Raw genomic sequence first — 267,365 nt, forward strand, 5'->3', positions numbered from 1 at the left:
TTCCCACACCCAGCGTCATTATTCTCAGGTTTTCTGGCTTAAATAGAGAAGCAATGTCAATACCAATGTGGAAACAGCTGTTGCCATGGCTCTGTAGAGTGAATATTAGATACTTTAAAATGCTATTCAGGGTTCAAGATAATGAGCTGTCTGCTGACATGCAGTCTTCCTGCTGTGCCAGAATTAAGATGTTGTATTACTTTTATTATGCATATAGTGACATTATTGTCCTTAAGGGAATTTTATCTCCTATGAAATCATAGGAATATATTGTACCTTAAGTCATTTGTGTTTTATGATTTAAAAGGCAATGTTAATACCCTTATTTGTCTCCAGGGTGTTGTAGGGAGTGGAAAATAGTGATATTACAGCCATGGCAAGTTAATATTTGCGAATATAACAGCTTTATAGTTAAACTCTTTCGTGCTGATGTCTTGGTCCTTCTTTGTTTGCCTCTAATTACAGAAATAACAATATGGGGAATTATCCCAGTGTTTGTCTAAACCCTCAAAATTAATTATTCATGCCCTGGCATCACCTAAGATTAGTCCTCCGAGCAAATGTTTTTTAAAGTGTTATCCGGAGTTTTCCTGCAGCTTCTTTAGAGGCTACTAAGAGATGCTTAGCAAATTCAGAAGGACAGGATCTAATGTGCAACAAGGAGTGTTTTATGGTTAGCAATATAGCTAACTGGTCTTGGCACCGTAGAAGAAACAACCCTTTTAAGAAGTCCAAGGCACGCTGAAGAAGTGTAGAAGGTAAAATGTTTTCATTACAACATGGCGGCAGATGTAATATAATATAAAAAAAACAACCCCAATGCATTAGTGGTCCCCTGTGCCTTCACTGCAGTGCAAGATGCCAGAGCTAGCAGCTACATAGATCTGTCTGCATCATAGTTTCCCTTTCATAGTGCTGTAAATCCTCTATTTTAACTCTCCACACAGGACTCCTTTCAGATTGCTCAAAATCCCCAATGCTTTATATTTTGCTACTAGAGGTTAAACCAGGAGAAAATATAATAATATTTAAGAGTTTATACCTGGCTCCCAAAACTGTGACAACGTATGTTGTCGTCTAAAATGGAAAACTACTATTTATATCTGTTTGTCATGAAATGTGGTCTTTGGCAATGACTGCCAGATTTAGAAAAAAAACAAAAAACAACCAGAGTAAAAAATAAATTTAAAATAAAGACCTTTTTGAACATTAAAGCATGTAGAAATGTCACAGTACATGCATAAAATACTAGCATGGACTTGAATAAAGCCCTTTTAAAGAGTACCATGTAGATACATCTTCAGAAATAGATGAGGAATGGCTGTAGGGAGTTGGGTGTATTAAAAAAAGAGTAATTTACAACTCTTGTGTTCACATGGATTGACTAAGTCCCTCTTGTTGGATGTGAAGTTTATATTGGTGCTCTGTAGATCCTCCTCAGCCTTCTGATGAGGGGCTGATTTACACCTTTGATGCCAGGTGAGGGTAATTAGCAGCAGTTACCTAGCTGTGAGGAAAGAAAAGCAGCAGTGCTGAGTCCCGAGGAGCCACAGAAGCCACTGAGAATGATTGAGTGAACATACCGAGTGTTTGTACATGATTCCAATAGCTTTACGTTGCTATATTCCTCTCACAGACATCTGCACTGTCATTCTAACATCTGTCGCTGCAGCTAGGGCAGATAGCCGAAAGAGAATTACCAAGAGCTGTGCAGCAGGTACATGATAAAGATGTGCTGCCTTCAGACAACCTTTACAGTCTCATTTCTCCAAAGTTAACAGTGTCTTTACAGTACAAGCTTCCTTTTTAGTGCTTTGGTTCAAGTTGCTGTGGGCTGGTATTGCTTGTTATTTAATTCCCCAAATGATCACTTGGAGTTAATGTATATGTGTTCATAGTTTTTCTATCTGTGACCTATAATAGCCCCCAAACAGTTTGTAAGAAAATATGAGGACTACATTGAAATAGGCTCTGGTGAATATTCATTGCAGGGCTATATAACTCACAAAGGATTGCTTTTGAAATAAATGGTTGGGATGTATTTTGAACAGTGGGACAATTTGAATAATGGTCCCTTAGGTCTTCATTTGCATTATTGTGTGTTCTAGGTCTAAATTAGTTAGTAGATCAGACATTTTTACATGTCATAAAAACAAGCATGGCTGCATACCATTTAGATTTCAATGCCCTGGCATGCTGGCTCACCGTCTTGGCTTTATTTAAATGGAACAGAGCCATTGTTAGCATTATTTGTAACACTCATGCTCGTCCCGCTGTGACAACTCAACATGCTCTGAATAAGGTTATTAAACAAAAGAGTTAAGTTCCAATTATATTTACAGGTATTACACAGCATGCGTGTATGTGGTTTTGCCTTTAAACAAGTACTGTAGTTTACTGGGTTTTACTGGAAGCAGTGCTTGTTTGGTTGTGTAAAGGAATAGTTTGATATTTAAGAAAATATGTGTCCTGTACTCGTTCTTCCAAAGATGCAATTGGTAGTGACAGATGTTAGCTTTGGAAACATTTGTATAAACTTAGCAAGCATGACAGATGCTTGTAGGTGGATTGTAGTATCTTTTTAGAGTGTTTTTTGTCGTTGTGCTAATTAGCCGCTAGCTCCATCTCTATATTGCATATTGATCTAACAGACAAGAGAGAGGAAGGGAGTGTTTTCCCAAAAAGTAATTGTTCTCTAGCTTTAAAGGGGACATATTCTGCTCATTTCAGGTTCATCTTTGTATTTCTTGCCTCTACTGTGACATGTCTTCATGCTTTAATCTTCAAAAAGCTCTTTATTTTTCTCATACTGCCTGTGCTGCTGCACCTCTTTTCACCCTCTGTCTGAAACCAGAGCCCAGTGTACTCTGATTGGTTAGCTGGCCAGCTCTGTTGTTAACCGCTAAGAGATGTCCCTCATCCTATCACGTACAATGTGTTGTTGTGTTAGCCAACAGAAGTGTTGAAATAGTGATGTCACTATTTTTCTGAAGTTAACAAAGCAGTCCAATAGAGGTGTTTCATTCGGTGGGGGAGTATATGGGAGAGAAACAGAGCCTTTGCAGACCATTTACTATTCGGATCACTAAAACCACCTGTATTTTTTGGGCAAATAATGTATGTCAAATTTAATTTAATTGTTTTTAAAGCATGGATACACTTTCCATGTATACCCTCAACAGAGGATATTTCCGGTGAGTGAGCCAAGTATTTTTGTTTGAGAGCAGTTGGGGCTTTTTTTCAGCAACTGAAGAGAGAAGCAATTTGTTCGGTGGCAAAATGTCAAGAGAAATGAGTGAGCTCTATCAAATCCTGAGAACCATTCCAGTTGGAATCAGAATACGCAGTGATGTGGAGTTTTTGGAGAGTTTTGCCCCCTGTGATTCAATTTGGTATAAGTCCCTGAACAGTGGAAAAATACTGAAAAGATGGTTGTTGTTTTTTTCACCTGTGTCATCAAAATCCAGACCCTGTAGGCTGATATTTAAGGAGGATGAACTTTACATGCTCCAGGATTCTGATATTTATGTGACTTGGACACTAAGTATATAAAAATGTCTTTGACCGGGGACAAAGAGTGAGCATCATTCACCGGGATGTGTTTTCTGAGGGAGTAAATGACCACGTGATGGCCGTGTCAAAACTAATTACGTCAAGCTGTTTTAAATTACTCTAAATATTTGGCTCCAATATCTAGTCCCTCAACGGCAAATGTTTAAAATGCAAGTTGATTCTGAGGGCCCCTCAGGTCATTGGACGCAGGTGCTCATGAATAAAGAGGATGTTAAATATGCGTGAAGATATTAATTACAAGTCAGGTTTCTTTTTATTACAAGGAGCCTCTGCATTAGTGCTGTCGATACACGTCTTCACTGATTGTCTTCGCTCGCTGCCATCCTCCATATGAGTTATTCATATTTTATTATATTATTTATATTTTACCCAGCACTGGTCAGCAAATAGCATTTGTTGTTGCGCCCAGAGCCAAAATAGTACAAATGCAAATGCATCGTTGCGCATAAATGAATCTTGTTGACCTTTATCAGCAACCAATAGCAAAGTCATGCTAGTCAAGCAATTACAATTAGCAGTTAACACAATATTTGTGAACAAAATGGGAAAGGTCTTCAAATTTAAAGAGGCCCTATTGGGGGTTTTCCCTTTCCTGTGGTGAGTTATATAGGTTTTTGTGCAGATGGGAACTGTTATTTTTTCTGTAGAACTGTAACTGTAGAAAAACATAGTTTCATAAATATAGCACCCATTCCACCCGATGGGGTTTAAGAACTTGCGCAATCTTGTACTTGAAGGCACTTATTGTGAGTAACTTTGGTTGTACTGTCATGATATGTCTGAATGCAGGATAATAATACTGTGTTGTTATTTGTGCTTTCTTTTGTTTTTTTGTCTTGAGAGCAAAAGTGACTTTGCATGTTGTCTGGTGGCTCTGCTGTAAATCATTTAGCATCAGAAGAGGACACTGGGGTTTGTGGAACTAGAAAACTAGAAAAGACAGAAGCTAGTGGCTCAATTCCTGCAAGCAGTCGGTGGAAATGTAAAGCTATGGTACAGTAGGAAATGATTTAGATTATGGATCAGGCATTGGTGAAGACAATATTTTGTTTCTGATGGCATGTTTTAAACCAAGGAATCATGTTTAATGAATATTTTGAAACCAAGGAATAAGGTTAAATGCATGTTGTATATCAAGGAATCGGTTTTTATGCATGTTTTGAATCAATAAATATGGCCTAGTGTGCTTACAGATAAAGAAATTATATTCTAATTTAAGGAAATGAGCTGGAGCCTGGCCAGGGCATAACTGAATAACTAAATTAATTCAGAATTTATTAAAAACACTTGACTGTGAATTTGGTTGGTTTCCCGATTTACTTTCATTCAGAGGAAACCATCGAAATGTTTTTTAAAATCGTGCCACAATGGATGCTGCCTTAGTAGCCTTTCAAATAAAGTCAAATTAAGTGTTTTAAACAAGAAAAGCTTTGTCACAAAGTGCTTTTCAGACAAACAGTGGGCATGAATAATAACGAAATTAGAGAACAAATAAAAAAATGCCTGGAAATGACTACCATCTCATATGGCCATTGCTCTAATAGCAGAAGGTAGACAGGTGAGTGCCCTCTCTGTGCTCCCAGTGTTTGAGTGTCACGGTGACCGAAAGGCAACAGCGATGGGCAGCGTAATGGTTGATGGTGGGGTCTTAAAATGTCAGGCGAGCCGCTGACCAGCCCCAAGGGGCCACATTCCCAGGGTCATGTGTCATTATCACGGTCTGATTTGGTGGCAGAATCCGAAACAGCCCGAGCAGCGAGGACAGAGATGTTGTTTTCATGGCTGAGTGGAGAGCGCTCGCGGCCAGCGCCTGTCCTCACTTTGCCTCTTTCCCAGGGAATAAGCTCCACGCAGGCAGAGAAAAGAGTCCTCCCACTCACTCGGCTGCACAGGCAGATGCTTTTGAAGACAAACTCGCCTTATTTTGACATAGTTTGTGTTGTGAGTGAGCCAAAAAGGCTAAAATATGATTGTTTGCTTTATTATGAGCACAGAAATCACTGGTTGCATTCCATTAGAGATCATTTCACACATTCTATGAACCAAAGGCTTTCCAGTCAAGTGCAAAATGACATCCAGGGTTGGGAAGGTGATTTTAAAGATGTATTTCCTTGTTTCCTGATTACGCAATCCAGTTACTCCTTAAGCCTGGTGATACCAGACCAATAGGTTAGCAACTTCAAACTGTATGTGTGCACAAAACAAACTGGACCCCACCAACAACACAGTTGAGATTGCTGTCCATCTCGCTCAGCCACAGTGACGATCCCATTTAAATTTAGATCATGAGTCACACTGATAGGCGTGAAAGATGTGGACTGAAAGATAAATTACTGCCACAGAACCTGAGCAAAGAAGTGCTGATGGTGCTAAAGTAGAAACACAAAAGTAGAGAGCTGTCGTGCTCTGAAATTACAGAGCGAGCCCGGTTGAAAAGATGATTACGGGCAATTATGAATCCTCAAATGTCCTCTAAAGGGAGACCTTCCACATTTCAGAGGTTAGCTGGAATGGACACACAGACAGGCATCTACTGTTTGTTTAGCTGTCGTAACTTACGTTTAAATAGAATTACCCTACATCTGTATGATGAAAACAATAGATATTAAAGCATTAGGAGCTAAATCACTCCAGCATGATTGAATAATGTTGTACTAATGTATTAAATCTAGCTACTCATGCACTTTGAGGTATACTTAAACTATTATTCTATACTGCAATTTACACTTTACAGTGTAAATATAGGTCAAGTTACATTTAGAATCACCAGCTAGACTATTATTGTTGTTTTATTCATCCTAAATTTGGAAAATGTTTTTAGCAGCAGAAAGCTAACAGGGTTAAACTTTAGTTAGTTAAAAAAATATAATAAAATACAAACATAATAAAATAAAACACAAATATGAGGAGTTAATGTATACATATAAACAGTGGAAAAGAAATATAACACACAATTTAAAAATCAATTAGAAAACATTTTAATAGACAAAAAAATAAGTGTATCTATAGTTGTGATAATTAACCAATCGAATTTACAATAATATTAAAAATAATCACATAATGAGTATTACATTGTATAGATGATACTCATAATAAGTCGTAATAAAACTACATTGCAAGTGTTTTGGTGTGTCCGTACAGCAAAAATAAAGTTAAACATAAAACCTAAAAATGACGATAATATATCCTCTCTTTTAAGCATGGATGGTATAGAGAAGATTTATTTTGTTGGTCAGCATCCCCGTTTTTTTACTTATTTCAACTCCCCTTTAACTTTTACTTCCGAGAGGCCACACAAACTGAACGTTTATCACACAAAAAGGCATCAGCATCTAGTTTGTTTCCGCCTCCAACTCCACTTTTCATGTTATCAGACGGAGTGTGTGTGTCTCAGCCCTCCTACACACCAGTCTTCCTTCCCAGACAGGAAGTCATTACAGGGGCTCTCACCCTATCACAGATGGCCATTTAACACATCGCTGGCAACTGCAAATGAACCAGGAGCAGCAGACGCTCGACTAGACCCAGCCGACTCTGCACAAATGTTTATCTCTCACTCACCTGCTGTGCTGGGATGGGGGGGAGGGGGGGGGGGGTGCACTTCAACCTTGGGTCATTTATTTATTTATTTGTTCGTTTCAGGTAGAAGACACTTTAAATTGTTTTGCGAGGTGGTGCAGTTTTATTTCCTTGCTGAACCACTTAGCACGGTAGCAAATAAACCACTGTAGCTCGGATGAGAACTTCCCCATTGTTTATTTTCTCAGTTTTTATTCTATTTTGAGTAAATACTTTGAAGAGCTGATGCACAGCAGGCATTTTCCTCTCAAATCTCCTTTTGCTGCTCCATGGAAATTTGTAATAGCCATATTTTCTCTGTCAAGCTGCCTTAGCCTTTGGTGAGTTTGGAGTTCCATTGGTGATAAAACAGATAAAGCTGCCTTGACAAGTTAAAAATGAGAAAGCAATTGTGGCTGACACCCCGGAGACAGCCCCCCCCCCCCCCCCCCCATGCTGTATTTGCTCTTGTTCTCTGGAAATGCCTCGCTTGGTATTTACTATCTCCACTGAGTAAAATATTAACGAAGACACCTCTTGAGGATGTTTGCAAGTGCTGAGTGATACCACTGAAGCCTGGCTATTAAGGAGGAGAGCCTAAGCAATGGGGAATGTAAACACAAGGCCTATTCATTAGTCCACTTTGGATTTAGCACAGTATTTCCACTTCCTCTCTCTGGTACAGGTTGGAACTGACATGCATTGTGAACATAAGGGAAGGAGCTACTGTGTGTTGCATGCATGTGTTTAACTTTCTGAGCATGCCGGAATGGCAGCATGTAAGGTCCAAGCACCTTGCGTGTGAGAAAATGCACACGAGAGAGGGGGAGACGAGGGGGTTGATAGTGCAGTTCTGGCACGCCCGGGTGTCTAAATCACGGCTTGGAATGGACTCTTGACGCGGCGATAGGCTGTCACAGTACACAGATGGAGGACGGCGCCCACAGGAAAAGGATAAACTGTCTGATAAGCGCACGGTGAGGTACAGGGCTCCTGCTGGCAGACAGGCTCTTGAGAGAGGGAGAGGGGGGAGGGGGGGGCAAGAAAATGGGAATAGAAGAGGAAAATGAGTCAAGAGGGAACAGGCAACAGATGAATCTCCATCTGTGTTCAGAGACAGGCAGCGATAGCAAAGAGAAAACAAGTCAAACAAACACCGAGGTGCAGCTTTGGTCCCATACCTCTCGAGGGGGTTACCTCTCCGAAGGAACACTTAGGGACATTTTAATATTCCACAAAGGAAGGGGCAATATGCACTGCTGTCATGATGAGCTGGGATGAGTGGCATCAATCAGCTGTGGCAGAAAAAGAGAGCAATGCCGGCGCTAGTAGTGACAGCATTGTGTTTATTTAATACATACGGATGAAAATAAGTGACTGAAATATCCTGTAGAACTTTTCAAATGCTTTGATTGAAATCCTGAAATGCCCTCTCCTTGTGTGGCCGTGCAATGATCATCATAGATTTGTAAAAGCATGTGTTTGCACTTAAGAGCCTTAGGGTGTTGCATTTTCATTGCATAGCATCTTTACATCATGTCCACCTGCAGTGCATGCTACAGTGTGAAAGAGAGTTGGTGCAATGTGTCCTTAAAGAAGCATAATATTATTTAAAGTAATATGAATGGATCTATGAATGAATCCAAATACAAATACCTTCCAGATTGACTGAGTCCTGTTTGTTATTCCCACAACCTGTTTTGGGTTTAGTGGCTTTTTTTTGCTAAATCCAAGCTGTATGGAGTTGGCTCGTGAAAGATGCTGCCGGTGTGTGTGGGTGTCTGTTTGTAATATAATGTGAATTATAGTGCTATTCTAGCTGCATCCGATAAAGTGACCTTATGGTGCTTTTGCCTCCCTGATGAGCAAGAAAGAGACAAAATAATAAAAGGAGTCGAGGAAGCTGTTACCTGCGCGGAAATTACAAGTCAATATTACTGTCCTAACTTTTTTTTGTTCGGTATTTACCAAGCATTTATTTGGGTCACTTTGAATAGATTGAAACAAAGGTATAAGAAAAGCCATGCTTTGCACAGTGTACAATTCAAAACAACATTTTGTTATGGTGTGTGTTCTGTTATGAGTATTATCACTATTTTGGACGATAATGTTGGGTTTTGTAAAGTATGGTCTCATACTACGGTTTGTGAATGCTCGACTCGCGTGTGTGCTAAATTGTCCATGTTCTTGTTTGTTGCAGTTTCACCTTTTCTTTGTAAACGTCAATAAACCTGTGGAAGGAATAAGTAACCCTCAAAGTCTTGATGTTGGGAAAAGGTTTAGCTGGCAGTCAGGATATTACGGTAGACATATCGAAACGGAACAGCGTGTAATACTTAAAATAACACACATAGCAAGAATGGAATAGTAGAGAGGCATAACTTAATGTACTTCCACTTATATTTATATCTTGATGCTTTATTTATGCTCTTTCTAGCATTCATCTTGCTGTGTTTCAGACAATCAAACAGGTGGGAAAACACAAAGACAGAAAGTTAAAAAAGAAATCACAAAAATACATTCAAAACAAAACCAGAAACAGATTTTTTTTTTTTTAATGGAGCTTCACTGACCAAAGAAGATGTCTGCTTAATATTCGGAGTGAGTAACTTTCTCCATACTGGTGGCCTATGACTAAAAATATATACTTAGTTGAGAAGTATCATTAAACACAAGATCAAGAGGGCAGGGGACATTTCCTGTAAGAGTGGGGCATCACTGACAGGAACTAATATCCTCAGCCAACATCTGAGACCTTATTATATTAAGATGAAGTCCATCCAATTTTAGTCAAGATTGCCCAACCTGGAATAAACACTCAGTTATTAAGAATTTCAAATATCATCAACACAGCAGCGAGCTAGAGTTATGGAGTTAAGTGCCTCTCCACCACCTTTCCTCTCCTCTGTGTCAAGTGAGAAGAGGCCAGAGAGGAGTAATGAGGAGTTAAGCTCAAGTGCCAACAGTCATTTACATTCATGCGAACAATGGAGGCATCTGGCTTGGCTTATTTGACTATGATTGTGAGGAATCCCAATTACAGCGGGCATTTGAACAAGCGAAGATTGAATGCTGTATTCACAAGTGGCTGAAATAAGATGAAAACATCCATCCTTTGGTATGTTATGCTCCTGAAATAGCCAAATTAGCTCTAAATGTCTGATGTGACTACAATTACAATGGGGGTAACCATCTTGGAATAATTCAAAAATAATGGGGGGTTTTCCGTTTCTTCCCATTATGCTGACATGCAGGATATACCACACGGCTCCAGTCAGTGCGGTGACAGTGAAATCAGAGGAGGGGAGAAGAGTGAAAGGAGGAGATCTTGCTTCTGTTAAGTGGTTAGAGTAGTGACCCATTAGTAAAGATGTTAAATTTAGATTTCCATTAGCTTAAAAAGTCCTGCGAAGTCCAGACAGAAAACTGACTTTTATTTAATAAAAACCTGAGCTGACACACACTGAAAGCACTGATCCACTACTCACTATGTTGTTTGCTGAGTCACATGTGTACAATAATAAATGCTCTTTTAATCATTGCAATCCAAAGAGTATTATGGTTTAAGGCTGAATTAGCCCATGGGCTCACACTACATGTTTAAGCATGAATTCACACTGTTGCGCCTCCATTGTTCTGTCTCAATAGCAGCTAAATGAAGCTTAGCCAGAGTCCAATCAGGAAGATTGCCTCACTCACAATAAGGTGCCCTCTACTATATCATTCAGCACTCCTTCCTAATCAGCCCAAGCTACATTTTCTTCCCACGAAACCCATGCGGCACAGCTAGAGATTGTACACGGAATTTGATTCTAGGATCAGACGTCTGTCCTTGTGATTGTGCTTTATTTAAGAGGTTTAATTTTAGTATCAGTGGGAGATTCGTTTTAACATGCACGCAGTTACTGTTTGTAGGGGAAACACAACCAAGACTGAAAACTAACTCACACAGCGAAGAACAAGGACACCCATCCAACCATTTTTCTACCGCCTATTCGGGATCGAGTGGAAGCAGTTTCAGGAGAGTGCCCCAAACTTCCCACTCTGCTCAAGCTCTTATTTCAAGTGAGTAGCGTTGAATACAATATATTTTCTGAAATTGTTGTCAAACACCAACATGAGTCCATGCTTTGATCGTGGAGAACAACTTTGAAACAAAAAGAATAGCCAGCAGTCATTTCCAAATCCCAATCCATACCTGACTCTTAAGAGCATAAATAATACAAAAAAGAAAATAAAGAACCAATGTGGTTTCTTACGGCATCCATTCCTGGCTTTTTTTGTCATGGGATAAAGGGTTTTTCTCCTGCTTCTTTAGGCTGGGTGTAGATATTGATAGCAGACAGTTAGGAGCTGTTCACATTGCCACAGTCTGGCACTTATTCCAGCTTCCCTTGGCTGCATTGTATGTCAGAAGATAGAATGTGCAATATTCCCCGACCAAGAATTGAATCCACTGAGATTTCTTTGTGGCTTGTCCAGATAATCCTTTTTTGGTCAATGAAAAAGAAAAACCCTTTGCTTTCGCTTGAGGCGTCGGGGCTTCTTGGGGGAAGCAGTTTTCATTTCAATTGCGGTCTACAGAAATTGACATCCTTTCACCATGCTCTGATAAGAGATGCAGTGTGAATGGACAAGCAGCTCAAGTAGAAATCAATTTGTGTATATAAACAAAAAATATTTTGAGTTTTTGGAATAATAACGTCAAGACAAAAGAAGTGAAATAAGTATTTTAAGCATCCCCACTGCAATTTACTGTCCAGGGATGAATAAACATATTTGTTTTCTTATTTAAGTTCCCTCTGGCTGTCGGCATCGAAACCACTAAGGTTTAAAAAAGTATTGTCCGATGTGACCTGAATGTTGAACACACTGAAACCATTTCCCTATATGAGATACTTTCTTGGTGTGTGTGTGTGTGTGTGTGTGTGTGTGTGTGTGTGTGTGTGTGTGTGTGTGTGTGTGTGTGTGTGTGTGTGTGTGTGTGTGTGTGTGTGTGTGCTTATGGGCATGCATACAGGCGTGTTTGTGTGACAAGGCACTGAGTTGAGAAGCGGCCCCAGGCACTTGGGAGCATCTGCAGCCCTCTCTTTTCCATATGCCCCGTGCCTTTCAGTCTCTCTCAATCATTAATTCAGGGTGATTATGAATTAACAATCCACCATCACTCTTTTCCCTGTCAGATCAGCCCTGATTTTGCATGCATTTTTTTTTTTTTTTATGATTTTCGTCATTAAAACAGTGCTTCTAATTATGCAGGCAAAGTCGTCTCAGATGGACGCTTTGGCATGATGAAGCTCTGGATACAGTTGCTATAGCAAGTATTTTTAAATTAGAGAAATGTGTTACTGACATGATCCCTTTGGGAACATCCCAGTCTGAGTGAGGTAAATTCTCATGTAACGATGACAAAAAATGTCATTAATTCAGGCTGAATAAGACTCCAAATTTCAGGTATGAGAACATTTGGTTGTAATATGGTACAACCCCCCTGAGTAATTGTGTCAAAAAAGCAGAATATGTTTATTTTGTGCACCAGAAATGCTGCAGGACCAAACATGGTCGTTAAAATCTCCAAATTCAGGCTGATTAGGCCACCAAATGTCAGATATGCCCATTTTCCCTTATACTAAATGCGCAAAACAAGCAGATTATGGTTGATTTAGTATGAGCTGTGCATTAAAAACAAATGAAATGTAGCTGAAAGTTTCTTTTGTGTAGCAAAAATGCTGCAGAACCCCAATGAATCTTCGTATTAAAGCTGATTATGCCACCAAATGTCAGGTATGAGAACATTTTGCTGCAATCAACCCCATTTGTCTTCACTAAATGGGCCAAAAAATTATGGCTTAATTGTATGAGCTGTGCATGAAAAATAATAAATAATAAATGTTGCCAAAAGTTTATTTTGTATACCAAAAATGCTGCAGAACAACACATAATCTTCAGGGAATGTGATCATCATCCCCTAGTTGGTGAAGAGAACAGACCTCCCCTGAGTTGTCGCACAACAACCGGACAGATGCTTGCCAACATGGGGGCCCGAACGCAGCATCCTCCAGTTGAGGGGCGGTCTCTTTAATCACCATGACACCCTGCTGCTCTGTTGTTTTAGCTAAACAATGTCGAAGCAAACTGACTCGGATTAGATATGTTCTTTTGGGAGTGAGATTTACAAGCTGCAAGCTGCTTTTTTTGCAGTGTCTTGCTCTGACACTCAGCCACAGCAGAATACATGAAAGAGTTTCTGAACAATAGGGTTTCAAAGTTTTTCAATTATTCACAAATTAATCTTAGCAGCCAAGTGAAAGTATAATGCATAGATGCTCTTAAAACCTTTGGGAGGAAGAGGGAGTTGTGAAATGTGTAAGAATGTGCACCAATTACAAATGTAAATCCCTCTTTTCCATGCAGTTCATAAACTATTGTCTTTATTTGGTTGTCATTATTCTGCTTTTCCGCTTAATGCTTAGGGGACCATTTATTGTGTGACAGAATTGTTACACAATAGTGTTCCAGCTTGCTATATTTTGGTCGCTTTTTTGTCCTACGAGGCTACCGTAGTATGACTCAAACCGCAATGTGTCGCCTAAAACACAAATGTTAGACCCAGTAAATATTGTAAACGCATTTCTGCGTATAAAATAGTATTCAAATGCATCAAAATAAGAACTTGTGAATTTGTCAGATTTTGGATATTTAATAATAAAGTTTGTTTACTCTGGATCAGGCATTATGGCTCGTGAGGCAGCTAATTAGTGTTGACAGCAGGTGACTGTAGGAAGTGTGATGCCACAAACACGGACGTTTAGCGGATTGTTTCCCCAACATAAAACAAATATTTGTCAAAAATATAATATTGCACTTGTGTGTGGTGCGAATTTCTAAAGAACTAGCTCAACCGAAAGTCAGCTGCATGTTGTCTGCAAAAGGCGAGGCTTGCCATGTTTTACTGTAAGGGCTTGCTAGCGGTTGTTGTGCTAATCTTGCTTAAACTAGCTTACTTGACATAACTTGCAAACCTCAGTCCACGCAAAGAGAAATACTGAGCTGAAATGAATGTAAATAACGTGCGAGTACAGTCTATGGCCACAACATAACATTTTCCGTTTGCGTTGCTAAAGTTGCTCTTTTGTTTGTATGCTTGTTGATGTTTTCCTGCTTTTGCACTCTAACACATGGCTTTGTTGTTTCCATTTACCTTCCGGTTTTATTTGCAAGTGTTTGAAGTGGTTTAATATCCCCAAAGCCAAGAAATAGAGGAAATGAATAGTTAAGGAGAAGTATGAGAAGAGGTGTAATCAGATGGTTAATTGGAGACACCTGTGCATGTTTGTCATGGCTGTGGATAGGCTTTAATAACTGCATTGTTTGGGTGTAAATGTTGTAAACATGCATGCAGAATGATCTTACATTTGAGCAAATGTAAAACCTTGTGCACACAACATGACTGCTCGTGTTTATTTATTTTATTTTTTTAACCAAACCTTTGTCACACTGTCTGCTATAATGTCTAAAACCTTGAAGGCGTGTTTACCTTGCTAATGTTGCTCCTGCCTTTCAATTTGTCTGACAGCACCTGATAGCCGGGTCCTGCCTTCATGTTACCAGCTAAACGTCTTCTAATGATCAGGTAAACTTCCTTTTTTTTTTGTCTCCCATGCTACCTGGAGGCTGCAATCATTGTCCCTCATCAATTTGAATACAGCTACCTTGTTTGTTTAAAAGTCCAAGCTAAAGGGGGAAATACAGCTCTCAATACACATGGTCATTAGTGGGGAAAAGATGTGTTGTTTTGGCATTTAAATATTAGATAAAGCAGAATAAAAACAACAGTCTGAGCTTGTTTAATCCCTTAAAAGCTTCTTGTCTATAGAGATAGACATTTGAACACTGTTAAAAGCAATAATAGTTGTGTGCATTTGGATGGGTTGGAATTAGACCTCATGCCAGGAATAGATTTATTTAAGTTCACACATTTTGAAGCAGCAAGCCATGCCTAAAACACCTCCCCACCTGCACCAAGTGCTCTCTGCATCGCAGCTGGGAACATCTGCAGATTTTATTTAGCACATATCTAGCCCACTATATCAAATCTGCACTGTTAAAGAATTCTTTGTGGGGAATTTTTCCTTATCCGATGCAGAGTATGTGTTATTCTTCACAGATTGTAAAACACCGTGAGGCAATTTGTGATTTAAATCTAACAAACTTGATTCAACGTATGCAGCAGCTCCTTTAGCCATGCACTATTTACATTTCACAACCTTTCAAAACTCTATAGCAATTCCAATAAATGCTTTTCGACTTGCAGTTGGTGGCTTTTGTAGTCAAACAGTACACTGCCTGGCAGATTACAAGCTGCACATACACACCCACAGCCTGGGAGAACAGGGGAAATAAATAAATAAGTATGTGCACCTAACATCTGCTGTCGGCCTGGTTGGACAGAGCCAGCCCGCCCTGTGCAGACCTCTATTACCAGGTTTTGATGTTGCCATAAGGCTCTGTGAGATGAGATTATGTACATCTGTATGATGATGGTTATACTTTTGTGTTATTATTCTCCCCCCAGAACTCAAGGACGCCTACAGCAAGTGACACTTCAGCTGAGGGACTTGCAAACGTGTCCACATGGAAAGTACTTTTTTTATTAAGCTGTTGGAAGAAAAAATGTTTATCCTAGGATGTGATAAGATATTCTCCTCTTGTCCATCACAGGCCCTGAAAATGATGATGTTTAACCCCTTTCACGCTCTACTGTTTCAGCACTCGACCAGAGGGAGCTGCATGATTTCATGAGTCCCAAAACTGCTTGCTGCTCCCATGGGGCTGTATCAGAGCAAGACTGCATATCTAGAGAGAATGTAATTAAACAGTACGTGTGATATGGAGTAGGAGTGATGTACCTCCCGAAGGGCTCTGAATATAAACCCTAAGCAAAGGATTATTTAACGCTTTGTACTGTTGCAGGTATGATGACTCAAGTGTGTTTTTAGGTGACCAGTCTGACTCCCTGGACAAACTACAGCGGTCCTGTGGGCTGTAATGAGCAGCAGGGGTTTGACTTGCTGAGCTAGCAATAGTTGTCTGATTCAAATGACACACGGATCAGGCATCGCCTCTGAATCCATCGACTCTTCCTACTCATCAGGTTAAAATTCTTCCTACATATCTCCAGCCTGATGAAGTCTATATTTCTCAGTGCTGTACAGTCACCTGAGACACACTGCCCTGTCTCAAATTCCTCCCAAAAACTTAATAAGCCGGTGCAAATGCAGTGTGGGGCACAAAACCAATCTCCGTGATTGGAAAAATGCAAATTTAACATGTAAATAAAAGGACCACATCTCTTGCACAATAGAAAAAGTACTGAGAAGGACAGAGCCAGAGGGAGAGACGGTAGCACCCAGGAAGGACGCACAAGGTTATTTTCATTCTTCCACATCATCCAATTTATAACGTGCCCACATATCTTCTCTCATTTTCACAGCTCTAGTTCTGCATGAAAGTGAGTGAACTGTATGCCAAAGAGTGTATAACCTGACCTTAAATGGACAGGGTGTAGGATTTAGCAGCATCGATAGCATTGTATCCTTAAGTACTTTAGGAGATCAAATATGAATTATTTCAGTCAGTCTTGTTGACGTGACAGAGTTGTTTAATGATGCTGTTATATTCAAGATGTTTCCCACACGCTGTCTTTGAGATTGAGTGAGTGAGAGCTGCTAACCTTGTGCTGATGGATTGTTGTTCATTTCAGAGAGCTTATGATACTCAGTGCCCCTGCCCCTGGTTTGTGAATGGGTTCATGTAGCCGTGTAACCTCCCACAATTCAGTTCTGGCGGTTTAATTCGCTCTTTTTGGGTGCACGTCCGCAGATAGCTTGACTCAGACGAGGGGAACCATTAGGAGGACTGTAATGCAGTTTTTGGCAAAAGAAAGACCCGGGCATTCATTAGACTGGTCTCTATTTATTTAGGAGAAACTACTACAGCTAGATCTTGTCATTCAAGGACAAAAAAAACATTTTTTTCTTTAATTTTTTTTACAAGAGTTGTTGCCAGATAAATAGAGCGTTCTACCTTCTTCATCACCGCTGTAGCATGATGACGAATTAAGGAATAACCCACGGATTCTTCGACTTGTGTCCCCTTTTGTAAAATGAATTGGGCAGCCTGTTCAACCCTGAATTATGCATTACATTTTTCGCTCAATAGAATCGCACTCATAAAACACTGCGCTGAAGTGAAGATTTTTAACATGCCAAATGTAGCTCGGCTGACGGAAATTGATTGCCAAAAACCCAATGAGAGGAGGGAAAAATTCATGTGTTATCACCACTTATCTGTGACAATATCAGACGCTCCATAATTTAAAATTTAGGGCCATGACATGCCGTTTTATTATTATTTATGAGAGAGACCAGAGAAGAGTGGCTTTTAGCTGGGGGTCTAAAGTATGTGACAGCGCTAATACAAAGTATTCTTCAGTTGACATGAAAATAAACTCTTTGCTGCAAATGAACATCTGTATTCCTCTCTGCACACACTCCACTCGTTCTGAGTGCCTTCTCCTGAAATTGCTGCTTGCTCATAGCATAGTGACGTGATCTGGTAATCCATCTTCAAAGCCCACCACCCCCCTCCCCAGCTTTCGCTCTCCTGGGTTAACGTAGGTGGATGTGCTGCAGCCTGAATATCATATGCATGAAAAATGTGCCATCCCTGCACTTTTTTAGCTTCATATGTAGCAGCGCCGCAGTTGATGGATAGAAGATGTCACTCGGTGCAGCGCTCAGGGCAAGAAGCATGTTGTTTTTTTTTGAGGTTGAGGTTTGTCCCTGACAGTCTGGAGACTGGAGACTGAAAAGTAAAGGCCAAAGACACGGACACTTTGTTCACGTTAACTACCGTGACCTGACAGGGACACGGAATTCACAAGGGACAACCATGTCTCTCGGATAAAGCCTCAGACAAAAACATATATTATTCAGACCTGGCTGCTCCATCTGAGTGATGAATACTGAACATTTGCAGCAGCTAAACAACACCTTTACTAGATGCTCTTGACTAAAATCAGTAAAGGTATGTATTAAAGTTGTAAAAGTTGTATCACTTTATCTTTCACCATGGTGGCTTTTGACAATTTTAAAATGCTGACAACACTGATTGTGATGCAGTTTATTTGGCTTGTCTGGGCTCTGGTTTAAGAGCATAATAGGGCCCCTTTAAGACATTAAACTGCAGCATCCTCACAGTTTTGCAAGATATTGAGGACTACAGCTCACAGAATTCAAAGTGTAGCCATGACTAGTTTTGAGCAGGCAATGGGCAAGGTGGCCTTCAGCTCTTCCCGGACCTGATGATGTTATTTCAACAGGCTCTTAGTGGTGTGGAGAGTCATTGCAGTGGTTTTGAGGTAATGGGCCAGATGTAAGAGCCACCTGTCCAGCGGCAGTCCTCCGTATGCTGCCATTGAAGAGCCAGTCGTGCAGAGCCGAGGCTGTGCTGTCTCTCAGACTCGAGGCTTATTGCAGCTCATTCAGAGGAGCAGCCGTGCTCATCATGTGCATTAGCCAACTTTTTGTGCACCCACAAGTGTGGCATTTAAGAATATTATAACTTAAAGCCATCATGACATTAACACAGCTTGCTCGGTGAAAATACAGATTGCGGTGCAGGAACCAAATTTCATCACTTCGAAATCAGCCGCAGGCAACATGTGAACGCACTCCAAATTTCTGTCTATACATACCCGAGACGAAGCCATCCTGCCATATCTGGTATGTGGAATGAGCAGTGCTTTTGGCCGCCTGCCCGTTTAATTCATTTAACACTGAAGAAAACAGAGCACCTCTGGCAAACAGGCCGGCGGAAAATAGAGCCGTGAATCTTGATTGTGGAGGTAAATGAACAGATAGGTCTGGAGGTGTGTCATCTGTCAGTGAGCAGAGATGCATTAGCGTGGATACACCCCGTCACTTCTGTGTCCCCAGTAACCTCACGGAGAAAGCAAGATCAAGTGCACGAGGCAGGTACTTCTTTTAGATATGTTATCATCTATGTAAAGAAGATGTAAAATATGTTTCTTCACGCAAAGGCATAATTCAAGCGTGACTTCAGGGAAACAATAATATTCTAGACATTGCGAGTCAGCATGGTTTGAGTCAGTGCAGAGGTCGACAATACCCCCGAGCAAATGTACCGAGCTGTGCATAGGAAATGATAGCCTCCCACCAGCGATGACCTCCTAAACTGCTCTGCGATTCCAAACACGCTGACCTGTAAGTCAAAGCTTTTAGCAGAAACACAATCCTTTGTATGACTTTTGTACATCACGATCAAATGTAATAGTTTGGGTTGTTGGAGTATAACAAGCGTTTAAGGACATTGACGAGGTGGATAAACAATTTAGTTATTGGATAAAACATTTTTTAAAAACGCATGATTTTTTCACTAAATTGACCCGCATGTCAAATAGGTTTTTGTGCATTTAAATCTGGTTCTGGAATATATGATTTTGCACCAAATTGTGTCCTAAACATTTTCATAATTACAAGGAACAAAATGTGCTGCTTTTTATGCACATTCCTCATGTGGCATATGTAAAGGTTCTTTGATTTATTCTCACAGAGCTGAATTTTAGATCAAACCTGAGTGGGTGGAGAGTACGTTCTGTTTATCAACCTCAGCAGGCGTAGTAGGTTCCCGCATTAAATAATCATAATATGGAGTGATTAAATAAGAATAATATTAACATTTATTGGACTTCTCTGCAAAAAAAGAGGAATATAATTATTAATGGGCTGTATCTCTAGAAGAAAAAGTGTTTAAAGAGGCCCTTTTCCATTTCGTTTAGTGTGTTACATAGGTGTTTGTGCATGTCAATGGTCTTCAAAGGTTAAAATCCACACACCCCCTTATTTCCCCGAGCCCTTAGAAGTGCCTCAGTCAAGTAGACAAACTGCTCTTTGTGGATATACACAGCAGGACGTAAACACAAAGGTTCACAGGCCCCGTGTTGCATCCGCGGCACTCCATCACCCGTCACTGTCCGGACCTTCCGCTCAGTCTTTAAATCTGGAGCGACAGGGTGTCACTGCGGAAAAATCCCGCTGCGAGACGATGGCTCCATGCCCTTCTCCATCACACCTTTGTTCCATCCTCCTCTCCAAGCCGTGACAAGGTAGAGAACGAGTTATCACACCCGTCAGCTTTACGAGTCCCCGTCTGGTTGTGCCGCGGTAATAAAGTCATTGCGCCGCTCCTTCAAAAGGGGGTGAGTCAGAGCAAGTGATGGGAAATTGGTCAGCGGAGTACCATTGAGGGGCAAAAAAGTACATTCTGCGCCACTGGCTTCTTTGTATGCATTGTTGGCCTGATTAATAATATGAGGAGCCACCCCTCCTGCAGAGTATTATAGAACATAAAAGCTCAAAATAGCCTATAGAGGAGTGTGTGTGCCTATGTCTTATTCAAAGGATGCTGCAAAATCCTGGCTTAGTATTTACTTTCTGATTTGTTATATATAATCACCAATTACTTTTCGGTCGTCACTGTAAATAATACTGTATTATTAGCCTGGCTAAATATACACCGCTGTCAGTCACTAAAATCTCCTTCTCTTCAGGGTTTAAAGTTCAAACGCTTTATTTTTCCATATGACATCTTGAAATAAGAGGATTCCTTCTCTCAGCAGTGCTCTTGAGATTTTTTCTGAGGGACGCGTTGGACAGAAAGTGATCCCGGCGGCCCGCTGTGCGCTGTGAGGAGCAGTAATTGTGTGAGCAGTAATTGCACTCTCCGCATCTGCTAGGGAGAATAAGGGGGCCATCATCGGGTCAGATGCCTGCCGCCTCCGGGAACATTTATTCTGTCGCAGCACATGTGAATGATGAGTTCATTGGGTCTATACAGCGTGTTCGGAAGAATATCATTATATCAATTGTAGTTAAATCCTTTAAGAAAAAAAAAAGGCCTAAAGTCTTAGAAATTGTACTATTAAGAGAAGGTTGTCTTAATTGTAAAGCTTGCAAGGGGTGGTGTGCACCTGGATATGAGGCCATTTGTATTACCTGTCATGTGACTTTTGAAGGAATATAGAACATTGAAAGGGCTGGAAATTGCTCCATTGGAATAATGTGTGTGTGTGTGTGTGTGTGTGTGTAAATATATATACAAAGCAACCTATAGGAAAAAGAAAACCCCCAAAAGCACTTGCAGAATAACCATATTGGAATAGTAAGATAGCTAATAATTTTACAGAAAATTGACAGAATATTTTATATATAAGTAATTATTTATTAATTATTTTTTATTTATTATTCTCATCCACAAACACAGATCTACCTTTTGGTTTTTGGGAGCTGACACGTTTTTTTTTCTGCTCAAGTTTTCATTATTTTCTTTTCATACATAATGAAATGGTTTTCGCCAATAATCCGTTTTTACAATAAAATATTTAAAAGATAAATGAAAGACAGAACAGAAACCCCCCCAAAACGAATGGCTCAAAGAGAGTCAACATCCTTAACAAAAACAGTCAAAAACCTTTCAAGACCACCTTTTAAAAATCGTAAGCAAATCTATAGTTTTCTCAGACACACTTTTAATGTTGTACACCTTTTTAAATACAAAAGGCGGTGATCCCATACCTGTCTAGATTTCCCAGAGCTGACATTTTTTATAATTTAGCCTTCATTTTGCCATCATTCGTTGCAGCCCTGAACCACTAGATAAACTACATTTTCTTTCTGCTATCAAAGCTTTAATAAGAATATGCCCTCAAACACCATATTTATCCATATGCAAGACGGTTCAGTCAGTGTGTCTGACAGTCGAATCTATCCACCCAAAAATAGAAGGCTCAAGTCTGTCATACTGTCAAAATATCAATCCTGGAGGAGTGCTGCTGACAGATTAGGACGCCGCATTAACATAACTGTCACCTTCTGGACCAAAGAAATGCAATCGGTTTCTTCCTCCATGTGTGAGTCTTTAATTCATTATCCTCTACACATCTCTGTTGATCATTGATAGGAAGCTATGACAATATATTGTTTATTTGGCGTTGTTACTCTATGTTATTTCATTTTATTGCGCGCGGTGAATGGTTTGCAAATGCCAGAAGCAATACATGCTCTACAAAGGGGAACTAGATTGGAGGCAATTGGAACAGCATCTAACACAGTTGAGTGAACCCAGCTGACCAAATCAGTGTGTTCATATCACTCGTGATGAAGTGAAACTGAAAAGCCACTGAGGGTCATTTATGTTAGTCTGCTTTTGTAATGGCTTTGGTATTTGGAAGTTGTACATTTAGATCAGTGGTGTTTCCCTTGCAGAAGCATTGACCTGTACCTTTTCTCCAATTCTAAAGTCACCCTTTAGCCAGAGAATTGCTTTACTTACAACAACAGAGCAGACATTTCAATCTGATTTCTTTCAAAATTTGGGTGAAAGCTAAATTTGTATTTGAGTCCCATTTCGTCACTCTTTTGAACTCCTTGCTTCCTTTCAATCTGTCAACGTTTTTAACACGAAACAAAGACTGCAGCGTGAGGGGCCGGCCCCCTGCAGGGGTCGTGAACCAGAAGATTGATGCAGAATTCACCTGTTCAGTTTTTCCCCTTTTTAAGATATTGTACATTAGAGATAACAGCCAACCTGGTCCTCTATCCTTTCAATAGCAGCACTCCGGGGTAGCACTGACAAGAGGAGGTGACTCAGGGCAACAGAAATCGCACACAGTGCTGGAAATGGTCCATAAAAGCTCTTTCTGACATGACAGAGCAGCCTTGGATTTTTGCCAACAGACACTTTTTCACAGTAGATTCCTCACAGCACAATCCTGCAGAGGCTGTCAGGGCCGAGGTCAATCCCGTTTGATTTACTCTTAATACAACTTCCAAACTGCCTTTTCTGAAATTAGTTAGTAAAACATCTCCTCTGGCAGCGGAGGAATGTGAAAATGATGTGTAGTCTCTCTGATTTGGACACATTAACACAGTTTGTGTTGACTAAACTAATCTGGAAACTGCATATCTGTTGAGACATAATAGCTTCCTGTCTTAAGTAGTGACAACGCGTGTGCTTTGCATGTTTGGCATTGTGTTTGAAACGAGGCTACAGATCGCTGGCGTGTCTCCATGCCCCTTCCTTGCACTCCTCCAAGGAGGAGTACAGCACATATGGCCCCCTGGGCAGTATGGATGGGTTGCTGCAATCAAAGTGGGAGGACATGAGCACAAGAAATATCCCATCTGTCATGATGTCCTCTCTTTCTAAAATGGATTAATAACGGTCGGCAAGAGAACTGAGTGGAATAAAAGCATCATAATTACGCGCCACAGAATGAGCGGATTCACAGGGACAGTTATAGATATCTATTTCCAATCAAGCACCTTTTTGAACATTAAATCATGTACACTTGTCACAGTAGAGGCTCACAATACTAATATTAACCTGAAAAGAGCATCATATGTCCTCTGTGAAGCTGCAACGGGTGGCTAACATACATTGGCTGATGCATCAAAACTGTTAGAAAATCCAGATATTTAGCAAGTTAACATCAGGGATTTTTTAAAACATTTACAATTTAGCCAACCAACCTTTCAAGTTTTGATTCGTCTCTGTGAGAGTGGAGGATTGTCCAATGTGTGCAAACAGAGCCTCAGTAAATGGAGCTGATGGAATGGACTATCCAGCCTAGTGAGTCCTGAATCTCCCAGGAACAATGATGTTTCAGTAAAACAAATATAATCTCCGCTCCCTTTTGGGTTCTGTGCTTACTTTAAATGGCCAGGCTGTGCCAGAGAACCATTTCACCCTCCACCTCTGATCAAACCCGTATCACTTACATTTTATCGCGTAGCCGTCCAGTCAAGGGAATTTGCAGATGATATCTTTATAAAGCTCGTAACCCTTTTTTCACAGCACCAATCCATTCTGCCCGATCACAGAAGGTTTAATATGCTGCTTCTCCTGGTAGAAAAGGTAAACATTTTACTCTTCACAGCGGTGCAGTATAGACGCTAGTGTCACATCTACACCCTAATCATGAGGTGAGTATTTGTAGCAGCCAAGATGGAGTCACAATAGAAGGATCATAGCAGAGAGGAATTTCATATTAATTGATGCCACGGTTATTGACTGTAAGCTACACTGAAGGGCTGCTCGCTTACAGAAATAGCACAGTGTGTGAACAATGAAATTAAAACAGACGGAGGAGGGACATGTTTAATTCTGGAAAGATGTAAACAATTTGAAGAAGCACAACCCTTTCCCCTTTTTTACTGCGGCGAATACGGATGCCTTGTAAATGTTGTTTTTTTTCCGTCATTTTCATAACAAATGATCCGTTGAGTAAGGCATGTGCTGCCCACACACCTTTTTCTGAGTGTTTCACATCAATTGTACAGAATGTGCTAAAGGCAAAGACAGACATATCAAATGTATTATCATTTTCAATTTTGACAAAGCCCAATTTCATATCTTCTGTGTGTAGGAAGCCACCCACGCAGAGCACACATTGAGATGTGAGGCCTTTAATTCAACCTCGCAGAGATCGCAGTAAGTTTAGGTGACTGAGAGGAGAAAGCACTTCTCTCCTCATCATTACTTTGGCATTCAAACCAGCTTGACTACACATTAGAAACCAAACATTTCGATTTAAACTCAAATAAAAAGCTCTAAAACCATGAGCATCTCACATTAAAAGGTTCAATTTCAAATCAGTCCCGCTGCCACTAGACACTTGATCAAGTTGCTTTGAAGATCATTTTGGCCTGAGGCGTAACTTTATGTCAATGTATGATCCAGAAGGTCTTTTATTTCAGACAAATGTTGGCAGACTCACTTCCAGGATAATTTAGCCTGGTTATGAGAGGACAAAGTGAGGATAAGCTGGAAATAGTGATGATGGGGAAGATGGATGCATTGTCTCCAACAGTATTGCCCATTTGTTTGTGAAAGTTGCGTTTCATTTTAGCCCTCTTCCCTTCCTGAAGCTCTTTCCTCATGGTGTTTCCATCCAACACAAGCTGGTCACATTGATTAGAAGCCCGGTATTTAACAAGCTACGAAAGTAAATCATTGGTGAGGGTAACAGTTTGATGACTGCAAACTGGTGTTGATATATCACCAGGCATAATTCCAAAAGCACAAAGCCAAAGGGAGTGATGAATGAGAAGAGTGGATGCTAGATTTATTGATTAATCACAGCTCGACTCTGCAAATATCACAAAGATTCGTGGAATTGACTGCTGTGGATTTAACTTTACATGATTCTTGCAAAAGGAGCTTGTAGAGCTGCATTAATACCAGATTCTGTTCAGCATCTTTAATTTTCTTTCAGTGCTAATGCATCTCTTGGGAGACTATAATGCAGGAAACATTTCTCTGAATTTCCTCTTAATTATGACACGGACGCCCACTCCTAACTTCTGGTTTTGAATACCTCCTCATCTCTGCACTCTTCAAGGTTAGCAGGTATGGAGCAGGAATAATGACAGCTGTTGTTGGAAAGCAATTTTCAAGTTGTTGTACTGCATGTTTGCACGTCCTTGATTACGCCTCTCCAAAGTGATGTGCACATCTTGTAATTACTGCACACCCACAGACGGATGCTCTGAGTGATCGCCGGATCTTTGGTCTAAATCTAAACAAAATATGCTTTACTTCTCCTCTTGTATAATCCCTTTTAAACAACTTAGAAATGGTGGCTGACAGGTGAAAACACGCTAAAATGACCCAAAACATTTCCATTCAGAGCAACACCTTGTAGCTGTAGCAACGAAATATGTGTTTTGAGCTTCCCTGAGCATGTTTTATCAAGTTGGTAATGGCCCAGTGAGTTTCCAATCCTCTGTTGGGAGAGGGACATGAAAACAGTCTAAGGCGAAGACAAGGGGTACGAATTAGGATCCATGAACATGAGTACAAGAAACAAACAAGACTTAACGCAGAGTACGAATAAGGAGACAGACAGAAGGGAGAGATGACGGTTATGGAGATTAGAGGACAGCAGCTGTTGACAGTCAGGGGTCTTGTCTCTGAACACTGGTGTAAAGCGATGACACCTGGCCGGCATGCAGAGCTCAGCATGAGCAGTCAGCACTGAGACCTTTTCCTCGTGTAAAGCATCTCATTAAGAGCGGAATGAATGCTGAGGAAGTTAAATAGAGACTGAAATATTTCAAATGGAAGATAAGTCGATATATATTCCTAACCAAAATACTCTCTTGCAATTGCTTTGATTAAAGTTAAGCAAACAAAGAGTTGAAATGAATGTGACTCATGCACATTGAGTTCACCTTTATGTCACAACTAATGTTCCATCCCTCTGCTTAATCCACCTCAGACTCTGCAATCAGCCCAGAGCAGCCCATTGCTGATGCGTTGTCATCACGGATGCTGCTTACATTTGCAGTGGGTTGTCTACAAGTGCGCTGAAGTACAAACTAATTACCAGCACAAGTGGCGCACCACCTTCCCGTGTTGTGCGCACTCCACATGGACTCACACGGGTAATTAATGTCTGCGAGTCGGAGATAAGAGAGAAATAGGCACAAGACTCTCAAATAAACCTAAACTAAATGTAGGCAGGACAAATTGCGTTAAACAATATATGTTCTAGTTCAACTCATCTGTTTTAATCTGTCGCACCTTTCACTGCCCTGCTGAACACGCTAAGATGTGTGTGCAAGGTATTTCTGGTCTGGAAAAACTGTATTAAGTTCTAACTTTTAAAAACGTAATAGTGAACTACATACTAGTCAGCCAGTGTGATGGAGAGAAAGTCACTCTGTAGGGAACTTCTAGCCTTTGCAGACCATTTACATGTGCTAAAAACTCCCCAAAACATAAGAGGGCGTCTTTTATAGTTTCAATTCGCTGTTAAATCCTCTGGTCACAGATCAGATTATCTCTGTGACCACATCTGTATTTAGGAAAGAGGAGAGGCCTCAAGGAAGCCACACTTTGTGACACAGGATGATAACAGTTCCGTTCTAAATCTTCTTCAGAACAGCTTTGAAGTTTCATGGTTAAAACAAGAAGTAAGGTGAAGGAATCCAGCCTCACCTTTTTTATTCCTCTGAGCCTGTTGTGGCTTTATAGACTGTGTTATCATCTTGCAAGAGAGGATACCAGTCTGGGTTTTACACACACACTCCCAGCATACTGCCACAATATCCAGTATTTCTCGGCTATGCGGTGTATTTTTGTTTTCAAGGCTACATCCGCAGATGTCACATTACTCTGTATGAAAGTTTCTATACCGATTTGTCTCTTTAAGAATGGGTGGGGCTTTAGTTTCTTATCATTAGTCACAATTTGCATGGCTTTCAAGGCTCCTCCCCTACACAGTTACTCACTCTCTCCCTCTCTCACACACACACACACACACACACACACACACACACACACACACACACACACACACACACACACACACACACACACACACACACACACACACACACACACACACACACACAGACTGACTCTCTTCACACTTGTGTGCGCACAGGTCTCATGGCAGATACATTATAGATCACAGCTTTAGTCGGCCATCGTGTGTGAAGAGTTCAAAGTGGATGCTATATTGTGCCTATAACCCCAATCACACACACATCTACGCAGAGATGGTATACATCGCCCATAGCTACAGACCTCTATATGTGACTAAAAAAAATCAGGTTGAGAGGAGGAGAACAGAGACATGTTTTCAGTGCAGTGAATGAACAGGGTGGCAGAGTGTGGGAGGACAAGATAAAGAGAGCTGACGGAAAAAACAAAACTGCGCCGAGAACTGATTGTGCCATCTCCTGTGACACATTGTAGCCTTTATTTGCTTTTTTTACTGACATAATACCTTTGGCAAAAAGGAAACTGACGATGTGACGCATATGACAGCCATCTCGAAGACAAAGTGTGCACTCTGCGATACAACCTGTTGACTTAATAACTGAATAAGTCGTACTTGTGGCGTTTGAATGCAATGTCAGGATTAATCGTCCATTGTCTAATTAATTTGTTTTTGTTAAGTGGGAACAGCTCTTAAAGAGGACATATTATGCTCATTTTCAGGTTTCATAATTGTATTTTGTGCCTCTACTGTGACATATTAGCTTAACAAAACTCCTTTGTCGCAAAAAAAGGATTTCAATCTCATAGGAGTGAGGGTATATACAAGTGCCCTAACCACTCTAATCTTACTCTATAAAGAGTAACAGGGTAATCTTGAATGAGGTTCACCTTGGAAGACATACATGTATTAAGTTCTGCGTTGTTGTGTTATACAAAACTTCAATTAAAAGTACCGGAAATGTTTGTGAGATAATGTCGGTGTAGCTCTCACGAAGACCTACAGTAGAAGTATGTTGTTGTTTACTTTATTGGAGATTACAGAGGTTTGTGAGTGACAATGGCTTTAAAGAGCTTGTACGTCAGAATCAACAGTGAGCAGATCATTAGCGGCTAATGCTCAAACCTCCAGGATGGGCTTCCTAGCTGCAGTTTAATTGCTGCTGTTTCAAAAGTAGAAGGAAAGAAAGTTCCACATGAACTTTATTAGAGTAGGCCCTCCAACTAGGAGTGTGTTTGAGCTCGGTACTTAAAATAATGTTCAAGGGAAAGGATTTTAGCAGCAAGACACAGATGGGCTGTGCTGAATCAGATGAAACAGCAGCCGAGTTGGACGGTGACCTTATCGATAATTAGCTTTGGCTTCTGTAAACATGCACTCCAACCTTTCATGTTGGGAAGCTGAGGGTGATTGAAACCATTCCCGCTCTAATTTTCTGCAGGTGTGTCGACGCATCAGAAACATTCACTTTCCTCCACCTGCATTTCCTTTAATTATCTTTGCATCACATGTCAGGCGGTTCAGGAGCGAAATGATGAAACATCCTTTGAGTTGCAGCGTTTTCAAAGGCACGGCTCCCAGGTGTTTTTTTTTTCTTTCCTACAGATAAAGAATCTGCAATATTGAGCTTGGAGGAGACCATGAAACATGGCTAGAGGGTGTGTTCAGGGTGTTTACTGAGTGGATCATCACTCGCTTGGTTTTGAGGTCTGTGACATTTAATGGCTGTATTTGATGTGTGGTGAATGTGAGGTTCAGCAGCGTACTTGGCTGAACGCTTCACAGATAAGGCATTTTTTTGAAGATGTATTTATTTAGGACTTATCAACACAGTATTGTTATATTATTTTCAAATGTATCTTCATAAGACCCAGGAAAACGCATCAAAAAATAGAGAAAAAGCCTTGCTGGGGCTGAGTTTTTTCCTGCAGTTGGAGCCCATCTGAAAGCTGCAGGCAGGAGCAGTTTTAAAATGCAGGCTCCAGGGTGGACAGTTGCCATCTTGCCTCTGGCTTTATCAATGCTGGCATCTGACACTGGCAGCAGTGCCGGAGCTCAACCCTCCATCGAAGAAGAGGAGAGGGTCACGTACTTCCACTCTGCCCTTGAATACTTCTAACAAAGACATCGTCTGAATGATATCTAAAATGAGGGAATGAAAAGTAAATCTGCCCTTCATGGAGGTTGTTGAGTAAACCATCCTCAGAGTGTCAACTTTAGTAGCCTGTCACCAAAGACTGAGGAAGAAATTAATCAGTAAAGAGAGTAAAGAGGTCAAGCTATTCCATACATTTCATTCAGACTGATTGAATGTACTTGGGGACTTTTATGGCGTCTCTAAACCAAAAAATGCTCATAAATGATGGTTCCCATTTGTGTTTGTTCTTCAACATTCCTCCATTTAGGAATAGTGAAAGAAATAGGGACTCTGGGGCTTTCATATACTGTATACATTCAGAAAAAAATCTAAATAGTCACAGTGGTGAATTAGAAATGTACTTGCCGACCTAACCTACAAAACCAATTCCTTGTTTACATGATGTTCCTCCTGACTACCAGGTAAAAAAATATTGTCCCAATTTTATTTATTTTGATTTTTAAGATATCATGTGTCCACTACAGTGGACATCGGAACGCCATACATGTGAAACTGAACGTTGATGTATCCAGTTAGTCCGTTAGAAATTACCAAAAAGTCAACATAAGAATGAGTTTAGCATCCACTTAACTGTCCATCATCACATCAAAAAACAATTCCCCTTCTTGGAAACACAAAGGAAGACCTTGCACTTTGTGCACATCACATATGTTTTGCTCTTGCAGCCGGATCTGCGACACCTTGCATGTGTTTTTTCCACCATCTCTGGAAGATGGATGGCGCCATAGTGTCTCAGAGCTGCATTTGGCTGCGGTTTCCACTTTTGACGTCGGGGTAGTGTAGTCATCTTCGCTGTCACTTGTGATTCCTGCTTGGGCCCGAGTGATCAACTCTTGACCAAGGAGCAGTTTGAAGTCAAGGAACTTCAGTGGTTTCTTCCCCAAAAAAAATGGCAGTCACTCTTATACTGAAGCCATGAGTTGGTGATTGCCAGGTCAAAAAAGTGGAAAACTGCATGCACTGTCCGTTTCCGAGTGCGAGAGGCCATCCTGTAGAAACTCAACATTCGCTCAACCAAATCGACGCCACCCATGTTGGTGTTGTACTCAGCAACTGCCAGTGGCCTTGACACCTGGACAAACCTTTTGTCTTTCTTGGACCATCTTCTGTGTGTGTCCTGAGTTTCAATGCCATAGGCAGAGGATGCCATGGCAACTGGCTTGTTGTCCAACCACTTTATGACAGCAAGTTCAGGAGGGCTTCGTCTGACTACCATCTCGTGTGCCCTTCTTCCTCTCTTTTTGAAGGGCTTATCATCTATGATCTTGCGCTCCTTTGGAACCCTGTTTTTCATGAGGGTTCCAGTCCCTATCAGCCCTTTTGTCATCAGGGTGTCGAGGAGATGGATTGTTGTAAAGAACCCGTCAAAGAACCGGTGGCTTCCTTGGAGAACAGACTCTGCCAAATGAAGAACAGCTTGTTCTCCAATGCCATTTCCTTCTGTAGTTCTGAAGGTAGTCTTGCCTTGGTAGACCACAAAGTCTAAGACCAGACCATCTGGTGCGGCCAAGACAAAAACCTTCAATCCAGTTGGGTATGGTTTGCCCGGTACATACTGGCGCACTGGGCATCGACCAGTGAATGGAACCATTTGCTCGTCAATGCACCATTTTCCTGTTCTAGGCAGACTCAGACATCCTTGCCTTACTTTGGTCAAGAGGGGCCTGATTCGCCACAAGAGATCTCTTCCGTTTTCATCGTCTGAAACATCAAGGTCGTTGACGATCTTAATGGAATTTCTCAGCTTGTAAAACCAATTTCTGGTCATGGATTCTGCCACAATTTGAACTCTGGTATTTGAGGCCCAATACATATGAATGTTTGGATATCCTAGACAGCCCATGTAAATAGAATTCCCAAAGAATGTCTTCAGTTCTTCAGGAGTGGTATTTAGTGTTGCTCCAGACACAAGGACTTCACGCTGATTTGTGCACAGGGCCATTCCTTCAAACACGGACTCATCGATGTACTGCTTAAAATAATCCTTTGGGGTCCAGTTTTGGCGTGTCATGGCATCATTGCTCTGAATGATGGGAGGATCATTGAGTTGTAATTTGAATCTAAAGAAAAGCAATACAGGGAGAAAAACAAAATTAAAATGAGTCTCAATTGTTAGAGAAAATCAGTTTTTTTTGTAGACTACAAACTCAAGGTGTACTTTGTATTCTTGCCCCACAGTGGACGCCGACTGGACTCAGATGTGGACTGTTCTGCTTGATCTGACTCCTCTGCATCTGCTTGCCCTGCCTGCATTTCATCCTCAGAGCTCTCTGAATCATCTACCTCTGCTTCTGCCTCAAACACTGCATCTTGACCTTCTTCATCAGAGAACTCAATATCTGAGTTTCCTACAATTCGCAGTAAAATCCTCTCTGCCTCTGAGAATGACTCCCTTTCTTTTCATTTGAAAAACAACAAAATGGAGAAAATAACTACAAATGTCCACTACAGAGGACAATTTTTAAACACTTAAATACTATGCTAAAATACAGTTAAAATAAATCAGACAACTGTTTTAAAGTGTTGTTAAGAGACTTATATAAAACATGCCAACAACATTTCAAGCCAAAATTTGCTCAATAAAAAGTATTATGCACTTACTTTTCTACTTCCCATAAAATGTGCTTGGACTGATGGCCGCCATTTTCCTGAAGGAGGAAGAGAAAGGTACCAAAGCCCCACCCCTTCAGATTTGGTATCATTGAAAAGCCCTAAATGTCCTCTGTAGATAGCAAATGGAGTTAATTCAGTAGTATGCAGTGGGTGAGAGATATTCAGGTTTACAAAGGTCCTCCACAGAGGAAAAATGTGAACTACTGTTAGTCAGGAGGATTATATAGACAACATCCTGGTTACTTTCGCGCATTAAATGTGCAAAAAGCTTGTGAAAATGAAGCAGCTTAGCAGAGTTTAAGTGGATGACTGAGACAGTGTTTTGATGCAATTTGTGAAACAATGGTAGAACCACGAGTAACTGCTGCTTTTATTAGTTTGATTTCAACAGGTTGGCAAGGAAACAAGGTACCTCAATGATAAGGGTGGATGGTGTAAGGAGCAGGCTAGCTTTTTGGACAATAAAGGGGGTACATAGCATGGACGTTTCAAGTTCAAATAACACTCTCTATTCGTGCAAAGAACATATTGTTCTTAAACTACAGGAAGATGGACGTTTTTTGTAGTGTACCCTCTCTAATATGTCTCAATAAGAATGTAGTGCCACCTGTCAGATAACTGGAGTTGCTTTTGATAAAATCATGCCTTAGACATATATCATCCCGGGTGATGTGCGTCTCCTTGGTGGTTTCTCCTCTTTCAGCCACAATGATTTATGTGATTTTTTTCCCCCTCTCACCCACTCAGTTTCCCACCTTTTCAGCTTAACCTCTCATGTAGAATTCCCCCTTTTTCAGGCTTTGTCAAGGTCTGCTTCAATCTAGAATGAATTATTGATCGGACATCTTCCTCGGTCTGACCACATGTGCTTCACACAAGGAACAGATAGTGGTTTTTAGCGGGTGAAATTGGACCGTGCTGAAATTAAAGTTTTTGATAAGCACGGACATCTGCATTGATTTGTGATTATTCTGCTGATTAGAATATAAGGCAGTGCAAATTAAGCAGCATTTTAAAGAGGTGTGTAATAAAATCCATTAAGAATATGGCTTTACACAGCTCACAAGGTTAATATTTGCACATGAGTCCACATTACAGCAGTCATTTGCGAGATATTTTGCATAGCTAGAGCCAAGCCTCTTCCCATTTTGGAATAATGTAGCTTGTTACCTTTAGTTCACAGCAGGCGCCCTCCTGATATTCTCACACACACTCTCGCCTTGCGTTATCTGACAGAGGTTTTCCATGTAACCTTTCATCTTCTTTCACGGGGGACATGCTGCAAGATGTACATCATGCGAAAAACGTGTTCGGGTCGGTTGTAAATATGGTATCTAGCAAGTATGTGAGGCAGAGGAAATCCTCACGCTTTCACATTTTGAAGTTCAAAGCATTCTACCTGCTGCCGTATACCCCCCACAATCCGGGTGTGGATCTGTGAAGTCTTGCAATATTCAATAATTGCTTCAGCAGTTTGTGTTTTGGATGACATAACATATGTTCTAAAGTACATTGTTGGTGTGTGTGAGAAGATCACGCTAATACACAATAAGCAAGAAGATCTAAAATATTGCAACTCTTCAAAATGAAGTAATACTCACTATAAGATTATTGCTTGTCGTCCTGTGCGTATTAGATTGTGTTTTACTGTATGTGTTATGCTTGACATGAATATTGCCCTGCAGGGATAAATTAACTTTATTGCTCTGGGTTGAAAACATAATTGAGTTACCTCAAAATAACCTGGAAAAAAGTTTCCGATACTAAATCATTAGAGCCGCACCCCCCTGTGAACTCCTGCGGCTGGTATTGCTTTGTAAGGCATCTATGCTTTCCACAAATCTGGGGCCGTATCTGTGTACCTGTGCTGAGTGGGGAATTGTGTCAGCAAAATGACAATAAAGATAACAAAAGCTTCAGAGCGCTGTTTCCCAGACGCTGCTAAAGGAAGGAATCCATGGGCCCGGCTTGGCCTCGTACCAAAACTGCTAATGGCTCCGAGCTAATGTGGAACCATTTGATCACTTTTGATTGAAGTTAATAACGTTTAAGATGTTATTTTGGGAAAGAGAGCTCATTACAAGCCGTATTAATAGCTTGAAAGTGTCTTGCTTGCAGAAACTCTGAGGCTATTTTTCACTCGTCACATTACTGAACTGTCGACACTTGATACTTATTCAGTTGGTTTCAGTCTCTGGCCCACTGCCCATGTTACATTCAGGTATGTATACTGTGCCAAAGAGCTCTTTTCTACTGATTTCAACTTTCCTGTGCATATTATATCATATTTGTGTGCAATTTGTATGCCACACAAGTAGGGCTGTCACTTTTTGAAAAAAATCACAATCGATTTTTTTAGGCTTACATTTTCATTGAATCGACTGTAGAATCGATTATCCACGTCTACGTTTCAATTTTCAAAATAAAGGCCAACACACTGCCATTAGGACTAACGTAAAGAGGGCGCAAGAGACGTACAGGTCAGCATTTCTGATTATTTATTGCATGAAGTTCGTGTATAACAAACAGGAGCATTCTTGAAATAAGCAGTATGGACTGCCATAACATCAATGACGAAAAACATTACTGCAGGCTTCTGGCTGTGTTTACCATTATAAATATGAAACAAATTTCACATACAGGCGATTGTTAAATAGTTTGAAAATAAAACTTAAAATTCACTTGACGACTAGCTAACATAAAAATAGGTTGAAAATATTTCACTTAGCCAACACGCAGGAACGCTACATTCCCCACAACAGACAGTGGACCAGAACATACTGAGTCTGCATATGCCCCCTCATAGTTGCAGTGCTGCTGTGATATGGGAACTCACGATCGCACAGTTTGCATACCACTTTGTCCTTCTCCATAGTTTTGCCTTCTGGCCAAAATCCGAAGTGCTTCCATATCGAACTCCTCATATGATTATGGGGTATCACTCGTCTCTCATGTCGCGCAGATTGATCGCCTTTGCCCTCCATTTTTTGGCAAAACACTAAGCCGTGGCAGCCGATTGACACTATCAGGCTGTTTCCGGTGCGTACAATTGGTGGGAATTTACTTTTTAGCCCTCGCAATGCCTACTGCACTTTCGGAATTATTTTCTTTTCTGCTTGTTTGTGAGTTATGTTTATTATAATAATCATAATGAAATAAAATATGTTTTATTTGTTAAAAAAACAAGTGATTTGGTAAAAATCGATTCCCTCTTTTCGTTTTCGAAACGTGTGTTGGTCAGTCCAATCGATTGTACAATCGATTCTCGAACGTAAAGTGACAGCCCTATACACAAGTAGTTGCAGAACTCTGGTATAATGTAAAATATGGTAATGAGTTAAGGAGCAATGATATATGTTTTAAAGAGGACATATGCTCATTTTCAGGTTCATATTTGTATTTAGTGTATCTACTGTGATATGTCGCCATGCTTTAATGTTCAAAAAGCTCTTTATTATTCTCATACTGCGCTCTTTTCACCCTCTGTCTGAAACCAGAGCCCAGTCTGCTCTGATTGGTTAGCTGGCCAGCTCTGTTGCGATTGGTCCATCGCTTAGAGATGTCCATCCCCGTCGTCTATTATGTACAATGTGTTGTAGTGCTAGCCAAAAGAAGCACAAATGTTATATAGTGATGTAACCATGTTTCTGAAGTAAAAAGTTCAATGGAGGTGTTTCAGTGTGCAGGAGATAACTCCCATTGGAGGGAACACAGGGATTTTAGCATTTGAAGACCATTTACATGCACACGAACCGATATGACACACTACAGGAGAGGGAAAACCTCAAAAAGCAGACAACTCGACAGAATGAGGTCATGCCTGAATGCTACAAACGTGTTGTTAGCATGCAGTCACCACCATGTTTGCTAGCAATAACCAAGATATTTCTCAGCTGTGGCTGAGTTCATGTACAGTATATTGAAGATGGCTCCAATCACTGTATGACAAGCACTCCGTTTCTGCTCATGGAGTATTGATTTTGCCAGTCTCCCTGGAAACGAAGTGCTAACCCTGTCCTCGTGTGATTTAAGCCGAGCGAGATATTCCTGACAACTGTCTGTTGCATGCCATTCAACCAGCACACACTCAGGATTCATTAAGGCATTAAACTGTAAAGAGCATGGCAATTACATGTATTTAATATTTAGGAGTAGTGAAAACCACTAATAAAGGACTGCAGTCAATCTAAAAGCTTTTTCAAAGCTTATTAAGACCTGCTAGAGGAACATTGACCTTAAATCCATTTGTCTGAATCTGATAAAAGTTGCCATTAGCACATAAAGTGCTGCAGCTTTTATGATTTTGTTTCAGAAGTATATCATTCACTCTTGCTTAGGCTAGTTCTTTAGAAATGACACAACGCTATACAATTAGAAGCTGTGGCATTTTATAACAAACACTTAGCCATTACCTTTAAGTGAACTGTAGTGGGCTAATGATAGAGGAGCACCAGTTATAAAGGGTGGGTTTGATAGAGATTCTGACATGTCTCCATGCTTCAGTGTTCAAAAAGGTCTTAGTTTTTCTTATACTGCCTGTAGTAGTGATGTCACTAATTTCCGGACGTAAACTACGGAGAATAAACTGAAGTTATACTAAAGCAAAGTAAAGGTAAGAGAGAATATAATGCTATTTTTTCAACCATATTTCCAAAATATGCTCCTCAGGATTGTGGGCATGTCTTCAAAACTCAACAGTATTTATTATTGATGGCTTGTTTCCAACACTTGTCTGTAATTACTAACCCAAAATCCTTAAAAAAAGATGATTACACTAGAGAAATTGGGACTCGTGTCAGGGATTTCAGTTTTGATAAGCGTCAGATTTTAGTGCTATCTCCTAGAAGATCAGGGATAAGAGGAACATGCTTTATCTGTTCTTGATCATGACACATTTTCTGTGGAATGATGCTTTATTGCGAGAGCCTCATCCGACTGTGGCACAAACTAAGATGAAATATTTAACTGGATGTCTCTGCAGAGATTCATTCCTGGCTTAACAAGCTTACATCCTAGCACAGCAGTTTTTCTTATGCACAGTTTGTACTGACCGGTTAAAAGCAACAATATTCTAGGTTTTGCAGAATGTCCTGACTAGCTATTCTGCAGGATAATATTTTATCTTGTTTTTTTTTCCTGGTAACTGTTAGTGAATATTTTGTGTAAGCTTGTAACCTTTCGCACAGGCCTGCGACGTCTTCATACACGTGACCATTGGTCTCCTCACAGCTGCTTGTGTACTGCTTGTTTTCAAATTAGCCAGTTGTCTCCTTCCTCCTTCTGGCCCACTTTGCTCGGGTAAACACCTTATCTGTGACCTAGATGACAGTTTAAGTTAAACGTATTGTCTGATCTTGTTTAGTCTGGCGCTTGAAGAATGTTGATTACCCATTTGGAACTAGTTAAAACCTCTTCCTATTGTCGAGATCTTCCGAATTGGTTTTGCCATCAAGTTCCTGCTCTCCAGCGTCTCTCTGTTTCGTCTCCATTGCTTCAGAAGTTTCCACCACCACTGATATTTTTACAGTTGGAAGGTGTGTGCAGCTGCATTAGAGCCTCAGGCCTAGTGCACTCTCTGATACCACCTATCCTTTGAACCACTGGTGGATAAGTTGTACTAGAGTTATTGCAGTGAAGGTCATTTGATTCATGTCAACACAACAATCACTTCGACCTTTATGCTATCGATCAGAATCAAAATTACTGGGTAACCAACAGGTACCAAACATAAAAACAAGAGCTTAAAAAAACATGATATTAATCACAAAGGGTAGTGTGCTACAGACAAACATAAAGGTATTTGTCGTACAAATCAGAAAGACAATGGATGAGTGTAAAAAACCTGTAACGTACGTCGGTTGTAGGTCAAACTCCACTGCTTTCAAAATGTTTAATTGGTGCCTTTTCATTTGCTGTGAGGAAGCCGTGTGTGTGTGTGTGTGTGTGTGTCGGTGTTTTTTTAAATGTGCACTTGCTACTGCACACACAGGATATTAAGAAGCAGAGCTGAAAGAGCACAATAGCCAGGATTCGAGCCAAAATTCAATCCCACACACAAGCCTACAGTGTGCGGTTGATTTTCCATGAAAGAACATTAATTAGCTGCACTCCTGAGACACACCACTGGCTTCCTGAGGTCTGACAGAGTCGTTCAAACCTGCTTTTTTTTCTTCTCTATTGGTAATTACAACACAGCGAGGGGTAGTTTTTGCAGTTGGTGTTGCAGGATTAGGTTATTTTGGAACAAATCACCTGCAGCTAGCTTACTGTACATGTCTAATGATTTCAGATTACACGGTCACCCAGGAAACCAACAAAAGAATCGAGCAGGAATGGCGAAGAGGGCGCAATTTCTCTGACTGACAGGGCGATGTAATGCTGTGCAGCATGCATAATTAAAAATGTGGCTGGTTGAATCTGCTGTTGAGCTGAAGCGGTTTTTAATGTTTTTCTTCAGCTTTCACTCCGGTGCACCATCTCTGGCTGTGTGGTAAGGACAGAGGACAGGAAGAAGGGATGCAAGGAAAAGGAGGTAAAGATCCTTTTAAGCTGCTGCTTTTACATATGATCAACATAAGCTTCAGAGCCAACAGGCTGGCTGCAAAACAGTTTTTGTATTCAGCATTTCTTGAAGTTTTTGTCTCAAACACACCAAGAAAGCAGAGTAGGACTGCAGTCTGGAAGATGTGAGGACAGGGAATCAGACACCATGTTACTGAGCCCATGGTTCACCTGGGGTTTAACCTGGGTTTTGTTTTAATACATCTGGAGTAGTAGTCTTTTGCTGCAGGAAGTTTAGCCGCCATGCACGCTTCTAGCCAAAAAAGCAGGAACATGATGACCTAAATCTCTTCTCCAAATGTTTAATTTTGTGCACTATCTTGAAAAACAGATAAGCCTGTACTAGTCATTATTTTTTAATCCCAATTATTTTCTCCAAAAGACTTTGAAAGTGAGGACTTGCCCTCGCTTATGCAATCCGTTGCATCATTTGTTTGTTTTATATCATCCAGCACTATATCTCCCTTTCATTTAGCTTAGCTCTGCTGCAAGGGGGCAAACACTCGGGGAGTCGAGAGTTGACACCAGGAAAGGGGTGTTGTCTGCGGGGAGACGCAGCGATGTGACTCCGTGCCAAATGTTTACAGGCAAGCTGACATAGTTAGAAGATGGAAAGGGCTGAAACGAGGCTGTCTCTCCCTGCACTCTTAGAGGAACGAGAGATAGGAAATCTAGGTCATCGCCACTGATGCATTGCAAAGCGAACTTCAAACAAACCTGGCCTTTAGCGTGATGGCTCTCCAAAGCTGTGCTACATGCCATCAGAGACTGATCGCCATTTTCTGCCCAGAGCTGCGATAGAGTGATGAATAGAGTCATTCTCAATGCGGACAATAGGGACTGGCAATGCCAAATCTGCCAATCGTTCTGTTTATTTATGTGTACATATGGTGCTTTAACATATGTATACAAAGAAGGCAGGCTTTTCTATCTGGCTTTGTAACCAATTACTTGGCCCATAGTTGGACCACATGCTAAGTTTCTCTTCATCATCTGCCCTTCATTTGGATTGCCTGAGGGAAGTCTTATCCGTAATCATAGCCCGGGGATTTGTGGTGAAATGCTTTGTTCTGCTATTGAAAGCTCGATCTGTCTATTTCAAGGGCAGCGGGTTAAAACCATACTGTTGTGTAGTAAAAAAACATGTGATATTTTTCTTTAATTGTTTTTTTTCTTTACTAAAAAAAAGAAATTAAAGAAAGCTTCCTGGAGGCAGGGTTAAAGGGGTCCTGTTGTGCTTTTGGGGGGTTTTCCCTTTCCTGTAGTTGGTTATGTAGGTTTGTGTGCATGTAAATGATCTGCAAAGGCTGAAATGTGATGGTTGCGCTTTTATTGGCTGGCGCACAACACATCCGTGATAGGCTAAGGGGGGAGACATCTCTAAGTAGTTGATCAATCACAACAGAGCCGGCCAACTAACCAATTACAGCAGACTGGGTTCTGGTTTTAGACAGAGAGTAAAAAGAGGTGCTGCAGCAGAGGCCGTATGAGGGGGAAAAAAATATCTTTCTCAACATTTAAGTATGTAAACATGTCCCAGTAGATGCACAAAATACAAATATGAACCTGAAAATGTGTCGAATTGGGCCCTTTTAACCTTCCTAACTACACTGCCTGGCCCAAAAAAAGGCCACACACTCTAATATTTTGTTGGACCACCTTTAGCTTTGATTACATTCGCTGTGGCATCGTTTCCACAAGCTTCTGCAATGTCACAACATTTATTTCTGTCCAGAGTTTCACTAATGTTTTCGCCAAGATCTTGTATTAATGACGGGAGATTCGGACCACTGCGCAAAGTCTTCTCCAGCACATCCTAAAGATTCTCAATCGGGTTCATGTCTGGACTCTGTGGTGGCCAATCCATGTGTTAAAATTTGAATTTAATTTGAGCCCAATGGATCCTGTTATTGTCATCTTGGAACATGCCCTGTGCCATCGGAGAAGAAAAAAATCCATTGATGGAATAACCTGGTCATTCCGTATATTCAGGTAGTCAGCCTGACCTCATTCTTTGGGCACATAACGTTGCCTGAACCTAGACCAGACCAACTGCAGCAACCCCAGATCATAGCACTGCCCCCACAGGCTTGTACAGTAGGCACTAGGCATGATGGGTGCATCACTTCAGCCGCCTCTCTTCTTACCCTGATGCGCCCATCACTCTGGAACAGGGTAAATCTGGACTCATCAGACCACATGACCTTCTTTCATTGCTCCAGAGTCCAATCTTTGTGCTCCCTAGCAAATTGAAGCCGTTTTTTTCCGATTAGCCTCACTGAAAAGTGGTTTTCTTACGGCTACACAGCTGTTTAGTCCCAATCCCTAGAATTCCCTTAATATTGTGCATGTGTAAATGCTCTTACTTTCACTATTAAACATAGCCATGAGTTCTACTGTTGTTTTTCTACGATTTGATTTCACCAAATGTTTAAGTGATCGCCGATCACGATCATTCAAGATTTTTTTCCGACCACATTCCTTCCTCGAAGATGATGTTTCCCCCCTGTTCTTCCAGTTTTTAATAATGCGTTGGACAGTTCTCAACCTGATTTTAGTAGTTTCAGCAATCTCCTTAGATGTTTTCTCTGGTTGATGCATGCCAATAATTTGACCCTTCTGAAACAGATGAACATCTTTTCCACGACCACAGGATATGTCTTTCGACAAGACTGTTTAACAAATGAGAAGCTACTCACTGCATCAGTAAGGTTAAATAACAGCAATTGTTGCCAGCTGAAACATAATCACCCATTCAGTAATTACCCAATGGGAGGCTCTTACCTATTTGCTTAGTTAAATCAGGTGGTGACCTTTTTTTTGGCCGGGCAGTGTATATTCATAAACAGTATTATCAGGATTTGGGCTCTGAAAACATACAGTGGGACATAAATCTCTTACAATACGGTCACCATTTCAAAGCAGACAAATTTTACAGCAAGGCATTCCCAAAATAGACTGAGTAATGTACCAGCCTCCTGGTTTTCATACCAACACAAACCAATGGCTCTTACTCATCTTTGACAGTCTCACCGGGTGATGTATGCCCTGCGTAATATCTTAAATTAGATAATCCTATACCTCACTCACTTGGAAGAGAGCATGGCACTCCCACTGAGCGACAAGCTATGTGGGAGGCATCATGCGTTTTACAAGTCCGCAGCTTCAATGGTCATTTATTAGTTACATGAGAGTCCCACACTATTCTTATCGTGTAACAATATAGCGTTTACTGAGTTTTGCTGGGATTAATTCAGATTTATAGTGCCCCAATATGCATTACAATCCATATTAAGCACTCCAGCTCATTGCTGTGTTGTTGGAATTAATGAATATTTATCGTTTCATCCTGAGGTACGCACTTCAAATATGATCTAAGGTTTGACATCAAGCACATGTGGACCACCTGGGTCTATTTCCATTCATTAAGTGAAGAGCGATGTCCATATGAAGGCACTGAGCCTTTTTGTTTCAGCGTGCTGATTGGACCTCTTGATGCATCATTTATAAATCAAAGTGCAGGGCCTTGATAGCCTGGTTACCACTACAAAGCCTTACTGAGCTCACCAGGAATGACTTATTATTCGCATCACTCTATTACCCCCCTAGACAACATTTCAGGGAGACGCACAGGACATTGGGGTTGGATCAGACCTGCCGCATTCACATTTCTTTAAACAAACAAACACCAGGATAGGCTTGCTTTGAAGTTGTGACCCATATAGATGAAGCGAGTGGTGCAGTTATGACGTATTTTTGTAGGCCGGCCCGGAAGTTAGCATCGCGTCAGAAAGCAATGGGATTTTTACATTGGATTTTGGTATAATGATGACATCCATTTTGTTCAGCAGGATGTGTAGGGCCTAATTTTCTTCTTGGGCTGCATCATCAAAACATTATGAGGGCTGCCAATGTCTAGGAATGCTGTTTGTATTATTTTCTTTGCATTAACTGGATTTTCTGTGTTTGTCAAAATATGACACATTTGTTTAGAATATATTTATACTGGATACTTTTTATCGTCCACATGCCACACATTTTTACATTACAAAATTGTAATTCTGGGTCAGGTCCGGTCTATTCAGGCATTTTAAAGTGAAGTTTTTTCTAAGTTGAGCAGGTTGGTCATGATTTAAAGAGAACAGAGATCCACATATTTGTATGCAGTGCAAGTCGAGGGTATTTGACCCCAAATTCCCTCCTTTTTGAGTTTGTATCGGCAAGTGATGCAAGACCACTTAGACAAGCTCAAGAGTCAATAGTGCCTTCCTGACAAGAATTAGCATTTTGAGCAGTCAGATGTAGGCCATGAGGGCTATAAAAATATCTGCAACCAGACGTGCCTCTGCTGGGGCATGCAACTGTTTATTTTAGGAAAGTAGGTAGTCGGTTCAGTGACTTCTTCTTGCTTACATAATGCAAGAAAGAAAGCTGTTAGAAAGAACCAGGTGGGATTTTGTTGCACACCACTGAGTGTGTGTCTTTTTGTCGATTTAGAGACGTTTGCTAAAATGGCCAAACATTAGAGGCAGTAAGGAAGCTCAACAAAAAACAAAAACAAACGTAAAATGAATGCCCATCTCCCCTGTTGAATGAACCATTCAGTATGAAATAAACATAATCCCACAGCTAACATGACACAGAGATTTCTACTGTCGGAAAAATCAATGTCCATCATGCTTTGTTTGACATCGCAGGGATTCACCGCCATGTGCTGGATTCCCTCCCCTGCTGTAGGAAACATATAGAAACACAATCTGCTCGCCACTTTGTGTGTCCACAATATTGTTTTTGCAGGTTAAAGCGGCCATCTGTTGCTCATTTTTTGCTCCCTTTTGGATTTTAGCCTTCCCAGACCATTTACGTGCACACAAACTTATATAACACACAAGGGAAAAGCCTTAAAAGCATAATAGGGCCCCTTTAACTACACTGCTCATCTAAGAAGTCTCTGTTAATCAATAATCTACTCATATTTGTTTTAAAAAAATAGGATTTTGGATGCACGTGGGGCAGTATTATATAAACACAAAGCTATTGGATATAGCTGTTACTATTTCTTTAAACACTTTAGTGATAAAAACAAATGGTGCTGTCTCCCCACGGTTGTCCGAAACAAGTGCATCATCAGCAGCATCAGCAGCGCCGAGGACTCTGGTATCACTTTCCAACTTATGTCAAGTCGTATCTCATTAAATCTGCTCTGATCGGATCTGAACTGAATTGAAGATGAGCGGTGAGTAATGCATCAGCTGCGTGATGACATCACCCCAAAAACACATACACATGCATCCCTGCAAGAGATATTGTATCAGTTTATTGTCACAAATTATCTACTTGAAGACATGTTTCCTACAGATGAAATTCCCTGTAATTAGAGGTATTTGACAAAGTATGTGAATGCAGTCGGACTCTGAGGCTAAAAAAGTTTTTATTTGCTTCTAGTGTCTTCGCTACTGTTATTTAACCATAGGAACAAATTAAAACATGGGTATTGGTTTAATAGGAAGGGTCACGCTTTGTTAGTCTGTGTGGTATGACATGTTGAGATGTTTTCTGCTCAGTCCTTTTGGTACTCTGTGTTTCAGTAGGCAGTAATTGGAGAAAGGCTTCGAGGCTTCCTCCAGTGGCCTCATTACCCCAATTAAATTTGTAGCCTTCCCAGAAAACAACCCTTCTCACAAAGTAATGTCTGATTATTACTCCCAGTCCAAACGAGGTTCAGAAAAAGCAGCTGAGGGAGCGGGGCAGGGACATATGGCTGAGCGTGTTTAGTGTTTCTTGCAGTACGTCTTTATTATCCTTAGTTAATTTAACCAAAAAGAAAGATATCACATTTTTTTTTTAACTTGAAAATGCTGTAGTTATGCACAACATAACTTCCATAACTACTGTATAAATGTTGGGTTTAGATGCTTATATCATAAAATGGTTACCTAAAGGGGCCATAAGCACATTTTAAGTATTTTGTGTCTCTACTGTGAAATGTTTCCATGCTTTTATGTTCAAAAAGCTCACCCTCTGTCTGAAACCAGAGTCCAGTCTGCTCTGATTGGTTAGCTGGGCTCTGTTGTGATTGGACAAGAAATTTTGTAGCATTGTTTATTGACAATATGGTGGATGAAACATTGCCTTAGTCCTGCCGATATTTTTGCTTTGAGTTGTTAGATAAGATGCTTCAAGAACATTTTCCTCTCATCTCGTCGCTCAAAGACTACACTTCACACGAAATAACTTTTAAATTACTAATTTATACTTTCAAGATATTCTGCTGCAGATACTGACACTTCATTTAACTTAAATGTAAAGTCCTGTGAAGGCTGTTGTTACTTTATTTATTCAATTTTAAAATCTTGCAAGACTAACCTAAGTTCAAATTAGTTCAACTTCAACTTTTAGAGTTTCACATTAGTTACACCTCCATGTAGTTACTCATTTAAAAAAGAACCTCTGACATGTTTTCCATACAGTACATCAGCAGATGTGTCTTTAATTTGAACAGCCTAATGCATTGTTGTCAGGTTGAAAACTATATATTTTTTCTAAATTGTCAGCTTTTGAGAAGGTGAGATAACAACCTTGTTTTGAACGCAGTGATGATGTGTTTTTACTTTTTTAATTGGGTTTTACCGTTAACCCATGGAGGAGCAGAACTGAGCAAATCCACTGAAAAGAAGAATCACTATTCCAATCACAAAAAGCCTGAAATATGCAGCAAACAATCATCCCTCACTGGACATTTGTCCTCAAAGTTGCACACTAACCACAGTTGATTGAGTTGAGGCCATTTGCAGACGGCAACCTCCGATGGAACGACGAATCAATGCCGTGTTTGTCCAGAAATCCCTATTCACATCAGGGTCTGCGTATGACAAAGAAAGCTCACAAGTGCACATTTCAGTCAGAGGAGGGTGGTTTTTCCTCCTTCTCAAAGCCCTCCCCTCATCGAAATTCGACTCACAGAAGCGCTGTGCCAGAGGCCAAAGTCTTGACAGGGGTAGCCCAGTGAGGGGGAAATCAAACGAGTCCATTTTCTACAGCCGGGCTCTCCGACACCTAGCAGCCTTTAATCTGTAACACACCTTTGCAATCGAGGAATAAAAGCGAGACTGGCATTTGTCTCATGCCCTGTGTGATGTGAGTCCTTCGTTACTCATAAATATTATCGTGCAACCTGAAATCCTTCTCAGCCTTTTCAGTGGCCGTATCACATTCATCTAGTGATACATGTTAACACAATGGCTTCTATATGTGTCTGTTAAATTGGAGAATTGTGTTTGATTAAGAAGTGATGATTGCCTTTATAAACCCAGCAGAAGCAGAAAAGGAGAACATTTTTTGTGCTTATGGACAAAAGCATTTGAACCATTTTCTGTTTTAAAGTGAAGGTCTGGTTTTTGTAAGGTCAACTGTTTATACTGTTCATAATTGAATGTGATTTGAATTGGCGTTGTTACCTTTATATTATTCCACAATAGTTACTTTTAAATTTTCAATAAACTGTACCACTGGACCATTTGTTTTCACTTTATGTCACGCTAAATTTTGCAAGAAATATAAGTTCAACTTGACTAGAATTGAGGGATCAATTGACTTACAAATATCAATAATGTCGAATAATTGTGCTTAAGACGCTATTATGTAATTATTTACTGTATGTTCTTTGATTATAAATTGATTGGGGAATTTGAATATATACAATTCAAAGTGCAATAGAAAACCATTATAAAATGTACATTTAGATACAACTGTTTTAAAGAAAAATCTGTATATTGCCTCATATTTCACTTCCTTTATGCAATCATAACATTTACATCGACTTGGTAAGTTTAAGACTATTTTTTGCATTTCAGCCCTTTCTGTTATCTCCATCGGGCGGTAGTGCGTTTGGCCTCAAACTTATGCTGCACTCCATTAAAGCTGCCTGCCCCATCCAGCCCTCTATATCCTCTGTGTAACCAAGTCAAAGTGATTCCTTCATGCTAATTTATTTTCTCGAAAACAGGCGCTTAATGAGGATTGATTTTCCTCATGTGCGTTCATTGGGAAGGTTTCACTCATTGCGCAATGTAGAGGATGGAGACTCCAGAGGAACGCAGCTCACACTGGAGCGTTCGCATTGGTACCAGGTCAAGCCAGATAAAATAACCAAACAACCACTCTGATGTTTCCTTCAAAAATAAAAGCTATGCATGATAATGAGCACAGGACTCAGGAAAGGTAATACAATAAGCTGTGTAAACGGGAAATGTGACATATGAACAGGCTGGACTAGAAATGAAGCGGCATTTGTTGCCTTGTAGCGTCTGTAAATAGCAAACTAAATCATTATAGTTGACTACAGATTGCGCGCTTTTATTTTGAAGCCCTTGTTTCCTGTGCTGTCTTTTGTTCCACTCATGCTGACTTCTCGCTGCACTTTGAGAGAGCGGAGGAGAGCGAGAAAGAGAGAGACGGCATCCGATGTGTCTTTTTCTGCACATCACTTTGGAAATTTGCGCTCGTGTCGTCCTGCTGAAAGCGGTGCTCACCTGCCGGGCTGTGAGCGGCTAACTGATTTAAGAGGATCATCAGACTAATTGCCTCCTCTGATATTACCCTCCATTGATTCTTTCGACCATTCCCCTAATCACTGTCATGATTTTCTTCATTTTCTCCTCTCCTGCTGTTTCAAAGTGACCGGTTGCAGGTGTTTTTGTGCTCCGATTTGCACCAGTCAAGCCTGGCAATATGTAATTTTGGGATAGACGCTGCGTTTTTTTTGTTGGAGAAGTGGACTATTTCACCGCACGGGATTCCTTGTGATTTTTTTTTTTTCTTTTCAAACGTTACTGCTTTACTCTGTAGACCAGAACATATTCTGATACACCGTGATGGTGTGGGGCTATCGGAACTGACAGCAGAGTGTACGCTATCTTTTGGAAACTGCTTGTGGGTAAGTTCAATGTATGTTTTGGTTTATACGTTTCCAAAGTTGGTTTGATGGCCGTGCTGATTTCTGTAGATATGCTTTAACCAGTTTTTCACTAACGATCCGTTTGGATTATGCTGATATTACAAACGGATTCAGGTTCTTCCAAATATGCGGCACTTAAATGCACATTTGGAATGTTTACCCCTCATAAATCCCAGTGGCTCCTTTTGCTTTAGTTGCAGATGCAGCCTCCTCAGCTCAGTGGATGTTATAGGGAAGCTCTCACGGCTGCAGTAGGCTACGACACTGGAGTGGACTGCTGAAGTCGTCTGTATTCTCTAGTAAATTATCCAAGCACAGCGATTACAGTGTTGTCAGTGGATACGGGCTGTTAATTTAACGGCGATTTCCCCCCCCCCCCCCTCGACGTTAAATGTGCAGTAATACTGGCATTTGCGTGTCGCTCCGGTGCGTCAGCAATGTTGTGTATTTGTGTGTATGAGCGCCTGTGGAAAGTGCGCGATTTTAGGAGTGTGTGTCCGTGGGTGTTTGTGAATGTGTGCACGTGCACATGCACGCGTGTCAGAGAAGGGGTGTCGAGCAGAGCCCAGGCTTAGTTATTTCAAATTATTTCTGCTGAGTGATTGCTTGACGAGTCAGCTCTCTGCCTCGGTGTTTGCTAGTATTTCCTCTCCCGTCCCCTGCTTCCCTCTCATGCTTGGGTGGATGATGGCCTAAGATTGCCCAGATGGATGTTGGAGCTCCACTCTGGCTTGGATCAGACTGGAGTTTGCCATAAACATATTTGGGAATTTGGAAATGATACTGCTGTAAAGTTAGAGCAGATGCTGATTTAACAAAATGGGGGAGTTCTTTTCTTTTTGTCCTTCACCCACTACATTTGATTTACACAAGGTACTGTAGCCTTGTGACTTGCAACTCACCCATTTATCCAGCAACGACTGTCAGAGAGCTGCTCGTTTTTCCACGTTTTTCTGTTAATCTGTTACAAACAATCACCTCCTAAGGTTTGTCACATTTCTGCTCCATTACCACTGCTCTGAAGTATTCTTGGTCTGCAATTCATATTCTTCTTGACTACTTCTGCTGTAGGTGATATATTCTTTGGTTTTATGATGCTATTTTAATATCATTTTTATTTATCGCGAATACCAGGGGTTAAGCTTTGCCACAGGAGCAACCAGCAGCACATGAATTTATAGGTAAGTGGCAGTGGCCACTTAACGTGAGCCCTGCAGCTACATATTGAGCTGAGTCGAGTGCTCTCACACAGAAATTGATTTAGACAGAGATTATGTCATCCAGCATTGGCACACTTTTTTTATGCCGGTTTACCCAGCGGCATTCAATTCCTCTTCTGCTGCCTGATAAATTAAGTGTAGATTTAAAGGGCATCTTAATGCACCATTAAAGTCGCTGTCTTATTGGCGGGGTAATTTTAAGTCACATTTTTTCTACTTAATCAGTGTTTAAACTCATTTTTTACTCTGACAGCATATGGGAATGCTCTTAATAAAATTTAATTATTAATTAACATCCCTCTCAGTACCATTAGTTACTCAAATTGCACTCTAATACATCTATTTGCTAATATCCATTGTTTCCATTTGGCTTACAATGCACTCTGGCAGACAGACGTATCTGAAGTCATCACAAGCTTTCTCCCCTTCCTGTCTTGATTGATACTTTTAATTTTCAAGGAGCTGTCACCAATACCTATTGACCTTGGCTTTGCAATCAAGGGGCCAGGCAGTCAGAGGCTTTCAAATGAAAGAGTTCATTAATATAGCGGGGAAATAAGGGTTGTCTCGCCGTGCAATATTGGCTCTGTGTGAGGAGTGATTGGAGCAATTGATGAAGATTTGTGAGGAAGAATGTTGAAAGGGGCCACCTCAATCATGGATATTAAATTACATTAATAAGACTACAAGGGGAAATCGAAATACCCAGAGGTGATCCAGATTGTGTGTTTGTGCATGTGTGTGTTGGCGGGCCATGTGCATGTGTGCAAAATCAGCAGGACCACCCTCCATTCTGACTTCTGTGCAGACTTATTGACTGTTGTGGACCACATGCATAACACACATGCTCTCAGTTAAATCTTTTGAAAATCCAATTCCTGTGAAGATGAGATTCCTCTTTCCCCATGCCTTGTTCCATTTTCATTACAATCATAGAGTATCGATCTGATTCCAAGCTATTTGTTTTTGTTGCAGACATCATGTCATGAATTGACACGTATGGTAGATCAGGTAGATTACAATATGTCTAGCCGAGTTGCTCTGCACATAAAAAAGAATCATGAGGGCGAACACCAACATTTAAATCTATTTGTCCTTTCTGGATTCCAATTTTCCACTCAGTGTTTTAACTAAGCTGTCCGATATTATAGTAAGCCACCTTGTTTTTAAAGCAGTGGCTTTAGGCCTTTCTCCATTCATGACCCCATCCCAATCACACACCTCACATTTAGTTACACAAGTTAAACTAGGTTGTGTCATTCACTATCAAAAATAAAGGGGCCCAATACAGCTTTTTGGGGTTTTCCCTTTTCCTGTAATGTGTTTTATATAGTTTTTTGTGCATGTAAATGGTCTGGAAAGGCTAAAATCCGAAAGTTCCCAGCAGAGGGAGTTTCCTTTTGTAGCTTTAAAACTTAAGTTCTTTCTACCAGTATACTTTTCTTAAAAGTCCTTGTGTAACACAGGTTTAAGGCACTTTTTTTTCTTACTTGTGTATTTCTTTTTATCTGAAATAAACTAGCCCTGCTGCCTTAGAGCTGTTTTTTCTACTGTCAATTTTGATAGTGTGCATTCATTATGGAAAGAGTTGGCCAAATTATTCTTAAATATACCATTAATTTATATAAAATCTGATTATTTTTCTATATATATTTGGATAAACCATTTATGAATCCTTTACTGGTGGACCTCAGGTAGCTTTACCCCTCTCAGGTACATCAGCCTTTGAGAGATGTTATTATTTGCATTTATACTGTATAACCCCTCTAGGTAATGTCAGCCCCTTCAAAAGCTATCTTTGTCCTTTCAGAAAATATATAGTAATCATGATTACTCACTGGGGTGAGACTAGCCCCCCCCCCCCTTATATAATTGGTGGCCCTACAGCTCTCTCTATGTGCCCTCCCCTGCTGTTATTCATCAGAGGGTGTATCAATAAGAATGGTCTTCCTCTGCAAATCATTTTCATGGTCCACTTACTTTTGAGACCTTGATCTGAATGCCTTCATGTATGGATGTGAACTGAGCATCTGCTGCTCAAATACTTTCTTTATTCCCTTCCTGCATGTAATGGCATTCCCATCCAAACAGAGTAATGCTTAATACTACAATAAAACCATGGTAATGGTCTCTTTGCATTGCTCTTGAAAAAAAAGTGTGTGTGTGTGTGTGTGTGTGTGTGTGTGTGTGTGTGTGTGTGTGTGTGTGTGTGTGTGTGTGTGTGTGTGTGTGTGTGTGTGTGTGTGTGTGTGTGTGTGTGTGTGTGTGTGTGTGTGTGTGTGTGTGTGTGTGTGTGTGTGGAACATAAAGGACTCAGGGTCAGCCACACGCCCTGGAGAATAAAATGTTGTGCTGGTCAATGGTAACACAGCTAAATGAAAAAAAAAAGAGGTCTTGTGTTGCTCTCCCTCTGATGAAAAGGCCATCTAAGAAATTATCAATTACCTCAATATTCAGTATTTCTCTTCGCTAGGGGGCGAGTGAAATGAAAAGTGAATGAATTTTATTTTTCTTTTCTTTTAAGGCAGTGGTATAAGAAGCCCATTCTCATCCTTTTCATTCAGGCCCAGTGTCATCTTGGCATGTCTGGAGGTGATCCTCAGAGGCCCATCCAGCGTAGAAAGATGAAGTTGATGTGTTCTTAGATGTCTTTCTTAGAGAGATGTGGATAGAGAATGGAAATGGCATGCCAGGGGAAGCAAAATGAGCCATTTTTCCTCCCATTTCCCCTCCTCTCTTCATCGGATCTGTGCCTACTCATTCATGAAGGCTTTGTTGTGACATTCCATACGTTGTCGCAGAGATAAAAAAAAGTCACACAAATGACGTTTAGCGGGGGGGGGGGGCTCTGCAAGCTAATGCATTTGCAGGCTGACTTGCACCACTGAAGAAGATTTTTTTTAATGTTATGAACCAGCAATCTTTATCCACATTTTGACCTGTGGTTTAAGTGACTGGTGGTTAGATTTTCAGGGTATTTTACAAGTATTGTAAATATCTCCGAACACAGGCTGTTTGCACAAGTGAGTATACATGTGTAGCCTCTGTAGGTAACATCCCTTCTGAGCCTGAAAATAGAACAGTGACGCCAAGGGATTAATAGTGAGTGAAATCAAGAAGCGCTTCATTAGCAGTTCTTCATTTGTCATTAGCCACTACATACAGTATGAAACCCATGGCAACATTTATATTAAAGCTAATCTGTACATATATAACACAAGATGGAACCATTCAGACAGAAGCTCGATCCGAAAATAAAACCATAGACCAATGTCATGTGACTCAAATGATGATTAATCAGCATGCAAAAATCTTACTCATCTGTTTTGTATATTAAGCGTTTAATCCATCGCTTTGCCTGCCATGGGTTTCCTTGTACCTGCAATGCACACATTTGATTGGCCGATGCCGTGCTTTGCTCGTTGATGATCCTCTGCATTGCTGTCCAAGTTTTTGGGGAGAAACGTCTTTGTATTTGTGAGGAAATGTCATTGAGTGAATAAGGAGGCAATGTGCCAATCTTTAGTGAACTGACTCTTTGATAGTCTGCTGTTTATAGCCCTACTTACTGTATTAAGTGAAAACTAAAACCAACATTAATAAATATATCCAGTTTGACCCAGTTCAGTTAAATGCATGGCTGAACACCCTCTCTATCTATATATATATATATATATATATATATATATTCAAACATGGCAATTCCAGTAATAATCCAATCCCCACTTTGGTTAATGATGGTAATAACCTTATATGGCTAAGACATACTTTGCATTACAACTGAGGGGGGGTTTGCTTGTGTGCCTCCTTTCCTAGTCCCCCCCCCCCCCCCCCCCCCCCCCGCTGGACCAGACCCACGGAGACCAGCTCTCAACAGGGTTCTTGATTTATGGGCCACTTTACAAGAAGGGCCTGGGGACGCAGCACTCCTTGTCCTGCGATATTGAATCTGGGCTGCCTAGCACGCTGGTATTATAGCAGAGCTTATTTGCATTGCGCCGTTAAGCTCTCAGTGGTGACTACAGCGCATCTGCTCACCTTAGCACTTATTTTTGCTTGCAGGGCTGTTTAGTTAAGACATATAAGGGACACTTTTTTGAGGGAAGACAAACAGCTTTTAGTTCCTTAACAGTTATGTTGTAAGATGATGTGTGCTCTGCTGTTTGATTTCAATTTCACCATGACCAACAAAAGGCCTGCCAGTGTATTGTACATTTCAATCAAATCATCTGAAATGTGGCACATCTATCATTATCCTTGAAGCTGTGCATTCATCAATGATGAAAGCTGAAGTACGTTCAAGCCGCACACAACCTCGACAGAGAGTCAGATAAATTGACTGCACAATTTCATGCACATTGTGCGTCAGAAGAAAGACTTTGATTATTTCTTCAAAGGATTTGTTTGTTTTGTTGCTGTGCATGTGCTCTATTTTTGGCTCAATTTGAATCTTCCAAGTGATAGATTAGATTTTTCGTCTTTTTTTTTTTAATCAGCAAGATAAATGTTTAGCAGATTTAGTGATTATAGTTGCTGTAGGGTAGGCATTTAATAACTGTGTTAATAATCCGACAATCCTCTTTTATTCCTCTTTAAATCAGCCCTTGGTTCTGCTGCTTAGATATCTGAAGTCATTTGGATAGAGGGCTTTATTTTTATATTTTAGGCCTCTACTTATGTAATTATTTTTACTGTTCCATCATGATTCCATGTAATCTATAAAAAGATGCTCTGTACAAGAGGATCTCGACTGTCCTCCTTCCTTTATAGGACAAAAAAAAATGATATCCTGAGGAATTGTTTTACTGTAAAATATGCAGCGTTCTTTTGCTTTCTTAAAGTCTGTTCCTCTTGAAGAATTCCGACTTTGATGCTCTTCAATGAATAGCATTAGCATACTGTAGAGTTAGCGAGAGAGTCGTCGGTTCAGCAGCAGATCAGTCTGTGTCACAGATTTAAATTTAGTAGCCGAGTCAAAAAAAAACGTGTGTTTGAGGTTATGTGTGTGAGAGAGATAAAGGGAGATACGCTTCAGCTTGTGAATATCTCATCGCTGTTTTTTGGAAGTCTCAACCCCGGTTTGATGAAATTTCATTTCATTTGGCATCACGGCTGTTCCTCTGAGATGCACCTACTGCTGCCAGATACAGCTAATGTTAGATCCAGATAACCCCGCTGCATTAATGTCCTTCAGGCTACTGTAGCATGCTTCATCTCGAGTTTGATTGACACTGTACGTAGTTCAGACTTAATGGATTAAAAGTCAAGTTTATCCCACTCAATCTACACAAACCAAGAATAAAGCGCACTTTGTTAGATAAACACATTCAATCCATCAATCAAATGTTATTTATAAAGCCCAATATCACAAATTAAGAGGTTTGCATGATGCATGACACACTGTATCTGCCTTATATTATTAACATAGATCTGTTTATGTCACTTTTGATATTCAACAAAATGCCAATAGCTCAGTTGGCTGTTAATTGGGTTTTTTTTTTTATAGTATAGAGAGCCGTTTTTAGAAAAATGTGACAACTGTCCCATATTTGTAGAAATTGATTGCCTGTAAAATGTTTACAAGGAAAGCCCAATGGCATCCTTTCAAAGGCAGCTAAATGATCTGTGATGAGGCAATAGAGCAGAATTATCAGTGTCAATTTAGCAGCGCGTTTATCATCCCTGTGCTATGAATCCATAAACGTCAGTCAATTTAAAAACTTTCAGACATTTTGAATAGCGGCTTCAGTGCCCACAGCAGCTGCGAGTAAACAAAACAACCCTTTTTGACAACCCAAATAATTGTCTGCGTTAAGAAAAAAATCAACATCTATTTACACTGGAGAATTTGCTATGCAGACGAAGCAAACTGGTTAAATCGTTTTAAATCACACAAACAGATTTTTATTATGGACAGTTAAATGAGATGTTAATCACTGAGAGCATTGACAATTCCCAACATAATCCCCAGTTATTTCTGCGTGGCACCATTTCATGATACAGCCTCTCATAGTTCTCCCCATCCACTATTCTCCTCCCTTTTTTCCAGCGTTCATTCATCCTCTCTTCCCCTTTCACCTCTCCCTCTCAGTGATTCAGGCAGGCTCTCTCTTGGTCCACTAAGCCCTGGCCTGGAATATCCAAAGAGAGAGCTCCGTTCACTTAATGTCATCCTTATTTCCCTGACAGCCAGGCGGGATAAAGAATCTATTTAGCAGGCGGATCAGGTAATGGGACTAAGAATTAGACGTGACTGAAAAGACACTTTGAATGTGTGTCCACTGGCCTGTGTGTGAGCACATATCTGTGTGTGTCCTTAGAATTAATTTAAAGGGGATTTTTTTTCAAGCTGACCATAGACCAATAGCTTAAAATAAAACCTATAAATGTTACATGTTATGCTGTATCTGCCATATTTCACCCGTAGCGATTTGTGAAAGTGAAAGACAATAGCTCAGTTGGCTCTTATTTTTGCCATTTGTGGAGTTTAACTGCAACCTAGGGGGCTTATTAACTGGTACTTAATGCTGTGATGTACCCTACCCAGCAGGCTTATAGCTAGTTGCTGTATGTGTTACATAATGATGTCGCCATGTTCCAGAACTCTGAGATTTTAACCTTTGCAGACCATTTACATGCAAACTCCCAAAAGAAAATCCCAACAGGTCCTCTCATTTATGAAACACCTGGGTTTTGGATACAATGTAATTCTGATTATGGCTCCTGACTCCTCATGATTTTTCCTCACCAGGAAAATGAAGATAATGTATGATTATACGGTGGTTTAAATAGGTGACTATCTCAATTATCTAAAATTGTATCCTCCCCACACAGAGCGAAATTAACAAAACAACAAGATTGCATAACCCACACACTGTTATCTCTCATTGTTTCTTATTCATCGTTTTTTTTTGCACACTTGATGCTGTTTTTATTCCCTCTGTTGCCAGGGAGGAAGTTGACAGAGTGCTTAATTATAACCTTACGCTAAAAAAAAGATTTATTTGAAGACATTTACGCTGCTAAACATATCCAGAGATCTCGATCGCATTCGAGAAGCAACCTCTTCCCTCTCTCTCGCTCATGTGTGCATATCTAGAACATGGAGGCTTGTGGTTGCAAGGTTATTAGATAGTCCAAAATGGAATAATTCAGTGAGCACAGACTTACGTGGGTGTGTGTGTGTGTGCGTGCGTCAGCCAAGGGTGTAAGGGCTTGAAAAGGGTTCTTCACAAATAGAAATGTTAATAACTCACCAAGCAGAGTATATATCAGTTTCCCGAGTAGAGGTAGAAGGGTAAGGGGAGAGGGGTGACCGGGGGAGAGGTACTTGGGGTAATGACGGATACAAAGAGGGTGTGAGTTCATACAACTGAATCATCGCAGTTCTCTTTTTCTCAGTTTTATTCAGCATTGTGTGACCCATAATGCTATTTAAATGTAATAGTTCTGATCAGATTTAGTCAAAAACAGAAGCCAGGACATATGTTGTGATTGGTCAAGTGCTTAGAGATGTCCATAGTGATGTCAAATGGAGGTATTTCAGGCAGGCCAACAAGCAGAGGCCCGTAGTTGAGTTGTGGGAGTCATAACAACGGGATAACGGACTCAACTTTGGGAGCAAAGGAGGAGAAACATGTCAAACGTTTTACATCTCATTTCCAATTGAAATTCCAGAGGACTGAAGTGCTTTCCAAACAAGCAGGAGATATGTCGGCACAGATACGGGTGTCTGTTATTACCTCTTGCTGTCAGTTCCTGTTGGCTTCTGAAATGGGAAATGTCCTACAAAGATACGAACAGTCATCCGGAAGCATCAGATACGAGCAGTGGTTTCTGAATGGAGCGTGAGGGCCTTCAGTGTGAACAGCCCTGAGAAAAATTTGAGACTTGAAATGAGAGATCCGTATAAATCATCATCTCAATATCCCCCTGACGAGCCGCGGCGTAGCAGTTAAGGCCTCGGCCGTCGATTGCTTGAAATAGTTTGTGTGCGAATGTGAGAGGGAGATGCATTCCTCGGGGCCAACTGTGGGGCCCCGAGAGTGTTGACAGAGTGCCCCATTTCTCTTTCTGAAACCCTCCTTGAAAATAAATGAATTTTTGGATGAATCCACTGAGGAGGAAACACTGTCATGGAGGGGAGGAAGTGGATGCTTGAGGCAAAAAACAATCAAAAGAATGAGAGGCAAGTGACAGCACCTTTAGGATAAGCTCTGCTTTAAAGAATGGTGCTCTATGAGATGCTTGACAGGATAAGTTTTCATTGTAGGATTCTGAACGGGCAACTATTTTTCTAGTATCCGTTCATTTGTTAAAGGGGGGCTGCCTTCTGGTCTACTGTGTTCATGATCATGTGTCTGACAGTCAGACAACTTCTCATTGCCTAATAAACATGTGCCAAGACGTAAGACAGATAATGAATAAACACCCTTTTCATAATTACTGAGAAAATTGAGTGTTTGACCTTGATAAACCCTTGGGCAGATCACTTCTTCAAACAGGTGACCATCTCCTCAAATCTATCGGAAGATGTTACTGAAAGATAATGCACAAAGTTTACATTTCATCCTGTGTCTTTCCCCAGATTTCAGTGGGGATAGCCTTTGTTCGACTGCAATGCTAGCAGTCTTTAGTGTGATTAGCATGTCCCTGGTGTAAACAAGGCAACCATAGGGTTCATACAACAACAGCGTGGATGCTAACCAGCAAGTTGCTAATAGAAAAATAAGTAAGGTCAAGTAAGAAGTCAAAAGTTGAAAGTAGCAGTAGCTGCAACAGGCTGCTTGCTCGGTTGGCGCATGCTAAGCTAATAGCGGCGTGACAGACAGATGGGACTGTGTGAGGTGTAGGGACGCACTCGTAATAACCTTAACAACAAAGAGGAATATGCATCAACATATTCCCCATAAATCATGCTGTGATGACAATAAAGTCATCGGGGTGAGGGAGAGTCATGAAAGTGTATAATAGCACAGGCGCCTAAGTGAAAGCAGCCATCATGGTTATAAAGCGAACGCATTAAGTGGAGCACTGAAAGGCACCTCAATGCAAATAACCAGCGTATAGACATGTGGCGGGCAATCATGTTTTACAAATGCAAGAGTGCCTGCATCAATACGTGAGCGGCTGCCAGATGAGCTCAACACCTTTTTTTTTTAATGCTGGCTTTGATCTCCTCAACAGAGCCGGCCATTAAAGCCTCTTCCTCAGAGGACCCTGGCACTTATGTATACAGCGGACATGAGAAGGGTCCTACTGAGAGTGCATTTGAAGCCATCAGTGTGCCGAGAAGGTGATCCAACAGACGTATGTAACACTATAAGGAGCACCTGCTAAAAGATGCCAAACCTTTTACGTAACATGTCATGCCTCGACTATTGTGGCATTCTCCCTTATTCTTGTGCAGTATGTCAAACATCCCCAGCTGGACTGCACTTATCTCCACTCTCACACCTTAAAAATAACTGCACCCATTGTCTGAATGTCAATTGACAAACTCTGCAGTCTGAGAACTACCTTAATTGGGTTGTAGTCTTCCTCGCCAGAAGACCTCTGCCCACAAAATACTATCAAATACAAGTACTGTAAGCTCCAGATTCCCCTCAAACCTCCACATAGGGTTTGTACATTTATACGTTTCTGGAATGCATCATCATTTTTGTGTCCTTCGCTTATCCTGGCTGGATGAGGTGCATCTTTTAGGATATCATCAAGCAAAAGAAAACTGTGAGATCAAAAAACGGCTTCTGGAGCCATTTTCCTCTCTATGGCTGCTCAAAAGCTTAAGGCACAACAACATGTCATGTCTTCATGTGTGATTCTTTAATATATTTAATCCCATAATCCACAAAATTTGCTCTCTGAACACTGTGTATGATCTGTGTACCCAACATAATATGTCTTACCATATTTGCTCATCAGTAGAGTCCATATTAACATGTAATAAATAAATTACCCTACATTGCTTGTTGGTTAAAATAAAGGCTTGCTTTGGTACGGAATATCACTGGTACCAGCAGATCTGGCGATTCAGTGGATTCCTCGAGAAAGACACCATCTTTTGTGCTAATGTTTCCGACTTGCACCCAACAGGGAAAACTAATTATAAAGATAAGATTTTTGAGCGTTGGCGGTTAGCTTTTTTCTGAGGTGGTTGACGACAATGGGCCTTTGACGAGGAGAACAGGGCGATGTCGGCATCTTTGGCTATGGGCCAGTTTCGCATGCCTCAAGGGTTATTGTGGCTTTTCAGGGTTTCCCCTCAAAGGGCTTTCTGGTGCAGCTTTGTGGAATCTATGTGAAGCATCTTTGTCGTGACTGAAATGCCAATGGTAGCGCCACTGTGGCCGCCAGAAATGCCTCTCTTTGACTATAGCAAGTAGATGTATAGTTTTTTATGGCATTCCCTTCTTCATCTCTAGTACTTACCTTTGCCATATTTAGTTTTATCTTCACCTTCACACAGCTGTATGTCAACAGAGAGGATCTAAGTGAGGACCTCGTGTCACGTTGATCGGAAGAGCAGTTGTATCAGTGTTGTAGGTAGTTGACAAAGCTGCAAAGCTCAGGTCTGTCTTGACAAAGATGAATCTTGACATTTGTATCATCAACAGCCTCCTCCTGATTATACAGCAAGTCCCTGAAGAACTGCTGGTATAAATAAAGGCAGACAAACTTCGGAAACAAAATTTGCACATAGGGCTGTTGAATCGCTTCCAGCTGAACTTAGGTCTTGTAAAAAGTTCTCCAATTATTGGCTCAGAACTTGCATTTTTATTTTATTTTAGCTTTGATCGAGCATCTCTTGACAAAATCATTATCGCTCTTTTTTTTTTTTTGATGTTTCACATGGATTGGGAGTATTCACAGACTGGTTTGTCAGTGCTGAATAATAAGTTGAGCTTTTGTTTCCTTGTAGGACTGGTAAAAAATGAAAGCTCCCGTTCCTCTTCTGATCCTGCTTCATGCCGTTGTGGTCCATTGCCTGAAAGTGGTGTCGAAGAGAGGCTCAGGTAAGTCGTTTTGTTTTGTAATTGGGAAATTGTATCTATTTTACTACAGTGTACCATTTATAAGGAGCTATATTAATTGGTTGTAATTAATTACAGTTGTGAATCTCTTTAACCTGGCAAGATTTCAAGGCACAAATCATGTTCCAGTCGACAGCAGGGGATCACATACAACCAGTCGCAATGGAAATCAGGGCTTTGATTTCTAACCCCACAAACACTTGAATTTGATTTTCTGTGTGATGATGGACTTGTTTGTTGTTGATCTTTGCCGACATTTGCATGGCTTGTTTTGTTATTTGTTGTAGAAGATAATAAGAACACATGTTTATTCTTCAAGGCTTTATCTTGAATTGCATAATGAGAGATCACAAAGCTTTTGCACCTATAAGGGACACACGCTGGATCTATGAAGCACTTTGCATCTTGGGGTGCTTCCGCGGCCTTTATTTGAATATCCAAGTATTGACATGGCTGTAGAATTAATACAAATTGACTCTCTATTCCCAAAAAATAATTACTATCTACAAGAGGATGGATACAAGCTAGAGGAGAAATCCACACTGGCTAAGATGAAACATAGAGGAAGTCTTTTGCATTCTTTTTTCTATCCAGAGGCTGCTTGCGTCTGGGTTTTTACCCATGCATATTAGACACAGGTGCGGGAATGGCCCAAGGCTCATCAAAGGGTTTTCTGCTTTTCCAGCAGAAGTCCCCACGGGCTATCTCATCGGATGCTTCACGAGCCATTGCCTGTGGCAAGGATTTGAAACGTGTCCGCTGATAAATGAACACCCTGTCCGAGCCAGACCTCCGTCCTTTGTTCCTTCTTCTTTTAGATTGTACGGCTTTATTAGAAGCCATGCTGGGAGCAAGTTAAAGCACCATTGTGAAAACAGATTCTGGGCAATGAAAGCCAGTTTTAAATTGCATTGCTTTCATTTTATGGAATGGAAAGAAACAGCGGGGACGGGAAAGTGCAGATCCCGGTGTCATAGCAGGTACAAACATTTTTTTAGGGTTCCTTTATTTATGAGATGATACCAGTTTCAGTTTCTTTCGGTCATATTTTTATTGGACATTGAAAACATTTTGCATATAGCTTTGGCTCTTTTTTTTTTACTCCACTTTGAAGGGCCTCTTTACGCACGTCCAACAGTATGTTGCAATAGCATTGGCAATAATTAAATCAAAACCTTTTATCTACATTATCTTAAGGAAAATATGGCGATCCAATAGGAATTTAACGAAAAACCTACTGTTTTAATCTATATTAAGACATCTCAGTAAACACGTCCTGTTTTTCTTACTTTTTTGGATAGAAACTCACTGAAGACAATTAAACCTGTTAGTGTCCGCCCATTAAAGGAAATTAAATAGCTTGATTAACTCCCTCAGGAACAATAGATCCACTATCTTAGTAGCTTTCCCTTTCACTGGGCACACACACACACACACACACACACTCACACACACACATACACACAAACTCCAGAAACTCCTGCACAGTGCTGCATGTGCACCGCTATTATCTGTAGATGATTAAATTCAAAACACCCGTCTCTGAGTAATGCTTTGTCTGCATTTGTACGCGAGGTGGAACAGTGCAAAAACATACAATGCATATCTGCCATACTAATCCTCGGCATGCATAAGCAGGAGAACATATCCATTTGTCCTCTGCTGTGGTTCCTCTCTGTAACAATGCTGAGATGGCCTGAAAAGGTTGAGCGGACAGAATGGTAATTACGTATAGTTTTTGCTTAATACAGCACATCAAGCTGGATGTTGAAGTCAAACCCGGGTCTTGGATGCTCTTGGATTGTCAGTGATGTTAAAACGCTGCTCAATTCATTCCAGGAGACGATTTGTGTTTGAACTGTATCGCGTATCATGTGGCTGCACTGCATTCTAGTTTTTTTCCATGTATAAATATATTTTTGTGATCACTTTCATGAGGCCTTCGATAGATTTGATTTGATATGCCCTTTTAAGAGATTTTCTCTTATTCTACAGTTTAAGGGCGCTGAAATTGTTCCTAAATGCTCTGTCTGTGCAGAATATGTCTCACAATAAGCCCATCAATAATCAGATCCTTACATTTTCCAGTGTTTGTAAAATAACTGAAATGGGCATGTCATAATCCCAGTAGAATCTGTTAAGAAGTGACACAACTACAGTTGAAACGGCCTTTTGACAGACGCTAAACAAGGCCTTGCTTCTTTCTGTAGCTCAATGTTGGAGCCTTTTTTGGACGTTTATGGCCTTATATAAATAAAGACATTTCACATTTTATATAGATTAAATTACTTTATTAATCCCAATCTGGGGCATTCTTGTGTTGCAGCAGCATAATACAATACAAGACATAGAAAATAATTGGAAATAAAAATAAATGAACAATGCTAAAGTATAGACATCTCAAGGAAGAAATAGAAAAGAAATAAAAATAAACTGACATAGTTTATAGAGATTAGATACAGTGGGGCAAAAAAGTATTTAGTCAGCCACCAATTGTGCAAGTTCTCCCATTTAAAAAGATGAGAGAGGCCTGTAATTTTCATCATAGGTATACCTCAACTGTGAGAGACAGAATGAGAAAAAAAAATCCAGGAAATCACATTGTAGGATTTTTAAAGAATTTATTTTCAAATGATTGTGGAAAATAAGTATTTGGTCAATAACAAAAGTTCATCTCAATACTTTGTTGTATACCCTTTGTTGGCAATGACAGAGGTCAAACGTTTTCTGTAAGTCTTCACAAGGTTTCCACACACTGTTGCTGGTATTTTGGCCCATTCCTCCATGCAGATCTCCTCTAAAGCAGTGATGTTTTGGGGCTGTCGCTGGGCAACACGGACTTTCAACTCCCTCCAAAGATTTTCTATGGGGTTGAGATCTGGAGACTGGCTAGGCCACTCCAGGACCTTGAAATGCTTCTTACGAAGCCACTCCTTCATTGCCCTGGCGGTGTGTTTGGGATCACTGTCATGCTGAAAGACCCAGCCACGCTTCATCTTCAGTGCCCTTGCTGATGGAAGGAGGTTTTAACTCAAAATCTCACGATACATGGCCCCATTCATTCTTTCCTTTACACGGATCAGTCGTCCTGGTCCCTTTGCAGAAAAGCAGCCCCAAAGCATGATGTTTCCACCCCCATGCTTCACAGTAGGTATGGTGTTCTTTGGATGCAACTCTGCATTCTTTCTCCTCCAAACACGACGAGTTGAGTTTTTACCAAAAAGTTCTATTTTGGTTTCATCTGACCATATGACATTCTCCCAATCCTCTTCTGGATCATCCAAATGCCCTCTAGCAAACTTCAGACGGGCCTGGACATGTACTGGCTTAAGCAGGGGGACACGTCTGGAACTGCAGGATTTAAGTCCCTGGCGGCGTAGTGTGTTACTGATGGTAGCCTCTGTTACTTTGGTCCCAGCTCTCTGCAGGTCATTCACTAGGTCCCCCCGTGTGGTTCTGGGATTTTTGCTCACCGTTCTTGTGATCATTTTGACCCCACGGGGTGAGATCTTGCGTGGAGCCCCAGATGGAGGGAGATTAGCAGTGGTCTTGTATGTCTTCCATTTTCTAATAATTGCTCCCACAGTTGATTTCTTCACACCAAGCTGCTTACCTATTGCAGATTCAGTTTTCCCAGCCTGGTGCAGGTCTACAATTTTGTCTCTGGTCTCCTTTGACAGCTCTTTGGTCTTGGCCATAGTGGAGTTTGGAGTATGACTGTTTGAGGTTGTGGACAGGTGTCTTTTATACTGATAACGAGTTCAAAAAGGTGCCATTAATACAGGTAACGAGTGGAGGACAGAGGAGCCTCTTAAAGAAGAAGTTACAGGTCTGTGAGAGCCAGAAATCTTGCTTGTTTGTAGGTGACCAAATACTTATTTTACCGAGGAATTTACCAATAAATTCTTTAAAAATCCTACAATGTGATTTCCTGGATTTTTTTTTCTCATTTTGTCTCTCATAGTTGAAGTATACCTATGATAGAAATTACAGGCCTCTCTCATCTTTTTAAATTGGAGAACTTGCACAATTGGTGGCTGACTAAATACTTTTTTGCCCCACTGTATATATAAAGTTGACTATGAAGATACAAAATCCATAAACTGTAAAGGCAATTGAAATTACCTAAATATAAAGCAGGACAATATATACATAATATGCAATGCAATGAATGGAATATTAAATAAAATATAAATGTACAATGTAAAGTGTGCCTTTTATATATCCAAAAAATGAGCGCTGACCATTAAAGTTGTAGGGTCACCACCTGCTGATGTCTTTCGTTTACCCTGAACTCAGCAATTATAACGTTAGAGCCAAGCTGTTGACGTAAAAGCATAAACACATTATATGTTGGAGGTTTTGACGATGAGGTCACTTTTGAATAATCAAAAAGGGACTTGTATCTATTTTTTGCATTTGAGTGTTTCATGGAAAAAGAGTATTTCTGTTGCACTCGCTATTCCTGCTTCTGTCGCTGTTATTGTCTTAAACACACAATCGGCTCCCTTGTCGACCACTTGTGCCACACCATACAATAGATGCTTGGAGGAGCTCACTAAGGAATCCCTCAAACTGCCCGTTTGGATTCTTGGCAGGGAGCTGAGGAGAGCAGAATCCTCTTTCTGTGCACCACACAGCTGCATTTAATTTAATATAAAATAGAAGCTGGAGAGTTCATGCAAGGTCTCGCTTTTGACTCCCTTTTGAAGTAATAACTATGCATTTATTCTTCTTCTCACCTCTGAACATGGATTAAAATCACACTGAGTGGGAGCTTTGGATACTAAAGAGGACTTTTGGCAGACCTGGATACATAACAGCATCCTCCCTAATACTGTAGTCGTTTTCAAATGTATTTCATATGCATAGTGTTCATCTGCAGTACGTCCGGAACGCTGCAATGCTTCTTATCTTTAGTATTCAGTTTTGCTCCATGCTGCTTCACGTACGTATTCATCAGGATTCAGTGTGATCCTCAGGGATATCCTGCAACACCTCTTGCTTAGGAGCAGTTTTACTGCATTTCTGTTGAAAATATATTGGCTGTTTCCAGGATTTTATTTTGGGCCAAAACATGAATAATACTCGATGAATTCCCTCCGAGTCCATGCTTGGTTTAGTTTACCATTTGTCAGATTTTGAAGCAATTGTTTTTGATGTCCCAAATCAACACAGCAGTTAAGAAACCACTCTAAAATGGGCTCACAAGAGTTTTTTGTTCATTGTAGAAGAAGAGACAGACCCCCATTTATCCCCATGGGCACTGCAGGGACAATGGCCCCGTCTATTTCTAACAATCGCCTGTCCGCTTCAACGTTTTGCCTCAGCATTTAAAGTTTATTTCTATTCCACATTCACTAAAAGTCTCCCATTAAAAAAAAAACATGTCCCGTCAGTGAGCATTGGAGACAGTTGTAGATTCACAATCATACTCCTTGACACTGATGGATACAAATTTAGCCTCTCTCTCCTCCCCTCCATTGTACAGTCATTAGTCCCAATTTCTTCAGCAGACATTGATGAGTCCCCAGACAAATGTTGCTTACCTTTGCACAGTCTCCCAGTAATTCCAGCAATATACATATATAACCCATAACACTCAATCACTGCGATTGCATCATTTTGTTATTCATGCATACGCAAAAAGCCCTTCTCCAACATGTGTTCCCATTTGGCGATGCAGATCCCTGCTCTGCTTCTAGTTTCTATTAAGGATGGTCTTATAGGTCCCGGCGTGTCACTCTGATGAAGAGTAGCTGTAAATAAAACACGCCGCCGCAACAAGACCTTGGTTCCCATTAGCGAGCCGCCGCTCATCATCCGTCTCCCCCTGTATATTTATCTACTGCCGCTACAGTAGGTCCACAACTCCTCTCTTCCTAGGCTTCTTTTTTGCTCTTGCAGGAGAAAGAATCAAGGACGTTGTTACATTTACAGTCTTCACACCCATTGCTTTGCACCACTCTGGGAGAATGTCAACATTAATATGTCATTTAAGGATAGAACCCCCCCCTTAATGGGGCTATTCGCAATTTGGCCAATAATAAGGCTCCTCTTAATTGGACAAGACAGTGATTCCTAACAGGGGACATCAGCGCATAGCACAAATTAAATTATGGCGATTTGACTTTGTAATTGATATTTAAGGACGTTAAATATGGCAGGAACTTTTGGAGAGAAGGGGCCGAGCAGTACCATCCTTTAAAATGAAAATGAGTGTCAGATCAGGGGTCCTACGGTGCTTAACTGGGTTTTCCCTTGCCTGTAGTGTGTTATGTTTGTTTGTTTTTTTCATGTAAATGTTCTCAGAAGGCTTGAATCCCAAAGACATACAGCTTTTTACATACTGTAGTAGAGTCCAAATTTACTTGGAAAAAGGTGTGTAATAGAGGACCTGTTTTAAGATGATTTTGAAGCACTCTCTCTCTTTCTCTCAGTGTAAAACACACGCACACACATGCATACCCACGGTTCATCTTCCCTCGGTCAATACCACATACCTGCCACAAATGTTGAATGATTGCCTCCACTGCACCGCCCGTTCATTGCAGGGGAGATTGATCACCCGCATGATATTGGAAATGAAAAGGCTTGCCACATGGAGTTGTTTTCCCTCACGCTGCTCTTAGAGAGAGCGAGGGGAGAAACTCAACAAGTGCGCCACATAAAGGCCTCTTTGCAACTTGGGTTACTGTGGATACGTGCTCCAGGTTGGGGGGGACACACGCCACACTCCTCAATGTGTGATGAATGGCGATCAATTGGCTGATTTACGAGCGGAATAGTCTCTCCGCGGTCTGTTTCCTGACCTGTAATAATGTTACAACACCACAGCAATTGAGAAAAATGCCAAGGAAGGTTGTAGATGGCTGCAGCTCAGTGAAAATATGCTGTGTAGCCGAAGGTGGAGGTGTTTTAAAGCTTGGGTGTGCTGTCAGTGCTCCCGTGTGTGGATCAAAGGCGTATCCGATTACACCTATTTTTTTTTTTATTCCTTTGAGGCATTTGGGTTTAAGGCATTGCTTGTAGAAAAATGTCACACATAGGCGTTATAAAACCTACAGGATGATTGGATTTTGGTCTACTCAAATCCAGATTTGGGTATTGGGGTGGAAGAGTGGGTTGAGCTTAGAGGGTCAGGCACCTGTCAATCACGCAGATATTTCCAAAACAAACTGGCTAAAAATAATTGGTTTGCAATTTCTATATCTTTAAAAGCATTAAAGGGGCCAAACATGAAGACACACAGAAAAGTGAATTTTGTGAGTTAAACACATTTCCTTTGACCTTAATGCATTTTCCTCTATCTGGTCTTTGCCTTGGAACCTCAATGGAATGGAATCGAACCGCAGGCATTCAACAATAAATGCAATATATCACATTATCTCCAGTTTAATATTTTTCCCCCCTAAAAGATAATACGTTCATTTCAGGCTCCCTTAGCAAATTATGCTGCCCATTTTAACAGCAGGGGTGTTTGGTACCAATTTGAGTAATTATATGTGTGGATGATAATGAGCTTTAGTCCAAAGAGGATTTAAACTTAGAGAAGGCTGGCCACTGTTTAATTTAAGATAATCTGGCTCTCAGGTTTAAGGAAAAAAACTCCCCAAAGAAAAATGAAAAGTAACATAAGGTAAGGGCAATTTGAACGTAATGGTTGCGGAAATTCTTTTAATTCTCTCACAAACTGAACAACGGGGGAAACGAATCAGTAGAAGTCTCTCCGTACCGTGCAAATCGCCTGGAGGCGGCGATGGGACTGTACCCAAAAATATCACACATTTAACCTGCGGCTGCTCTGCATGATTAATCCTTGTAGGTACTCCCCCTCACTCTGCGCCACTCCTCGCCAGTTTACCCTGCAATAGCACGACTCTTTATGCGTGCATTTGCTCTTAAATTAAATAAAGGTCCTTCGATCGGTCGCCGTTTCTCTCGGTAACCTTGCCTGTCTTTTTTTACCCAGCGTCCCTCCTCCACCTCCCCTTAACAGAAAGTAATAGTTATGGCTGCCATTGATTGGCAACTTTCTCCTCGGGGCCAGACAGAATCTCTGGGGAGTCGGATGGATGTGTCACCAAATAATTAAAGCAATGCACGCCTCATTCAATATTCATTATATTTTAACCATTTTTAACCGTTTTTACCTCTCTGCAGCTGCATTTGGGATAGCAAATCTATTTTAAAACCCTCAGATGTATGCTGGAGATCAAATTATATGCTTATAGATGACTCACCTGCATTTTGTGTTTGAGATAATGATAGCTCACATCCCTCCATGATAAAAGGTTTAGCTCGAGTAGTTGAAGTAAAGTCATTTGTGGAATAAGACAAACTGGTGATTCAGCCTTTGCAATCTATGAGACATTGAATTATTTGTAGCATTCTGAGGTTGCCACTCTCTTAGTGCATTGGCTTTCTATTGATTGAGGCACTCACTTTGTTTTGGGCTGATGCAACTCACTTAAGTTGAATTTTCTGAGAGAGAGGAACTACCAATGGAGGGAACTTGGGATTTAGGCCTTTGCCGACCATTTAGATGCACAAAAAAACAACCACAGGAAAAAGAAAACCCCCAAAAATCACAATAAAGTAAAAAAACTATTCTCACCACCGTCAATGATGCACTCAAGTTATTTTTTACCATGTATGGCAAGGTTTCTGTCCATGTGCGATGTCCAAAAAGGTCTAAGCAGGAAAATTGTAGGATGAGATGAATAGGGTTTCCCCCTGTTCGACCTTGTAAACCAATTATTTGCTTGTTAGGAGAGGAACAAAAATTCAGATGACTGATAATGTCACAGGATGTGAAGTTTCTGGCCTTTTCCTGCCTTCAGTTTCACCGCTGTGAAAGGAACTGCATGAATTGCGATTTTTAATTAGCCTAACCCGCACAATGAGGCTGTGGCCGCTTGAGAGGTGAAGTTTTGTGAAAGCCTCCCAACAAGGTTGCATTTGATGAGGCTGTCAAGCTCTCTCGCGTCAGCCAGGCACTCAGCGTGTGGCCTTTTTCAATGCTCCTTTATCGGGAAGTTTGAACACATCCTCTCTCACTATGTTCATTCCCTGTCGCTCAATGACAGCTAAGAACAAACAACACTACTCTCTTGTTCTCTTTGTATGTTTTCTCTTTCTCTCGCTTCCCCCTTTTTATGCCGTTCTTTATTTAGTCCAACTGGGATTGGTCAAAGCACAATCAAGCTATTTCTGCAACAAGCAGTGGCCCAATGAATCCTTACAGGTCTCAATGGAGTCCTGCCAAGTTAGGGGCTTTTCAGTGTGCCTTTTTTTTTTTTTTTTTGCAAGGGAGAAAGGATGTAAGCTTGCTTTGCCGAGGAGTACGCCTTTGTTGGTTGCAGGAGACTGACGCACTGCAGGAGTTCTGGAAACAAACCAGGTTGACTCTATTCTTTGGGCCCTGGATGCTTTTTCTCAACACTGATCAGAAAATACAAGCCATTGAAACTCTGCTGCTTAGCATTTTTCATTATAATTAGCCAGTACTCCCCCCAATAGAAAAGTATCTGAAGCCAAAGTGTCTATTGTTTGGGGAGATAAATACTCAATTAAGATGCAACAAATTTGATTCCAAAAATCCCCTCTTCTTCAGCTCAAGACTCCCCTCTAAGCATGCCTTGTAATTTCACTTGGCACAATTTACACTGAAGTTCCTTCACATATTTTCCTGTCATGTTTATTGCTCTTGTTTGATGTGGCGCACGATTGAAATATTTAAGATCTCCTATTTACGATCCTCTGGAGCCCCCCCAAAAAAGGGAAGAAGATGGCAGCTGATTTCCCTGCAGTGCAATGATCGATAAATTCTACATATTAATTAAGTTCCTCTGTCATCTCCAAGGCTTCTCGCAGGGAAAAGCCTCTCACTGGTGTCTTATCAGCCTATCACGGAGCTGCTACCTCTGCACAGCCTCCCCCACATCTTATCTGCGTTCATAAAACACACATATGTAGTAGTGCAGCATTAGGGAATTGTGTGTTCACTGATAGACATGAGGCAGGAATCATCATGTGTCATTTACAATAGGTGTCATTTTTATATGACATAAAGTGGCACTTCTGTGAAAAGTTCTCAGCTATGGATCAAACAACCAGCTACTATCTTTACATGAAAAGACTCGGAACAACAAATATTTGGGGTTAAAGTACTGTACGTTTCTTTCTCAGCCTCAGAGAGTCTTTATTAGCGTCTGCTGCTAACTGAGAGGCACTCCAGATGTTAGTAGGCGTTGCATCTCTGTATCCTGCCAGTAGCCAAGCAACACGGCACGCTGCGACCTCACAATCCAAAGTGTTTCTGCGCTCTCAGCACATCCCCTCGCACAATCTCGCCCTCAGAAATGAGGATTAGAAAAACCCCCCTCTCTCTCGCTTTACGCAAACTTTGCCTGTGTTGTGCGTGTGATCTTGCCAGAGGGTAATTAAACTGTTTCTGCTCCTCTCGCGGAAGTTTCCCCGCGTATATCATCTGACATCAAAAACACTTAAAATAAATTGCTGTGTGAAAAAAATGTGATGTTCAGGCAGCCAATTAAGTTTGATTCCTGAATTGTGAGTATGTGTAATGAGACCCATGGCTTAACTGTGAAGTCTGCTCGCTGCTGTTTGACAAAATCATTTTTTTCTCCTATTCACGTAGAGCCTAATGAGTGGTGGAGATGCTATTCTTACCCATCAACAAGTCAGCTGATGGGCGAGGAACAGATCGCTTGATGAGTGATTAACACCCCATTTTTACAAGAGGGTTGACCTACAATTCTTTCTGCAATGGCAATTAATTAAAAGTGGTGATGTTGATTATTAAGCTTTTAATTAAGAAATGACTTGCAACCTAGGGTGTTTGTCCAGGTTTAATGAATTCACAAAACAGAACAGCTGTTCTTGCAAAACAGCTGGGATAAAGATGTCACAAATTATTGTAATGTTGTTTTGAATCACTGTTGACAGGACCTCTGTCCCAGTTCCTACCTCGATTTCAATCCCAAAATAAAAGTGTCCAAATCCTATTCTTACACCTTTCATTCACTCGGCATTGATATTCAAATATGGCCTGATTATAGTGTTTAATGTGCATGCCACCCTCAGCGATTTGGAAATTGTGTGGCGTAGGCATTAAAAGGGCCTCCTTTTGCTGTTCGCGACACTCTCTTAGGCTCTCTGTCATCTTTTTGTGCACCAAGTGCCTGGTCTTGAGAAAACACAAGGACAGCTAAGGATTATGGTTTTGTATGTGTCTTTCATTGCCTTTAATATGCAAATAGGAGATTAGTTTTGGAAAGGAAAGTGTTTGGCATGGGAGTTATTTCTACCAGGAGGGTGACGCTAAACATTCCCACTTCTTTTTTCATTCTCAGGATCAGTCTTAACCATTTCAGCAAGAAACCGCAACCAGGGAGCTAACCCCCCCCCACACACACACACACACACACACACACACACACACACACACACACACACACGTTACTTGTCAGTAACATGACTAGTGTTATTAATTTAATTCAAATGCACGTGTCAGTGTTTTTTTTTTAGTTGGGCCTCATGACAAAATTAAAATGTCTCTCTCTCTGTGTGGCTTTGGCACATCAAACAAAAATAAGCAAAACTACATGTTCGCAATTCGCAGCAAAAGCCAAATGCAGTCGGGTAAATGACTTTGGTATTACACTGTCAGAAAAACCATTTCAAATTTGCCATGGGAAGCAATTCCAGCCTTTCTTTTGATCTTCAGTGCGGAGGGGAGGAGGAAGGATTAGGAAAACATTCCATATCATGGAATTGTGATCCCGGCGTTACAGCAACACAATGCACATGCAATGTCAGCATCAATAATTGACTGATTTAAATGACCTAATTTGTGGACCACCTCTGCGTCAGAGCGTTTAACCCTTTCCAAATGTGCCTCAGGGCGATGGTGGATCCGAGCACTCATCTAGAACACCATATAGAGGCTCGTGCTTCATGATTGTCAAGTGACCCTAAATGCTGTTCACCCATGGGAGCAGGAGATCAAGCGCTGTAGAACAAATACAACAAAGTACATCAAGTCAACAATTTGTTTATCCCGACACTCAGTAAATTAAATGAAGATTGAAGGCTCCCCACACTTACAGTATTAAGTCAGCGCACAGGCTACACACACCTCCGTTGTTTGGAATATTGATTCTGTGTGCACACACTCGTACACGTGAGACAGTTAGGCGCAGATTATCCGATTAAACATCCACACCGACCGTGTATAATTGATCAGAGTACATTTGCTCGGGGCTGACAACCCAGTGGGCATTCATGACTGGCTCAGAGGGGGGGAGGGGTTAAGGATTATTGACTGTGGGAAAAGGAAATGGAGAAATCTGCAGAAGAGTCACCGAATAATCGGATTTAACAAACAAATTAGCGTAAGAATAATGAACCCGAGACACTTCCTTGGTGGCTCGTACCTCTGAAGGGATAGCTGTTTGAATTAAAAAACTTGGATGAAATACTTGTTTGGAAAATTTGAAAGTCTATTATCTCTTTTGCTTTTCACACGTCATTTCCACCTTATTGGTCCGTGTGTGTCTTTCATTCATCGTTAGTCGAAGAAATGGTTTTCTATGTTCTTGACATCTTTCCGGCCTGCAGAATGGAGTGTGTGCAGCTTAAACTCGCTGACAGGACTGCCTTGAAATTCAGATATTTGACAGAGAGCCGTGCCTCTGCTGTTCTCTGACTGTCGAAAGGTAGGAGCACTTGAGAGAGTTTTTAAACAAGTGATCATTGCGCTGTTGACTTTGGCTTTTTGAGTATTTGCATTTTTATTGTCGAGTTGTAAACACTCGCAAACAAAACCAACAGTGGATGAAATGTGGCTCGGAGTTAATGAATAGATTTTAATGGACACTCCAGGAATGTTTGTTAATTTTCTGTCAGTGCGCGCCGCCCTAATGAAGCTGAATGAAGTGTGCGTCGGGTTGCTGTTGCATGCGGCTTGATTATGTCGAATATGTTCTCTCTGTTGTGTGGTGCCAACAGTTTATACAAGGCCGTGGAGGTGGAGGGACGTGGGAAGGGAGGAAGGGAGGCAAAGGCAAAGTGGAGAGCACGCAAGGCCGGTCTTCATGAATTCATTTCCCCTCTCTCCTGTGTCAGAGGGACCTCGTCTGAACCCATTATGGTGGTAACAAGGTGACAGCGAGCGCTCTTGCTATGGGTTCTGGCCTCCGGAGCTGTCTGGCTGCCCGTCTATGTTAATTAAGGGAGAGAATGAAAGTGTGAGGTATGGGGACACTGTTAGACAAAAACGCTTAACGAGATGGTCCGGATAAGGGCAGAGTTTCACTATTTCTCTGAGTTTGCAGCTTCGAGGTGGGTCTAAATAGACAGCCATTTAAGCTGAAACCCTATTCACGTTGGTAAGTGAGACATACAAATTTCCCCACTCAGCAGACCATGAACTATTGACACCCTGTTAGGCTTGTCATGTTGAATTCTTTGATTTGGCCAGTTTCATTCCCTGAATCCAATTGCATTACATATCATTTAAAGGGGCCCTATTGTGACTATTGGGTTTTCCCTTTCCTGTAGTGTCTTATATAGGTTGTTGTGCATGTAAATGGTCTGCAAAGGCTAAAATACCTCCAGAGGGAGTTACTTAGCATACTATGTCATTGTTGCTCCTCAACCATGCTGCTGGTGTAAGATGGACGGAATAGAAATATTTGTCATGTTTGTCGAATGGAAAGCCTCCTGTCCTTTCTTCTGTTAGAAAAAAAGTCTTGTCTTTCTGCAGGAGAAAAAGGCACTGGCGAAGTTCACTGGGAGAGTGTTTTTAGAGCAAAGTAAGTGGGCGATCAGGAGATGTCATCAATTCCAATGCATGCCAGTTGCCACGGAAACAGAAGTGGAGAGGCTTTTCTGAAGGATCCTGTTAAACATTTAGAGTGTGCAGGGCTCAAATGGAGAAAGAAAAATAAATAGAGAAAGGGAGCGCCTGAGATGTGTCGTAGACTATTGTCCATCTTTTCATCTTTATTTTATTCCCCTTCGATTAGAAGTGGGAATTAGGGGGGTACATTTCCATGATTGTTTTTTTAGTTAAAGCTCTTTTCCTATTAACACAGCTACACAGTTGAAAGACAGTACATTATACAGCTCACAAACCTTTCACCATGATTTCTACGGAATACTTGAAATGGCTAAAGCCGTGGCTACACTGGACGCGCAACTGAAGCGCTGCGCATGTTGATCGCACGTTCTGCGGAATGTATCATTTTACTGGCTACACTCGCAGCGCACATACAGCGCACGTACGGCGTAACGTACAGGCAAAACAAGACTTTCGTTGTCTTCAGTTTTTGGATCCAGCACAACAACAGTGAAACTGCAACACCGAGTTTGTGTTTCATCCATCGGTCGTCTGTCGTTATCTTATCTGTAGGCTGAATAATTTGGCTAATGGATTTTGACGACAACAGATATCTCCATTGCAACTTGTCTATCAGAGTCTCCGGTGAAAGGAAACATGTATTCATTTCCTGTATACTGGTAGTTGAATAGTAGGTAGTAATAGGTAGGTAATAATAGGTATTTCAGTTGCGCGTCCAGTGTAGCCACGGCGTAACTCTTCTTACATCTCCTTAATATCTGAAGTAGAGGTGGGTTGCATTTAAAACAGACTATGAAATGAAATAAGGCATTTTCTATTCTTAATAACACTTTTTATACTTATTTCTTTCATATTGGCTAGTCTATTAAACGGCTTAGTTGCATAGTTAATTCCGATTGGTCAATTTAGACCTTCCATAGGTTAATTCTCGCTAAAGACCGTTGCTAAGGAGAAAACATACTGTTGCTAAGGAGGATCAGGAGACTATGTGCAGTCATATCAATCCACAGAAAGAAGTCCAGTAAATTAAACGTCACCCTAGCTCCCAACTTCGCCTTTATCTCCCAAAGTGTCCAAAGCTGCGACCATAGCTCCTGTCAATAGCACTACAGTTGCGTGGCGCCTCTTGGTACGAGTAGCTAGCCCCCTCTCCAGCGATAATCTCCCCGCAGACAGGCCCTAATTGGGGAACCGGCTCAGCGCGGTCAGGACGTGGGCTGAGCAGATAGGAGCTCTGTGTAATTCCTGTTAATTACTGTTCAGGAGGCGATAAGACCTGTTTGGAGAGGCTAAGAGAGGAGATAAGGAGGATCAGGGATTCACCTGAAGGATGTTCCACCTCTTGGGCAAAAACAGTCCACTTGAAAAATGGTCTAGCCATGAAGTAGTTTTTTTTTTTTCTTCTACAATTACTGAACTAATGGAACTTTTTGGACGCTCGTTTAAGGGCTGAGGCTTTATCTATAACAGAATCTGAAAACATTTTCTAAGTAGAGCGATTTACTGACTTGAAATTGCATAATGTTTTCATCCAGTTTGAACTTGAGTTGCATTGTTTGGTCAGCTGCTGTTTTTACGTCTCCAAAGAGGACATTTCTGATCAATTGAATTCACTATAGTAGAATAAATCTTGGCATTTCCCATTTCCAAAATCACATCAAAACAGACGTATGGAAACACTTGTGTAAGAACATTGATGCCACAGCAATATTCACTGCATGACTTGAGGGATTTTCTTTTTTCAGGAACAGTTCAAAGCAATTCACCCAAAAAACACGAGCCCTGTGAGATCCAATTCATTTCTTTCGGGCATATTCCATGCCCCTATTATCATGCGCCGGGGGGTTGTATCCCACAAGTTGTCAGTCACCTCTGTTCTGCTGTGGAATCATACCAAATCCCAGTCGCTGTTTTTCTGCCTTTCACTGTACAGATAACCCTTTGACCTGCTGGCAAATGGGCCTTTCACTTGTGCGTCGAAAAAGACTAATTTGTGATACTTTATGGCTGATTCTCTAGGGCTCTGGGACAAAACGTGGTGTCGAATTCATTACTTTACCTATACCTGGGAGTGGGTGTGGTCTTCTGTATGTTCACATTAACCTTGTTTTTTTAAAGTTGCCCTATTATGCTCATTGTCAGGTTTCATATTTGTATTTTTGCCTCTATTGTGACATGTGACGTGTTAATGTTCAGGAAAATGTTTTCAAAACCTATATAACACACTACAGGACAGGGAAAACCCGCAAAAACATATAGGGCCCCTTTAATTTCTCAAATTACTCTTGTGGTCTTCCTCTCATGTCCTACTTTTTGGTTTAAATCTCTCCTCTTGTTCCTGCTTATTACCAGCTCAGCGAAGGCTTCCTCACTCGGCAGCTCATCATTAGCAGCAGAAACATATTTCGCCCTTGTAATACACAGAACACCAAGATACTAATTACCTTTCAGTCACCAATAAGGCTTGGTTTTACCCCCCGCTTCTCATTGAGCAGCCGCTGCTGGAAGGAGAATCTGTTTCAGTCAGGCGTTTGTGTAGCTGCTATACAAATCAGGCTTAATATGACAACCATTCATCAGTTTGATAAATGATTATCAAAGAGAGCTGCTGAGAAATATGCAAATGTCATCCCAGTGTACCTCACTCTTAGTGATTAGACAACACACAAGTTTCCCACAAGTAAGAATAAGTAGTGTTTGATTACACAGATGGATTTTTTAACGAATGCACTGCACCAGACAAATCTGATTCCTCGGCTTAAATGCTCCTAATTTCCATCTCCTCTATCTTAAATGGTTACTCACTCCATCATATACTGCTATTAAATTAGTCAAGTCTGTGCACGGTGCCTAATGGACCCTCTATTGTTCCAGATATTAGACAACACAGAAAATTAGGCATAATCCACTTGTCTTTCCTAATGTTCAATGAGTAGTGTGAGGATTTCAAGGACGCTTTGATGAGTCATTGCTCGTGTTTTTACCTCTTTCAGATGTTGTGTAATGCTGCAGGATAAAAGCGCACATTATTTCCATGTACTTCTGGACATCATAGCTCCAGTTTAGCAAAGCCTTGCTGCAGTATGCAATGATATTTACGATACAAGTCCGTGGCAGCAATTTGTACCAGTTGTCAAAAAGGTTAAATTGACAATTTTCTCGCCCCCTCTCAGAATACGGATGGTGCGTTAAGGGACTGAGGGAGAAGATAAGATGGAAAGGGGTGGTAGTGGGTGGGTCAGTTGGTGCAGAGGTTGCTGTGATGTATATTCTGAGAAAAAATGGACAGAGAGGAAGGCCGGTTCAGTAACTTTCTCGTCAGATAAAGCCATTTTGGTTCAGCATGACCCAGTTTCCGCAGAGCAATGATAAAACAAACCTGATATGTTCACTCTGAAGTATTAAGTGTGCAGATTGCAGGTTGTAACAATCCTAAATGGAACAATGTATGTGGGCATCAATGCTGTTTATGCAAGAAACACAAATAGCTCCATGGTTACAGACGCTGATACCTAAGAACATTTGATTTCACCCCTTCAGAAAATGCCACAATTATGTTTAGCATGCTGTGTGGAAATGTACATTCAATGCTCAGTGCACAGCTCCTTTTAATCCCTTTCAAGGCCACCAAGCTGTCTTAATCAATAAAATAAATGGCATTGCTCAAATCTATACATTTGCCCATTGTATGTTAAAATAATTCACAATGTTTTTTCTGTTGTGGAGCTGAACCAGATATAATAGACGAAAGATAATATGTATTTGACAGTAAGTACTTACACAGGGTTTCAGTGCGTGTAGATGTTCTCTAATATGCCCGTTTTTTTTGGGGACAAATCATAAGGCTTTTAGCTTTGATTCCTTTTTTAGGTGTTCAAATATCCTTCCAACACAAACCTTTATGAAGTTTGTGTTTCTTAACCGGAAAATGATTCCTAAATAGTCCTTCAGTACATTTACATGTCCAGGAACTGCTGTATCTCGTTCCCAGTAGAACTAAAGGTCACTTCATTAAAATGATCATAATGTGACAGATTTTCCCTAAAAAGTGTGAGGGTGATGAGGAGAAAATAGCTGCCTTTTGAAAGTCTCCCTTTCCACCTCAAGTCCATTACAATATCCATTGAAGCATCAGAGTTGATCAGAACAAAGTAGGAACATTTACTTCCTGATCATACCTGTATTTGACGCGTAAAGTCATGTGACCGTGCCATAGTTAGTTTATAGCCTAATGTTAGCTAATTACTTCTGGCGTTTGCGAAGCCCTTGCAATGCTAGGATCGAAATACAAAATATGTCATCACTGCACCGCTCCACTGTAAAACACACACCTTGAAAACTTCCTGACCCTACGTCTGTGTCAACACTTTCTTGTTAAAGTTCCCGCATAGCTCAGAGCTTTGACAACCTGCACCCTAATTCTCCTCCAGCGATGCAAATGAGCCCATCTTGTTTGTGTGTTGCGCTAAAATAATGCAGGGGAAAAGACTGGGGAGGAGAAGTACTGTACACTCTGTGGCTCCGTTGCCCTAGAGTGCTCGGTGAATTATTTATGAAAGTGCTGACAGAAGAGGAGCAGGTTCAACAAGGCGCGTTTCTCTGGGGGGCCCGAACAGCTGACAGTCAGGTGGGGCTCGGTTTGTCTCGCGGCCTCTGGATTTTAATGATGGTCCAGTGGTCTCGTTATGCGAATCTACAGTGGAGAGTTTCTCCTGCGTCAGCTGAAAAGAGTGGTTGCGTGCGGATCTGTAATCTCTGTTGTGGCTCTGCAACCCCCTATTTTGTTTCTTATGTACTTTCACTTCCTCCTTCCCTTTTTCTCTCTCCTCCTTTACCTTTCACACTTTGTCGTTTCTCATCTAGTTTTCATGCATGCCCGTCTGCAGTGTGTCTATTTCTGAATTGCTCTCGTCCCCTCTGTCCGCCTACTCCTCACTTGCATCTCATACATCTCTGTCGGTTCCCTTTCCACACTACTAACACCATCATTGATGATTGACAGGGCACTAAACATAATTTAAATCTTTCCTCTTAACCTGCATTAGCTTAATTGGACGTTTTTCTACTTCTGTTCTTGCAGTATGGCCGAGATAAAAGGAAAGCTAAGCCATGAAGATGATGAAATGTATGTTTTCATCAAGAATATTTAAATGTAATGTGCTTGTCTTTTGAATTACAGACAAGTTGGAGTGCTGAGTGTCAGGTGTGTTGGAGCACTGGATTTTTTTTTCAAACAGATATGGCTGCTGCTGATAAGGAAAAAAACCTTCAATAAACTTTCAAAAGTACAATTATAACTTTTGAACATTAAAGCATGTAAAAAAGTAGAGGCACAAAATACAAATATGAACCTAAAAAAAGGAGCATTGTAGGGCCCCTTTAAAAATCTCAAATGAAATAATACAATGTGGAGTCATACACAGCTGCTTAAAATCCCCAAATAGAATTGGTTTCATGCTCCTCTCTTGAGATTAGGGAAAACATCTTATGCTGTTGATTGACAATCATCGTAATATGAACCATCACTATCAAGAAAGATTACAATTCACATTTCGCAGCCCTGTGACACCACAACAGATTTGGGAGTGTTCTTGATAACTGCGACGCTCCTCTTAATTACATTTTGTATCGACCTTACTAAACTGTTGCTACCGCGCTGACAGTCCCGTTAAAATTATTACTCGATGTGCTTACGGCTACAGATTGAGGTATTGTAAAAGTTTAGTGTTGTGATGACTCACTCTGTCTTTCTATCTAAGCGGCTTACTTTCTCCAGGGTCTTCTGTTGTCATTGGCTCTCTTTGTTGCACACACGATCATATATGTACGGAAAATGACTTGCTTCGTCTCAGCTCAGCATCAATGGCCTTCTTTCTACAGTCATCATTGAAAATTTACACAGACACTCTCCTGACGAACCCCCCTAATGCATTGCGCCTCAGGGCTGCTGCATAATCTGACAGCACCTCCGCTTATAGGTCCTTCTCACTGTCAGGCTCCCCTCTCCAGAGGATGGACACATCACAGGTCTCTGCTACCTCCGTCTCCCCCAGGCCTCACTTGTCAACAGGAGCAGTACCTCCTCTGTTTGACCCCAAGGGAGGAGGGGAGTCAAAACTGTAGATAGATATAGGATGTGTTGTTTAAGGACACAACTTGTTGCAAAGATGGGTGTCTTTCTCAAAAACATATCATGAGGCGAGCCACGTCGATAGTCCTGCCTCTGGTATGTCAGGCTAACTAGCTAAGCTTTGATGGTGCTTTGTTGTAATGTAATGTGTTGTTTTCATGTTTCATCTGCACTTTGAAGTCGTTTCCAACCTTCTTGATCCTTTTAAACTGTCTTTAGAGCTTATTGAGTACATATAGCGTTGACTTTTCAGACAATTTACTGTAGGCACTTTGTTACATCTCAATAAACCCTGAAGATACAAATTCAGAAGAACACCAAATGTGCAGATATGTTTGCCAAACCATCGTATGTGCTGGTGCATTACATTTAGATGTGCTAAAGCGCTTCACGGACAATTGGAAAACTTAGGGAGGTTGAAAACTGCTTCTTTCTGAATTAGCTGCAGAGGTCGGATGGCGATAAAATGTGGTAAAAACATCTTATGACATCTGACCCCCACTCCTGTTTGTTTAACATACTTGTGTCAGAGTCATGTGGCTGTGTTGTGTGGATTTACTGAAGTTTCTTTGGAGAGCTAATGTGCCAGAGAGTCTTTTCCTTGGTTGGAGCTTAATGGGCTCTTTCTGTTTGGTAACACACTTTAGTAACCAGCTTGATCTGAGCTCGCTGTGCTGCCTTATCTCCTGAATTTTTGTAGAAGCTCTCATACAAGCATGTTTACATGAAATCAATGTCCTTTCCTTTCATATTCCACGCTATAACCGGCCTCAAATTATAATCACAACTTGGGTAAGAACCGCTTCATTCAGAGAGCCCATATTTCCAACTGATTAGAAAGAATTGTTCTTCCGTATCACATTTCTGCCATTGTGGCCAAATCTCGCTCCCTGCATTGCGTTTTCATCATTTTCCGACATCTATTAGTCCTTCCACCACGATCTGATATAGCACATCCTTCCAGAAAATCCCCAACTTTAACCTTGTGAAAAAGCTTGCAGATTGAACTATCTCAGCAGTTCCCAGCAACTCTAAGCTGACAGAATGTCTTCATAGCAGTTCAGGGCTCCTCGGTGCACATGGATCTGTGCGTCATCCCTGGGTTTGACAGGCGTGCCAACACGTACGCGCGCGCATGCACACACACACACACACACACACACACACACACACACACACACACACACACACAGACACACAGGCACTCTCTGGTGGGAAGCAGGGGGCCAATTATGGGCTACTGTGACAGGGAACGGCTGTAGGGAAGTCAGTGTCCCCGCAGGCAGGCCACAGTGCGCCCAGCATACTGCCAGCATGTCCACTGACAGTGATAGGAATCCTATGATACCGCAGTGTGGGAAACAAAGGCACAATGGAAACCTTAAAGCTGTTGTGAAGGAAATGTTGGCGGTGTTTTCTCTGCAGACACTATAATCAGATCATATTGAACCGTGTTGCACTGTGCTCACTCGCCCACTCACTGTCTTTATTGAGATAGGAATTAGACCGTGTTTTCTCATGAGGATCTCAACTCTCTGACTAAAATCTGAGCACTTCTGTGTAAAACATATTCAGCTTATAAGTAAAAACAACAGCAGCCAAAACGTCAAAGACACTTTTTATTAGGAAGCTAACTTTGGGTTAAGTCCAATAAAAAAAATATACAGATAATTAGATAGATCGATAGATAGAATTACTTTATTGATCCCAATTTGGGATTTTTTCCCGTTGCAGCAGCATAAAATATAATAAAATATATATATTTGCAATACATGATATTAGTACACATTAGTGTTGGTAGATCCGGTAATGGCAGAAGTACCAATACTAAATTGTTCATTTACATACCTACAGTATCTGACTAACTACAGAAAAGGGAGAACCCCAAGGACCATAATGGGGGCCCTTTAATATACTTCTGCTAGATATATTTTAACCTGTAATAATACACCAATTATTTATTAGTTAATTTATATGTTGTATTAGCTATTAATTTGAATTTAAAGTCACTAGGAAAAGTTGTCAAATCAAATGTAATGAGTGAACAAAACAATATCAGCTTCCTAAATTAAGTTGATTATTAATATTAAATAACATAAATTGACAATACTCAGACAAAATACCTAAAACATTTACTCATTTAAGTAGATGTGCTCCCTTATATGCCATCACTGAATAAATCAACCTTGCCCTTATAAGGCTTTACAGTATCTATGTTCATGTGGTTTCAGGCTAAACTTGAGTGATCGATTTGTGTGCCTTGATCCTATTATGACAAACTTGTTGACTGTCCTGCTTTAGTGGCCAGTGTGGTCTCTGGAAAAGAAAAGGGTTTCATTTTCTCGTTGTGCTGTAAGAGCAGCTCTCCACAGCTTGAATGATTAAAGTGGATTTAAATTAAGGCTTAACATGGACACAAAGTAGGATTCATGTACTTTAGTGCATTGGAGAACAATAATGAGATGGAATACGTTACAATGTACATTGTCTTCCATAATTTAACTTCCTTACCTCCACACGGATTGCTTTTGAATACAGGGCAAGTCAACAGACGGAATACTTGAGCACCCTAAATTATGTAAGGATATCTTCGCACATGGACGTGACTCATTGCACGCACAGCTCCGATAATGCCGACAGTGAGAAAGATAATATTTGATATTTTCCAAAGGATGAACGCCATGGAGTGTGAAAACAAAGTGGGCAATATCGCCTGACAAATCAGACAGCTGCCATTAAAATAAGAAAAACACCAAATTGAAAGGGACATGGTTTCTCTATGGCTCTTTTCAAGCTCTAGCAGAGTTTGTCCTGTGAGTTTTGTAAAAGTTGTACTGTGGAAACTGGAAGCTTGTGTACAGCCTTGTTTCGTAGGAACAAATAGGCCTTTCCCCCATGGCACAAAGAGCTGTATATGTGGGCAAAGGGGTGTCCGACAGCTCCTTCATCTGGCCAGGAGTCTCCCAGGGACAGGGCACATGTTTGTTCTGTATGAATATCTTTGTCCATGTGGGTTTCCTGTCTCTGCATCTTGCCTCGTGTTTGCGCCTCGCTGACCCCTTCCTACACTCCTGTTCATATGACTGCATCCCTTCCCTGTTCCTGCATCTTGAACATAAGAGATCGCTGAGGTTGTGTGCACACAGGCCCTGCAGGGCTCTACTGTAGATCTCTCCTCGCTGCACTGTGCAGACCTCTATTGACTCAGTATATGTTCCTGCTTCAAGTGTGGCCCGCTGCTGTCGCTGGTTAATGAAAATGTTTCCTGAGTGGTCTTCCATGTCCGTCGTGGATGGAGGCTTAAGCTTCAGTGTGAATGCGTACACAATGCGTCAGCAAATGTGGGTGTTGAAGAACTGCAACACATGCAGGATTGTTTTGTCTCCTCAAAATAAGCCAACATTGAACTTCATGTCAATGCTGGGTTTTTTTGTCCTACATTTTTTCTATATTTTGGAAATGTACTTTTATTCTGTTGCTCATTTGGGTTTCGTGGTTTCCTATTGTTATGTTGTGCCTCTACTCTAACATGTTTCTGTGCTTTAATGTTCCAAAAGCTTTTTATTGTTCTCATACTGCCTGTGCTGCAGCACCTCTTTTCACCCTCTGTCTGAAACCAGAGCCCAGTCTGCTCTGATTGGTTAGCTTGCCAGCACTGTTGTGATTGCTCAACCACTTAGAGATGTCCCAACCCTTAGGTTATCACTTACAATGTGTTGTTGTGCTAGCCAATAGAAGCGTGAGTGTTACATAGGGATACCACTATGTTCTGGAAATAAACAAAGGAATCCAATGGAGATGTTTCAGGCAGGAGGGGAGTGTGAACTTAGGACTTTTAGACTTTGCAGAACTCTTACATGCACAAAAACCCATATAACCCGCTTCAGGAAAGGGAAAACCCTACAAGCAGAATAGTGCACCTAATAACTGACGGAAGAGCTTGGTGCAACAGATCTAGATTATTGACTTTCTCTCGTTGGAGTGATGGAGCATCAGTGTAAATGGCATTGCGTTAAGTGTGTGACTACTGCAGCAAAGTAAACGTGTGACTGTCCCTGTGGACAGCTGAGACCCGCCGCGTCCTGATGTCTGCACATCCGCCCACTCGAATATCTCTGCAGCTCCATCAGAAAATGCCTCACAGTGCCTGTTTAGTATCTTAAACCCTCAGAAACCAACACTGTTATAAATGTACACAAATCTTTATTTTTTTGGTAGGACAAATAAAGCAGCACAGATATAATCACAGCCATTGAAACCTTTTCTCACCTAACGTGTCATTTTGAACCATTTGCGGCTACTTTAGGATAGGTTATAATCTTCCTCAAGCGAACTGTCTGTGTTTTCACTCTTCTACCTGATCCGACATCCACAGTATATACTTATTTTATCCGAGACTGAAGCCTCACGCTGCCTTTTAAAGGGAGAGAGCTGTCAGAGCATTCATGAGCCATTTGAGAAGCAATCACAGCGACCATAAATGGACCATTGACCCCTTTAACTTAATCAAAAGAGGTTAATGCAATATAGGAGCTACACTACCCTCAACACCTCGAGACTTTGTTATCTAGTTAGCTACATTTTAAACAAAGAATCATCAACCATTCAATACAGAGGATATTATTTTAGCGGCAGCAACAATAGCTACTGGGTGAAAAAGCCTGCTTTTGTTTTTGTTGTTGCAAATATGCGCTTCTTTCTGCAAATCACACTCACAATAATTTAATATCATTAGCAGGGTTGTCAGCTGCCCTCATGAACAAAATGAAAAGGAATGATTTATTGGACTTGGGCAGACAAGTGAATGTTCTGCAACTACAGGCTAAATGGACAGAGGCGGTGGCTCTTTCCTTTGCTCTATTGACTCAAACTATTCTGTGGTTTTTTGTGATGAACCACAATTGATCTGCAGCTTCTATTTCTCACCTCCATCAGGAAGACTGAAGCAAAAATCACCTTCTTAGCAATAATGCCACAAAGCTTTAAAAACACTGTCGATTTCTACGATCCCAGAAATGTCCATTTATTTACCTGCATTTCATTTCAACCTTCACGTCTGCTAGCGAGGTCTAACTCAAACATTTCCTCCTCCAGAGCAGCGCTGCATCTGAGAACTGTTTAGATAACTTCAATCTGTCAAATGTTTGTTTTGAAATGCATCCATCAAGCCTCAGTCCCTTCCTCCGCGCTTCACTCTCTTTCCATTCACAGGTTCATGCTCGCAGCCGCAGACACACTGACAATCTGCTGATTTAAAGGAGCTCGCTCTAACTTCTCTCCAAGAGATTTTTGCAGTATATCTCAGCTGGGGAATAGGTGCATTGATACGGCCAATAATACATTTCGCTGACTTAGCGACACCAGTATTAACATACACACACAAACACACACACAAGACACTTCAATCTTTAGACCTATGTAGGAGTTTGGGGAGTAACAGATCACATGTAACGGGATTATGTTATCATGATATACAATAAAAGTGTATTCCCTTACAGTTACCTAAACAAATTAGACTACTATTACATTTCAAATAAAAAAAAGGGTATTACTAGCAGGATAACAAAGTTACAATACACTTTAAAATACTTTGAAAAGTATTGATATTTATTTTCTCGTGTTTAATTGCATTGCATTTGTTTTTGAGGTAATCCTAAAGTAACAGAAAGTAATCAGGTCACAGTGCTTTTAGATTGTGACTTTATTAACCCATGCAATTTTTTTTTTGCATTAAAAGTTGTTGTTTACTATAAGAAAAAATCTAGGGGTCGAGAGGATGGCTTTGTTTCTTGTAGATGGGATTATAGCTTATGATTCACACACAAAAAAGTACAAAAGAAGATCAACAAAATAAATGTAACAACTTTAACTAAATACAATAAATGACATTAATTTTTTACTTTTTAAATTCTTACTCTGACAACAATTAACCCAGGTTTTATTCCATTATCAGAAGATAACCCTTTAGAAATTGGGGCCAACCCTCTCCTTGTACACAGAGGGTAATATCAGGTTTAGGAAAGCCGTACTCTGGGGCACTGTGAACCTTTATATAAAGATGACTGATATAAACACTACATATGTAGTGCATATTATTGTTTCAGAATTGTGTGCTTTGATTTTTAAAATGACATGATTTTGTATATATAATTTCTGCAGATGTCTTTGATGGATATTTTCGTCCATGTGGATACATCATGCATTACCTGCTCATAAGAACATGCAATGCAACAGCAAAATACTAAAAACGAGGCACAAAAACAGGCGCTTTGAGCTGCTTGTGAGACAGAGATAGTCTGGTTCTAGCTTTGGGGAAAGCTTCCTGCCGTGCAGATTGGTTCCAGTCTGCTAGAAAAGCAATATGAAGTTTTTGGGCAGTGATAGCCTAATGGAAAGGAAAGTATTTCTGGTTAAAAGAGTAGGTTTCTCAAATCCCCAAAGCAGGAGGGACATTTTGCATGCAAGGACTTAAAGAAACTCATATTGCACATTCCCTGCGTAACAAACACATATATCTCCGGACTGCCTTTAATTAAGGCATTTAACCCCACCAGCACCAGTGGTGGATATGTATTGAACGTAGCAGTGGTGTGGACCTCTGCAGAAACACTGCCAGAATGTCACTGTGAATACAAGTGTGTTGTTAGTCAATCTGCTTAAATACGGTTAGACAGCGGAGTGTCACTCCAAGTTTCTCAAAGGCAAGTTATTTATTATCTGTGTTAAATAGGCTTTTTGGGGTTTTCATTCTCCTGTGGTCTGAAATGCCTCCATTGGATTCCTTTGTGTGTTCCTGGAACATAGTGACATCACTCCACAAATACGAAACTCATAATGAACAGGATACGTCCTTTTAAATCATTAATAGAAAGACAAATGCCAACAAAATGAAGATATGGTGAATAGTGTCTACTTTCCTCTGTATGTAGCAAAAACATGAGTAGGAAACATTATCTTTCCCTGCCTCCTACCAAGAATCAACCTCCACCTTATATAACCATGACCATTTCCTTTTTTCTAACCTCAATCAAGTAGGTTTAATTGCCCTCACTTAAACATACCTTAACCCTAGATGTGACTGATGAGAAAAACTCTCATCTTCATTAAGGTCAAACAGTGAGAAATATAAGGTGATTGGCAATATTAATTCAGGTTAGCAACACGGACAGATTTAAACCCTTAGACTATATCAATATGAAGCATCTTTATAACACATAGGAACAGGAGAGAAGACCACACAGGCTGTGGAGGGTGGAGTTCAGTCAGCAGATGAAAGACGGACCCCCCTCTGATTAATCTTGAAGTATATCCTGATGGAACAGTGGTTTTGAAATGCAGGATGACAGGAACTGTGACTGCACAGGAAAGCATGAGTGACAGAGCACAATATAATATCCCAATTGGAAGACACCGACTTATTTAATTATATTTGGTGCATACTTGATGTTCTTAATTATGTATCGAGACTCGTAAGCGGCTCATGAGAGTCTGCTGATAATCCAAGTATCGGAAAACCTACTATCATGCTTTGATATCCATAAGAAACAGCTTGGAAGGGTCATCACTCGGCTGAACTGTTTGCTACGACTCATTGTATTGCTTCTGAGTCACAATTATGACATTTGTATGAGTGTGTCATGTTAGCACAAACATTGAAACTGTGACGCTGCCTGTGGGATTTCTGCTACCAACAAGGGTTTGCTCCACAACACTGTTCCTTTGGGTATCACCACCCTAGTGACCCCATCACTTGTCTCAGTCACCACCTCCACCCTTCTGGCTGTCCGTCAGTCCAGTAAAGAGAGTGAGACACGCTGTGACTCTAGCATATGCCCCGCGTTTCAGTTCATTCAGCCCCGAGATTCTGAGGCTAACACACATTAGCCACCAAAGAAAAAAGGCATAAGCTGCAGAAGGTCAGGGCAGTAATGAAAGTGTCACTCTTGGGGAAATGTTATCCTTGTGTTGGTGGTGCGAGGTCAAAAATATTTGGCTGGGCAAATTCGTTCCGATAACCCCTAACTCGGAGAGATAATGTGTGAGGAAGATAGCGAGAAGGATGGGGGGAGTATAAATGCAGAGAATCATAAATCTTTCCTTTGATCACAGATAAAGATGTGGGTGGATTTGTTGTCTCCACCAGCATGCCTTTGGAAGCGTGTCATGTCATTTGCCGCATCCCTCCCTCCTCCTGACAATCACAACTCGGGCGGTCTCATCTCTCGGCATTGTTATCTTCTCCTCTATAAATAAAACAGATTACTTTAAAAAAGAGTCATGTCAAAAACAACGCTCTTTTCATGTTACTTTTTTAGTAGCCTTGACCTTTTTTGATGTGCTCGCGATCATTTTGTCGAGATCTGAGCTTGGCCTTCGGCGTGCGCTTGCCCTTCCATCCTTTTTTATCCAAACTCTTTCCACACTAACAAAGGGCGAAGTCAAAGGCTACCCTTGTGATGAATTCTTCACAACTGCAGCTGGAAGTGAAGCAAGTGGACACCAGCCCCCATGACAAATCCTGCTGCGAGGGGAAACTTGAGGGCCTCACAGTCAGACATGCTTTAATGAGCAGAGAAGGCCGAGCATTTTTCTTGGTGCTGGAGCAATTTGGGCAATTTTTTGAAAGAAAAAAAGACTTCACTGCTGACTTATGGTTCCCACTGCTGGTAAATGTCTTTACCAATTTTTTCTTAAATCTTTGTCTCTACATGTATGAAAGCCATTTCAGTGTCTGTTGAATTCCAACTCAGAGAAAAAGTGTCAGTAGTTATAGAATGCAATTAAAATAATAATAATTTAACTCAAAGACATACCTATAAATAATAAAGAAAGAGAAAATGATAATGCTGAAGTGATCTCTTAATTTCTTCTGCGGCTGTATATGACAGTTGGACCCTTCGCAGTACATTTCTAGTATTCGCAGATCTGTTACATAAACCATTATTCTTCTGAGAGCTTGGGATGATGTAAAACTCCTAATAATGCATCTGTCTTGTTAGTGTACCCCAGCCATTATTTTTTCTGTACAAGTTAAGGACAAACGCTGGCGGTGCCATATGCTCCGGGATCACGCGGAGAAGCACAGAGTGAAGACGGTAACCATTACGATCATATTAGATTCCATTATAGTTTGTCTGATGGGGCACTCAAGGCCACAAGCTGCAATTAAACTCTAAATAAAATATTATTTTCCAGTGTGCACTGGGAGGAATCCAAATTCTTTTAGTAATGCCTCATTTAGGATCCACAGTTTTCCCATTTGGGCACTTGGACTCATTTAGGACTGCGGCACCCATCCCTTAGCTGCAGTAAAGCTCAGTGTGTCGGGTTGCAGGCCTCATTTGAGGTTATATGACGCTGGTGTGTGTGTTTATGTGCATGCAGCATTACAGAATGACTTTGTTTGCCTCCATCAGCAACACTGTGCAGACAAATAGGTGCATTAAGCAAAAACACCAGCTTGATTAGATGCTACCTGCCCAGAAGAGTTGATCACTCTGGCTGACCTTTTCCGTCGCACGACAAGACACACCCCTTGACTGTTCATTCTCATCAGAGCCTCATTTTGTTACCTCCATCCGCAGCTAATGGCTGAATAGATTCATGAGTAAGAACATCGCTCAAACGAAGAACTACATAACGCCTCGTACAAACTGGTGACAGAAACATGATTTAATCAAACGCCTTTAATGATGAGCGGCTTTGATTGTCTTCTCTGCTACTAACTTCATAATCACATGAATCATTACGAGTGACATTTTGTGAAGTTATGCAGATTTTAATATTTCTCATTATCCCTCTGACTTTTTATCTGATATTTGTCAACCAGCTTCCTTCTTCTCTGATAACATTTGGAGGACTGAATGTTCTCCTCGCGTGTTGGTCTTGCATCTGCATGTGGCCCCGATGCTATTATTTGCAATCAGTGCCTCAGTTAAATAGAAATGTCAAGAGCACCTCTTAAACCTGTCACAGTGGGCGACGGAACAAAGCGGCCGCGGTGCACCAATCTGCAGCTTTCTTAGCAATTTTCCTGTCAGTGGCCACAATCACAGTCGGAGGGCGAGATGTAAATGTGTGGCTGGTGTTAAGGAACAATTTCTCTCTGAGGTTTTTTTTCTCCCACTGCAGATTAGAGACTTGTTGACATCTGTGGGTGGGCAGTTTGCATCAAGTAACATTTCCTTAGTGGCAGAAGAATTCAGCTCAGTGAAGTAATGACTGGAGGGTCGCTTCATTTGGAGATTAGAAATGGCTTTAATTAGTGAGTATTTGAGGATGCAGGTTTGACTGACAACTTATATTTACCATTAAAAGGGTAAGTGGCACTTGTTCTTGGTAAAAGCTGTTAGCCCTCTCAACTATGTCAACTGTTAGCAAAGTTAGCTAGTAACCATAGGCTCAGCTGTCTCAAAGTTGAAAGTAGATCACATGGTTTTCTGTCTTATATCTTGTATCAAGTAAAAATGAGTATCTGGGCCTGCATGAGTTGTCCTCTAGATAGATGATTATACTGTATAACCTAGATAAATTAGGAGACGTACTGTCTAAAGAACAGAATCTGAGTCAATAAGGGAAGGATAAGAGCATCCGTGACTTTATAAAGACATTGTATTTGATGGCTCTTGTTTTTCTTTCAAGTAAAACACTCATAATGGCACCCTCCTGCCTCTCAGAGGTGTTCAACCACTGCAGATAAGAGGCTTGTTGACACCTGTGGGTGGGCGGTTTTCATTTTGCATTAATGAACATTTCTCTGGTTATGCAAAATCTGTGACAATATAAAGAGATTCAGGGTTTGATGATTGGTTTTACTTCGAAATCACACGCTCCTGCCTCTGTCTTTTTGCTCTGAATTATGTGAAGAGAACGTTTTCAGGTAAAGTAGTTGTTTTTAAGGTTCTGGCTGTCTTGGGTTACTTTAGCTAAGTCCCTGATGTTGTATAACAATTATCTACACAACTACAGCTAATGCTCATTTCCTTGCCGTGTTAGCTGCTCTCTGGTTTGGGTCTGTGTTTGGCCTGGGCTCATGTTTTCATCTTCCCTTTGTTCCGCCGCATCGTGGAGGTGAATCCTCTGCTGCCAGGAAACAGTATGAAACAATGGAGGCAGTGAGACATAGCCGGGCTAATGGATTCACCGCCGCCCCTTCCCCACCTTTTGCTTTTCATTTGCAAAAGTATGCATCGAACGTTGAAAGCGTCGATCATGCATGACACTGATTCGTTTAAAGGAGAATATTTCACACACCTGCGGAGCTGGCAGATTTAGTAGGGGTGTCTTGAATCAGCATTTTTATGTAAAGATGAGACAAATGTTTGTGTACTGGTTAAATGCCTCATGTTGATTTTCACCAGTGGTGGTTATACTCAGTGCTATATCCTTTACCATCACAAAAAGACTGGATGGCTGGTGTATTCGAAGCGGTTTTGTCGACTCCACAAAACAGACTTTTAACGACCATGCAAAAAAAGTGTTCAGCATTTTTTAAAATAAGGGTGAAACGATCCTCTTAGTCCATGTGTACCAATAACAAAGGTTTATACAGATTTCTTAATTTGTGCTCCGAATCAGCTCTTAGTTAAATTATGGATCAAGGCCAACACAGAGTGCTTTTGTGAACTGCATCTTCTTAGAATATCAGGCGGAAAAGTTTCAAGATGGCTGACTGGACATGCTTGACTCTGTTGCTGTTTTATTTTTGAAAGAAACTCTCAATTAGTGTTCGAAATGGGCAGTTTTTTGTTGTTTTTCAAGCCTTTTTATGCCTAAGTAGCTGGAGTTTTCTTAGCTATTGCAACACTGACGTCTGGGATGCTTTCAGAAAGGGTCTAAAGCATCCTTGTCAGTATAAAAAAAAACATCCACTGTATTCGTAGAGAGACTTTGGGTTGTTTTATGCCGTGTGCATAAATTGCTTCTGCTTCCCTTCAGTTGAATATAAACGGACGCATTATTCAATTTGCCTTGCTGTATAATATTCAGTGACTTAAAATACTTTGAGGCTGCCAGGGTAATTCGATAGCTTGCCACCTATATCAAAAACGGATGTGTTGCATATTCTATTTTGTGTAGTTAAGCAGCAAAATATGCCTCAATGGGCTATTTTCAACTCTGGAAGCATTGTGGGAAAATTGGTTGGATACAGACGCTGTGTGGCCTCTCCGGTCCGTTGCTTTGCTTTGATGACACCTAAGATTAAACGCTTTCTGTTGGCTGGAACTCAAAGCTCTGCAGTTTGGGACAATAAGTGCAGTCTATATATAGCACACTTTGCTGCTTTAAGCTAGTTTCTATGATTCGTCATAAGGCTCACAATGTACTGTCCATGCAGGAGGTTTTAAAGGTGCCCTATTATGCGCAATTACAGGTACCATACGGTGACATGTTTACATGCTTTAATGTTCTAAAGGTCTTTATTTTCTCATACTGCCTGTGATGTAGGCTAATATCGGCTTTATTCAGGTTTATGTTATTTCTCAACAACCTTTTCTACCCTAAAATTGGAGAACAAAAAGGACTAGAATTCCTACCCCCTCAAATTATGGAGCCAATACAAAATATGTCACTTCCCTACTGCTATCTGTATATAATCGGAATAATGAGTGGTATCCTGGTCCACTCTCCCAAAAAAAAGAAAAGGTTGCTGTTATATTATTGCAATTAATTTCAAATGGATTTATATTTAAATGAACACACACACACCTGGAGCCTGTCGATTATATAGATTCCGTTTGGACCGACAAAACCAACAGCCTTTTCGGCTAATTATTGCACAGTTTATGTGATTAAAACTCAAATCATGTTTGTCATCATTAAGACCGGTTGATTAGGTTCCATTTTTCTGCCTATTAAATGATCAATTCTTTAAGATTTAATTGGTAAATACAAGGCAAACAAACTTTATTTACCACAAGTCATTAAGCCAAATGCCAGAACAGGAGCTGTGAAATGTGTGAAATAATAATGTATGGGCAGTTGGCATTGTAAATAAATTCCCATCATCCACATCTGCCGGTGTGCAGCTTTGATTTGTTGTGAGACGCCAAGAATTGCAGCGTTGTTTCGGATTATCATTCCCTTGTGCAACAACCCTGTTTCTCCGGTGCATTAAAAGTCACAGGAGTGGAACAAACGGCACAGTTTCCACAATCATTCCGAATTAATGAGTCACTCCTGCTAAGAAATGCAAATTTCCAAACGCTAGATTGCTTCCTAAAACAGGGCTGAGTAAAAAAAGAATTCCTTCAGCCATTTTAGAAACAAGCTTAGCATGCTTTTCTCGGGTATTAGACATTCTCACTGAATGCTTCCCTTTCATAATGGAAGCCTTATTGGCTTTGGGGTGTCAGAGCACGGGGGTAAGTATGTGGAAAATCTACACAATTTGGCATTCGTGCCACGCTAAAGTGCAATGAAGTTATGTAGCTTCCTTTTGGAAAAGTGCTGCATTGTTATCCGGGACAAGAAAGAGCCTTTTTCTCTGCATGACACCAATTTATGGACTGTTTGAGAGAGTTAACTTCGTTGATTCAATTTCCTTTATACCGGAGTGCTTCACAGGTACACACCACTATACAGGTTTGGATATTAAACCTCTGTCATCTATTTGCTGGGACACTTCTCCTACGCTGCAGCATGTTGTCAACATCAATAAAGCGTCCTGCTCGGAAAGAAACACAAACACCAGGGAAGAAAAGAAAGAGGGAGTACCTGTAAAAATCCGTGTGACTTTGATACTGAACTTTTAGAGGCCGGCCAGCGCCTCATGCTTTCATTTCTTATTTATTACCAAGAATACTGCTGTGCATGCGTCTGTGAGAGATGACTCCCGTGTGCGATCGGAGCCATCGCTTCTGTCGACTCGATGTTGGGAATCCAGATCTCAACAAGGACTTGGCTCGTACCCCAGAGATGCATGATGGGTGAGACGGAGATATTTGATTTAAACTGTCACATGGCTCCAGCGGGGTCTAACAGTCAGGAAGAAACATCCTTTAATACACTGTTTCCTCATGCACTGATTAACCTTGAGCTGCCGTGCTCCGTGGCAACACAGCAGGTTTCCCTTCAACTCTGAATAATGATAAAACCGTCTAAGTAGGGAAGCCCCCTTGCGATGCCATTTGTGTAGTTAAGAGTTGCACCAGGAGGTCGTCGAGCTAACTGTTATGCTGTGACCTTTTTGTTGGCTCATGAAACCAGCAAGACGCATGGAAAGGATCCAAGCAGGAGTGTGTCCTTGGCATGTGTCCATTAGTCACAAAAAGGCACAGGATGGATCACCAATGCTGGATTTGTGGCCCTCCATGCTGCGGTGTAATCCTGCACAGGCCACTGTTTTCCTAACCTGATGAGGAGCAGGAGGCAGTCCTATTGTCCCATAACTGCCTCTGTGCTGTATCCTATATGCTGAGGGTAGGAAACAACAGCTGGGGTTGTTTACACAGCGCACGTGTTTCTGCAATAATGTACTCTCCTGCTGGATGTGTTGGTCGTGAACAATGCACAGATTCCACAGTGTTTGGTCTGCTCTTGTGCAAGCGGATTATACCAGCTTTACATGGCTGTATATGAAGCAAGCCCTTCACATAGGGACCTTTTTTAATCTTAATTAATTTCCGATAATTCCTTATTAACATTGCGTACATAAGGACTCTAACCATGCTAGACCACACCAAGCAACCCAAGAGACTGAAAAAAAAGTCAAATATGAGGGAGATGATGTGATTGGCTGACCCGAGGAAAGCTACTAAGGGGACAGGGACAGACATATATATATGTAGTCCTCCACTCCCAAGCTGGTAGTTGAAGTCATGACGAGTCCATCTGCATGACATTATGGAATAACAAAGGAAGGAAGGAAGAAGAAGGAAGAAGGAAGAAAGGAAGAAAGGAAGAAAGGAAGTAAGGAAGTAAGGAAGTAAGGAAGTAAGGAAGAGGAAGGAAGAGGAAGGAAGGAAGGAAGGAAGGAAAGAGAGGAAAGTGACATTAATAATTCATATTCTGCAGATGATCTGTGGATCTCAGTGGTAAACAGGCTTTTAAATCCGCTATATCACATGCCTGCACAGAAAGGGAGAACGACCAATGACCCGGTTGTTGCGAAACTTGTTGTGCCTCGCTGAAAAAATGAGTAGCCTCATGAATGGGAAGCTGGGATTTGTTATGAAACGCCTTTCATATCCGAGGGGGGATATTGTAAGCGGTGCAACATTAGGCACCACAATCCTTTGCTGCTTCCACAATAACTCCCCTTTGATGATTGATAATGTGGGAACGGCCGCGTCGTGACAGGCGTCAATTTGATGGTAATTGTATTGTTTTTTCATGAGGAAAACCTCCATCAGAGGAGTAATATCGGGCTGTGCAACAACAACACACATTATGTAGATTTGGCAGTGGATATGTAAAGGGTTGTGCAGCAGGACTGTATTTCAGAGGAAGCTTGTGAGCTTGCTAGCTTGTTTTTGATCATGAAATGAGGATTCAAGATGCCAAACCGGCCCTGCAGGACACTTTTTACTTGTATTTTTATTTATTTTAATTTGTGGTTGCAGCCCCCGCCAACCATATCTCTCCTTCCTCTTCCTTCTTCTTCTCCTTCTTCTTCTCCTCTTGTAATAAGAACATGCAATATGTGTGAATTTTTTATAATGTTATATAAGAAAGCCTTGGCACCCCAAGAGACCCGTGTCCTGGTTCTGGTGTGTTCAAAAACAAGCACACGAAAGGAAGGAGAAAAGGGTTGGGGGAGAGGGAGGGGGATGAGAGAGGTTTCAGAGAGATGGAGGAGAAGAGGGAAAGACGGAGAGAGGATTACAAAAGGGGAGAGCGGAAGGAAGAGGGAAAGGCAGTTTGAAGGAGTCGAGGAGGGAAATTTTAAGAGGAGCAGGAGCAGGGAGAGGATTAAATGAAAGCAGGAGAGAAAGCATGCAGTGGGGGAGCCTGTGGGGGGAGATCTTCCCATTAAGAGGCACAGTGCTCAGCTCTCTGATCTCCGAGTTGTGTTGTGATGCCAGACAAGAATACTCTAGGGCGACAACCACTGCCACTGGAGAAACAGCTCCTCTGCGACTGATATACAAATACTGTACTGTGTACAGCGAGGAGAGGAGAGGAGAGGAGAGAGGGACGCACAGGGAGTTAAAAGGGGGGAGAAGGATTGAAGAAAAGGGAGAGAGGAAGAGCAGCAGGGAGGGGGATGACACAGGAGATGATAAGCCACAGTGCCATTGTGTGAACACATCTCAAAGTGTGACAGCGATCCTGCTAGCGGTGTGCAAACTTCTCCAAAGATCATTGCAGGTTGAACAAGGTAATATTGAAAATACAACAACAACAAAAAATGTTGGATATATTATGCATTGGTTTAGAAGTGAGACTTAAAGAATATTTGGCTTAGGATGTTGCATATGGAGGAGGCTGGAGCTCCTGAATGACAGATTTTCTCTTGCATACAGTAAACTTCAGTTTGGTCCACTGGAAATCCTTTTTAGGGATACTACTGTGCTGTTGTTCCCTGTGCATCCAAAGCCTGGTATAGCTTGTTCCTGTGTGCCATAGAGCTCCATTGTTGTCTCAAAATGATTAAAAAGCGGCTCCACTGGGTCACATTTAACGTCATTACGATGACCATGAGCACTGTAGTTTATTTTGAGAAAAACCCTGATAATAGGCACTACACCAACACATGGGTACTAATCCAAGGATGGAAACAACAGAAGCAGTGTTTACTATAAACGTAGAGAGGACTATCCATTGTTGTTTGGTTGGAAATTAATCGACAATTAGAAAAATAGAGAATTCAAAACGAAAAAAACAGCTTAAATGGAAATTTGCAATATTATTTTATCTTATTTATCTTGGTTTTTAAATCCTGCCCTGCTATGTACTGTATCTGGCAATCTAACCCACCTTATTATTTTAATATGATATTTCAGATACTGTTCCGACTGCCTGAGCGGAGATTTGGAAGCTATTCAGGAAATAGATATGAAAATATGTGCTCCTTTCTTCGAATATATATCTGCCTTCATGACAGAAAGATTAACCATCTTTGACAGCTGAGGTCCATTACCCGGTATTGGGTTTTGGTCAAGCACCGAGGGTAGATAAGTCATCGGCGGAGGTGTGACACAGAGGCATTTTTACTTTGTTTCAGGTGAAAATCCATCCCCAAGAGTCCTGGTTTTGTTGTTCATCAGGAATATTTAATGTGGAAATATTTTGAGGTATTTCTAAGACATGGAGAAGCCACTGGAAATAATGCCGTGAAAACAATCATTTTACGATTATGTCAAAATGTAGGAAATAATGAAGACAGGATTTGATACAGTGGTGATAGCCTAGCCTAAGGGACCTGTTTATCTTATTATTGTTAGCCAGCTGACATTATCATGATCATTATGTCCGTGCCGCCCGCGTGATCCTCACATGAGATTGCCTTATTCCAGCTAATGAAGCCGGCCCTGCGAGCCTTGATACCCGTCCTCCTGCCTCCACTTGATTGCCTCGGGTGTTGTGAATTTATTTGTTTATTTTCATTAACAGAAAAACAGTAGGTCTCTTTTCTTACCAGATCCGGCAAATACGTTAATGAACATGCCAGTTAAGATGAAAATGAAAGCAGCAGTTAATTACCTCCTTGCAATTTTTATAAATAAAATAAATAAAAAGTCATTATAACGCCAGCTCGTCTTGTCAATGTGTTGATCTGTTTACAAGGTTCATAGGATAATAAATGGAATTAAAATGTACTGCAAGACCTCATTACACCTATCATACCCTAGTGGGATTCTTTGGTGAGGAAATAAAGGTATATTACTACATTAACATTCAGTAAAAGTGACTGTAAGTGTGACATAGATAACAATAATGCTGCTACTGACAAAGAAAGGACTTTAAAATATGAATGTAAGCCTTTTTCCTGCATAAGAAATGTGGGTTTTTTTGCCCCTTTGACACAGTGTTATTTATCTGTCTATTGCTCTTGGTGGTTTTCTCAATAGTGGATGGCAGACCGTGTGGGAGGAGTAAAGACCTTTGGAGATGGTACTGACAGTTTCTAATCTGCATGTTTACTGCTTTCATTAGGATATCATCAAAGTGCGGTATTGATTGTGTAGTAGCTGCTCAGCAGGGAGCTGTACACTCAGATTCTGCCGGAAAAAACACCAACCAAAAGTAGTCGTGCCCTAAGGATGCTCGTTCAGGTTCATATTTGTACCTGTGTATTCATTCCTGGTCCCTCTGAAAGCTCACGTCTGTCGCCAGCAGATCTTTCCCATAATGCTTTATGGCAGACGTGTATATTATCCTAACCTGCGCTCTCAGATGAGCGAACGCTAATGGGACACGTTGCTACAGTTTGTTTAATGGAAGTGATTAAAGCGGGGGTGTTGAGGGTGGCCCCAAGGCCCTTCTGCGATTGGTGGCTGGGGTAATCCATTGACACCAACCCCCCACCACCACCAGCAGCACCGTTTAACCTCTGCTTTCCTTCCTTTTTCCTCCCGCACTTATGTGAAAAAAGGACAGGAGGGAGGTGAAGAAGAAACTTTGTGTTGTTACATCATCACAACTCACCCCCGATCAGAATGCATGTATTCCGCACGCCTCCCAATCGCTGAGGGAAAAAAAAAGTTGTTGGCTTATCAGCGATCACCCGTCAGATTGAGCCTGCACTGGGAGAGACTCGGGGTGAGAGAGGAGGACTGATGGCAGGGTTGGATGGAGGGGTTGATTGGAGGGAGCCCTCGGTTAATCGTCTCCCGGCCTGTTTAGTCATGGTCCTGGTAATCTCTGGTGACCTTGGCTGCTGCTTTTCTGGCTGGATTTCCGCAGTGCCGCATTAATATGCACCGGTTATGAAGCTATCAGCCTGTCGTCCGTCTCTGTGTCCCTCTCTTTGTCTCTTTCTTCCCCTTTGTTTATCCCCCCCTTTCATACATAACCGTCATCAATCTCTTTCAAGCGTTTACCTCACCTCTTCCCATACTGTCCATAAAATAATCACAGACTTCAGAATTTATGACAGCGTCTCTATTGGGCTGTTGTCAGAATTTGGCAGGCTGAGGGGTTTTTAAGGTTATTTTTATGGCATTTCTGCTTTATTAGATAATGTGCAGCCTAGCAAGATGGCAGAGATGGAGTGAGATGGATGGAGAGGAGGAGTGATAAATCCCTGAGGTGTTTTGTCAAACTTGGATACATATTTTCTTTCTGCTTCTTGCCACATCATTTCACAGAAATCCTTGATTTGCTTACCTTTTAAGTCAAGCTGAAGGGTTTAAGTTAGCCATTGTGTCTTGCTCAAGGACACTGTAGCAGGAAATTGGTTCAAATACAGTCTTTTTATTCCTATTATTATTCTTATATGACTTCCAGACAAATGTGACAGTGGTTTGCAACTTTCTGGTGATAAAAAAAGAACACAGTGTCCCCCTTAAAATACTGACGCTGCATTTCATATTATACTTTTATCTGCAGACAACTCCTTATTTGCACATTTGTGCTGACTTCCAAATCAAGTAGATTGACAGAAACAGATGTGTTTTTACTCAAGACAACCTTAATGCCCGTTAAGGTCTAACAACGCCTGCCTACTTTCATCATGTCAGACATTTGTTTCCTTTACATGGCATGGAAAATCAAATTCATTTTCTTTATGATATCCTCTTCATCTCAGCGGAAGAATGAGAGTTGTTTCATATCTCTCTTAAAGCCTTTATCGTGTGATTTTTCTTCAACCAAGGGCACTACCCCTTTGATTTCTGGTGGAGGGGAAAGCCAAGGGAGAATGAATGAGGCAATCGCAGATTAAAAAAACCTCTTTATATTGCCAGGGATATTAAAAAGGACTCGAATGTGTTGGATTTTCCATCCTGTCCCGCATACTTGACTATTGACAGCTCAACAGCGGAGATGTTCCGGGTTGATTGATATACTGGAGCACCGGTCTGAGCATTTTATCAATATCAGAGCTTTTTATCCAGTGCAGCTACAGCAAGTATAGTTGGAGATGTTTTTACTCAGACCTCCAGCCCTTTTTGCAGCGTTATCTGTTAAAGTAACCTGGAGGGGGTGAGAGGGAGCTCTGCAGACACAAGTGTAGCTGATCTTACAATGTTCTGTCTTTACAGAAATGACTTTATAGGACACAGAAGGGATGTGCAGTTTTTCTCTTCCACTTATATTTGGTCGATGCAGAGAATGTAGATGCAGCCATCATAATGTCATAATTGCTCTACTTTTCTGTTTTACGACACGTAATTTGTTTAGAAAATTGGATTAAGTGCCACGAGTGCAGCCTCGTAAGCCTGTGGTCTGTTTATATAGGTTTGTGCATGTAAATGGTCTGCAAAGTCTAAAATCCCAAAGTTCCCTCCTCCAATATATAGTCAGTGATAAGCTAAGGGGCGGGACATATCTAAGCAGTTGACCAATCATAACTGAGCCAGCCAGCTGATCAATCAGAGCCTCTGGTTTCAGACAAAGGAAGGAAAAAAAAAAGCACTTTTTGAGCTTTAAAGCATTTAAACGCATCACAGTAGAGTCACAAAATACAAATATGAACCTGAAAGCGAGCACAATAGGGCCTTCTTTTTTTAAAATGAGTTATAGACTCATTACCATAGCTCCCAACCTTTTTACGTAGCTGCAAACTAAGTGTAAACTAGTATATTTAAATAAAAAAGCCTTTTCTACCCTACTTGTTTTTTTTCCAAAGCTGCATGGTGACACCTTCAAAGGCCTCCCTTCTCTTCTTTCAGTGGCTGTAGCGGGAGCACTTGCCTAATGAGAGCGCCGATCTGAACAGCCGAGGAACAATTGCATTAATTTAGTGTACTCAACCACCTCTGCGGATAGTTTGTTTATATTGAATTACCCCATTGTTACCTTGCCCGAACCTGCGATGCTCGCTAACAAGCCCACTGAGTCTTCCACTGGAGGGCTTTAGATTATTTTTTGAGTTTTGTTTTGGCTGTTGTCAAGCTAACTGAGTGAGCGCCGCTAATTGGTTCTCATCCTTTTGTTGTGGGTCCTTCATAAGAGGAGTTCACCATTATTCCTTTCCCTGAAATCCTCACCTTTTCCTTTTAACCTTTTTTTTTACCACTGCTCTACTTTCTGGAGCTTCCCCTCAGACGGTCATCCATCTAAAGCAGTGAACCCCTGGTTTAATTAATCATGAATATGCAAATGTGAGCTCATAATGCAAGGATCTTGGCTTCTCCCTGTGGCAGATCCAGGTGGATTTATTGTAAATTCAATTGACATTACGCTTTCTAATTTGCTGACATTTTGCATGAATACATTTTTTAAACTGTTATGCACCTCAGCGCACACAACCGCTCACCCCCCTGCCCCCCCCCCCCCGGCCCCCCCAATGGGTGAACTAGGGGCATGCATTTGCAGGGAGAAGATGGGGAGCACATGGTAATGAAATTCCTACTAAGCTTCTAATTGGAGCAGAATGGCTTATTTTGAATCAGGAAAATGAATAGCTTGTTGTCAGCCAGTTGGTGGAGAGATAAGGGTGTGTGTGTGTGTGTGTTGTTTTCCTCGTCCGTGTATTTGTGGAACATATAGCTGTGTTTGTGTGTGGCTTAAAGTATGCCTGCATGGTTATATAACCCCAAAGAAAGTAGCTCAAAATGACCAGATTGGGCTCATGTTCATCTCTTATTTAATTAGTTTCATAGTTGGAAGTGTTTCTGACCTAAATACAAGTATTCCCCATTTGCAGTGTTTTAAAACCATTCATTTATAGCGGTAGTGTATTATTATAAGACAAGAACATCATCAAATCCTAATCATATTCTATTTTATTATATTGTAATTTTACTTCTTTTAGAGTCAGCGTCTCTTTTTGGAGCAGTTTATTCACACCAATGATTCATTAAGTGACTCACTTTACTCTCTGGTTATGCAGTGTTAACAAAAGAGTGTCAAGGTAATATGAGTTTTAATGTCAGGAGAACCTCATCTTTAAGGTAAAATTAATTAGATGAGAATATCTATTGAACATTGCAAAATAAAGACCTTTTTGAAAGTTAAAACACAGACACATGTCACAGTAGAAAACCTGAACATTAGAATATCATGTGTTCTTTAAAACAAATGATAATTGAAATAATATCAAAGCTTGGGTTGACTTCAGCTCACTCTGTTACATAACTAATACACACATCACTGTAATTTATGGATTTGCTGGGCAAGATGGGAAGCTTTGTAGTCAAAATGCTGCAGTGCTGTCGACGAGGCGTGGACTTAACCCTGGCTTTTTTTTTTTAATTGCAGCTTTGATCTGTTTTACGATGGGCTGATCTGATGAATAATGTAAAGCTTGATCCTGGTCCAGCATTTGACGGGAATGAAAGATTAATTTGTGTTTGTTATGATGGACAAACTCCTGGTCTGTGAGGTCGTGCTGCCCCAAAGCGAATGGACATGCCAGTAAGACAAAGTCTAAACGTACCAGGTGAAATAAACCTCCATTGGCATTTTCAGGGAAACATGTCAGCCAGCTGTCCTGACTTCCCCATGTCACAGAGAATGTGCGCAGTGCATCATATTATCTGGTTTGTAATTGAATTGTAGCGGGAGGTAGGTTGGTAATCAGTGTACAGCAGGTAGTTTTCGTTCCAGTGTTTGACAGTAATGTCCTCTAATGGGAAGCTCTGGCTCTACTCTTGTTCCAGGCCACTAGGTTTCCCTGGATCCCTCTGTGTGTGTGTGTGTGTGTGTGTCTGTGTGTGTGTGTGTGTGTGTGCCTGGCAGAAATGCTTCATTCTGCCCCTGCATTACCTGTTAATTCAATATTCCTCAATCTGTTGTTTTAACATGCCTGACCTTGAATGCATCTCTACCTGAATAACTGGTGATTGCCAATGGCGAAGCCTTGACACTCTCACTTCTGTGGCTTTTTTTTTTTTTTTGCGGGACCTGCGTGTACTCGCTGAATCATTTTCTCCATCATAATCTTCTTCCTCTCTCTTTGAATTGCCGGCACAACCTCCTCCCACTCTCTGTAGCCGAGCTGAAAAAGCTTTGAGATAGATGGAGAGAGAGAAATACAAAGGCAAAAAAAAAGAAAGATGATTCTCTGGTAGTTAACACTGTGGGAAAAACTGAGAAACAAAAAAAATAAGGTCAGAGTCGACGTATGAGAGCTGACACCGGCGCCCATCAGCACGCCGCCCGCTCCTTGCTTTGTTACATATTCTCGCAGTCTTATCGTTTCACAGACGGCTGGCGAAGAGGCTGATATGACAAGGCTCTCTATCCATCTGGGCACGCTCTATTTTCACCAACGCTCATTTCGCGGGGGCACCGGAGCACAACGCCCAAATGGTGTGTCGGTGTCTGTAGTGGACCGGCGAGGGTCTGAGTCACCGGCTTAGCGCACCCACACCGCCATGATACAGCTCCAAATAACAGGCTGACAGGGCTGCTGGCGGAGGCATCGTGTGGCCCGTCTCCGTGTGTGTGTGTTCTCGCTGTGTATTTTGTACCTGTGTGGGTGGGTGAGAGTGTGTGGAAAATCCACACTCGTTCCCGATGTGTGCAGTCATGTCTGCAATGCAGCACTAGGTTTATTTTTTTTTGCAGGAGCCAGTATTGTTTATGTTGTGTGTCTCGTTGCCTCCCAAGGCTGTTTGTTAGATGAGAGGATTTCTGACGCCATGGGGAAGAGGGGGATGATTTTCTGATTATATAGTTCTCTCGCTGGAGTCGACACCCCAGCCATAACAGGATCACTTTTACATCTGCTCCTTGTCAAATGTTTCCCTGAAATAGACGTAAATACAAGTCAAATCTCATAGTTTGATTGCCCAGGAAAATCCAAAAATGCTGTTTCGAAGACCAAATCGCAGCTTTAACAGTTAGAGTAGAAGTCATCACACTGACATGATCCAAGAGGATGATAAGACGAGTGAGATGATGGGGTTCTCACAAATGAGTGCTATTGAGCATGAAACAGGCCTAATCACCTGCCTGTGTAGAGAGAAACAGGTTGATTTACACAGAAATGTGCTCCTGTTGCCGTTCTACTTCACATCAAGGTAAGGTTCTGTTCTGCATCCTCTCACAACACTGGATAGAGTCAAATTCAAATATGATTTAGAGGACTTTTTGCTACTGTGTTGCCATTTTACACATCAGGAATTCATAAGAACTAGTCTACTAGAACTAGTCTACCTATACTTGTGTGTGTATGTGTGTGTGTTTTCCCCTGTGCCTCTTTTGTTATTCTCTTCCCGGCAAGGGTCCATCCGGGCCAACTTTTCCGCGTCCCCTCTCCCATTAGCTCACCCCCTCTGTGCCCCCTGTCGCCCGTCAGCCTTTAACCTGTGATTGGAGACAGCAGGTTGCTCTTTTTGCTAGCCGTGTCCAATTTGGTGAGTCAAATCTGATACGGAAAGGGAAAATCCGGGAAGATTGCAGCCTGTGTTTATCTTGTGATAGGAGGAAAAGCAGTTTTTTTTAAACAATCACATGTGAATATTTGCATATAAATGACACACCAGTGGCTGTCAGGGATCAGGGGAAAGAGACAAACGACAGATGAAGATGAAGTGTAATGAGAGTAAAGAGCAGGGAGAGACTGTGGGAGAGAGACGGAGCGGTGTTGTCTGCTGTGAGGAACTGGGAGGTAAATGTCACCGCAATCATAAAATAATGTGGCCAGCTGGAGTCGCCCCACAAAAATATCAATCATTTCATCTACATAATCGTTGTGAAAAAAGATAGGAAATATGCTCATGTAGGATTCTCTTGAATTTATTATTTAAAATACATTTATTTGCTAAGATTAACAGTATGTGTTATAGTTACCTACAGATATGGGTAGCTCCAGACATCTATGTGAAAAATGATATTGTTTTGAAATGTTGGACTATTCCTTTATCATGATCCTTACCTGCACATCCCTCTCTCTGTATATTTATTGACTACCGTCCCCGGGTGGTTTTAGAATCCCCTTTATGTCACCATATGGACACAGACCAGAGGGTCAATGTAGCATTTACAGTTCCTGATTGTTGCTATGCCATTATATCAACAGTAGACTAGTGGTAATTTCCCTCCTGCAATTGTAGAAAAAAGAGGATTTTCTGTTAAAAGCCTGGGTCCTTCTTTTTGTGTGTGCGTGTGTGTGTGTGTGTGTGTGTGTGTACACCCGTAAGAACATAATCTTACATGCAGGGGCTGATTGGCTGATGACTCATTCTCTTTTGCAACCAGCTGGAGGTACTTCAATCATGCAGGTAATCTGCTCCTGTATGCCAGTGGCCCCGGGGTCACCGTCCCCACACATCAGAGCTATTTTCCTCTTAATTGAGACCCACTCTGCTGCGGCAGCGTTTTCACAAGGGGAGAAAAATGGCAGGTCAACATTTGCAGACATCTTTCTCCTCCCTTGTCGGCCTCCCTTTGGCAAAAAAAAGTGGCTGTGAAGTTGATAAGTTTCCTTAGGCAGCCCGGCCAGCTAAGACACCACTTGGAGGAAAGGTTGATGTCGCCTCATATAATGTGTGTGTGTGTGTTTAACCAATCAGCCCAGGCCCAATGTATGCAAGCCTTTCTGATTGAATTACACAGCGGCCTTTATGGAGAAAAATGGTAGCGAACCATCTCCTTGAGTGCTTATGAGAAAACAGACACTCTCCTTGGTGACCTGAGTCAATCTGCATACGATTAACCCTCAGCGGACCTGTAACCCGATTTATGAGCTGATCACCTCCTCTCCAGAGGCAGCACGAGTGACAGTGAATCGACAGTAAAAGGCAGGCGGTGACATAACATTTGTTTAGCTTTATTGAAGTGCCCTTTAAATACTAGAAATGCATCCAAGTTGAGGGCTTTTTTATGCACGATTACAAGCATCTTGGAGACATCTGTGTTGCATCGTTTCAGCTCCCAAGATTTATTAATTTTAATACATTTTGAATGCCCAGCCCTATAGATGCAATATCTATAAAACCATATGCATAATAAAGCATTTTATAATCTATAAAAACAACACAAGGACTTGAGGTATCGTGATCCGTTTAAGAGTGAGGGTTAAATGAAAGTAATAGATATATAAATAATGGTGTATATAATATGTATATTTTGTGAGTTTAATCAGCTTCAAGACTCAAAAAACCTTCAAACACATAACCTTGATTTTAATGTTTACTTTGCTCCATATTTGCATTAAACCTTCGGTTGTACGAGTACATTTTAACAAGGAAAAAATGAATCTCTGCAGCCAATTACCTTCCAACACACGTTTTTGCTTTTTCATATAAATCACTTCCTCGGTTTGGTTTTGGTATTAAACATGAGGATGAAAGCCTTTTATTGTAAATGAGGCCCCAGTCGTTTACACTGTTGGACAAACGAGACAAACATGACAAACATAAAAAAAAGAGGCAGGCCTGACAAATGGCCCTGTCTTTGTTTAATGGCGTGGTTAAATCGGGATATGGCTAGAAGACCCCATTTCGGTGGGATGTCAGTGAATATGACTCTATTAATTCCAAACATTTGTACTGTGATCATTTGGCAGCTGACAGTTACTTTTTCCCAGAACTGAACTGTATGGACCTAGACAACAACTAAGAAATCCCCACTTATTTTATTTATGGGTAAAGGTGCATTAGATTGGACTCCTTATGGACGTTGTTCCGTCCTCGATATGTCTAACCGTAATATCCTGACGGCCAGCTAAACGTTTTCCCAACACCAAGACTCTGAGGGTTAATTCTTGGTTCCACAGGTTTATTGACGTTACAGAGAAAAGGTGAAACTGCAACAAACAAGGACAAATTAGCACCACGCCTATTTAACTTCACATGAATAAAGGCTAATTGGCATCATTACTGTTGCATTTTCGTTCGTACTTATTTTAACTAACATAAACATACTTAAAGTAAACGACATGTTAACATTCTGGTTATTATGCCGTCTTTCACCGTCGTCCGCACACGCGAGACGTAGCATTCACAAACCGTAGTACATTGAGACCCTACTCTACAAACCCAACATGATCGTCCACAATAATGATAAAACTCTACAGACAGTCTCAAGAAAGAAGTTTACATACCAACGATGCTATGCCAGACACAAGATGTCGACAGATTATTTTGGATGCAGAGGATTTATCAACTTGAATACATCGCTGAAATGTGCTTGACGTGAATGAGTGTTTACTTCCGAACTACGGGACATGTGATAGGACATTTAGAACCATGTGATCTCAAAGTGACCACGACTTGAATAGAAACACATAGGGATGGGTATATTCCTTGAATACATTATATTTCTGTAATGCTAATAAGAAATAAGAACATGTATTATTTGTTCTATGACATTACTTAATGTTTTTAAGACATTTTCATACTCATAACAAGACAGACATCTTTAAGCGGTTGACCAATCACAACAGAGCAAACCAGCTAACCAATCAGGAATGTCCAGATTGACCCATCAGAAGTGTCAATACAATGGAAATACTCAAGTAAAGTCTCCCAAAAACGACACTAAAGTACTTATTTGAATTCCTCCACTGGTTACAGGCCATGTGTAGCAAAGCCTCAAACGCTGCTTCTGCTCGATGTTTCCCGTCACCGCCGAGCTGCTGCTGCTGCTGCTGCTGCTGTTATTATCAGACAGCAGATTGGCTAATTCCCTCACCAATTGTGATCCAGCAGAATGGAAATCTGGTGAGCTGGGAAATGTTAATCGAGTTCAATTAGGCTTTGTACCATGTTTGTCTCCCGCCAACAGATTAAGCAGAATCCACCCCCCCCCTGCTCACTGCAATGAACGATAACCCTCCGTCAAAAGTCTGCTACGGCTAATTTGAGGATATGTGGAAGATAACGGATACTGGGGCTGGCAAACTCCTTGTGGCGGTATTAGCGATAAATACAGCAAGCGGAGTTTACCCTTGAAGGGAAATTAATTTAGGGATTTTTACGCTTTTAAAAAAAAAAAAATCCTTGAACTTCTCAGTGACACCGTGGGGATATTTTTCAAACATCCTGTGTAGTAATGAAATGCCTCAGGGTGCGTTAAAAAAAACATCCTTTATCTGGCAGTGATTCCCTGCTGAATAGCCCCACTGTTACATGTTATATGTTTCCACTAGCAATCAACCATTTATTTATTTTATTCGTCCAAAGATCCCCATTTCAATATGTATTTGATCTTATTTTTAATCATATATTGCCCTGTTGTGGGAAATGTCTCGTACTTGATCAACATAAAGTATAACTCTTGTTTTCAACAAATCCATTTACCAACCATTTCTAAGTTGTGTGAGTGAAACCACCTTGGCTTGGTGTGTCATAACCTTTAATCCTTCAAGTTATTATTATCACACACCCACAAAAGTAATTGGCAGGTTCTCGATAAGCGAGGGTAGAACCTGTTTGTTGCCATAGCAACATGTAGACTTAATCACAGACAAAGAGACTGTGCTTCTTGTTTGGTAGCTAGCATACATGCCTCACCTTCTCCAGCAGTTTTTTTTTTTCTTCTACTTTTTCAATTTGTTTCATTGTCCCATTTTTCAGGACCCAGTTAATTTTGCAGGATCAAAAACAGATTTGGCGTTGATTTCAAAGCGTTGCATCTGATTAGTCTCTCACGATGTATAGTTGCTTACATCAGGAAAGGTGCATATTTTGCACTGCTGCTACAGGTAATGTAAGCTGTCAGATAAATATCACAGTAGAGGCAAATAAAAAAAAAATGGCTACCTTTTTAAAAAAAACAATTTGAATTCAAATGGAAACTACAAAACTCCACGTTAATATTCCTTTTTTTTCATTTGTAATACTTTGTAAAACCAGTCACTCTTTCTAATACCATAAAGACCTCTTGCTTTCCCTTTTATCATTGTGTTTCTAACAGTGTGTTTGCCCGTGTTCCCAGCATGGCCCTTACAGTATCACACAACACTAGCATTGGTTTAATTAATCCCGCCCCCCCCTCCCTAGTCACCCCGCTGACTGCAGCACACACTGCACCTCGCTGATTGGATGCAGAGTTGCTTCTTTGGTAAATAAAACATTTATAGAGGCTCAATTAGCGCAGCCTGTTGAGTCTGCTGCAGCTGTGCTCGCCAGCTGTTTTAAAAGGGAAAGCTAGGCAGCGAGGTGAGGCGAGGGAAAAGAGGATGTCAGGAACAGGAAGGGAGACATTGATAAGGTAAGATGAAGCAGGCAGATAGTTTTATTTTGTGCTGAACTAGTTTGTTTTTCCAAATATATAAAAGCAAATAAAAGAGGAATACACTTTTTGATAAAAGCTGGGCTGCAGTGATGGAAAACTACAGATTTCCCTAAAGATCTCTGTCAGGAATCTGGTTGGGAGTGCAATTATGTAAATGTAGTCATCATTCACTTGGTTGTTGTTAAGGTCAGAAATCCTTTTATTGCAAACCTTATTGTAAAGTCTACTTCTAAAGATCCTAAAGGAGGACTTTATCTGATTCCCTTAATGCCCATTAGCAGCTTAACTGTAAAACATGGGTTCCCTTATTAATTTACACTAGGTAAAACTGGTCAAAAATCACCTGACTTGCTCTTCCTACCTTGAAAACACAGAAATATTGCATGCTGTAAACTTTATTCCCTTATAGTTACATAAATTAATCAGATTACTGTTGCATTTCTATAAATCAGAGATAACTGTAGTATGTGCTCATGTTTCATTGTTGGTTATGGCTATTGTCTGAATATGCTAAATTAAAGGCAGATTTTCCAATAAATATCTTGGTTTCTTCTTCTAATATCACATTATTCTGTTGTCTAACATAATACAAAAAAGTAAAAACATCTCTTGTATTTAAAAGCATTGCCTTTATTACTATTTGCATCTCACTCAGCGCCCCTGGAGCTGGTTAGGTGTGTGTGACTGCTCCCTTGTGTGTCAGAATTGATAAGTGTACAGAAATAAAAAATTCTCCATGAATCTTATTTGCGCCCAAAGATGGAAAAAATTAATCTGAGGATCAAAAGCATCCCTTTGCTCGCTGCGCATGAATAATGCAGTTATTATTCAATATCTGAAACATTTTTTGATTGACAGCTGGTGCACTTTATTAGATTTCTTATCAGGAAGACCCCCATTGCTCCACCTTGGCATGCGCCGCAGCACAGTATGAGACAAGCTGTTCTTTTTTTTTCTCCTTTATATGACTGGTCTGAATGCCGCTTCTGATTTCCTCAGGTCAAATGCAGATGAGTGCCATTTAAAAAGATATTGATGGAGTCTTACACACGGTTTACTGCCAGTCGATTCACGTATGACATAGGGACACACAAGTCAAATATAAATACAGGGATGTTTGTAGGTGAGCACACGCTGCACATGAGTGAGTTTAGCCTGCTTGCCCTTTGTCCTTTTTCAATTAGCTTTAAATTGGATACTTAAGAAGTCACATGTTAAAGATGTACATTAGAACAATTTTGTGTGTTCTCATGAAAAAACTAAGAAGGAGACTGTGTTTGTTAGTGCTGCTTTGAGGAAAAAGATTCTGGATTGATTGGGATAGGCTACAGGGATTGCTGGCAAAGCACATGAAGAGACAGCCTTGTGCCAGCTCTGAAATTGGTCCTGCCACATACCCTTTTCATGATTACAAATCGCCTCTGCTTGGCTTGGTGATGATGCCTCCAAACCTCTTTTTAAAGTTACTTAATTCTCCTTTCCATCTGTCCTTTTTTTCTTCCAGTGGAAGGCTGCACGGATTGGTCAGTGGACTACCTGAAATACAAGGTGCTTCTGGGGGAACCTGTACGGATTAAGTGCGCTTTATTCTATGGATATATCCGGGCCAACTACACCCATGCACAGAGCGCCGGACTCAGCCTCATGTGGTACAAAAGTGCAGGACACGGGGACTTCGAGGAACCCATCAGTTTTGACGGCTCAAGGATGAGCAAAGAGGAGGACACCATATGGTTTCGACCCGCAGAGCTGGACGATGTGGGGTATTATTCCTGCGTTTTAAGGTAAGATAAATGTAATGCCGAATTCAAATTGGTGTTTTTATTGCTGTGCCTTTGACTGGAGCAAGTGTTTGTGAGAAAATCTTTATTCTTTCTTGTAGTGTGTCAGTGAAATAGTGCGGGTAAATAACCCCTTCTGAAACCCCAGTGGGCACAAGCTATTTGAAAGTCCTCCCCCGGGGATTCCTAATGAACTCTCTCATCTATGGCCACAAGGGCACTGCTCCTTGGTCCACAGAGCATCTAACAGTGTGAGGTTTTTTATGCTAAATTATTTCTTTATTCTCCTCTTGGGGACAGTAAGCTATGAGGTGCAATTGTTAAAATTATTCTTCTTCTTTCCTCAAAAGGAGTGAGATGAAAGAGAACGGACAGGAATTCACCACCAGAAGACAGAGGAAAGCAAGGGACTTCCACTATCTTCCTTTTACACTTGCCTGATGGTTGTTTGATTTATGACTTCTATAACGTGGTGAAATGTCTGGCTTCCTACCTCACATTGGCAGGATGTTCTATTAACGTCAAGGTTGTCTTTGGCCAGACTTTCTTCCTTTTTTGGAGCACAAGTGGGATTTAAAAACCATATTCGTGAAAATTAGGAGCTTGTATATTCAGAAAAAGCTGTAATTTAGCTTAATCACAAATTATTTAGTACACAGGAAGATAATGTAGTCTTGCACAGGTCTCTGTGTGTTTCATAAGCTCCACTCTAAGAGGTTTTGGCTATTACTATTCATCACCATTAGCACTCTCCCCCTTTCGCCGTGAATAGAAACGGGCCCGCAACAATCCAACACTTCTCCATTCAGCGACACTGGCAGCATTTTCTGGAGGTAGACAATCAGTCGGCTCAGAGTTATTGTGTAATCACGCAGAAAGTAGAGCCATGAGATTTCATTTGGAAAAGTAGCGCGGCTTTGTCGCCAGTCTCCGCCATTCAGAACCAAATTAAGGGGCAACACTTATGTGCCCGCCACGGAGAGAAATGACAATAGTTGTGAATGCAGAGCACTTTTGCATCGCGCATGATTTCTCTGCTCCTTTTGGACTATTGTTGCTTTCCGACAAGGATGTTTACTTTTTTTGCTTAACTTTCAACTCCATTCACGTGGAATATTTACAACGCTGGCATTTACTCACAATGGCTGCACTGATGCTGCAATCAGCTGCTCTGATTTTCTGTGTTAATCATGCAGCTGTGTGGGACGCGGGGGGGGGGGGGTTTCAGATCTTTATTGTAAGAAGTAAGACACAAGATAAACTGATTACTTCCAGCAAAGTAACACCATGTTGTGAAGAAGTTTTCCAAATCCTATCAGAGACTCAAACTGTATCAGGAAAGTAGTAATACCACATTGTAAAAATACTCTATGAAAAACATACTTAAGCACCATTCATTTGTGGTGTTTTGCTGCATGTGAGTAGTACAGATGAGCTGAATTATGTGCATATGCTTTGTTGCTATATAGTAATAACTTATTAACCTTGTGGATAAAGGGTATTTTGTCTGTGCCGGCTCATTAGTCAGCTCTATACGCTGACATACGGTGGCTTTCATCTGGGGGAAGGGTCCGTTTAAAAGGATTAGGTTATTGGATACTGTGCTTGTGTGTCACATGCAGCGTTCTGAAGTGCATGCATGCGTGGGTCCATCAAATTGGAATGATTTATTGTCCAGTATTAGCATATCCTGTGAGTTCTGGGGACACAGTAACGAAGCAATGGTTTAAGAGGACTAGGCTTTTGATTGCTTTTTCTACAAATGTGTGTGTAGCAATTTCTGAAAATGTCACATGGTTTTATTCAAATGAGAGCCTCTCCGTAGTAATAACATTGCATACAAACGCTAAGCTAATGACCTTAAATGGCTGCATTTATGACGCTTGCGAGCTTTTGTCGCATTCTCCACTCGAGCGTTGACACTGTGTTGAAAATGTAGAAATAGATTCACCCAATTTTACAACCACAGCGGCGTTATGAAGACGTGACTCATTTTCCATCCCCAGGCACCGCAGCCAAATCAGAGGATTGCTCTTCTCTTTTGTGTCGGCAGCGTGGGTCCTATAGATGATCAGCGCTCGCACATGTTAACATATCGCTTTTGGATTAGGCTCCTGGCAGTGTTTTAACGTGAGGAGATTCTCAACCCCTTTTTTTTTTAAACATGAAGGGACCTGGGGAATTAGAGCGCTGAGCGGTGGAACGAATGCATCACAGTGCAACAATAAATCATCTCTCACTGGATATATTTCATACTCAAGCATGTTATAACAATTCAATCCCAGTTACTATGGTCTCTCATGATATTATTGTCTCTAACAAGAACTGAAAGTGTGTCCAAGAATGTTACGCACGCTGTCCTTAGACAACATCTAGAAACAATTTTTCCACTGTGGTGTATTGGTCACAGTTTCTTTACCATTGCTCAGTCTGTTACGGAAGTTCTAAAAGTGGTATAAGTATCTTATTTTTCAATCTTCAGTAGAATCATTTGAAATAATAATAAAACATCTATGGAACTTTGGGATTTTAGAGCTTGCAGACCATTTACATACACACAAATCACTCTATATTAAGAGGTAAACCCTAAAAAGCCTCCTTTAATTTGCTATAAAGTATCAAAAAACAAGGCTGTTTTTTCAGTTTTTATTGTATCCCATACTTACCCACTGTGTGTTCAGAGATGTGTCTGCCAGCTGCCTGTCACAGGTGTTATTGCACCAGGCAAAGCTTCACAGTGCAAGCAGTGTATTCATCACCCACCCACATCAGCAAGAGAACACACACACCGCTGCACACACACTTAGAAGCCAATGTGTTATCACCAAGCAAAACTCTGTTGTCCAGAATTGATGATTCCAAACTCAATTGGGTTATTCCTGTATTTGTTTTATGGCTTTCCAATGCAATGCATGGATGATAGTAGTTAATTTTCCGTGACTAGCAACTTAAAAAAATAAGGATAATAATATATTTTTTGCTAACGCTAAAATAATCTAGTTTCCTTGTATCAAACAGCACTACAATTCGTTCAAAACATTAAACTAATAGTGACTTTAATTTGCTTTAAGGGTGCACTTTTTGCAATGTCATCCATTATTTATTCCACTTTTTTCTTCCTCTGTCTCTTTAATTTTAGGTTTTTCTTTTTTTCCTTACTCAAACACGTATCAATGCCCATTCTTGTCTCCTCTTTGTGTATCTGCTCAGCTGCACTTAAGGTGTCAGAGGGCATTGTCTTGCACCAACACACACCAAACACACACACGCTCCCCTGAGACTCGCTGCACTGACAGCAACTTAATGTGCCTCCAATCTGCATGTAAAAGCAGGCTAAGATGACACACATGTACACAATAAACATTCAGAGCATGTATGGCTGTCTCTTTTGCTCACACACACACACACACACACACACACACACACACACACACACACACACACACACACACACACACACACACACACACACACACACACACACACACTCACACACACACACAGATACACAGATCCACGTGCATTACGGACGTATGATGTGGGACCACTCATGCCACATACCGTGCATGAGTGGAAGGGAGCAGATGAGCAGTGGTGTGTGTCAAATCGAGGATTCTCAGATGTTATACCGAGAGTGAAAACATCTGCAGAACAGTGACAGAAACACACAACACACACACACACACACACACACACACACACACACACACACACACACACACACACACACACACACACACACACACACACACAGGTCTTCCGGTTAGTCGAAGGGTACCTCTAACTCCTCAGCACTGCTGAACGTCTCTCTGTTAGCCTATTAGCATAATAACGTTTTGAAATTCCTGCTATTTTTTGACATGAAACATGTCAAACATGGAGTAGATGTTTGGAAACGGTTCACCAGTGATTCATCTTCCACAACTGGAACCAGGACACTCCACATAATAACATTAAAACAGCATGGGTAGCAACTTATATCTTTTGCACTGACTGTAAGTGAGCGGGTATCATTGTGTCAGAGCCAGAGCCACCACTCACCTCGTGTTCACCTCAATTTTGTGAGTTTAATCACCGCCAGCTCTCTGTAGACTTTTAAAGTCACTGATCTCTCCATCCAGCCTCTCGTCATAACGTGGCATGATTTCCTCTGTCGCTACTTCGTCCTCTGTGCTCAACTGCAGCATAAATTAGCAGGGTGAACCGATTTTTTCTGCTTTGATACAATCACATGCGGGATTTAACGCTTCTCTCGGAGTGCCTAGCAACTTCACGCTCATCGTCTTTGCTGTATGTTATGTGTAGCTGTGGAAAAAAGGAGCATTGTTCTTCTCCCATGATGTGCAGAAACAATCACCTATGTTGCTTTAACAGACTCAATGTATCTATCTGCAGTGTGCTGCGATTACAGAGTCAGATTTAAGGACGGATGTAGCAGCTCAGGGAGAATCCCACTTATATTACAGGTAGCTAATGTCTCACCTTTAACCCCGTTCACCAGTGTTGGCAAGCTGCCACTGTCCCGGGCTTATTAATGGGTTTCCTGCATGCCCTGCAAAACCCGGGCTGTCACCTGCAGAGGACAAAGAGAGGAGAGGATAATATAGTAGTAAATCTGTGTGTATGGAGGACTCCCCTGTTACCTGTAAAACAAAAAGAAAAATGCAATCAGTCCTGCCTGTAATCACCCATTTCTAGTGAATTTTTTGATGTAACTGTAAGGGAGTACCTTTTTATGCATCCTGATTATCGCGTTACATGCAATCCGTTGCTTCCCAAGCCTACACACACACTTTCCTCTGGGCTCCAGACTGCAGCCATGTTGCCTATGTTAGTATTGGTGGGCAGGAGTGTCTGGTGATCTCTCAGGGAAGTGACAGTCAGAATGGGCTGTCTGGAACACTCTGTCATTCAGATCGAGTCAGGACCTGTCCAATTGATCCAGCCCAGCTGTCAGAGCCAATGAGAGACGCTAGACTAAGGAGCAGCATGGATGGTTTGCGCTGCCACCGGTTATGGATGATGTATAATATAAGGTTGGCGTTTGGGTTATAAGATACCAGGCGGGACACAATCAGTTAGCTGTGGCTCTGTGGAATAGCCTCACCGAGGAGGGCTATAACAAAGACGCCCTGATGGATGTTTATCAGCGCTGGTTATTCCAATTGAAGCCCATATGGATGGGGGCTTTGAAGTCTCATTGAAATTAAAAGTGGCTTTTTCATCTAGTAATCCGAACAAAAGCAATACTCCACCCTCAACATCTGGCATCTGGCTCATTGAGTCTGGATAATTAGGATTGATTCTCCAGGTGTTTCACAAAACAGTGCACGGGTTGATTTAAAGCTGCTTCCTTCACGTTCACAAGGTTATTGATGACGCTCCCCTATATTCTTTACACCAGTGTCGAGCCTGCTCTGTCAACACAGCCTTTGGACAGCCTTTTAGTTGGCTCTATGTGGGTTAGTGGAGGCGCTTCTCCAGCAGCCATTGTGCAATGATGTATGGGCTACTGTTTGGGTTTCGTCCACCTTTCACACTGTGCTTTATTCAGCACTGTGATGCAGCGCTGTGAACTTAGCCAGATATCCAGTGTGGATGTCTGACGCTACAATGGCGGTCTCAAAGAGTGTGCACATTTCAGGGCCACTGTTGGATGCTAAAAAACCTCCAACATCTAGCAAATAAATGGGAAAACATCTATTTAAAATGCTGATTTGTTACATCCTAGGTGCAAAACAATCCCTTTTTTGTTTCATTTAATTTCTTGTATTGAAAGCCCTATGCATGGCATTATAATTCATCCACGGCCAGCTGTGGACGTCCACTGTTTTAAGTGGAAGGCTTTTTTTTCTTCATTTGTGCAGTGCTTAGCTCGGACATTTTAATCGGCCTATAAATGTAGATATTTGCTGTGAGGGAGCCATTCAGTTCCCGCCGATTGATTGGGGCTTTACCGAACATGGAAAAAAATCCAGAAGCACTTATTGGCTTGTGTTGTCACTGTGGGGGAGACGCAACCTTGACTTATTCCAAGTTTTCTGATTTTTTTGTATAATGTATTTAAGATTATAGGATTAGGAGGCAAACCATTGAGTAGTGGCAGAAAAAACATATACATATATGTATTTTTTATTCACAGGAGAATTAGGGCCAGACACCAGAAAACAGTGGTATATTCCAGAAGTTTTCAATAACTGTAAAAGGATATTGGATATTTTCATGGGCCAAATCAAAAACTAAATATTTTAGTATGCTGAATGGATACATGTTTTTATGAAATGGCACATTCCCGACTTCTGTCCTTCCCGTTCTTTGAAGAAATAGGAATACAAATTGAATCCACCAAGTGACTACGTTATAGCATTATGCTCTCCAATTACAATGCATGCCCTTCATGCTTCTTCTGATTGGACATTGCTTGATTCCATTTGATTAAGCCGGGCTTAAATGGCTGCTGGCTACACTGAGCAGACAGAGAGATTTTATTCTGGAAGACCTCTTCACTCTATTCACAATCTGCATGATCATCTTGAACAATAGAAAGCCACATGTGACCAATGTTAGTTTATGTTATTCTTAGACACACCTTTACACTCAATATATTATTTCCACATCCCAACTGAGGGATTTATTTTTCTCGGTCACATGCTCAGCCATCTCTCCATGTTTCCCACCTCTTGGCTCTCCTGAGTGGAGCAAGCCATCAAACAAGATGCCAAACCATCACTATCTGATAGCGGGGACACTGACCTTCTCTTCCTCATATCTGATGGTGGTTTTTATCTTCCAGACAAATGTCAGAAATACCATTCCCAAAGCACAATCACTTTGGCACCACAGCCAACTTTTCCTCCCCCCTCCCCCTCTCTTCCTGCTGAACGGCGGCGCAAGACATCTGCAATACCACAGCTATCAGTCGGGGGAGAACTCACAGCTTGCCTTGAACAGTGAGTTTATAATAATAATAATAATAATAATAATAATAATAATAATAATAATAATAATAATAATAATAATAATAATAATAATAATAATAATAATAATAATAAAAATAATAATAATAATAATTGCAAAACCAAGTGGCTAAAAAGCAACAACAAAGAAAACACAGATCCTAAATTGTTAGAATAAGTATAACCAGTTTACATTTGGATGTGGCCCCTACACTCCAGGAGCCACATTGCTAGTAGGTTTAGCATTTGCTATGCAGAGCAGTATGGCCGCTCATACGTCACCCCCCACAGGGCCCGGGGACCAATGATTAAGGTTATGACAGAGTTAGAGTAGAATATAACACAGACAAATTGTTTGTTCTTGTTATGAAATCAGGTTGCTAGCATATCGATGAGTGGGGGGTGTCGTATAATGGGAAATGAGTTCCCTGAAGGCATCAACTACAAAATGACTGACTAATGCATTTGCACACAAGAAGTGCTTCAGTCAGCAAAAGATTAACAACTCAAACAGGAGGTATTGTTGGAAAATACATTTGTTTTTTGCCAGCTTATGCAATGAGACATATGATATACAGTGGGGCAAACAAGTATTTAGTCAGCCACCAATTGTGCAAGTTCTCCTATTTAAAAAGATGAGAGAGGCCTGTAATTTTTATCATATGTATACCTCAACTATGAGAGACAAAATGAGAAAAAAAATCCAGAAAATCACATTGTAGGATTTTTAATGAATTAATTGGTAAATTCCTCGGTAAAATAAGTATTTGGTCACCTACAAACAAGCAAGATTTCTGGCTCTCACAGACCTGTAACTTCTTCTTTAAGAGGCTCCTCTGTCCTCCACTCGTTACCTGTATTAATGGCACCTTTTTGAACTCGTTATCAGTATAAAAGACACCTGTCCACAACCTCAAACAGTCATACTCCAAACTCCACTATGGCCAAGACCAAAGAGCTGTCAAAGGAGACCAGAGACAAAATTGTAGACCTGCACCAGGCTGGGAAAACTGAATCTGCAATAGGTAAGCAGCTTGGTGTGGAGAAATCAACTGTGGGAGCAATTATTAGAAAATGGAAGACATAAAAGACCACAGCTAATCTCCCTCGATCTGGGGCTCCACGCAAGATCTCACCCCGTGGGATCAAAATGATCACAAGAACGGTGAGCAAAAATCCCAGAACCACACGGGGGACCTAGTGAATGACCTGCAGAGAGCTGGGACCAAAGTAACAGAGGCTACCATCAGTAACACACTACGCCGCCAGGGACTTAAATCCTGCAGTTCCAGACGTGTCCCCCTGCTTAAGCCAGTACATGTCCAGGCCCGTCTGAAGTTTGCTAGAGGGCATTTGGATGATCCAGAAGAGGATTGGGAGAATGTCATATGGTCAGATGAAACCAAAATAGAACTTTTTGGTAAAAACTCAACTCGTCGTGTTTGGAGGAGAAAGAATGCAGAGTTGCATCCAAAGAACACCATACCTACTGTGAAGCATGGGGGTGGAAACATCATGCTTTGGGGCTGTTTTTCTGCAAAGGGACCAGGACGACTGATCCGTGTAAAGGAAAGAATGAATGGGGCCATGTATCGTGAGATTTTGAGTGAAAACCTCCTTCCATCAGCAAGGGCACTGAAGATGAAGAGTGGCTGGGTCTTTCAGCATGACAATGATCCCAAACACACCGCCAGGGCAACGAAGGAGTGGCTTCGTAAGAAGCATTTCAAGGTCCTGGAGTGGCCTAGCCAGTCTCCAGATCTCAACCCCATAGAAAGTCTTTGGAGGGAGTTGAAAGTCCGTGTTGCCCAGCGACAGCCCCTAAACATCACTGCTTTAGAGGAGATCTGCATGGAGGAATGGGCCAAAATACCAGCAACAGTGTGTGGAAACCTTGTGAAGACTTACAGAAAACGTTTGACCTCTGTCATTGCCAACAAAGGGTATATAACAAAGTATTGAGAGGAACTTTTGTTATTGACCAAATACTTATTTTCCACAATAATCTGAACATAAATTCATTAAAAATCCTACAATGTGATTTCCTGGATTTCTTTTTCTCATTTTGTCTCTCATAGTTGAGGTATACCTATGATAAAAATTACAGGCCTCTCTCATCTTTTTAAATGGGAGAACTTGCACAATTGGTGGCTGACTAAATACTTTTTTGCCCCACTGTATGTACTGCCGTGTGTATTTGTATAACCAGAGTTTGAACAGTGGGGTTTAAGGCCTCCTTAGGGTCCTTTAACAGCTTCAAGAGGATCTTCACTGGAAATGTAATTACTCTTTAAAGTATCTTCATGAGCCCTAATGTGCTCCTCTTGTTTATTACCATTTCATTTAAGTCACTAAAGTAAGTATCCATTTGAAATAAAAACATGCAGATGATTGGGAAAAACCCAGCAACCATCGACTCACCATTTAGTTAAACAAATATTATGTCTGCTGTAATAAGATAATTAAATGTCTTTCCAAAATGTGATTAAATTCCGTATTCAAACAAGGAATTAATGGCACGTGTCCTTTCTAAATTTACCTGAAAACAATAGTATTATTATTTGTGGTGTTACTTGTTATTATGTTACAGTTCATGACCACTTTGACTCAAATGTAAAGGCTTACAATTAGAATAAAATCAAGTCTAAACATCAAAATAAGGGACTAAAATGTCCCCATTTTGAGTTATTTAGTATAGAATGTTTTATCATGTATAATGTTCATTTTAGAAGCTTGAGTTTAGGAGACAAAACATTATTGTATCAGTCCTTTAGCTCAACGTTATAACTATAAAGATCTCTTCAAGTTAAATCTCAAATCAATGCTTAGGGAAAAAAAATGGAGGTCACTATGAATGGATTTGTTCTGTGGAGGCAATTGTAGTTGTAGGTATATGTAAGGATTGCAGAGATACTGCTTGTCTATATTCCATGTTTATGCTTCCGTATTCATGTGTGTGCCTGCCTCATACTAGCACAGACAGGTGCAGGCATGAGGTTTTTCTTCCCAGCATGGCAAAACATAATTATCTGCAGAGGTGGGATGTTTTCCTCCCTGAGACATTGTGTACTACAAGACAAGGGAGAAGCATGCAGCAATGGAAGCAGGGACAGAGACAAACCACAAGCAGAGGGAGGTAAAGAGAGAAAGGGGGGAGGGTGGACGACGGGAGTCGGTTGTTCCAGCATGGCAGACAAGTGCCACACTCGTAGACAGGGGCTAAGTAGGAGCAAGTTGGCCCACAGTCCAGATTTGGGCAGCCGCGGTGCTTAATCATTCCGGGCTCGGTGCGAGGGTTGACAGGTGAGTTATGAGCGGCCGCTACAGGTAGGACCCCCGTCTTCCCACCGCTTACGGTGACCTTCGTTCCGGCCATAAATAATGCAGGGACCGTAAAAAACTGATTTAGGATAACTGGGCCGGCCCTGTCTTGGTCTGGGTTAATCTTGGCTCTGTGTGGACAGCAGGGAAGGCAGTGTGAAGAATCCTGGAGGATATATGTTTATATAAATGAAATACTTTAATTCAATCTGTGGCTCCTTATCCAGACCACTCTTCTGACCTCTCAGTCTATCGTGGGTCTGGACTCGTCTTCGTCTTGGCGATTCCCTGCCTGTCTAAAGCTGTATTTACGTCTGTCTCTGCAGTGACAATGCACATCCAATCATGCCAAGCTGCATTAGCTTGTGTGTGTGTGTGTGTGTGTGTGTGTGTGTGTGTGTGTGTGTGTGTGTGTGTGTGTGTGTGTGTGTGTGTGTGTGTGTGTGTGTGTGTGTGTGTGTGTGTGTGTGTGTGTGTGTGTGTGTGTGTGTGTGTATGTGTATGTGTATGTGTATGTGTATGTGTATGTGTGTGTGTGTGTGTGTGTGTGTGTGTCCTCGTGTCCTCTCAGGATCTGTTTCTACATCCACCCTTCGCATTGACGTAGGCCTGGTCGACATTTCAATCCAATCTAAGGTATGTGCTGATGCAAGAGGCAGCAACATCGACCAATAATGTTGCTCGTATCCTTGCGTGTGTAACTGAACACATATGGAAGATCTTGAAGGGATTTGTGGATAACAAATGATGTTGTTTTTCCTATATTTGTCGCCTATCTGTACTTTAAGAACATTGATAGAAAAAGAAAATACAAAAAATATAAATACAAAACATGCATCTAGTAGTTGTGTGGTACAGTGTAGACACACACACACACACACACACACACACACATCCAGCATGCAGCTCAGGAACACGGTAAAGATTTGGCAGATTTTGAGCATTGTGTCTTCTGAGCCTGATGCCCTGATGACAGTAAGAATATTTCTGTGACGTTTTTAAAAAAAAATGCTGCAGTGATGGAGGATGTGCCTGGCTGGGTAGCCAAAACCATTTAGGCGATGAGACATTTGGGACGCTGCCATATTAACAATGACAATCTTCTCGAAATAGGCTGATATTTCTAGACGGTAGTTTTCAAACTTATGCAACTTATGCATCTCTGTTACATTTGAAAAGTTATTGCAAGTATTTATGTTTTTTTATGACATGTGCATGAAGATAAACCTCAGTCATCTTTAATTAAAATGCTAACGAGGTCCTGATTTAAGACCTTCATGTTATTGTACAGCATAGGTCAACTTCCTATATAAAATATGTAAAAGGTTCATTAGTGTAGGGTTTGTTTAACTGCCCTGTAATGACATTATTGCCTGGTAACCTTTCATCAACCTTGCGCTGAGTCAATACTCTGAGACGGTTATTGTTAGTTGACAGTAAGCTCTAATGAGTAATCGCAATTATTTCATCATCCACTTTCTATTAGGGAGGAGTTGTTTTAATTAACAGATTCATTAAGTTAGTTCATTAATTTCCCCTCAGGTGCCCCCCGGATCCTCGGGAGAATTTCGAATCAATTCTGCTGCCTATTATTTAATATCGGAGCGAACAGTCGCTGTGATAAAGGGCAGGTTTGCATCCGGTTTTATTGCCCGCCAATAGAATAAAATAAAAATATGTTTTTTGGTTAGGACGGATCCAGCTACCAAGGCTTCATGCATACATCTACAAATTAGCCCCTGAGTTTAACCACTTCTTAATCCCATGGGTTGCAGCAGTGTTTCCACACAGTGTGCCAATCAGAATCCTTAACTCCTTACTCACCGTTGCACATCATTTCAGTGCGTTTGCCGTCTATTGCAGTCCTCTGCCTGCCCTCCAGCTGCATACAGTAGCTGTCAGCCTGACACTTCTCTCCGCTGATGTATGCCGGATGCTATCTATCATTGCCACGACATTGCATAGCCCCCTTCAGTTTGACACATTTGACAGACAGTGTCACCTATTAACGCCGTGGCAGTAGCTAGCTTGTTAGCACTGTATCTGCAGCATTTAAATGCACGTATTCACTGGAATAAGGACAATTTTTTGGGGATGGCCTTCATGAATATTACACCTGTGAATAGTCACCTGGCTCAGAAGGCATCATGATGGATGTGAAATGTTGGAAAGATATCGTAGGACAGTGTTGGCCCACACCATCGATCAATCTCACGGAGTAGATGACACAATTCTCTCCCTCTCTCTGTCTTCCACTTTATCAGTGCTGCCCAGAATATTTAACAGGGAAGGGAGCGCTCCCGTGGGATCTCATTTGCACAGGTGTCCATCTGGTAGGAGTTGTCTGGGATAATCTCCACATCATGTCACATTTGCATCACGAAAACGACACACTTACAAAGGGGGGGGTACACTCGGCACTGGCCAGTTTCAACAACGAGGGATTGTTTGCCGACACTGTAGCTAAGACCAGTGTGTGTTGTACTAATCCACAAGGCAGTTGATGCAGCGCAATTATGTAAGGATTTAACATGTTTGTAATTGTTTGTTGGTTCAGCTCAATTTGTGTAACCAGCTTTAGTTGAAAAATCAGCAGTGAGATTTTCTTAAACACTGCCAATTTGTTTGGCGGCGGGGGGTGGATTTCCTTCATTCAGGCTGGAGTAACTGTCAATTATGACTTATTAGCCAAAGAAAAGGTGCTCCTATTGAACCCATCGACCATCAAGGACCTTTTGATTTTATTTCCCTCTCTTCAAATAGTTCGACTGAATCAATGTGTTCATCGACTCCCATGTCCTGTTAAGAATTACTCGCGCAACAGATCCAATCTCAAAATCACTGTCTCATTAATGATCCAAACAGGAAAGCAGCTGTGTCTTTACTTCTCGTGTAGCCGTGAAGCCTCGCTTTCTGATTCCCTACAAGGTTACACATGATAAAGCTCCACACAGATTTGTTTAGTATTTAAAGACATGTGTTCCCAATACAAATCACTACACTGCATACGTTAAAATGAAGTGTTTATTCCACCGTGGATGAGAACGCCCCGGTATCTGTGAGCCCAGGCAAGCATATAGTCTTCCAACATCACAAGTAATCTCACATTTTACTCCCCTCGCGTTATAAATCCCCTTCTTTATGCATATGACCTGAGCTGTTGCAGTACATCAATTGCCAGCGAGTCATTTTCTGCTGTATCTGCTTCACGCGTGAAAACAAAAGACTTGATCAATCTTAGAGCGCTGTTGACATTCAAGGCTGTCGCTGCAGTGTCCCCTCCCCTTGTACACACACACACATATACACTATATACACACACTTTAGAGGTAGGCTCATCACACATCACTGGCATTGATACTTGAATGTGTCTGTAATTGTCTGGATAAAGAGTGGATATGATGACGTTCAGCACCAAAGGACCGGTTTAGCCCTTATGCATTGGAAATAATTAATTGCTTTCCACAGGAAGGCTTCTATGCATCTGCTGCGTATAGCTATTCACATGTACTGTAATGAATGAGACTGAGTCAATGTGAAACCGGAGCTGGACTGCTGGCAGCTTTTGTTTGCTTTCTTCTGCCAATACTTCCATATGATTTCTCTTCTCTGACTGATTCATGAACTTTCCTTTTTCTGCAGGAACTCCACATACTGCATGAAGGTGTCCATGTCCCTCACGGTGGCGGAGAACGACACGGACCTCTGCTACAACTCCAAAATGAGGTTCTTTGAGAAGGCCGAACTGAGCAAAAGCAAAGACATCTCCTGCCCGGGCATCGACGATTATCTACAGCCAGGAGTCGAACCCGAGATCGTGTGGTACAAGGTAACAAACACCCTTTCGCTGACAAAGTATCCACTGATTTAATTTCCTTTACCTGAAACCCATCACGCATATTATTAAAAAGATTCTTCATAGGGACCTCTTTCATTTATCTGAGGAGTAACCTCATTAAGGTCATATTTAATTAACTTAAAGTGCCATGACCTTGAAATAAATATATATCTGCCACAGATTAATCTATTCACCGTGTACAGTCACGTCTAGCTTTTTCCTCCACCCACAGTGGGACTGACCCAAGCAGATATGTTTGTGTCCAACAGGCCACTTTGATAGAGCTGTTAGGCGGAGCCTGGGGGCCAATTCATCAAACGGTAAAGTGTGCCGGATTAGGTGGGCAAAAAGCTTCTTCAGTTTCCCATTGAATCAAATTAAAGTAGCAGATAATGACTGTGGGCTCCACACCCTCTAGTTATTGGCTCTCACTGTGTCAGTGGGGACTGTTTTAATTCTGGGAGGCCTGTCTTGGACCACTGTCAGAAAAACCATCCCACAGTGTCCCAGTTTCCCTTCGCCTCAGGTGTTCTGTGACCCTGAGTCTGCCTTAAGACAAAAAACGGTATCTTGTGACAGCAGTGGATGAGAATCATGCATTTTTTTGAAGCTCTTTAACAGCTTTTAATGTTAAGTATCCTCCTGTTTACATAGTTAATTGCTTTATAAGGGGTTGAACTCAAGATGTAGATACTACTAGACACTATATACAGTTGAAGAATGTTGCAAAACTACTAACAACTTACACATTAACTGAGTAATTAATTTAAGGGTAGCAGATACAATTCAATCAAGATTAGTATTCCTCCTTCAGAATGATAAACCCACATCTGTTCATCCCCCAAAAATATTTTTAAAACAACATTAGTGTGCAGCAAGGATGCACCGAACCAATCACGCATAGTTTGAGAAAGTCAAATAAATAAAAGTGTGTTTCCTCACTTTTCTCTGTGCATTTTCTTTATTTTAACATGTGTACCCTTGTATTTCCCCCCCTGTGTTTCACATTATAAAGGAATGCAAGCCAAAGCATTGGAGACAAACCATAGAAAGGAAAAGGGACACTCTATCCATCAAGGAAGTACGGGAAGATGACATTGGGAATTACACCTGCGAATTACAGTTTGGGAACTTTTTGGTTCGGAGAACGACTGAGCTGTCCGTCACAGGTAAGGACGGAATTACCCAAAAAGGATATTCTCATTGTTGCTCATGCCTATCTAAACATTGTCTATGGCTTTGAGACATTCTCGTTAAAGGATTGAAGGTTTTTTATAGCTGATCCCCGCACCTTTTTTCCCAAGGTGTCGCTGTCAATGGCATCCCTGTCTCTGTGACTGCTAGGGCCGCTTTAATTGCTAAGTAGTGGATTTCACATAGAGCCACATCAGAGCACTTTTTTCTCAAGGCTGTTAAAATATTTAAGCTGGAACCTAACGTGGGTGACAGATTGCCTCGCACTGACACTGCCACAGACAGGATGACACAGCAGGCCCTGTAGAGCAAGGAATTTTACGACTTAATTATACACTCCTCTTCTTTTTAGGGTACCTGATCGGAAAAATGTTGCCCTGAGTGTTTATTTAAATTAGGGATCAATATATCGTCTTAAAAGGGCCCTTTAATGCCAATTTTCAGGTTTATATTTATATTTTGTGGCTGAGTTCCATTTTTATGTGGCGACTTATGTCTGCAAGCATTGGAACAAATGGCGAATGACGCAGACTGAAACAAAACAGAGATAACTGGAGAGGTTGTGGACAGATACAGGGGCTGGTGCATTGTAGGCGTGAGGGTCAGACAAAGCGTTTGCTGTAAATCGCATCTTGATTACACTTTATAGTCTCCTTTAAAGAGACAAAGACAGACTCCAGTGAGGGGAAAGCTAAGCTATAAATCATTTTCTCACCAGCCTCAAAATGTCATCCTGGGGCGACTACTCTTAATCTCTCTATCTACTTTGGAGACATTAAGCATTTTAAAAGAGGTGGCATAAGATGATTGATGATTGGGCCGTGGCATTTATGAAAGATACTCGTCCACCTGTGTCTGTCTGGGTTTACTCCCACATCTAGTCTGTCTGTAGTTTGGCCTTTTGATAAACTGGCAACCTGTCCAGGGTATATGGTACACTGCCTCTTGCCCAATGCATGCTGGGAAAGACTCCATTCCTCCATTCCTGCAATATAGAAATTAGATATATGGATATACATTGAGTTCATTTGATGTTCTGAGAGATTTTTACTTGTGAAACAGGACTGGGCTGACAAAAGAGAAGAGTGGTAGCGCAGCAAACAAAACAGAGGCAGTGATTGAATAAAAAAAGACTTTATTTTTACTCAACTCAAAATACCTTTCAAAAGCAAGGCTAAGGTAGCTGGGCCGCTAACCGACTTACCAGCTCTCCAAACTTGTTCTCAGGGAGGGTGCTTCCTGCTCCCTCCGTGTGCCAACACTAACTGAGTTTCTCTGTCTGCTTTGTCTCCCTTGAGGGAGTGAATAGCACCTGGTGTGTGGATCTCCACACCTGCTCCCAATACTGCTGATTGGACCTGTTAGCCACCTGTTAGGGATGTAGGTTCCTCCAACTACCCTGCCACACAGCTCCTTACACTTGAAATACCAAACAAAAAATACTGCAACCTTAAGGTTTAACGCCATAGTTGAGGTTACACTTGTACACAAGTTTATTTGGACACTTAGATTTATATTTTAGTGAACTGAAAAGATAGCTAACTCTCACCGTAAGTTACAAGATTTCACCTTGAAGTCCTCTTCGTTCTTTTCCGAACTTGCAGTGCTTTTTAACTTTCAGCGTTCACTCTCATTTCTGCGCACCTGCTCTCCTTTCTTTCCTCTGCGTTTTTTTTCTTTATTTGTTTATTTTCTGTCTCCGATTGAGGAAGTTTTGAGCTTTCGTGCGTGGTGTTTCTATTTCTTTTGTGCAGCCACGGTGGCTGTTCTGATCATGCTAACTATCCAATTCCTTTGATCTATTTCCTCTCATTCTGCCTGCTGTTGCTGCTTCAGCGCACATGAAACACTTCCTTAAAGGAAGGGAGATTTGTTCTTTGAAAAAAAACTCTGGTGCATGGTGTTACAACCAGAAAATGTAGATTTTTTTAATGATCTTTCCAATTTACTGGCCTAAACCAAATCTAAAATGTACTGATATTAATAGATCCCAGGATTTCACAATCAATCAGTGTTGTAATAGACTTTTATTGTGTGCAAAACTCTCAATTTTCACTTATTTGTATAGCTTATCATGATAACAAGCCTTGTGGAGTTCAACTATTTAGGTAATAGTCACCCAATTGTATACCCTCTCAATTCCCAATACAACAAAATATTATAAAATGGGATGTAACACCACATCTGTTCAACCAATCACTGCTTGTGCCAATTGAAACAGCTGAAACTGGTGAGCATTTTTCCTTAGAGGTGGATGGCAAGTAGAACTTGATCGCAACATGTTCTTTCTTTTTTAAATCTAGATGTAGATGTTATCATCAACCTCCCACAGATATATTCCCAATTCCCCATCAAACCCCCTGTCCCTTCCCTTTTTATCAATACCACTCTCACAGCAGGGAAAAGAGACAAAAGGTCAGATTGTGTGTGATTATAATGAGCCCTACTAAAGTCATAATGAGCTCTCTCGTCAGGGTAATTGGAAGTGACATTCATTCCTAAATAAATTCTGCTGTTTTACGACTTCTTTGTAAGGTGCGCCGTTTGATGTGTGAGATTAAACACGGCAGGACAAATTCACGGCAGTGATGAAATAAAAATATATCTATATACAGAGGACTGTGGTGTGTAAAACAGACGTTCAGTGGAGCTAATGAGCTGGGACTGAGGCTGTTAACCTGCTTTGCTTATTTTGAACCGGCACGCAATGAGGTACAGAAAGGGGCAAGCATCTAAATAACCAATCGCAAAAATATCTCCTTCCTTTTAAATTAGCTGATGCACTCATAAGATGTTATCATGTCCTTATCAGTGTCTTGCTTTCTATTGAACGTTCGAGATTTGTCTGGTTGGAAATGAAAGGAAACTGTTTTGCATCCCCAGCTCAACCTTTTGCTTTTGAATGATGGGAACTGTTCCCTTGATATGTTTTGCATTTTGTAAGCTCCAGGCTATTTTCTGCAATAGACAAGGAATAACAAAAGTGCAGGTTTTGAACATGGCTTTAAAGGAGAGAACAATATATTGCATAGATTTTTGTTGGTTACGTCAATTAAGGACATGATTTCTTCTTCTTGGTAGTTCTTTGGAGAGCATTTGGTAATCCTTCTGTTGTCCTGAGACACATCATGTCTTTCTAATTTGCATTTTGTGAAACTATTGTATACTAAAGCTCATGATTGCGTGTCATAATCCAGATAAAGAAACCACAAAATGTTAGTTATACCTCCTATATTTGTTATTTGGCCAATAATATGTGGATTTTTATACAGTTAACCACAATCAAAAGTGAAATACATGTAGGTAAAAACCTCATTGCATAGCTTTTGCTCTCTTTTATTGCTACTATGTTTCCTACTTTTGTATTTTAGCTCAAAAACTGTACAGAAAGCTAGTGATGCTTACTCACAGAAAAGTTCATAACATACACATGTCAGAGGTCGAGGTGTACATTTTTGTTTGTTTTTCAATATTAGAATTACCTATAATATATGCAATGCTGTCAGAATGATGAATGCTGTTTAACCTGAAGCACATCGATTTTGTTTGCTTCAGTCTATTGTTCTTACGGAGCAGCTAAATGACGCTGAATAAAAATAAACATGGCACTTTTTGATGGTACATTGAGCAGTCGTAGAGTTTAATTGACTTTGAATATGTTTTCAGTATTACATCAAGAACATTATGAACTTATTTGGTAGGTAACAGGTCCTCTCTATCCTAATAACATCAATACAGAGTTCGCCTCTTCAATATGGCACTTTACACCTCTATTCCTCACGGTAGATCTCCTGCCAGCACCATTCGGTGGCCATTACACATTTCCTCTCTCATCCCTGAGTTGACTCATTAGCATATGAAGGAGGTTGGAATATAAATGCCCCTTTTTAATTGATGGGAGATAATTAATCTGGGTGGAAGAAAGAGAGTGGATTCAGAAAGTAATCCTTTTTTTCTCCCAGTGAATTCACCTGCTCATGATGTACTCAGTGGGTGCTTGATGAGGTTTGAGTAGATTTTGTGTCTTTTTTTTAATAATTTCCTTATATGATATGATGTCCCTTTAATTGGGAAACACACTTCTAAATACCAGATGCAGCTTGTCATTATTCTGTTAATCTCATTGGATTTGAATGAATCGTCTGATGTGTGCCAATGGTGCATTTTAACGCTGAGAGACTGTTATTCTTTATAGCATGGCATTTTGTTTATAGTTTAATCTATTAATTGCATATATATAGAAGTTCTCAACAATACAATACACATAGACAGGTAAAAGATCACTCCTATATATCATACATTTGGTATGGCATTGTGATTTTTACACGGTTAACCGAAGCAGTCGTGCTGGCCAATGGTCACCAGCGTGACGCACAGTTCATGCAGATTCCCTGCCAGGAGGAAGCCAGCAGTTTTCTGAAATGCACTTCACGCTGAGTGAAGAGCTCTTAAAGCATGATGGATGCATTTTAGTTGAATTAGAAATACTTTGTTTTTCATGTGCCTTGCTGTTTATTTTCTAAAAAATGAATGGATGAGAGTCTCTTGAATGCACATTCAAGGTAGTTTTGTTATTATAGTGTTTTAAGAGTTATGGTACAATCTTGTTATCACTTCCTTTTTCCTGCCTCAGCCTTCGTCTTGCCATTTTTCAAGTCCTACCTCTGCCATACTCTCACAACCCCGGTCAAGACCAAATATCAATCAGAGGTGAAATGCAGACATGAGGCTTCCTTTGAGAGCTACTAATGGAGATGCTCAAACTGGGACTTATTTGCATTGCCTTCATCTTATCCTTCTTACTGCTTCTAAAGTGAAGCAAAGCTCATTGAATTTAAGCTGGATCAATGCAGTATAGGAGACTTTGCTGTACACTTTCTAGTCGGTGCTGTAGGTCCCTGTGTCCGGCTGCCAGCCATAACTCCATGTTTTCAGCGATGCCCTCGTCCCCGGTGGTTTTGGCCTGCTGTTTGTTATGCGTTCCCCTGCCATCACTACCCAACCCCAGCCGAGTCAACTCAACCCTGTGCTCTGATCAATCCAGCAGCACAGTGTGTGTGTGTGTGTGTGTGTGTGTGTGTACACTGTAGTGCACACTCAGCATCCTTGTGGATTTTCCACCTGCTGGCGCCATCAACGCAGCAGCACACAGGAGATGTGATTGCCGAGCTTCCAGCAGGGGAGAAAGTGGGTGAAAACAGGGGAGAGTGTGAGCATGAAGCCTCTGCAGAGCACAGTGTTCTCAGTGGAGTGGTTATTTGGTGACTGCATATCAGTACTGGGTTTTACTGAGTGTATTGCTGTCAAACATGTGTTTGACTTGCATCTGAAGGAAGTTATGAATCCCTAAATCCAGGATAAAATGTCTCCCTGCGTCTATTTAAGGTCACCCGTCTGTTTGCATGGTATTGTTTGCTCCTGTGAAACAGTGACAGGTATTTGGCAACGTTTTTTCTGGACGCCTGTTTTTCTTGGCTCAGCCCCCGGCAGATCCGATCCCCCATGAACAAACTGCCGAGGAGGAGGAGGTCCAGGAATTAGTTTGACTTGGCCGGCGTTCCACAAGGTGAGATGACTTTGATCAGTTGTCCCCCTGTTTGATGAGCTGGCACTTTCTGGGCACAAATGCTGTTTTAAGCAAACAAAGGGCGACATCCCCTGGCGTTTTGTCAGAAGATTTAGGACACAGGAGTAGGAAGGATGGACTGGAGGTTTAATGCATTTTTAGTGCTAAGTGTCAGGGTTCTGAGACTCGAACAGATTATATGTAACGGGATAATCAGGACACACAAAATCAGTTTCATATTTCTCTTTTTGTTTGCTTCCTTCACAGTTTGGTTGCATGTGCTTGAGACACATTATGCCACCTAGTATCCCCAGAAATTGTTCACAGAGAGTGACTCCGCAGTGCATGATTTACATCCAACGGCAGTTCACTTGCGATGTAGAAATAGTGTGCCCTTTGTGTAATGGAGCAGAAAGTGAAGTGCAGCACACACTGAGCGTGTCACGCCTTACAGAGTGGAGTCAGGGTACAGTAACAGAGGGATGAATGGGATTGTAAAACGACTGCTTTATGGAGGAAGTATAACAGTGGCATATTGCACTGAGCAGTGAGGCGCAACGTGGTAAACATCCAATAGAAAACAAGGTGTTTTAAAGTGTTGTGGATGTGTTCAATGTTCTTACCAGACATGTTTAAAGACTAGCACTTGAATCGATTCCTCCTTTTTTTTTACAACTAGATATTTGCATCTCCTTCACCAAGTGTTTCAATAGGCCCTATGATGCTTTTTTTGGTTTTCCCTTTCCTCTACCGGTTATATAGGTTTGTGTGCATGAAATAGAATGGTTTTCCGTAAATATTTACTGATGCTTCTTCACCGAAGAGACACTGTCTTCCCAGAGCAGGTGAAGCCGAGCAACAGGTGTGATGCCCCTTTGAACAGATGGTGCGAAAATGTTGCAAAAAGGTCAGGTGGTCTGGTGTCTCTTGTAGCACATTGATCGGGCTTTTTTTTAAAGAAGGAAGACTGAATCCATGACAATAATCCCTCTGTATGAAAGTGGGATCAAGAGCTTACAGGCCCTAATTATGAACAATGGGCAGCTATTGGACAGTTTCCTCGTGATTTGACAGGTGCTTTTGATGAGCACAGACGGCTAAAGCATTTCTATTTATTCTACTCGTTGATTTAGGATCTCTACATCACCTTTTCTGCTGTCGAACATCTTGTCAACCACCTATCAATACGCAAACTGTGCTTACAAATGCTCCCCCGACACACCATACATCTGGGATCGCTAATTAAGATGACGTGTTGCATTATTAATGCCTTCACTCCGCTAATTAGCGCTCACTTAGTGCCTTAGCTTTGGAGATGTGAAAATCAGTGCTAAACTAGTGCTAATGTGATTCCACACCACAGTCATTCGTAGCAACTTATCACATTACGGGATTTGAAAACTAAAGATTGCTTTTTAGAAATGCATCTGTATTTGTTTTTTACTTTAATGCTCTGTCTGAATGATGGCTGTTTTTTTTTTTTTATTTAAGATGTGTGGCTCCTCTAAATGCCACGACGAAATGAATGTGTAGCCTTGAAAATGTTCTCTACCTCTCTCCCTGCCATCCCTATCTCTGACAGTTTGTAGAAACGCCCCATCAAGGACACTTCAGCCACGTGTCAATCCGCCGAATCCCGCCGAGAGATAAGAAGGCTGCGGAGGGGAATCTTGCATAATTTATATTGAGCAAAAAATCTATTTGGTGGCATAAATTACTCTGATGTTAATTAGTTGCAGATTGGTCTTTTACAAAAGGTGCATTTTAAATCACTTCGGGGAGAGGGACGCGCTGGATTGTTCACACAGTGATAATTTCACAAGATGTTATGATGGGGAAATGGTCCCTATGAAAACATTGAAAAAAAAACTATTATTATTTCCAGTCCCTCTACTGGTAAGGCAGGAAACGTATGGAGAGAAAGCTTGTTTGGAAGTCAAGTTCTCCCTCCCTACTTCCCCCTCCTCACACACTTTAAACTGTACACACACACACATACACCAGATTGCTTACCGGCGCTTAGTTCAGTGGCGATGCCCAGTTGGGCCTTGATGTAATGGAAATTGATTGCACTGCTCCCAGGCTACACTGTCATGACAAGTTATTTTAATGGCACTAAAGCGGGCTTATGTTGAAATTTAAAAGGAGTGGGGGGGGGCGGCGGAGGCAGCCCAGTGACTCTGGGTGTATTGACAGCGTTGCAAGGCTTTTTTATTTATTTATAAGATAGCACAATGTTTCTCACGGGAAAAAAAATAATAACAATGGCGAGTTCACAATGAGAGATTGAGAGGAAAATAATAGCGGGTTGGGTTTAGTAATGGGGGGGTGACATTTCAGAGCAATTTTTCTACAAGACTTAGTACCTCGGGAGTGAGTAGTGGTTGAAGTGAGCTACAAAGGTTACAATTAAAGAATGATTTGTGCCGCTCAGTGTACATTTAGCTGTCACTTCTGTAATGGTACAGTCTAGTGCATACAGGCCCTCTACTGTATGTGCCCATTTATCCTAGCAGCAACCTGCCAAGCATGGAAGATGGACATTTTAAGCCAGGGTGAAAGCTGTTGTTTATTGGCCTCATGCAGGTAATAGCTGCACCATAAGAGCTGTGACTGACTGACAATTCTCTGCGTGCCTTTTGGAATTCTTTCCTTAACAACTTAGAAATGTTTTCATTCTTAAAGAGGCCATATTCTGCTCATTTTCAGGATTTTTGTATTTTGTACCTCTACTCGGACATGTTTCCATGCTTTAATGTTCAAAAAGCTCTTTATTTTTCTCATACTGGCTGTGCAGCACCTCTTTTCACCCTCTGTCTGAAACCAGAGCTCCAGGGAAGGAGTGTATGAGAGAGAAACTCCGGGAAAACCACAAAAACCATATTAGCTCCCATTTAAGTGATGTGAGTTTCACAGGTGAGGTAATTTCTTGCCAAGAAGCTGCATTCAGGTACCTTGTAGTGGAGGTCGTCTGAGGCTTGCTGAGTGTGCATTTGTATTTTAAGAGGAGACTTGGCTGTTCTTTGCCATAGGCAAACTTCAGCAGAAGTTGTTTACTCTCTGCCTGCCATCCTGTTTCCTCTTCGGTTTTTCTCTTCTTCTTCCCTCCCTATATCTGATTAACAGGTTAGGAGGGTTACTTTAAAATGTATTCACTTACAATTACTAGTAGAATGTACAAAACTGTAACCTGATTACTTTTTGGAACCTCAATATCAAATGCAATGCACACTTTAAGGAATGTGTTTCCCTCATGTGTTGTTCAATTAATGCTCACTGTGGGACAGTCTGGCCAAATCAAATTGTTCCTGCACTTCTTGACAGCTAGAGCAGCCAATTAAATGCCTGCGCCTGCTATGAAACAACCGTCACTGCCCACCATGAGTGATTATTACCTCATATGAGGGTAGCTTGTTGTCTGTGGGTGGTGTATTGATTTCGATGGTGAAAACTGATCCTGCGCTTTGGCCCTAAGGAGTGCGACGGCCATGCTTTACAGTAATAAAGGTATCAAGACAGAAAAGGTTCCACGTGCATATGCATGGTTTCCCATTTCGGTGTCACTGCCTGCCGTGCGCAGCCTCATCACACAGGTCAGCAGAGCCAGGACCCCACTCTACCGCTGCTCGATCATCTGAACGAGTCCGGAAATTAACTTTGATGTGGTGTCTCTATGGGCGAGTGGCTCAGGTCTGCGAGGGGGAAAGAGGTGGCTGGTCAGCTGCGTCTGTGGGCGAAATGTGTTTGCCACATGCAGAGATATGAAAAACAGAGGAGTGTTTGTGTGAGAGGGAGATAAAGAGAGAAGCCACCCCCACATACTCAACGAGGAGACTTCAAATTCGCTTAATTCATATTCATCTCACATGGAGTTGTGGGCTTTTAGAGCTAGATTTAATACATCTCAGCCCTCTGTGACAGATCTGGAGCATGTATAAATGATATTGTAATTTCAGTGAACTATCTGTTACAATATGTGCAGGGGCAGACCTATCATTAGCTCTAAGTGCCTCCCCTATGTGATGTTACAAAGGCTTTTGTCTTTGTGTTTCTCCCTCTTGTCTAAATGACAGATCTATTCGTCCCAAGGTGTCAAGGTATATTTCCTACTGACAAACACACTGAGGATTATAACTCTCAGCTAAATGTTCCTCTTTTAGCTTCCTGTCTTTTGACTGTCCTCTACATCTACTACTGCGTGGTATTACCTGGACAGTCTCTCATCTCTCCAGAATTGTTAGCAATGGAACCTGGCACCGCTACCTCTACAGCTAGCTGTCAGGTAGCCAACCTCTAGTCAACGGGCAGCTAAATGCTAACGCTAGCAGCGGACTCATCTGACTGGGCTCTGGTTTCAGACAGAGGGTGAAAACGGTTGCTGCAGCACAGGCAGTATGAGAAAAATAATGAGCTTTTTGAATATTAAAGCATGGAGACATGTCCCAGTAGAGGAACAACATAAAAATATGAACCTGAAAATTAGCATTTTATGTCCTGTTTATTCTCAATTACATTGTTAAAGTGTGCAAAAACTGAGGACAACTTGCTTTTTCCATGAACTAGAATGAGCCAGGTGAAAGCTGTGAACCATTATTGATTTCACCTTTTAAAATCCCCTACAGTCATCCAGGGGAGATGTGCTATACATAGATGAAGGGAGCAGGGAGAGAAATGTATGCAAGATTTAAGCCTCTTTGAAACTTAGGCGTAGGTTCTGCAAAAAATAGCATGCAAGCAGCACAAGCAAGGCGTTTCTGATATGTTGTTGTTCGCAGTGCCACCATGTTATTCCAACTAGAAATGCAGACAGAGCTGAGGAATATAGTAGAATTCCTGCAGCCTGAATTTGTTCCAAAAAAAAATATCGCTGTCACGAAAAATCTGCACGCTGTCCTTAAAATACTTTAAAATAATGTTTCACCCTATAAAACAGCCATCAGGTCATGATCATTTTATGCTAATATTTCGCAAAGATAATGTGATTTTTCTTCCCTTAAATGTCTAATATAATATTTGATGTCTTCAAGGCACTAACTGCTTTTACAATATCCGGGACTAAAATATAAATTGAGGGTTTCACCTCATAAAGGTCAAAGTTAAGGTCGTGTTTTATGTTTGACTAAAGAAGTCTAGTTTAAAAGAAGGAACAGAGGAGGAGATGTACTGTCAGCATATGCAATAAAACTTTAATCATAATAACTATCAGAGGCGAGTCTGATCAAAGTAGTGAGGCTGACAATGTAATGTAGGTGGACGGCTGATGACTTTATCTCGGCATTTATACAAGATCAGTCCTGTGAGGCTAAATCTTTTCAATGTAGTCCAACAACTGCTCTTTAAACGAATAAAATACCTAGCCTTTTACACAATAAAAAAAGTATCAAGGTGTTGGCAGTGAAATGGAAGTAAATCCAGCATTTCTCAGCTGAGCACCAGTACAGTTTACAGTTTGTTACTGCATCTCCCTTGAGGTCAACCGATTTGAGGGGGGGTAGCACAAACTGACGATGTAGGGCACCACAGTGGCACAGCTACCCCGGACCCAGCTGGCACCCACCACCAAACGCTGACCTGTTTAAACAGCTGGAACGCTTGGCACTGCCTGCCTCCGGAGATTTGCAGGGCCACTGGCAAAGGGGTTGAGAGGAAGGAAGAAGGGGGGGTGAGGGTGGGGAGAAGGAAGGGGGATGGGAGGCTTGTTGGAGGAGGGATTGGTAGCTCGGCAATAGGGGACCAGTGTGCAGAAATGGTAGGAATTAAACAGCCTGCTGGCAACAAGTGGAGGAGGAGGGGATTGGAATGGAGCTCAAGTCAAATATAAACAGGTTTCTAAACGGGGATTGGTCAGGTTGGGCGGATGAAATGAATGGTTGACCAGGACAAATAATAAATAGATTGTTGAGAAGTCTCTGTGCCAGCCGCTTTGTTTGTCATTAAGAAAAAAGAGGGTATTAGGGGGGTGTGTAAGGGGAGTGGGAGGTTACTGACTTACAAGAGGAAACAACTTTTAGCTGGTGGGGGAAACAATAACAACACTCTAGCAAAGAACATCAGTTCTTAAAACAAAAAAAGGGCTGCTTTTCGTCCATCTCCTTTAGTTTTACCATGGATTTTCTTTCCTGCTTATGTAACATCCGTTTGAGGGGCCTCTTTTATTATTAATGATGATCAAATCCTTGTTTATGGAAGTGCTTGAGCCTTGCTGGTTTTAATGATATTTCTTTCCAGAGGTATGTTTGCCGCAGCTTTGATGAATAATTCACAGGGTTTGTGCTATATTCAACACACATTCCAACGGATGTTTTTAGCGCCGACACGAGCGCCAAAAACACTGGCGGAAAACATTTCAAGCACCAGCGACTGGACCTTGCAGTGGTTCAAGTCAAATGCCAATATTTGACTGACCTTGTTTGTTTGTGTGGCAGGGGGACATGTTTGTTTGAGTCTAGTTTGTATTGCCCGCATGTAGAGAAACAGAGGATGCAACCAACTGTAGTACATAGCAGACAATATTAGCAATAATACTTATCTGCACAGTTATGTAGACCAGGCATGTCCAAACTAAGGCCCGGGAGCCAAATGCGGCCCGCAGGCCATTTTGAATCGGCCCTCAGCAAATTCTAAAAGTATAATGGAATATGGCCCACAAATTAAACTTTTGCTGGTCTTATTAATATATAATAATATTGTACTTCTCAAATATATATGTTAAAATATATTACATAGTATTTATGTGTTAATAAGCCTAATTTTCAAATAAATTCAGTCGTTTAAAACATTTTCCAACAGATCATGGTTGATAAGTAAAAAAGCCCAACAACCTTCAGATTTACTCTTATTATAATCAATCTGAGGCTTCTGTTTTAAGAAATGAGCTGCAAAAATAAATGAAACCCTAAAGGGAGATGGGATGTAGGCTGTTTTTTTCCTAAAGCATTTTCAAGTATCGCACATTTTTCCCCTACATTTATTTGATTTTGCTAACTTATAACTTAATTTATGAGGCAATATTCACCTCTAGCTCTTCGTATATTTTTCTGTATGTGGCACTCGGTGTGGACACCCCTGATACAGACAGTTAAGCAAGCAAGAGGTGGATGAGGCCCTTTTTCTCATTGGGTAACATGTTTTTTCTCCATTCATGGTAACTCCCTCTGCTCAGCTTTGGGATTATAATCGTATCATAACATTTAAATGCACACACACCTATACAACACACTACAGGGAAGGGAAAACCACCCCCAAAACAGAATAGAAAAAAATCCCTTAGATTATAACAGCACGTCTGCCAAACAAGCTGACACTTAATTGGCAGGCGGGTTGATGGAAGTGGCTTGTGTAAGCGGCGACAGTCTTTTTTTGTATCATGTTGTTTAGAAACCTTTTGTACAGTACATGCATGGTAAATACACAAACTATACTTACAGGCAGTGCGTGATTTTGTATCATACGCAAGAGGAGAAAGGTTTGACATAGCAACAGAGATGCAATAATAACAAGTATTTATTGTTATAACAATAGCATGTACTCTCTGCCCCATAACCAATTTTAAACGTGTAAAGCGATACATTCTTGTTGTAACAATTATTCTGTCCACTGTTTTTATGGTACAGTAATGACTTTGTGTCTTACGTAATCATAAAAAGACACCCAGTTTACTTTAAATAATTGGGTTACTAACTTGTTTTGTATTAACCAATATTGCATGAATCAACAAGTAAACATATTGTATAATACTAACTGAATAGCTTTTTTGCATTATTAAAATAATTTATTTGTGGCATTGACATAAAGGCACATGGCAATTCAGTGGCATTATTAATATAATATATTACTAGTATTTTCTGATTTCTAACAGCACAATTAACCATAATTTGACTGGTCTGAGAACAATGTAATTAAAAGTAATCAACCACTTTGATATTTTGAAATATAGCTTTGATTTATTATTAATAAAATTCAAATATGCACTGATAATAACTTCCCCGAAGCACCGTCCCTTAATAAAAACAATGTCTATTAGAGGGATCCTCAGTATATTGTGAGTTTTCCTGCAGCACAGGGTAAATAAAAAAGCAGAAGAAGAGATCTTGGAGATGTATGAACTGCCAGCTGAACAATGATAATATAATTTGTCCTGGGAAGCGTGCTGTAACACAAAAAATTAGAAAAGCTAGAGGAAGCAACTTGTATAATCTTAATTAAAAGATTGTATCAGACATGGCTTTGCTTATGGAAAATAAGGAAATAATGGGCTTAAAAGACAAGTTTTTACAGACAGAGCGGAGAAATAATTCACTCTGCTGGAGTAGCGGGAATCAGAGAGGAGTTATTTGCCGCAGGGAAAGAATTGACATTTTTTAATATCCACAGGAATGAAATCTCAATATAGCAACTGTGAGGCTGCAGTGTGTCATTTGGCACAAGATCCTTCATTTTCTGTGTTTTTTTTTTTCTCTCTGCTGTTTGTCTCATTTCAGTCCTCATTATGGAGCAAAAAACTAAGTGTAATTAACGCAATCACGATTAATTACAGCACACAGCCTCGGTTTACACATCTGCCTAATTGCAACGTTCTTTCACGTAATTTCAAATGTTCAAGTAAGCAGAACGCGTCGCATTAGCTCTGTCCTCTTCCTGCAAGTCTATTTGTGTAACTTTTTCTCGAACGATTTTAAAATCTAAACGACCCCAACACTCCCACACATGTTGCTCCTTAAAAAGCAGCTACATTTAGATCTGGAGACGAACATGGGCAAAGAGGGAAGTATAGCACTGCCAAAGGCTACCTGCCAAGCTGATTCCCAGTGTGATATATACAGTACATAGTCATACCCCTATTGATTGCTGTGAACAAATGTATCGAGGGGAGCCGGAAAGTAGGCTTCTGGGAGGAAAAAATGGGAGGAATTTCTGACAGGCAGGCAGCACTAAAGATTAATTCACTTTTTAATGACAGGGAAGTACATAGGTATTGCCTGTCGAGTAAAGTTAAGACAAAATGCTTGCTGAGAACCCAGTATATTGAAGAAAGTGTGTGAATCAATAGTACATTTTTCCTCCACCCTGGCTTATTGAAATCACCTGCGTCTTTGTTTCCCTTATCCATGCTTGTTGGAAATTTGAGAAATTGGCTTTCTGAGAGTGGAGAAACTCCATTATTTCTTCTTTTGTCCTGTAAAAAGTCTATTAAGTGTCAAGCTCACTACTCCTTACACCAAACCTGTTACACATTTTCCATTCCGTCACTTTTTTGATTTATAATTGACTTTGGTTTCTGTTGTTTTCATGCTGCAGGAATACAATTCCCCCTGCAGAGGCGAAAAGCTTCCCAGAATGGTAATGTGTTCTGTAGGCCGTTGAAAAAGCACAACAAAAAAAAACTGCACATTAACACAGTTTAGTGCCGCGGAGCCTGGGCGCACCATCTCCTGAGTTTATTCTCACACCAGAGGCACTCTCAGGCCAGCTATTAGTGCGTTTAAACGGCAATCAGAAAAACTTTATTGATCCCTGGGGGAAAATCGGGTTTCATGTTACAATGGCTACCTTTCCAAAATGGAAATGTGTAGTGTAGTATACCAATAAATATAACAACGATAAATAACGACAAGTGCGAGTGTCACATAGGGAATTCACTATCCTGGAACTTCAGGAACTTTGGAATTTTAGCCTTTGCAGACCATTTATATGCACACAAACCTATATAACACACTACAGGGAAGGGAACCCTAAGGACCTATTTTAGATAGTGAATCAGGATCATTTTTAAGTTAGGGAAACCAGCCAAAGTTGTAGTAATCACATTGGTGACTGTGTAATTCGGTCTGCTGCACTAACTTTAACCCCCTCAACAGTGGCCTTTGTATGTGAAAATATTGGATTTGAGTTAAAGTTGATGAATCATCCGGGGTGTTTGACAACCTTCTTGTGGAGTTTAACATCACACCTGCTGCCTCGTCATCATTCAAGAAGGCCAGCTGGCATTTAGGCCTCAGTCAAAAGTCACATGTCCTCCGGAGTGACGCTGTAAAGGACAGCACTCCACAGTGGGCAATGTAATTGCATAGTGATTTATGACCCCAGTGTCAATTTAGCATCTCTTTTTCAAACTACTTACAGTATCACACGCATGTGTGTAGGAAGTACCTGCACCTGTTGCTATGACAACGAGTCATGGGCATCCTCATGCAGAACGGGAAAAGAGCTTGCACCCTTTTAATGGTGGAAAAATGTATTTTTATATTGTGCTTGTGAAATCACATACAAGATTTAAACATTCAAGACTGTTTAAATATGAAAATAAGTGATTCCTTAACATGTCCTGTAGCTAAACCTGTGCTCCCCATGCTTTAAAACAGTTGCAAGTGGGTGTGACATGATGGCAATTAGCGCGGTGTTAACCCAGCTGGCTCTCCTCCTTCAACTTCAATCAGTAAGGAAATTCACGCCCAGGCAATGACCCACACCGCCTCCCAACACACACGCTTTCCTGTTGTTGAAACAACATCTTCATCTCATCTATAATTTTTCTCTTCTTAGCTCCTCTCCCACTCTATCCGCTGCCAAAACTCTTTTTTTTTTCTTCATATAAAAGCACCCCGAGCCTTCTTGCAGCTCCACCATCTCCTTCCTCTCTGACTCATCCTCAACTCCTCCCCTGAGGAATATTTTAGGCCAGGGCGGCTTGAAACACATCACCATCTCTCCCACCTCCCACCCTCCTTATCATTGAGTGCATAACATGTTTGTGAGGTCCCCGCCGAGGAAACAGGTGAGTAATGCGTTCAGGCCCTCTCTAATTAACAAGCGACTGTCTGCTAGCCACACATGATTAGCCGCTCATGATCCATGTGTGGACAGTTTTTCCACAATGTTTACAAGTTTGCATCAGTTTAAAAAAAAGGCATCTCATTACAGGGAGTACCTGAACCATATATGAGCGCTGTGAGTAATCATGCCTCTCTGTTTCAAAGCTGGAGAGTGAAGTCCTGCTATTCTTGCGTTAAGATGATTTATGTGATTTCCCCTGAACGTATTGTCCTATCCTCTGGGCCCGCTCATATTCAATTGTTTTGATGGATCTCCTAAACCAACACCCTTTTCAATAAGGAAGTATACCCTTATTATGTTCTGCTCAGGGTTTTCTATATTGGTATTTTTTAACAAGTGTCCTCGGAGACTATAGCATCGTCATTTCTTTAGGGTTCATTTATTTCCCAAAAGTCTATTTTTCAAATATCCCCATTTCAGCAGAGCATCTAGCTCATTTTTTAACAAGCAGCATTCTCTTTCAGATCAAACATTTATCTTTTGCACCTCGGAAATATCCGTCATAACAAGTGGCTGCACCTCAACGAGCACAGATACTTTTCCTCTACGTTTCTAGAATGGGAGAGACAGAATTAACCTACGTGGTTGATGCCAGACACAGTGAACGCTGATGCTGTTTGCAGACATGACAGAGTAAAGAAGTGGTTAGCAGCAATGCTAAAGGTGAGATCATGAAACCCTCTTTATTTGTCACATACATGCACACAGCAGAGCACACACAGTGAAATTGGTCCTCTGCATTTAATCCATCCTAGTACTAGGAGCAGTGGGCAGCTATCGTGCAGCGCCCGGGGAGCAATGGGGAGGGGGGATTGGAGGTGTCCGGTGCCTTGCTCAATGGCACCACAGGTCATTGAGGTCAGGTGAACTGGGACCTCTCCAAGTAGCAGTCTACTTTCCATATTTCATGTCTGTTTGGGGACTTGAACCGGCGACCCTATGATTCCCAGTCCAAGCCCCTTCTGACTGAGCCACTGCTGGATCATGGAGGGCTTTGGCCGAATGTGCAAATATAAGTAGGTGGGAATGAAGGCAGAAGGACATTTAGCCCAATATTAGATTCCTAGCAATTGACTGACCCACATTTGATGCTTCTATCAAACTGAAATTGCAGAATAATACAGCTTGAGGACAAATGAAAGCCCAGGTCTCTAGTACTTTACGTCCTTTAAAGCTGCTCGTTTCCCTCTCATAGCAGCAAAACGACATCTCCTTAATGCGGGAGATCATCAGAGCGGCTCTGCTCCATTTCACCCGTTGCCTCAAGCAGATGTTTCAGGGCATCAGCTATGAGGTCCTCCCTCTAAAATAACAGTTATTTTCGCCGGGACCGTTAAATTTAACTCCCACACTGTACAATCACAGCAGCGTCGTTGTTGTTTTCATGAACTGTTTATTTAACTGCTCTGCACATTCTGTCCGTTGTTTGCGGAAGGAAAATTGCGCCGGTTATGTTGTGAGGTAATAAAGCACTTTTCCTTCAGCTGAGGTCGCATTAAGAATTTACTATGGCATTTTTTCCGCTCTATTGACCTGTATATTTAGCCATGAAAGAGAAAAGTGGCCAATAAAACCTTGTAAGTACTTGATGATAGCCTCTCAAAAATACAATATACTTCCAAAAATAGTACCACCAGCATGTCTTCCCAGCAATTGACTCAGGTACGGTTCCTTTACAGTGTTTTCATTGTCATTTAACCTCATTTTAAAGGCTGTATTATTCACCAGCAGAAAGTATATTTGACAAACTGAATTATTGAGTTCAGTATGTTGGTTATCCTGAAACCCATTTGTCCTCTCGGCCCCGAAGAAGCCCTCTACTCTCTCAAAACTTTAACATTCCCTGACAGCCGCTGACAAATGTCTTCTCCTTCCCAGTTTGCAGCAGCTCCCTTCGGCTAGAGTCCAGTTTGAAGACATTCTTGTTAACTTATTCAGCACATTAAAGTCCTGCATTATCTTTCAGATTAGATCACATCCTCTCATACAGCAAGCCTCGGAAAGGATGGTTTAAAAATCCCTTGCCAATTTTTTTTCCCTGTGATTTCTGATCTGAATAAACTGATAATAACCAAATAAGAAATACTTTTTTAATATCGATTACCACACAAGTAGCTATCAAACTACTTTTAGTCATTTTCTTATGTGTCTTAAACACACACACACACACACACACACAGACACACACACACACACACACACACACACACACACACACACACACACACACACACACACATACACACATACTCCTCTTAATCTTTGTCTGCTGAAGTGGTCTTTAATGAGGTGTTAAAAGAGAACCACAAACCTCCCCTCCTCCTTTTTCATCCTCCCTCTCTCTTTCTCACCCTCAAGAGCGACGGAAACGGATAGACAGAGTGACAAAGACACACACAGTGAGCATCAAACAGTGATGTGGGAGTTAATAGGAGAGAACAAGGTCTCCCCCCCCCCCCCCATCCATCAGCATGTGATCACAGCCAGAGCAGATCACAGGGCTGGTGAGGGACACCTTAAAGATTCTCTCCCCTGTGTGTGTGTGTGTGTGTGTGTGTGTGTGTGTGTGTGTGTGTGTGTGTGTGTGTGTGTGTGTGTGTGTGTGTGTGTGTGTGTGTGTGTGTGTGTGTGTGTGTGTGTGTGTGTGTGTGTGTGTGTGTGTGTGTGTGTGTGTGTGTGTGTGTGTGTGTGTGTGTGTGTGTGTGTGTGTGTGTGTGTGTGTGTGTGTGTGTGTGTTTGTGTAAGCAGGTCAGGCTGGATGTGTTTCTCGCCCCTCAGCCAAAAAGCCTGCCCACTCCCTTTTATAATAACCCACCACAGAATTATGGTTTTGTAGTTGAAGACCAGTCAGCTTCACTGATGCATCTCAAATGTGTGTGTGTGTGTGTGTGTGTGTGTTGTTGCGTGCCTTCCAGCATTGTGGTACCCACTGACCAATATCATATCTGCAGCACGCCCTTAGTTTGAACAAAAGTCCCTGGTTTGATGCTTTTCTTTTCCTGATTACGCTATCCTATTACACATAATCTGTTACTCCCAAACCCTACAAACATTACCTGTAATAAATGTAACGAAATATGTTAGAAAACATATCATAAATTCACTTTTAAGTGGCTAAAACGGGAAGCGTATTCCCCTGATATGATATGTTAACATTTAAAGAGAAATGGCCACAAGGTCAATATTTATTGACTTTAGAAATGCCACTAATTATGTAAAATGAGTCAAATATCCACTACAGATTACAATATAATTGACCAAATATTGTCCAGTTGGCAATTATAACTTGTTTGTGTGGGGGTTGACATCTCATTTTGGGATTTATTCCTCATTTCCTTCAGTTCACCCCCACACAGTGTCGGTGGGTTTGATAAACATAAATTGTGCGGTATTACTGGTGCTGTATTAATAGCACATGACTTCCTTTCTGGGAATGGTTGCCAGCAGCAGCGTCGAAGCTTTCAGGTTATTTTCAACCTGGCTGCATTTTCCATTTTCCTGTTTTTTAACAACCAGGCAGTGAGTGTGAAAGGAGTACTCTAATATAACACTTACTAAAAATCAATTTGACATACATTTGACTACTGCAGCTGGATTTGATTTACTCTGTGTACAATTATTCTTTTTATGTGTCCTTGTTTTAGCATTAAAGCAAATACATAATGTATGACTTTTAAACTCACTTACCAGTACGAGCAACAAGCTATAGTGTCATGTTTGATGTTTGCATCCCCAGCTGACTGTTTTCACGTTACTATAAATACCGCCCGTGCACCAATTCTTCTCCTCAAATCAAGCGCCGTCTTGGTTAAGGCAAACCTGTAGAGGAGAGAAAAATCGCTTTTTTCTTTTCAAGTCATAATGAAGCTAACTAATCTGAGCATATTTCATCAGGAAAAAGGTAATTAAGGTAATGAGATTTCTTTACACAGCACTGAAATACGGCAGGCACAGGGAAAAGGAATAATTTACTTTGGCTTCTTTTTTTGAAATTGTAATTAATGAGCTCATAATGTATAGGGTTTTTTTTTTATCCTGCTTTCAGCCCACTGCTTTTAACAAAATCCATGATTATTTATTTAAAGGTCACGGCATGGTTTACTCTGTCAATAGATCGAACATCAGAACAATTAAATTGTTCTTTTAATTTGAATAACTGAGAGTATATTTACATCCAAAAGCTCTAACATTAGGCTCTGGTATAGGGTGTAGTTTTGTAAGGCACTGATTTATAATTAAGTTTGAAAGATTACAGTTATCAAAGTAAACCTAAATCACAACAGAGCCTGACAGCTGACCAATCAGAGCAGAATGGGCTCTGGTTTCAGACAGAAGGTGAAAAGAGGGCAGTATGAGAAAAATAAAGAGCTTTTTGAACATTAAAGCATTGATACATGTCACAGTAGAGGCACTTAATGCTGATATCAACCTGAAAATGAGCAGAATATGTGCTCTTTAACATTGTAATTGGCCTTTTGAAGACAGAACCTCACCCACAATACTTAGTCGTGGAAAACTGATTTTTAAAGGTCCCTCAGTTGCATCATGAAACACTCATCTGTTATGTATGGCACAAAGTTATTCATGAAGAATAACTGAATATATAAATGGAAAAAAGGAATCTGACAAACTTAAGTCTGCTCTGTTAAACTGCAGTTGTTGCGATAAAAACTACCCTGAAGGCTTCACATCAACATGCAACTAGAGCTAACTCTTCCTCCGCTGTGGTGGATTACATCACCGGAGTATGAAGGAACCGGTTCAATTTGACCTTCCTCCTCTCTGTCGCTCCTCTCCAGGTTCAGCTCGGCGATCACGACTCTAGTCTCACCACAAGTCATTTGTACTAAAACAAGCCTCATCCCTGCGAGTATGTCTTAGTGAGCGCAGATAGAAAAAACCTCTCTGATGCCACTTTGAAGACTAGAACCAATTAGGGAATCATTATAATGAGGAGCCTCTAAGTACACGTCTTTTGTTACTCAGCAGCTGTCTAATTGGAGTCGGAGTATTTTCATTGGGCGTAAGGGCGAAAGGCTTTCCTAATGTGATACAGTTTTAGATCCCGCTCACAGTTTGAACATATATACCACATGGCATGCCTTTGGCTAACCCTTCCAACCCTGCACTTTGCTTTTAATTTGTTCTGAAAGATATTGTAATCTTTCAAGATATTTCAAGAAACGTACATTATTTGCACACAGCGGGAAGGACTGCGTCTCCTGCAGTGGCTCTTAACCTTGCACTGCAGCTGTGAAGGATTTATACCTCAGGGTATACTGTAGATTCAGTGATGGTTGAGCAGTTCCACAGCTGCAGTATATGCAATACAGTTTGCCGTCCATGTCAAAGCCATATCATCGCTCACACACTCACAGGCAGCATTAGTATTGAAGCAGCTGCTTCTTTGAAAGCTTGATGTTTGAAAAGCTTTGAAACGGGTAATTCTGAGTCACAGTAATTCATCCATTTTCCTCTCTGTCCACTCCTTTAAATATTACATTTCCATGTATTTGTTCTCACTCTAATGCAGCGTTTTTGTGGTCTTTAATGAATAAATCATACTCCCATTGTCCAAGGGGGGAGGAAATGTAACATTATCTTGCTTTTCTCTCTTTTTCACAGCTCCCCTGACAGACAAGCCGCCAAAAATCCTCTTCCCCTCGGAGAGCCAAGTGAGCGTCATGGAGATGGCAATAGGTAGGAGACACGTTTCCTTCCCCTCAATGAAAAATTTGTTTTCTGTCTATCAATGCAGCGTGATATGTCATAATGGCATCGCTTCAAGTTCCTAGATTATTTGATCAAAGCCAATTCCCCTTAAGTAGGTGGCGCTCGACTTTAATGTGGATTTGTTTGTCAATTCCCTCCTCGCTTTGGACATATTGGGGTTAAATGGTGCAAATAATAGTTGGAATTCTTTACATTTTTTGAAGTGTTTTATCATATTTAAGTGAGAGACCTCCCTTTATTCTGATCTGCTGCCATATTTGTTTGCAAATTGATGCAAACACACACAAAAGTCCTGTTTAGGGGTTACACTTCATGTTTAACAAATAAAAACCATCCTACTTGATTGTAGCCTAAAATATAATTACCCAACTATTTTTGTTCAACATTAAGATCCCGATTATTTGCAAAATTATTCATTGGTCAAGACATGTAAATACACCTTTTTCTATTATGGTACTATACGTTTTACATTATAACACTTCCAGTAGTTGATATACAAATGGACATTCTGGCAAAAATTAGTCAATCTGCTCGGCAAACTGCTGACATTAGTTGCTAGCATTTCAATATTTTTTGTAACTGAGGTTTTTGCAGATCAGCACAGGTAGTACTTTGCCCTTTTGCGATGGATCTTTTGAGTTTTCATCTTGATAGGAAAAATAAACCTGACTCATCGACACATTAGTGTATGAAATAGAAAGTAAGCCAGTCGGTATGAAAGCCATGTCCGCCGCTTTCTCTCTTCCTGTCCTATTGAGTGTCTTAATGTAATTACACTGATCACATTCATCCCGGGTATAGCGTGTGCAACATGGATGCTCCTTGTGTTTGTTCACCTGTAATGAGTCAGTAATGAATGGAAGTGGTGCTTCTGAGAAAACCATTCACAATCTCCCTCAGCATTACCTTCAAATGTTAGCAGTGATTCAAATGATCGCCTCCAATTTACGCCTCACCGTGGTCTTCTGTTTGCCTTACCAGGCTTTTGATGCACGAGGTGGCTCATGGGAAAATCCCCCTGCTTGTGTGCGTTATTCAGCGAGAGCTCAGCTGTTGGTGGAAGGGAAAATGGGTCATGATGGAGGCTTCCTTTTGAAGTCAATTTGTCACGGGCGATGAACACAACTGGCGCGGGGAGGTAAAAGGTGGCAATCAGAAAATAGGCGCAGATCATTATGGCTTTAAATTGATCATGGATAAAAGCAGCTCTGGGTTTCTTTCACGTAATTAAGTTTTGTGATAGTAGAAGATGGACATAATCAAAATTCATTAACTGATTGCTGAGAGACAGGCTTCGGATTACATGTAACGGTATTATCAGGATTGGAAAAAAACGGAAACCCCTTCAAAGTCAAAGTCCACTTTATTGTCAAAGTTTCCACATGTGTTATACATACAGAACATTGAAATACCGTTTCTGGCAGTCCCACAGTGCAAATATAAACAAGAACATATAACGTAAAAAGATAAGAGCGTAGAAAGAAAAGGGGGGGTAAAAAGGGGTATACTAAAAAAAACCTATACATATGTTAGACACAATCAACACAGTTTGACGGTAGTGCAAGTAGTTCTTTAGTGCAAAAAAATACTTTGTGCAAAACACATTTTCAGTAGCAGCGGAGAATAGAAAGTGACTGGTGCTGGATGAGGGACGGGTGTGTGAGGGAGGGGGATTAATGTCCTGGTACATTTCCATTGAGGATGTGGGGAAAGGTGGGTGGGACGGAGGGTGGAGAGGTCAGGAGAGATGTGAGCGGGGGCAGAGGGAGATGAGAGAGGGGGAGAGAGAGGGAGGGACGGAGAGAGGGGGAGCGAGAGGAGGGAGGGAGAGAGAGAGGTAGGGAGGGAGGAGAGAGAGACAGACAGAGGGTTAAGGGAGGGACGGAGGATAGAGAGAGAGCGAGAGATGGAGGGAGGGAGGGAGAGAGTGACAGGAGAGAGGGAGGGAGGGAGGGAGGGAGGGAGAGAGTTCAGCATCCTGACCGACTGGTGGAAGAAGCTGTTCCTCAGCCTGGTGGAGCTCGAGCGGAGGCTGCGGTTGGAGGCGGTGCAGCTTCCAAACCACAGCGTGATGCAGCTGCTGAGGATGCTCTCAGTGGCGCCTCGGTAGAATGCTACCACAGCAGCACCATTGATGGTCAGAGGGAGGTGGGGTTCGGAGTGGGTTCTCCTGCAGTCAACAACAATCCCCTTATAGTTACATTTAAAAAATCTGATTACTGTTACATTTCAAAGAGAGCTTATAGTGCGGTACTGTTCTCGAAGTGTGAATCTAAAAAAATACACATTTGCTGCTTTTTGGGTTTCTGTTACTGTACTTTTAACTGTATTTGTTTTAGGTATTCTCATGTTTTCTACACCTTGTATCCCCTAACTGCAACAGATTGTGTTTTATTTAGTTGAGGAATAGTAAAAATGTGTTTATTCTGCTCGTTTACATCATTGTTATTCCACACAGTCAGCACATCTGTGTACATAATGTCTTAATAACTATTCGATTCAGCTCCTGTACAAGCCTCCTTCGCTTCCTCCCAATGATGCTCCTGTCCTCAACAGAGAGACGTTTTTTGATATTCATCCTCCCAAGCATAAATGGCTCACGATGACAGTTAATTAGGCAGGTGAGAGTGAGAAAGCGAGAGGAAAGGCAAATGTAGAGAGGAACTCAAGGGACCTACAGAGGGATCTGTAAACCGGGGCCCCAATTAATCAGCTCACATTGTCCCTTTTGTGTCACCTAATGGATGTGGATTCTCATAATAGATTTAATTTAAAATACTTGATTAAACAGTGTTGTGTTAATGCTCTTTTCAGGCCTCGGTGGACATGTTTTCCTAATGTTTTTCTTGAGATCAGTTTCAGTTTAGGTCTGTAATTCAGTTTGACTGTTCAGTGCGCGCCATTTAATTTGTTATGATGCCATTTGTCTATGCATGGCTGAAGTGTCACTTGTGACCTCCCATGTCTACCCTTTTCTGACTTTTTATTCCAGGGTTAGATTGAATTTAAGGCCTCTGTTTTTGATGTTCTTTCTGGGAATATCCGGCAAGTTCCCCCCTTGTGATGTTGATTGGATGTTAAAACTTCAAGACCTTTCAACTGCCTACTTCCTTGGGAAATCCCACTTCATCCCCTGACACTTAACATTACGACACCGCAGCAAGTTTGCTGAAATTGCAACGGTGGAAAAAAACAGGGTGATGGTGTCTGAGCCTCTTTGCTAAATTCCCCCGAAACACACTTTTAAGCTCTTCCATCTTCTTTTGAGAAGCTATCCACCTTTATGCATCAGAAATTGTAAATGTATATACGTTCCGGGAGTTGTTTTGTGCCAGAGTAATTTGATTTATTCTTTTGGTGTATTCACCTGTTTTCTGGTCCTTTTGTTGTTTTGTTGTTAGTAATTGTCTTTGTTGACCACAATGTCTTTTGGGACCCTGTTGGGGTTTGGGAGAGAATTTGTCACTTCATTTCAAGATGGGAAGAAGTTAAGCGATTAATTGAGAACACAAGAAGGGGTTAAAGCTCACAGGTCACTTTTTATTTCATGTAGGTTTCTGTCCAGGGTAAATTATCTCTGCATATCTTAGAATAAATGAATTTATATTGTGAAAAAACAGTCTACAAAGATGCTGTGTCTCTTTAATTGACAGAAAAACTATATTTGTAGAACTTATTCCACTTATTAGTCTCTTATCCACATATTTTAGCCTTGGCAGACATAAAAACAACAACCATATTACATAGCTTAATAGCGCCTCATCAACCTGAAATTAGCGAGAATAGTTTGCTGAAGAAACTTTCACACAGCAAATCCCTGTTATCTAAGTAGTAGTAGAACATCAAACATAACCATTTCTCTACTGCTACCAAGTAAACAAAAGGCCTTCCTTTTTAATTACATAGTTTGGGAATCTGTATCACTTCCTCTGAGCCAGGCTCATTGTGGAAGATCCCTTTGTTCTCCTGCAGCTCCTCTATAACTATCTGACAATCTGCACTCCTCATAGAGGTTCGGTGTAACTCGTTTGTTGCTCGGTAAATAATAAACTGGAAATTGGTCTTCAGTCACCCATCTGAAGGGAGTCGCATTGTTTAATGATAGAGTATGTGCGAAAGATGCCTTTAGAACAAAACCATCATTATCCGGTGTCCGCAGCCACGTCAAACTTAGAGTATGCAGTCGTGTTGTGATGAGGAGGAGTGTTGATGCTGAAACCATATAGACTTGACGAATACAGATCCTTCCTTAAAGGGGCCCTATTTTCTTTTTAGGGCCCCTTTAAGTCTATCCCATGAAAAACAGCACCATTATAAAGGCAAAAAACTCACCTGAATGTGTTTGAAACTCAATTAAACAGATGCCCTTTAGATGTTTAACCTTTACTTATCCATCTATGAACATTGAGCTTCCCATTATCCTGGAACACATTTCTTCCTGTAGCAGTATGGATCTGATCTTCTTATGGTATAATGTTTTTCGGATTTATCCAGGCATCATTTTCAATATTTAACGATTTAATATTGATGTGTTGCTGCTGTGGGATAAAGGCACGCCATGCCACAGATGGGGAGACGTGTGCGATAGATCATGTTCAAGGTAAATACCAAGAGTCCTAGAGAGAGGATGTGCACGCGAAGGGTCAGGATGACGTGATTATCACTTGAGGGATTATTGATTTAGTTGTTTTTCTTGCCGGCAACCTGTATTGAATTCACATGACGTCGGCCTGCTATGTAGCTCTACTCATTCACCTGTCTTTTTTTTTTTTTTCCATATACAGCTGTGAAAAAAATTAAGAGACCACTTCAGCATTATATTTGTTCTCTTTTAAAAAAAAAATCATTTATAGGTATGTCTTTGAGTTAAATAAATGTGGTTTCTTTGGTTATTGTATTCTTTAAAATACTGACCCGTTTTCTCTGTGTTGGAATTCAACAACACTGGACTGGCTGCCATACATATAGAGATACAGATTTAAGAACAATTTGGAGTGGTCTCTTCATTTTTCCTTCGCTGTATAGCACCTTTCAAAGTAGTGGTTTAGATAACATATATAAAAACAATATGTTTGAAGGAGTGGTGCGAAAGCAGCCTTGGGTTCTGGTCGAGTTTATGTCTGTATTCAAGGAATTAATGCCGAATTAACATCATGCAAAAACAAAGATAACTTTTAAATGGAAACAAATCATACATTTAAACCTAAAACCCTCTTACCCTGTTGTGATTGGTCAACCGTTTAGAGAGGTCCAGCCCCACATAATGTGTTGGAACGCTAGCCAATAGAGGCGCAAGTGTTACATAGTGCAGTTCTCCTGGAACCTGCAGACACATTTGAGTTTCACAAAGTAAAAAAAAGACTTAATAATAATAATGATAATAATGACTTGGATTTATATAGCGCCTTTCATAATACCCAAGGTCGCTTCACAAAGTGGGAGGTAGAGGGAGGGGTGGGGGGTTAGGGAGGATAGGCAAGAGAGAAGAGGTGTGTTTTGAGGTGCTTTTGGAACTGTGTAAGAGACGTGGCAGAACGGATATGAGGGGTAGAGTGTTCCAGAGGGTAGGGGCAAGTACACAGAAAGCCCTATCGCCAAAGGTTCTGAGTCTGGTGCGAGGAGTGGAGAGTAAGTCCTTGCTGGTGGAGCGCAGGGACCGTGACTGGGAGTACGGCTGGAGGAGGTCGGCAACACCTATCCCCACCATCACACACACACACACCAGTCATCCCTCTAAATGTCACAGGCTCGGCAGAAACGCTCCATCGATGCCAAAGGTTCAGAAGCCCGAGGATCAATATAACATCATTTCTCTCAATTAGGCCATATTTATTCCCCTCAAGTTATTGTACATCTGTGAGTGATCCTATCTGTATTCCCGGCAAGCCTCCAGATGATTCACGGCCCGGCAGGGGAGGGGAAGAGGGAGTGAGATAAAGATGAAGAGAGAGAAGAGGACGTGGGGGAAAGGGAATGAGAGAGAAATTAAGGTAGGGGGAGTTTGGGGCGAAGAGTCTGAGAAAAAAAGTACGTTAATGAGGGGTAACAGCTTCAGAGACCTGGTCAGCCTGCTGGACCTTAAGTTTGCTCAACACTTTGAGGCAACTCACCAGAGCACCAGATCATGTCCCATTCAGGGGTGTGATTGACCTCCAAAGTCGAGCCACCGTCCCACATTGACTCTGCTTCCTGTCAGCTGCTCCCACCTGTCTCTGCAAACTAAGAGGAAAATGGTAGCAGGCGTTTTCTCTCCTTAGCAGAAAATAGCATCAAGAATAGAGGCACTTGAGCATTAAGATATACCGCCTTGTGTCCGTGCCAGCAATGCTTCCCGTCTCTGGGCAGACCTATTAATCATAAATTGGGCTTTGGCATGTAGTTTACAATACTGGCCGCTTTGTTGTTGTTCTCTATTGCTATGTTTAAGGGCCTAAGTGTTCCTGCATTGCACCTGCATGGAGGCAGGAAGGTCACAAAACTCCTGCCTTTGTCAGTGAAGCAGATGGATGGATTATAAATCAGCCGGGGAGGGATGACAACCCTGCTGACAAAAGTACATAAAGCATCGTAAGTGCAACTCAAGTAACGTGGATAATTGAGAATAACTTGATTAATACTCGACAGTGGGATTGTGTTTTGCCTACAGAGTGATCTACCAGTGGATTTTGTGAAACCGCAATAGCTCGATACAATACAGTACAAGGACAATGGATATACTGGCAGCAGGGAGACTAGTTCAGCTCTGTGTGACAGCTTGGCACACGACAGCCTCCTGCTTAAAAACTAAATGTACCTTTTAGTGTGGCTGCTAAGCACAGGGAGTTTTAACAGCCATTAGAGTAACCCTGATTTTAACCTCAACACTACGAGTTACCTGTCTCTTTTGTGAGCCACTATTCAAAAACTTTAACAGGCGGAGGAGGCGACATTAATTTGCTCCGGTGACTGGAATATAATCTTTTCTTTCTGATTTCTTAGAAAGTTAAATGTTTTTTTAGATTTTTTTCGGAGAATGTGAGCAGCTTGCATCTTTTTATTTCTCAACAGTTAATCAACCTCTCTTCTGAAGCCGAGTTCTCCACTGCCAAAATGCAAACCCTCCCTCATCATCAATCCCTTGATATTCAGTTGAACTAATTGCCCTTGCTGTATTTCCAGCCAAACAGGTGGCCATATTGGTTTCCTTCCGGCTGCATTTATTTCCAGATTGGACAGAGATGATAACGTCCCCCTCTCTCTACCCGGAGCGTGACCTTGCTTGGGCAACGCTCCCATGTGCACTTCCTTTGCTCTCACATTAGTGTTTAGGGCCAACTTCTGATTGTGTTGTTGTGTGTGTGTGTGTTTGTGACAGAGATAGATAGAGCGGCGTCTGATGTCTGGCCAGAAAGCTAGGGGGGGGGGGTTTGACAGTGGCAGCAAACTTAGCAAGTGACCCGTAAGACAAACACATGAAAGCACAGATGTATAATGTCATGATACAGCTGATACCAAGCTTGGGGAGTAATGGATTAAATGTAATCAGGATACAAAAAGGTGAGCTTCACTGTATGTATTCAACTAAGATGCATCATTTTCTATGCTTAATGAAAGGCAGGTTTTCGTAACACTAAATCACACAGATGTCAGTATTCTAGCAGGAGAAAAATGCAATATTCTTCCTAAAAGCTTCGAGGCTAATGCTCACGGTTTGTCACACAAAACAAAGGGTTTCTGCATCTTTTACCACCTCACACTGTCACCAGGGACTCATACGTGCTAAAGCAATCAGAACTGTCTTCCTCCACACATATACACTGTGTGTGTGCGTGCTTTGTGTCAGTCCATTGTATCCACAGTTGTGATCCTCTGTTTTTGCTCCGTGGGCGTTTAATGCTACAGGGAATAAGAATGTGTCAGATGAAATGTTGTGGATATTTGTCTCATAACTGCTGTGAGTCAGGCAACACCTTGTTTCTATACCTTGGGTAAAGAAACAATATTTTTTGTCCTCTGCAGTAGGAGGGATTATGACACACTCGGATAGGCCCTGACCTCTCTGTGGACCAGAATAGAATAAAATAGAGAATAAAATAGAGCAGATGTAATACAATAGACAGTGTTATCGCTCCTGTTATGCAACATGATGACATTTGTTGCAATGATTTTGTGATAATTGGCTTTGCACCATGCATAACATCAGAGAAACTGAAGAAGACAGACAGGAAGTAAACACGAATGGGGAAAAAAAGCTTACTCAGTATGTAGGCAGGATGGTTAGGCAGGTAGTTTGTTATTTTTCCGCTTTGAGTGAAATCAGTACATACAGGAGTGCAGTTGGGACACTGCTTCCTCCCTGTGTATTCTGGGTGAGATGTACTTGCCAATATGAAATCCCCAAAAATTGTACTTCACAGTTCAAAACATCGCCTTTGGGAGGGACCGAAATGTTCCAGAACAATGAAACCAAAGTGCCCAGAAAATGTTTTGTTGTAAAAAAGATTTAGTTTTTGCATCCTAGCGAGAGAAACCGCCGCCGCTGTGCCAGCCGCATTGGCAGCGTTCAGGTTTAATCTGTGAGACTCAGGCTCACCGTAACACGGAGGCCTCCCTCTCTTCTCTAGTGAGCACACGGCAGACTATTCCCTCTCCTTGCCAAACACAGGCATGCAGGAGACATGGAGCATCCTTCCATTCAGGGACGCCGTGTTGTTATTGATTTCAATTATGACCGAAATACTTGAGACAAAGTGTTTTTCGGTGGATCATTGTTTTCTATTTTTTACAGCATTCGTCCCTGGACTTCTTTCTGTCACATGTCCTTAACAGATGAACTGTAAAAGGTTGAATTGTTAAAAAAAACAAAAACACTTTCTTCAGACGCAGGCAACATAACACGGACAAACCACAATGAATGAGGTTACTGCCTAAGCTCCCTTGAGGCAGAATGGTTAAGTGTAGGCTAAGAAAACCACACGGTTATGGTTATGCAAAAGGTAGTCCGAGTATACTCTCCCCCCTACAACACCCTGGGCAAAAACCCTCAGCTTTGTTTTAGTCCTGATTGGCTGATTTAATCACTGCTTCACAGAGGATCATTTTGTGTGTCTGATTTATTTCTGTACGCACACAGACTAGAAACACGGATGCAGGCAGGGAGGAAAGTCGTGCAAACAAACAGGAAGAGCTCATTCTGTCTCTCCTTCACTTCATTTGCTTGTCTGTCACTTTTTTCTTCTCTCCTCTGACGCTCGTAGTATTCAGACAAATAATAATACAAGGCAAACAGTTCCACATGCTGACATTTTTATTATCCAGATCCAGTTCTGTCACTCACACTGAGTTTGTCTGATTGCCTGAGTGGTTCTGTGCGCTCGCAGTAAGTGCACTGTATTATTCCGGATGCAAATCCCTTTAGGTTTGTATAAGACATTACTTTACATTAAAGGGCCTCTATTATGCTTTATGGGGTTTACCCTTTCCTGTTGTGGGGTTTATATAGGTTACTGTGCATTTAAATGGTCTAGAAAGGCTAAAATCCCAGACCTACATTGGACTTCATAATGTAACAACTTCAACGTCATAGTGTAACGCTCAAGCTTCTATTGGTTAGCGCTCCAACACATTGTACGTAATAGGCTAAGGGGTGGGGCATCTCAAAGTTGTTCACCAATCACAAATAAGTAGGCCAGTTAAAAAATCAGAGCAGACTGGGCTCTGGTTTCAGACAGAGGCTGAAATGACGTGCTGCAGGAGTGGCAGTATGAGAAAAATATAGAGCTTTTCGAACATTAAAGCTTGGAAACATGTCACGGTAGAGGCACAAAAAACTAAAATTACCCTGAAAATGAGAATTGAAATGCAGTAAATGTGCTATATTTATGTACTTGTGTATGGGCACTGTCAGGATTTCTCCTCACACAAAACGTAAAAAAGTATTTTCCCCCAAATTAGAAGTCCAACAGCTCATTTAGAGAGCAACCACACTGAAAGAATTCCTCTTCTACGAGGAGATAAGTCTGTATATTCCCAACATCACATGCATATTTTCTGGTAATAACGTCTTGTAACTTTCAGTATTATCTCTCGTTGCCATCAAAGTGCGGAAGTGCCCAGTAGCAGCCTTAATAAAAAGTATAACAGTCAGCGCTTACAACTGACTTAAGTTTATTTGGCAAGCAGAAGTAGAACTTGGCAGAGCCACTTTGCTGTGGTATTGTTGTTTTATCCAGACAAATTATAAATTCAAAATATCATAAATAAAAACAGATAGAGAGTAGATAAGTTGGTTTTCCTGGATAAACTTGATTTTCCCATTTCACGGTAAAAACATTGATTGAGTGAAATAAAAACAGCTCTAACCTATCAACACCAGGCAGCTTCACAATCCCCCTGCTATTACATGCTGCCGTGGTGTGTGTGTGTGGTGTGTGTGTGTGTGTGTGTGTGTGTGTGTGTGTGTGTGTGTGTGTGTGTGTGTGTGTGTGTGTGTGTGTGTGTGTGTGTGTGTGTGTGTGTGTGTGTGTGTGTGTGTGTGTGTGTGTGTGTGTGTGTGTGTGTGTGTGTGTGTGTGTTGTATAAGCTGTGTGTGTGTGTGTGTTTGTTGAGAGTGTGGATTGTCCCAGTTTAGAGGACTTATGACTCATCAACTAATAAAACAGCAGGCACAATGGTGTGTGTGTGTGCGCTTGTGTTTTAATGTGTGTTAAAAGAGAAAGAGAAACACGGGATTAGTGAGCCATGGAGGCAGTTGTGATAGTGCAGTACCTGTTACATCTGTACACACACACACGGTCTTCTTTTTCCATTATGCATTAATATAAATACTCGACAATGTGTCATCACTTCCCCCCCCCGTCACAGATGTCCGAGGCTTGCTTCATTGTGATGAGCAGCTGTGGATTTGCCCGCCGATGTCCATGCTCGTAACATTTGATGTTTTATGTTTATGTTGATGCTACATACAGAACATGGCTGCCACAAGACAAATAGAGACAATCATTTATGTTAATTTCCACTTTTAGTGTTTGTTCAATTGATGCTTATAGATCATTAGTCACCATTCAACACTGTTCAGGTTGTTATCAGTGTTCGGCAGGAAAGTCCATTAACTATAATGGAGTCCAATCTCTGCAAGTTGGACCGGTTCCAGCAAAGCATGCAGTATAAAAGATGTTTGTGTTTTTATGTCTGCATGCTTTAAGGTTCAAAAAGCTCTTTATTGTTCTCATACTGTCTGTGTTGCAGCACCTCTTTTCACCCTCTGTCTGAAACCAGAGCCCAGTCTTCTCTGATTGGTCAGTAGGGATTGGTCAACCACTAAGACATGTCCCGCCCCTTAGCCTATCACCAAATAGGGCGCGGTTATATATAATTTTGCTCCGAAAGTAATCAATAAATACAAAATAATAATAACATGATGGAAATGATTTGGTACAGTTGAATTTAAAGGGCCAAAGGTCAAGTTGTTTATGCCATGATATACAAGCATATCGTATTTTTTTTTTCCTTGACCTGTATTATAGTTGCCTTTTACTGGCTTCTGAAAGGCTTTTACTGGCACAAAGTATCAGGCAGTTATGTTTGAGTGTGTTTTCATTTATTTTCTATCTGGCTATTGTTCCTACATGACGTGAAAGCAGCAGACAGCAGACAGAGCTGGATATCACACAGAGCCGAAGGCCTCGTTTCACAGAATTTGTCAGAATCTGACAATAAGTTATGCTTTTCACAGCATTGATTTTTCTCAGTTAGACAGGAAGTCCGGTAGACAAAATCCTGACTAATAATAATAATGTTAGACCTTTCTTTCTAAAGGTGGAGCTTTAGCGTCAGCCTTCACCACGGCCAAGCTTTCAAGTTTTAGTTCCAACAGAAGCTTCTTCCAAACCTTTTTTAAACTACTCAATAAATTAACATTCACTAATTTTTAATAGTGTTCATAAGAAAAGACCAAAATTGTTAAAAAAGCAAGCTACATTTATATTTGAGAAAGGGTAGAGGGTTTTGTGTTTGGCAAGACATCAAGCATTAAGTCACGTAAATATCAACATGCATCTTTAATGATCTGAAGTTTATTTTGGAATAAAAAGAACCAAACCAACCAAAAAAAGGCTTCACGCTGTGCACTTTCTTGTCTTTAAAGAAGCACGTCTTCTCTAGAGGGCAAAGAAATCAAGGGCATACACCATGCCGTGCTCAAACACTACGTCATTTGTTATTAGTTCTTATCCACAGAAGGTGATGACTCATCAGCTGATCCAACGCATCTCCAAAGGCACGATCGGTAAACACCGAATCAAATTGGATCGTGCTGCTCATGTGTGTTTGCAGGGTTCTGCAGGGTTTCCGCTGTAATCCAGGCGGCTTTATGCGTACGTCGCGCTGTTGCATCTTTATATCTCCATGTCAGGGAGTATAATGCGCGGTATCTACACACATGCACTAGCTGTCAATCCGCCAGTCGCTCCGCACTCATCCCTCAGTCTGCCGGAGAATATCTATGCGTGTTACCTCCTGGGGTGCTTTTGTGTGTGAAAATGTGCGAGGGAGATCACCAGGTTAGTAGTGGAGCACACACAGAAGAGATATGAAAAGCAAATTTAGTGCAGAAGAGTAGACGACCGCCTGGGGCCAGCTTTAAATCAGCCATGGGGGTTGGTTTCACATTACAATATAATGGTATTGGCTCAACCCACTTAATGAGTCACATCATTTCTTATGTTCAAATAGGTTCTCAGGAATTAAAGGATATGGAGGAACTGTTGAATTAATGACTTACTCTTAGTGTGCCAGTAGAGTCCAGAGACAAGAGTGTAGTATCTAGACAAAAGATGTCCATCCACACTCTGAAGGAGCTCTGCATAGGCTCCAATCTTGCATTATATACAGGATATGATATAGCTCTACCTTTACATACATATGGATGAATACGCCTCCTTCAGGAAACTTAATTTGCAGCGGGACTGTCCCTGTTTATCATTTCCCCCTCGATTTGCATGGATTACCATTTAAGTTTGCAGCCCCCTTCTGTGCTCCTCCTCAGGTAGATAATGAATCCTAAAGAGAGGACGCCCCCTCAAAGCCAGCTCTATTTTGTCTGACCATCTAGCATCGCTGCCGGGCTTCGTTGGGTTGTTCTCCTTTGGGTTATTTTCAGGTCTCATTTTTTATGGGAATTTAAGTTTTGCGTGTCCTACTTTACTGCATTCCCCAAAGTGAACTCGAGGCCTTTTTCAGCCTGATCCAGATTTTCCTCCCTCTTTTCCAACTCCCTTCGCAGCCATCTGTTCACGCTTGTGGCGTCTCTCGATCCATCTTCCCTACCCTGCCATATTTCACTCTTCTCCTCTCAACTCTCCCAAACATGTTATACTTCCCCCCCTTACTTACCCATGTTTGTATCACACCACTATGAGCCTTTGTGGCTTTTTTCTCAGGCTTTAAAAAAAAATCTTCCACTCTCTCTAGACACATACGACCACGAGTAGCTGGAATGTGTTTTCTCTGTGTCACTGTTGTACTCCTGGAGGATGATTTCCTATTGTTGAAAGAAAACTTCAAACACTTTTACATTTTATACCATATTGTTTTGGTTTCATAGTTGCTACTTACTTTTTTGGGTCACTCTTATGAAGAGAGTTTCCAGATGCTTCATGCAGCTGTTTTCACTGACAAGGCTGAGTGAATGCTACCTGCTAAGCCCAGATAGCATCTTTCTGGTGAACACAGAATAGAATTTAGTAACTTTCCCTCAGGTATAGGGTGGATATTGAAGATATGTAGACATTTTTCAGTTGGTTTAAGAGTCCTCCTGTCTGGCAATATTCAGAAATCCCTTTTGGGGGGCTTTAAAGTGACGTCTTTACATGCTTTAATGTATCTAGACAGACATAGAAATTCAGTGTTCTCCTCTAAAAGCACAAGGCCAACCATGAGCATCAGATAGGCCGACCTACAACTAACAAAATGTAAATTGAGGATACTATTGACATTAAGTGTGTAACGTGAGATTAACACATAAAGATGAGTGAATGTGTTGCAAATTGTTTCATATACTGTATATAGTTTTTTACGATGGATTCCCTCTTCCTTTCCTTTTGTTTTTGTCTGAGGGCACACAAGGTTTTCCACGCGTGAGTGGCTATGCATCAGTATGTGCCTCGGATTGTCGGATCATGACTGCATGATGTCATCACGTGCGTTACAAACCTACAAACTGCAGAAGCTGTTGCCATGGAGATGCTTTTTCTTTTTTTTTTCAGTAGGGAAATGCAGTCAGCGCCTGAAGCGGCGAAACGAGTGTGTGTCAACCTGCATAAAGGCAACGAGCGGCCAGGAGAATTTCTTCATCTTCCTCGGTTTTTTTTGCACTCACCTCTCCCAGCTGACCCTACACACCCCTGTTGTTCAGGCTCTGATTCAGTCTTGACCAACACTGTGTTGTGTGTGTGTGTTTTATGTGTAAGTTGGCTGCAAACACTCAAAGGAACATCCAAGGTCTTTGTGCAGTAACGTGTGCGAGGCTTTTGAAGGCTGTGAAATCTGCCTGTCGGCCAGATATATTTATGTCATGCGGGATTAGTCGAACACTTTGTGTGTGTGTGTGTCTCTCTATGCACCAAAGGAATGCGGTGCAACCTAAATGTATGTGGCTTTTTCTATTTAAAGCTCAGATTATTGATCCATCACACAATTTCAAATAAGTAGAGAGCGATTTTGAAGTTTCTTTTTGAGAATTTCTGCTTATCAGATCCTCCCCTTTTCATCAATTTTGATACTACACAATTATTGTCAAAGGGAACACAGGGATTTTAGCCTTTGCAGACCCTTTACATGCACAAAATCCTATATAACACACTACAGGAAAGGGAAAACCACATAAAGCAGAATAGGGCCTCTTTAACTTTTTGTTTTTGCTCCCCATCTCTGGCTTTTATCCAGTCACGTGCTTTCCACCCCTCCTCTGTTACAGCAATGTGCAGCAACATTAAGTCCCTTTTGATCAGCGGGGGGTAATCATCAATTACACATGCAAGTGCAAACGTGCTTACAACTTAATGGACTGCACTTCCTCTGGATTTAGAGGCGCTGTTTTTCTGAAACGGTTGATAGTAATTATGCCTCTATTTTGTCACACAGTGGGAAAGATAATAGTGCCCAATGTTTGTCCCCAAATCTTTGCTGCAATTATAGCCCAATGTTAATCAATTTCACCGTAGAGGCACACAATGGGAAACAAGCCTCTTATGCAATGGAGGTCATGCAACAAAAGAGAAACCATATAAATAAATTTAGGGAGGAGTTGTTTGCAGCTTGGGAAGAGAAAATGGCATAATGCACTGCTACATATATTTTTACCACCTTGTATGCGGAGAAAATATCAATATTCTGCTCAGCAATTAAAAATAATTACACATTATTTATTCATTCATTCATTCATTATAAGATGTGTAGAAAGCATGTGGAAAGGGAAAAAAAACAGAGATAAAACAAACAACCAAGAAATAAAAAAATCAGAATCCAAATTAAACTGGTCACAAATCAAATTAAATATCTTATTTCTGTTCATTTTTAGATATTTATTTAAGCTCTAACTTGCCTGATTGTTCAAATAACAACATGACTCCCTTAAAAATTATAAATGCACATGCCATGTAAAGTGCCTCGTGCCTCTGTGAACGTGACCTCCGTCAGGCGTTCGGAGCTGGCCCTGACATGTCGCCTACACCCTGCCGCAGGTCTCCATCACCTTAATGGGCTGTTAGGCATCGTTACAGCCTCCGGGAATTTAGCTAAAACACAGCCAAGGTTATCGATTCAAGGTGTTCGTGCGGGAAGTGTGCGTCACAGGACACACAAGCAACTGATTTACCGAGCCATGGGGCGTGGGGGAAGTTAAAGCAGTTCGTCAAAGAGTAAATGTGTTTATGGGTTCATGTCGATTATGAATTTAGGCGACGATTATACGAGAAAAACTCAAGGAGGCTCGTTATGGGTATTTATTGAGATGGATCAGTGTTGTTATGATACTGACTGGAGCCTCCTGGGACTAATGAACATTAAAGACGACATTATGTCATTTTCAGGTTCATATTTGTAATTTGTGTCTCTACTGTGACATGTTTCCATGCTTTACTGTTTGATTTTAGCCTTTGCAGAACATTTACATGCACAAAAACGTATGCAACACACTACAGGGAAGGGAACACCCCAACAAAAAAATCCTCTTGTTGCCCGTCTTCATAGCTTCCTCTCTTATTTTGGTGTCTCTTATACGATGCTTGTCGGTGTCTTTAGTACATCACGATGGTGAATGCACATCATATATGATTTAGCACACCGTTTAGCATCCAGGTCAGTTGCACGCTCCCAGCATCCTCCCCCTCTACAAAGTGAGAGGAGATGGAGCTCAATTCACCAGCTTAAGGTCAAGGTCACAATTCCCTGTCCAAAATATACAAAAACACAATGCAAAAGAACTGGAAGAAGTTGACTTTTAGCAAAGTTGTGTAGCAATAGCAGCCAAAGTACCCTATACTTTAGTTTTAATAAGCATGTCAGTAGAAAATGATCTGGATTACTATGAATTTGTATATTTTTGTTCTTCCCCTCAACATTAGAAGCAGTAAAGCCGCTGTGTGGTTCAATGGCAGCAATTATGGTGGCCTGTGAAAACCCTGGGGAATGATCTGTTGCCACAGGTAGAGATTGACAGAATTTGAAGGACTTTTCTATTGAGCAAAGCGCACCCAAGGACAGAAAATTGTGATTATCCCTGGGTTTAACAGCGGGGTTATAATCTCCCAGCCCACGGGTGGTGGGGGGGGTCATTCATGGCTTCCCCTGCTAATGCAGTCCACACTCAACAGTTGCATCACAGTATAACAACCCGGTAATTCATAGTGATAAGGGTGCAGCAGTGCCTGAGGTTAGACTGCCAACTGTAGGGACTATGTGTAATTGGATCTGATACTCGGGGCTCTTTTTGTGGAATAATAATACAGGAGGGTTGTTGTGATTCACCCGGATTTATTGTCCAATTTGTCAACAATAGCCCAGTCATATGACTCAGTAAGTTATTCAATCAAATGATAGCAAGAAACATTCAAAAATGTGTTGGAAATCTGCTCCTCCTCATTTTTTCCCCTTATATTCTGTTGAATTCCAGCCTGAAAAAAGGGAAGGTGCCATCGATTCTGCAACTCTGTATTCAGCCTGTTCTTTCTTTCGGTACAAGCTGCTTCCTATTAACCGTTCACCTGGGAACTGACTTTTAAAAGCTAACTCTCTACACTGTTCGCCATTCAACCGCTCCACTGCAGCAGTTCAGGGACATTTGCAATGGTTGCAATGGGAACCTGTTTCCCTTAACAGCAGTGCAGTGTGCATTTAATGTAGTAGACACTTCTATCAGTTTTATTTAGTAAATCAATACTGTGAAGTCTCCAAAGCGTTCTTTGTTGAAGCCACACATTTTTTGGGTCAAAAATCGCCTCTTTCTACGTGTCTGGCCACCTCCATCAGTGTCCCTTTCAACTCCTGAGGCGTTAGAAAGAAAATCCATATTAATGCAAATGCATTTTGTCCACCTTAAAGACGCTAGAAAAAACTTTAATATCCATCAGTGTACAACTGGGGGAGATGTTGTTTTGAAACCTAAGTTAAACTAAGATTGAAAAAATAAATTCACTGACTTTTTCTGCGTTTGTCGCACCACATTTTATGTCACAGCCGGACATTAGACCATTAAAGCAAAACAGGAAGTGAACACACCATAGCTCAGGAGGATGTGATCCCATTTATCTTTCTTATGATGATATCTTTAAAGCAACATGCTCACTTGGGAAATGAATGGATATTAAATATGCTGTGTTTTCAGCACACCTTGCATTGTCTAGTATTAAGTGACTATAATCCGATAGTGGACAAACTTTTCCACTACCTACCGGGACATATAAGAACACCCTGTCTGCCGCTGTGCTTCAGAGGCGTTTAAAACCGATCAAGGTCTCATTTAAGGATGCTATGTAGAACAAAAGATTCTCGATCAGCATGAATTCCTCTGTCACGCTGTCGATGTTGCCAGCCCAAGGCCAGTACTGGAATAGATCTTATTTTGTCTTTAGAAAAGGGAATACAAAGACTGCGTTTATGCCTTAATTATGCAACGCAGGAGATGATTTAAAATCTGCTCTTGTTTTTTTTAATTCACCTTGCAGGATGATGCTGTAGTGTCATTGACAGGGCTGTGATATTTGTAGCTCTCTGGTGCTAAGTAGGAAAAGGGTAGAGAAGAAAATCTTGACATTTCCTTAAATGTATGCTGTCACGGTGGGAATAAACAAAATCCCCAAGCATAACAGGCCAATAACATTATTTTTAGGCTGTAGTCATTGGTTTTCACATTATTTTTTCATTATTTTGATTTCATTTTTTGTATTTTTTTTGTATGTATTTTTTTTTATTGTTTCATTCTTAGTTCAAGTATTTTTTTACTGTGAAGCATTTTTGTCTATACAAAAAGTTGAGACTCATCCTGGAGAGCAGTAATTGTGTTAGCTTTTTTAATTTCCCTCGCGGTGAATTGATTGAATTGTACCTGTTGAGTGGAGAGGTGGGAGGTAAGGAGAGGGATAAACAAACATTGGTAATTATTGGAAAAATCCACACGAATAAAAGTTGATTGAGGGGACAGGTAAACAGCTAACAGTTGGACAGCAGGAGCTGAATGAGAATACATTCTGCTAGTGGGTTTAAATAGATGACTTAAAACAACCAACTCCTATTTTTTTAAGTCATACAATTACCTTGCAATTGGACTCTTGTAGTGCTCGTTATACTAAAGCTAGACATCATTAAATCCTTTTAACTCACCATGAGCCTTTTAATCACGCTTGTCTAGAAATCCTAGGTCCACTCGTCTGGCCGATAAGACCTTTTATGAGAATATATTTCATGTTTTAGCAGAGCGCTGTTGAGAGTCGGGGGGTAATGAAGCGAGGCAGAGATATAGGGGTCTGGTTTGCAGGGAAAACGAAGTTGCTCCTAGGAAAGTTGATTATTGAAATGACATCACGACGTAACACTCAATTGACTAGCGCTCCAACACATTGTACGTGATAGCGGCGGGACATCCCTAAGTGGTTGACCAATCACACCAGAGCGGGCCAGCTAACCAATCAGTGAAAAGAGCTGCTGCAGCACAGACAGTATGAGCTAAATAAAGAGCTTTTTGAACAATAAAGCATGGAAACGAGGCTCAAAATACAAATATGACCCTGAAAACGAGCACAATGTGTTCTCTTAAAAAAGACACTTTTCTCTTTCTTCATCAATGGACAGTGTCCATTGTTGTCATGGAGCTGATGAAGAGTGGGATGCAGTTTGAGGCTCTAAAAAAAAACTAGTATGTGGGCCTAGAGTTTATATTTACTGTTCAATTATTTATAAATGTGTTATAACTGCATCACAAATTAGTGTAGGAATCCATCTTTTCTATAATGTCAAATGTCTTTACCTCTTCACCAACATATATTCAAATTAATGTAGACCGACATTGTATACTTTTTTGTGGTGGATAAATAAGTTTCAGAGAGGCTTGCTGTCATGCTGTTTACTGGATTTATACACTTGCCCACCCACATCCTCTGTTCTCCTCTCCTCCTTCTGAGGGAGGATGTGGGCCGATTCTTGACCTTTCAATGCACATCCCTCCTACATAAACACTCATTCACTCTACAGAAGGTGTGTGTGTGTGTGTGTGTGTGTGTGTGTGTGTGTGTGTGTGTGTGTGTGTGTGTGTGTGTGTGTGTGTGTGTGTGTGTGTGTGTGTGTGTGTGTGTGTGTGTGTGTGTGTGTGTGTGTGTGTGTGTGTGTGTGTGTGTGTGTGTGTGTGTGTGTGTGTGTGTGCACGCAGCCTAAGCCTCGGAGCCAGGGGACTCGCAGAAGGCTTTAGCCCTGACTTGATGCCCCCACTTGAAAGTCAGCCTCCTCTGGCCCCAGTGGTACCAGTATGGAAAGATACACTCGCTGAGGAGAGTTTGACTCGTGTGTCAGCAAGAAGGGGAGCACAATCGTTATGTTCTTGTGCAAAGGAGAATACAATGTTCTCAGGCTCGTGTTGACGCTAAATGCTATTGCTTAAATTGAGACACATTTAGCTGCTTTATCTCTGCAACAATAGAATTTGCATGCACATTATAAGAATAAATGTTCCTGTAGTCTCAGAAAGAGAGTGTTGATGTGGGTCTACCAGGGGCACTCTTACCTTTGCACTTTCCCAACTTCACCAGAATACAATTAGTTCAAACTTTTTTTTCCTTCCTAACGCTCTAAACAAATTATCCTGCAGATTTTTTTTTTTGTTGCCCAAACCTCCGCAGTCTCTCTCTCTCCCTCATTAATGTGGGGCTCACCACGGCTGAGAGCAATAATTGCTTTTTAGTATTCTTGCTGCAGTATGCTACGGGCCTCATTTTCTATAAGTAGATAAGACTAACTACTGTGATGGGATCTGCATTATTAATGTTAGTGTTCACTTGATGTTGTGTTTGGGGATGTGAGACTGAGCTTCTCTGGAATCCAGTGTATTAACGTTTAAAAATAGGTCCAAATCCAAGGCTGTGCAGTCTGTTTGTACACATATATCTGGTGCTCGTGTGTTTGTTAAATGTAAATACGACGCTGTGTCTTTGCATTTTCTGCTACGCTGCCTATGTGCAAGTTACTTTGCCCGCATCACTCCAATGAGAAATGACAGAATATAGAATTCCTCTCTCGTCGGAGGCCAGGCTTGGCTGGCTTCTTTAGAGGCCAGGAGCTCCCCGGTGACAGAGTCCTTATTTCTAGGAAGATGGGCCTGTAATCGGACTCATATACTCCACGCCTCCTCCCATGTAATTGGACTCTGGGCCGCAGATTTAAACCAGAGCTGCCGATCACTTCATTGGGAGGGGATGTGGGCAAAAAGCAAAGTTCTCTCCTGGACTGTGGTGCCTGATAGGGAGCATGCTTTCAAGTGTGTGTGAGGTTGTGTGTGTGTGTGAGGGTAACACCAAAGTCGTACTGAGCAATGTGCAGATAATGCACTATTTGCAAAACTTGCATGAAAGTCCATTACATTCAACTTAAAATTGAGGGTCAGAACTCAAGTCCTTTAAAGGGGCTCATTTTCCGGTTCTTATTGTCTGAAAGTAAACGAATGCTGATTATTTTGGAGTTGAGAAGCCAGTCATGGTCAAAGTACAGATAGAAAAAGTTTAAAATTGGGATCATTTTCATTTTTCTTTTGGGTAAATAGAGCTGTTTCAAATATCTGTCAGAAGCATAAAGGAAAATCCAAGGCTGTCCAATGAACTGGGTTGTTGTTAGGACTCGTTGTAAGGCAGAAAAAAGCATTATTTTTTAATTTAGGCAAACCGATCCCTTAACTTGACAAATTAAATTGCATAACTCTAAGGTGGTTGATAAATACAGGCCCAGCGAGCGTGTTTAGTCTTGTGAAACAGCCCTATATGCAATCCTCCACAGACAAGAAGAGCAATATAAAGAGAGTAGGATCGATTAACTTCTTTTAATTAGGCTAATGTGAGCCAACTTAGTTAGCTCGTTTACCTCTTTGACTGATGCAAAACGAGCAGGGATTTGTGTATGCTAATTGCGGTTGTTGTATCAATGCAGCGTCGAGACTCCATGCACTTCCTGCGTGAGATGTATGCCTCTGGAGTCCTCCACAGAGACACATTAGACTTCCACTTTGTGTGTGTGATCACCAGTGATTACACCTCTCTAATTACTGTGGCACATAGTTGTTGTTTTGGGGGTAATGAGAGGAATCAGCAGCTGTTCCATCACACATGTGGCATTTCATTTCAACTTTTTCTCCCACAGTTTAAACTTGGATATTAGAAGTTCTCCAGCAGGCGTGCAACATTTTTTAATATGAAGCTGAATCACTAAGTGCTTTAATGACAAAGACAAGTGAATGTGTGACTCTCCATGCACGCTAACTATGCACAATATAAATCTCTGCTGCCCTAGCCACACACCCACATATTTTGAGAAAAAAAAATACAGCGATTGCAGCCTGGGGAAGCTTCAGCACGTGTGCACGGCGTAAATTATCTACCCAGATTGCTTTTCTGGAGTTAATCATCTCCTTTTATGTTATTCATTTGTCAGTGGTTATTGTTTGTCAAAGTAATGCAGTCGCCGCGCGATATGAAGTGGAATGTAAATTTAGTTTGGGCAACTCATCGCTATGCACAAAAAGAGGGTAGCCGCGCTGCAGGATTTACATTTACAATTACAGTCATGATACAATCATCTCTCATCATAATTCCTCTGCCCAGGATGTCAGCTCCGATAGAGAACAGGCTTTACACACTGCATACCAAACATCTGCTTGGCAGGCCTGGCATCATGCTTCAGGCTCCGTGATTTACACAACGCAAATCCCCCCCCCCACCCCCCCGCGCGCTCTTTCTGTGTCGCTCAGCTTCTGTGTACCTCTAATTCTTACTGTCTGTCTCTCTCAGTGTCTCTGCCCCTGTAATTCTTGCTGCTTGTCTGTCCTTGTCTTGCGAACACACGCGCTTGACCGCGGCCCAGTTCTCTGTGCGCGCTCTCTGTTGTACAAGACATCATTTAACGTCCTGGTGCATCTGCACGCTACAACGAACTTGCCGAAGAGTCGTGGTGTCATATGCTAAGAGTCAGCCAGTGTGATTGTTTATGTTGTCAGGATCTCGTATGTCATCTTGCTCCTGAACCTGAATAGCATGAGGCAGCAGTATCTGACTCTGACATCCTGCAGGATAGTTATTCCCCTGTCGATGCATTAAAACGGCCGGATTTGTGCAAGCAAGCTACCTAGAGCGTTCTATTGATTGCAGTTTGCTTGGGTGCTAAAGAAACAGGAATCTGTTTGGTAATCCATTATAGCGAGTATGCTTTTTATTATTGTATTGTTTTTGGCCATGTGCTGTCGGGGAGCCTTGCATCTCTTATGTTATGTAGTTGCAAAATAAAAGTGTTAACAGAAAGCAAGCGCACATTCATTTAAGATGCAGGCCACTGGTCCTCCCTAAAAATAGTTCAATTAGAGTTGGAATCAGTATTAGTGGTAGCCTACACTGTTTCAGTGTCCTTGCATAAAAACACGGCTAAATCCTTGAAATTATTTGTTTTGCTTTTATTAAACAAAGCTCTGTAATAAGTGCATATAAAGAAATACTAAAATAAGAAGTTTTAGATCCAGTGTTATTTTTTTATATGTTCATCAGTGATAGAGAATTTCAGTTGACAAAACCCGGTGAGTGTTTCAGTGTTCATGATTCACCAGCAGCATCCTGGGTGAATAACAAGCGTGTTTGTGTGAGTGTTTAAGGAAAAATACATGGCGGTTAATGAATTGTTGCGCTGCTTTTCAGGTGATGCATTCCTCTTTATAGACTAAATTACCTCCTCCATAAAAGGAGCTGTGCAGGCAGGCACGGAGTGAGTAAAAATACATCTGAGTGTGATATGGAACGAGTTGGATGAGCACTCGGTGCACACAGAAGGACGGACATATAAACCTATGCCGATTCTTCCATGTCTTTCATTATTATTCCTCACTTGCTATTGAGAGGCTACATGCAGCAGCGCTTTTGTTAAATCAGAGAAACTTGACAGCCCCTTCGTTGATATCTTCTGTGTTTTTCCTGCTGATTTGCACTTTTCAACTTCGACCGGGGAATTGTTCAGCTTCTTCTTAAAATATATCACAAGACTAACTCTGGAAACTACTCCACCTCAGCAGCTATGATGTAAAATTATTTTATCCGTGCATGACACCACACATCACTAAGGCTCGGTAACACAAAGTGATCCTTTCTGGGAACATGTGACTAATACCTGAGATAGTAAGCTTATACATTTATCATATTCCTGTGGAACAGCTGACAAAAGCTTTTATTTGACCTTTAATAACACACAATCTTAGTAATCACTCCCCCGTTCAGGACTTTTAGAGTGATTTTATGCTCAAAATCGCATGTACAGGGGGACTGAGTTGCTGGTCTTGCTTTCATGTGGATTTGAAATGCACTTGCAGCAAATTTCTCTTTGTCAGTATTCAAGTGTTGTCCTGCCCTGTTGATCTTATCAGGCAGGCCGGAGCACAAATCCGGCGAAAGCAGCTTTATTCTAATGTCACAGGTATTAGATTTGCTGAAGAGCGAATATTGAAATGGGCTTAAACTTGGCACATTTAATGGACTTTGCATCCGTTCTGCTTGTGGTGTAGATCTGGGTCGGGGAAATACGATTTTCCCCCCTCAGACCTGCTGCTCGTCTGGCTTTTTTTTATTTTGAAAAACCTTCTCTTTCCACATTGCACTTCTGCGGAATCCCTCACAATGTCTGACAAGGATTTTATGCTAATACAAGCAGTTCGGAGAGGCGGGGGTGGGAGTGAGGGGTGATGACAGGGGGACTGGGATTCATCCAACAGACGTCTTGTACTGTTAGCGTGTTGAACAGAGCTCCTTGCCTCATTTGAGGTCTAAGCTATTTCATTTTATGTCCAAAACGCTCTTTTGAAGGCCTAATTATACATGAGCTGCCAGAGAGAAACAATGTAAAGTACAAGGGGTTGGGGAGATTGTGAGGAATGTACTCCCTGTCTTTTTCCCCATATCTCAGGGAAATTTACATAGATTAAAGAATAAAGATAGAGTCCTATTACCATGAATATCAATTAACATAACCTACTCAACTTACGCTCTGTCTGCTCCTCATTGTGTTATTGTGTGTGGGTACTTCCGGTAGGCGTGTAATTGCTATAACATTGCCAGAAACTACTTTTGAAGCTTTTGACTGAACTTTTGTTAAGTAATAACACTTTTTAAAGGAAGAAACTAATAATTTAGATTGCCAATTTGTTATTAGTTTATCCAAATAACACATATTCGAGAATTTACGACGATGTTTAGAGCTTTAAGACGCTACTGGCTTTATTAAAATTAGCTGGTCGACTTACAAAAAGATCAAATTAACAATCAATGAACAACACAATATACTTAAGCAAACATATGTCAATCTCCATCTGTATCGCAGTGCACCTTAATTATTTCTCTGAGCTCAGTTCTGTGATGACAGACACAGCTCAAAACCAAGAAGAAATTAGTAATTACTTCCCTGTCCTAGTTCCTGTTCAAGGCCACCCCATTCTGAGCGCTTGGACACGTTGTAGTGGGAACATTATCTCAGCATTTTTCCAAATATCAAGAGGGTGTCGTGAGGAAATGTTCCCGTGTAAACAAGGCGTTTGTATCTGAGATCCCGTAAGTGATTCCCCAGCTCCATTGTTAAGCTCAATAAATCCTTTCACCTAATGCTGTAGCCCCAGGACTGCTATTCCCACTTTGGAGTCTGGTTTGCAAGAATTACATCCCGGGTTTTCCCAGTGTGGTACTGGTGGTGGTGGGGGTTCACTGGATCACATTCAGCCTAAACTCTGTGCATCACAGTGCAGAGTTCATTTAAATGGAGAAAACTCCAGGGAGAGTAAAAGTACACCAGGCGACTGACTGAAAGGACAGCCATCAGGTGACCCAATCTCTGCCCAGCAGCCGGCCACTCGCTCCCCGGCCAATTAGCCTAGAGAGTTGAGATGCTCTCACTCGTTCTGATAAGACCCGGGCCTCTTTCTCATCAGCCTCTTCCTCGCCATCAGCCCTCAGATTAAGGCTCTATCAGCGCGGCACAGAGGAAGGGCCTGTTCACTCAAGGCGTCCAACCAGGAGAGGCAGGGGGGGTGGGGGAGGCATGGGTTGACTGAGATAAGATGAGGGTGAAGTGGGCATGCAGCAAAAAAAATTGCGGAATCGTGGAACAATCAAGCCTGGTCAGTGTGTATGTGCAATGCTTATCACTGTCTTGTCTTTACTTTGTAAATCACAGACTTCAAATACTAGACTCCTCTGCCTACCTGCCTGAGATATGCATAGAACATCAACCAGTTTGTATCCAGATAATCCTGTTACTCCTTAAGCCTGGGTATGAAACACAACATAGTATAATGAAATAAATATGCACACTTTATCATCCGACTGCGGTCGATAAAAAGAGAATATATCTGAAGCCCCGGCTCTTTCAAAGAGAGATTTGTAAAGGTACCTCGCGTTTAATCCCAACATAGATTTAGCCACTCTCTGAACAGTGGATGTTCAGCAGGACATCTATGTAATTCCTTTCCACATGCAAGTCTTTCCCCTTCGCTTGAGTTCCCTCGCTTTCAGCTGGCCTCTTACGAGAGCACTTGACAGGCAGAGGAAGGGGATGGGAGACTTGTTTCAGGTAGTCTTGATTTACCCACAAACAGAGGGATTACGGAGCATTGCCTTTGGAAAAATCCTCTCAGTAATGTAGGTTATTCCAACGTTCTGCTCACCAGCGCAGTAACGGGTAAGAAGAAAGGCGGTTTATTTTGTCCTTGTGTTTCTGAAGATGTCAACTCCTTCCATCCTTTGGTAGCAAGTCAGTGGATCTCCTCCTGGGATGTTAAAAAAGGATTTGACAAAGAATGGTTAGGGGAAACTCTGTTAAACATTTTCCTTTTGCTCTGCGTCATCGGAGGTTGTAGGTGAACACACTTTCCATTTCAAATAAGAGATTAGCATTCGTCCTTCCTTGAGACAGTATGATTTGGTTCAGTTTTTTTGTCGGACTTCAATGTCACGTTTTCATTATGCGGCTGCCTGTTGGTATCGCAGAACTGATTGTTTTTTGATGATAGTTGAGAAGGTGACTTACGTATTTAGTTGATGCTTAACATTGGTCGTGAGTAAGGGCATTGAAAAGTGTTTGAGAGCTGGCACCGAACCGGCCCTAACCTTTGGATGATCATGGAGAGTCTTGCCTCTGGTTATTTATTAAAGGCCGGCTTGCAGTTTTAATATATCCTCATGTAAATTAATACCTGATTTAGCTTAGCAGCTAGCTTGAGGCTCCTAGGAAAAAGGTCTTATTTGCTGGAAATTAGCAAGATTTTACACAAGTGCTGTTGAAAACTAACAGATTCTGTCACAAATAGGAAAATAAGTCTGTGCCGGAGGATGGAGTCAACAGTCTTTGGAGCTAAAGTGTCATTCAGGGCTGGGAGCTTAACATGTATGAGATGATCAAGTTGAATTTCTGTAGAATTGCTGCTTCAGTCTAGTTTTTTGTTATGTAGCGACACCCTTGGGACCGGACCCAGGCTCGTAGAAAAAGAACAGCAGCTCAGCTGAGTGGTTATCCATCACGCTTCAGTCCATCTCCACTGGGGAACCGGTCAAAGAAACATACACACATTCAGTGTGTGTTTGCCACCTCTGAGAATATCCTCGGCAATGACTAAATTGGCTACAGGAAATGCTTTTTTTGGAGGGAGTGCAAGCGTGCCCATTAGCAAGGAAAGCAGGTGTGCTGTTTTTTCCCAAATCCCAGGATTTATTCCGTGGTCATCAGACCCAGAGGCATAGATTGTTATTTGTCCATGTTTCATTTCGAACAGAGTGAAAGCGTATGGGGACGGGAAAGGGGAGGGTTAAGCTAACAGGGACTTTGCAATGTCATCCCCTTCTCATGTCGTCTGTTTGTGTCCGCCGAGGTTTGGATCCTGACATAAAGAAACCATTTGAGCAGAAGGGCTCATTTTTATTGAGTGCCAGCGTTCAGTTTACCGTGTGTGGCTGCGTACGTCTTGTGCGGGGTAGCCCTGAGCGGCCTTGTCAACTGAATGAGGTGGTTATTAATGTAGACACCTGCCTGTGTGCTGACTGCGTCCATACAGCGGTGACTGAAAGGCTTTTACGTGCACCGCGACAACGCACATGTACAATGAATGGAGGCAAAGCGGCAATTATGGCCGCGGCGCTCCGAAGTGGCTTTTAGTGCCCAGACGAGGAGATATCTTGAAACTGACTCTGACACACATCCTCTCACACGCCTCCATCTACATGCACGGTGTGTCTCCTTTTCAACTCTTTGATTACTTTGTGGATGCAGTGATTGTGAGGCCACCCTTGATTAGCTCAATTTATTCCCCAGCCATGCCAGAGGGCCATTTAGGGAAGTTTTTGCAGACTCTTTCCATTTATCAAGATGGGAGGCAGACATGATTTGAATCTTAATATGCCCTTGCGGCAGAATACAATCAAGTGCATGCAGGCCAACTCTGGCTCTTAGTGTGTGCACACATACTCCATTTTAATGATGAAAGAAGAGCAAGAAACATGATTTGAACATGATTTGTTATCAGCTACGTTGGTCCTTAAACACAACAGAAAAACATTTATAGAAAACAGTTTTTGAGTAACCCTCCCAGCCCGGTGTATGCATACACTTGTTATTCATTTGCATTGCTGCCTAAACCTTGATTCGTTGGACCACCATAGAAAGTCCTCCTGGTCCACTATCATTACCCGACCTGTGTGAGGTTGTCTTAGCATGTGTCTGTCCTTGGCAACAACTTCTGTGTTTTACAGGAAACATGCAGAGAGGACGGGGTTTGGGAGCGGCTAGTTTATCCTCCCAAATCTAGTCCTTATCTCTTGGATCAGCCTGGAGCTTTTCCTCATCTTGGTTTTGGACAACTAAACAGAGGTTTGGTAGCCAGTGTGAAGGATTTGAGGGTTTAAAATTGGCGAGCCAGCTTTCCGGGCATCCTAGCTGAAGTTGATAGCCTATTTTCAGCACTGGGGCGTGATGTGGGCTGTACGCCATTGTCTCCAGCAGTCATAATCTGTTTACACTGTCTCTCTCGTGCCCTTTTCTGACAATACACACACACACACACACACACACACACACACACACACACACACACACACACACACACACACACACACACACATCTGAAGCAATGAGGAATGAGGGGGACAATGCATTGGACATTAATTCTCTTTCTGAGAATGTCTTATTAGTCTCGGGAGGCAGTTTCCAGAAAATGGCTCCCAATTTATCTTGCTCCACATCTAGCCTGATGTTAGGGGAATTTTTTACAATGACATGATGGGAGCGCTCATCAATTTTCTGTTTATGTTGAATCACAGTCTGTTTTTAAAGAACGGCCCCCTGGGAAATTATTTCCCTCTCAAGAAACATTGTGTTTAACTTGCCCGTACTCACCTGCACCAAATGTACCCACTCACTCAGTATGCAGGTACTGCTTTCCTCTTTGCGTTTTTTTGTTTTTGTTTGCAAAAGCCCCTTTTCTGCAACTCTGTGCATTTTTCAGTCCGGACATAGAAAAATCACAGGAATGTGGCAGGATTGAATCTCAGCCAGCTGATTGGATTGTCTTTTGCTCCATCTCAGGCTGCATTAAGCGGCTGACGCTTTGGACGTATAAAAAAGGTGATGGATGCCTCCTCCTTATGTCTGGACCACTTCGAGCTGACCTCAGCAGAAGGCAAGAAAGGCAAAAAAAAGAGAGACTGTGATTTACTGACCAGGCTGCTGAAAGCTGAGGGAGGATGAATGCCACTCAGCTCCCTCGGCTGACAGCCACAGATGCAAAAAAGTGCTCTCACTGCGTCTCTGTCTGTCTTTTCCTCCACTTTTTCCCTGCACGATGTTAAGACGGAGCATGGAGACGGTAATTATCATTCACTGGATATCACAAGATCGCGTGATTAGCTATCAGAGCCATTTCATTCCTCATCTGTGTTTCGAGGTATACTAATTTTTTCTCCGATAATTAGTCTTCTCACTCCCATAATTCACTGCTGCATTTCTCATGTCAGTCCTCCATCATTACAAGAACATCAAGATCAAGTGGTGCAGTGGTGGTTTCAGTCCTAAACAGGTCCATCTGCTGTGACCCTGCCATGCATCTTTCAGTAATTATTAGGAAACTAGATGGATGTGGATACTGGTGAGCCTTGCTTTCTGTCTCCTCGGTCTATGTGTCCGTTTGACTGCTTGAAAACGCACAAATTATTCAGGCGAATGCCAGCAAGCCCATTACCCTGCATACAGTGAGATGAGTCACATGGTCATTATCATCAATTCAAATCCTCGTCACAAAGCTGGACTTCAGGGATAAATCCTCATGGATCAACACATCTGTTTTTTAGTCATTTATCACGTCCCTCTGACTATTTAGCCTTTTTTATTATCCTGCCATGGTCAGTCAGGGATTATATTGGTGGGCACAGATGTGTGTAGAAATCCTACATTGACAATCTTTCTTAAATAAAAAAAAAGAATAAGTAAAAGTAACTGTAATGCAAAAAAAAAACCATTACAAGTAAAAAAGAAAAACACCACAAAAAAATCCTTCATTCATAATAAATGGGAAATTATTTTAATATGAATAGATGCAAATTAATTCTCTCACTTTTGGCTAGTTTAATTCATACCCAAATAGTACTATTTACCAGTTATTTTAGTTATTTTCCAGGGTAAGCATTAAATGATGTACTAAGCATTCACAACCCACCTGTAGGTCAGTTTATGTTCAGCACCAGAGAAAAATCCTGAGAAATCCTGAGTAATCATTCCCCAATCCAACCCTTGTTTTTTATTTTGTATTCTCTAGAGATGGGCAAACGGTTACCTTGAATGTTAAAGGTTAGCATAGGTTGTCCACTGGATGGTAACCTTGGATATTGGAGAAATGGATAAGGTTACGATCCCACCTCAAATGATTATGGTCAGGGTAGGTGGGATCACCATTACAACCGTGGGTCAGGTATATATGGTTATTGATTTTCTATTGTTCTTGGAGTCATTTCTTCATACATTTGGAATACCCTTTTTCCTGTCTTCATGTTATTGCAGGAGTAATATGGTGTTGTACTCGGTATACACTTAGGGTATCCAGTGGTCATTGTCAGCAGTGCACTTACATGTAAGCCTTTATGAGTCTGAGTGTAGGGAACAATTAGAAGACTTTTGCGGCCTTATCATCACCTCGAGATAACTGGAGTTAATGAGAGGGAAGAGAAGGGTAACAATGCCAAGAATCCATCTATGTGGTGAGAGAGAGATAGACTGGATCAGTCAATCTGTAATGTGAGACATTTTATCTTTTAAGGAGGTGGCAGACGCCTCAGCTGTAGTTAAAAACAGGAGCCCCGCAGGAGGTCTGGTGGAGCAAACTATTTTCTAACAACAGGAAATGATTTAGCATTTCAGAGATGTCTCAGAAATGTCATCTTGTTGTTCCATCTTTTAAGTGTGTTTTTATAGATTTAAAAGCTTGCGGATTAGTCTTGTCATTGCTTACATTCAGCCTCCCAGCAAGTTCTCCTTAACATCATTTCCATTTCTCCAGGGACAGTTGCCTGCTGCAGAGTTTTTCTTCTGTCTATCAGGACCCAGTATAAAAAATCCTGTACAAAGTTTCACATATTGACAGAGAGGGCAAGATAAACTTAGTTTGCTTAAAGATAAAAAATGTCTGCTTCCTGTGCAGGGTTAGAGATAGATGCTTATTTATGAATTTAGCTTCACAGGAGCGACTGGAGACACAGATGCATCCATGCATGCAAACAGAAACTAACTTGCTCCTGGTCCGCCTCAGTGGCCAATCTACCATTTTAAATCCTTTAATTTCATACTTTGAAATATTTATCGTCTCCAGAATCTCTTCATGTTTGTAGAGTTGACTTTGGCTGTTTGATTATCTCATTGGATGGATAATCAGCAGGGCTCTATGAATAGGGAAGATTTCATCAGATTGCTGGCAGGAGCATCTTCTGTTTGTCTCCTCTTCTGCAAAACGTTTGGGTTGATTGTGAAATGTTACACAATAGGTTTTTTTTGGTCGGCACAGCCTGAGAATGCCCTGCACTGTGCAACATCATCCCCCAGCACACACACACACACCTGCTATAGGAGGAGAAGACATTTGCATCAAGAGCAGGTGGAGGATGAAAATACATGATGTATAAGCCCATTCAATGTCCGGCTGGTGGCACTCCTGCCCCCGATTTACACCCTCCTGACTGTTAGAGCACTGTGTGTGTATGGACTAGGGCTGACCTCAAATAATCGATTAATCGTTGGTCGACCAAAAAAAATACTTGTCGACCAAATTCCATTGGTCGATTGGTCGCAGGGGAAAAAAGCCGCGTCTCGTCAAAGGGCTTCCGGGACTTTTAATTTGAAGGGCGTGACAAGAAAGACGTTAAACGGTTTTGATTTGTTTGACAAGGACAGCATCGACTTATTTGGCTATCATGTCTGGAAGGAGCTCTAAGATATGGGAGCATTTCGAAAAGGATAGAGATGACCCAAAGAGGGTTATATGCCAAATTTGCAGAAAAACATTTGCCTATCATTCGTCCACGACGAACATGATTTACCACCTCAAGAATGTAAGTAGCTTAGCCTACTAGCCTAGCTATCCTATGCGATGAAGTTAATGCAATTAGGCCTATTATAAATATATATAAATTATAAATAATACATTGAATTAATAAATAATGAATTAAGTACATTTAGTTTTGTCGCTAGTATTGGTAAGGCTAAATTATCCAGCTCACTGGTTAACTTATTATTTAAATCTCTACAGGCGCATCCACTTTATTGCAATCTAGCCCCCTCCACCTCCACGTCATCCTCATCATCCTCCTCATCCTCCTCATCATTAACGCAGCAGAAGCTCACAATGAAAGCCCCTCTGTCTGAAAAAAGGAAGAGAGACATAACTGACAAAATAGCTGACTTCATAGCGCTGGACATGCGACCTGTGAATATCGTCAGTGGTGAGGGATTTAAAGATCTAATTAATTGCCTCGAGCCCGGATACAGCCTGCCAAAACGTGAAACAGTGATGCACGCGATTACAAACAAATACAGCACAATAAAACAAACACTCCAGGGCAAGATCGATAACTGCAAAGCACTCAGCTTCACAACAGATGCATGGACATCTAACCAGATGGAAAGTTACATGACGGTCACAGCGCATTTTATTTCGGATAACTGGCAACTGCATTCATTCGTGCTGGAAACGAAAGAGTTGGGAGTGAGCCACACAGCTGTCAACATAGCAGAGCGACTCAGCGAAGTCATGGCAGACTTTAAAATCCCCGCGGAAAAAAGGGTCGCTCTTGTACATGACAATGCCGCGAACATGGTGCTGTGCGCCCATCAGTTAGCGCGTAACCCGTCCTGGGGTAACGTCCAAGGAGTTCGTTGCGCAGGGCACACTTTGCAGCTGTGCATCAATGCGGCTCTTAAAAAAGATCCCATTTGCCGTGTCATAGCAGCTGCCAGACGTCTTGTTGGACATTTTAAGAAAAGTGCCAAGGCTACAGCGGCTCTCACTGAAAAACAAACACAACAGAACGTGGTTGAACACAAACTCATCCAGGATGTCTCCACGAGATGGAACTCCACTCACTGCATGTTGGAGCGCCTTCTGGAACAGAGGTGGCCGGTCACCGCTGTACTTTCCGACCCCGTTAGCGTTACCACACACAGATCTGACCGCGATTTGGATCTCACCACGGTCCAATGGAGGATAACAGAAGACATAGTGTCGGTGTTGAAGCCGATGGTCACACTTACAGAGTTGCTTTCACAAGATCTTAATGCATCTCTCTCTGCCACGCTGCCCATGCTCATAAACATGAAAAGACGTCACCTGTTGCTGCGCGAGGATGACAGCGCGGCCGTGACAGCACTGAAGAAAACACTTGGTGAGGAAATTGACAAGAGGTGGGAGCTAAACAAGGAGCTGCAGTCCAGCATTTACATCAAAGCTGCTGTCTTGGACCCACGCTTTAAAAGCTTATCGTTTATGGAGGAAGAGAAACGCAACCAGGCATACACTACGGTGTTGGATTTAGCTGAGAGTCTATCTCCAGCAGAAGAGCCTGCCCAGACACAGCACGCCAGTGGGGACGACAACGAACCCGGGCCTGTACCACAGAAGAAAACAAAAAAGAATGAAAAGCAGGACGAAATATCCATGCTGATGGGTACAGATGAGGAGCTGCAGACAGAAGAACAGAACAATGAAATGAAATGGTACTTGGAGGATAAAACAAAAGTTGAGTCGGGACCGCTAGCATGGTGGCAAAAAAACGAGGAGCGTTACCCGAAGCTGGCCAGAGCAGCCATGCGTATTCACTCCATCCCATCCACGTCCACACCATCGGAGCGCATCTTCTCTAAGGCCGGCTTCATTGTTAGCAAGACGCGGAGTTCACTTCTCCCTGACAATGTGGACAAATTGGTCTTCCTTTCTCACAATTTGAGAAAACTCAGAGCCGAGGACAAATCACTGTGAGCTTCAGGTTTTTTATGCAAGTCTACCTCGTTGGTCTGTTAATCTGCACTGTCTGTTTCAAATTAGGCCTATTTATTAGTTTAGGGCTATTCATGTTTGCCTATTTTACAGCAATCATATTTTTTTTCGTTATGTACATTTCCAAAAGAAACGAAAATAATAATATGTTTTTTTTTTTAATTAGTTTAAGGCTGTATTATTATTTTTGGTTTTGTTGAATTGTTGCATCATCATTCAGTACGTGTGTGGCGCCTGTTTAAAATAAATAATCAGAATGTTCAAACTCCGTCTGTCTTTCTGCGAACGTCGGGTTTTTTTCTCACTCTCCGACTGAGAGAAGAACTTGTGTAGGCTATAGGCCTAGTGTTTAGATGAACCAGGAAACATTTTGTTAGTAGTCACACAAGGTTACTCCCGGCGTTAGTGGTAAATGTGAATAGATGCGGTAGCCGGGCATTAAAGGTAAAACTTCACAGATGTGTATCCCGGTCAAAATTGTAAAAAAAAAAAAAAAAAAAAAAAAAAAAAATTGGGGGGGGGGGGGGGGGGGGGGGCGATTAGTCGATTAGTCGGAGTAAATGACGACCACTGGTCGACCAACAAAATCCTTGGTCGGGGACAGCCCTAGTATGGACACATCCATGTGCACACATAAAAGAGAGAAAAGGCTTTCCAATTGCCTCATGCCTCACCACGCTGCCCCGGCACAGCTGGGGAGGAGGCCACAGACATTACTCAGCTATTAAACTGTTATCCGCAGGTGTCACCCTCAGCAGGGGCTGTGTTGATAGAGGCGGAAACGCCCTCAAGGTTCACAGCAACACACACACATTCTTCAGGAAGGGTTCTTTTTTTTAGAGGTCCGGGCTCATGGCTGTGGCGGCCCCGGCTTGATGGGGCGTAACCGGGGTCGTGATGGGAGCATACGGGTGAGCCAGATCGAGCCGGGAGGGGGCAGCGGGACACCAGAGGACGACGGGACCGGGCCAGCAGGGACGCCACCTGCCGCTCCATTTCACCCGTGATGAATCGGCCTGGTTTTCTTTTTGTCCTCGCTTCATTTCTATTGTGAATTGTAGGCTTTATTGTGACAGCTGCCCTGAGAGGCGTCCGTTGCACAAATGCAAAAAGCATCTACTGCACGTTTGTCTAACTAAAGTGTTACTCGTCTTTGGAGGTGTCTAACTGCCCTTTACCAGAAAAAGCAAGGGTCTAAAGCAAGGGTTAGGGTCAGCAACCTGTGTCAAGAACTCATTTGGAAGAAGTAGAGCTGACCTTCATCCGAGGTCAGGACTGTGATGCGTCAGCAAACATGCTTTCAGAGCATCAGTGTAGGTCTGAGTCACGACATTGCTTTTCTAAGAGCATGATTGTACCATAATTGTCCATTTGCATCTAAAAAGGGTTTGTAAACCTTTGATTATAATCCTATCTCTTTTTTTCCTATTTAACAAAGAGCTATCTGTCTTCTTTTGTAATTAGTAGTTTGGTATTTGCGCCAACACCATCGCTGGGCCAGACTTTATACAGCTGATGAGTGGATCTTTTTTTGCAGTTCATTATGCTCCAGCTGTGCTAGCTGATGTTTTAGGAAGCAGGTTCATTCATTACCTGCTTCATTAGCTCTGTCCCTCAAGGTCTGGCACCTTTCAGTGGGTTTTTTTCCCCACCAACACCACATTTTCTAAAACCAAATAATGCCAGACAGTCGCTTTCCTGTGCAGCGTCCCTCGGGGGCTTTACCTCAGAATGGGAAAATGATGTGCACACAGACATTTAGTAAGTGTGAGTCACAAACAAATGTTGATCTGTTGCAATCCAACTTGTCACCTCCTAAACATTCACAGTGTACAGAAGCAAACGCCGGTTGTGAAATCAACTGAAGAAAAAAGCGACTCGCAGCAGGAAACATCCTCTATGGAACTGCTGCTTGTTCCGAATACATTTTTTATGCGAAGAACAAACACATTCTGAATATTCAAAACTTGCTTATATTTCTGATAATGCCTTACAAGATTTTGATTGTGTTTACCCCCCATTGAACTCCTAATTGGTTCCCTCTCATCGAGACAACACGCCTGTCAAGTGCCAAAAGATGAGATGCTGATGCACCACGCTGCTCCCCACAGAGGAGCAGACAGTTATAAAGACTTGTGAATGCAGCTACACAAACACATACCATCTGAGATGTTGGAGGAGTCCTTATGAATTCAGTCCAGAGCTGCTGCTGGACTAAGGCCTAGTGTTGTCGCTGTGGGGCCGGCACTTGGGGCCGGTTATGCTTTTGGCAAACCAGTGAGGCTCTATCACACAGAATGTTGCCTCTGCATGTTAAAAGCAATAGTTATATATGGGAACAGTATCCACCGCTTCCGTTGTCGTATCTTTGTTAAATCAAGGTTTATGCAGCAATGAATCTCATTACGGATGGTCAAATCATGAATCTGTTTTTTGTCTGCCTTCTCCCTGCACTCATAATGCATTGATGACAAAAACATATATAACACAGAAAGGCAAGGCAAGTTTAATTATATAGCACCTTTCAACACAAGGCAATTCAAAGTGCTTTACAAACATGACCGATATTAAGAGCATTAAGAAATAGTGCAGCATGAACACATTATAAAAATACATTTATAGATAATAAAATAAACACAACAGGAATAAAATACATGAATAAAAGTTGCAATGCAGAATAAATGTTACAGTGCAATGTTAGATAAGAACAGTTTAATTAAAACCAGCGGCAAAAATAAACGTTTCAGCCTGGATTTAAAAGTAGTAAGGGTTGCAGCGGACCTGCAGGGTTCTGGGAGTTTGTTCCAGATATTTGGAGCATAATAACTGAACGCTGCGTCTCCTTGTTTAGTTCTAAGTCTGGGGACAGAAAGTTGACCCGTTCCAGAAGATCTGAGGGTTCTGGGTGGTTCATAATGTAGCAGGAGATCAGAAATGTATTTTGGGCCTAAACCATTCAATGCTTTATAAACCAGCAGCAGAACTTCGAAATCAATTCTCTGACAGACAGGAAGACAGTGTAAAGACTTCAGAACTGGAGTGATGTGATCCACTCCATTAGTGTTAGTGAGGAATCGAGCAGCAGCGTTTCTGAATCAGCTGCAGCTTTCTAATGGATTTCTTAGTGAGACCTGTAAAGACACCATTACAGTAGTCCAGTCTACTGAAGATAAAAGCATAGACAAGTTTTTTCAGATCCTGCTGTGACATTAGTCCTTTAATCCTAGATGTGTTCTTCAGGTAATAGTAGGCGGACTTAGTGATTGTTTTAATGTGACTGTTGAAATTCAGGTCTGAGTCCATGACTACACCTAGGTTTCTGCCGTTAGCTGTTGTTTTGAACATTGCTGACTGAAGCTCAGCACTGACTTTTTGTCGTTCCTCGTTCGCTCCAAAAACAATTACCTCGGATTTGTCTTTGTTTAATTGGAGAAAGTTCTGACTCATCCAGTCATTGATTTGTTCAATGCACTTACTCAGTGTTTTAATTGGAGCATAGTCTCCTGGTGAAATGGTAATGTACATTTGTGTATCATCTGCATAGCTATGGTAACTTGTTTTTTTGCTTTTCATTATCTGAGCCAGTGGTAGCATGTAGATGTTAAAGAGAAGAGGCTCCAAGATGGAACCTTGAGGGACCCCACATGTCATATTTGTCAACTCGGATGTGTAGCTGCCTATAGAAACAAAGTGTTACCTGTCTTTTAAGTAGGATTCAAACCAATTTTCCCAACCAGTTTTTAGTCGAGCTAGTAATATGTTGTGGTCAACAGTGTCAAATGCAGCGCTAAGATCTAATAATACTAACACTGAGATTTTGCCACAACAAGAGCAGTCTCAGTGCTGTGGTGCAGTCGAAAGCCTGACTGGAACACATCAAAACAGTTATTTGCATCCAGGAAATGACTCAGTTGTTTAAAAACTACTTTTACAATGATTCTACCTAGAAATGGGAGGTTTGATATGGGCCTGTAATTATTCATTACTGAAGCATCTAGATTATTATTTTTTAAGAGCGGTAAAAACAGGGAAATCTCCTAAAAGCCTAATAGGGCCCTTTAAGATCTACCCACAATTGTTGTACACATGATTTACTTTTCCCCTTTGCACTTACTCACAGTTACTCAAAATTAGGATCAGAACCCAAAGCCTCAGTTGATTTGAAACTCAGCGAAGCTATAAGCTCCTCTTCCTCCCACCTTCACTCCCTCTTGTCTTGGCACAGCTCCTGTATGTTATTCCTGTAGTTATGTACTTTATTCCTGCAGAAGTCAACTTTGATGATAAGAAGTTAATGCATGGGGTTCTAGCACTTTGTAGGAAATGAAATGTTGTTGTTTATCTCACTGGGATGGCTGCTTATCTCCAGCAATCAGAAGGAAGCCGCTGCACATATATACTCTGCACCCTCTGTGCATTCACATCTTTGCACAGAGCTAATTATTCACTGCACTCTGCGTTTGATTTGTTTTGAATGAAACAAACTTCATTTCAAGGGCTCAGCAAGATACAACACTTAGTAATTAAGCTCCAGCATGCGTCTCAATCTCCAACTATTGACTCTCCTACCAAGGAATGTTTAGGCAAGTCAGCAGGTCCTGAATATTATTTGAGAAACATTCACACCTGGTTGCCTCGCTGCCAATCAGCAGCCTCTGAAAACCTTCACAATTACTTGCTTGTGTCTTCATATTCAGCCTATTTATTCTTTACATGCTAAGCAGTGGGGTGCCTGTGGGCCTGGTCTGCAGAAACTGTGTGTGAGAAGAAGATAGACAGTGTGTGCTTAGGTGGAGTACAGTATCAAATGATATTACATAACAGTGATGCATCTTCTTCTCATATGTAATTTTTTTTAAACACAAGCAAGACGTAGCCTGCCATATTAAAGCAGCCAGCAGCAAATTTCACATGCAGGCTAATAAAAGCGACAGGGGAAATTGCTGCCAGCAGATTTCCTCCAAATCTCCCCATTAATTCCCCATGAGCCCTGGCATTACTGCCTCACTACCCAGCCTCAAATTAACCCCCAACCTCACAGCGACGCAGCTACGGCCTCCACCCCTCTCTTCAAAGGTGCATCTTCCTTTCTTTTAGTCACAGACCGGTCCCAGGATTGCACCACATTGAGAAACCTATACAGTACAGGAAAGGGAAACCCTGATAAAAAATAATAGGATCTCTTTAAATGATGATGAAAAGAAATAAGCCCTAGAAGCAATCACCCTCTGAAGATGTGACTCATAACAAGGTGAGTCATGCTGCTCCATTTAAAAGAAAAACTCCCCAGCACTAGAGCAGCAACTTACTTTCCTCCTGACGCCACCTCATCTCTGTCTCCACTCCACTCCTGCGACCTTTGGGTCTGCGGTGCTTGACCTCTGAAAGCGTTTGTCCGCTCTGAACAGAGCCATTCAGCATTCAGAGCCTCATCTCTTCTAGTGCTAGTGCCCAGCACCGACTCCAAACACTTGCTAAGTATCCCAGGTTGCCGTGCGGGAAATGATTTTGCAGTATTTCTGCACAGTAGAGAAACTACATATAAATGCATCTGATAGCTCTCTGAGAACACAAGGCTGTCAGGTCATCAGGAAGAGGAAAAGTGTGGCAGCAGCCGGTCAGGAGCGTCCCTCTGTGGAATAGCCGAGTTGTTTACCAGTGGGAAGAGGAGCAGGAAACAGAAAAGAGCAACAGGTGAGATTGACTGAAAGACAAGTCAAGGGAAAGTAAGAAGAAGACAGCGTAATTTGATCGATGCATGCTGGGAACTCATTGCTATGCCACTCGTGTTCGCCACAAACCCACTGTGCTACACACACACACACACACACACACACACACACACACACACACACACACACACACACACACACACACACACACACACACACATCTGCACACAGGGATGGCACTCAGGATAGACAGTAAAGTCATGTTAACACTCCTTCTCTCTCTTTGTCCTACAGATTCAGCACACTTTTTTGTCTTACTTTATTTATTTTCGTGTATTGGCCTGCTTTGTTGTGATTTGTCAACTGTTTATAGATGTCCTACCCCACTTCTATCACGTACAATATACTTTTGTAAAATTGCAGACTGTCAAAGACTTAGACCCTGAAAAATCCTGACTTTAATTCTCTGGTATGGATCAGGCTCCACAAATGCAGCATCCTGCGTTTCCCATAATGCACCACAATGTCTTGTAAATATTCAGAGTTGTAGTTTCCCTTAAAGTCTAGCAAATAGTTCTTAAAGACCTGCATTAACTTAGACTCCATATACAAGTTTACTGTATTCGTTCTGCTCTGAACGCCTCACGTGATCTGATTTTGTGAGCGTCTTATATGTTGCATTATTTCAGATTTGATTGGTAATCATGCTGTTGCAGTATTAGTGATATTATGCTGGTAATCTCTGAGCAGCCATCATAGGGTGGATTTGGGAGCGCTGTCTAAGTCTCGACAGTAGAGAAGCTACTAGTCGAACAGTGGATAAAGCGAATAAGCTCAAAAGCTCCTCGTGTGCCTGCTGGTTTACAGATTATACCAGATGTTTGTCAGTCTGTTTCTGCGACGGCTGCAAACAGCGATAAAAGGTTTTTGGTGATGTTTTGTCCGTGTACAATTTACAAAAGGATGTTTGTGTTGTTTTAGGCACTGGTGGGGGGTAATTTCATATTGGATTACATCTTAATCTTTAATATTCTGTACTCTTTCAGCTAAAACTAACAATGAAAGTTCACTAGACTTCAGTGATTGTGTTATCAACACTTCTCTCATTCATCATACATGCAGAAATGTGGTACTTACAGCATGAATTATACCATGAAATATGGATGTTTACTGATTCTCAGACCCCCACTGTTTGCATTCAGGCGACGGGGCATGATTGACGGATCAGCACTGGCACTCTTTACATTTATGCACACACCGTGATATCCCCGCTTAAAAATGTTTTCCAGCATAAGGTCATAATTTACCTCGCCTCCAGTTACTTCCTCCTCTCCCTCCCTTCCACCTCTTGATAGCATTGCTCGTAATTTATCGTATTGTTTTTAATTAAATGGATGGCAAGAGGGTTTAAGTGCCCGCCAGTTTGTTCAAGACGTGCCATGTCTTATCTGAATTTCAAATTCAGGTACTGTAAAGCAAGACTATAAAGCTGAATAGGTCCCAAAACTGCTGTGCGGTGTGTCGCAGGGACAGAACAGTTAAACAAATGTCACCTTTAGAAAGTACAGAGCAGAGGGTAATAAAGCAGGCGGCTGCAACTTCACAGACATCAGGACACCGCAGATTCACAACAGTCTGGTTGTGTATTCTCAGTCTGATGTAGAGGATCAGAGAGCCTTGGATTACAGAAATAAAGTAGTAGAACTTCAAATGAAATGGAGTTCATACAGCAGGTGTCAAAAATATGTCACCCAATGTCAGAGCAGTCTTTTCCTAAGTCCTGAAGAAGTCTCCTTCATATCTTGCCTTAACCATACAACCTTTTCCCTTAGTTTAAAGACTAGTGCTTAGGAAAAGACATAGGATCTGTTTCTTTTTGACAATTCCACCACACACACAGATCCCAAGAAGAAAAAGTAATTTCCTAATAGCTTGAATCCTCGATCTGTGTGAAGTTCACACCCTGTCTTTGACCGCTACGTCCACTCCTTGCAGCACACGCCTTGCAGGAGCATGATCCGACCACCAGAGTGCTTAATAAGGAAGCATACTGCAGCAAGGAGTCGTGGGTAGGAACAAATCAATTTATCCACAGAGCAAGCTAAGATGTATGTCTGAATAATCAAAGGGTGAGCCATGGACTCTGAGGGGTTCATTCTGCATGATATACTTTAAATGTGTTTTCTCTATCAGGTCATCGGAGAATAAAGTAACAGTTCAACAAGACTCAATCTGATATTCAATGATCACGACCTCACAGCATGTAAATCTTTTATTTTGCTAATGCTCCGTTCTGTCAGCTAGTCATCGCCCCCAAGGAGAGGTTTTGTCGCCTTCTTTTTGTGGCAGATATTTCCCATCATGGTGACATTTTGCCGTCCCCAGACACTCGTGTCAATCTCGTGGTAATTTATCCAGACGGATACATGAAAGATTTATAAACACGTGGCGTGTTTATGAAATACATTATTGCTCACCGAAAAAAACTAACATGCCCTTTATGAACATGTGAACATGAATTTATTTACCTCCATATGTCCATGCAAATTGGAAGGATAGAAACATGGGTTGTGCAAATCATCAATTATCCTGCTTGTGCTCGACAGACACAAACACAAACACACACACACACGCACACACAGAGATCCCACACTTCCCAGTGACGGACACCTAGAAAGCAACAGGAGGATGTGTAGATCAATTCCCGCCCCCCCACAACCTTTCCATGTCTTTCCTCACACACTGCAATTGTTTGTCCCTTTTTCCTGTTTTGGAAATGACTATAGAAACCTGTTTTGGTACAAAGCTATCCCAAGACATTCTGTAAGGCACGAGAGGAGGAGGAAGACGTGTGAGGGGGAAAACAAAGGAGATGTGATGAATAGGAAATAGAGATAGAATGGAAATAGGAACAGATAAATGGAACTGAAACATGTTTGAAAATGTAGTTTCGCTGTTAGCATTAGCTCCTGTACATTTCAATGACATTTTACATCAAGTAAGCAAGAGCACAGAAGGCAAAAAATACATCATTTTACTTTCTAGAGCTCTCAAGTAGCATTTAGATGTGAAATTGTTGTCTAGCCAGACTTTAAAAAAAAAATAGAATGCATTTAAAAATCCATTTTGAGCCATATCCAAATGGCTAGCAGACTGACCAGAGTCTCTTTCTTCCCTCATGTCTAGACAAGGCAATACAATTTCATGAAAAATGTGATGAAGCATTGACATCTGCCATCCTCGTGTATATTTTAGAGTACATGCAATACTGCCACAGTCACACCATGTAAACCCAGTGCTTTACTTTTCCCACCTTCCCCCTGGAGAAATGTGATGCAATGATTTCCAAACTCCCTCACACACAGGTTCTCTCCCTCCATCTGCAGCGAGATTTGAGGTGATAAGTTACAGCAGCATTTCCTCCTGCCTTTTCAAACCTATTACACTCATTCGCTTCACATTGCTTCCTCTTTGCTTCGTCTCACGTGCGCCGCAGTTACCCGACAACGTGCCTTTCTGAAATGCTGGGGAGAGCACCTACTCTCCCAACCACTCTGCTGAGTCCTCTTCCTCTCAGTCCCATCGTATTTCTCGTTCACTGAGCACAGTAAGCTGTCTACATCATTGCTGCTGAGTTTGCTCCACTGGACCATTTAGGGACTAGATTCTTTCTCTCTAGGAGAGGGCCACTCTGCTGCAATAAGGTGCCCCCAATCAATGCTTTGGTGAAGCCTGCACATGTAACATTTCTACATTGCCGTAATGTGATACAGGGGTTAGAAATGCATTGATTCGGTTACTGCCATAAATCACAAACACATTTCAGTGTGCATGAAGCTGGGTTGAGACATTTTAAGCAGAAATTCTCAATTTAACAGGAGTATATGTGATTTGTAGTCATGTAGGGGAGGAAAGTACATGTGGAGATAGAGACCACTTCAGATACCCTGGACAATAGTTTGGAGGAAAAAACCTTGAAAGCATTGCTAAAGTGGGCCCAAGCTGAGCATCTAACCACAGGGAGCTCCAGCTAGGAAAAAAGGAATGTTGGCGGTGTGGGCACGCTTCAAAGGTAACCCAGCGAAGGCCTCAAGGAACCTGCTATTTAGTGTCTTTCTTCCCTTTATTGTGTCAATCTCCTTTGTTTACCGCCCCCTGCAACATTGTCCAACTCTTCCACCTCTCTGGCCGTCTGGTTGCAAGGGGCCATTTACAAAAGCCCTGAGACGGTTTTGTCGTTCTTCTCCAAGCCCACCATCAGTCCCTCCTCTTTCTGCGTAGCCCTGTACCAAAGCTAAGTCAGGTCGTGTTAGTATCCAATCCTTGCCTTTTTCACCGCCTTTTATTCTCATCTTGCAGCAACCTCAGCGTTTAGGACTGAGAATCATGTTCAGCAAAAAAAGACAGGGATTTCTGAAAGGTTCAAGGGGACATCATAAGGAAATCACTTTTCCAGTACTTGTGTACATATATTTGCATATTTCTGAGGCCTTAAAAAACCCAGAAACAATGAAAAGCAACAACAGTTGCTATTATTATAAGAGCCAGGTCCTAAAATGGAGCGTTTTAAGATGAATATACAGGTATATTCACGCAGGGAAAATATTGTTTTTGAACATTAAATCATGTAAAGATGTTCAAAAATAAATAAATAACACAGACATAATGCTGAAAATTAGCATTATGTGACCCCTTAACACACTTTTATGTTTTTGAACATATATTTGGATGGAAAACCATACGATTTTATATGATTGGTGAGCTTACTGAAGAGCTTATTTGTTTAGGAAAAAGTAGGAATAAGCAAAGCAGAACAACAACCAATAAAGTCTAAGGAGGAAAATCATATAAAGCTTTCACATTTCACAAAAAAAACATTAGCAAAATGCTATCTGTTTCAAAGTTGACATAGCAAACACAACCATCTCCCCATTCTTTTTTTTTATTGTAGTATACCCTTGTCTCCTCCATTCAACGTGGCATTTGTCTAATGTAATGTGAAGTACCCTTTAAGTGTTTCATTAATGTCTAATTAGCTTTTCATTACAGGAAGTCAACTGTGACTTTTCCAAGCAATATTACAAGCAACACAAGGTTTAAAAATGGTAATGATATCTTGTTTGGGTTGGGCAGCATTAACAAGCTCTTGCTTTTGTTGCTGGAGAACATTGTATTATGACAACATCAATGCGAATAATGGCTGTTGATCTTTGCAAATGTCATGCTCAGTTCCACAAGGCTCAAATTGGACTTGTTATTCACCCAACCCCAAGCCGCCTGTTTGTTTCCTCGCTGCCCTGTAATATTAAACAATACAACCTTATTTAATTTCCATACACGGCTCATCCTTGGCAAAAGAAGCACGGAGCAGAGAAAATTGTAATTTCACAACGAATCATGGAGCATTTTGTGTCATGATTGCCACATGTTAACATGCTTATATCTGCTTTACCTGCATTAATTAAGGGGTAGCAGCAGTTTGTCTAATGTGATAATGAGGTGCAGTGTATGAAGAACAGGTGATGGACCATACGCGGGATAAATGAATATTAAATATAGCACAGAAAGTCTTAAAATGCGTGACTGGAGAGGTTTGGGCTAAACAAAACAAGCAGAGCGACAATTAAACCGCCACATCTGGCAACCTCGATGTGAGTGGGTACCCTGCCACTGCAATTACAGCTCCATCACTTGTGTAACCCTTCGCTGCCTGGATGTTATGCAGATGATGCTCGCTCTAAATTAGAGATTGTAAAAAAACATGTTCAAGAATCGCTGCCCACATGCCTCCTTTCACCAACCGACAATCAAATTATCATCTGATTCAATTCCTGGGCTTCTTCTTCTTCTCAGTCCAGATCAGTCGCTCGCTATCCCGCTGATCACAAGCTACAGGGCAATCTCATGTCCTCTTATCTTGAGCCCAGACTCTTGCATTAAAGGAAGGCCTAATGACAGAGCAGAGGGAATATCAGTGCACCTAAAAGACGGGAGAAGAGAGGAGTTTTCCATCAGTGCCAGAAGTTCCTGAAATGTCATTCTGACATTTTGTGAAGTGGTTTTGGTTGTTCTTTCACAAGCACAGGCTGTTAATGATTTCCACAGAAGAAAGGCCTCCATTGATTGAAGAAGTACTTACATTGATGGGTCCATGTACTGGGGTTCAGTCCCAATGCAGAGGACCTATTTCCTGTCTCGACCTTTAAACAATGTCACTCCACCAATAAAGGCTAATCAAAAAGCATTCTGCCTTGTATATTCAGAGATAACACAGAAAGGTAAATTATCAAATGAAAGCGTGACATAAATAGCCTCTATATTGTCGCCAGGACACCATCAAAGCTCCGTTGCATAGATCCATACAGAATACTCCTTAATTTTTTGTTTGGATCTTCCAGGTACAGTTAGGTAAAGATCTGGTGACCTTGAATGCCAAAGCAGGAATAGCTCATTAATGTACAAAATGGTAAGATAGTTTTAGTACTTCCCGGCCGCTATTGGCCTCCATTAATACCGGGATGATGCTTGCAGTAACCAGTAATTGAAAAGCTGAGCTGTCCTTGTGCTGCATCATTTCTCTTTAAACCGCCAGCTCGCAGATTGCTTCCCATTTCACCTAAAAACATTAAAAGGAAGCTATTTGTGTCCTCATTCCTGTTAAGATTGAAAATGCCCTTTCCAAAGAAAAACTCTGAAAAAGCTTAGTCACTTCCCTCTCTGAAGTATTACTGATGCTAGCTGCAGGGTTTAATTCATTGATGGTTGTTACAAGCAAAAAAAAAAATGGTTTCCCTACTCCTGAGCTGCTTGGATGAGGTTAACTCGACATGGTTTGTGCACATTCTGCATGTGATGTGTAATCTATGTCAAATTCAGCGCACAGGGACGATGCTCTCTTCCCTCTGTGTTGTCTTTCAGTCCTCCACCAAGAATGGCCTGCTCTCCCATGTGTGTGATTCCTGTCATCCAAGCTGACGTGCACATATGCCCTCTTTCTCCCACACTAGCCTATTAATGTCACATGCACACAGGCGCAGAAATGCATCCTCTTTCTGTTCCACTCTGTGTCCCTTACCCTCTTTCATGGTTTCATGGCATGCAGTGTGTCTGCTTAGCCGCGGGAATCTTGCTGACGTCTCCGTCCTGCAGCCCCAAGGACTGAGCGACGCTCTACAGGCGAGATAAGAGAGATGAGACAATCGCATTAAGACTCACTTTACCCCCCTGATCAACACTAGAGGTTGGGATTTAGAATCTGTGCATTTTTAAATCTCTGTACGGTTATTTTGTGCATTTCCCCCAAACTGAGCTCTTTCGTGCAAGCTTAGGTGCTAGCAGTAAAACCGGCACAAATTAGCACGCCGTCGTTAGGGGAACAACACGCAGCCATATGCATGAGAGCCCCTTGGAATAAGTCTTGGAGAGTGACGCAGCGCGGCTGTTGTCTGCACAGCAGTGGAGCTGTCAGTGCTACAACACAACATGCTGTTCCCATCCATGGGTGAAGCCTCTTGACATCAAAGGTGGCACACAAAAGGATCTGTGTTTTTCTTTGACTGTTGCCTACACCTGTCAAAATGGTGTGTGTGTGTGTGTGTGTGTGTGTGTGTGTGTGTGTGTGTGTGTGTGTGTGTGTGTGTGTGTGTGTGTGTGTGTGTGTGTGTGTGTGTGTGTGTGTGTGTGTGTGTGTGTGTGTGTGTGTGTGTGTGTGTGTGTGTGTGTGTGTGTGTGTGTGTGTGTGTGTTCCATCTGCTTTTGTAGCACCATAGAGCCCCCTTGTGGAAGTGGGAAGCATACCAATGTGTGTGTATGTGTGGTCCAGGACAGATTCCAGCATCCCTAAAATTTCTCTCTCATGCACAGACAAAATGCAGGAACCGTCCTCCAACTCTTTTGAATCACAGATCTTCCCTGTTAAAGCTTTAGCTATCGTCTGAGCGCTGCACTAGAGGGTCAAATTAGAGCAAGCCTTGGTAAAATAAAATTCCTATTATCTTTGAACTAGCAAGTACCCAATTATACGGCACAGTTATCTACCATCTAATAGACTTCTGAGTCCTCTCCACAGGGCCAATAAGCAGGGAGTGCTAATGAAGAGATGCTGAATCACCTTTTTGCCTTTCCTGAACGCACAGCCTTCCTTGATTATCGGCGGCTTATTTATGGATCAGAGTCATTCCCAGGCTTTGATGACGTGGCTCTTTTTCTCTCTCCCTCCCCCCCGGTGAGGCTGTCACAGCACAGGCCACACACTCTCGGATGTGCCGTGGGCCCGGCGTGTGTGTGATAAGTGTGAGAGAATAATGAGAGGTCTCTAATCCCAGGCAGAGAGAGAAAGCGGGTTTAAAAGGAGTTTATCTGTCTCTCCTCAGATAGGGCATGTGTTCAAAATGAGCCGAGCGGAGAGGAGGACTCCCGCTGGTGTGAAGGCGGGGGTTTATCTGTTGATATGTGTTTCCTGTGCACTTTCTTACCTCTCTGTTCTCATGGTCTTCATCATCCCAGGAAGCCTGCCAGCACACAAAAAAATGACCTCAAATGACTTCATAGCTGACTTCTCTCTTTCTTCTCCATTTTTCACTGCTTTTCCAGTCTTGTATCTTCTGAAGTGGTATTTTTTTACAGTGTTTGCCTCTACTTCAAGTATTACTTCACATTAATACATATGTTAGGATATTTAAGTAGTATTTTTCTATGCTTAATAGTGCAAATCACAATCCCTAAAAGATGCACCATACTTTTGTAATAAAAAAAGTACTTCCTGCCGAATGGAGTGATTAAATTGTAAATGTAGGGTCTAATATGGAAAGGGTGTGCCAAAGCGAACAAAAGCTTTTATGATTGCTCATCAGTGCTTTGAATATGCCACGAAAGAGGCTAAAAGAGTGTGTGTTTAAAAGTTTAAAGAGGCCATTAGGGAATTTAGAAAGGGTCTGGGATGGTTTAAGATGGCACCTCTTGAGAGAGAAAGAGACAGTTTGTGAATTGATGGAATCTACTATAGGACGCTGCTGTGGAGCTTTTGAAAGGAGTAAATTGGAGTCTGGAAAGAGAATAAAAACTGATGATTGATGTTGGTGGCTGCGTGAAAATTAAGTTTAATCATTTAAGTAGAAAAATGATGGAAGCAGCGTCTATTTCAGTGCATCGTAATGGTTTGATGAAAAAATAGCCCTTACTTGAAAACATGTTCACACAAGTGTTACCTCATCCCCTGTCTTGTCTCCAACAGGAAGTCCTCTCAACCTGACGTGCAGAGCGTTCTTCGGATACAGCGGAGACGTCAGTCCACTTATCTACTGGATGAAGGGGGAGAAGTTCATCGAGGATCTGGATGAGGAGCGCGTTCAAGAGACCGAAATGAAGTAAGAAATTCAACATCAGACCTGAACTGAGTTTGAAGTGTTAGTCCTAAGAGTTAATGAGGACATATTATGCTAATTTCCAGGTTCATCTTTGTATTTTGTGCCTGTACTCTCTCTACTTTTCTCATACTGCCTGTACTGCAGTACCTCTTTCACCCTCTGTCTGAAACCAGAGCCCAGTCTGCTCTGATTGCTTAGCTGGCTGCTCGGGCATCATAACAAATTCATAAGGTTCATTTAGTCTTGTCAGAAGCGGCAAAGGACCCGCAAGCACAACTGGTAAACACCTATTCAAACCCAGTTACCTCAGCTGTGTGACCACACATCAACACTTGGAATAATAAAAGGAACTTTTTATCAAGGCCGCGCTATCATTTAAATGAAGTCCATGCATGATTTATGTGGCTGTTTAATAATGCAGATAGCTATGCATTCTTTATCATGAACAATCTATATGCACGGCTCAGGCATTGTTCTATCCGTGCAAGTAATCAGAGATTAGTTTGCAATGAAATATAAAGTGGACGCATTAATAGCAGAGCAGCACAGAAAATGGGAATGAATGTCTCTGTTGGCCTCCTTTTCCATTTGGGTGACCTCCATCTCTTTGGCTCATCTGTGGAAACAGTGCTCCAAAATCTGGTTGAAACTGGCTGTTTTTAAGAAGGGGTCTCCATGCACTTCGGGTTATGATACATATATGTTTTGTTAGAGGACAAAGAAGATTATTTCTGGTTATAAAAGGGTTAGTTGGTTTCAGGCGGTAAAGGATACTGGATCTCACAAACAAGTAGCGTATCATTTTCAAATAACTTTACATATCACTTTATGTCAGGAAACAGCTTCATGCATTTTTCGATTGTGGTTTAAACATCCATGTTGAAAAAAAAGTGTGGAAAACTTTATGTAGAGCAGCCAAGTTGATGTTCCCTGATACTGGCGGGGATATTTTTTTGGTTCAGATAAATGTAGGTCATATTGGAAAAAGTGAAATGAGAAAAAGAAAAACTATTGTGCTCATTTCAGGTTTCATATTTGTATTTTGTCCCGCTTCAGTTACATGTTTACTACAACTTAAAACTATTTATCGTTATTATAACAGAATTTCACTTGATCTTTTATCTCAAAAGTTTCTCATTATTACACAAAATCAAGAATATTGTCCTGTTGGAAATATAAATAAGTGCACACACCCTTTCATGCCCTTCCCCACTGTGCTCCTCAGAAGGTCTCGACATGTGACTAGAAATTCCCTGTCGTCGACAAATGTCGTCCAACGAAAAGGTTAACTGTAAGCAGCATGACAACGCTGCGAGGAGAGCGAGCGGATGAGTCAGTGACCTGGCATTTGGAGATGTCTCTATTAGCCATCTTGCACATTGTGTCCGGCTCTCAGCGCCGCGCTCTGTTGTGAAGGACACCGGGCCAATTAGAGCCTACGAGACTAAGGGGGCTGGCAGGTGGCGGCATTGGGTAGGTGGTTTAATAAGGATGAGGAAGAGGAATAAAGTAGAAGTGCATCACATGCGGTGAGAAACCTTGCTTTCATATCATACTCAAATTAGGTAACAAGCCAAGAGATCAAGAGTGTGACCCTGAGCTTCTTTAAAAGTGCTCATGTGTGTTCAAGTGTGTCTTTTTGTTGTGTACCAAAGCGTGATGCTGCCTCCCCATCTATGTGTTTTTTTTTGTTGTTTTTTTTCGTTTTTAATGTGCGCCACTTCCAACCCACTCCCTGACATCATTCTATGCGCTCTTAGCTTTGAAATGGAAATTAATCACGCAGGAGAATTCCCTGAAGGACTGCCTGTAATACATGAAATGATGCTTTTGGCACCATGTTTCACCGCTGAGATTCAGGGGGGGTTGATATAGAAAAATAGTTTGGCTGCAGAACAACACTTCATTGATCTCAGAGGCAAAGTCACAGCTGCAGAAGAGGTTTTCAGTCCCTGGTGCACGGTCATTCAGTGACCTTTTTAGCATAGCTAACGTGTAAATTATCATAATTCCAACTCAGATATGTCCATGTGGGTATTCAGTCCAGCAATACCTCCACTACCTACTAGCAACACGTCTCACCTCTTAGAGACACTCATTTTAGGGCTACCTGTTTGGGATTGTTCCGATTTTGTATGTAATATGTATTAAAAGACAACGACTACTAAGAGCTTTTTGGGTTTCTCTCTTTCCTGTAGTGTGTTATATAGATTTGTGTGCATGTGAATGGTCTGATTGGCCTTGATTGGACTCCTTTGCTTACTTCTAAACACTAGTGAGCAGTGATAGTTGTTTCCTGTGTATCGATTGGGCCAGAACGGGTGAAAACTGGAACCCAGCTTCGCTAATGCAACAAGCTAGCTAACCCCAAGCTATTGGGTGATCTGTCATTGTAAACCATTTTACATTTCAAGTCTGCTTTTAAGAGCATAAGGTCTGATCTAATTCAGATATACCTTAGGGGCGTAGTCAGGAGAGGTGCAGACAGCAAAAAAAAAAAAAACACTTTATGAAGCCAGTAAAATAAAGCAAATCATGACAACTCGGCACAGTTCAACAGTTGAGGTGTCACATGAAGGCTGCTGGGTGAGATGTTTCTGGATGATGGTATAGGCTGTGTGAGCCGTACAAAGAGGAATAAAAGGTTTCAGGCTAATGTGAGATGTTTGTTTGAAATAAATAATGAGGATGTAATATTAGGCCCCTCAGCCATGAGTGCTTTCATAAACTCCAAGATGTTTTTTCTCTAAATGTCCCTGAGGTGTGTACAGCATCCACTCCATCCTGCTTTTTACCATAAACACACCAATGTTTGCGTGTACCACATCATCATTTGTTCGCACAAACAGTAAGAATGCATGATGGAGTCTTTCTGTAAACACAGATTGATTTCTCCTCTCCTTTGCAAACAGCTACAGTGTTTCAGCTCAGTATATGTTGAGTCACACATGGGTGGCGCCTCTTTAAAAAGCCATCAGCTTGGATCTATATCCTAACCTTGCACAGCCCCGTGTCTCTGCATGAGTGGCCGCACAATGGAGAGGGATGAGTGTTAGAAACAGCTCCCAGGAATTATAATAAAAGACTATTAATTTCCTGCTTGCATGTAAGACAGGACTTTTTGTTTTTTTTATAAAAGCAGCTAGTCCATGTAAACTTAACATAATTAACTCTAATGGTTCCTCATTGTTCATGGTCAATAAAAGAAATTTCACTGCGAGAGTGTTCTCTATGTGAGATACCAATTATTAGCACTTTGGAAAGCTAATGTGAGTTATTGCCATGCAGCATTGCTTGTATTGTAATGTATTTTTATCTCCCCTGCTTTTCTCTTGCTTTGTTTAGTCTGACCATACATCAGCAAGAATTAGAGGAGTTTTCTTTTTCTTTTTCACAAGCCCCGCAGGCAGGCTGCACCCGTACCTCGTTGCACTATTAGCCCCCATGAATCATTAAACAGGGCTTTGCCATTTTTGTAACCTTAGAAAGATTATTTGCCCATATATCATTCCTACTTTTTTGCACAGCAAGAGAGATTCTGCTCCTCTAAACATCAGTGTGTTCCTGTTGTTCGTGCATGTTTGTTAGAAATGCTTTAGCCAGGCTTAATTTGGGTTTTCCACCTTGATTTGTTTTGGTTTCATCTCTGCTTCTTTCCTTTCTAAAAGCTCAACCACACAATATCTTTGATAGGACATATTCTGCTCATTTTCAGGTTCATATTAGTATTTTGTGCCTCTACTCTGACAAGTGTACATGAACCCAGATTGTTAAAAAGCAGCTTGTGAAAAATTGGAAATGTGCTTGGTTTGTGTAAAAGCGATATCTTAAATGTCGTCCCCTTCTCATGGCTTGTTAGAATTGTCAGCGTGTTTTCTTGAAGCTAGTTGACTCCTCTTGCTTATTTAAATTAATGAAGACACTGATAATGAAGAGCAAGCTGCTAAAATCCCATTTTTGCTAACACAACACCATGCCAAGTGTCCAGTGGAGAGAGATAAGCGTCTGTGTATTTTTCTTGTGTCGTTGTTGTAGAAGTGTATATATTATATGGCTGAATTCTATCCAACAAAAACATCAAAAGAGATTTTTTCTTTTTACTAACCCTCGCGGCAAAATCTTTTGTGATAGCTCTGCGCTGTAGTGCATCATGACAGTCACACTATTGTCCCCGAAAACCAACATGTCACAACTGGTAAACATCAAGAGCCTCAGCGAGACGACAAAGGACTATTTTTCACGGGGTGAAATCTGTAATGACTTCTATGACGCCGACTCCTTGTCAGTCACGGTCTGGCAGCTCCTACCTTTTGTTTCATTGATAAAGTAAATGCAAAGTAGAGCAAAGTATTGGTTTCTTGGCGATAGATAGGGCCACAAGTACAGGTGTTGTGATCTTTATTAGGCATATTTTGAGTGAATCTAATCGATATAGAACCAATTGATTTTCCTGTGCTCTTTCTCGCCACTGCAGGACAATCCGGGAGCACCTAGGGGAGCAGGAGGTTTCCATCTCTCTGACCATCGAGTCTCTAGAGGAGAGCGACCTGGGCAACTACTCGTGCTATGTGGAGAACGGCAACGGGCGGCGACAGGCCAATATCCAGCTCTTTAAGAAAGGTGAGTCAAGCAAACAAGAACAAACAATGTAGAATAAAAAAATCCATGCATTAATCTAGCAAAAGCCTTGAGGTTTAATAATGGCATGTTGGAAAACACCATTTAAGACCACCAGCTTTCGCCCTGACGATAGAGTGAATCTTTCTGAGTACAAGAACAACTAGCGGGACTCTGGGAATTGACCAGTTGTTTCTCGCTCTAGGGAGGAAAGAAATGGGACAGTATTGTAGAAAGAACAGAGAGGCAATTCATCGTCCTCATCCTAAGGAAGCATTAGTTTGAAGAGAAATCGCTTTCTGAAAGACGCAGCCTTCGGTGTTATGATGCCAGTCAAGCTGTTTGGCTGTCTGGTAATGACCTCCCCACACACACACACACACACACACACATCCTCCTTTGATCGCAAATCTCTCACTCACTTTTTCTCATATTTCATCCCTGACTACTATTGCCTTTCTCCCTCCTCCTTGTCTTTTAATTCAAGCAAACATTTCTGAGTTTTTCCTCTGATTATGCTTCACTGAGGATGACTGTTTGAAAGTTGAGTCGAGTCCGTGATGATTTCAAATACAGACGCGCACACTCCAAAGTGCTTATATAAGTCCGTTTTTTTTATTTTTTAGGGAGGCTGGGGGGGCCTCTGCAGCCTTAAAGTTAAAAGTGAGTGTTGAATACATTTACATAAGATATTTTTCTTCTCTTTTAAGCTTACAGCTTTGGATCCAGCTTTGATGGCAGCCAAGTTCCCCTCCATTTGCTATATTAAAGGGGTTTATGCTGCACATTCAAATCTCAGAATAAACCAGAGAAGATTAGGCTGGTCCTCGCATGATTGCTGGTCTACAAGCAATCGACCGGTTCCCGTTTTGCCACATCCATGGTGTGTTTTTTGCATGTCAAAGTTTCCCCTGCTTGTCTCCAGAATCTGTGAAGACAGCATCAAGCAGAATATGTCCTCACTTGTATGTAAAGCGAGCACGGAGATGTGTCCTTATTTTTCCCTTCTTCAACAACTTCTACCAGTCAAAAAGTCCTCTTTGCCAACTTTTTTCCTTAATTTCCACTTCCCCGGATACATTTTCTATCCCACATCAGCAGCAGCATCATGGACTACTATGCAGCTGTCTTTTCTATATGACACCTAGGTTCAAGATTTGGGAACATGAGAAATAGCAGATTCAGCTTTAGCCGTTCTGTTGCTTTTCTTTTTTTTTGTTTTACCATTCAACCCCCACTTTGCCTTTTCATCTCCCTCTCTAGCGGCAGAGACAGAGATGCAGTAATGGAGGCAGAAAAAAAAGGGTGATGAATTACACGATGCCATGTGGCTCCATCAAATCCAGCCTTCTTGTCGTGAGGAGCTAATTTGTCTTAATCCGTCCCACTGCTCCGCCGCTACAATATGGATGCCGGGCAGAGAAGAATTGGCCTCTTCCTCTGTAATCTCTGCTGCTGGAGGAGCAGCTGGCTCATTACACTGTCCAGATATCTGAGAAGAGGAGCAGTGCTCAGCGAGGCGAGAGGGCAGAGTGGGGAATGAAGAGGGGAGAAGTGGAAATGCTTGGATCCATCTTCTGGCAGTGCTTGTTACCGCTCTCTGAAAACTTCAGGATGAGTGGATAGAAAGTGAGACAAGAGGATGAAGTTAGGGTATCGACAGCGCTCGCTCATTCTGCACAGAGTTTGTTTGCTCTTTTTGTTTGCGTACGTAAGTTTGCCTGAAGGTCGTCGTTCAGACAGGCGTGATGAAGCGGCGCGGGCCTCGCTCGTTAGCTCTCCAGAACATCACCCTTCATCATGGGAGCTGTCAACCTGATGACCGCCGCAGTGAAATGGGCATCGCGCACTGCATCGAGGTTAAACGTGCGCCGGTGATGGATGGCGATGCAAGCTAAGTCCTCTCCGGCCATGTTTGTGTGTGTACGGCTTTGCGCACGATCCCTGCCTTTTTTACTGTTGTCCATTAGTCAGCCAATGAAGGCTGACCACCCAGATTTTGTGAGGCGTAGCCGGGAGGAAATGTTGAATCGCGAAAAGATGGAGTGACATCCGACAGAAAACGAGAAAAAAAAGCCTTGAGGAAGAGACAAAATCGTGAAAATAAACGACTTGGTTTTCAAGGCGAGTCATTGGACCATGGAGCCTAATGGAGTCCATTGTCCTGTGGTGTTCATCCTCCTGAATAACACTACTACTCTTGCTTCTGTGGGGATATTTAGTTAATGTAAAGCTGAAATATCAACTGTGAAGTCAAGCACTTCCAGGATTTGAGCTCCCGCTCGTGCTTTTCATGAGTTTTGCGTCAGATTGCAGCAGTGACGGATGGCGTGGAGCACAACCACTTCGATCTGTCGATGAACAGGCGTTTTCCTCGCCGCGCACCTCTCTGGAGCCGCACACACGTGTCACCAATCTTCATAAGCGTGGCCGTCAGATCTGTCATATGCTATTGTTGTACCCCACTGCCTCAATTAGATTTTTTTTTATTATTCGATCAAGCCAGGAGGCATTTGGTGACAGGAAGAGAAGGGGGTTGTGCTTTCATTACGGTTAGAGTTATGTGTCATGGGGATATAATCAAGGCACAACGAGAATTTAAACAACATGGAAAGACGGAGATGAAAACCGAACACAGAAGGAGATGCCTTTTGCAAAAAAACCTGGATCTAGAAACATATACTTTCTTACAGATAGCGAGGGACCTTTTTCTCATCCATGATGACTGCATTGTGCATTATTTAACGAAGTATGCAGTATCACAGTATTTATCTTGCGGAAGTTATGAGAGAAATACAAAATTACTGTGCAACTTCCTGACACTTTTCAAATTCTAAGGGAATAAAAAAAAGTTCCACAGCATCTAAAACTCATTAAAATGATGAATGTGACCGTTATAAGTATCATCTTTTGAACTATTCAAACAAACTGCACTGCCTATAAGTGTAATCGTTTAAAGAAAAATGCTGTATGCTTGCTTTTCTGTCATTTTGTAAACATATAATCTGGAACAATAAATCAGCTTTTTGCAGTATATGCATATTGTTGTCTTTTGGAAAACCCCCAAAAAGCATAATCGGGCCTCTTTCACTATTCCAGGCTGCAGATTTTCTTTGTATTACTGATCAAGTTATTGAAATATCTCCCTCTCGCTGTGTTTAGCGGAGCTGATGTACACGGTGGAGCTGGCTGGCGGTCTGGGAGCCATCCTGATGCTGCTCATCTGTCTGGTGACACTGTACAAGTGCTACCGGATCGAACTCATGCTCTTCTACAGGAACCACTTTGGCAGCGAGGATATAGATGGAGGTAAGATGCGCAAAACGTAATTTACTTTACGCCGTTATATAATAAATCCTCCCGTAATCTGTCAGTGTTTCCTGTTTTGGTGGAGGATTTCTAAAGCGCCTTCCTCTGCTGTGAAAGCGTCCTTTCTTTCCTGTGTAGAATGAAATCCCTAACCTGAGCGCTATCAGTGCTGCTCTGCACATATTTATTTTTACTTAAATCCACCTGGGCTATTTTCCATATCTTAAAACTGCATATGGCACTATTCTTATGTAAATATGCACCTGTTTTATCTAAATGCCACCTAAAAAGATCCTACCATCATTACACACACAGAAATGTTGTCGTCAATTTCAGGGAGTCTTTTCAGCCCAGTGAGCAAAATCAACAACTTTATGCAAAAATATTCTGTTAACTGTCTCCTAAACAGTAGCAAAACAACTCCCCAGTCTTTGATGTGTTTCCATTTCTTCATCCTCTAAAAAAACAAATCACCAGTCACCCGTGCTGTTTCCTGACATCACAATACATGACTTCTGGGTAATGAAGTTCAGGTTTTCAAACAGTTCCCTCTTGCTGCTTTGCTGAGCCTCCAACAGGAAGAGCTGTGAGTTTGGCTATAAAAGGAAAAAGGCAGCCTTTTTCCCTAAAACACTTCGAATGCTGCAGCTGCAGGTGCTTTCAGGGTACTCACTGTTACTTATTTCAGTGAATAACCAGCCAAAAAACACTCAATAATATGAAACATTCGAGTTTGCAATATTTGCTGTACTGTGCTCAACAGACTTACTCAAGGCACATTATCTGGAGTTGCTGTTATGGAAACGTAAGAGGAAACATGAAGTCGGGAGGGGTTAGGTTGTGGTGCTGCTAATCCACTGCTGATGGTGTCCCACTAGTCTGCATGCAAACTGCACATGAGTAAAAGGATAATATATTCTGCTGAAGGAAATCCAAACATAGTCCCTGTGCCAGACTAAAAACATTAACTCAGGCCCCATCAGCAACAGTAAAACAAAAAATAAGCCTCTGATTGGTCCTGGTGGATGAGTCTTGGCTTGAGAATGCATCAAACTGAGACAAGGAGCAAGTTTTAATTTGATTCCCACGTAATGAGTCTCTCAAGTACCCGCGCTGCAATGAATTCAGGGGGAATGAGATTAGTTTGGAGAGGCTGGAGTGGGAAGAGAGACAGCAAGAGAGTTATGAGTGTTTAAAGGTAAAAAGTATTGTGCTCCTCTACATATACACTCTCTCTGGTTAACCGCCATGGCTGCCACAGCAGAGATTTCACTGAAAGTCATTACCTTGGGCTGTGCCGGCCGCGGGAAAGACAAACTCTGCCATAATGGATGGCCCAGAGGCAGCTTTGTTGAAAAGAGGAAGAAAAAATGTAAGGCCTTGAACCTAATGCCAAACAGCAATTGTCTCCTTTAATTGCGCCACCCCGAGTGAGTGCTCGGAGAGGGAAACAGATTTTCAATTTGTTCTCCAGTATAAGGGGATCAGGTTCAATAAGACACAGCACGCTGCCTCTGGAGATCTCAGGAGACCCCGGATACTTTCCTCCACGCCGTGGTCGATTAGATCACTGCTACCGCCGCATGTCAACGTTCACAAACTCACACCTGAACCTCTCATCTCTGAGTTTCAGCGCAAAGATAAAGCAGGCTTGGGGAGTAACAGGATTATGTAATCTGGATTAAAAAATAATGTAGCTGCATAAGAAAAAATACTAGCAGGATTACAATGTCACTAAGAAACTCAAAAGAACATATTTTTTCTGTTGTAACAGGAGCAGATTTTATTTATTCTTTGTAAGGTGTACTGTTCTGTAGGCTCTTACTTTTGGTGTAAATCTATACTCGTGCTACCTGAATCTGCTTTAATGGTTGTTGTTTTTTACACAGAACCGAGACAGATATTAAAAAACATGATTTTTTTTCATTACTAAAGCCCTTAAACCCAGTGTCTTTCTTTCCCCCAAAATGCATCTTCACACTCTGCCAAGAAAGTGCTTCATTGCGGCCACCCAAAGAACTAATTGCCTCCCTCTCCTGCCAGATGTAAAACTGTAAGCTTTGCGTAACAAAAGGAGGGACTGTCAGCTATTTGTCAGTGGCGCTATTTAGTTAAAGAGCGCTCAGTTGTCACATTGTGTGGGTGTCAGTGGAATCAATAATAGGCTTCACGATGACAACAGCAGAGCGAGCTTGTCACGGAGGTGGGAACTCATCAGCATTCTGCCATAAATACGAATGTCAGTGTTGTCGGCGCGGTGCGGAGTTATGAGCCTCCGTCTGTGTTTGCTGTAGTTTGGAGTTACCCAGCATTAATAGTTTACACATCCCGCACACAGCCACTGGGATTGCATCCTGGCTCATTTGCATATTGAAGATGCAGAGGTAAACATCAGAGAGTAGCTCATCTGTAATCAGAAGGTCAAATAATGCTCTTTTTTTTTGTATATATTGTCAATTGTAATGGAAAAACAGAGACAGATTGAGAGTTTACACTTAATAATTTATCTGTGGGGATGAATCATTGATCATCATTTTAGTATTGAAATTACTGCTGAAACAATGAGTTTATTAATGGATTCATCTTAAAGATGTTTCGGAAAAAACATTAATGTCTTCCAGTTTTGTTTTTTTTAAATGGGATGATGTGCTGCTATTATTGTGTTTAAATGTATTTTTTAAAGGAGTACACATTAGATTTCGGACTATTGGCACAACAAAAAAATATATTTTAAGTGTATTTTGGGGCATTTTGAACTGGCAGCGAGAGAAAAATAAAGACCTGTTTGAACATTAAAGCATCATGTCACAGTAGAGGCAAAAAAAAACCAAATACGAACCTGAAAATTGGCAAAATTAGTAAATCCAGGAAATAATTCTGAAACCAACGAATCTTTAAGCATTCCCTCTTTTCTCTGAATGAAGAACTAATTGATAATGGAAATGATCATCAGCCGCAGCCCTACGACCTCAGGTAGCTGTTTATTAGTCATGGAAAACAAAACAGCATATTTAGAAATACTCAGCATCTCATTAGCAGTCCGCCTCATGTGCCTTTGTAGCTCCAGTGTTAAGTATGTGAGTTACATTCAAATCTCCTCTCCATTAGATGTAATGGAGCCCAGAAATATCCCGGAGATCACACCTCCGATTCTCTTGGCACTCTCCAGCGCGGGTTCAAGAGTTCACCATCTCACTGTGGGCTCTCTGTGCACATGCATATATATTACCCCGCCCCTCCGAGTGCAGCGAGCATCCATCCCTCTGCAGTCGATATGTGAGACGGAGGAGTGTTTCAGAGGTGTGCTGCGCCTTCAGATGCACCGCAGCAGTCTCCTGTGAGGATTGACTCCTCAAGGTGCTCCTGCAGGGGTCATCCGCCCTTCCAGATTCACCTCGAGTGAATCAGCTCCACCGAAATAGCCCCTGATCTGCCTACACAGAAGAGAGGCAGATGTACTGTCACAATGAGGCAGAATATAAACCCAACAGTTAGTTATAGTAAGTGATTATGACGTTACAGTTCAATTACTCTTACATGTCCCTAATGTTGTAGAGAAGAAATTGCATGTTATTAAAAGGAGTTTGATTAATTACAAAGCGTTGTGTAAGAGGGCCAAATATCTAGATTACCCAGCGGGAGGTGAGCGGATCTTGACAGTCTCATGGCCCGGAGAGAGGGAGGGAGGGAGGAGTGTAGAATAGAAAGGATATTAAGTAAGAGATAATGTGCATACATTTTAAAAAAGAACATGGATATTATGATCAGTATCCCGATGCTTATTACACAGCTACTAACTCACTTAAAATGACGACACTGATCGAGGTTTTTCTGTAACTGTCCAAATCTGTCACATTTTTGCTGTTCCCTTTAGTGTTTACTTCCCGTCGGTCTTCTGGAACATCCACATTGACCAATCAGAACCGAGTTTTCAACTTAGCCGTGTATTAAAGCTGCATAAAAGAGAAACAGTAGTGAGGATAGATGCCACATTCCTCCTCTTGAACCCAGCTGCTCGTCTCCCCTCCCCTCCTCCACCTCTCTGCCTTTTTTCTTGACGGGTTAAACATCACCTCCCAGCTCTTGCGCTGCAGGTGGCCACTATAAAGCAGATGCACTACAGTCATAATGAAGACAGGAACTTATAGATCCAACGACTGCTCGCGACTCTGAGTGTACCTCAAAGGGCTGTGTTCACACCAGGTCTCAAAGTGTTTCCAATTCTGAGTTCCCTCTCCTTTCGTGGCACAGATATGAGGTCTTTAGTGAATAAATAAACACAGAAAATCTGATATTTGTGTAGGCATGCATTGTATCTGACTGGGAGCTCAGAATCAGAAAGGGCAGTCCACCAAATAATATAAAAGCAGAAAAGGACTTCTCTATTGTTTGCTCCAAAGTTGTATCTGTCTACAGGACTAAAAGACTGAGACTCTCTAATTGACAAATTGTTTTTCAGTTCGCTTTGAGCACAAAATTGTTACTTGCAAGAGCCGGGGGCTGTTATCTCCTTCCTGTAGTAGTCAGAGGCTCCTGGGTATCCGCACCCTCCTGACTCATTGTACTGAAGTGCTGCAGCAAGTCCTCCCTCACTCCTCACTTTCCGCTCAGCCCTCTCAAAGCCGTCATCAATCAGAACTTTCATGTGGGTGATGGAGCCACACCATGCACATGCCTAGCAGGCAGTGTTGGGCGTTTAGCTCAGCCTAGAGCCTAATTTGTTTAGCCTGCGGTGGGCAAAGTAGCCATCAATGTAACATTCTCCGTCAGTGGGGACGGAGCTGTAATGAAAAGCACTCAGATGAGCAGAAGTGCCCAGAGGTCAGTGTAATGCAGGCTTCCTGTCTCAATGAAGTATCCCACTGAATAAATACCTCCCTGCGCACCAGTATGGAAATAGATTACGAGCATCTGGAGGGAAAAGCAGCAGAAAAACTTTGCTGACCAAAGCAGGAGGCATAAAACATTTAATTGGAGCAAAGTGGTTTCTTAATGCTAATACATCAAGTGATGCACATGTTCTTTAATTCTGCTCCATTTCCATTCCTTCCTTGGATTATAAAAGTGAATTAAAGAAAGATCTGCTGGTATGACATTTCACCAATCCCGGTGTCCATCTCCCCTCTCTACCCGCAGATAACAAGGACTATGACGCTTACCTGTCCTACACCAAAGTGGACCCAGACCAGTGGAGCCAGGAGACCCGCGAGGAAGAGCGCTTTGCCCTGGAGATTCTCCCCGACGTGCTGGAGAAGCATTATGGGTATAAACTCTTCATTCCAGACAGGGACTTGATCCCCACAGGAAGTAAGCTCTCTCTCTCTCGCGCGGCGATGTCACGTTGTGTTTCGAATGTTCTGTCGCTTGCTCGTGTTGTCCGTGCCGTGGTGACATGCCTTGTTTTCTGTGATGCATTTGTGTTGTGGCGTAACTAGACCCTTTAAGAACCATCGTCATTGTTTTAAATCATAATGAAATGGGCTTTTTTTCTAACCAACGGCAGAGTGGATCAGTATATAGAAAGTGGCATATAGAGGTTGGTCAGTTTCAATTTTTACAGGGAAAGGATGGCAAACAAAACTAAGCATTATTATTTAATTAAAGTAGCTTGTGAGTAATAAGATATACAGTGAATAAATATCATATTACAGCTTTTAAAGGGACAAAGTCACAATTATGGTAACACATCAAATAAGCCTGAGAAAAACATCATAAGACACTATTTTTAAGTGTTTTAGTCCTACAACATACAGTGATTCCAACCAAAACTACCTGTATGCTAGCTTTTTCTTTAAAGATAGGAGGCATAAACACACATTTTCCCTAGATTGTCTTTAATTCTGCAAGGACTAGATATTATTTCAATTACTTCCACTGGAATTAAGCTGGATGAAATGCAACCTAGATGTAAAATAGATAGGGTTTTTTTTTATCGCCATTGCAATGTGTAATAAACACATTGCATAAGTGTACATTATTGCACTTTCCTTTGTTAGTTGAAAGAAAGTATTGGTAGGGAATGTGACTCGTGTTTTATTAATGCCTTTAACGGTCATTTCGATGTTTAACTTGTTAAAAGAATGATTTCCTTGAGGTTATTTAATTCAACAACACTATTTCTCTACATCTGCAAAGCAATAAAAGAAGCAGTAAGGCAGAATTGAGTGATATCGTTATGTCAATATTCAATATTACCTCATATTTTCTTACCTGACAGTATGAATTATTTAAGTACCTGCTGTATAAAACATCATTAAATAAAACGAGTTTCACTGTGGTGGTACTTGTGCAATTGCCAGTAGGTTCCTCAATATCAAATGCAATGCAAAAGAGATACAAGAGGAAAGAAATATCAAGTGTATAATGCCAAAAAAAGAAGTAAAAGACAACGGAACAAAGTGACCTTAGGAAAGAAGAAACCAATATATTTAGCACCAAAAATGTGACCTCTGCTCAGAGATTTTATTTATAAGAAAACCTGACTGTATCCTCATGATGTAATCCTGTTAGATGTTATCCATTACTCCCCAAGCCTCCATGGATTCAAATGAACAGATGGGGAACATGTCAGGTGGTTTGGATGTAATAAAACAACAAAATATGTATATATATATATATATATATATATATATATAAAAATTATATTCATATTGGGAGGGTCGTCTAACAAACAAAAATTGTTAGGAACTGCTGCATTCCACTTAAGGTTATCTAAATCATCTTTCTGGGTGTCGGAAGTATTCCCGTGTTCTCGGCAGCGCGTCTGAAGAACCATCGCAGTTTAGATGGGCTCTGTTTTATAGCTCCTACTCGACGCATGCTGTGCAGGGAGGCCATGTATTAATAAACAGAGATCAAGAGCCTCTGATTACATGTAACAAGAATGCGACCCTTCAAAATAAAAGCACGGCAACTCATCTTTTGAAAGTAGAGAGGGAGTTTTGAGGAGTATAATAGCAATTAATCTTAAAATATTTTGCTCAAAACACTTGCACATTAGGGGAGAAACGTGTTGCAGCTTGTCGGTTCTCTATGTACCCAAGTATTAAAGTACATTATCTAATGTAAAGCCTGTGGGAGGCTTTAAAAGCTGAATTAAATACAAAATATCAACATTAATATAACATGCAGCTCCACACAAACCGTACCTCTGCATGCTGCTGTGTGCTGGTGTCAGCTGCACCATCAGAAAGCTCTTTATGCATGGATATTAATGCATGTTTTGCCACCGTATATCTCTAATGGAGCGCCTCACCATGCCCCATGCTTATCGTTGATTAACTCATCACGCAATTTGATGAGTTTGATAATATCATTATGTGATTAGCCTCCATTTGAACACATGCATCTGCCTGTCTTCCCCGCACATACCGCCATTACTAATTATGCTCTTCTCAAGTATTGGCACACTGCCAACGTGGTTAATCTGAATCCCTTGCTGTGATTGTGTGCTCGATTTCGAGGGGGGACTGTTGTAATATGGGAAAAATGGCATAAAAATGCAAGGATTTAAAAGAGCCTCTGCCTTTTTTTTTCTCCCTGGCTTAATGTGTCTTTGTATAAACATTCAGATCCCATTGGGAATGTATTAGCCTCTCAACAGTTGATATAATAAATAATAATCCACAGCTAAAGATAAACACAGTTTGGCCATTTGGGGTTTCAACACGTGTCAACAATCCTCCTCCTGAGCTGTTGATAAGCAGCGTGTTATTCCCCTTTATGCTGGATTATTTATAAACACTTCAATGTTTTTTAGTATATGGCAGCAAAATAAATGGTTTAACTCTTGCCACCAAAATAAAAGTGTTTCCTTTGCTTTTTTATGCACCATCTCCCATATTAAACTGGAATAAACTGATCAGGGTACCGTTGTGCAAACACACCAGTGCAGAAACACAGTTTATACCAGCGTCATGTCCCCACATTAACAAAACTGTTTTTATTTTTTTTAATGCTTTTTTTCTCCACAACTTCTGATCTTACTTTGAATCCAAATATCTATGTTTAGGTTTCACCAATGATCATTTCCAGGATGACACAAGACTACTTAGAGGTACTTATTATCCAGATGTTTAACGCTCGTGTCCACAGATCTCTCACAAAATCAAGAAAATAAATCCTCTTTTCTAAGTGTTTAAACATTGTTACTAATGGTTTTATAATTGGTTAATGTTGTAATAAGGGGGTCGCTAATAGCCGTATTTACTGCAATAATACATTATTGATTTTTTACGTTATTATGAAGCCATTAGTTAAAACTTTAAAATCCTACATAAAGGGTAAATTATGAAATGTTCTTTACTCGCTTTTTGTGGTTAACAGATTAGGCACATGTCTTATATTCTATTTTAATTTTATAGTATTCAGTACTTTTACTGCAACATGTCCCCAAGCTTTAATGTTCAAAAAGCTCTTTATTGTTCTCATACTGCCTGTACTGCAGCACCTCTTTCACCCTAAGTCTGAAACCAGAGCCCAGTCTGCTCTGATTGGTTATTTAGATGGCTCTGTTGTCATTTGTCAACCACTTAGAGATGTCCCGCCCCTTAGCCTATCACGTACATGTGCTGGAGCGCTAGCCAATAGAATTGTGAGTGTAACATAGTGATGCCACGATATTCTGGCAAAAAAACAAAGTAGCGTTCTTTAATTGTGATACTCTTTGGTAACTGAGGAGCATTATAACTGGAGATAAAATATAAAAGAATAAGCCTCGTAGACGTATTTTGACAAATGCAGCAAAAATCCCAATAACCCAAATAATGTACTTATCTTTGTAGTAAGTACAGAGCTAATAAAAATCCAAGTTTATCAGTTGTAGCCTCAGGCATAACATGACGTTCATTCTCGGAGACATGGAGAGGTGATATTGTTTTCTTATAGATGAGCAAGATATTCTCACACACATAAGTATGTAATTATATCTCTGTGCTCAAAGAAAGACACATCATTTTGTATCCTTGATTAGAAAAAGTGAAGCCCCGTTGATCCTGCTGCTGAGGAGTCTTTCCAAAAACAGGCTAAAAGCAGGCTGTACCCGAACACACACTTATATACACACACACACACACACACACACACACACACACACACACACACACACACACACACACACACACACACACACTGCTCTCCTCATCCAGACGCCCAGGACAGCCCGGGGAAACACTTTATCACGGTTATTTTTCCGCACTACTCAGAGGGATTTGAACACCACACTGTAAATGTGTTAAGTGTAGGTTGACACACTGTAGGCTGGCTTTCAGTGTTTTTTGTTAACTGTCATCTTGTAGTGATCAACCCTCGTCCTCTTTATGTCTATAATTCTCTATGTTTAAATGCTAAGTTGTTTATTTAGTATATATTTAAAGAGTCTATTTTATGTTCATGTAATATATCAGTGACTCAGTGATGCTGCAGATTTTCCTCAGATGTTTAATATAAACAACTTCAGCTTTATAAAATACATCTGATGTTAATAGAATTGGGTTGATAAAAGGGAGACGTTTCTCCCAATATTTCGTCATATTTTCATCAAGCTTAAGCTCTCATGTACGATTTAAACAAATACAATGAACATGATAGAGAATATGCTTCTCATCTGTGCTGCTTTTAAGTTTTTCTGTGTTTCTGTGTGTGTGTTCAGCCTACATCGAGGACGTGGCGCGCTGTGTGGACCAGAGCAAGCGGCTCATCATAGTCATGACGCCCAGTTACGTGGTGCGGAGGGGGTGGAGTATCTTTGAGTTGGAGACGCGGCTGCGCAACATGCTTGTGACCGGCGAGATCAAGGTCATCCTGATCGAGTGCGCCGAGCTGCGCGGCATCATGAACTACCAGGAGGTGGAGGCCCTCAAACACACCATCAAGATGCTGACAGTCATCAAGTGGCGCGGGCCGTCCAGCAACAAGCTCAACTCTAAGTTCTGGAAGCAGCTGCTCTACGAGATGCCCTTCAAGCGCATGGAGCCCCTGAGCATCTCCCACGAGCAGGTGCTGGACGTCAGTGAGCAGGGCCCCTTCGGCGAGCTGCAGACCGTCTCTGCCATCTCCATGGCGGCGGCCACCTCCACCGCGATGGCGACGGCACACCCGGACTTGCGCTCCAACTTCCACAACTCCTGCCACACCACGATGAGGCAGAAACACTATTACCGTAGCTATGACTACGACCTGGCACCGAGCGGCACGCTCCCGCCGATGTCCACGATGGGCACAATGGGCACGATGGGCAGCCAGCACACCTACTGCAACATCCCCATGACGCTCATCAATGGGCAGCGGCCGCAGGCCAAGTCGCCGCGGCAGCAGAGCATGGAGGAGGCCCACGGGAACAACGCCATGCTGCCACTGCTGCCCCGAGAGACCAGCATATCCAGCGTCATCTGGTGACAGAGATCTATACAGAAGACTCACATCTGGCACTCGGGCCCTGAACGCACCGGAGCCAGAGGCGCCTGATTTGCTACTTGCTGCTGTTGAATTTGCACCAGGAAACAACAGGGGGAGGGAGGACACTTTGGGGATGAAGGTGGTGGCAGATTTTCTTTTCTTTTTTTTGGTCCAATAAGAGCTTTTATTGAATCTGAACAACAAAAAATAACAAAAACAATGAGGACTTGTTTGTATGCCTGTATAAACACTCACAAGCCAACGCCCACGATCATTTACCCGGAGAGTCAAGGAATACAGGGTCCTGTACATACGTTTTCTAATTCTTTGTAGCATCAGTGTTTGGGACTTCTTCTTATGTTTCATCAGTTGGGACTTTTAGTTTCAGTTTGTACAAAAGTGAAGCAATGGCCTGTGAGATGTTTTGGATAAACCGTTGTTACCTTTATCTTTATTTGTTGGCTGGTGTAGTTTATAAAGCTTTGGGAGTTTTTTGGGACATGGGATTTGGATTTCCTGGGAGGCTGCTGTAAAGGGTTGAGAGTCTGGACTCAACCAGAATATGCAAAAACACGGAGTCCAGAGAGCAGGGACACGCTGGGTTTCATACATCGATCATATTCAAATGCTTTCGGGACATCCACGGAGGAGGATATGAAGAATATGGTGCTAGGCTACAAATCTCTCTGTTTCTCTCACGATTACTTTAAAAGAAGAAAAAAAAAAAAGCCTTGCTATTTACCTAACAGATGATTATACCACCGAAAAATTAATTATGTGTATTATTTTATGAAAAAAGAAAAGTCTATTTTTGTAACCCGAGGGATATTTGCTTAGCTGAAGTTTCTGATGAGAGGAAAGAGATAATAAGCATATGTTTTGTTATGTGGAACTGCACAGCACACCATAGGTCATTCACTTAATGTCTTATATTGTTAGAGAAAGAAGAAGTGTTTTCATCATTAAAAAGAGGAGTTTATGTCATTTTAAACAGATCACAGTTGAGCAGGATTTCTTTGTTTTGTTGATTTCACAGAGATGGAGCTGCGGACAGTGTCAGAGCAGAGGGGGGAGAGGCTAGCCATGTCACCTGAAACGTTTACTGGTTTCCTCAAGGACCAAACAAGGCCGTCCAGGGCTAAACAAGTATATCTGGTATTCTCTTCCTCTTAAATGACAGCTCTGTTATCTGTTCACCATTCCCTGTCAGCTGAGTTGACAAAAAAAGTAGGGCTTCAACACTTGCTGACTTGATGACAAAGTAATATTTAGCTTTAGGGAATGGGGATGTGAGGTCATCAATGGCAATTCGGCCATCTTTGGAGGATACCAGCGAGTAATCACGGGGTGTATTCTCCTCAACAATAACCTTTTAGAATAAACCCCTCCCAAATAAAATAAAGCATAAGAGACAAGAATGTATTTAAAGATGAAATCCTGGAGTATATGTTACTACACTATAGAGCAAGTTAGACCAAAGCAAGCTATAGTGAACAAAATAGTCCTTTTTTTGTCTCTTTAAATCATACTAAAAAAAGAGCTATTGTCAGACTGTACTTCCTTCTCCTGCAGCTGTGCCATATTTTTCTATTTCGTTCTAACCTCATACTAAAACCCCTGCAGCATCTCATCAAATGAAGATCATTTAGTGCCATAAAATATGCAAAGAGACGAAACAATAAATAAAGTAAGGTGATTTTTCCCCTTTATCTTCTAGCAATCTTAAGTTTTTGCTTTTACTCCAAGCACTCAATCAGACCTTTCCCCCTTATACAAAGTACGATATTGCTTCAAGGGCACCACTTCCTAACCCAGGAGTTTATTGTGCTCAATGACATGGCATTTTGTAAATATAATCAAGAGAATAGTGGGGTTTAGAAGACAATCGAGCCATATTTCAGAGTAGAAACACTAACCCTGACTGCAGGGGAACTGGTAGATCGATGAGATTTGGACATCAGCGGGAAGCATTTTCTCCACACTTTTTCTTTCACGGTGAATTGAACATGTCTGGGCTTTGATGATAAACATGATGATGATGATGATGAAATAATGACGATATATAGCACAGAATTATTCCAGGCACTTTCACGACTCTTGAGACGACCTATTTCTGATTTATTTTCTATTATGTATCTGCAATGTTCATTAAAAAGAGATACTGTTATTATTAATAAAACCACATTTACAATAATGTGATTCCTCTGGTGTGTGTGTGTGTGTGTGTGTGTGTGTGTGTGTGTGTGTGTGTGTGTGTGTGTGTGTGTGTGTGTGTGTGTGTGTGTGTGTGTGTGTGTGTGTGTGTGTGTGTGTGTGTGTGTGTGTGTGTGTGTGTGTGTGTGCGTGCGTGCGTGCGTGCGTGCGTGCGTGCGTGCGTGCGTGCGTGCGTGCGTGCGGCGGGGCAGGGCAGGGTTTGTTTGCAGGAAACGCCTTGTTTATGGAGAAGCAGCACATATTGCTGACGGGGCCCGGATCCCTTTCCCCCCCATCGCCATAACTCTACCGTCTCCCGTAAAACCTTGAAACAACAATCAATACGTCTCCTTATTCCACTCAGAGACTGAATCAACCCGGCCTCAGATTTAGAATAACACTAAATCAGGAGAGTCGATGCATTGAGAAACACTTTAAAGGAACATGCTCTGATTGTGGTTTGTGCACTTATGGCTACAAAAAAACCTAGCACTGATTGACTCCCCAGGCAGGAAATGAATGTAGTGGTAAAGATGCAAGCCTCATTTTATCATGAGTTAGATAGTGTTGTTTGGCTTTTTAACTGTCTTTTTATTCCACTAGAAACATCAGGAAAGAGTAGAATTGTCACATGTCTCTAAGCAGTGGCGGCTCCTGAAAGAAATCTCAGGGGAGGCAATTTCTTTCTGATAATGATTAAGGTGACCCATTCAATAGGTCAGCAAGACCATATCAATTTGTTGTTAGATGATTAACTCAGACAGAGATACCTCTTTTGTCCACTAGATGGCAACACACAACTGAAATATTTCCCCTCTAGCTACATCTCAGCACAAGCACCAGCTGTGTCTGTATGGAGACGTCTGTAGTCTCATCAGCTTGGATGGCTACATAGTTTGCTGACTTCACCTCCTCCACAATGCGTTCCCTCACGACCGCTAGCATACACTCCAGTGGCTCGTTTTGAACAGTCTTTGATGTGCCCTTGAACACCATAGCATGTTTTAGATGCTCATCAAAAACATCATCTCCACAAAGTCAACCAGTATGAGAAAAATGCCAGGGTTGGTGGAGCCCTCAGTTTCATCTTTGCCTCGCAAAGCTAGCTCAAACACCCCACCGAATTTCACACACTGGACAAGCCGGTTGAGGATGTGACGGTTCTTGCTCAACTCAACATTGTGGCAACGAACTAGCCTGTATCCCTCATCCAGTTGAGTGGCAATGTTCACCCTCCGAAAAGACAAAAATCTCAAGCAGCTATCCATGTGGATCTTCAACAGCTCATGTTTCTTTATTTTTTCAGATAGATGGTGCATATCTGTTACACCAGTCGACGTCCAAGCATTGCTGTCTGCCGTGCCACCTTCAGGGTGAAAAAGTAGGCAGGGATAGCAGAAGAGTGCGTTGACTACTTTACAGCCTGCTAGCTAGGTTTTTCGCTCATACAAATTTGTAGAAAACCCTCGGGTGAAGGTATTCCCCCCCCTTTGTAAAAACTTGTTGAATGGTTTGTTGAGCATGGAGGCGGAATCTTCCTTTCACTCACGTTAGTGGAGGTTAAGCAAAGAGTCATTCCTTTTTCTTTAGCCTTCATCCAGGCATATTTATTTTAGGAATACAGTCTGACACAGTCCTTCGACTACATCCCTCGTGTCTCACGCACTGATAATCACAGGTGGCTGAACAGATATAACTAGCGTGCGCCGTGTAGTGACGTCACATATTACGTACCGTAATGACTGGAGTAAGGACACATCACAAAGTAAAACTCAACATGGTTAAATTTGGTCTTGGAGGTACCGCTCCGGAGGACCTGCAGCAGGAGGCGGCGGGACCGCCATCGGAACAGGTGTTGGCGGGACCCCCAAGGGAACATGAGCAGGTGTTGGCGGGACCCCCATCGGAACAGGTGACGGCAAGACCCCCAACGGAGTCGGAGCAGGTGTTGGCGGGACCCCCATTGGAACAGGTGACAGCAGGACCCCCAACGGAACAGGTGACGGCGGGGCCCCCAACGGAGCAGGTGTTGGCGGGACCCCCATCACAACAGGCGAAGGCAAGGCCCCCAATGGAGCAGGTGCAGATGTTGGCGGGACCCCCATCAGAACAGGTGACGGCAAGACCCCAAATGGCGCAGGATCAGGTGTTGGCGGGACCCCCATCGGAACAGGGAAGCAGGTGTGGCCGGAGGCGACAGGGCAGCAGGGGCTGGAGTGGGCCGGGCTGCCGACAGGGCAGGCGGGGCCGGAGTCGGACGGGCCGCCGACAAGACAGGCGTGGCCGGAGTCGGCCGGGCCACCGACAGGGCAGCAGGGGCCGGAGTCGGCCGGGCCGCCAACAGGACAGCAGGGGCTGGAGTGGGCCAGGACGCAGCTGGAAACATGGCGGTTAGGGCCGAAACTTGAGCCGCAAGCTTGGCTGAAGGAGGCTTGGCTGCAAGAGGCTTGGCTGGAGGAGGCTTGGCTGCAAGAGGCTTGGCTGCAGGAGGCTTGGCTGCAGCTTGAGCCGGAAGTGTCACTGCTGTGACCCGAGGTTTCAGGCTTTCTGGGGAAGTGACAAATGTCCTCAAATATTCCGGCAGTGAGCTCACGAACCATGGCTTCTCTGCCACTTCCCGGCGTGCACGAAGGAGAGCTGAATCTTGAGCCTCTTTAGACACTGCTTTCCTCCATTCTCCCAAAATACACAAAATGTGGTATTAAAACTCCACCAGCGCATCGTCCAAACATACTGCTGGGTCCATCTTTGGTCGTGTCGTACTGTCAGGATTTAGGGGACGGACCCAGGTGCAGAAGCAATAGAGGAGGCAGGGGTTCAAATGTAACAAAGGGCGTGCTTTTATTTATAAAAAAGCTGTTTCCAAAAACAGACACACAGGGGCCTCAGGTGAACACGATCAGACAATCAGACAGGAGGGAAACTAAAGACAGGAAGTAAACTAGACAAGACAGGAAGAGACAAAACAAGAAACATTTCAAAATAAAACCGTAAACTATAAATACAGAAACTGAGATCCTGACAACTTGCGGAGAAATCCCATTTTGGCCACTTGTATCCGCAATCTCGTTCTTTCGGTCATGACCCATCCTTCATGACCATAGGTGAGGGTAGGAACGAAAATGGCCCGGTAGACAGAGAGCTTTGCCTTCTGGCTCAGCTCTCTTTTTGTCACAACGGTGCGGCAAAGCGACTGCAGTACCGCTCCCGCTGCTCCGATTCTCCGGCCCATCTCACGCTCCATTGTTCCTTCACTCAAGAACAAGACCCCGAGATACTTGAACTCCTTCACTTGGGGTAAGGCCTCATTCCCTACCTGGAGCGGACAGTCCATCGGTTTCCTGCTGAGAACCATGGCCTCAGATTTGGAGGTGCTGATCCTCATCCCAGCCGCTTCACACTTGACCGCGAACCGATCTGGTGAGTGCTGAAGGTCACAGACCGATGAAGCCATTACGACCACATCATCTGCAAAAAGCAGTGGTGCAATCCTTAGCCCACCGAACTGCAGACCCCCTCCTCCACGACTACGCCTCGAAATCCTGTCCATGAATATCTTGAACAGGATTGGTGACAAAGCGCAGCCCTGGCGGAGGCCAATCCTCACGGGAAATCGGTCCGACGTGCTACCGAGGACTAGGATACTTTGGGAGTACAGAGATTGGATGGCCCTGAGTAGAGACCCCCTCACCCCATACTCCCACAGCACCTCCCACAGTATCTCCCTGGGAACCCGGTCATATGCTTTCTCCAACTCCACAAAACACATGTAGACCGGATGAGCGTACTCCCAGGTCCCCTCCAGGATCCTTGCGAGAGTAAAAAGCTGGTCTGTTGTTCCACGACAAGGATGAAAAACCGCATTGTTCCTTTTCAATCTGAGGTTCGACAATTAGCCGGACCCTCCTTTCCAGCACCTTAGAGTAAACTTTCCCGGGGAGGCTGAGTAATGTGATGCCTCTGTAATTGGCACACACCCTCTGATCCCCCTTTTTAAAAAGGGGAACCACCATCCCGGTCTGCCACTCCTTCGGTACTGTTTCCGACTTGCACGCAATGTTGATGAGACGTGTCAACCATGACCAAGTCCCTCAACACCCAGAGCCTTCAGCATTTCTGGGCGGATCTCATCCACCCCCGGGGCTTTGCCACTGAGAGTTGTTTGACTACCGCAGTGACTTTGCTCCGTGAGATTGGAGTTGATCCCCCCTTCATAACCTAGCTCCGCCTCTAACATAGAGGGTGGAGTTGTCGGGTTCAGGAGTTCCTCAATGTGTTCCTTCCACCGCCCTAACACCCTATCAGTTGAGGTCAACAGCATCCCATCCTTACTGTACACAGCTTGGATGTTCCCTGCTTCCCCCGCCTGAGGTGTCGGACAGTTTTCCAGAACAACTTGGTGCCGACCGAAAGTCCTTCTCCATGGCTTCTTCGAACTTCTCCCACACCCGCTGCTTTGCCTCGGCCATGGCTGAGGCTGCTGCTCTTCGGGCCTGTCGTTACCTTGCAACTACGTCAGGAATACCCAGGGATTCAGTCGGATGGCTTCCCTGGCCACCGCTGTCCACCAGGATGTTCGAGGGTTACCGCCCCTTGAGGCACCTAAGACCTTGAGATCGCAGCTTCGGCAATGGAGGCTTTGAACACCGCCCACTCTGGTTCAATGTCCCCAGCCTCCACAGGGATGCCTGAAAAGCTCCGCCGGAGGTGTGAGTTGAAAGCCTCCTGGACTTGGGATTCCTCCAGACGTTCCCAGTTCACCCGCACTACACGTTTGGGCTGACCAGGTCTGTCCAGAGGCTTCCCCCGCCACTCGACCCAACTCACCACCAGATGGTGATCAGTTGACAACTCCCTACCTCTCTTCACCTGAGTGTCCAAAACATGTGGCCTCTGGTCCGATGATACGATAACAAAGTTGATCATTGACCTTCTGCCTAGGGTGCTCTGGTACCATGTATCCTTATGAGCATCCTTATGTTCGAACATGGTGTTTGTTATGGCCAATCCATGACTAGCACAGAAGTCCAGTAACAAACCATCACTCCGGTTCAGATCAGGGGGGCTGTTCCTCCCAATCACGCCCCTCCAAGTGTCTCCATCATTGCCCATGTGTGCGTTGAAGTCTCCCAGCATGACCGTCGCTTGCGTTAGGGCAGATCAGGCTACACACACACACTGCCCCATATAGGACTTCTTTCAGGGTCTCCAAGAAGGCCGAATACTCTGAACTGCTGTTTGGTGCATAAGCACACACAACAGTCAGAGTTTTCCCCCCCATAACCCACAGGCGTAGGGAGGCGACCCTCTCGTCCACTGGGGTAAACTCCAACAAAGCGGCACTCAACCGCGGGCTTTTGGGTATCCCCACACCCGCTCGGCGCCTCACACCTTGGGCAACTCTGGAGAAACTCCGGGCAGCTCCGTGGCAAGCCCGGCCACCAGACGCTCGCCGACGAGTCCTCCTTCTGGGCCTGGCTCCAGAAGGGGACCCCGGGCTTCCTCCGGGCCGGGTATCCTCACTTTCAAGTGTGTTTTTCATGAGGTCTTTTGAACCAATCTTAGTCTAGCCCCTTACCTGAGACCAATTTGCCATGGGAGACCCTATCAGGTACACAAGGTTTCAGACAACACAACCCCCAGGTTCATCAGGGCACACAAACCTCTTCACCACGATAAGGTGCTGGTTCTCGGAAAGGTTACTGTGATGTGTTGCAAAATGTGTAAGGATTGACAATTTTATTTGAATCCTCTTCTCTCACAGACCAACTGAGGGAACTCCTCCAGGATGCAGCAGTGATGTAAATAAAGTTAAATCCAAATACTTCTCCCACAGGTTGGAGTACTTGATGAGTCAGACTGCCTTTATAGAGTTGAGCAGCTGCATCCTCAATCTACAGAAAGCGCAATGTTCCCTTTAGCCTTCTTGTTTTCTGCCATTGCTGTGACTTAAAACTGCATTCCAATCATTTCCGTCACTTTTGACCCAAATGAAATCAGTTTCACTTCATTACAATGTCACAGCATAATAAGCTCCCAGAACAAAAAGTCGGGGGGGAAAGTGGAGACCGTTGCTGTGGTGAGGGCAGATCAGGCTACACACACACACTGATGTTTTGTTTATTCCTCTGCCTACAGACACAGACACACACTAATGGGTGAAGAGTATTACTCACTCTGGCAGGTATACCATGCCCCTCAATGTCCCACAGGGCCTTGTTACTCGGAGCTGTGTGCTCTGCACCCTGTTTGACATGTCTTCCACTTGAAGAACCAGGCCAATTGTCTGTGCATGGATAGGTGTGTGTGTGTGTGTGTGTGTGTGTGTGTGTGTGTGTGTGTGTGTGTGTGTGTGTGTGTGTGTGTGTGGTGTGTGTGTGTGTGTGTGTGTGTGTGTGTGTGTGTGTGTGTGTGTGTGTGTGTGTGTGTGTGTGTGTGTGTGTGTGTGTGTGTGTGTGTGTGTGCGTGTGTGTGTGTGCGGCCAGCATTTGGAAAGAGGATGGAGGCAGCTGTTAACCCAGTTTTGGAGTAATTCTGAACTCGCTATGGTTCAGCACGGCATTATTTCCTGTGCAATGCAGAGGAGTGTGTGTGTGTGTGTGGGGGGGGCAAATGCAAGACATGGATCCCTGATCACTTACCAAACCCTTCAATTTACTGTTACTTCCTGCAAGAGTGGCTCCATTTCTTTAATTATTTGCAGTATGGATGTCTATGGTCTGGAGGTTGTTATTGATTTAAATATGGACACAGCTGAACAGTTCCTGCTTCCTCTACGTCGTAATTGGACAAATAAATAGTCATGTTACGTCGTTATCATCAGAATAGAAACATTGTATTTGAGTATATGTCTATCTTTCAGTTAAAAGATGCAGAGAGAAATCCGAAAAGAAATGCTGCTATCTGCTGGACAGACTTTCACCCTGCACATCAGCTCCATACCAATGGGACACAGGTGAAGAAGCTGTCTGCGTAGATCTGTAGTTGTGACCTTCTGGAAGTGAGGAGGTGAGCTTCATCACGACATCACCTGACAATCCAAGTTCAGATTTGGCTCGTATCCCATTGACACTGCCTTGGTACACATCAAAGTCACAGATCATGCCAGAGATTCCAGTTCTCACCAACACTTTGAACCCCCATGGGTGTGGCTTGCCTTGCATGTATTGCTTGATGCTACTGAATTTCCCCTTGAAAGGAATCGTCATCTTATCCACAGAGTTGTGTTCTTCTGGTACCACCTACAGACATTTCTCTCTGAATGCATCAAGCCAGCGTCTGAGTTTCCAGAGTTTATCTCTCTTTTCCATCTCTGACACTGTCAGGTTGTTTACAAATTGTAATGACGGCAACAGATATTGGAATCTGTTGCGTCACATCAGATGAGAAACGGGGGTACCGTGTGTCTGTCTCCCAATACATACGGACTACAGACATTTGCATTAGGCCCATCTTCAGGTACATGCCAATCAGTTTCTCAATTTCCTTTGTATTTGTGTTGATGGATCTTTCATTCTTTTGGAAGCTGTGCTCATTAGTGGTACATCGATACCTGTCACGGGGCTTGGTGGGTTTATTTGGTTAGGGCTCGATTTCCACATAATCACTGACTGGGTGGTCATTGGGTGGGTTGTTTTCTTTGTCCACTTGTCCACAGGCATCTTCATCTGCCTCTTCTTCACTCGAAGCAGTGTCACTGTCCTCTGATTCCATTTCAAAGTCACTTTCTCCATTTTGGACGGCAGCAATCATATCCCGCACATTGAATCGAGGACCTCTCGCGGGTGGCATTAGACATAGACAAAGTAATAAATAAATAGAATGCCTAAATAATACATTTGCTTATTATTTTGTAATAGATTACCTAAAGGAATAGATACGGTGGTGGAACAAGTGTTTATTCTGTCTGGCTGAGCCTATTATCATACTAAAAGGAATGCATGCACAACCCCCTTCCAGATGCAACAAGCATCTGCATCCTATTTACATTGAACACATTATTCACACAATACTACCTGGCTTAGCCTATTATCATGCTAAAAGGATTACACACACCCCCACATGCAGGTAGGCCAATGCAACAAGCATCACTTAAGTCAAACAATACTGTCTGGCTAAAGACAATAGGTTAGTTAGCATACTAAAAGGGATACACCAATGCAATGTCACCATGTTATGTGTGAGGTGCACATGTAATTTTGACTACCACACTGACCAGGTATGTAGAATTACAACAAAGACATAATTAGCTCAAAATAGAATTTGATGAATGTATTCCACAATAACAAAACATGTACATGTTCTAGACATTGTAATAACCCCCCCAAAAATATTAGAGGCATTTTACTTACTTGAATCTGAGAAATCCAGTCCAATATAACAAAGAAATGTTGCTTGATCGAAGATTCAGAGGTTTTGTGAGTTCATGGCCGGAGGGCGGGACCTTTAAATACATTTACTCCCCAAAACCTTTGGGAGGCTGAACAACAAGACCAAATGACTTTGTAAATGTGGTCGTTAAAAAAAATATATATTTACTGAATTTTTTAGAATAGTTTAAAGTGATGTTGTAAAATTACAACCTGGGGCCTTACAGGGTTAAGAGCAATGGGACTTCCTTTCATCGGAGCCTCACGTGAGGCAGCCAGCTCTTTACCCGTTTTATTCACACACACAAACATCCCCAACAATTTGGGCTTTTGCTCCGGGGGAAATAGTGGTAAAAATAAATGCAAGCCACTTGTTCTTCACATCTTCATCCTTTAGGTATGGCAAACAAAGAACGTTTTGCTTTGCAGTGAAAGTGGCAGCTCCTTCTCGCCATGGCTCCTCTGCTCGGGTCGGCTTTACGGAGCGGCTCGCACTGCTATTGGCTTATTAGTGTGAACTGAATAAGCCTTATTCAGTTCCGTATCACGGTGAGGTCAGCGTGATATGGAACTGAACCAGGAAGTAAAGAAAGGAATCCAATTGAGGCGTTTCAGGCTATGGGATATGGGAGAGAATCTCCCTCTGGCTTGAACTTTGGGATTTTAGCCTTTTAGCTTTTGATTTTTGATTTTTGATTTTATATTTTGCAGACCTATTACATGCACACAAACATAAATAACACACTACAGGAAAGGGAAAACCCCTAAAAGCATAATTTGGGACCTTGTGAGCAGTTGATGATGAAAGGACAGATAACCCCATTTAGTTTAATGGAATAACACCTGAGTGTAAGCTTGATTTTAAAAACCACGTTTAACACAAGAGTTGCTGGAAACGTTTGAAAAATTAACTTATTTACAGTGGTTTATATATCATCTATTTGTTTATTTACTTAAAAATGGTCAACAAACACCACTGTAATATCCCAGTTCTATATTAGCAGGGTCTGGAGGGTTATTTTAAAACAAGTTTCCATTACAATTACTAGTTACCTAAAAAATGTAATCTAAAGCTGAGTATCACAATGTAAAAGTAATGTATCCTGATTACTTAACATTACTTTAGAATTACCTTAATATGAAATGCCATCAGAATACAACTAATACGATGTTATTTACCTAAGTGCATTATGTAAAATAATAGCATGACTTTACAAAAGAGTCCAAGAAGTTTAACCTCAAAAATGTGTCCAGTTAAATTATATGTATAGCGGTATTGTTTAAAGCTGTTTACTTTAATACATCAACTAAAAGCCAAGAAAGTGTTAAAAACATATATGTGTAAATTAAAGAACCATGACAGTCCAAAAAAATTCACACAAGATGTTTTTAAATGGCTTTAATGACATATGTACAGATGCTACAGTGTTAGTTATGGCAATGCAAATTTCCCAAACTCCTCCAACAATGCAACATAATATATATATAGAGGACATAAAACTATATAAAAAAAAATAGAATGAAAAAAGTGCAAACACTGGAATAGAGTATTGCAGGTTATGTTGCAAGACCAACAAGTAAGCAATGTAAATGAATTAAAGTATATACATGTCATAAATAAATAAAGCAATAAGATAAATAATGCAGACAAAAGACTAAAAATGTTTTTGACATGCTGTATTATGCCTTATTTGGATACCGTACACCGTGCCTTACCCCCACAACGTATTCTAAATTGTTTTTAGCCTTTATTAGCCATAACATTCTGAAAAAACGACTTATATTACTGTTTAGGGGTAAGGAACGCTGTAATCTGACCAAAAAACGACACATTACTATGAAATGCTGTTTTTTATACCATATTTGGACAGAATGGACCGTTCCCTACCCCTACGCGGTGTTCTCAGTGGTTCTTGAGCATTTTTGGCCGTGATATGCTGTTATGAAAAATGGAGGAAAAAATAACAAAAGGTATGTGTTAATTGGACTGGAGTCAAACACACACACGCACATGCGCGTCGCCACAATAGTATTGGGGGGGGACACGTCCCCACCCTTGAAAAAAAGTCGTTTGGACCCCCCCACATTTGCCATCAAAAATATGAGTGCATGACTGCTCTACTAGTCCAGCGTTCTTTCCATTGCTTCACAAACAAATCCGTTCCACTTTATCAGTAGGGGATTACCCATATCAACAGAAATCCACTCCGCGTTTGTTTTTTTTTAACACACAGCAGCAGCAGCATCACGCGCGCGGCACGCTGCGTGATGCGCATATTCAAAACATTCACTGTTGAGAATCGGATCACGAGATGGACATACGGAATTTTTTTTCGAAGAAGAGGAAAGTAAGTCTGAGTTTTCCCTTGAGTGGCCAAACAGCTAAATTGCATTCTTCCATGGTCAAACACAGCCAGCTTTTCTAATAAGAATGTTAGCACCCTTATGAGACATTCTCTGTCTATATTAGCAATATAATTAGCATACTAGCTAGCAAATCTTGTACTCCATCATAATTGATGGAGTACAAGATTTGTCTGGGAATGAACAAGAGGCCATATGCCTACGCTATGTAGATAGTGATTTGCTACCTCATGAGGACTTTGTAGGCCTCTATCAAGTCTTCTCAACAACAGGGAAAGAGTTTGCTCGGATGGCAACTGATGTCCTCCTTCGATTGAACCTGCCCTTATCCTGCCTTCGCGGGCAGAGCTATGATGGGGCAGCCAATATGGCAGGTGGAGCTACAGGCGTTCAGGCAGTCATAAAGGAAACACAGCCTCTTGCTCTCTAGTTCATTGTGGTCCTCATTGCATTAATCTGGTGACTCAGACAGCCTGTAGCACAAGCACTATTGTGTCTGATGCGCTGGATTTAGTCCACAAACTTGGCAACCTGTACCATCTATCTGGGAAATATAAGACAATATTTAAGGAGGTTGCCCAGTCGGAAGAAGGGAGTTTCAGAACTCTGAGGCCCCTCTGCCCCACACGATGGCTCATGAGGGTGGTAGCTATCCAGGCAGTTGTAGATCAATATGAAAAGATTTTGGTCAGTCTTGAGGAAATGGCATCTGGTTCCTCTGACACTTGCATAACTGCAAGGGGGCTTCTGGAGAGGTTTCAGAAGGGGCACATTTTGCTCAGCCTGATTATGGCCCTTGAAGTTCTAAAAGAACTTGAATGTCTCAACCGCTCCCTTCAGAGCAAGACAGTGAGTGTCTCAGGGATGCTGGCTGCGGTTGATTGTGTGAAAAACACAATTCAAGTAAAGAGATCTGATGAAACATTTCATCGTATATATACCCAAGCCTGTGATATGATCCAGGAGTTGGACATTGAGGCTATCCAGACTCCTCATATCCGGAGACCCCCAAAGCGCTTCACAGGAAATGCACCTGCATTTAGACCTACTTCCCCTGAGGAGTTCTACAGAATAGGATTCTTTAAAATGTTGGATGTAGTTGAGGTCCAGTTGACAAAGCGCTTTGACCAGAGCAGCTTCCAAACACTGAACATACTGGAAAGGGTGTTAATAACTGGAAAGGTGGAGGATGTGGATGTGGTCAGTTCTTACCCAGAACTAGACCAGCATTCTTTGGAGGTACAGCTGGCAATGTTCAAACTTCAGTATCCCTGCAGCACGGTCAGTGAAGTGGTGGATACCCTGAGAGCTATGCTGCCAGAGGTTCGAGGTTTGTTCACTCAAGTAGAAGTGTTGGTCAGGCTTCTTCTTGTTGTGCCAGAGAGAAGTTTTAGTGCCTTGAGAAGGCTTAAGATGTGGCTGCGCTCTTCAATGTCTCAAAAGCGCTTGAACAATGTGGCTGTTTGCCACATCCACCAGGAGCATCTTGACAAACTTGACTTAGGGGAGATTTGCCAGTCATTTGTGTCTGCAAATGACAAAAGAGGTCACCCTTTTGGAGCCTTTGTATGATCTCTTACTTTTGTTCTAACTGTAAAAATCCTGCTGTAGGCATGATACAGATAATAGGGGAGAAATATGATTATAGGAGAAGATATAGAACATTTAATGAAAGGACAAAAAAAAGGGAAATCAACAATTTTGGGGAAAGGATGGAGATAGTAAAAGCAAGTCTTTAACAGGTTGTAAGGTTGTATTGAGTTATAGTTTTATGTTCTGCAGGGCACTGAAGAGGGCTAAGTTTGATGGTAATAGGCTCTGAGTAGCCTAGGTACGCATTTTATGTTTCCTCATAACTTTTTTTTCAAGAGATTTTTTGTTGCATGACATTAAAATAGGGCTATATGTTGCCTCACATTTACCTCATTATTTTCTAATTCACTCTTTGATTTTTTAAATCCTCATATTTTGCTCTCATTAAAAGAAAATAAAGTGCCAAAAAAGTTGTCAGTGTCAGTCCTCTGTGTATTACACCAAAACATAATAGCAGTCAGTAATTGCAGACCATGCCGGCTCCAAGGAAAAACAATGAAAGAGGGAGATCATTTTGAATGTAAAATGCACCAGAATGCGGGAAATTGAATCTACTTCTTTCAAAATGTTATGGGGGAGGTCCCCCAGACCCCCCGCAAAAATGTGTCCCCCCCTCATTCAAAAAACTGCTGACGCCCTTGCACACGCACATCCACAACCACACACACACACACACACACACACGCACGCGCACATACATTAAACACTGGCAGCACACTGGATTATATGATTTATTGTATTTTATATATTATTGCATTTAAACAACTTTAACATTTTGGACTCCATGAGAGTCTAACTTTTGATTTAGTCTGTCCGGTCCGCATCTGATATTAAGTTTCGTTTCGTCATCAGATAAACTGCGCCTTCTCATTGGTTTAATGGAGCCTCGTGACCCTCGTCCTTTTGAAAGATTCTCTTGGAAAAGCACGACCGTGACCGTTTCAGATTGACCCACGAGATCGATGCTATACAGTCTATGGATCGGAGACGTCGACATTTCTCCGCAGGACAGTAAAGTTAGGTAAGTAGACACCAAGTGAATGATTCTGAATATTCATATTTGTGTTCTTGTGTTAATTTTTATAACCAAACTAAAAGCGCTAACGTTAGCAGGTAGAATATTTGTTACGTCGGGTTTACATTAAGTTTATTTAACTAGCTATATTAATGGTAACGTTATTGCAGATTTGTTTTATCTTGTAACGTTAAAACTGTTATTGTAGTGGTAACTTTAGCCGTAGTCAATCAGACTAACTTTGCACTACATTTGGTACTGTAAATGGGCAAGAAACCAATTGCTGTGGTGAATGAAGTTTTCAACTTAAGTACAGTAAAAGTACTAATAACACCCTGTGAAAATACTCCACTGTAAGTAAAAGGCCTGCGTTTAAAACCTTAAGTAAAAGTATGTGAGTACTATCAGCAAAATGTACTTAAATTATCAAAAGTAAAAGCACTCATTCTGCAGTAAAATTGTCACTGTCAGTGTTTTACTATTTACAGGATTTTTGGATTAATATTACTGCTGCATTAATGTGTATGTTGCATTTTAAATCTGTACTACATAATGGCAGAACATGGGGAACCCTCTTGAAGGCCAAAGTCATAAAGCAAGCCAGAAACCTCAGCAAGACACCCCGGCTTGACTACCTCATCCAGTGTGCAGAGGAGAACCCTGATGATGATGAAGAGGTCCCAGGTAAATGATTGAAAAATGGCCCGGTTAATTTAATTAATTTCAATTATTGTTGACTTATTTCATTTATTGACCTTATTAATTGATTTGGATTTTGATATTGATGTATCAAGGACTATCGTTTGGTGTATTTGATGCTGAAAGCAGGTGCTCTCCCCCCTTATTCTCAGGTTGAGACAGTGACATGGCCTCACTGCTACTGCTGGTCCATCTTCTGCCACCAAGTCAAAATAAGGGAGCTGTGAAGATCAGTGTCCGGGAAGCTGTGAACCGTGTAGTCAATTTTCATAAGGTTAGTGTGTCCTGATTTCCATTTTTATCCATCAGTCGAAAGGCAATAGTGTAACCCGCACTCCAAAAACAACCATTTTGGCCAAATATCATACCTTCCACTCCAAACAAAGGAACTATAGAGGTGGATTGTCTCACAGGAAGTCCATGACTGTTCAACATACAAACTGAATAGAGTAAAATTCAGGGAGGAAATACCTGAAATCACGCATATAGGTAAAGTCCCCCGCCACTCAAAAACATGTTTTTCTTTTTGTTTGAGCTTCACTGTATAGAATGTTGTATGGGCAGATTTTCCGTGCTCGTTAAAAATCAGATTTTAAGAGGTGGGCCTACAAGCATGATGTGTGACGCCACAAATAGTTTGGCAACCAATCCTGGTCCAATATTCAACCTACACAAGTCCATCCATCCATCCATCCATCCATCCATCCATCCGTCCATCCATCCATCCATCCATCCATCTTCTCCCGCTTTTCCGTCAGGGTGGCACCCAGGTGGCATCCTCACTAGGTGCCCGAACCACCTCAGCTGGCTCCTTTCAACGCGAAGGAGCAGCGGTTCTACTCCGAGTCCCTCCTGGATGATTGAACTTCTCACCTTATCCCTAAGGGAGATGCCAGCCACCCTGCGGAGAAATCCCATTTTGGCCGCTTGTATCCGCAATCTCGTTCTTTCCGTCATGACCCATCCTTCATGACCATAGGTGAGGGTAGGAACAAAGATGGCCCGGTAGACAGAGAGCTTTGCCTTCTGGCGGCTCAGCTCTCTTTTCGTCACAACGCTGCTCCGATTCTCCGGCCCATCTCACACTCCATTGTTCCCTCACTCGAGAACAAGACCCCGAGATACTTTTTTTTTTTTAACTTCTTTTTATTGAAAAATATAGGTTATAAACAGAGACACATCAGTACAGTTACATGAGTTTTTGTTTTTTTTACACACAAGAATCCCCCCCTCCCATCCCATCCCATCCCACCCTGACTGGACCAAATAATAAAAATAAAAATAAAAATATATATATGTACAGTGGTATGCAAAAGTTTGGGCACCCCTCTGAGATTTCATGACAATTTGCTTTTCCTTTATAATAGAAGATCACAGCAACAACATTTGTTTTCCTACAAAGATGTAGACGTTTTAGTGTTTTCCAGACCAAAATTCTTAGGGTAGCATTACATAGTTTTATTATAATAAAATAAAATGCAAAAAATGGGATGTGCAAAAGTTTGGGCACCCTTATAAATAGCATTCATTTCAACACCTGTACGGATTTATAGCTGACAGGTTGCTGCACAAAATTGCTTTGATTAGCTCATTAGACCTTCAATTACAAAGACAGGTGGAACCAATCATGAAAAAGGCTATTTAACATAGGTAATAGCTGGCTGTGCCTGGCCTAGGTTCTTTCTTAGGGAGTGGCAAGATGGGGACCTCAAAACAACTCTCCACTGACCTGAAAGCTAAGATAATCCAACATTATAAATTAGGAGAAGGGTACAAAAAATTATCTGACAGGTTTAAACTGTCTGTCTCCACAGTCAGAAACGTAGTTGTGAAATGGAAGGCCACAGGAACAGTCCGTGTGAAGGAAAGATGTGGTAGGCCGACAAAAATAGGGGAAAGGCACAGGCGAAGGATGGTGAAAATGGTCACAGAGAAGCCACAGACCACCTCCAGAGAACTACAACAACATCTGGCTGCTGATGGTGTAGTTGTTCACCGTTCCACAATCCAGCGTACTTTGCACCAGGAAGAGCTCATTGGAAGGGTGATGTGCAAAAAGCCTTTCCTGAGTGTTAATCACAAGAAGAGTCGCATGAGGTATGCAAAAGCACATCTGGACAAGCCAGAAGCATTTTGGAACAAAATACTGTGGTCAGATGAGACCAAGATTGAGTTATTTGGTCATAACATGAACAGGTATGCATGGCGAAAAAAACACACTGCATTCAATGAAAAGAACTTGTTGCCCACTGTAAAATTTGGTGGAGGATCTATCATGTTATGGGGCTGTGTGGCTAGCACAGGTACTGGAAAACTTGTTAAAGTTGAGGGCCACATGAATTCCTTACAGTACCAGGAGATTCTTGACAAGAATGTTCTAGAGTCAGTCACAAAGTTGAAGCTACGCCGGGGTTGGATTTTTCAGCAGGACAATGATCCTAAGCACCGATCAAAATCCACCAAGGAATTCATGCAGAAGCACAGGTACAATGTTCTGGAATGGCCATCCCAGTCCCCAGACCTTAACATCATTGAAAATGTATGGATTTATTTGAAGAAGGCTGTCCATGCACGGAGGCCAAGAAACCTGACTGAACTGGAGACGTTTTGTGTGGAAGAATGGGCCAAAATACCACCTGCCAGGCTTAAGGGACTTGTCTGTGGCTACAGGAGGCGTCTACAGGCCGTTATTGCAGCAAAAGGAGGCAATACTAAATATTAATGGAATTATTTCTTAGGGGTGCCCAAATTTATGCACATGCCTATTTTTGTTTGAATGCACATAAACATGTTTCTGTTTGACCAATAAAAGTTATTTCACCACTGAGATGTTTCTGTTACCATAAGGTATAACATATGTTAAAATGAAGTTGCTGCTTCAAAAGCTCAGCAAGTGACAAACTGATGCAGTGGTTTTCCTAAGGGGTGCCCAAACTTTTGCATACCACTGTATATAGAAGTTTTACAATACAGATAGTTAGAATGAAAAAACATACTTGAAATTGAAACATAAATATACAAATATGATTTCTGTGAAGGATGGCACGCTTTCAAAGCTATATCATGACAACCATTGTGATTAATATAGTCAGGTGTTTACAGTGTAGCTTGAATATAGAGGTGGGGAAGTAATTACTCTAGATTCAGCTAAAATGTCCACTCACTACATCGGTAAGGCTTGGAGGTTACTAAAATATGACATTAGTGATCCCCACACTGAGAGGAATTTGTTAGAACCTCTTATTGTGACTTTGATTTGATTTGATTGAGTTGTTTTCGTGTCAAGTTTGTTTCTACGTCAGGTACACCAAATATGGCAATCATAGGGCATGGTTCTAAAGTCGTCTCTAGAACTTCAGATAATACATCAAATATAGTTGACCAGTATCCTACTAATGTATTGCATGACCAAAACATATGTGTCAAGTCAGCTACATTAACATGACATCTTACACATTTGCTATCTACATTAGGATAGAAAGAGGATATCTTAGCTCTACACCAGTGTATTCGATGTACAACCTTGAATTGGATTAAACCCAGTCTTGCACAGGAAGTGCTGTTGTTCACTCTTGTTAGAGCTTTAGTCCAAACCTCTTCTGAAATCTCAGTTCCAAGTTCCTTTTCCCATGCATTTTTGATCTTGCCTATCTTAACATGATCAAGTAACATAATCAATGAATAAGAATGCGCTGTAAAACCTTTCAACCAGGAAGGAACTTGCAAAAGTGAGTCCACTAGGGACTTTGTCGGGAGAGCCGGGAAGTTTGAGCTATGGCTTTTAGCAAATTGGCGAGCTTGAAAGTAACGAAATAAATCAGTTTGTTGAAGGTCATACTTGGAAATCAAATCATTGAAACTAGAAAATATCCCATTCTCATAAAGATCACTAAATCTTTTGATCCCTTTCCTATGCCATCCTGCAAAGGCCTGGTCTAATTTGGCTGGTAGAAATGTATGATTATTACACAGCGGGCTCTGAATCAAAAGTGTTCCCCTTGTGTTAGTATGCCATCTAAACTGAGTCCATATTCTAAGGGTAGAGATGACCACGGGGTTATGTGTAAACTGCAAAATCTTGATAGGAAGGCTAGATGAAGCCAGAGCATGTAGAGAGGTCGACATGCATGACCTGCACTCCAACTCGCACCAATCTGTATCTGGAGATTGCACCCAATATGTTATTTTGTGGATGTTTGCTGCCCAATAATAGTTCCTAAAATTAGGGAGGGCCAACCCACCCACTGCTCTTGGTCGCTGGAGTAAGTCTTTACCTATCCTAGGAATTTTACCATTCCATATGAACTTTGAGATTAATTTATCTATCTGATGGAAAAAGGATTTTGATAAGAAAATAGGGAGACATTGAAACAGAAACAGAAACCTTGGTAATACATTCATTTTGACACAATTCACTCTGCCACCTAAGGTCAAATGTAAGATATCCCACCTTTGTAGGTCTGATTTAAGTTTAACAATAAGGGGGGCAAAGTTCTCATCAAAAAGATCTTTGAAGGCAGGAGTTATTTTAATGCCTAAATATTTAAAACCTGACCTTGATATATGAAATGGTAGTGCCTGATTTGGGATTTCCCTCGCTGATTTATTTACAGGTAAGCATTCGCTCTTTGATAAATTAAGTTTGTAGCCAGAAATCTGTCCAAAAGTGTGTAGTAGTGAAAGTATGTCATTGATACTTGATAGTGGGTCTGAGATGAAAAGCAGCATGTCATCTGCATAAAGGGATAGCTTATTGTCCACTCCCCATCTGGGAATACCCTTTATTGAGGGTGCAGATTTTAAAGCAAGGGATAGTGGTTCTATTGCTATTGTAAATAAAAGTGGACTAAGTGGGCAACCTTGTCTAGTACCTCTAGATAAAGTAAAGCTTTGTGAGCGCAGCTGGTTTGTGACCACTGATGCCTGTGGGGAGAAATAAAGAAGTTGGATCCTCTGGCTAAACGTTTTACCAAAACCAAATTGCTTCAAAGTAAAAAAAAGATAATCCCATTCCACGCGGTCGAATGCCTTTTCCGCATCTAAGGAAACCAAAACTTCTGGTACGATGTCAGGTGAAGGGCTGTATAGTACATTTAAAAGACGTCGCACATTAGAAAACAAATACCGCCCTCTAATAAAGCCCGTCTGGTCTGTTGAAATCAGGTGTGGCAAGGGTGCCTCCAATCGCATAGCTAACATTTTAGAGAGTATTTTAACATCAGAATTTAACAGCGACACTGGTCTGTATGAACCACATTTACATGCATCCCTACCGGGTTTCAGCAAAAGTGTAATTGATGCTTCAGTAAGGGATCCTGGCAATTTACCTTGGGACATGGAGTGGTTAAACATGTCTAACAGCAGGGGGGCTAGCTGACCAGAAAACTTCTTGTAAAAATCAATTGGGAACCCATCGGGTCCTGGGGCCTTCCGATTTTGCATGGCAGAGATGGCTGAGGTAACCTCTTCATGGCTCAGTGGTTGGTCTAGTTGCTTTGTTTGGTCATCAGAGAGGGTGGGAACTTGTATTTTATCAAAAAAACGTAAAAAAAGTGTTGTGTCTTTAAATGATTCTGAATTATACAAATCAAAATAGTAGTTTTTAAAGGTAGAATTTATTTCTAAAGGGTCTGTGGTCAGCTTTCCTGTAGTATCTTCAATTTGAGAAATGTGTTGTGATGCAGATTTAGATTTTAGTTGGTGAGCCAGAAGCCCGGCCTGCCTTTTCACCATGTTCATAAAACATCCACGTGATCACATAATAAGTTGCTCTGTTTCTGAAGTAGATAAAGTATATTTTGCATATAAGTAAATTATACTGAGTCTGAAGATCTATCCTCTCTTTGTAGAGTAAGGGACTTGGAGATGCGGCACATTGCCTGTCTAAATCAAATATTGAATCCATTAACTGTTTTTTTTTTCTCTTCTCTCTCCATTCATAAAGGCTGAATATGCTATTATCTCCCCCCTAACAACAACTTTAAGTGTTTCCCAAAGTAATGATGGAGAAACTGAGTCTGTTCTGTTTGTTTTCAAAAAACTATCGATGGCTTTAGAGATTAAAATGCAGAACGTCTCATCTGATAATAATGCAGTATTAAAGCGCCATTGAGGACGACTAGTGTTAGTGTGGTTGAAAGAGAGATGCATAAGTACGGGGGCGTGGTCTGATTCTACGATGGCACCATATTCAACCTTCTCTAAGGAGCACATCAGTTTTTGATCAATGAAAAGTAATCAATTCTCGAGTATGAATGATGGACATGAGAAAAAAATGAAAAAGTTTTGCTTTGAGGATTCAAAACGCGCCATGGATCTACACATGCCGCATGCCCAAAAAATTCTAAAAATGTACTGGCCATTTTTGATAGGGTCTGTACTTTAGGGTTGGATCTGTCTAAGTTTGGGTCCATGACACAGTTAAAGTCACCCCCTAAAATCAAAAAATGAGAATTTAGATCTGGTAGTTTACAGACAAGTTGTTGCACAAACCCTGCATCATCCCAGTTAGGAGCGTACAGGTTCACTAGTACAACAGGGGTATGGAAAAGCCGCCCAGAGAGAATAACATAACGACCTTGTGAGTCAGATATAACACCAGAACAGGTGAACTGAATTTTCTTGTGTAGTATTATTGCTGTTCCCCTTGCTTTAGAATTAAAACCAGAATGAAAGATTTGTCCTACCCATTGTTTTTTTAAACGTAGTTGGTCAGAATTACGTAGGTGAGTTTCTTGAAGAAATATAATATCAGCTTTCAAATTCTTAAGGTGAGTAAATATTTTAGATCTCTTTACTGGACTGTTGAGCCCTTTAACGTTCCATGATGCGAAACTGATCGTTGACCCCCCACCCCCACCCTGTAAACTGTCAGTCATAGCCACACAATAAAGTCAAAAGTGTAGTGTACATGACTCGTTTTGTGCATAACCATGTAGATGCCACGCCTCCCTCCCTCAACAGAAAACAACATAATGCAATCCAAAATATGTACAGTATATAGAAAAGACAAAAAGATCCAGTCATTAACCCCAGATTCCCAACACTCCTTTTGTCTGCCAAACTGGCAGCGCGCAGGATTCCTCCCCCTTCTGAACACTTCCAACAATTCACCTTAATCATCTAAACTTTGCTTTCAAGGTCTCCTTAATATTAATGGAACCAATAAACTCCAACCATAAATCAAGGTTCAGTTTTCAGTCATATGAAATAAAAATAACACTTAAACATGCCGTACTAAAACAACAAGTTAAAAAGTCTTGTGACGGCCGGCCATTGTTAATGTATGATAACGTTGCTAGTCAAGAATTATGCTACACTGAGTTAGCCTGAGTTAGCCGTGGCTGCTACTTTACCCGGCGTCATTGATATTCAGTGTTCAGTTAATCCTCATGTTCCGGAACATCAGAAATGTCGGCCTTCCTCTCAATCCTCCGAGCGTAGAACGTCTCAGCATCCGATGGTGTCTCGAACATCAGCGTCTCTCCTCCATAAGACATTCTTAGGCGCGCAGGGTAGAGAAGCCTGAATTGAATCCCTTTCTTATACAGAGCTGATTTGACGGTCTTGTAAGCTGCCCGTTTCTTAGAGAGGTTGGCACTCAGATCAGGATATAGCCTCAATGCGTGTCCCTTATACAGCATCTCGTTCTGCCTAGCCCAGCGTAGTGCTTTCTCCCGGTCTTGATACTTATGGAAAGCAACAATGATTGCTCGAGGTGGCTGGCCATCTTTGGGTCTTCGCATAAGAGCACGGTGGGCTCGGTCTAGTTCAGGCGGTGTGGCAAACACCTGCGTCCCCATCGCGTCTTTCAAAAGCGTGGAGATGACAGTCACCATATCGCCGTTGGGCTCACTACCCTCCGGCACGTTTATTATGCGGAGGTTTGCTCTTCAAGAACGGTTCTCCAAGTTATCGACGCGGTCTACTAGTGCAGCATTCGCAGCCTGTAGTTCAGATATGGTTTTCTCCACTTTATATAGTGCTTCAAAGTTCTCACCTGCAGTGATCTCTACAGATGTAACTCTGTGTCCCAGTGTATCCACCATTTCTCGAAAACCAGCTATAGATGACTGGATAGGCGCCAGAGAGGCGTGAATGAGTGCAGCCATGTCCTCTTTAAGATTTTCACGCTGCTTCTCCATTTCTGCTGTTAGCATCCCAGCGAGTTCGTTAGTAGCTGTAGCCGTCGCCATGTTAGCCACTTTGCTACTAAGAGTTGATTTCTTCGGCTCTGTATCCCCTTTGGTTTTCTGAGAGCTTGGCATGTTCTGAACGTGTGGTTTTGGTAACAAATGAAATAAAATACTTAACTGAATATATATACTCGACTTCCGTTTGTATAACAAGGAGTTTTAAGGTAGTTAAATTCAAGGTATCAGGAGACACTCGTTCGCACGTCTGATCACCACATGTTCCAAACCGGAAGCCGACCCCGAGATACTTGAACTCCTTCACTTGGGGTAAGGCTTCATTCCCTACCTGGAGTGGACAGTCCATCGGTTTCCTGCTGAGAACCATGGCCTCAGATTTGGAGGTGCTAACCTCATCCCAGCCGCTTCACACTCGGCCGCGAACCGATCCAGTGAGTGCTGAAGGTCTCAGACCGATGAAGCCATTAGGACCACATCATCTGCAAAAAGCAGTGGTGCAATCCTTAGCCCACCGAACTGCAGACCCCCTCCTCCACGACTACGCCTAGAAATCCTGTCCATGAATATCACAAACAGGATTGGTGACAAAGTGCAGCCCTGGCGGAGGCCAACCCTCACTGGAAATCGGTCCGACGTGCTACCGAGAACCCGGACACAGCTCTCGCTTTGAGAGTACAGAGATTGGATGGCCCTGAGTAGAGACCCCCTCACCCCATCCTCCCGCAGCACCGCAGCACCTCCCACAGTATCTCCCTGGGAACCCGGTCATACGCCTTCTCCAAATCCATAAAGCACATGTAGACCGGATGAGCGTACTCCCAGGTCCCCTCCAGGATCCTTGCGAGAGTGAAAAGCTGGTCCGTCATTCCACGACCTGGACGAAAACCGCATTGTTCCTTTTCAATCTGAGGTTCGACAATCGGTCAGACCCTCCTTTCCAGCACCTTAGAGTAAACTTTCCCGGGGAAGCTAAGTAATGTGATGCCTCTGTAATTGGCACACACCCTCTGATCCCCCTTTTTAAAAAGAAGAACCACCACCCCGGTCTGCCACTCCTTCGGTACTGTTTCCGACTTCCACGCAATGTTGATGAGACGTGTCAACCATGACAGTCCCTCAACACCCAGAGCCTTCAGCATTTCTGGGCGGATCTCATCCACCCCCCGGGCTTTGCCACTGTGGAGCTGTTTAACTACCTCAGTGACTTCCCTCCGTGAGATTGTAGTTGATCCCCCTTCAAACTCCAGCTCCGCCTTTAACATAGAGGGCGGAGTTGTCGGATTCAGGAGTTCCTCAACGTGTTCCTTCCACCGCCCTAACACACTATCAGTGGAGGTCAACAGCGTCCCATCCTTACTTTACACAGCTTGGATGGTTCCCTGCTTCCCCATCCTGAGGTGTCGGACGGTTTTCCAGAACAACTTTGGTGCCGACCGAAAGTCCTTCTCCATGGCTTCTCCGAACTTCTCCCACACCCGCTGCTTTGCCTCGGCCATGGCTGAGGCTGCTGCCCTTCGGGCCCGTCGATACCTTGCAACTGCATCAGGAGTACCCAGGGATAACATATCCCGGAAGGCCTCCTTCTTCAGTCGGACGGCTTCCCTGACCACCGGTGTCCACCAGGAGGTTCGAGGGTTACCACCTCTTGAGGCACCTAAGACCTTGAGACCACAGCTCCCCGCCGCAGCTTCGGCAATGGAGGCTTTGAACACCGCCCACTCTGGTTTAATGTCCCCAGCCTCCATAGGGATGCCTGAAAAGCTCCGCCGGAGGTGTGAGTTGAAGGCCTCCTGGACTTGTGACTCCTCCAGAGGTTCTCAGTTCACCCGCACTACACGTTTGGGCTTACCAGGTCTGTCCAGAGGCTTCCCCCGCCACTCGACCCAACTCACCACCAGATGGTAATCAGTTGACAACTCCGCCCCTCTCTTCACCCGAGTGTCCAAAACATACGGCCTCAGGTCCGATGATACGATAACAAAATCGATCATGGACCTTCTGCCTAGGGTGCTCTGGTACCACGTACACTTATGAGCATCCTTATGTTCGAACATGGTGTTTGTTATAGCCAATCCATGACTAGCACAGAAGTCCAGTAACAAACCACCACTCCGGTTCAGATCAGGGGGGCCGTTCCTCCCAATCACGCCCCTCCAAGTGTCTCCATCATTGCCCACGTGTGCTTTGAAGTCTCCCAGCAAGACTAAGGAGTCCCCCTCAGGAGCCCCATACAGGACTTCTTTCAGGGTCTCCAAGAAGGCCGAATACTCTGAACTGCTGTTTGGTGCATAAGCACACAAAACAGTCAGAGTTTCCCCCCCCCATAACCCGCAGGCGTAGGGAGGCGACCCTCTCGTCCACTGGGGTAAACTCAAACAAAGCGGCACTCAACCGGGGGCTTTTGGGTATCCCCACACCCGCTCGGCGCCTCACACCTTGGGCAACTCCAGAGAAGAATAGAGTCCACCCCCTATCCAGAAGTAAGGTTCCAGAGCCGACGCTGTGTGTAGAGGTGAGCCCCACCAGATCCAACTGGTAACGCTCCACCTCCCGCACAAGCTCCGGCTCCTTCCCCCCCAGAGAGGTGACATTCCACGTCCCCAAAGCCAGCTTCTTTCGCCTGGGTCTGGTCCGTCGAGACCCTCTGCTTTCACTGCCACCCTTCTGGCAGCGCACCCGACCCCATCGTTGTTTCCCGTAGGTGGTGGGCCCACGGGATGGAGAAGCGGAGGTGTTGCCCATGTTGCTTTTTCGGGCTGTGCCCGGCCGGGCTCCGTGGCAAGCCCGGCCACCAGACGCTCGCTGACAAGTCTTCCTTCTGGGCCTGGCTCCAGAAGGGGACCCCGGGCTTCCTCCGGGCCGGGTATCCTCGCTTTCCAGTTTGTTTGTCATGAGATCTTTTGAACCAATCTTAGTCTGCCCCCTTACCTGAGACCAATTTGCCATGGGAGACCCTACCAGGAACACAAGGTTCTAGTAAGACAACACAGCCCCCAGGTTCATCGGGGCACACAAACCTCTCCACCACGATAAGGTGCTGGTTCTCGGAAAGGACCTACACAAGTGTGATCTGGAAAATTGAAGCCTACAGTGCACAGTGAGAATGGACTTTACAGTGAAGTAGGAGAGATCTTGTATCCAGCAGTGAATCTATTGAGATGAAAAATATATGCAAATGTATAAATTCAGGAATTTTTAATCAGGGAAAAGGAACCAATGTCATTTTAAGAAGTTAATTTAACTTTTTTGTGTGTGGGAAAAACTATATCACAAAAATTACTATCAGAGTTCAGTATTTAATGTGCATCTTAAAAGATGTCCAGGTTATTGTTATTTTCAGTTGTATGTTTGTTTAGGAGTTTGCAAGGACATGTAATAAGGTAGATAACAGAGACCATCTCTTTGATGTTTTATTCTCGTTGTGTGAACGTGCTACAAAAACATTCATTGTACATCCTGCATAGAAAAAGTCAACTGTGCTATCAAAGGTTTTTGTCAGTCTGACCTATCCATCAAAATGTGATGTACAGTGTAGTTATATTTTTGTTTATTGTTATCTTACAGTCATGTCGCAGCCTTCAGGAGTACGCCGGTCCAGACCAGAGGAGGCAACCATACATCCTAGCAGTTGGGACCACAAGAAACAGCATCCATAAGTACTACATTGCGTTGGATGGTGATCTCCTTCCCTGCAAGGCCAATTCTTCCCTGTCAGCTTTTGATTAACTTTTTAAAGCACATTATGGGTTTGGGATCTCCAATGACCTGGACACATTTATGCAGACCACCATCTACAACATTGATGTAGGTCTTTCTCACGAAACTCCCAGATTCAAAGACCTTAGGGCTAAGCTCCTCAACTGATGTTAAGATGCTTTGGTTGCAAGTCCACTTTTGTCACCATTCAACAGTTGGTCTGTCATCTCAAGGTTTCACATGCATTTTATCCTGGTAAGAAGTTTCAATTGTTGTGTGACCAGAATGGATGCCACCAGAGATTTTGCACTTTTTCAGGCTTCAGGAAACATCTCCATAGCAAACATAGCGCTGATAGTGATGAGGCCTAATGAGCAAATTCTCAAATGCTCACCTATGACCAATATATTGTGTGGGTTGGTTGTGGTTGCTACTGATTAGATGTTATCTAAGTAAAACTCATTTTTGAAAATAAACGCATGTTTTCAAGAATCTAATGTGTACTTTAAATTCCTTAAGTATTAATGATATATAGAGTATATTTTGACTGCCAAAGTGTTTAAATCTAACTCTTTATTTGGAGTATATATTTTAATCTTTTTAATAGTGTTCAGAGAACACCTAACTCTTGGACCTATATATACACCAGGGTTTCCCACACATAGACTTTACTTGGGCGGGCCACCCAGGTATATTAATGGCCGCCAAAGTATATTTCACGACCCATTTAGGTTTGTTTTTTTTAATCCGTCCGCGAGCACGACGCCATCCGCGATCGATTCACTAGTGGACAATGATCTCCTCGCTCTACGCCTCCTGTACCTGTTCGCTCTGCTATCGTGTGAAGGGTCTGCTAACAAGCGACAAAACAGAAAGGGAGACCTTACGAGAAAAAGAGAAGACGACTTGAAAAAAATAGCTTTTTGTTATCTCCTAATTTAAAGAATGGAGAAATCAAAGAAGCGTGTATAGAGTGATGACAATTCATTTGAGCAACAGGATAATGCTGACATTCATATTAAAGTGAGGAGGTTGTACAGAAAGAGGTGATGTTAGGTGGAGGCTCAATATGGTACATTCTGGTGACACAAACTTAGGGAGGGACAAATAGAATAATTTTCCTAATGTGAATGAGTATAATATTGGTTTGTACATTCTTTAAATGTGTCAACAAAAAGGTCCAAAGCTTGATCGTAGCTAGCTTTTTTTTTTTAATATCAGGGTAAAACTTAATTTTCTATGAAAACATTTACATTTTAAAATCAGATGACCTAATTGTTTTTGACACCTGCACCTAGAGGAATTATATTTTAGTCTGATCTGGTTGTGTGTGGTAGAAGCTCATCTTTAATCATGGGGACATTAAAAATGAAATAATGCAATTATGAACTGCAGAAAAGTCCCCAGCCTTTCCGAGAACCAGCAAGTTGTGGAGAGGTTTGTGTACCCCGATAAACCTGGGGGCTGTGTTGTCTGGAACCTTGTATTCCTGGCAGGGTCTCTCATGGCAAATAGGTCTCAAGTAAGGGGTCAGACTAAGATTGGTTCAAAAGACCTCATGAAAAACAACCATAAAAGCCACGCCCAGAAGGAGGACTCGTCGGCGAGCGTCTGGTGGCCAGGCTTGCCACAGAGCCCGGCCGGGCACAGCCCGAAAAAGCAAAGTCTCAAGGTCTTAGGTGTCTCAAGGGGCGCTAACCCTCGAACCTCCTGGTGGACACCGGTGGTCAGGGAAGCTGTCCGACTGAAGAAAGAGGCCTTCCGGGATATGTTATCCCTGGGTACTCCTGACGCAGTTGCACAGTATCTGATAGTGTGTAAGGGCGGTGGAAGGAACACTTTGAGGAACTCCTGAATCCGACAACTCCGCCCTCTATGTTAGAGGCGGAGCTGGAGTATGAAGGGGGATCAACTCCAATCTCACGGGGGGAAGTCACTGAGGTAGTTAAACAGCTCCACAGTGGCAAAGCCCCGGGGTGGATGAGATCCGCCCAGAAATGCTGAAGGCTCTGGGTGTTGAGGGACTGTCATGGTTGACACGTCTCATCAACATTGCGTGGAAGTCGGAAACAGTACCGAAGGAGTGGCAGACCGGGGTGGTGGTTCCTCTTTTTAAAAAGGGGGATCAGAGGGTGTGTGCCAATTACAGAGGCATCACATTACTCAGCCTCCCTGGGAAAGTTTACTTGAAGGTGCTGGAAAGGAGGTTCCGGCCGATTGTCGAACCTCAGATCGAAAAGGAACAATGCGGTTTTCGTCCTGGTCGTGGAACGACGGACCAGCTTTTCACTCTCTCAAGGATCCTGGAGGGGGACTGGGAGTGCGCTCATCCGGTCTACATGTGCTTTGTGGATTTGGAGAAGGCGTTTGAGCGGGTTCCCAGGGAGATACTGTGGGAGGTGCTGCGGGAGTATGGGGTGAGGGTCCTCGGTAGCACGTCGGACCAATTTCCGGTGAGGGTTGGCCTCCGCCAGGGCTGCGCTTTGTCACCAATCCTGTTTGTGATATTCATGGACAGGATTTCGAGGCGTAGTCGTGGGGGAGGGGGTCTGCAGTTCTGTGGGCTAAGGATTGCACCACTGCTTTTTTCAGATGATGTGGTCCTAATGGCTTCATCGGTTTGTGACCTTCAGCACTCACTAGATCGGTTTGCGGCTGAGTGTGAAGCGGCTGGGATGAAGATCAGCACCTCCAAATCTGAGGCCATGGTTCTCAGCAGGAAACCGATGGACTGTCCACTCCAGGTAGGGAATGAAGCCTTACCCCAAGTGAAGGAGTTCAAGTATCTCTGGATCTTGTTCTCGAGTGAGGGAACAATGGACCGTGAGATGGGCCGGAGAATCGGAGCAGCGGGAGCGGTACTGCAGTCGCTTTACCGCACCGTTGTGACGAAAAGAGAGCTGAGCCAGAAGGCAAAGTTCTCTGTCTACCGGGCCATCTTCATTCCTACCCTCACCTATGGTCATGAAGGATGGGTCATGACCGAAATAACGAGATTGCGGATACAAGTGGCCAAAATTGGATTTCTCTGCAGGGTGGCTGGCATCTCCTTTAGGGATAAGGTGAGAAGTTCAGTCATCCGGGAGGGACTCGGAGTAGAACCGCTGCTCCTTCGCGTTGAAAGGAGCCAGTTGAGGTGGTTCGGGCACCTAGTGAGGATGCCACCTGGACGCCTCCCTAGGGAGATGTTCCAGGCACGTCCAGTTGGGAAGAGACCGAGGGGTAGACCTAGGACCAGGTGGAGGGATTATATCTCTTCGCTGGCCTGGGAGCGTCTTGGAATCCCCCAGTCAGAGCTGGTTGATGTGGCCAGGGAAAGGAAAGTGGGGCTCTCTGCTGGAGCTGTTACCTCCGCGACCCTGACGGAAAAGCGGGAGAAGATGGATGGATGTAAATATTTCAGAGCATTATGTATCACATTTATTTAGTTTCAGAAAATGTGAAATATGTTTAACTGTTAAGATGTAATTCCTGCAACAAATCACCACAACTCTGGTTAAAGAAAATGTGACTGTGATTCAGGCAGCGTGGACAAACAATAAACCCCAAAACTATTCTCTAATTTCACAACGAGAGTCCATTTGGTAAGCAAAGATCGACACTTTGTTATATATAGTTTAATAAAGAAATGTGAGTGGAATTTTTAGTTCAGTTTTGGGGCTTTATAACTATCCATAAAGGCCATGCAAATATATATATATAGTTTATAAATGACAAAAGGAGGATCTTTTTAATTTATTTTGTACAAGACATGAGCTGTGTTGAAACCAGATAAATAGTTAAAACAATAGAATAAATGTACCGCAACACATTCAGCAGGGGTGCGCTTGGTTCCTCACCTCAGACAGCCGGTGGTGTTGCGCAGCAGCGAGGACTGGAACTTGACTTTGTGCTCGTCGCGGTGGGACAGGCTGCTCCAGCCAGAGTGGGGGATGACCACGGTGTTGATGAGCGTGCACAGAGCGTTTCCACAGAACATGGTGTGTATCAGATTCTTCTCTCCTGATACTAAGCTGTGTGTGTGTGTGTGTGTGTGTGTGTGTGTGTGTGTGTGTGTGTGTGTGTGTGTGTGTGTGTGTGTGTGTGTGTGTGTGTGTGTGTGTGTGTGTGTGTGTGTGTGTGTGTGTGTGTGTGTGTGTAGCTGTTTCCAAAGCACATTATCTTAGCATCTGTCCCGATGACTGTGCCGAGATCTACAGTTCAGCATTCAACACCATTGTGCCCTCCAAGCTCATCATTAAGCTCAGGGACCTTGGGCTCAACAGCGCCCTCTGTGACTGGATCCTGAGCTTCCTGACGGGCAGATCCCAGGCTGTGCGGATGGGGAACATCACATCCTCCACCTTGACCCTCAACACCGGAGCCCCTCAGGGTTGTGTGCTCAGCCCTCTCCTCTACTCCCTGTTCACGCACGACTGCGTGGCCACACACAGCTCCAACACCATCATCAAGTTTGCTGTCATCAGCCTGATCACAGACACAGAATAGACGGCATACAGAGAGGAGGTCAGAGCCCTGACATCTTGGTGCCAGGACAACAACCTCCATCTCAACGTCAGCAAAACAAAGGAGCTGATTGTGGACTACAGGAAGAGGCAGAGTGAGGCACACACACCCGTCACCATCGACGGGACTCCTGTGGAGAGAGTCAGCAGCTTCAGGTTCCTCGGGGTAAATATCAGTGAGGACCTGACATGGACAAATCACACCAGGGTCATATCCAAGACGGCTCGACAGCGGCTCTTCTTCCTCCGCAGGCTGCGGAAGTTCAACATGGACTCCAGGATACTCTGCAACTTCTACAGGTGCACCATCGAGAGTATCCTGACTGGCTGCATCACCGCCTGGTATGGCAGTTGCACCGCCCTCAACCGTAAGACTCTACAGAGGGTGGTGAAAACTGCTCAGCACATCACCAGGACGGAGCTGCCATCCATGGAGGACCTCTACACCCAGCGGTGTAGGAAGAAGGCCGGTAGGACCCCCATCACCCCAGCAACAATCTGTTCTGTCTGCTGCCATCTGGCAGACGGTACCACAGCATCCGGACCAAGACCACCAAACTGAGGGACAGTTTTATACCACAGGCTATAAGACTGCTGAACTCCTGAGCTCTACTCACATCTGTCTATAGTACACATATATATATATATATATATATTGTACATATTTGCCATACATATCTGTTTATAGTACACATATCTATATATTATACACATCTGCCATAAATATCTGTTTATAGTACACATTAGGGCTGTTTTCGACTAAGATGACATAAGTGACATAAATGTTTTTAGAAATACAATAAGCCTGCCTGAATAAATAAAAACAATTATACAACAACGAAAAAATAAACATAATAAAAATCAGAATCAAATGGGCTTCAGAAAGTGCACATGCAGCAAAAAGAGAGAGAGAGTGAGAGAGAAAGAGACACTCCCCACGCAGCCTCCAGCTTAATTCACAATTGTCCCAAAAGAAAAAGAAAAAAATCACTTCTTCACATAAGAAAAGTGTTCTACTGCACCTGTGATTGTCAGATTTTTCTGAGGTTGTGTGCCAGGAAAACCAGCTTGTTCACGTTGGTCGGGAAAAGTGCGCTCCTTGATTTGTTGGCAATGAAACCCGCTTTGGAAAATATCCTCTCTGAGGGCGTGGAGGTGGAGGGGATGCTGTGAAATCTCCTAGCAGCTCTTGACAACTTTGGATATCTATTTTCATTTTTCTTCCACCATTCCAGGGGGCCTCCAGTGCATTTAGTGAAGTCCTTGAAATAGGCCTTCATCTCGCTTGTCTCATCCTGTTCCTCCTCATCTTCATCACTGGCCAGCAGCATAGCCATCACAGTGTCCTGTTTTGCAGTCGGCCCAGGATCCACCGTGTCACTTTCCTCCTGGCAAGACCTGTCGGTTAGACTCTCAGCTAGTTCTGCCACCACTGAATACGCCTCATCTCTTTGGTCGTCGGAGAGAAAGGAGAGCTTCTTGAAGCGTGGGTCAAGCACCGCCGCACTGATGTAGACACTTCTTTCCAGCCCTGGCCCTTTAAGCTCCCATCGCCTGTCCATCTCCTCGGACAGCGCAGTCTTGATGATCTTTGTGGTTCGACTGTCGTCCGCATGCACCACCAAATGTCTTTTTTAAATATTCATAAGCATGGGGACAGTGGCAGACAGGGATGCATTATTTTCTTGGGACAAAAGCTCTGTCAGAGTGATCATTGGTTTAAGAACAGCGACAATGTCCTCTGCTGTGCGCCACTGTGATGTGGATAGCTCCAGGTCACGATCGGACCAATTGCTCACACTGTCATCTGTGAGCACGGCTGAAACTGGCCCCTTCTGTTCGATCAAGCGATCGAGCATCAAATAAACAGAGTTTCAACGGGCGCACCCCTTTCATATTTCCCCAGGAGGGCTGCTGGACCAACTGGTTGGTCCACGCAACCATGTTTGCTGCGTTGTCATGCACCACAGAAACGATCTTGGTACTTGGAATGTCCCACTCGCAAATTATCTCCGTCAGTTCTCGTGCAATGTGATCGGCTGTGTGACTGTCCTCCATTTTTTTTGTTTCTAAAACAAAACTCTCCAGTCGCCAGTCTCCAGTGATGAAATGTGATGTGACTGTGAGATAAGCCTCCATCTGAAGCGAGGTCCAGATATCAGTTGGGAAACTGACAGCTTCACAGTCCTGTATTGCCCTGTATATCTCTGACCGTGTCGATAGATATTTTGTGTGCACGATATCCATCACAGTAGCTCTTGTAGGGACGGTGTAGCCTGGCTCAAGTGTGCGCAAGAGTTCTTTAAATCCCCCACCCTCAACAATGCGCACAGGCCTCATATCAAGTGCCACAAGCTCCGCAATCTTTTCAGTAATTTCCCTTTTTCTCTTCTCTGAAAGTGGTGGTCTCAAAAAGTTTTTTTTGCGTTAATCTCGGGGCCGCCGCTGATGCAGACGTGCCGGCTGAGTTGTCGTCATGACACTGCGGGTGTAACTGTAAATGATAGAATAATATAACAATAATACTTTAATGCCTGTATTGATAAATGAGTGGTAGAACTGTTTGTTTGTTTGTAAAGTTACCAAGCCATACCCGCTTCAAATGATATGCCATGTTGGTTGTCGTCGTGTGATATGCAAGAACCTGCTCACACAACTTACACTTCACTTTCTTCGGGTCATCTTTAACCTTTTCAAAATAGTTCCACACTTTTGATCTCTTTTTAGTAGCCATTGTGAGCCAATAAATCCGTAAACACTATCGGTCCTGTGTGCTGCTCACCTGCGCTCATTTGGATTGCGCAACTGCAGTGGGTGTGATTTATTAATACCGTAATAAGCTAAGACTACCATTTAAACGAACAAATCATTGGAACTCTTTATTAACATAAAATAGACAGATTTTGCATTAATATAACAAAAAAAGACATTCTATGTAACAATTAATGCTCGGCAGCCACGGGCACCCCATATAGTCAGAATGGTATGGTCTTTGTTGTATAACAAAATTTTACGAAGATTCGACTACGAGGTTCATAGTCCAATCAGACCTCTCCGAATCGAATCGTCGAATAGTCGAATATTGGAGGCCAGCCCTAGTACACATATCTATATATTATACACATCTGCCATACATATCTGTTTATAGTACACATATCTATATATTATACATATCTGCCATATACATCTGTTTATACGTAATACATGCATCTGTCCATACCTCCTCATTCAACAGTGTAAAGTATTTAAATTACTGTACAGTGTATTTAAATACTTTCAATGTATTTCACATCCTTAAATGTTTGGTGTAAATATTTTTCTCTCTTTTTGCACTATTTTATCTATCTTATTTGCACCATGTATGTTGAGTTGTTGGAAGAGCATGGGATATAAGATTTTCATTGCCATATACGTTGTATATGCTGTGCATATGACCAATAAAACCTTGAAACCTTGAGATCTGTTCTGTCAACACTGAGCGCTGAGTGTCTGAGTAGCTCTCACCTCCCACAGAACAGCCAACGCACACATTCACACACTGCCAGCCAGTCAGACGCACACACACTCCGGCCAGCTGACAAAAGCAGGCGGACGCCCCCACACACCACAGCGGGGCTCCAAGGTTGAATGTTTTGGTGAAGATGGAGGCTTGTTAGTTTACGAATAAAAGACCTAAAGTAACCTAACACAGGTGGGTTTTTCAGAATTTACAAAGGGACAAATGTTCTTGTTCTACACCTGGATCCCGAGGTGTATCAAGCATTATGACTCGTATCATTAGTCATAGCATTGTTTTGCTTTATTTCTTTTTCTGACCTACTGAATTCAGTTTTTTTGTGCCAACGATTGTTTCAGTTTTGATTTTCAGCCTGTTTGAGCTGCAGTTGTCATTATCACCTCCTGTCAGTGAACTGAGACTGTTTTGTCATTTTCAGCTCCGTTCAGTGAGAAAATCAGTTTGTGTGAGTTAGACACCGGAATGTGTCTAGCTCTTCTGGTTTGTGCTTGAATTCTCTCCCAAAAGCACTGGCATAATCAAGACAGAGGATGACACGTGAAAACTCGCGAAAGAAGTGATTGTGTGAAAGTGTGATTTTCAGTTTCTCTGAAAAAGGCACTTTTGTCATTTTTAGCTTCTTTCATTGAACCGATGCAGTTTTTGCCATTTTCAGCTTCTTCTCAGTGAGATAAGGCACATTTGTCATTTTCAGCCACTTTTGTCATTTTCAGCTTCTTTCACTGAACCAAGGCCTTTTTTTTTTTTTACAATTTCAGCTTCTCTCAGTGAAAACTCAGGCCTTTTTGTGATTTTCAGCTTCTCTCAGTGAAAACTCAGGCCTTTTTGTGATTTTCAGCTTCTCTCAGTGAACTCGGGTCTTTTTGTGATTTTCAGCCAATTTTTTAATTTTCAGCTTCTTTCACTGAACCGATTCCTTTTTTGCAATTTTCAGCTCCTCTCAATGAGATAAGGCACTTTTGTCATTTTTAGCTTCATTCACTGTACTGAAACCGTTTTTGATGTTTTCAGCTTGTCTTCGTTGAGATAAGGCACTTTTGTGATTTTCAGCTTCTTTCACTGAACCGAGCAATTTTCAGCTTCTCTCAGGGAAAACTCAGGGCTTTTTGTGATTTTCAGCTCCTCTCAGTGAGATAAGGCACTTTTGTCCTTTTTATTTTCATTCACTGTACTAAGGCCGTTTTTTGTGATTGTCAGCTTATCTGAATCGGATAAGGCACTTTTGTCATTTTTAGCTTCATTCACTGTACTGAAACCGTTTTTGATGTTTTCAGCTTGTCTTCGTTGAGATAAGGCACTTTTGTGATTTTCAGCTTCTTTCACTGAACCGAGCAATTTTCAGCTTCTCTCAGTGAAAACTCAGGGCTTTTTGTGATTTTCAGCTCCTCTCAGTGAGATAAGGCACTTTTGTCATTTTTAGCTTCATTCACTGTACTAAGGCCGTTTTTGTGATTGTCAGCTTATCTGAATCGGATAAGGCACTTTTGTCATTTTTAGCTTCTTTCAGTGAACCGAGGCAGTTTTTTGTGATTATCAGCTTCTTTCACTGAACCAATTCCTTTTTTGCAATTTGCAGCTCCTTTCACTGAACCCAGGACTTTTTTTGTTGTTGCAATTTTCAGTTTATTTAAGTGAAATAAGAGACGTTTTTCATTTTCAGCCACTTTTGTCATTTTTAGCTTCTTTCACTGTACTGAAACCGTTTTTGTGGTTTTCAGCTTGTCTTTGTTGAGATGAGGCACTTTTGTGATTTTCAGCTTCTTACACTGAACTGAGGTCTTTTTTTGCAATTTTCAGTTTATTTAAGTGAAATAAGGCACATTTGTCATTTTCAGCCACTTTTTTCATTTTCAGCTTCTTTCAGTGAATTGAGGCCGTTTTTGTGATTTTCAGCTTCTGTCAGGGAACCGATTTTTTTTTTGCAATTTTCAGCTCCTCTCAATGAGATAAGGCACTTTTGTCATTTTTAGCTTCTTTCAGTGAGATAATGCACTTTTGTCATTTTCAGCCAATTTTGTCATTTTTAGCTTCATTAACTGTACTAAGGCCGTTTTTGTGATTTTCACAAGAGTGTCTTATCTCACGGAGAGAACCTAAAAATCACAAAAACAGCCTCAGGTCACTGAAAGAAGCTAAAAATGACAAAGACGGGCTCAGCTCACTGAAAAGAACCTACAAATGACAAAAGTGTCTTATGTCACGGAGAGAAGCTGAAAATCACAAAAACAGCCTCAGTTCACTGAAAGAAGCTAAAATGACAAAAGTGTCTCTCACGGAGAGAATTAGAAAATCACAAAAACGGCCTCAGTTTACTGAAAGAAGCTAAAAATGACAAAAACGGCCTCAGTTCACTGAAAAGAAGCTACAAATGACAAAAGTGTCTCTCATGGAGAGAATCTGAAAATCACAAAAACGGCCTCAGTTCACTGAAAGAAGCTAAAATGACAAAAGTGTCTTATCTCACGGAGAGAATCTGAAAATCACAAAAACGTTCTCAGTACACTGAAAGAAGCTAAAAATGACAAAAACGGCCTCAGTTCACTGAAAAGAAGCTACAAATGACAAAAGTGTCTTATCTCATGGAGAGAAGCTGAAAATCCCAAAAACTGAGTCAGTTCAGTGAAAAAGTTTTAAATCACAAATAATATAAGTGAAAACCACTTATTTTGCAATTTGTCACGTGTACTCCTGGATATTCATATATGTGCGTGCTGTTTTGGAAGAATTAAGCAACAAAAACAAAAGTTAAAAAAATGTTGGTGTGTCACGCAGCAAAAGTGCTGTTCTCACTTAGAGAAGCTGATAATCACAAAAACGGCCTCAGTTCACTGAAAAGAAGCTACAAATGACAAAAGGGTCTTATCTTACGGAGAGAACCTGAAAATCACAAAAACGGCCTCAGTTCACTGAAAGAAGCTAAAAATGACAAAAGTGTCTTATCTCACGGAGAGAAGCTTAAAATCCCAAAAACGGCCTCAGTTCACTGAAATAAGCTAAAAATGACAAAAACGACCTCAGTTCACTGAAAAGAAGCTACAAATGACAAAACTGTCTTATCTCACGGAGAGAAGCTGAAAATCACAAAAACAGCCTCAGTTCAGTGAAAAAGTTCTAAATCACAGATTATATAAGGGAAAACCACTTCTTTTGCAATTTTTATGTTTACTCCTCGATATTCATGTATGTGCGTGCTGTTTTGGGAGAATTAAGCAACAAAAACAAAAGTTAGAAACTTTTTGGTGTGTCACGCACCAAAACTGCTTTTCTCACTGAGAGGAGATGAAAATCAAGAAAACGCAGCATTTCACTGAAAGAAGCTGAAAATCACAAAAACGGCCTCAGTTCACTGAAAAGAAGCTACAAATGACAAAAATGTCTTATCTCACTGAGAGAAGCTGAAAATCACAAAAACGGAGTCAGTTCAGTGAAAATGTCCAAATCACAAATTATATAAGGTAAACCCACTTCTTTTTGCAACTTTCAGGTGTATTCCTAAATATTCATGTATGTGCGTGCTGTTTTGGGAGAATTAAGCAACAAAAACAAAAGTTAAAAACATTTTGGTGTGTCACGCAGCAAAAGTGCTGTTCTCACTGAGAGAAGCTAAAAATCACAAAAACGGCCTCAGTTCACTGAAAAGAAGCTACAAATGACAAAAGTGTCTCTCACGGAGAGAATCTGAAAATCACAAAAACGGCCTCAGTTCACTGAAAGAAGCTAAAAATGACAAAAACGGCCTCAGTTCACTGAAAAGAAGCTACAAATGACAAAAGTGTCTTATCTCACAGAGAGAAGCTGAAAATCCCCAAAACGGAGTCAGTTCAGTGAAAAAGTTTTAAATCACAAATTATATAATTGAAAACCACTTATTTTGCAATTTGTCACGTGTACTCCTGGATATTCATATATGTGCGTGCTGTTTTGGAAGAATTAAGCAACAAAAACAAAAGTTAAAAAAATGTTGGTGTGTCACGCAGCAAAAGTGCTGTTCTCACTTAGAGAAGCTGATAATCACAAAAACGGCCTCAGTTCACTGAAAGAAGCTAAAAATGACAAAAACGGCCTCAGTTCACTGAAAAGAAGCTACAAATGACAAAAGTGTCTTATCTTACGGAGAGAACCTGAAAATCACAAAAAACGGCCTCAGTTCACTGAAAGAAGCTAAAAATGACTGTGGCAGCCGGGTGTGGTTAGAGCGCCGGCTGCTGGGGTGAGGGGAGTGGCTCGGCCGGAGACCAGACAGCTGATCGGAATCAGGTAATCAGTCAGTAAATATAAAGCATGTTGGTAACCTGGTTCTGGTCTGTCTTGCAGTAGGCTGGGTCCTGGGAAGCCGACACACCCCGTCCTGGCCTTGCCGTCATGTAAGTGCCGGGGAGTTGTCTTTTGTGTGCACATTTCTAACGAAATAAACGGCCTCAGTTCACTGAAAAAAAGCTGCAAATGACAAAAGTGTCTTATCTTACTGTGAGAAATTGAAAATCACAAAAACGGCCTCAGTTCACTGAAAAGAAGCTACAAATGACAAAAGTGTCTTATCTCACTGAGAGAAGCTGAAAATCACAAAAACGGCCTCAGTTCAATGAAAGAAGCTAAAAATGACAAAAATGGCCTCAGTTCACTGAAAAAAAGTTGCAAATGACAACGTGTCTTATCTTACGGAGAGAGGATGAAAATGACAATAACGTCCTCAGATCACTGAAAAGAAGCTACAAATGACAAAAGTGTCTTATCTTACTGAGAGAAGATGAAAATCACAAAAACGGCCTCAGTTCACTGAAAAAAGCTAAAAATGACAAAACAACACGGCCTCAGTTCACTGAAAAGAAGCTAAAAATGACAAAAGTGTCTTATCTTACTGTGAGAAATTGAAAATCACAAAAACCATACCTCATTCAAACTTATCTAACAAGCTACAAATTTAAAAAAAAAACAAACAAGGACTCTGTCTTAATGTCTCAATCTGTAAGCATAAGACTGAAAATCAACAAAAACGCCATCATTCACCTGAACAAAGCTAAAAAACTCCAAGAGAATTGGCCTCAGTTCACTGAAAAAATCAGACAGCAAAATGACAAAAGTTACCCTTCATCTAGACGGAGAGGAGGAAAAATGGAAAATTCATAAAACGCAACCACGTTCCACTGACACAAGGGTACTAAAAATGACAAAAGTGTCTTATCTTACGAGAGACAGGTCGAAATCCACAAAACGGAAACGGCGCCCAAGTCATCTGACGAGAAGCTAAAAACTGACAATAAGAGTGTCCTTATCTTAAACTTCGAGCAAGCGATACGAAAAGAGCTGACAATACACAAAACACGAAATTGACCCACTGCGGCCCTCAGTTTCAATGAAAGAACGAGACTAAAAAAGGATTACAAAAATGGCCCTCACAGTTCACTTGGAAGTAAAAACTTTGTCAAAATGAGACACAACACTGTGTCTTAGCTATACGGAGAGAGGGATAAAATGACAATAACGTCCCTCCCATATGCACGTGAAAAGCCAGCTACACAAACTGACAAAAGTGTCTTATCTTCTGAGAGAAGATCTGAAAAACACAAAAACAGGCCCATCCTCCAGTTCCTAGAAAGCAAACGAGAGCTAAAAAATGACAAAAACGTGTCCTTATCTCAACCCTAGAGAGGCTTGAAAATGCCACAAAAACCATATCAGTACCCCCAAGTTTCTCACTGAAATTGAGTCATAGCCATACAAATATAGACACAAACAGCACTACTATCTTATCACTTACACTGTGAGAAAGTGTAAAATCACCCGAAAACAAAGTGTCCACTTCAGTATTCTCACACTGCCAAGAAGCTATCAAATGACCAAAGCTTGTCCTTATCTACACATGAGCAGTAAACTCGCGAGCGAAAATGCACAAACAACGCAACCTCAGTTGACAGAAAGAAGCTAAAAAAGACAAAAATTGGACAGCTCATATTTACACTGAAAAAAAGCTGAAAATGACAAAGTGCTCCTTTAATCTCACGTGAGAGAGGACCCTGAGCGAAAATCACAAAAACGGACTCACCGGCCGCAGTTCAACTGAAATCAGCTACACAGGTGTACAAAAAGTGTCTTTATCTCTTCGTGAAGAAAATTGAAAATCACAAAAACGTCCGCACTCAGTTCACTGAAAAGAAATCTTTCCATCAAATGACAAAAATGTGGTCTATCTCACGAGAGAAACTAGCGAAAAACCCAAAAAAGAAAAAAATAAAAACGGCCTCGAGTTCCACTGAAAGAACTAAAAACAGGACAAATATGGCCTCAGTTCACTGAAAAAAAGCTGCAAAAGACAAAGTAGTCTATCTGACTTAACGGAGAGAGGATGAAAATCCACCACAAAACGGGCCCGCCTCAGTGATACAACATGAAAAAGAGTCTAAAAATGACAAACAAACGGCCTCAGTTCAACTGAAAAAGAAGCTACAAATGACAGGAAAGCGCCTTACATCCTCCCTAGTAAGGCTGAAAATCTACAACAACGCCTCAGTTCACTGAATAAGCTAAAAACACAAAAACGGCCTACATTTTACTGCAAAGAGCCAAAAACTGACAAAAGAGTGATTGCTATCCTTCTTTACTTGTGAGAAAGTTAGAAAATTCACAAAATCTCGTACTCAGTTCACTGAAAAGATGCTAAAAATGACAAAAGTGTCTTCTATCGAACCAGCCTTAGATAGGCTGGGAAAATCACAAAAACGGCCCCGCAGTTCACTGAAAGACGCTAAAAATGAACAACAAGTCTCCACCCACAAGGCTCTTATTTACTGTGAGAAATTGAAAAACACAAAACGGGCCCCCCCCCGTTCAAAGATTCACTGAAAAAAAGCTCTAAGCAAATGACCAAATTGTCTTATCTAATACGTGAGAGAGGATACAAATGACAAGTCCAACGATGGCCGATCCACAAGAGATCACTCGAGAAAACAGAAGCTTACAAAATGACTAAAAGTGTGTGTTATCTCTCACGCGGAGCGCGAAGAACATGAAAAAACAAAAAAACGTACACTCTGTTTCAGCTGAACAATAGAGCACTGTCAACAACTATACAAAAGGGTCATATCTTACTGAGAGAACAGTCTGAAAATCACAAAAACGGCCTCAGTTCACTGAAAAGCAGCTCAACAAATATTGTCAAAAGTGTATCTTATCTACTAGGTTACCATAGAGAGACGCTGAAAATCAACACAAAACGGCTACATTCACAAAACTACAGTCTACCAATGACACAAATGGCCAAGTTTCGACTGAAAAGAAGCTCAAATGACAACAAGTTTCTTATCTCACTGAGAGAGATCTGAAAATCACAAAAACAGCCTACAGATCTTCTACACTGCATAGAATCTAAAAATGACAAAGTGTCTTATCTTACTGTAGAAATTGGAAAATCCACCAAAAAAGGGCCTCAGTCACTGAAAAGAAGCAACAAATGACAAAAGTGTCTTATCTCACCTAAGAGAAGCTGAAAATCACAAAACGGCCTCAGTTCACTGAAAGAAGCTAAAAATGACAAAAATGGCCTCAGTTCACTGAAAAGAAGCTACAAATGACAAAAGTGTCTTATCTTACGAGAGGGAGGAGCTGAACATCGGGACAGCGTCCGAAATCATCTCGGAGGGCCTCACAAGTTCACAGAAAGACGCTTACAAAATGACAAAAATGGCCTCAGTTCACTGAAAAGAGAGCTAAAAATGAACAAAAGTGTGTAATTCTCACCTAGAGAGGGCTGAAATCCTCACAGAAAAACTCCTCCAGTTCACTGAGAAAGAAGCACATAAAAATGACAAAAGGTGTCCTTATCTTAACTGTGAGAAATTGAAAACACAAAAACGTCCCTCCGTGCACTAAAAGAAGGCTAACAAAAGTGCGAACAAAATGTTCTTAACTCACTGATGAGCAAGCTGAAAATACAACCAAAAACGGCCTCATTCAGAATGAAAAGAAAGCCTAAAATCATGACAAAAGTGAGTCTTATCTTACTGTGAGAAATACGAAAATCGTACAAAAAACGTCCTCAATTCAACTCTGAAAAGACTTAACAAATGCACACGAAAGTGTCCTTTATCGTACGGAGAGAGGATGATAATGACAAATATTCGGCTTCAGATCATCAATTGGGGGGGGGGGGGGGGGAAAAGAAGCTACAAATTTGGGGAATAACAAAAGTGTTTTATCTCTTGAGAGAGAAGCCTGAAAATTCACAAAAACGTTTCTAAGTTCAAACTTAACTCTAAATCATAGTAGAAACAACTACATAAACAAACAGCATAATTACGAAAAGTGTCATATCTACTGAGATAAAGCTGAAAATCACAAAAAACGGCCTACAATTTCACGGAAAAGAAGCTACAAATGACAAAAAGTAAGACTTAATTCTCCCCGAAGCCGAGGCTAGAGAAACAATCACAACAAGAAACGTTCCTCAGTCACTGCGTGAAAAGACAGTCTCAACAAAATGACACAAGAGTGTGTATTATCTCACCTAGATAGTCTATGAAACTCGGACCAAACGGACCCCAGTTCACTGAAAGAAGACTAAAATTCACAAAAAGAGTGTCTTATTCTTAACTGTTGAGAAATTTGAAAATCACACAAAACGGCCTCAGTTACACTGAAAAGCAGCTACAAAATACAAAAAGTGTCTTATCTGCACTAGAAGAGAAACTGAAAATCACAAAAAACGGCCTCAAGTTCACTGAAAGAAGCTAAAAATGACAAAAGTGTTTATCTCACCTAGAGAGGCTGAAAATCACAAAAACGGCCCAGTTCACTGAAAGAAGCTAAAAATCACAAAAGTGTCTTATTCTTCACTGTGAGAATTGAAAATCACAAAAACGGCCTCAGTTCACTGAAAGAAGCTAAAAATGACAAAAGTGTGTTATCTCACCTAGAGAGGCTGAAAATCACAAAAACGGCCCCCAGGTCACTGAAAGAAGCTAAAAATCACAAAAGTGTCTTATCTTACTGGAGAAATTGAAAATCACAAAACGGCCTCAGTTCACTGAAACGAAGCTACAAATGACAAAAGTGTCTTATCTGCACTGAGGAGATGCTGAAAATCACAAAAACCGGCTCATCGAGTCTCACTGAAAGCGGAGACTAAAAATGACAAAAGTGTTGGTTGCGTCACCTAGCAGAGTCTCCTGAAAATCACAAAATGGCCCCCATGTCACCAGAAAGAAGATAAAAATGAACAAAAGTGTCTTACATCTTACCTGTGACATACATTCGGAAAATCCCAAGAAACACGTTCCTTCAGAGCCCTTCAGCTGCGAAAATAAACAAAGCTACAAATCACAAAAGTGTCATATCTCAATAGGATACAACTTGAAAATCACAAAAACGGCCTCAGTACTCTCAACTGAAAAGACAGCGTACATAATACAAAAATGTCGCCTCATTCTCACCGTATGAAAAGAACCTACGAATAGAACGAAAAGGCTTAACTCACTAGAGAGAGACATGTGAGAAACAACAAAAACCGCTCTTCTCAGTTCACTCTGAGCAAAAATGCTACAAACACCAAAAAGTTCCTTTATCTCACTGAGAAGATGCTGAAATCGACAAAGAAACGCCTCAGTTCACTGTGAAAGCAACTAAAAACTGAACATAAGTGTCTTGATCTTACCGTGGAGATAATTTGCAAATCACAAAAACGGCCAATCGTTCACTGAAAAGAAGCTCCCTAATGAGCGACCAAAAAGTGTCTTATCTCACTGAGAGAATCTGAAAATCACATACAAATCGAGCATGCCTCAGATCTCACTGAAATGAAGCTAAAAATGGACAAAAATGAGGCCTCAGTATCACTGAAATAAAGCTGTAAATGACAAAGTGTCTTATATCCCCCCCTTACGGAGATAGATGCAAAATGACAATATACGCCCTCAGATCACTTGCGAGAAAGACATTAACGAAAAGCGTGACAAGAAGTGTTAGTTATCGTCACACAGAAGATGAAAGCTGTAAAATCACAAAAACGGCTTCAGTTCACACTGATAGTAGCATAACAAATTACAAAAGTGTCTTATCTTTACTGAGAGAAGCTTGAAAAATCCCCACAAACAACGGCCTCATTCACTGAAAAGAAGATACAACTGACACAAAAAGTGTCTTTCTATCTCACACCCTAAAAAATTCAGGATGAAATCTCAAAACGGCCCAGTTCACTGAAAGAAGCTAAACAAAGTGCTACAAAACGGCCTCAGTATCACTATAAGAGACGCTAAATAATGACAAAATGTCCTTTTAATCTCACTCTAGAGAGGCTAGAAAAATCCCATTAACTGCCCCAGTCTCCTGTAAGAAAGCTACAGACTGAGAACAAACAAAACGAGACGGCCATCAATTCACTGAAAAAAAATGCTGCAAAGAGACCAAAAGTGACCTTATCTCCACGGAGAGAGGCTGAAAATCACAAAAATGAGGCCACAAGTTTCACTGCGTAGCAAAGAGCGCGCTAAAAATGACAAAAGCTGATCTCTACTATATTCACTGAGAGAGGCTGAACCACACAAAAACGAGCACCCCATTTCACTGAAAGCATCTACAAATGACAAAAGTGCTCTTATCTTACTGTGAGAAATGAAAATCACAAAAAACGTCCCTACATTTCACTGAAAGAAGCTAAAAAATGCACAAAAGTCTGTCCTTAAATCTTTCTGTGAGAAATTGAAAACGTCACAATGTCTATCTTAACGGAGAGAGGGATGAAAAACTGATCAATAAAGTCCTCAGATCACTGCAAAGAAGCTAGCAAATCAAGGAGAAAAAGTGTCTTATCTTACTGTGAGAAATTGAAAATCACAAAAACATCCTCAGTTCACTTCAAACAAGCTACAAATGACAAAAGTGTCAAGGTATCCTCCTCACTCACTGAGATAAACTGAAAATACACAAAAGAACGAGCCTCAGTTCACCACTGCGAACAGAAGCTAAAATGAAACAAAAATGGCCTCAAATAGATTCCTGAAAAACAGCATGACAAATGACAAAAGATGGTCTCAATCCTTACTACAGAGAGCATCGAGAAAATCACAAAAACGGCCTCAGTTCACTGAAAAGAAGCTACAAATGACAAAAGTGTCTTATCTCACCGAGAGAAGCTGAAAATCACAAAAACGGCCTCAGTTCACTGAAAAAAGCTAAAAATGACAAAAATGGCCTCAGTTCACTGAAAAAAAGCTGCAAATGACAACAAAAGATTTCTTTATCCTTACCGATAGAGGATAAAATCACAAAAGCGGCCTCAGTCACTGAAAAAAAGAGACTAAAAACTCCGACAAAAACAGGCCTCAAGTTTGTTAACTGAAAAAGAACTCTACTAAATGACAAAAGTATCTTCTTGCTTCTATCTCACTCAGAAAGAGAATCTATACGTGAAAATCACAAAAAAAACCGGCCTCCGTTCACAGAAAAAAGAATCAAAAATGACAAAAATGGCCTCAGTTCACTGAAAAAAAGCTGCAAAATGACAAAGTGTCTTATCTTACGGAGAGAGGATGAAATGACAATAACGGCCTCAGATCACTGAAAAGAAGCTACAAATTGACAAAAGTGTGTTATCTCACAGAGAGAAGCTGAAAATCACAAAAACGGCCTCAGTTCACTGAAAAGTAGCTACAAATTACAAAAGTGTCTTATCTTACTGAGAGAAAGCTGAAATCACAAAAACGGCCTCAGTTCACTGAAAAGAAGATACAACTGACAAAAGTGTCTTATCACACCTAGAGAAGCTAAAAATGACAAAAACGGCCTAGTTCACTGAAAGACGCTAAAATGACAAAAGTGTCTTATCTCACCTAGAGAGGCTGAAAATCACAAAAACGGCCCCAGTTCACTGAAAGAAGCTACAAATGACAAAAACGGCCTCAATTCACTGAAAAAAAGCTGCAAAGACAAAACTGTCTTATCTCACGGAGAGAGGCTGAAAATCACAAAATTGGCCTCAGTTCACTGAAAGAAGCTAAAAATGACAAAAGTGTCTTATTTCACTGAGAGATGCTGAAATCACAAAAACGGCCTCAGTTCACTGAAAGAAGCTAAAAATGACAAAAGTGTGTTATCTCACCTAGAGAGGCTGAAAATCACAAAAACGGCCCCAGGTCACTGAAAGAAGATAAAAATGACCAAAAGTGTCTTATCTTACTGTGAGGAAATTGAAAATCACAAAAACGTCCTCAGTTCACTGAAAAACAGCTACAAATGACAAAAGTGTCTTATCTCAATGAGATAAACTGAAAATCACAAAAACGGCCTCAGTTCACTGAAAGAAGCTAAAAATGACAAAAATGGCCTCCAGTTCACTGAAAAGACCCTACAAATGACAAAAGTGTCTTATCTCACGGAGAGAGACTGACAATCACAAAAACGGCCTCAGTTCACTGAAAGAAGCTAAAAATGACAAAAGTGTCTTATCTTTCTGTGAGAAATTGAAAATCACAAAAACGGCCTCAGTTCACTGAAAAGAAGCTACAAATGACAAAAGTGTCTTATCTCACTGAGAGAAGCTGAAAATCACAAAAACGCCTCAGTTCACCTGAAAGAAGCTAAAAATGACAAAAATGGCCTCAGTTCACTGAAAAAAAGCTGCAAATGACAAAGTGTCTTATCTTACGGAGAGAGGATGAAAATGACAATAACGGCCTCAGATCACTGAAAAGAAGCTACAAATGACAAAAGTGTGTTATCTCACAGAGAGAAGCTGAAAATCACAAAAACGGCCTCAGTTCACTGAAAAGAAGCTACAAATTACAAAAGTCTCTTATCTTACTGAGAGAAGCTGAAAATCACAAAAATGGCCTCAGTTCACTGAAAAGAAGATACAAATGACCAAAGTGTCTTATCACACCTAGAGAAGCTGAAAATCTCAAAAACGGCGTCAGTTCACTGAAAGAAGCTAAAATTGACAAAAACGGCCTCAGTTCACTGAAAGAAGCTAAAAATGACAAAAGTGTCTTATCTCACCTAGAGAGGCTGAAAATCACAAAAACGGCCCCAGTTCACTGAAAGCAGCTACAAATGACAAAAGTGTCTTATCTTACTGTGAGAAATTGAAAATCTCATAAACGGCCTCAGTTCACTGAAAGAAGCTAAAAATTACAAAAATGGCCTCAGTTCACTGAAAAGAAGCTACAAATGACAAAAATGGCCTCAATTCACTGAAAAAAAGCTGCAAAGACAAAACTGTCTTATCTCACGGAGAGAGGCTGAAAATCACAAAATTGGCCTCAGTTCACTGAAAGAAGCTTCAAATGAAAAAAGTGTCTTATCTCACTGAGAGGAGCTGAAAATCACAAAAACGGCGTCAGTTCACTGAAATAAGAGTAAAATCTCAAAAACAGAGTCAGTTCACTGAAAGAAGCTAAAAATGAAATAAGTGTCTTATCTCACTGAGAGAAGCTGAAAATCACAAAAACGGCGTCAGTTCACTGAAATAAGCTTAAAATCTCAAAAACAGAGTCAGTTCACTGAAAACAGCTAAAAATGACAAAAGTGTCTTATCTCACTGAGAGAAGCTGAAAATCACAAAAACGGCGTCAGTTCAGTGAAAATGTCCAAATCTCAAAAAATGTAAATGCAACCCAATTCTTTTGCACGTTTTCATGTGTACTCTTGGATATTATTGTATGTACGTGCTGTTTTGGGAGAATTAAGCACCAAAAACTAAAGTTAGAAATATTTTGGTGTGTCATGCACCAAAACTGTTTTCTCACTGAGAGGAGCTGAAAATGTCAAAAACCGCCTCAGTTCACTGAAAGAAGCTTAAAATGAAAAAAGTGTCTTATCTCACTGAGAGGAGCTGAAAATCACAAAAACGGCGTCAGTTCACTGAAATAAGCTTAAAATCTCAAAAACAGAGTCAGTTCACTGAAAACAGCTAAAAATGACAAAAGTGTCTTATCTCACTGAGAGAAGCTGAAAATCACAAAAACGGCGTCAGTTCAGTGAAAATGTCCAAATCTCAAAAAATGTAAATGCAACCCAATTCTTTTGCACGTTTTCATGTGTACTCTTGGATATTATTGTATGTACGTGCTGTTTTGGGAGAATTAAGCACCAAAAACTAAAGTTAGAAATATTTTGGTGTGTCATGCACCAAAACTGTTTTCTCACTGAGAGGAGCTGAAAATGTCAAAAACCGCCTCAGTTCACTGAAAGAAGCTTAAAATGAAAAAAGTGTCTTATCTCACTGAGAGGAGCTGAAAATCACAAAAACGGCGTCAGTTCACTGAAATAAGCTTAAAATCTCAAAAACAGAGTCAGTTCACTGAAAACAGCTAAAAATGACAAAAGTGTCTTATCTCACTGAGAGAAGCTGAAAATCACAAAAACGGCGTCAGTTCAGTGAAAATGTCCAAATCTCAAAAAATGTAAATGCAACCCAATTCTTTTGCACGTTTTCATGTGTACTCTTGGATATTATTGTATGTACGTGCTGTTTTGGGAGAATTAAGCACCAAAAACTAAAGTTAGAAATATTTTGGTGTGTCATGCACCAAAACTGTTTTCTCACTGAGAGGAGCTGAAAATGTCAAAAACCGCCTCAGTTCACTGAAAGAAGCTTAAAATGAAAAAAGTGTCTTATCTCACTGAGAGGAGCTGAAAATCACAAAAACGGCGTCAGTTCACTGAAATAAGCTTAAAATCTCAAAAACAGAGTCAGTTCACTGAAAACAGCTAAAAATGACAAAAGTGTCTTATCTCACTGAGAGAAGCTGAAAATCACAAAAACGGCGTCAGTTCAGTGAAAATGTCCAAATCTCAAAAAATGTAAATGCAACCCAATTCTTTTGCACGTTTTCATGTGTACTCTTGGATATTATTGTATGTACGTGCTGTTTTGGGAGAATTAAGCACCAAAAACTAAAGTTAGAAATATTTTGGTGTGTCATGCACCAAAACTGTTTTCTCACTGAGAGGAGCTGAAAATGTCAAAAACCGCCTCAGTTCACTGAAAGAAGCTTAAAATGAAAAAAGTGTCTTATCTCACTGAGAGGAGCTGAAAATCACAAAAACGGCGTCAGTTCACTGAAATAAGCTTAAAATCTCAAAAACAGAGTCAGTTCACTGAAAACAGCTAAAAATGACAAAA

The 267,365-nt window shown here is 41.7% G+C and overlaps 1 protein-coding gene and 2 long non-coding RNA genes across 4 annotated transcripts; all 3 read left to right on the forward strand.

Moving 5' to 3' along the window:
* The first annotated feature begins 14,713 nt into the window (after positions 1-14,713).
* LOC134860611 (uncharacterized) lies at positions 14,714-32,047 on the forward strand. The gene is made up of 3 exons (XR_010165256.1): positions 14,714-14,764; positions 15,707-15,772; positions 31,839-32,047. It is a non-coding gene; the product is annotated as an uncharacterized LOC134860611 (long non-coding RNA).
* Positions 32,048-47,350: 15,303 nt separating this feature from the next.
* Positions 47,351-218,323, forward strand: LOC134861074 (interleukin-1 receptor accessory protein-like 1). Of its 2 annotated transcripts, XM_063878080.1 has the most exons (12): positions 47,351-47,769; positions 59,932-60,025; positions 110,801-111,080; positions 124,997-125,183; positions 126,208-126,361; positions 148,411-148,485; positions 197,696-197,828; positions 202,303-202,448; positions 205,608-205,754; positions 210,891-211,061; positions 213,766-213,810; positions 215,404-218,323. In XM_063878080.1, the coding sequence occupies exons 2-12, from the start codon at positions 59,944-59,946 to the stop codon at positions 216,147-216,149; spliced, it is 2,166 nt and encodes a 721-aa protein (XP_063734150.1). In that variant the 5' UTR covers positions 47,351-47,769; positions 59,932-59,943; the 3' UTR covers positions 216,150-218,323. The 2 variants fall into 2 exon arrangements, with proteins under 2 accessions (XP_063734150.1, XP_063734151.1); XM_063878081.1 differs by lacking the exon at positions 213,766-213,810.
* Positions 218,324-231,565: 13,242 nt separating this feature from the next.
* On the forward strand, positions 231,566-244,707 carry LOC134861073 (uncharacterized). The gene is made up of 4 exons (XR_010165360.1): positions 231,566-231,689; positions 232,243-232,367; positions 232,535-232,656; positions 244,100-244,707. It is a non-coding gene; the product is annotated as an uncharacterized LOC134861073 (long non-coding RNA).
* The last annotated feature ends 22,658 nt before the right edge of the window (positions 244,708-267,365 follow it).

The sequence above is a fragment of the Eleginops maclovinus genome, chromosome 24, assembly GCF_036324505.1.
Source record: "Eleginops maclovinus isolate JMC-PN-2008 ecotype Puerto Natales chromosome 24, JC_Emac_rtc_rv5, whole genome shotgun sequence".
Lineage (NCBI taxonomy): Eukaryota > Metazoa > Chordata > Actinopteri > Perciformes > Eleginopidae > Eleginops > Eleginops maclovinus.

Coding starts and splice junctions, on each gene's coding strand:
- LOC134861074 (XM_063878080.1), top strand. CDS start 59,944: ATGAAAGCTCCCGTTCCTCTTCTGATCCTGCTTCATGCCGTTGTGGTC. Junction 125,184..126,207: donor CCGAGATCGTGTGGTACAAG/GTAACAAACACC, acceptor CACATTATAAAG/GAATGCAAGCCAAAGCATTG. Junction 202,449..205,607: donor TATCCAGCTCTTTAAGAAAG/GTGAGTCAAGCA, acceptor CGCTGTGTTTAG/CGGAGCTGATGTACACGGTG.